At 36.2% G+C, this 288,358-nt stretch overlaps 4 protein-coding genes, 2 long non-coding RNA genes and 2 other non-coding genes across 11 annotated transcripts in view; 6 read left to right on the forward strand and 2 right to left on the reverse strand.

The window, feature by feature from the left end:
- Window positions 1-277: 277 nt before the first annotated feature.
- On the forward strand, window positions 278-112,847 carry LOC134751380 (uncharacterized). Of its 3 annotated transcripts, XM_063686735.1 has the most exons (28): window positions 278-364; window positions 767-874; window positions 75,706-75,802; window positions 76,104-76,983; window positions 77,056-77,212; window positions 77,650-77,782; window positions 78,213-78,317; window positions 79,371-79,434; window positions 97,791-97,875; window positions 98,864-98,990; window positions 99,903-100,043; window positions 100,563-100,764; window positions 101,064-101,286; window positions 101,468-101,603; window positions 101,765-101,907; window positions 102,082-102,232; window positions 102,345-102,749; window positions 103,133-103,240; window positions 103,487-104,006; window positions 104,999-105,336; window positions 105,622-105,735; window positions 106,114-106,262; window positions 106,601-106,726; window positions 107,344-107,463; window positions 108,089-108,184; window positions 108,535-108,623; window positions 109,161-109,310; window positions 109,944-112,847. In XM_063686735.1, exons 4-28 carry the CDS (start codon window positions 76,143-76,145, stop codon window positions 110,099-110,101), a joined length of 4,881 nt encoding a protein of 1,626 aa, XP_063542805.1. In that variant the 5' UTR covers window positions 278-364; window positions 767-874; window positions 75,706-75,802; window positions 76,104-76,142; the 3' UTR covers window positions 110,102-112,847. The 3 variants fall into 3 exon arrangements, with proteins under 3 accessions (XP_063542805.1, XP_063542808.1, XP_063542807.1); XM_063686738.1 differs by lacking the exon at window positions 278-364 and having other exon boundaries at window positions 461-874; window positions 109,167-109,310; XM_063686737.1 differs by lacking the exon at window positions 278-364 and having other exon boundaries at window positions 462-874; window positions 105,002-105,336.
- Trnav-gac (transfer RNA valine (anticodon GAC)) lies at window positions 79,159-79,230 on the forward strand. The gene has a single exon. It is a non-coding gene; the product is annotated as a tRNA-Val (tRNA).
- Window positions 98,840-147,647, reverse strand: LOC134751462 (uncharacterized). Its single transcript, XR_010128664.1, has 3 exons — window positions 147,451-147,647; window positions 106,091-106,270; window positions 98,840-98,956 (listed from the first exon to the last, which is right to left on the reverse strand). It is a non-coding gene; the product is annotated as an uncharacterized LOC134751462 (long non-coding RNA).
- A 7,573-nt stretch (window positions 147,648-155,220) lies between these two features.
- Window positions 155,221-156,139, forward strand: LOC134751503 (uncharacterized). The gene is made up of 2 exons (XR_010128668.1): window positions 155,221-155,300; window positions 155,944-156,139. It is a non-coding gene; the product is annotated as an uncharacterized LOC134751503 (long non-coding RNA).
- A 7,427-nt stretch (window positions 156,140-163,566) lies between these two features.
- Window positions 163,567-163,653, forward strand: Trnay-gua (transfer RNA tyrosine (anticodon GUA)). The gene is given in 2 exon segments: window positions 163,567-163,603; window positions 163,618-163,653. It is a non-coding gene; the product is annotated as a tRNA-Tyr (tRNA).
- Window positions 163,654-182,644: 18,991 nt separating this feature from the next.
- The window catches only part of LOC134751434 (uncharacterized), a 129,793-nt gene continuing 24,079 nt past the window's right edge, over window positions 182,645-288,358 (forward strand). The window contains exons 1-5 of one of the 2 annotated variants that reach the window (XM_063686843.1): window positions 182,645-183,246; window positions 210,497-210,583; window positions 253,464-253,625; window positions 257,626-257,742; window positions 285,117-285,213. In XM_063686843.1, coding sequence (XP_063542913.1) covers window positions 253,465-253,625; window positions 257,626-257,742; window positions 285,117-285,213 — 375 coding nt within the window. In that variant the 5' untranslated portion in view covers window positions 182,645-183,246; window positions 210,497-210,583; window position 253,464. The remainder of the gene's footprint in view (window positions 183,247-210,496; window positions 210,584-253,463; window positions 253,626-257,625; window positions 257,743-285,116; window positions 285,214-288,358) is intronic. The other variant, XM_063686842.1, reaches the window with a different exon arrangement.
- Window positions 264,526-266,543, reverse strand: LOC134751480 (uncharacterized). Its single transcript, XM_063686883.1, has 2 exons — window positions 266,388-266,543; window positions 264,526-264,727 (listed from the first exon to the last, which is right to left on the reverse strand). The coding sequence occupies exons 1-2, from the start codon at window positions 266,491-266,493 to the stop codon at window positions 264,567-264,569; spliced, it is 267 nt and encodes an 88-aa protein (XP_063542953.1). The 5' UTR covers window positions 266,494-266,543; the 3' UTR covers window positions 264,526-264,566.
- On the forward strand, window positions 274,782-279,068 carry LOC134751467 (uncharacterized). Its single transcript, XM_063686868.1, has 3 exons — window positions 274,782-275,040; window positions 276,399-276,598; window positions 276,638-279,068. The coding sequence occupies exons 1-3, from the start codon at window positions 274,913-274,915 to the stop codon at window positions 277,696-277,698; spliced, it is 1,389 nt and encodes a 462-aa protein (XP_063542938.1). The 5' UTR covers window positions 274,782-274,912; the 3' UTR covers window positions 277,699-279,068.

Below are 288,358 nucleotides of genomic sequence, written 5' to 3' on the forward strand. Positions count from 1 at the left end.
TGAAGCAAAAACTTAATATTCAGAATATTTTTTAAACATTACAGTATAAGAATTGTGAATATACCTCATAGTTAACGCGCACCTCCAAAAGTACTATTAAAGCCGCGACCCCGCGAATCCAATGCAATCCGTATTAAGTCAAAGGTCGCTCCAGTTTTATAGTCCACAAAAACCGACCACGGTTAACCCTCTAAAGGACCCTTTCTTAAGTTTTTTGGCAGAAAAAAACGCTGCACGCTCCGACCGCTTGTAAGTACACATTCAGAGCCTGGCGGCTGCGGCGGGCGGTCGCACGTCATACGCGATCTACTTTCACGACTTTTTACGACTTTTCCTAGTCACCAGTCGCAGGAAAACTCAAAAGGTCCGATTCCAAATTTGAATTTTTTCAAACTCGTTCGTTCGATTTACTTTTGTACACACTGGCCAGTTATGTTATGCATATCGTTTCAAATTAAACCATTGTTTTAAATTCGACATTGTTCTTGTTTTAATTGTTTAACTTTGATCTAGGGATTGTTTTCGATGTTACTTTGTTGGGTATAAACAATTGATAGTTTGCGCGGCGCGCGTTTTTACGAATGTTTTTTGCGCGGTGCGTAGTGGGGGTAGGGTGGGGCCTCCGGAGTATCGTCCCTCTTCTAGCGTATTTTGATTTAGTTTCCGACTCTTACGCGGACGCCGCGTTTTTTCAGTCGCGCGACGACCGCGCGGCATAAACCACCTTTTTGAGTTTTCCCGCGTTAAATTTTCACGTACTTTTCAGGTTGAAAAAACGTTGAACTTGTGTCAAACTGTGAAGTGTGTGACTATTCTGTGACCATTGGTGACTTTGTGTGCTGGTCTGACTCGATTTTGGATGTCTTAGTTTAAGGTAAGTTTTTTTTGTTTGATTAATAGTTAGTACCTATTAAGCTTCACTAATTAAGCCTCCTTAATATTAATTTTAAAACGCAAGTAACAATTTTATTCAATAAATAACACCTTGTTATTAAATGATTTTTGAAGTAGTTATTAACTATTACATATGTGTTACTTATATTAATTGTGTTTATTTTCAAAAGTGCTAACAACATTTGAAAATAGTATTGGAAATGGATTGGTTAGCGCCCGCTCGCTTCCATTAACATGTAGCCCGATATGTAAGAGCGCGACGCACTGATAGATAATAGATTGAATCGGCTGTCGCTAAATACCTTAAATGATAAAAAAGTAATTTAATTACTAATTTGTACTTTGTCATTAATATTTGTACTCATGACTAAGTAAAAATCGACGTTTGTTTGTTTATTATCTCAAAGATAACAAAGTAATTAACTATTTCTCCCTTTCACTAATTAATGGATCATAAAACTTACCTGTTAAACTAATAAACATATCATGTAGTTAAAATGTTGTGGAGATGCATAAATAGACTGACAGATAGACACACATATGTATATGTGTTCTTACTACTCTTATTAGATTTTGATTGATCTTTTTTGTGTTTGATTTCAATTTGATTTAACAGGATTACTTATATTGGAGAGGTAGATATACTTGAATAAATCTGTACTTAAGTAGATTATATAGTAAATGGATTTTGTATCAATTTGTCTGAAGTTTAGCTACTTACTTTAGTACAACGTTTTAGGTATTGGGGTTCAGTTGACGCTGTATTCTGCGTAGAACATCAAAGTTATATAGAAATGTTGCTTTACCTATACCAGACCAAGATACCTTATTTCAACTGTTTGTACTTTTTAGCTCTATTTTGAACATATGGACAGAAAAATATGAACTAATAGTTAAAGTATAAAATATTGTTGATAAATTATAAAGCGAAAAATGTTTTGTAGATATGTTGCAGTCAAAGTTCGAAGTTCCGTTAATTTACAACGTTAGTCATTTCTAGGATTGACTAGACAAAACCCGTTTATAGTTCTTACTTAAATATAGACTGTTAGTCAAAACTGAAAATACATTATGCTTTAGATTTCGCAGTAAATTAGCGAATTGACTACAGAAGATATATGATAATGGCGTTATTTGTGCCATTTTCAACCAAAAGGGTACTTATTGTCGCTTGTCAGTAAGGCGCTATTTCCATATAGCTTCAATTAGAAATCAACCATATCAACAAGCGACAACGTGGTACCTTTTGGTTGAAAACGTCACATTTATAAACGCGCTACAAGCTTCAATTAGGTACGTTCGTTTGCCTTAATCATTTGACTTATGTATTTGCAAGAAAGAGATAAACCATAAATTAACTAATTGAGCCTTGTAAAGTTTTATGAATAAGGGTAGTTACTTAGCAGTAAGAATTTATAGAGAGCAATGGCATGAAATTTATTTTTATTGTCATCATTTTTATTACTTTTACATACATGTTTGTGATATCACTAGGGATTAATTTGAACAATTCTGATTATACACGGTGGCTAAAAAATAAGTGCATTCCCGTTGCCAGGGAGGTTTTGGGATAATACTGAGCAATTTTTACTATGCGACCAACCACGAAATCGCGAAAAGAAATTTTCTCTTCCATAGAAAATGGAACAGCCCAAATTTTTTTTCGCGATTTCTGGGTTGATCCCATATTAAAAGTTGCTCAGTATAATCCCAAAACATTCCTAGCAACGGGAATGCACTTATTTTTTAGCCACCGTGTCAAAGAGGATATAATAAGATAGAGCGGTACTGTCATAGTAAATTTTGTAACCACTGTGAATTCACTGCCATCTATCGACATACTTTAAAACTAAAAATGAAGATTTATAAAAATACGTTAAAATGTATTTAAATATGGATAAATTATTTTTTTATTAGCATTAATTATTTTTATATGATTTTGACCCATGTTCCTTCACTGATATGCGTTAAAATTATAAATAACAAACAAAACCGTCAACGCCATCTATACGAGAGTAGGCCAAAACTAGTGGCGCCATCTGATCGAGAATCAAATTTTCGTGATTTTCGAGGCACGTTTTTTCCTTAGACTGTATCCATCTATTACGGAGTTATATCTATCTTTGCACCGTGTATAAGAGCTTTTAATTAAAAAAAATTATAGGTAATTTATAAGATACAGATTCAACCTCCACTGGTACGCTTCTCTATATTAAGACACAAATTGTAACATCCGATAACTACCTATAAGAGAAGAAAAAAAATCACCCATTGTGTAACATTTTCACACATTGTCTTTACCGTTTATTTAGGTTCTTTGTATAGAAAAAACTCAAAACTCAACATCGTACCTATAACTTTTGAAAATTTCTAACTTATTTAAAATCTAGTTAGATCACTTTTAATTTAAACAATATTCTATTATAATTACGGGTTACAATCATGACTTAATCCTTTACTAAATACTGATTCGAATCAGAAAACAAGCCGCCATTTTTTCGAGCTAACTTCTATGGGTATGAGCTTTATCAAGTTATCTACGCCGGGGTCAGCACAGGTGAGGTCAAGTCAATACTGTACGAAATTCAATTTCAAAATGGCTTTCTATTCACTACATCCGTGTAGATTGAAGTGAAAGAAATTGATTTGCGGTAACTGTAGCATTCACTTTTATTACTGTGTACGAAAGAGTACACATATGTTTGTTTCTATATGTACCTATATGTTTGTATTCTTATTTCGTACATCGTCAATTAATTGCCAATTTTAAACAAAACTAATTTTAGAGCGTTTTCACATTGTTCGATTCAATATCGAATGTCGGATGCGACCACAAAGAAGTAAAAATTTAAAAGCGCTTTTTTTATATTTAATTCTTCATTGTTTAAAGCTTGATTGTTCAAAATAAAACCTTAAACCAAAGAGAAGGACTTGATGCCTTAGGGCAGTTTCTAGCAGCTGTTTTACTCCGAGAATATCTGATCGGACAATGTGAAAATATAGTAGGTATATTATGAATCGATGTCTTTTGGCCCCGATGACAAAGGCTACATTTTTAAGAGACCCCCAAAACCAAAAGTAGAAGGTTATATACAAAAAACGTGTTATAATTTACTTGAGAATGACAGGAAGCATATATTCAAATTGGATTATATTTATAGTTTGTAAAAGGACTGTCTCATTTCAAACATAGACAGAGAGAATCATACTATCTTTGTCTTACACTAGTACTAGCACCCAAAAGAAATGGATGAGTATAGTTTTTTTTGTTCTTATTTACTGCCAAATTGGTTTGACCAACTATAGTTATCATACCAATCTTAGTGCGTCCCGCTCGGACTATCGGGCTAGGTGTTAAAATTACCTTGACACGCTTTTATTCTCTTAACAATAAAGTCGCGTCTAGATCATTTTAAACACCTCGCCCGATTAGCAACTTCTGTTGCTGACTGTACCATATTTTAAAACCCGAAACCTATGTCTTTTGTTCTTTTTTTTATGTCAAGCTTAACTTATAATTATTTGAATTCTGAGATGTTTTATTATTAGTCTTGAAAACATTTATAAACCTACATACTCCACACTCCACGTTTGAATAAGTAGTTTTTCAATTGCAGTTTATAGAAAAGCAAATGTAAAGAAATAATTGTTATTTAATTAACATAATATATATTGAAGTAACGATACACTACTGAGAAACTTAAATAATTCAACATTTTTGCCGCTCGATCAATTTATACTTAGATAGGTAAACATTTTGAAGTCGTATGTTTTTCTTTGACGGTTTAAAAATACTTGTTATTATTTTTTGCTCAATACTTTTAAGAAATAGATAATAATATTAATGGAAAATTACATAAATGGTAAACACATTTAATGATATGAACGGGTCTACCGCGCGTAAACCCGTTCATATATTATTATATGTGTGTTACAAAACGCTATAGTTAGTGTTATAATTGCAAACACATTTTTAATTTTGTTTATTTTTATATTTTTCTTGATTATGCATAGCCAGTTATGCATTACCTAGTATTAAATTTTATTAAAAATGGAGATTCTCAGTTTAAAAAAAAGTTGACCGCCAAAATACTTACGTAGATACTTATTGAGCCAGTGAAATTTGTAAAGAATCCATTAATAAAGGTTCCAAAATAATATATTTAACGGAACAAATGAATAAAGTTGTAGAAGCTATTCGGAAATGGATTTATAATTTATCATTACCGATGTATTTCAGTCTTTATTTACATACAAGATATATACAGTAGTACCACGTAAACGAAATTAATGACTAGCTTAAATCTAAAATAGGCCCTTGAGTGTATGTTTCTATTGGATTTCATTATATCTATAATTAATATCATTAACACGATTAAATTTTATTATTTTATGTGTACAAAACGCGAGAGTTTAAAGTGATTATATCGTCTCTGATTCTGAATGAATTGATTTTGATGTATTAATACCATTAATTTATTTAATATAAGATTTATTTGGTGTTTTAGATAGGTAAGTTATTAAGGAAAGTTTAAATGTTTTTTTAATTAACTTTAAAAACTTAGGAATTTTATTTTTGATGTAAGTACTTAATTAACTTAACCCACTCAATATTCTACATGAGATCTTTGTACTGATAACATGAATAATACAAACTTTACAGACGCACTTAAATAAGAATCTATTTTTAATTTGACAGATATTAATGAACTGTATGAAATCGTGCGATGTTTAAGTATCTTCAGCTTTAAAAATTCAATTCTAAAACTCAAATAAACATACGTGTACCTATAGTAAAGCGCGTCATTTTTTTTCATTTTTTTTTATATTAAATATAAATATTGGGGACATCTTACACAGATCGGCCTAGTCCCAAACTAAGCATAGCTTGTACTATGGGTACTAGGCGACGATATAGACATAGACATAGACATAATTTATTGGTAATAAGGTATTACAGGTCACAATTTTTTGTTACTTATTTCTACACATCTTACATCTTTTAATTATATCACAAATAAATATATTTTTTTATTAAACAATTCAATATTACACGTTACTATTCTTTATAATCTATTATACATATTACACTATTAACTATTCTTTATAATCTATAAATTCTTTAAAACTATAAAAGCTTTGCTTGATTAGCCAGTTTTTTAGCCTTGCTTTAAAGGAACTAAGCGTTAACGCTTCTGTGATATAGACTGGCAGCTTGTTGTATACTACCGGACCAGCAACATATATAGTCTGTCCGGTTTATTTTATTTTATGTGAAATTGTTTTTAGCAAGTGCGCGTTTCGAGTGACCCACGCAGATCCATCGCCTCGCCTACCATAAACATACTTATATAGATAAATACATACTTATATACATAGAAAACCACCATGACTCAGGAACAAATATCTGTGTTCATCACACAAATAAATGCCCTTACCGGGAATCGAAATCAGGATCATCGACTTCGCAGGCAGGGTCACTACCCACTAGGCCAGACCGGTCGTCAATTGGTATTTTTTTTACATATTTTATTTTACATAAGTATTTTGATTATATTTACCTACGCAACAAGGGATGATACTAATCATACACTATAATAAATGTTTGCATAACAGTAACTAAATGTTTTGTTATTACTTACACCAAAGATAGATATAACTCCGTAATAGATGGATACAGTCTAAAAAAAAACGTGCCTCGAAAATCAATAAAATTTGATTCTCGTTCAGAGGGCGCTACTAGCTTTGGCCTGCTGTCGTATAGATGGCGTTGACGGTTTCGTTTGTTATTTAACAATTTTAACGCATATCAGTGAAAGAACATGGGTCAAAATCATAAAAATAATTAATGCAAATAAATAAAATCATTTACCCATATTTAAATACATTTTATCGTATTTTTATAAATATTTATTTTTAGTTTTAAAGTGTGTCGACAGATGGCAGTGAATTTACTGGGGTTACAAAATTTACTATGACAGTACCGCTCTAGTATAAGTTACTCTATGCTTACACAAAAAATGGGACTTGCGAACCATGTTACACCGTCAAGCAGTCGGTTTGTAAGAACAAAATTATTTTTTAGGATATTTATTAAAAAAAAAATTCTTTATTACTTCAGTTAATTTTTGAATGACTCAATGAGTTCGGTTAGTTATTTTTTTTTCAGTATAAATAAGGTTGATATCAAATAGCAAAGCTATATTAACATATACATATAATTATGTAATTCATTTTCAGTTTTCAGTCTGAAGATCACTGATAGGTTTCATCATGAATTAACAGCGTCATATTTCACTCATCGTAGCATCCCCGAATCTAGATGTCAGTCACTGCACCGAATCCTTATCAAACGTCCTCCAGCGTAGGTCGTTCGTTCATTCGATCATTCGGTCACCCATTCATTCACTGACCGGAAGCTGCCTTATCAAGCGGGGATATGACGTCAGGGCTACGTGAGAGTTATAATAATAAATATATTTTTTTCTTGTGAAAACAATGAAACCGGGAAATGTTTTAAGTCCGAAATATAAACATTGTTTCGGTCGTTATTGCTCGTTCTTCCGGCTGTGGAGTAATTGTTACTTATTTTAGGGTTCTCTGCGAATTATTATATTAAACGGATTGATATTCAAAATAAAAATGAATACTAAGTAAGTGGTTCATAGATATTTTAGAAAAAGTCTTAAATCGTATTATTTTGTCACAATATATCTTGTTAATACGCCTAGTTAATTTATGTATTAGAACCAAATACATAAATTTATCACACATCTAAAAAAAATCGTCAGATATAACAAATGTGATCATATTATGCTCCTAGATACAAAAAAATAAAAATAAAAATGGAATTTCATAGAAAAATATGGAGTTTCGTACAGGTATTCATCTCTCATTTATTTGGACTTTGATATATTCAGAACAAAAATTCTAATTATCCGACCGTAAAAATGTGTTCATAATAAAAACGGAATAAATCTAATAGCAATCAGTTTGGTGAAATCGTACAATCAATCTCAATCACCGGTAGCCGTTGGAGGTCCGCGTGTATGTACGATCATATTCATGTATTTATGGAACCCATCTGATAACGAGACCGAGCGTGAAATGAGTGTAAAGGAGTAAGTAGGTAATATTCTTTATTGTGCATCATTATAAGAAAAAGAGAATAATCATCATCTTCCTCGTGTTAACCCGGATTTTTGCCACGGTTTATGGGAACCTTGGGTCCGCTTGACAACTATCAAGAATAGGGTATTACACTATATTTTTAAAAGAAATTATTTCACACCATGCTTTAAATAAAGTACCAGATAATTATTAGAAAAACATAGCAGTAGTGTTTAAAAATACCTAATTTTTAAACACAATTTATATTTAGTCAATCGGATTGAAGTATCCATATAAAGTAGGTGGGTTGACAGTGACGTCATTGTGTAATCTTCTTCTTCTTCTTCTTCCCAGACCTTATCCCGTTTACTTGGGGTCGGCCCTCCCTGTCCTCTTCTTCCATTCTACACGGTTTAGTGCCAGGTGTGCGTGTAATGTTTCATATAAATTCCATATTAGCAAATCGTTTTGACAGTTATAAAAAAGAAACTGATTTGACTAGTAGGAGAATACCCTATTGACGTAAACGCTAGTTTTTACAAAAGCGACTAAAATCTGAACTTCCAACCCAGAGGGGAAACTAGGCCTTATAGGGATTAGTCCGATTTCCTCACGATGTTTTCCTTCACTCAAAAAGGAGCTGGTAAATATCAAATAATATATCGTAAAATAAGTTCCGAAAAACTTATTGGTACGAGCCGGGGTTTGACCCGCGACTTTTGAATTGAAAGTCGCACGCTCTTACCGCTAGTCTGCCGTACCAGCGCTTAAGAGGCCGGTGTCGATTTTAGTCGCAAAAATGTAAAATTGATAGATTTAGTCCGTGAAATTTTACACCTTTTGTTACCTAATTGAAATAACAAGTACTGGTTTCTATTAGCACGTCTTCTTATCTTACCTTTTATCAGATCAATTTTTTGAAAACAGACTCACTAAATTAGTAATGTTTGCTTTTCTGATGGACGTTTAGGTAAAAGCGCGTAAAGCACTGATTTTGTCGCTCTTATTTGGAAATTTCGTAAAGTTTGGACTGCTAAACATGGTAATTTTGTATTACACATATCCTGTACTTGACGTTTATCAGACTAAATTTTTATTATTATGACTTTGAAGTAGTGTAAATGAAAGTTAGACGAAATCAATTCTCTCCAGAAATTACTTCAAAACAAGTGACAATTTCTCTGAAAATCGACTTAATTTCAACGTAATTTTGATACTTAAACAATCTACAACATTTGCTGAAACTATTCTTATACATCAATTTGTATAATTTACCACCATGATTTTTTGATGAATTTTTAAAAACTGCCCCTTCTCTTCATGCATTAACGGTGACGCACGCTCGCGACCTCATTATTAAAAGGCAAGATGAGAAGACGTGCTAATAGAAACTAATACTTGTTATTTAGATATTACGTAACAAAACGTGTATAATTTCAACGACTAAATCTATCAATTTTACATTTTTGCTCCAAAATCGACTACGGCCCCTTAAGATAAAAAGAATATAAAAAAAAACACAAATAACTAAGTACAACTAACTGGCGTTCTTGTCGCTGAAAATACCGAAAAAGACACAAGGAAAGGTAAAGAAGGTACCTACGGAACCACCAAGAACAAAATAGAGAAATCATACGGATGCCACGTAACCTATAGAGCCTATAGTTTCATCGACAATCGATCTAGATAATCGATAGTTTTTGATCATACGACATACAAGTAAACATTATGTTGTTACATTTTTTGTAGCAATTAGTTACATCACTTACAAATAACCGTCAAATGAATAAAAACGCTTCAATAACCTCCTTTCAGTATGTACTAAATATTTTACGCGGGGTCTCAGTGGGTTAAAATTAAAACCAAATATTTTTATAGGTTTATCGGCTTATATCTAAAATCAATTTAAAAATCGAACTTGTGTCTAGAACAGTGGCCCCGTCAATCGCTCGAACCGTAAAAGATGAATAAAAGCCGCCATTTCAAATTTAATATCATCGGAATAGTCTCACGGCCGTAGCGGGAAGCCATTCGTGTGTCATAAACATTTTCCACTTGTAATTCCACAAGCCTTTCCAATAAAAAACACATTTCCTAATTTACTTCTAATAAAGCCGAAAGGAAAACATACATCGAAATTCTAATTAGACTTAAGCCGTTATTGAAAATAAAGAAGTATTGTGTTTGAACAATGGACTTGAGTCATACGTGATTCATATATCGAACGCTTAAACGGTTTCCATAAAACTGTTTTCAATTTTCAAAACGGCCGCCGCAAATTCGCTTTTCGTAAATCGAACGGTTAAATCGATTGTAATGGAGAACGATAATTCGATATTGGAAAAATTGTTTTACAGCGGCGTTTTTCAATTGTTCTTAGTAAATTATACTGCAAGTTGCAAACGCTACATTTGTAATTTGAAAGGCCTAGTTTTAACTAAGTAGGTACAGTCGCCATCAGATATATCGGAGCGGCCAAGGCGCTCACAAATATCTGGACACGCCTTTATTGTCAGGGCGTTAGAGTGCGTGTTCAGATATTGTGAACACCTCGGCCGCTCCGATATATCTGATGGCGGCTGTACAAAATAAAACAACCAAAAGTTAACATTGACATGAATAGCTTATTCAGCATTTTGAGGGTTCCGTACCCAAAGAGTAGAAACGGGACCCTATTACTAAGACTCCGAAGTCCGTCTGTCTGTCACCAGCCTGTATCTCATGAACCGTGATAGCTAGACAGTTGAAATTTTCACAGATGATGTATTTCTGTTACCGATATAACAACAAATACTAAAAAGTACGAAACCCTCGGTGAGCGAGTCCGACTCGCACTTATCCGGTTTTTTAAAAGCCCAGATGCACTTTTTGTTATTGCAAATTAGACTTTGTGCAAATGCCAAAGTTTTTTTACATTTAAATATACGACAAAGGTTGAATGTAACTTACTGTAGTAGTACTTATTACGTTACTCACTAAATAGCTAATAATGTATCCAATATGTTTCTTTGAAATTGAATTAAAATTTGAACTGGGTCAGTGCTTTTCAAAGGCTGTTCTAATTAGATTTACTTATGCAACCGGTGCATGTTTTTATCGCGATCTTTAACTTATTGTAAAACTACAATATGTCCAGGTTAAATAATGAGTGATTTCTAACTTTTCAAATAGAGCGTTAATATCAAAAATATAATATTAAAAACTCTTTAAAAAAACTGATTACCCCCACTCAACCCCCTAAATATCCCACTAAAATAAGAAATAAGCAGTTTCCACTCTTTTTCAGTTTTGTGGTGGTAGTTGCTATAATGTTTCAAAATTTAGGTATCTAATACGTCAAACGGTCTCCGAGAAGACACACTCCTGAGGGCTTAGCCAAGATCTTGGCTAGGCCTCCAGTACAGACGTGCTCCGTGAACACAGTTTTGTATAGAGCATTAAAAATGAAATAACGTCATTATATTAAATGTAATTAAAAATACTTAGTGTAGGTAACTATAGGTAATATAGCTTTTAAGTTAATGTAACTAACCATATATGGACTTATGGGTCTGAAATAAAGATATATTTAATTTAATTTATTTTAATTTAATATTGTGAAACGGGACTTAGTCGCGTATTTACTCGCGCGGCTAGAAGATGTTGATGTCAACTTTAGCCAGTCTTCTCCGAGACCACGGGGACAACGCCGTCCTCGAAACGTCGGAGGTAAATCGTAAAACTTAAATACGCGATTAAGTCCCGTTTCACAATATAATAACGTTTTTTCATTTTTCGTTACGCGATTAAATCCCGTTTTACAATATAATAACGTTATTTAAATAGTGAAAGTTTATATCAGTGTTATGAAATGTCGTTATTTTTTAGGGTTCCGTACCCAAAGGATAAAAACGGGACCCTATTACTAAGACTCCGCTGTCCGTCTGTCCGTCCGTCTGTCCGTCTGTCCGTCTGTCTGTCTGTCACCAGGCTGTATCTCATGAACCGTGATAGCTAGACAGTTGAAATCTTCATAGATGATGTATTTCTGTTGCCGCTATAACAACAAATACTAAAAACAGAATAATATAAATATTTAAATGGGGCTCCCATACAATAAACGTGATTTTTTTGCTGTTTTTTTTCCGTAACAGTACGGAACCCTTCGTACGCGAGTCCGACTCGCACTTGGCCGGTTTTTCATTACTGTCACTTATGCCTATAAAGTAAACATCAAACTGGACTGCTCTAAATCGCAGTTTTGTACTCGTATCAACACACTTACGACATACTCATCTCATGTCCGTCCATAAGGGGCCATACATCAGCGGCCCGTCCGTCCGTCCGTCTGTCACTCGGCCCTTCTACGGTCTATATTAATTGTTATTTACAATTGTAAATCGTCCGTTTATTTTATTAGTTAATCTTTAAATGGTAATAATTATATCTGACGTTTATAGTAAATGGTACTTTATCGATGTTTTGTTATTTCTGTTGTTTAATTTAATTTAATCTCTTTTCTAGTAGGTGATTCTCATGCAAAAAGTTAGTTTAAAGTATTCACTTTCCAATAAGTTTCGCCTCATTCTAGCAATACAGTTGGATGTTGTATTCGTTTTTCGCAAATATTTCTGCATAAATTTCGCGTTTAAATCAGTCATTTTTCAGTGAAGAAAAATATAGTAAGGAAACCGGATGAATCCTAATAAGGGCTTGTTTTTCCTCTGGTTTGGAAGGCTGGATGGCAGTAAGTAGGTTTCGTACAAACTAGTACCTACTTGATTAGTTTTCGAGCGGAAGTCAGGCTTTTGTGAGTCGTGTAAAGAAGCCACTTGACAAACACTAATGTATGATGTAGGTAAATGTCAGATGAAATGAAATATCCGTAACTGTTTAGTGCATAAAATAAACCTCATCTGAAAGTTGGACCCGGGTATGTCCTTAAACTACGTCCAAAAGAGATGGGCACTGTGAATGTCATCTCGCTTTGTGTGGTAGGGCACAGCACAGCGGATGTCATTCCAAATCTAGAGTAGAGCCCAACTGGGGAAATACCTCCACCTAACAGAAAACCTAAGCCAAATAACACTAGACCCTACTCATAGTGTTGTGTTCCTCAACGAGGGTGCGGTGTTAGGGTCGGCAACGCGTATGTAACTCCTCTGGAGTTGCAGGCGTACATAGGCTACGTAGACTGCTTAATATCAGAGCGGGCTGTATGCTTGTTTACCACCGACGTAGTATAAAAAAAAATCTAGTGAAATTTGCATACCTAAGAACTTTCTAACGAAAATGTCTAGGAATTTCCAGCAATTTTGAGAATGTTCCGCAACTTGCATATTGTTTTGCGTGATTCTCTACCAGTTACCATTGCATATGTAAACATATTTATTCTCTGGTCTAGATCTAGCAACTAGGAACAAGCAGCGGTTATACTGAGGATATTATTATAGCCCACTTCCGTTGTAAATTAAGTCTAAATGAACCCGTTACGACAAATCATTTCCTATTAGGTCGTTGAACAGACTACCGAATGATTTTGATATAATTTAAAACATTTTATATTGTATTTTACAATAATAATCGATAATAACTTTAAGATTAAACTTTTCAATGCTCATAAGGTTATACTTATAGTCACCTGCAATAATATGTTACTCTTCGAAGGCCGCAAAAATATGTGACCATCTCTTATGGCTCTACAAATGAGATCGTGTCACATATTTTGCGGCCTTCGTTCTTAACATATTATTGTAGATTACTGCCTACTCAACTTAAAATTGTTCTTATAAAGGTGAAATTCGGAAGAAGAAGCGGCATCGATATCACCGCTATACCCGTTAATTTCCCTCATAAAATAAGTGAGGTTTGCCGCCGCATTACTGACGCGATATGACTTTAATTTGTAACTAATTTTATCAAGGATATACATCATCTTAAGGTATACGTCTCTGTCCCAGTACATGTATTTTTTAAAGTCATAATCAATAGAGATGATAACAGGTCATCTATTGGACATTAGTCGAACACGAAGAGTCGAGGACTTTTATCTTAAGGGGCCCACTGACTATCAGTCCGCCGGACGATATCGGCCTGTCAGTTAGAACAAAAATTTGACAGTTCCGAACAACTGACAGGCCGATATCGTCCGGCGGACTGATAGTCAGTGGGCCCCTTTAGTCGTGTATGAAAAAATTAAGATAATTTGCTTGCTAACTTATTGAATCCAGAATCAAAAAGAAAAAACAAAGAAAGTGCTAAACGAATTGTGTCACAATAATGACACAAACTTTATATTGATGCGTCCATTTTATTCATAGAAGCAGTTTTTATGTGCACTAAACCTTAGCGATCGGAAACGTACGCGCACCAAATATTGATAGATCAGAAGTGGGTTAAAGGACTTCGGTCAATCAACTTTTCTTTTCGGTTCTCCGTGCGGAAAGCATCAACTTTCGGCCCGCTGCGCTAATCGAAGTTGCCACTTTCCGGCTCCGTCGTGCAGAAAAATAGTATACACACCTCGGCAAGTAAATAAGAAAGCCGCTTCGCCTCGGCCGACACTTACGTATGATCTGAGGCATTTCTTACTTTACTGCCCTAGGTGTGTAATATACTATTGTTGCACTGTCTCGTGACCCAGGGGATATTAGTAACAAATTTTTGAAAAAAAATACCTACTTCTAACATGATTCATATTATAATTCACGTAAGTAAATATTCTTTATAAATATCATAAAAATGCTTGTTTTGTTCAATAAGTTATACCTATATTACCTATATAATCATGGTTTAAAACCAGGTGCATAAAAATATAATTAAATCTAAAATGATATGTGTAGTCACAAAAAACAGCTAATTATTTCATAACTAGTGGCATTGAGAAAGGTCATTTTAATTATACAGATATTAAATATACATTTCAAGGAATCAATTAAATTTACGCATGTAAGTAATAACGGAGCTTATTTTTAGGAGGTATAAATTCCATAACAGCACGGCTCTTTATATGTATGGTTAACAATAATTTAATCGATTGATTTTGTTAATTAATGTACTTAACTCTTTATAATTTAATTACTCATGAAATGCTATTTCTTAAAAGAGTCACAGTACAGTCAAAGAACAAATATGTTCTTTTCATTTAAATTTGTTTATGATACAAGAAGGTTCTTTACAACTTTGTAGAATGGTCTAAGAATCTAAATAAATCCCTTTGATGTGTCCAAACTTTTACAGATTAAAGAATTTGTAGATATATTAACGTTGTAGATACAAAATATCGAACCAACCCGATTTGTCCCGACAATCGTAATTATGTTAATAAAACACATTGCAAAATCGTGCATTCATTCCACCTCTCTCTCCCACGTACGTCGTCTCGCTTCTCACACATGCAATTGTCGTAAACCAATTAGTAAACAATTCTCGCCCTTCGATACTCCCAAGATAAGATACAATTTGGTCCAAGCACATAAAACGTGAAGGAATCCAGCTGTGTTAGCAACAGCATACAAGTTACAACTTTAAATTCGTACCAGTAAAGTTCAAATTCGTTTATGTAAGTGGAATCAATGAGCCAGCCGCGATGAAATGCGAAATGGATTATTTTTTCAAAAATGGAATTAAGAAGAGACAATAACGCTCATTGTTTTAAAGATGGCGGACGGGACGGGTTCAAATATGAGATTATTACTAAGCCCGCGTGTGCCTCATGAATCTTATGATAATTTTATATCATTGTACAGTTCCTACAATAGCGACATTATTTTCATGCAATGCAAAGCGTAAAAGAAGGAAACGCTTGATATACCGGCCGGTTTAAAACAAGACAAAGACAGCCATTCAAAAACAGGAAACGTGTTAAACTCCGGTTTAGCACGAAATAAAAGATTTATTTATGCAATACACGTTGTGATTTTTGCTAACGCGACGCGAGGTTTCATTTAGCATACAATTTTAGGTTCTCAACTCGTTTTGGTAAAATTTTAAATTCTTACAGCGACTCGTACTTTTTAGCAACATATCTCAAATAGATTAATACAGACAATACAATTAAAACAGGATTAAAAATGGTCGCGGGTTGTTAACGCATTCTGCGTTTTTAAATTCGAATTTCGAATTGGAATCGAACAAATTATGAACTAATGTAGCGGCCCGTTTCTCAGCTGCTTGAGCAAATTAGAGTGACGTGTCACACGCTTCCAGAAAGCTGAATAGTACGTTACGAGTAATTTAAATAGAGCGATCCCTCAATTGAGGTTAATTCCCGTGTTTAAGGAATATGGAGACTTTAATTAGAGACGGGCGTACTTCGCTTTGTGTAAAAGACATTTGATATTTCATTATTAAGCAATTTACTAATGGTTTAGTTCCCTTTTAATAAGAGTCAATAAAAATCAATTTGGCTACTAAAATGAGTTCCCGTTCAAAACTCTCCCATCAGACGGAAATCGAATAAAGAGCACGTTTGCTATCTACTTACATCACTACAAAGTTTTTACCGAGTCGTGATCCGACTTTTTGTGAAGAACACATATTCAGATGTGTAATGACCAATCTCCAAGCGTCGGACAAAAAAACGATACAGATCATTCGAGGCATTAATGCATCAGTTACTAAACCGTCGGACGCATGCTCTCGCATCCTTAACGCATTCATAATAAGAAAAAGACGTTCCATTTTAAAACCGACGAATTACAAACACAGAAGCACTCCCACCGTTACTTTCGGTTCATATTCAAATTTCTGTTTTGAAAATAGAATAGAACGTGAGCGATTCTAATTTGGAACTGCGTAGAACTTCCAGTGATTCAAGGAACTGCATTTTTTGACAGCTTACGTCATTTCATTTGACACCAACAGGAAATTATCTAAATACCGACGGTGAATAATTCTTGGTTCACTTCAAACCGCTTATTAATTAAAGTTCGATCCACAAACACGGAGGCACAAGTGCTTTTTACTTTTTTTTTATTAAGTCCAAAACTTGGAAGTCTAGTTCGTACGGGGTCAACATCCTTAAGAGAGTACAAAATGTCCATTCTAATATGAACTCTCAAAATATGACTGTGTTATTAAAATGCCGGTCGCGTTAGGCGGTCGCTCGCTGCGTGGTCACCCATCAATCAATGGGATCATATCATATCGCCGCCGAAACTGGCCTCTACGTCTAACATTATGATTTTATAAGTTTGAGTAATATTTTATTCAAATCGTTGCTTGATTGAATGTTTGGGTTTGTAACTTTAAAGAAAGATGACCGGTAATAAATAATATTATCTTATTAACTAGGTGGTTAAATCATAGAAAGCTGTACCGATCTGCAATTTTAAATCGTTTTTTGTTCCATATACATATGCGCTTTATTCGAATTTCGAAACGTAACGGTAATAGAAAAAAAACGCCTGGCATTATCAAGATGTATTCCAGCCAGCCATCTCCCGCCCGTCATAATCCATCTCGGCTTCGATATTTGAATACACTCGGATTTGGAACGCGTTCGAAACATGAACTAAGTTCGTTTCGTTTTTCAATTGCTTCACTTATATTTTGAATTTAGAACGATGGTTTCGAGATAAAGAAATCCGTTTCGTTTTTTACGGGCGGTCGAAATATGAAATTTTAAAAATAACAGTCTAGACATTTTACCTGTGTAATAAATTTGTATCTATCGCATTGTTTTAAGTTGTTTAAGGTGTGATAGAGAAATCGTAATTCAGTGATTCAGCACGCGTGTTGTGTTACGTAAGGTATTGTGTATGTGTTACTACTAAGAAAGGCTTAAGTTCGCTAGGTCGGTACCTGCATGCTAGCCATTTTTGATAGCGCTGGCAGTACGAAGAGGCAGGCACGCGCCACCTCCACGTATTCGCAATAACCCGGGGTGGCCCTCGCATTCTTTTACGCGTACGATAGCTAAATAAAAAAAGGTTGACCGCCAATGTCATGTTGCTAGGCGTTTTTTTGTTGTATTAACATAAAATAATTAGAATCACGATCTGTCAACGGGAAGGTGTTTTATCGATAATGGATTGGTTTGGTTCTTATGTTTGTCGTAGTTTTATGAATATTTTTTGGCTTGTAAATAAACTAGCATTGTTAGATAATATAATTATTTAAACCATCTGGACTTAAAGAAGGGATATTGCATCATACATTCAAGCACATTTAGAATACGAGTTAATATTCGCTATGCGGACGCTTACGTCTAGTTTGATTCTTATAAGTCAATCAATGAGTTAAAAAAAATCCTATACGTAAATATTTCAACAAGAGTTGCCCACCTAATAAATAACAACCAAAATAATCAAAAAGAAACACATTCTTGCCGGGTGGGCCTTTTACGCCACAATGATCATGTGAAACTATACACTTCTCCGTGCTTCGGTAAAGTATGAGATAACATTGTTAAGGACATTAAAACAGAAATCTTTCAAAAACTTTAACCTTATAACTCTTGCGCAGGGTCAGAAGACAATGCTCAATGAAGCCCCCCTCCTTTTACTAAGGGGGAGGGGGGCAATTATTCCCCGCTAGCCGGCAACCACGCCTTCCATTGTCGCTAAACACTACTCACGATCTAAGTGACGCGACTAAGTTCCATTTAATTATTATCTTATTCGAAAATGGAATGCATAGTGTTGGCCAAAGTTCGAAAATTGTACACGTACGTGCTACGATGAAAATTGTATGAGTACTGGCGGTTTGTAATAGATACCGAATGCGAGCTGAAAAATGAAACACGAGCGAACACGCCTTAAAATTTGGTCCGAGTTCAAATGCGATTGCTCCGATTAGATTATTCGTTAATATGTATTCAAATCAAATTATGTTATTAAATAAGTTTACAGTCACTATTTTTTATTAGTGTCAACTATTGTTCATGTATATTCTTACAGATTAACTGGAACATATCCTCCCAAACTCCCAATAGAAAATCTCGCCTTATTTCGTTATTTATTTTCACTTTTAGATATATCTATCATTTTCTACAAATAATAAAATTATATTCCGTATAATATTTGTATATTTGTTACACATATTTGTATGTTCGTTAAAAACTTAACAAACTCCTCACTTTGTTTAATGAATGTGACAGCACGAAACCGACATCTGTTACAGAGTAATTGGTCTAACAAATTGTTAAATATTATTAATGAACGTAAACGACACTAATCGTAACTGCAACGGCTTTTAGGATTAGAAGCGTTACAACCAGAATTATGTATGACATAGACTGTGAAGAATTAATGCCGCCATGTTTAAAAAAAAAAACAAGGCAAATCTCTAGATATCTTCAATAGCTAGCTTCTAACAGGGCTATTAAAGGAAAATACTGAAAACTGTCTTAGCTATCTGTAGTTATCTGTTGTAATATGTTTTTGATATATATAGGTAGTCTAGACAACCATTTGGGTCATTGTCACCTTTTTTTGGATGTGGATAAGATTAAACATTCTATGATACTCATATGTGAGTAATAACCTATTAGAATGTTATAAATCTCAATACTACTTTTACGGTCAATAGACGGAGAAAATTGTTTTCAGAAATAAAGATAAAAATACATCAAATTTTTATACATATAATAACCTCGACTTTACTATGTATATGTAAGTACATGTATACAAAAACAGTATAAACCGATCATCTGTCTGCTTAAAACACGGCATCCATCTAACTTATCTCATGCACTCAAAATATCTATTTTTAAGCCAAAACCGCTCCCCATCGAAAGGAGCAAATGTAAAAATTTCATATCTCGAGCAGTCGTTACGAACAAAATGATTGATTTTATTACTCCGTTCCCGGATTGATGGTTTAAAATACTTTTGTTCCATTTCGACCGTTCCAGTCCCACAAATAATGTTTATTCAATTAAATTATGCTTTTAAAATTGACGTTTTTATTCGCCCGCTTTTAGTCTGTTCGGATTTCGAATTAGAATACGAGAACGGATTTTATTGTTGTTCTAAATTCGAACTTTGGGCGTGTCATCTTGTTTATCGATGCTTTACGTCGTTAATTCTGTTTATAAATTTATTGACCGTTATAAAGTAGCGCGATTAGTCTGAATTCAATGGGATAGTTTTATAAATATGTTGACAATATTATAGCGTCATATAAACGCTCTACACAAGTACAGTCGCTTGCAATAATATGTTACTCTTCGAAGGCCGCAAAAATATGTGTCACGCTCTTATGGCTCTACAAATGAGATCGTGTCGAGGGCCTACCGCGAGAACCGAAGTTCACAATTTGCGGGGATCCTTCGCTTTTACTTCAATAAAAAGATGCCCGCAGTTTGCGATCTTCGCGGTTCTAGCCCAGATATTTTTGCGGCCTTCGTCGTGTAACATAATTATTGCATGCGACTGTACTGTGATGTGATACGTGTATAACTTTTACATGCATCTTTAACTGACTAAGCATTTAGATACTTTTCATTATGATTCTCGCAACATTTCTCAATTTGTTTACAAAGTAACTCATAATATACGTAAAGTGATCACATTTGATTGTAGAATCCATCATATTTTGAAACTGGATCCACGTTTACTCATAAAAGCTGAAACAAATAAATAACTCTGTTAGTCACTTCGCTGGAAATTATTACACTTAGTTTTAAAACGACTTAAGTTGTTTACAACTTCATATTCATAAACCGCTTTTCAGAAGTTACTATCTTTCAATCTTCTCTGTACCGGTTGGTTCAAAAAGGTATTAAGTATGGAATTCATACAAACGTATAAGTCGTTTTTCTTATAGCGTATTTATTTGTATCTGCTCTTTCTCAATATTGGAAACACATCTGTACTCTTAATACATTAAATAACATATTTATGGATGAGCTAAGATATTAAAATTTGTTCTGGGAAACCAAAAATATTTCTGAAAATTATTGATGATTACGATTAGGCATAACATTCATTTAAAAATAAATGTTACACAAAAGTAAAGTGTAACTTAACTGGTAATCCAACAAAACTATTTATTTAAAACTGTCAAAATTTGAATAAGGCTTATTAAAAATAAAATAAAATATATACTTATTATCTCTGTGACACAAAAACGACATACCTCAGCTAGAGTCAGCTATTTCATCTTTGACTTCCCAGGAAAGGCAATAACGGAATTCGCATAAAAATAGAAACAACCGCAAAATCCGACAGCGATTTCGTGCGAAACATTGAAATACCGAGGAAATATCTAGACTTGAATCCGCCGAAAATCAAGGGAAAAACATAAGTAATCTATCAAAAAGATAAAGATAGTTTATTATTCGAGTAGGCATATTACAATGCGCTTATGAACGTCAAATAACGCTACGCCGGCTCTAACCCTACACCTCTGCCCCGAGAAGATTTAAATCCCCCCTCAATTGCAGGAGGGTATCCCGATACAAAAAAACTTTCAATCAATCAATCAATCAATGAAGAAAGAATTAGTACCTACTTACATACCTACATACAGGTGCACTCATACCACAGTTAACTCTTGTGGAGCAACATTAACTTTCCTAAAACTGAATAAACAAACAATACGGCCTAGTTACGTATTGTTTGTTTATTCAGTTTTAGAAAATGCTGTTCAGTTAAGTTTTGGATTTTTTTCAAAATAGCGGAGCCGTGGGGGTTTGCAAGGTCTACAGCTCTCAGAGCCACCAGTTTCCCAATCTTTACGTCTCTTCTAGTATCAAAGACTATGGTTATAGTGTTCCAAATGATTCATTTAAATGATTTCCTAATTCATCGAAATGATTCATTTGAACGTTTATTGGGCGTGTCATTGTAATTGTACAAAACGATGACACGACGGTTTAAACGATTGTTAAGGAATGCTTATCAAAACAATTTTACAGGCAGTGAGCGGTAAATTTTTTTTTTTTTTTATGAAATAGGAGGCAAACGAGCAGACGGATCACCTGATGGTAAGCGATTATCGCCGCCCATGGACACCCGCAACACCAGAGGGGTTGTAAGTGCGTTGCCGGCCTTTAATTATGGTGTCCAAGTGATAATGTTGAGATGGAGCAGGTGGGAGAAGTTCCATATGACACTCAAAATATTGGGTTTATCCTTTTACTGCATAACATATAGGTACAGTTATTTGGTTAAATTTGAACTTGAAAAGCTGTAAATAGAGTAGAATTTATAACGGCCATATATGGAGCAATGTGCGGTAAAGGTAAAGTCCAAATATCGACATAATATACATAATTATAGTCGTACTAAAGGTAGGTGCTATTAAACTAGAAAGGTATTTGACTTTAATCAGTCATTTATCACGTTCCCTCAATTTCAATCAACAGGTTTTTAGTTAAAATGGATTATTAACTTTATTGACTTCGTGGTCAATTCTATATGCTATAAGTATTTTTTTATTGCAAAAAGGTAAGCATTTGACCACAATCTCACTTAATGGTAAGTGCCGATGCAGTTTAGTCTATACAGGGTAGGGGTCAATAAGCATGGAGTACATGCAGTTATAGGTACTGGATTTTTTGGACCTGTAATCAATTAGGAAGCATACGCGATTTCAGGATTATCAAGCGATCAAATTCAATTAGAAAGGGATTAAAGATGTTTCAAATATCTTACCAAGCCTCAAAGTCCTTCCTTTATGTAGGTAAACCAAAGATGCATAGTATTGCATAGATTAGTAATAATTGGTCTGGTCGCGATCGGTTTTCAATAAAAATGAATATTCCTCCTCAATCGCGCCGAACCGCTTATGAATCTGGCCCGCAGTTTTTCGCTCCGTTCCACGCAGCAAATTAAAAATGTAAGAATTCTCGCTTGCAAAGGAATTTATATTTTATTTCATTTCATTAAATCCGCCATCTTTTGTTTCCACGGCCGTTCCGATCGGAATTCATATTTTTCTGTGTTTTGTTTCGGTTTGCGAGCCGAGTATTGTTTTATTGTTGTTCGGCGTTCGGCTCCAAACGGGTATTAATTATTTTCTTATTTTTGATGAATGCGCCCGTCAAATTTTAAGACGTCTTTTAGTGGCGATTAAGAGTCCACGATATAATTTGGCTTTTAGAAACTCAATCACGATTTTCATTAAAATTCTGCGCTGCTGTGGAGTCGTTAAAAATGAGATCCGATCATCTCTAAGTGAAACCGTTGCCAGTCAAGATTAGGCGAGTGGGGTATGCTTAAACTATTAGACGCTACGTCGACTCCAAACATACAGAGATACGTATCGTTTACTGAAAATAATACGTACCTATCGGGCGTAATCTGACATTCGTATGAGCGTTACGCAAGTGACTTTCCTTCTCCTACAACGTGGATTATTCGTTACTCATCAATCTTAAATAGACGCGGCCGTTCCATTGTTCCCGTGACATTTAGACGAATTTATAAATACTCTGCGGAATAAATTCTCTTACCTATTTATAAATTAAATTATTAACCGTCCGAGTACATTATTAACGCGTTCGAAAATGGAACTCAAACGTGTCGCGTTTCGAATGCGTCGCAAATTTATTCCAAATTCAAATTTTAGTCACATTTGTAATTGGAATATAGCGCATTCCTAATTGTTTGTCGTGCGCTCGTCGCTCTGGCATTTTGGCAACGGTCTAGCTCTATCGCCTGCCTTTTCGTATTTCGAATCGCTTTGTATTCGAATTTAGAAAAGCTGATTTTGCTTTCTTTGTGTGTATTGTGTGCAAATGTAATTGTCCTTGCGTCTGTTATTGCGAGCGATAGTTCGCCTCCATAAAGATTATGGCGTATAATGCCGTTGCCGGGTGATGAGCAATGGCGCTTCTAATAGTTTATTGCCGTGCGCATTTTTCGCATTGTTTTCCGACAGCTGCCGCTTGCAGACTTTTTATATATCAACAACACTTTACAGGAAGTCTTAATGATCATAAGAATGCGCGTAAACAGAAGTTACATGTAATGTGATTTGTCAGACCAAAGTGTTACTGCCCAAATTCGTATTTAGGTAATGACGTGACAATATTGTGTGGTTGAGCTGTTTAATGACGTGTTTACAGAACTACTGCTGTTCAACATGTCTAATGAAATGGGAAGCTCGTAAATGTCAATCAAATTTACATATTGCGATCTAAAGTATCACAAAATTTTTATTTTTAATTTATTAAACGTCTCAAACGTTTAGTAAAAAAAACAGGTAAGTAATATTTTTTGTCATATATCAACTAACAATTTATTAAAAATTATTTTAAAAAAAACTTGGTTTTTTATACAGTTGGTAATATTTTATCAAGCCGAAAATGAAAATGACATGAAAAATATAATAAAGTAAAATGAACTGTAATTCACTACAATATTTTTTTTTATGATTTACTATGTATGATAAGTTCCTATCCACAAACTGAAAACAAATACCAAAATTAGTCATTAGTAATGAAAAACAAAATTTAAAAACTTTTCCCTATTTTCAAATTTCGAACGTTAACCTTTCCAGCCAACAACAGATCGCATAATACGTTCTAGAATTAAATTCTATCTAAACAGTATGCACGCTCGAAATAGGGCGCGTTTGCAATTATTTTAGCTCTGTCTTTCTGAAAATTGGCAGCGGTTTGAGATCTTTTGCGAGCGGCATTCAGTTGGGAAACCGTTGTAACATTAGACCAGCCTAACAAGACCTCTGATGCACCCCCGAACGTGAACTAAGCTATGGGCTATAACTAAATGAGTAGCTCAGCTTATATTGGACGTGCTTTATAAATAAAGTGCCCTGATATGCGAATAATAGGTAAGTTTGTTAGTGTGCGTTCGACATGCGTAATGTACTCTTGATTATTTTATTTTCGTCTAAGCATCAGTTGCAATTGTCTTTGTTTGTGTGACAATAGATTTTCTATGAAATAAATGCACCGCGTTTTTTGGGCGATATCGGTAAGTTTAAAATGTAAAAAAAAACTTTGTAACAAAAAGTATGAAGGTGTAAATATTTCATAAGTAAAGTACACTTAATAAGAAAAAAAACCTGAAACCTGAATAATGGAAACTAATCTACAAGTTCTACAACCTTTCGAAACAATAGGGCTTTAAAATAAACTGTAACATAAACATTCATTATTAATTCCACTACAATTTAATACCATAAAGAGAAATCGAACAGAAAAAACCGACCAACGCCGTCGCGCGGTGAAAATTTACATTTGTAATCAGACCCATTAATGTCCACAATAAACTGCATTGACACGCACTAAAGTGGGACAGCGCTAGCGCGGGCGATAGAGACGGAGGGAGCTCGCGAAGTCGCGCCAGACACAATAGAGGCGCGCGCGCAGCTAAAGCGAGAGCGCGCTAGCGCGCGAGAGTGAGCCAACTATATTTCCGTGCGTTGTATTGCGTTCAATAATAGTTGCGTCCGGATTTTATGCGTTTGTGAAAAATGCACAGATTTATGGTTTGATACCGCGTACTCTATTAATGGGAGAATTATAATGTATGTACAATTATATGTGGATGACAGGCTAATGTGGGCTCTGGGCTTGTGAGGTATTGCGATAAAAGATATAATTGTTATACATATTTTAATATTTTGTTCCTTTTTTCATTGATTCATGAACGTGCCCCTGTTCGTCTGATTTCTAGGTAACTAGTACCTATTAATATCATCTTAAATCTAAGTACTCAACAGTCTGTTCTCAGTCTGTTCTGTTCAACAAAAGTTCTGAAATTTATAAACGAAAACTGCAGAAAAATTGTTGATATGTAAATGTTTTTTTAATTAATTTTGTTATTTTTATTGATTCTTACTATATCCATATCGCACTATGTAGGTACTTGTTTGATGGACAATATTAGCCATATTGATAAAAGTAACTAAGTAAGTGCTAAACAATAACATGTTTGTACATCTGCACCGCAATTATTTAATAATGAATCCCTGAAAACGACAAAACAATGATTACCTGCAACAAAGCTATAATAAAGTGCATAACAGGTGCGCGAGGAATCCGAAACTCTAGACGATTAAAATGAAATACGCTGCGACTGGAATTATTTTCGGACAAGTATTATTTTCGGATATGTATTATTTTCGGACAAATGTCGCGGTGACTTTAATTAACTACGGTTATTAGACAATTGTGATGTTGCATAAATGTGTATTTAATTTTGTGCAACATTTCTGAAGTAGACTTATACGAAAGCGTTCAATCATCATCATAATTTAAAAACCAGGGGGTAGATTTTTGAATTTCGATTGTTTGATTTCCTGTTCTCCCTTTAATAATATGTCCACTACTACTAGGCATTTAAATTGTACTAATATAATTAAAAACGAGTGGTCAATACCACCAGATTCCCAATTTCTATCGCTCGTATTTCGCCGTTTTCCACAGATTTGCGAAATCGAGCGGTCAAAATTTTAAAATCGCCCCCCTGGCTCTCGTCAATGGAGAAGACACCAGTTTACGTGGTCCTCGATCAAGTTCTTTAGGTCCCTAATACATAGTACTTATTTAAGACACATTTGCTTTTTCTTTTAGTTGTTGTTTCTTTCGATAGGGATAAATAAAATATGCTGCAGAATTGTTCATTTTAAGGCCTCTGACAAAATGATTAAACATAAGAAATTACGATCATGGAAAGAATTGGTATACTTTTGACATTGATGCAAATTTTGAGGACAATAGAGCAGGCGTGTGCCCAGCAGTGAGACGTAGGTATATGTAGGCTGAATTATTTATTATAATTAGGAAGTATTGTTCTATTATTGTTAAATAATGGTGTCAGTTAAACATTAGTACGTCAGGTAGAGTGTGCAATAAATACAAACGCAAATACAGTGTTCTCTAAATGATGACACAGTATAGTAGCCAACAAATGACATAGTAAGACCAAGAGAAACATCTAAGCTTTAATGCTTTGACAATAGAGTCTTGTTTTGTGTGATTGCCCAGGTGTATATTAAATAGATTACAATTGTAAACGCTAGCTTAGCTTATCCCTAATTGCAGATGAAAATTTATACATGTTAAGTATGTTTTTAGGGTTACGTGCCCAAAGGGTAAAAACGGGACCCTATTACTAAGACTCCACTGTCCGTCTGTCTGATGATGTACCTATTTCTGTTGCCGCTATAACAACAAATACTAAAAAACAATAAATAATGGTACGGAACCCTTCGTGCGCGAGTCCGACTCGTACTTGGCCGGTTTTTTTCGCTAAATAAGGCATTGGCACGCGCGCCTTTCTTACGCAGCGTAACGCGTAAGCGAACAACTCGCGAACGCGAAGCGAAGCGGTGCGGCGGGCCCACAGCGTTCGCGTTACCACCTGGCTGGTAAAACATTTAAGCTACCGAAGCTTCTCTTCAGCACCTTCTCTTCGAAAATTAGTTTGACTCCTTATTAGTGGGGTTAAATCGCCCCCGTCGTATCGCACAGTGATAGGTCACAGAAGTCAGTAATCAGTCATTGGTTTTAAGCTTCGGTTATTTTAGTGTTTGGTTTTCATTAATTGCATGAGGATCTTACATTTTAAGTCAGTCGACGTAATCGTCAGTCAATAAACTTTCTTAAGTGCTTGCAATTCTCGATTCCTCTTTGAAATTCGATGCTTTCTTTTCTTACTTCCCACCAATCTTGAAATATGTTCTTCGGAAACAATGATTTACGAAAATACTCCTCATGAGCATGACAAGACGTGGAACCATAACCTTTTAAATTTCGTTTAAATTTAAAACCTATTCTCATTTTTGGGCAAAAATATGAGCCATATAAACTTTTACGACCCCACCGCAGAAAATTGGTCAAAGTAACAATTTGTGGGTTCATTCAATGCTATTTAGCGGCACTCACACTTCCAATAAAACATAAAAACAACGGATATCATTCGAAATTCGAACTTTCACTTTCTAAAACAATAGACAATCGTTCCAAATTTAAAGAGATTCGTAATTAAAAATTCTAAATTCAAATAACACCTGGACATTCAATCTTTTCACAAATACCGTGTAATGCGTAATATTATGACACTAACATGTGTCTTCGTCTGGACTTCCTGTAATCCTGTATCGCTCCGACTTTTAACCCATTTGTGTGACCATTACTTCTTCTCTTAGAACGTCATGGGAACGTATTTGAAGTAAGGAAGCAATGTATTCTGCTTCCGTCGATGCATCCACCGATGCGCCGGCACCACATGTGCCCCTTTTCCCTCGACAAGGACATTCACCCTGTTTTTTTCTTCCTCGAAACCGATCGCTTCCTTTGATTTTTTGTTCGAAGATTTTTATTCGATTTTAATTGTAAAGGGTTCGACTTTTTTCTGTAATGTTGACAAGTCATTTTGTTTAATTGTCTTATTGTATAAATTGTTAACTCATCTAAAAGGGTTTATAAAGCTTATTTTTATATCGAATAGTTTAACAATTTTAAGTGTTTTAAATGAAATCAAATATGTGTTCGTCTTTACCTCAAATAAAAATATTTCATTAATATTCAAACTTCGCCCTAAGGTTGTCTCCAGATATTCTTATAAGCTTATAGCAACGCGTATGTGTCACCTCTGGACGGGAGCTACAAGCGTTGATAGGCTTCTATCTCCGCTTACCATCTAGCTAGTTTGCGATTATAAAGAAAGAAAAAATCTAGTTACATCTGCGTTTTTGTTGTACTAAATCCTTTAAAATTGTTGATTGATAAATAATAGCTTCAAATCCATGATTAAAATGAACCCTTTTTCAATACAATCTTGAATCCAATTCAGCCGCCCGCATCCATCCCAAAATACAACCCATTGTACTAAAACACCAAAAAACACCCTCGCCCTAAGTTAAAAATGTTTGAAATATTAAAATAGTCAAAAGAGTTAAATTTAAAAAGGGTGAAGGAAAAAACGTAATACCAAAACTAACACAGCTGAGTCTTACAACTCGTGTTTTTGTTTAACACGCGATTATGGCGCTTCAAAGCGCTTTTCAAATTATATTAGAACTGAATACGAAACGAACTGTATGATATAAGAAAAAAATAGAATAAGGCTTAAGGCGTTTTGCAATTAGTAAGCTTTTTTCATTGGCTAACCTAACAAAAGCCATAACAAGAAGAAAAAAAAAAAAAAAAAAAAAAAAGCTTTTTTCATTTAGGATGTCTGAGGGCCTACCGCGAAAAACGAAAATCGAAATTTCGTTACCTGCCTCTCTATCGCTCGATATATTCACTATTAATTTACGAACGGGAACGTGACTGAAACATCACTTATTATTCAGTGGAAATCGTACCAATTATCTAATCTGCGTACAGACTCGGAAAAATTAAAAAGCTCGAATAAATTATCTAAGATCAAGATTACAAAATAAAAATAAAATGCTATGTCTTACAATTTGTAACCTGAAAATAAAAATTAATAATCATTTGTATTCGAACTCTGCCCGCATATATTTAAAGGCGAACAAATTTCGGACAGAAACAAAAATCGATTGAATAGTGTAATGTTCGAAATTCAAATAACATCTTTTAAATCCCATGCATTGTTCGGATTAAAAAGCGCCTTTTACTTCGAAAACATCGTATATGCTTGTAATGCGCATACCAAAATGAATTTTATTATAATCACACAGGGTTTAATTCTCAAAATGACGCAATATGGAGATAAGTGGTTAAAATGAGTATCTGAAATGATACAATAGGGCGGCCCGTGACGAATCCAATTCAAAAAATGGAAGGGTTTCGCTTTTCGTTCTAATTTTAAAAAATGAATCCACGCCGAGTGATTTGAGTGATTCGGAAGGATTGTAGGATTTGTGATGCGAGAGAGAACTATGTATTTAGGAATACCTAATACCATTTTTTAAAACGTAAATGATACTGTGACGTCTATGTATTGTGTCACTAGCAAAATAAGGTGTACTTATGAATAGAAATTCGTATTTTGTAAAATACAAAAAAAATATTTGACTAACCCGTTCTCAACCATGTGTTTTAATAGTTTTCTAGAATTTATATTTCCTGTGAATCACATAATTTTTACAGCTGCATGAAAGTGAACTAATAACGTTCAACCTCATGATTTAAAAACCAGAACCTCATTACATTTCATTCCATCCCGACAAACGCCACACACTAAAAAAACCCAATCGTATTTTTAAAACGAAAACCACTTGAAACTTTTAACTTATACATTACTTCACTTGTGTACATAAACCCGACCACTTACGCACACACACGTAGCGCAGATGTTGATTCCATAAAATAATATTTCATGTAAAGCACCGAGGGCGGAAGGATTGCATTCTATTTTTGAATTTTTATATTTCGAAGCAATTCAAACCGGCCACTCTTTTTTCTTTTTGAATGGGGTAGATTTTAAGTCGGATAAAAATGTGTAGTTTACACGTTTCTTTGGCTAGATTTTGGATAATGTTTAGAATAGATGTAATAAAAGCTTAGTTTGCTATAGGTAAACAGAACACTTAATAATTCTTTCGGTAGTTGCGTAATTGTTTACAAAATTATGAACAGTCAATGCGTAAAGCTTAACCACGTGTTCTACAAGACATAAAACAAGAACATAGGGATATCCTCAGTTAATACCGTTGTCAGGATGTTTATTTGGATCATAACGGTTTCATTGCTTGGTATCATGTCATATTACAGTGCATAGACCGTACTTTTGTTATAAAGGTCATTTTAAATTTGAAAAAAATAGTACAGTGGGTTGTGGTCAAAATAATTATAATAAGCATTACGAAAAATCGTTGCACCAAATTATTCAATAAATCAGGATAAGATTACCTGCCTTAGTTTTGAACCCGATGACACCCACTAAAAGTCAACGGACCTTTAAATATACCAAAGAAACCATTCGTCAATTAAACAGCACGCGATTCGATAAAGCGAATAAAAATACGAGTTCAAAAAGATCCGTTTCGAAGTAAAGAATGTTGCGTACAATCTCAACGGACAAAAAGTGACAACAAATAAAAAACAAAACACAACACGGGCAAGGAACAGATTATCAGCGCTAAAAGGGTTGCTCCCGCGCTCCTCCTTTTGTTTCTTCCAAATTCAAACTTCTCCCGTACAAGGAGCGTTCGAATGCGAATTCTATTTTTGAATATTCTACCGAGAATTTTTAATTAATGCAGCTCGGCCGTGCTCGTATTTTTAAAATTCGTATTCTGTTTTAAATCCAGTTCGATATTCAATTTTTGCGTTCGATTTCAGTGTATTTTTTTATTTATGTTGTGCGATAATGACGTTTCGCTTTAAGTGCTTTATTTCGATTGGCGATTTTATTCCGATGTTCTCCTTGAAGGTCGGTAGTTTTAGTGATTAATGGCACTGATATGTGGAGTGCTTTTTAAACGAAATATTGAATTTAATGATGTTTTGTGAAACTGCGCGCAATCTGTTTTTGTTCCGTTTCGCGTGTAGGCGTTTCTATAAGAGATTTCACTTACAAAGGAACTTACTCATCACAAAAAGGAGCATAGAGTACAAAAGTGCCTTGAAAGTTAAACCAATAGTTGAAATATATTTAAGTGAAGTCCCTTATCAAAGTTTGTATTTAAACTATAAACACTATCACTATTTGCCTGTCATATTTATGAACAGTTTTGTCAAAACATATTGTCAACTTGACTTGTAAAATAATTATTTGAACACCGTCAAAACGCTATGAACTAACATTAAACGAAAAGAAACAAATGTTTTTATCGAAACATCAATTGTTTGCAATTTGCAAAATGTTTATCTTCCACTACGTATTTGTACAATACAAACAAAATCAATAATGTTATAAGAGTTTTTAGAGTTAAATATATATGCATATTAAATACATTTTAGACAGCTATTTTACTACTAATAGAATGTAAAAGTGCCATCATCTTATGAAATAGCTGCAACTATTTGCCTATCACTTCAACGACTCGATCTGTCTTGCTTTGTGATTATAACAACTAATCAATAGCGTATGCGCAATTGCGCATATAGTTTTAAATTACCACACCAGTCAGACCAAGCTGCATGACATTTACAACGACAAATTGTTACAATGTCATTGTGGAAAATTTTAATGAAAAATTCACAGTTCCTCACTTTGTTCAAAGTTAGCTCAGATGGACTGTAACACACTTTTGAAACTATGTAACAAAATTTACTACCTTTTATTGTGATTAAATTTAATATCACAAAATAGGTCGGTTTTAAGTTCATGGCATAGCCAAAAATATAATTAAATATTTAGCCACGGAAAAATATGGAGCGCTTGTGTTTCCGATGAACAAATAACAAACTTCTCGTAATATCAAGTTAAAATCAAATTGAGACCAAAATGTGATTCGAATGCCACGATATCCAACGTGTACCAACTCTAGCCTTAATGAAGAGCTATTTCCATAATAATGATATTTACTCCTTAAATGATTGAAGCGTTATTCCGTGTTTATTGCTTACACAATAAGCCCTCATGCTCCTAATAAGGTGCCGATGGCCGCTGTCGAAGGAAACTATACATCGTGATGTAATCGTGATCCTAACGTAGGTAGCTGATAGATTTTACTATTTTAAAAGGCTTAATATAAGTATGTAGGAAGCGGGAATAGTTCAATTCAGTTTTTCTGGCGTACAGACACCTTAATAAATGAAAAATAAGTGAAAATAAAATAGGGTGATGAAAAATTTGGTGCAAACAGCTGCATCTCTAGTTGTATTGCTATAATTATTTTATTTTATTTTAATGTAATTTTATTTTATTTTAATGTATTTTATTAACAAATTATTTCCTGTGTACTAACATAGTTCTAAGTATTACCTATTGTTACTAACATATTTAGTTTTAATTTAGGATTAGTTATTTTATTTTATTTTAAATGTAAATGTAATTGTATATGGAATTTTTTATTCTGAAATAAATTAATTGAATTGAATTGAATTGAATTGAATATAGGCACCAATTGATTTGCTTTAGGTAAAGATAGATGAAATGAATTGAAATGAAAAATGCTTTATTGCCACAAAAAAGTACAAAATATAAACTAACCTAAATTAAAATAACTATTCTAATAATATTAAATATACCTCATAAACTATAACAGACATATCTTTCCAAATAATGTGGCAAACGGTTTTGGCGTCAGCATGATGCTGAAAATGCCCGCCCACATGGGTGACACTTCAGTGCTGTTTTTCAACCAGAACCAGACTCCCTACTCAACTCCACAATTAATTAAAAAACTAAAATAAATAAATAAAAGTAAATAATAATAGTAAATTAGATGCTACATAGAATATATACATAATATACAATAATAATCTACCATCATACAAAATATTGTGATTTTTAAACTTGAGAAAGTACAAAAAAAACCGGCCAAGTGCGAGTCGGACTCGCGCACGAAGGGTTCCGTACCATTACGGAAAAAAACAGCATAAATTACGTTTGTTGTATGGGAGCCCCATTTAAATATTTATATTATTCTGTTTTTAGTATTTGTTGTTATAGCGGCAACAGAAATACATCATCTGTGAAAATTTCAACTGTCTAGCTATCACGGTTCATGAGATACAGCCTGGTGACAGACAGACAGACGGACAGACGGACAGACGGACAGACGGACAGACGGACAGACGGACAGACGGACAGACGGACAGACGGACAGACGGACAGACGGACAGACGGACAGACGGACAGACGGACAGACGGACAGACGGACAGACGGACAGACGGACGGACAGACGGACAGCGAAGTCTTAGTAATAGGGTCCCGTTGTTACCCTTTGGGTACGAAACCCTAAAAATGAAAGAAAGTGTGTGAAAGTGCACTAAAAATCTTACATTTCCCTAACACGGTGTATAAGTTAGATTGAAGCAAGGGTCTTAAATTCCTCGTCTCGCGCTACAAATTAGTAACCAATAAGTCGTATTAAGAGGTCACTTGTGCGACGCACTGAGAATACACAAGTCATTGACCCCGATATCATACCTATAAGTACTTGGTCAGACATGTATCTGATTAGACAACACAAGTGCCGCGATCTAGAGAAGAAGTGATGGGCAAAAATATAAGGGCAGTGATAATTCTCTTTTATTCGTTTTTCTTGATATCCATTCAATTTTGAATCTAATTAGACACACTCGAAAATACTTACACCAAAAAGTGTTTTATTAAGGTCTTATACAAATTATACCCAAGGTCGTGAAAATATTAGAATTACGATACGAATTACGATAGAGCATAATTTTGTGACGACTTTTAAGTCAACAGAGTCTGTACGTATTATATCATTTATATCACACACAGCAAAAAATCAACTAAAATTACCGATGATTCAACTGCGTTTTCTATTAAGCTCAAACCAATAGTTACTCTTCCAACGTTAATAGCACTTTACAATATTCCATTTTCAAAATTCGAATCGTCATGCCTATTCCATGCTTTGTTCAAAAACGGCGGCAGTTCAACGGCTATCAGATTTTATATTCCAATTGGCTCCGAGAGCGCGGTTGAATCGATATAGCCCAGTTTAATGTGACCTCGAGACCATTAACAAATATGAGTAATGAGAGAGCGACTGCGCTCTTATACTGGTAACCTTATGCCTCTACTCGTGGTCTTTCAACGATTGGAATCTCGCCTTAAATTTTAAATTTGGAAGCGATTGATTCGTTCCCAATTAGAACACCATTCTTGTTTACAATTTTTATAGTTTTACAATTTTGATTTTTTCGGAATTCGTTTCTTGTAAAGTTTGGAATTTGATAATAAGACTAATAAGAATTGTTTTTTACAGGTATGGCTGCTGTTTAGAAGATACGAAGAATTATAGTATACTTTTAAGTGAGTAAATTATATTGCCATAAAATTTCTGAGCTAAGGTCCAAAAAATATATATATAAGGAATATAGTCTCTAAATTGTTTTGTTAACTGTAATATACATGTAGTAGCATTTAAACATGGGAGGAATTTAAATTAAAGGTTATTTGCTGTTATAGAACAGTGAGGTATTACGTTATTAAAGAGTAAAATAAAAGATTCCAAAAAAACGAGGGCCGACATTTTTAAAGATTTATCTCCTCATCCCCCTTGTAATTTTATTACTGTCCCCCTTCCCTTAAAATATGAGTTTATTTTAAAATTGGAAAGCGGAGCGCATTCACCAAAATAATTGATGACGGATCTGGACTCACCCCTTTAAGCCCGTTCGTTTAGGGGATCGCACGCAGACAGACATACATACATGTAGTTAGTTATCTGGTATGTAAATTATCGTATGAAACACGACGCTCAATTATTTTGGTGCTGACCGGACAATGGTCTATTACAAAATATGTCGTGTCGTCGGAAAACATGTGCTATAGAAACATGATGACTTATGAGGTAGTTTGTTTAAAAATAAAGAGAAATGTCATTTGACAAATAAAATATAAGTAATAGGCAAGTTATTTTCATGAAAAAGAGCTATTAATAAAAAAAACTAGACACGAAAATTCGCCTTTTTTTCTTGTACGCGATCACTGACCAAAGACAGGGATGATACAGAAAGGATCAAATATATGTTATGTATTGTATAGTTTACGAGTATCAAAGTCATTTTCGTCAGTAGAAGGAGCAATCCACGGGCTGTCCTGTACAATACAATCGCATTTTATTTCCTGTGTTGCGACATTTTTTTCGGCGTTTAAAGTAGATGATTATTTTTCTGTGCATATTTTTGACCATTTGTCACATAAAAGGAAACTCTTATACCTGCAAATCCTGAGAAAATTCGCGTTCGTACGGGACAATGCAACGGTAGACAATTTCGTGGAATGCTCCAGAAAAAGGCGGCAGTTGTATGCGCGAAGGGTTGTCCTCCCATATAAAAATTTAATTACGTGCATGCCTTTTTCTACTGACAAAGTGGGTTTGCCAGAGTAAGTATAACATATATTTTAAGCTTCTCTGCTATTGACACGGCTAGCTGGCTATAAAGGTAGGTACTATAATTTTATTATGATTAGTCAATTTAAATTCATCGCACATTTCATTCTAGCAACATCTTAATTAGACGCCATACAATCGATATGTACTCACAATTACAATAGGCAATCGATTCTCTATTTAAAATGGATATTTTTGTGCCGACTGAAACAAAAGCGGTAATGTGTATGAAGTGACTTGCATTTAGCCTCCATTGTCCGTCCATCTTTCACAAAACGTTTAATTTTTTATTCCACTCAATTTCCGAATCATTTTCTCTAATTATCTATGTTAGATTAACTTTCGATCTTGAGCTTTTGATTTTAAGGCTGATGGCAATAATGAGCGCCGTATAAGGCATTCGAAAATTAAAAAAGAAGAACCGTTGATGCCGTGACAATTTCCAAGAGGCCAGTATTTTATCTGAAGTTTAGGAACTTTAACAAACTCGTGTGATATTTTATTATTTTATCCAAATTTGAAACTTTAACTCTTTGTGAGAAGGTTGTAACTCAAATGGCAATGTTTAGGTAGATACTACTTTGTGACAGTTATATAGAATTGCATTACTGTGTAAAAAGGTGACTAAGTTCCCAAAATGTACGCGACCATGAATTATGTATGAACAACTTCATACTTTCGGTGCAAAATGGTCGATTTCGGGTATAATTTTATCGAAAAACGCCTTTTTTACCGCATTAACATTATTTATGTCGATAACGGACAAGTCACTAAGGACGGTTGAAAGTTTCCTATTGTTTGAAATTAGAGGGCGATATTTATCGACGTAAAAAATTATTTCAGTTTATTGTTTTTAAACTTAGTTTTTCACAATTTTTTATCATTAAATAACATGACTTATAGTAATGATATTGACTAGGTAGTAGGTACATATGTACCTGCAATTTTTTTTAGTTCTTTGTGCTAACTATTATTTAAAAATATTTTTAACAAGAAATAGAAAATGAACTTTAAGCTCAATTAAACATCTTGTTTGTATTTATTAAACTTGGTAATATACTTCTTTGTAAAACTTGATTTATCACATTCCAAAAATATCCGAACTCGATTTCGTGAATTCCATATTCGGATAAACAAAAACGGGCAAAGTTTGAAACAACCTAAAATCATCCGATGATTGGTTGGTGAGACAACAATGTCAATGGCAATAAAATAAAAAAGGCGTATAAGTATTTAAATTACGGTAGCGTTTACGACCTTTTTACTATTGTGGATGTATTCTTATTGGTCACCCACCGATCGTAGGCGAGTCGAGCGTTTGGCCTAACCAATGTAGTGAGACCTCGAGATCCTTTAGACGCATAATGCCAAAAACGCAAAACGCCATTTTGTCGTTTCGCGTAATTTAAAAAAAATACGCATAACGCCAAATACGCTTTATGCCATAAACGCAGAATGCCAAAAAAACGCATAATGCCAAAAACGCATAACGCCAGATCACTGTCAGAGTTCAGATCAATCCGTTTCCAAGATTTTTCAATTTTTGTATGAGTACATATCCTTCGCAACGTATTTCTGGGCGGTTTGCCCTTCGGGCATCTGAAGCTACCTAACGAGCCTAACCTACCTACCTATTGAATTAGTGTGACATCCGTGAAAACATTACACTTTGTGGAAAAAAGCGTAGGTAGGTAGGTAGGTAGGTCAGGTTCGTTAGGTAGCTTCAGATGCCCGAAGGGCAAACCGCCCCGAAACAGGAGCCCCGCGAAGCGGTGCTCCGTCTAGAACGGGTCGAGGGGTTTCGTACAAAAACGAAAACAAGGTTTGGATGATATCAAATTATTTACTGGGTGTCATTAGCTTTTGGCATTATGCGTATTTGGTTTTTATACAGCTTTGGCATTCCACGTGTTTGGCATTAACAGAATTTGGCAATACACGTCTTTGGCGTTTCGCGTATGAATGGCGTTTTGCGTTTTTGGCATTATGCGTCTAAAGGCTCGAGATCCGTAGCAATTATGCGCAATGTGAGAAGTATTTATACTGTTTTTTTACAAATGCAAGATTAGTATGCGATCGGAATATGTCTGGTCTGGTATTATGTACATGAAGGCCAACATTTGCGAGCCCCCTGGGTTGTCACTTATGTTGTAAAAAAGTTGATTTTAAGTGTTACTGACGTTTTAGGCTGTGTTAATGATGCAGTTTCGACTGATAATTAAAGCGAAATTAAAGGTGATTTTCATTTTATTGGTGTTGGGATAAAACAGGAGAATGAAATAATAATTGTGGGAATAAGAAGTTCACACCGAAAATATCTATCATAATCATAATCTTTCTAATATATACATACTCTATTATTTGACTACTAGTAAAATCAGTTTCTTTAATAAAATTGTTCAAACTGTCAAAACGATTTTGCTTCTATGGACTTATGGAGTTTATATGAAACACTAGCATGTGACGTCACGATCAAATTACCTATTTTTTATAGTTTTATACGGGTTAGAAATTGTGTCTAAAAGAAACTGCTGTCTGTAAAATGGATCTAAAACAAATTACATACTAAATTGTGCCCATGTTTAAGCATTTTACGTCAAAAATGTGACAGTTACGTAGGAAGTGCAACCTCAATAATTTTCTACAATTTCTTGTCGGACTATAGACTACCATACATTTATACATACGTCTTCAACTTTAGGTCTCTATTGTTTCCCATAAAGCTTTAAGTCATAATGTATTGTTTGTCCACATTTTTGTTAGTCATAATTTGGTTTTTCTCAGTCCCTAAAAAGTTAACGGTTTCAGAATTATGACTGATGATATCCTGACAATATTTACTATATGACTCAATAATTATGTTACACAAAGGGACCCCCCTTCAACCCTACCTTATAAGCACGAAATCGCATAATTATTCATATTTCGTTCGAAATTCGACCGTTACAAAGCCGGCCGCGGATATACGAATCGTGTCCTAATTCAGAAATAAAGAACAATCGGAAACGCTTGCACGTCGCAGCGATAACGCAACGGATTCGAAATTTTAAATAGTTCCATATTCAATTCAAACTAATTTGTTTTTATCACTTCTCACTAAACGAGTCTATTGCTCGGGCAAACTAGTATAACTGTGACCTCTCCATACCAGCATTACAGAAACTGCACTTATATTGGTTACCGTGAGCTATCGGCTCGCCATCCCTTTGCAAGGGATTGGAATCACATTCTGATTTCAAATATGGAATGGCACTGTTTCCCGTTTTCGCTCGTTTAGTTTTAATATGCGGGTTACGCGTACGATATTGGTTTCACAATGGATATCGTGGAGCCTTCTAATTTTATATGACAAATCATAGGAACACGTTCGCATTTTTGAATCAATTTCTGTAAATTTAATGTCAAAAAAATGCCTTACCGCTTGTCTAGATTTTTTATAATTCTGCTCGACAATCGTAGTCAATAATTCCATTATTGGAAAACTCTTTTTATTTATTTAATTGTAATAACAGTAAGTGACAAATTTGTGCACAACACATTGTGTAGTACCTACCTACTTATAATTATGTAGTTTGACAGATTATAGTTTATCAAACTACACTCATGAATTCCGCTTTTGCGAATATTCTATCTTGCAATAATTTTCTCGCACGCAAAATAAAATTTTATCTACAATTCAGTAAATCGTTTCCCGTAGTCTACCCGATATTTATCCGTCCGTCCGCGCGTAAAATAGCGACACTCCAATAATACGTCCCTGCGAGTTAGCAGGGAAATGAACTATTGAAAGAAAAAGGTTCTAACTACATATGAAACTCTGACAAAACTAGAACCTTCTCAGTCCAAAGAAAAGTCGCAATAACTCAGTCATCAGTATGCACAAATCGAACGCGCCGGCTCGGTGAAAATACGTGCGTACGTCAAACGTATTATTACTACTTTCTACGACATTTTTGGTGCAACTCCTTAAAATAACTGTCTATTTATTACACAATTTAATCGTCCGTTATTGCGATTTCGAATATCGAACGCGTTCGGAATCAGAATAGGTAGGTTTAATTGGTTTCACAATTATTGTACAATCAATTTAAGGGTCTTGACGTCTGTGGTATCTTATTTTGAACCTTGGGCTCTTATTGTTAAGGTTTGGAATGGGATGGGTGCGTTAGGTCTCTCCATCAAACATTGTTAAAGTGGTCACTTCCTCGGAGATTTTTATTTTTATTGATAAAAGCGCTGGGCGCACAATTGGTACGGATTTGCTGTTAAATTGGTCGAATCACGGAGCAAGCGACCTCGATTTGTATGAAGTACGGAATGTTGATATTTTACAGCTTATAAGGACCCAGTTTATGTTTCATCTTCTAACTTATTATAACTATAATAAATGTAATACCAATAATTATGTAAACGGAGGTTTTATCTCAGACATTCTCTGCCAGTTCACTAAAGGCCCAAACAGAGACGCTTGCTCAAGCAGAGACTCATTCATATTATGTTTTATACAATATTAACGGCTAAGTAAATAAGTTTTGGAAGTACTTCGAAATTAGTTATTTTCTATTTTATAAAGAAATTCTAATCAAAAACTTTGAAATAACGACACAAACACAAACCAATCTTGTAAGCATTGTAAAGTAAGAAACAATATATTAATTCAACTATTAGTGTTATGTAATTACGGCTCGTATTCAAACTTGTTCTATGTCAATTTCATTCATTAGGCATATGTAGCAAAACTTCGCTCAATAGGTATATCTACTGGAAAATGTAGCAAAAAGGGGCAGACTCCCGTTTTCACCCCGTAGGGTAAATCGCTCGTAATCCGCATCGATCGAACTATTCGGACACAAACATGCATACTCTCCCCATTTTTTAAAAGTGTTAGTGTCAAATTTTAACCTCCCCGCGTCCACTTACTGTACCCTTCCAAAAATATAAAAATAAAAGAACGCAGGGGGACTTTTGAAAATCGTTATTATAATCTCGGACTAGGGGACGCGCCCTTCAAATTTTAAATCTTTTTTTAACAAAAACCCCTTTGATGTTTATGCATTTTGGCAATATCTGGCTAGATGCGACATTTGGCCGTTTCGAGGATTTTACAGATGCATATTTTAGATTAAAATTTAATGTCAGCCGCCCACCCAAGCGATAATGCGTCGCTGCCAATTATTTTGAGTCGATAAATCATTGTATTTCGCTTTTGTTATAGACCCCGATCTATCATACATAGGTACAGTCATTTACATGTGTAGGTACGCGAGTACTCGTGTAGTTAAGGATGTCTCTAGCCTTGTAGCAGCTTTTGACGGGTACACGACCCGCTAACCATAGAGGTAGAATCTCGCTAACACTTATGAGGAACTTAGCGAGCAAAAGAGATATCATCACTTAAGAATATTTTACGAGTGCGAAAGAGACGCAACATTTGTTTTTTTGGCTTTATCGCTTAATCGGACTGGAAAACACAGGAAGCAGCATTGATGTAGTGTTAAAAAACTGACCAAGTGCGAGTCGGACTCGCGCACGAAGGATTCCGTACCATTACGGAAAAAAAACAGCAATAAAATCACGTTTGTTGTATGGGAGCCCCATTTAAATATTTATATTATTCTGTTTTTAGTATTTGTTGTTATAGCGGCAACAGAAATACATCATCTGTGAAAATTTCCACTGTCTAGGTATCACGGTTCATGAGATACAGCCTGGTGACAAACGGACAGACGGACAGCGGAGTCTTAGTAATAGGGTCCCGTTTTTACCCTTTGGGTACGGAACCATAAAAAGGAAATGAATTGGGAAAATTATGGACCACTTATCTAGAACGAATTTGTCTTTTGAGTATTTTGTCGCGTTTAAACAGTTGACAAGTTATCTCGTACTATTAGATCTGTGTCGCAAACATCAACAATAAAGAGAACGAAAAAAGTTTGTCTTTTAAACGTTGATTAATAGCAACGTTTAAAAGACAAACTTTGAAAAAAGAACGTGTGGGAAAAATGTAACGTACCAACGCATTCCGAATTCGAGCACGAGATTTGAAAAGAGAATGAGATTTGAAAATAGAACGCCATTAGGAGAGAACACAATGGTCTCATTGGTCGATTTGAAAAAGGAACAATTTGTTAAACGTCAAATATGAGGTTTTTTATTTCGGTTGTAATGAAACGGACTCAGTATGATGTCTAGTACACGTTTGAGCGCTTTTTGTGGCGCGTCAGTCGTTTTTCATTTATTTGACTTGCGTATTAATGTCGGAATTAGAATATCTTCTAAGTCAACGGTTCTCAAACTCTATTGGCGAGCAAAATATTTGACGGAGCCCCAAATTAAAAAAAATCCTTCGTCAAATTAACTGTGGACCAGAGATTAGGAGAGCTGGTTATTGATTTGTTTTCGCTTTTTCTCACAGAGTCCCCACAGATGCTTTGTGGAGCCCTAGGGGGGGGGGTCCGCGGAGCACACTGATAATATCTGTTCTAGGTCTTTAAAACAAGAGTGAATATATTTAACCAATGGGCTACATAAAAAATAATAGTGAGTAAAAACCGTACTGATAAATATTATGAATGGGCTACATGCTAGATAAATGATCTGATAATTGACAGTTGAAGAATATCTAATAATTCTAATATAACAAATGTACACACATCCTTTCCTTCCTTATGTTCCAAAGCTCCATAGCCTGCGCTGCGGTCAGGTGAACGGGGCACATGTTTTCCACCAACATCGTTTATTAATACGTCTATAACAAATGGATCGACAGAATTATTTTCAATAATGATTTTTTAACCTTTGAACCTATTCAAAATCATTATTTGCTAATTTTAAAAGTAATTTGATTGAAGCGCGATTATAAGTAATCATTATTTAAACTTAACGAGGGTACTATAACATTTTTCTTATCTGCCCACACAATACACATAACCTCTCAACTCGATTGTTTCAAACAACTTTCTATCTCCAAAACGTTTATCGAGAAATCAAAAACACGAGCAATGACATGAAACTATCAATATTTCTAATAACTTTCAAAAACAAAGCATAATTAGTTTCGAACCGGCCGTATTAATCATTCGAATTTCCGTGCACCATGTCGCTCATTCGTTTATTAAAAATGTGACGTATCAAGATCAACATCTCATAGAAAGAAAGAAACAAACTATTACACAACTCACAAGAACGAAAGAGACAGCCATGTGCTGACATATCAACAGGTCATCAACCCTACGGGCGTCCTCTAACAAGAATTCGATTTTGATTTGAATTGTTCCTAATTTGAAATATTGCGTTCGGCCAGGACTCGCTGTTAACATGATGTTAACGGTTGATTCCAAATTCAAATCGGTTTTATGTTAGTTTTGATTCGAGTTTGCTTCCGTTTGATGTCTTACTGATCGGTTTGTACATAAAATTTGAATAGATTTACGTAAAAAATCGTTAAACGATTTTATGTCTTTAGTAAGATTAATATTTGTAATTGCTGCGTTAGTCCTGTTTTGAGTTGGTCAATCTTTACTCCACTGTTTTAATAGTATATATGTTTAGAGCATTTGACTCGTTTTAGTTTTTTAAATAATAAATAGGTAAGGACTTAGGTAATCTAAATTAAAATTATTAAATATCCACATTCGTACCGGATGTCAACGCAATGAAGACCCGTGTGAAGGAACGGAAACGCACATGTGATACCTCTAGAGTTTCGAGTAAAAGTAAAGTTGTTCGCTTTCCATTCATTGAACTGTAAGATTGATTGCCATCGGCTTGATAAAAATGTAAAAACGTATGATTCCAATTCTACTCTCATTTCGAAACTAGGTACGTATAATTTTTAAATCTACAGTCTAATAGTGCGCTCATAAATCTATCGCAAAAACTTACGTTAAAACGCGTCCATATTTGGATTCCTTGGTGACAAATAAGACATAAAAATGACGCTGACATTAATAATATATGATTCATGTAGCCTAAGCCCGAATTAAAATGCAAGAGCACAGTTCTATACAAAACAAAAGCTACAAAAATGTAAAGCAGCTACTATAGAAGAATCATAAGCGGTCATAACTGGTTATTCCGATCCGTTTATGGCAATGTAATCCTATTGTGAGACGTGTGTGTAGTGATGGGCCTACTCCCATATTCCCGGGAATATTAGGAACTTATTGAAATATTTGGGAATATCCATTGTCCTTCTTAGGTACTTCTCGTTTTTGGACAATTCTGACCTGCAGCGTGTTGCTCATTTTGCAGTTATTTGGTTTTTAGCTTTTACAAAAAATTCAAGTGCTCATCATTTATCATTTATGCCTTATATCATTTCTATTTCATGGTTGGTACTTCGAACCGGAAGTATTGGTTTTGTTTGCGTCGTTTATATTTAGCCTTAAAACTACGACATTTAAATAATAGTCACACCTGGACGAAGATATTCGAGTTAATTTTTGATCATCGTTGTGAGCTTTTGCACTAAATAGGGTTTATACGATACTAATTCTATGTTCCGAAATTCACGAAAACACAAAAGTATACCCACACTCCACATCACTACGTATGCGTTTGTGTGTGTGCACATAAATGTGTTCAATCATTAATTTCGTCTGTAAGTAATTGAAAGTCTGGCAAAAAGATGTTTCTGCGAACTGGAAGTATTAAGTGTATCGGCGGTCGAATTTATGCCTTCATAAAATTCTTGTGTCAAATTTACCGAGTTCCTTATAAAGTGGTGGGGGATTCTTTGCCGAAACCATCGTCTACTGTGTATTTGTGTGTTTTTCTGCTGGTTATTATGTCCTGAACGGAGACCGGTAATTAATAAAAGCTGCCAAATGTCACGAAGGGTCGGCAACGCGCATGTAATATCTCTGGTGTTACAGGCGTCCATAGGCTACGGTGACTGCTTACTGCTACTTGTTTGCCATCGATGTGGTATAAAAAAAATACAGTATCAAATAGTAGTGGATGTAACAACGCTCCTAAGGTATCTGCCATCCTGGTTTTTTTTCTAAATAGATTCGATGTATATCTTCAGTTCACGTTTTAAGGATATATTACAGTATAATGGTTTTACTTACAAGTACTTTTTGTTAAGCTATTAGAGAAGCTACTTATTCGTTATTTTTGATGCGGACTTTACAAAAGGAACTACGTCTTTTTTGTACATTTCTCCTTAATTTTTGTGCATAGCGTAGGCAATAGTGTGGCCTATCTTACGAGAACAAGGAGTTACATTGAATGACATTTTAAAATCAGTTATTACACTACGGTATGTGGGTAGAATATCTAATTCGTAATAAAACATGACTCTGACACCTCGACTTACCTGTTGAAGAAAGCAATTGTGTATCGAGTTTGATGTTCTTTATTATTCATTTGTCTTTGCCTCCGACGAATGTTGGCTGGGTTTTAAGCTGTATTAATAAAATAATAATTACATTACGTATTAAATGTTACTGCTTTTTAAATGGGATGGATAATTTTTATGGTATCACTTGCTATTTTCATTACAAAAATTGGATAGGGTGCGTTGGGGTAAGATTGAACGGGTTTTTTATGAAGGATAATACAAAAAATTGTCCATATGCCGAAGCATTACGGGCGGCTTTTCATCATTACCCCGCATGAAAAACCCGTTCAAAGTTACCCCAACGCACCCTATTTTTTCATAGATTAAAGATGGATTGATTTTGATCATACTTATCATCATCATATAAACCTAATAACATCCAATGAATTTCCAGAACGCGCTACCTTCATCCAATGCTTCTCTGTGATCTTAACAAAACTAAGGCTGCCTTTCCACTGAGATGGAGAGGAGCGGAGATGAGAGGTATAAACCAATAGCATTAGTCGTAATCCACACATGTTTTCTCCGCTCCGCTGGATTAGGTACTTACAACCATTCCTCTCATCACTCGTCTCCGCCTCAGTGGAAAGGCAGCCTAAAATGACATCTTCACTAGTTCAAATAGAAATCATTCTAAAGGGCTTCCTTTTCCCAGAACACGCTTTATCTCTTATCTAAAAAAACAGCTACTCCACAATAAAAAAAACGCATACCATATCTAATTACTTCAAAAAAATCTCCACCGAAAACGCATTCATCATTTATCGATATCGACATCAGCTACTAGACAGGTCCAGTTTTCTATTATTCATTAGCTGGCCATGCCGACCGTACTGCGCCGACCGAAATTCGGTGACTACCTACATTAATAATTACTTCTCAAATAATACCACAGATGCACGATTCTGATAGGAGTAGCGTCGGCAAAGGAGGGCTGAATGGGTTTGGTACATTGTGATTCGTATTTTGAAAGTATGATTCACACCTGACCGTTTAAAATAGAATAGAATACATAGATTTGACAGAATACGTATGGTACATGATGACAACAGAAGTTTAACAAGATAAAAAACCGGCCAAGTGCGATTCGGACTCGCCCACCGAGGGTACCGTACTTTTTAGTATTTGTTGTTATAGCGGCGACAGAAATACATAATCTGTGAAAATTTCAACTGTGTAGCTATCACGGTTAATGAGATACAGCCTGCTGACAGACAGACGGACAGACAGACAGACAGACGGACATACAGACAGACGGACAGCGGAGTCTTAGTAATAGGGTCCCATTTTTACCCTTAGGGTACGGAACACTAAAAAGTTTATTTGAGAATGGGATTTAAATTATGAACTGTGTAAACAATTTGGAAAGTTTACAAGTTGCTGTTAATTAGTAATTTAAAACTCCTACAAAGTTAAAGTTAAAGGGGACGTATTACAAATACATATAAAAATGCAACTAAATCGGTCGATCCATTTTGGAGATTTGTGTACACACAAACAAATATACAAACAACCTCTCATATCACACCAAAGGCATTAGTATACGATCTCCATTCCATTGGAGCATAGATAAATTTAATAAGTACAAACTTATTTCTTTGATCGGGGTAAAAATCGTAAAACTATCAATAGGGCTAAAGTCATATAGATTTTTCTAATGATTGAATTTGAAACTTAAATAGTATTATTTTATTTTGCACCGTCACATGTATATCGTACAAATATGTAGAGATTTGTACCTCCGGATTTAAATTCGAGAATTGCATCATTTAATTAATTTCATGCGTCTATATCAATCACGTGTGATCCGTGCGGCAGATCAAAGATCTTTATTGTTGACTTGACACGCACGTAATGTTTGTACACACGGTTAGAAAACAAAAACGATAAACAATAAACAATTATGAATTTAGAGTAGCTGTTTTAAAGTTCATTTTTGAACGGCATTGTTTTGACTGTTACGACGTTACGCTTTTAAAGCTATTATCGAAAAGAGTAAGTACGCGACGCGGAATGTCACTAATTTGGAATTAATACTTAGCTTATTATGGTTTATTTTAGAATGTGTTTGGTGATGGAGTTAAGATGTTTTGGTTGTAGAGGGACTGTCTTAGTTCAAGATGAATGGTAACATGTTTCATGTTTGTCAAAGCTAATTAGGCAAATTCTGCATATTGTGATTGTGAAACCTTTATCAATGGTTTAAAATAATAAGCCGTTACGTAGAAACCGGAATATATTGTAATGTTGATTAAATTTTTATCGGTATATACGATCTGGAGTCAATAGAAATTTGGCCTCGGTTTGTATTTGCAGCCTTTTGATGTATGAAAGGTTATATTAATGACAAAACTGGTTGGATTACTGAAGCTTAAGAAAGATCGGCTTAGGAATATTACTTCCGCTAAATTTCGTAACTATAACTATATTATTATTATATGGAACGGGAAATAACCATGTATAAATATTTTGTAGTCTGTTTAAGTAAAAATTGCACCAAAAAAAACATTTTTTACTTTTAAAAATAAAAACATCAATTTACATTTTCATAGAAATTTGACATTCATGATGACATTGACACACTTTGTCATTGCAAATGTCTAGTTCAGAAACTTAGAAAATCATAACAATTTTGAACAACGAATTCTAATACTAATTTGAATTTCAAAAGTTGTTTTGCGAACAGTACTTACAGGAAAAGCCTACTTGGGCCACTCCATTTAGAACTGCGATTTTTGTCAAGTGAGATATCGTTTATCTTTGTGTAATGAGCTTTATCAGAATTTACTATAATTAATTACTATTTTTTAGATAAAACCTAACTTCATTCTTTAGCCAGAAAAGGCGAAATTACATACATACTAAAACAATCGATAATACGTCCCGTTCTAACAAGCAAAACTTTAGTGTTATTTTTTATACACAGCGATAAATGATAAACGCGATGTTATGAAGCTGAGAACTATAAAACTTACAAGTCAACAATAAGCATAGTGTTTAACAATAGTACTATTACTGTAGGCCTATGATGGGCGCGCTTTAATCGTCTGCCGTCGTAGAAGTCGGTTTGTAACAGGACTAACAGGTAAGTGTGAGAGCGCGTGGCACGAGGCACGCACGATAGACGATTAAAGTGCAAACGTCATATCCACGTAACCACACGGCCCTACCCGTAGTATTTACTTCAATGTAATATAGACCATTTTCAATAGGAATAGAGTTGCTTTTCTTTTGTTTCGTTCGCTTTCAAAACAAAAGAACGTCAACCATATTTCCATCACCATTGATTTCAAATTCAACTGGCATTTTTTTTGTATCAAAATCTACTTACATTTAAAGGTTATAGGTGTCAGTGTAACTTACTAAAAATCCTCACACCTTTTCTACGTCGTAAATAATTATCTGCAATAAAAATAAAATAATAAGAACTGCAACATGAGTAACATTCAGAAAGCAAAAAGTATTATGTTAACGGAATAGAAAACAATTTAGACTATAGTAAAGTTTACTAAACAAGTTAAATTTATGGCTAAGAATGTTCATGGAAATATGTGATTGTATAATAAAAATTGTTTATCGTACGTACAGTGTTTGTAAAATGCTGAAGTGGTATTACTTGCGAAGTTGGAGCTACATCTAACAGTAATCTTTAGAGCTGAGATAAAACCTGACCATATTATTTTACGCGTTTTAAATTAAATAAAGCTTAAGACTCTTAAGAGCGTGTTCACATTTTCCAATCCGATATCTGATGTAGGATCCTACATACACGTAGTCAGTGAGCCGAGCACATGATTGGCGCGACAGTATCTCGCCGCGAGATAGACTACCCGTCTTCTACTAACTGTATGAATTAAAGGGGGACGGGTAGTCTATGTCGCGGCGACATACTCTCGCGCCAATCATGTGCTAGCCCGGCAGGCCGCGGGGGCGCGCCCGGGCGCCCTCTTTAGCGGTCACGCAAACTACAATATACATTATGCCTACACTTACGCACACAAACAGATATTATCGTCCGACAGCGGTCGGGGACTCCGACATGGCTAAAATTATCGGAAGGGCCTTTCCGATATCGGATGTCGGAAGGTGGCATTGACAAAAACAGCTGCAGGAGAGTGCTGGCAATAAGTCCGTTTTTAGGGTTCCGTACCCAAAGGGTAAAAACGGGACCCTATTACTAAGACTCCGCTGTCCGTCTGTCCGTCCGTCTGTCCGTCTGTCTGTCTGTCACCAGGCTGTATCTCATGAACCGTGATAGCTAGACAGTTGAAATTTTCACAGGTGATGTATTTCTGTTGCCGCTATAACAACAAATACTAAAAACAGAATAATACAAATATTTAAATGGGGCTCCCATACAACATACGTGATTTTTTTGCTGTTTTTATCCGTAATGGTACGGAACCCTTCGTGCGCGAGTCAGACTAGCACTTGGCCGGTTTTTTTAGTAATAACGATTTATTAAATGCATAAATAAATACAGAGAAACACATATCTAACAATTTACTTCCTTCCGAAATCCGATATCGGATCGGACAATGTAAAAACGCTCTAAGGGTAAGTGAATGACCGCCTCTCTAAACAAACGTCGTCCCCATAATATTTACATATATACTATACTCTGGCAAACCCACTTTGTCAGTAGAAAAAGTCGCAAAAGAAAAAGTCGTAAATTCAAAATGGGAACGAAGAACCAACCCTTCGCGCCTAATTTTTTTAAATTTGCCGCCTTTTACTGACGGAATTGGCTTGAATGAAATTGAATGAATGCGCTGATGACCAACATCGTTCGATTTTAATAATTTGGAACGGATACTGGCTGATAATAAACACGTCAAATTCAAATTAAGAATTTGAATCGATTTACTTCTGGAATAGGTAGTCATTCAGTGTAATGTAAAAGCATACGTTATTTATTTTTCATTTCTCATGCTCTGAAAGAGGGTCATTGTTGTTCTAAAAGGTGTGCAGAAAATGATACGTGTCTGCACTAGAGCATTTTACGTTCGAAGTACGATTTTTTTAATTTTTTTACGATACGCAATTGAAATTTGAGTTTAAATGGATTTGTTATACAATTTCCATTCTAATATTTGACTCTCCATTCCATAAATAACGATACTTTTGCCTGAATTGTTAATTGAAAGTACCCTCAAGAAATACTATAAAAATGTATACTTGTCATGTTTTAAAAAAAACACATGCATTTTACTTTCCTTGTATTCGAAATGAAAAGTAGAGTGTTTAACTCGGGTGAAAGGCATCATTTCTGCCTCGGACTATTGGCGCTCTCACTGCGTTCGAGCACCAAAATACCTCGGCAGAAATGAGTGCCTTTCATCCCTTGGTTAACAATCTACTATTTCATATTCGTCATATCAAATACCATTACAATTGGCCAGTACTCATTACACGCATCAGTCATCGTTCGGAATACAAATGCAGTAAAATTGGCATCGACCTCAAAATTATGTATACATTTGGAATCGTATTCCAACGCAATAAGGTATAAATATGTTTAAATGTCTTTGGAATTGAGTGTACAGACTTACGTGCCTTCTATCAACTTTGAGTCTATTCTCAAATGCAAATTTGACGTATCGAAAATATTATCGATAACATTTTGACGATTTGAGAGCGCTCGTTCGCCTTAGAGCAGAACACATGCGTGTGAGTGCAATGCAATTATTTATTAGTACCTATCAAATTGGAATTAAAGCTGGTTTCTGAATGTTTCTTTATTGTGATACGTATAGGCCCTCAGGCGGTTACGGTACGCCGCTCTACATATGAGTTAAGAAACTATGCTTTGATGGAAACAGTTAGCTGTCATTCAAAACATGCATTGTTTTTGAATGATACGAAAATTGGGGTTAGATTATAGAGGAATGCGTGAGATTGTGAATAAATAATTGGTAAAAAATCTCTGCGCTATATTAACGTATCTGACCCGAATTTAGCCATTAATATCGCAATTATATGGTATTTTTTGCCTTGTGTGGAATAAAAACTAATTTATTTGTAATTACTTAATAGTGTAATATGGTTTTAGATGCTTATTCAGAGTAATAAGTTATATTTACTGATCATATTTGTAAAAAAGTGGTATATTTGCCACTGCTCATGGCTTCTGGCTAACCATTCCAACTTTATAGTGTCAATAATCTTTAAAACAAACTAAAAACGTATACTTGTAGCCGTATGTAAACATCATAAAATTTTAAGTTCGTAAGACAACTTAACTAAGTCATATAAGATCGTTGAAGAACGCTCAGCATTTCTAAATCTTTGAGTCAATACGATCAAACGGAGAAAATTTAAATTTTTCGTCACCTCTGCTTCTAGTGTGTACACTTACGTTTTTACGCTTCAAGCACCGAAACAAATATTCCAACATTGATTTTAAAAACAACATTAACGAGTGCTTTCGAAAAAAGTAGCTATTTGCATTTCACATACTCAAGTATCTGACATCTTTTTAAATGTCCACCACAAATTATAATTAACACAAATTCTTTTATCGCTATCTAAAACAATGGTTGCGCAGACTCACAAAAACTGGCCACTCTAGTTTCTGATTAAATCAAAACCTCGTTCGGATCGGAATTCGAAATTCAAAAACTATAATGATTGATTGTCAACCAATGACAATCGCATATTCAAATTTGAATATCGAACGAGTTCTTTTTCCTGTACGCATACGTAACGTTTCCATAGACTGTAACAACAATAAGCAATTATATTAATAAACAATTTTCTTGCGCACGGTGTTTTTATTGTTCGATTCTTTACATCCGAATAAACTTAGAGCGTCTATTTTATACTTGTAAATCCTTATACATTGATTGTATTAGGTATAACTCTGACACTAAGAAGTTTTACAACATCATTTCATTAGAACTAGCTTCTGTCCGTAACTTCAGACTGAGCAAAAGTTATTGTTTAACTCTTATAAATACTTCTACCCCGTTTTATCTTTGGATGATATATCATTATGTGTGTTAAATGTCCTTAAAATCCGTTATGCTGTCTTGCTAATGAACCAACTTGTTATTAAGTACAGTCGCCATCAGATATATCGGAGCTGCCATGGTGCTCACAAATATCTGAGCACGCCTCTATTATCAAGGAGAGTGCCTGTTCAGATATTTGTGAACACGTCGGCCGCGCCGATATATCTGATGAGTGGATGACGACTACAAGTGAAGTAAAATCTGCCATACTCGTATTTCATCGCTTCATATACAAAAGTAAAAGATGAACACAGGAAAGTAATACAATATTCCTCACATGTTTCGACCCAAGACTGCTGGCTCACTTAAAATGCCATATGTTTATCTTATTAGCCCCGTATGTGGGTGTGTGAGTGCGTAATTAAAGTATGGAAATAGTAATATTCATTTTGAAGTGTTTTCTCTATAAAACCGTCGAGTGGCTGGGAACACTCGAAGGGCGTTGACCCCTAGTTTTTTCCCTTGTGTTATAATAACAGCTCTGTTTACTGAGAGTCTGTTCGTAGCTTTCTTGAAGGATTCGAATTTTATGAAGCTTTTAGTTCAGTTTTTAGGCGTTGTTGTATTTATTACCTTTTAAATATTCAACGCGTTTAAGATCCGTAATAATCAGTCCATATTGGAAGAGCTACGCATAAAACGGCGGTTGTCAATGTTATGCCAGGACCTAATACTCATATACACCGGACACACACATTAAAAGTTTAAAAAAGTGCCAACTAAAATATATGCAAAATTAAACAGGTTGAAAAAATTGCACATTTAGACGTTAAAATACCTTTGTATATATTAGAATCAATACGTTCTAAAAATGTTTATAAAAATAAGCATAGAAGAATTTTGAGATCTGTTTTTCTGGACCTACATCTACAGTGGCGCCAACTGGTAAGCACAAAAACGATAGCCCTCATTGAAATATGCATGATATTTTTAAAGCCGTGCTACGATTATGGCGTAGGTATCTAAAGGTACATATTTAAAGCTAAAGTAAAATTGCAATTGTCAATAGTAAAAATTTCGTAATTTCCAAAGGGTTGCATATTGCATATATTCAAAACACGACAAATGTATCGTTCCGTTTAAAAAGGAACCTTACAGATATTGGAACTTACGCCATTACTGAAGATACTTCAATACAAATTCGACGCCTTGTGCCGTAAGCGCCAATCGCCGTGAAGTTCCTTTTATGTAGAATGACACAAACTGTCTATTAGTTCTATTACCAAATAATAAAATTAATAGCAAGTTGTGAAATTTTCATTTCGCAAAAAGGTTGTGAATTTTTCGTTTTACTAAAGCACGTAAGACTTTTAACATTTGTCTAATTTTTTTATCCCATAAAAGGTATTAAATGTATTCCATTATTTTGGCGCTTAAGCCGTTTTTACACATTCTAATATTAACCGTCGTTTACCAAGCTCGTTAATCTTCGCTGATCCAAAACTGTCCGTTTGGTTTGAAAAATGTACTCGAAAGTGGACCGATGACGTCATTGTGTTTAATTGTTTACACTCTAATTATAGTAGATATTTCAAGTGTCATGTTTGGGTATTTGTAGGGCTTGAGGCGTTGTAGGTTATAAACTGGGAAATACCTAACATACTTTAATGTATGCAACCGAAGCGAAGAGGTACCTATGCAACGTTAGAGAATCAGCTATAAAGCCTTACATTCAGCTCTAGAAAATATGATTTCAATCTAAAGGTACATTAACCAATATGATTTTAATTTAATCTCCATTAGTGTGATTCGAAATAGTGCCAAAGTTAAGATGACTTCATGTAATATCTGTCTTCAATATTTAGACTCATCAATTTACGCCTACAACAGTTACAATTTATGGAAACTAGAATTGACGGATGATTTACAAAATACATCAGTACTACAAAAAAATAACAGAATTAAAAATTACACAAAAAACAAGAACAATTATTAATTATTTTAAGAATAACAATACCAATTTCAATATCACTACCCACGGCAATTGAAACAGTTTCAAAACGGAATTTTAACAACGAAATCAGTATAATGTGTTCCATATTTGAAATTCGCAACCGCCTATGCAAGCGTTGTTCGTTTTTTAAATTAAAATTTGAATTCAGAATCGTGTGTGCTCTATTGTATTGTTGGTAAATGGAATTCATTGCAATACGTGCACTATGCGTTGACCTATTCAGTGTTGCCAGTGTAACGTGACCCTTAATGTCTATGCAAGGGGATGTAAAGAGCGTATTTTTAAATGGACGCTTAATACAAACGGTGACTGACTAAGTGATATCTCGTTGCAAATTCCAAATTTGAATTTGATGTCCGTCCAATTGATTATCAGCCAGTACGTTTCATGCTTTTTAAAAATAACACACGAAAATAATTTTATTGACGACTGATAATTTTCCGTTGTTTTATGTGTTGTATCTTCAATGGCATAAGATTTATTTTCAGATAATATTGTTTATTAAGATAAGAGGTTACGAAAGATACGTATGCAAAATTAGACAAAAAAGTTTCCGCGAATCGAAACTTATGACGTTTGATGTGATGTACGTATAGGAATGCGTATGTATGTGTGCAATATCTGTACGTGAGGCGAATACCAATCAGAAGTCACTTACACCGGAAATTTATGAATTTAAATGAGAAAGTGTTAGGAATTTAATGACAGCAGTTCGAGGTAAGGCTCTTCCTGATGCCCAGTTACATAAATATTGAATGGTTTTATGTTAATTCCGATTGACTTATTGTTTTCGGATGCGGTCTGCTGGAGTTTTCTTCGTGTTTTGACGGACTATTGGGAAAGGGAGGTGCTGATGATGTTATCTTGAATGGGATTTTGATTGTTGGTTTATCATTATAAGTATAAAGGTACTAAGTGTAATAAGACAATAATATTTACTAGATTTCAGAATGGATATTTGATTATGTATTAAAGATATTTTAATTAATATATTACTTTATAGTGTACAAATATTACTTTGCAAATGTCACAGTTAATAAGACTCTTTATGCATAAAGAGCAAGGGAAAAAAACGGCAAATTTAGATGATATTAAAGACAAAAACTATATACCTAACTGGGCATTACTCAAACGATATTTATTAAAACTCGTTTAACTGTGCGTTGGTACTTCGAGTTATCGCAAAAAATATTGCCATTTTGAATTTTGATGGTCTTGCCGCGGCAATTTTTTTAATAAATAGTTGGGCAAGCGTACCTAATTGGGCTACACATGACGGCTACAAGGCGTGGCCGTGTGTGCCATATATACCTATATATACGTGACACGCGGACGCACAGACGGTAATTCTCCTTTGTATGCTAATTCGAATTATCTAGCCAACGAAATTGTAATCTTATAACTTGGTTGGAATTTCTACATCTGTTGTGTTCGCCTTTGTTTTGTTTTCGAAGGAATTGTGGATGGTATCTGTGAAATATAGAAAGGCGGAAGAAAGAAATTAATTAAATTCTGTACACGGACAAAATCATAAAGACAACATTGAAGAATAATATACGGTTTATTTTAATAACAAAACTTCCGTGAGACACAGACATATTAAGAACGGGTCACTCACGTATTTTAAGTCGAAAAACGCTCGACATGTTTCACTCCGTATCAAGGAGTGTCATCAGGAGCTTCCGTTGACGGTGACGGACCGGCGCAGACTGCGGGCCGCAGCCCCCGCACCGGGCGCCGGTGGCGGCAGGGGTGGGGGGGGGGGGGGGGAGAAAATACCCTCGTTTACGGCATTATTACTCGGTACGGAGTATTTCGAGTGTTATTGGACTTTAAATACACGGTTTATTTGTAGATATAGTATGTAATTCTATAAATATACTATAAAATTGATATTACTTAGCATATATAATTCAGGTGACTGTTTTAATCGATCATTTGTTTTTTTTTTTCAGGTCAGTTAAAGAAAAAATTGATCACCAGCAGAACCACCCCAGAGCAAGGTATAGTACATATAGTAGAAGTAACCATAGAATAGCTAAATAACAATTTATACAGTTATCGACTGTAAAATGTTCACATTTTGTTGCTTGAAAATGAGTAACGAAAAAGTCACAACGAAATTTTGACAATTTTACCACTTCCGAAACAAAAACTTTTATAAACGACCGCAACATAAAATCCAACCACTTCAAAAAATTTATATATATATATATATTTTTTATTCAAAATGTAATGAAATTTCTCAAACATAAAGGGTTAAATATTTATTCAAGTAATCAACAGTGATTGATTGTGGTTTGCTATCAATTATATAAGACATAAAGTTTACCATAGCGGGCTTAACCTTTTCGGGCAAGCCAAATTGATTCAATATACTTGGTAGATCGTTAAAAACACAAATCGGATTATAGCAACCTATTAATTAGTAAATCCCGTTGTCTAACATTATAACTGGTAATTTTGACATACACAAACTGATAAATGTTTTAGTTTGATTTGTATGGGGTTTTTCTTCTCTGGTCTAGTGTGGTTTTCAGTTGTATCATGGCAGAGACAATTTAAGTGCTTTGTTTCTTTTATTTCATTAGATTAATTTTATTTCGAATAGAATATAAAAAAAATATGCATAGTTGGTCAAACAAATCTTGTCAGTAGAAAAAGGTGGCAAACTTTAAAAATGTAGGCGCGAAAGGATATCGTATCAAAGAAAATTTTAATTTTGCAGCTTTTTCTACTGACAAGATTTGCTTGACCAACTATATATATTATAAGACAACGTATTTAAGCTGCTAAATGTTTGTAATAATCACCTTTGTTTACCTTAAGTTTAATTTCCTGTATTCTCTGTATTCTTTCCTTTTTGGGGTGTAAGTTCTCAATATTCAAAACTCAACACAAATTCCGCTATGACATAAGTACTCGTAGGTATCTTATTCAGTAGTAATGAGTCACCTAATTTATTTAAATCGCGATGAAATTAAGCAATATAAATAAAAAACCGGTCGGATTGGACGTTGATAAAACAATAGGCAAGGCACGCGTCTTACGAGATCTACTAAGATACGTATAATTAATTGATTACAAAATATTTATCAGTACGGTTTTTACTCACTATTATTTTACTAATATTTTGAAATATGTCTCACGATAGTTTAAGTGCGATTAATTGATTACACTTAATAGAAATAAAAGCTGGTCACTTTGTGGCCTGTGCGTAAAGTGTCCTGTGCTATTTTCAAACTGTACTGAAGGTAAGAAAGAATATTTAGGGAACTAATGGTATTGGTTTCATTAAAAATACTATTATTGCACTAAACATAAGGAACTAACTTATTCTTTGTCTATAACATAGTGTGTAACATAAGAAAATCCCCACTTCTTAAATTAATTGAGTAGATAAGTACACACTTATGATTTAGGTTCCAAGAATTTTGTGTTCCCGCTATGGGACCAACATTTGTCTCTGAAGCTGATAACATTGCTACTCCTCCCAGATTTGGTAAAACAACTAAAGCTTCTGGGGGCCTGGCCAAAATGACAATCATTGATAGAAAACGGACGCACCTTAAATAATGTATGGGAACGGTCACGTGACGTTTCGTAGCATCTGTCATCCCGATACACCAGCATTTCCCAAACTATGGGTCGCGAACGAATATTGCGCGGGCCCTGAAACTACTAGGTTTGAGCGTAACCAATAAATTTAATGCCCCCTTTTAAGACGGCCATGATTTGGGTCCTAAAAATGGCATATGGTGTTTGGTCGGTCGATACACGATTTATCTTTCGTTTGTGGTTTGTCAAATATATCATCTTGGCTAGGCTCTTTGATGATTTAGATTTATTTATTTCAGGATAAAAATTACATGGATGAAATTACATGGATGTTTATGGGCTACGCTTTTGCTTACAATTACGCTTGTTTACTTATACACTGATTTAAACTTTCACGATTTTTACTCACAACCCTAGAATACTTTCTACAGATCGTGGGTTTTATAGTAGAAAAATCCGTGAAGCCATTGAAATCAAGAAACATAGAAATTTCAATCGAGACGAAGGTTTTAAGATCTCATCCACATGGAACCCAGTCATTAGTAAGTGTAAGCGAAACCAAATATCGAAAGTTGAAAAATCGAATATTGTGAGTGTTGTGTGTCGACCCGGTAGCATCCCTAGTGCGCAAAACGTTCAAGTTAATAAACAAGACCAAGTGCGGGTAGTTCGAAAAACTCGCGCGCCTAGAAGATGTTGATGTCAACTTTAGCCAGTCTTCTCCGAGACCACGGGGACAACGCCGTCCTCGAAACGTCGGAGGTAAATTCAAAACTATTTTACGCGATTAAGTCCCGTGGAGATAAATAATAATGTTTACTTATACTTATAAAGTAGAAAAAAACTACCGACGACTGTACTCCACAGCTGTACTCGCACCAATCAATTGTTAAATCAAGTTAAGTAGATTAAGAAATTCGGAAAAGCTTTGTGCAACATCTAAAGCCTGACAGAACCGTGACAGTTCCCCTGACAGTTACTAATGCCGCTCATTGTCAGCCTAATACCGTGATTTGGTGACATTGCCTTACATAACTCTTGCGTAAGTGCAAACCTGATTTTGATAGGGTTTAATGTGGCGGTTTTGTTGATATTGATGCGATTGCGTAAATATACTTTGTTTATGTATCTAAACTCAAGTGCAATGAAAATTGGTTACCTTTTCATTGTTATTCATATCATATCATATCATATCGTTTATTTTCATAATAGGATTTTACAATCTCTTTATGACGTCAAACAATTGTATTTACTTAAAAATTAAATATTAAATAACATTATCTATGTTACACTATGCACATACTTATTAACTCCAAGGGTTAACGTCTTCTAAATAGTCTGATATTTTATAATATCCATTTTTGCACAACTTTCGTTTAATGACCGATTTAAATTCATTTAATGGCAAACTTTGAATATCCAAAGGAATTTTGTTGTAAAAATTGCCATTCAGTCAGAGTAGGTTTCTAGATCTTTCCAGTTAGTATTAAATCGTTATTATCGATTAAAAACGCTTTTATATGTATCTATATGTCTATAAAACTACAAGCTGAAATAAAATTTACAATAGAGTACTTCATATGAAAGAAAAGTTTTGTATGGAATATATATCCTCTAATAAACTTCGTTTATTCAAGACAACATTGATATTATAAAACCTGTAGACATAATGCCTACTAGTAAATGCAAATTCCAATAAAACTCGATAATAAATGTTATGGTGTCACGTTTAATATTCTAGTCGCCATATGCAATAGTCAAATGCATTATAAATGTACGCCTTTCTGTCCTACGTTGACAGGAAAATAGCAAACGGTAAAGATTTTAATATTGCATGCATGTGTGTGTGTGTGTGTCATTCAATAACCGTAAGGATTATGTTTTAAACAAATCAGATGGGCGTTTTCTAAAATAAATATTGAAAACCTGATTCTCACAGATCCTGGACTCAGAATCACTAGCACATTCAATCCTGACGATAAAAAAAATGTCCCAAAAATTTCTATGAAAATTGTACATTCCATTCCACTACGTCACGCACATACAAGTGAATTTTCACACAAACGTGACGTAATGGAATGGACATTTGGGACATCTTGTTTTAATGGCAGAATGAAGAATGCTGTCGATTCTGAGTAGAATGAGCCCAATAATGTCCAGATTTGAAAGAATCAGGTTTTCAATATTTATTTTAGAAAAAGCCCAGATATTCTAGCCTAATGTTTCCATTTCTAAAATAATTCTAAATTTAAACACCAACTACATTTATAAATGCGCCATCTGGTGTTTAAAAATTAAAAAGGAGGAGAATTAAAAATAAAACGCGCGGAATGTTGGTCATCAATACGACATTTTTATACTCTGTTAAGTAATTTCCGTCAGTAGGAAGGAGCGGCAAATTTAAAAAATTGTCCCATAGAAAATTTAAATTTCGCGCCTTTTTCTACTGAGAAATTGGTTTTTCCGGCTATAGTTTCGCACTATTTTAGTTTATACGCAGAACATAATTTTTACTGGCTGGTTAGATAACAGGAATTAAAAAAAACGCGGTTGTTTATCTTTTCAGCAACAGAAAACTATAGTTGGTCAAGCAAATCTTGTCAGTAGAAAAAGGCGCGAATTCTATTGGACGATATCCCTTCGCGCCTAGTTTTAAGTGTGCCGCCTTTTTCTACTGACAAGATTTGCTTGACCAACTATATAACCTTATCAGATTCTAGAACTTACTACTGTTCAAAAATAGCCTTAATTGTAAGGTAAGAAGATAAGCAGTAAATAAAATAAACAGCACAATCGCATCTCATTCGTCGCACTCGTTCCAATTTCAAACTATTTCCACTTAAATTCAAATCTTTATTGCGACAATTATAATTATGCGTTCCGAAAAACCGTTACATATCTTATTGCATTATGTTAAAGTTGAGTTCGGCGTAACATACGAATGTGAGCATATTGTAGTTAGTTAATTAATGTTTTGATATGAAGAATGGTTCTCAGAAGAAACTTAAGGTCCTCTTGGATTAACAATAACATTTTTGCGCTGTGTTTATGTCTGGGTGTTGGGTTACCACATTGCTGGTACGATAGTGCGTAGGACTTTAGTAGAAATACCGGTAGGTCTGTACATGGTGGTCTTCAGCCTAAATTGTTCTTAAAGTTCCATTTTTATAACGAAAATTTAACAACGAAATTATCACTAATATTCGCGCAAATTACAAGAAAGAGGGCAAAGTGGTAACAGGCAGTGGAGCTGATCAACGATTTCGTGCGTGAACTATAGCCTCCCAAGTCCCGGTGTCCTTTTAAAAGGACACATTTCACACATTTAAATAATGAAATCGAATTTTGAACTATAATAAAATAAAAGGTTCTAAATTCAATCCTGCAAAAATGAATGGGACTTAGGAGGTATATAGCTACGGCGTAGCATGACGTAGCAGCTGCTACAGATTTCTTGCAAATTTAAATGTCTTATTACAAGAAAAAGTAATTAAGATATATCCTAATAAGCATAACTGTTGCAAATAAGCGTGGGCGGATAGACGCTGACTTTACACGTATTCACATCATTTAACGAGTAATTCTAAACCAGTATAATTTTGCGCTTCAATCTCAGAAATGTAACTGATGTCTAGTACAAAACTATAGTGGTTTGGTTTAAGCACTTAGTATAGCAATATTAGCAATAAATACCGAGACACGCGTTGCATTGTCGCTTTATAAAAACAAAGGCGAATTCCTCTAACATGAATCTGTATAAGGTGTCATACGTATCGTTTTACATAAACAAAAAATACTTTGTAAATATAAAAAAATAACACGCCGCACTTAACGCTAAACAGCCCGCCCGGCTCAATTGAAAACCAATAAAAACTACAAGTTCAACCTCCGAACACATTTACATCTCTTAATAAATCTCGAAAACAAAATCCCGAACGAAAATTAAAACGAAAAAATCACAAAGCCGGTAGTGGGGCCGAAAAAAGAAATTAAAATTCAAATAAAAGACGGATTCCTTAAGATAATGCTTATTCATTCCACATTTAAAATCAAATTTTCAAATAAAGAACTCCGAGTCGATCGGGCGCGTAAGCTCGAGCGAGCGAGAGGTCCGAACGTTCATGTAAATAAGACAAAGATGGATAGCTTATTATGATTGACAGCTGAGAACGGTTAGCCTTGAAATATTTGAAACATTATATTATTATAAAGTACACTATCTTCGTTTAGCTTAAGAGTAAAGCGGTCATTTAATTATTATATTTAAAGTGGATGAGTTAGTGACTTTTGTGAACTTTAGCTTTCTACGATTTTGTACCAGATAATCGTTCTCGTGGCAGATAGTTAATAAGTCGCAGTTGTAGGTATTCATCTTTTTAAGAGATATCATTTTTTGATTATACACTTAGGTACTTAATTAATAACTGTTCATTAGGTTACACGTAGGCTTCAAATAGATATTACGTTTTTTAGAACTTGGCCGATGACAAACGTTTTTTCCTAATAGTTATATTGATTAACTACCTATGATGTCTTTTTCATAAATTGTTTAAAGTTGTAATCTTCAAATTGTTTAACTCCCTCAAAGCAGTTATTTTTTTACTAAGGGACTTTGGTACTTACCTACTTATAGGATTTTTCACAAAACACCGTGTGACTTATAATATCATATAATATTTTATTACAATCAATGGAGCACTTACTTATTTTTGCCCCCGTAACATATAAAAACCTAAACCAGAAAATGCTACGAAAAGGTAGCAATCTATTCCATAGTTCAACCAATATCTTTGTCCGCCTTACTCGTGTGTCAGCTCTCATTACCCATATGTATAATGACGGCGGCTAGATGCTCGTTTTTAGAAACGTCGAGTTTCTCCGGAACACGTTTTAAATCATAATTCGAACGCCGTTTTTGAATTTAGAACGTTGACTTAAGTTTTTTGTGGACTTCGAATGTGTTTTTTTTCTGCCATTACCGTATAACAAATAGGTATAACTACTGGTTTTCAAATTCTCCGTTTTTCGGGTTGACAGCTTTTAAGAGATTAATACCGCTTGCTCGAGAACGGACAGTTAGCCAATTAGAGTAGATGAAAAACTTTGTAATGACTGTTATTACTTAGACGTTATACAATGATAATTGTAGGGAATGAGGTATTTTCGTATATAGCATGCGTGACCCTTGGAAACAAAATACTAGTATATGTATTAAGACCAACAACCTTTATTAATCATTTGAGGACCCTAACTAAACAGAGTTAGACCAAGAAAAGTCTGCAATGATTTTGATAGCACACGCAGTGCATGTCATAATTTCATAGAAGTTTGACGTTTAAAATAACACTTGCACTACGTGTACTATGAACATCGTTGCACACTTGACTTGGTCTAACTTTAGTGATATAAATACGAGTAATGATGGAATTGGCCGATAAGAATCTGGGCGGTTTGAATTTGGAATTACCGAAATGGCGGTTAATTCGCGTAGAGCTACGAATCTCGTAGATGCTACGAATTCAGATATATAGTTGGTCAAACCAAATTGTCAGTAAATAGGAACAAAAAAAACTATACTCGTCCTTTTCTTTTGGGTGCTATTACTAGTGTAAGACAAAGATAGTATGATTCTCTCTGTCTATGTTTGAAATGAGACACAAACTATAATACATTTATTTATCCTCTATCCGCCCAGACATCAAAACTTGTCAAGACAAATGCAATTTTGATACGTCAAAATAAGATTCAAAATAGAATAGAATAGGAGGACTTTTTATAGGTCTCTGGACGGTTAGAGGTTATTACACTTCAATAGGTATCCAACGAGTTAACATGTAAATGAAACATGGCAAATAAATGTTTTTATAAAAACTTCAAAATATATTACTCCACGCAAACATGTAATTTACTGAATATTCAATTATTGCCAAAGGTCACACAAAACAAGGTAATGCTAAATAAATTATGGTAATTGAAGACAAACTGTAATAAAAACGAACGTGTTATTGCAAACAAATTTAGATATAAGTATTTGATTATTAGTTTTAATTATTGTTATTTATTATTAATACCTTTTGTAAAGCATTTTATGTTTTTCTTTTGCTTTCATAAGTAAAATATTGCTATATTTATAAAAAAAACTTGTCAATAAAAAGACACGTGCAAATGGTAAAAAAAAAAAAAAAAAAAAAAGTATTTGATAAAGAAAAATTTGAATACAATTACAATTTTAAGTATCAAATTTAAATGACGTAATTATGGTGTCACCTTGTCAGTAAATATTTATAAATTACAAAGAAAACACCTACATTTGCCTTTGTAACAAAATATGTTTAAAAGAAATACTTGAAATACGCTCGCTGTTTTTTCCCTACGTCCTTATCCTTCCTTCCTTATCTCTTTTGATGCGAATTATGCTTAAAAGTGCCGTATCCTTAAAAAAACACTCTCATTATGTCACCAACAACTTGGCTTAAATGACTCGCATCCACCAGGCAAACTGGTTAAAAAAAACCGGCCAAGTGCGAGTCGAACTCGCGCACGAAGGGTTCCGTACCATTACGGAAAAAAAAGCAAAAAAATCACGTTGGTTGTATGGGCCCCATTTAAATATTTATATTATTCTGTTTTCAGTATTTGTTGTTATAGCGGCAACAGAAATACATCATCTGTGAAAATTTCAACTGTCTAGCTATTACGGTTCATGAGATACAGCCTGGTGACAGACAGACAGACAGACAGACGGACAGACGGACAGCGGAGTGTTAGTAATAGGGTCCCGTTGTTACCCTTTGGGTACGGAACCCTAAAAAAACAACTTATTGGTTAAGAAAATTTACTTGTAAAACTTCTGTGTTCTCTGGCAGTCAGCAGCATCGATTAATACAAAATTGGAACATTGTAAAAAAACCGGCCAAGTGCGAGTCGGACTCGCGTTCCAAGGGTTCCGTACATTACACAATTTAAACAATGTATTTTTTATGTGAAACGTGAGTGAAATGTCTTTAAAAAACCCGTAGGGGTCGGATTAAAAACTAAGTAATTAAGTCCGACTCAGGCTTGACTGCAATTCCTAATAGCTTTTCCTGTAATCTATAGGTAAAGATCTATTTTGTGTATTTAAAAAAAAAATTTAGACCTAGTAGTTCCGGAGATAAAGGGGGGGAATAGTATTTTCTTTCCTATTTCCCTCAATAACTTCTAAACTGGTTATCCTAAAATTATAAAAAATATATATTTGAGATTATCACAATGAGCTCTTTCATTTGGTATATAACACGATATAGTTTAAAAAACTTAATTTTTTAATTTTCTCATTTGCCCATCAAAAGTGGCCCCCATGTTTAAAATTTATTTGTTCACGTTACATATCCGTCTTTGGGTCGCAAACTTACATTTGTACACCAAATTTCAACTTAATTGGTCCAGTAGTTTCGGAGAAAATAGGCTGTGACAGACGGACAGACAGACGCACGAGTGATCCTATAAGGGTTCCGTTTTTTTCCTTTTGAGGTACGGAACCCTAAAAACGTTCGAGTTCCGGGGAAATAAGCCAAGGCGTTCATTATTGGCCATAAAGGCGCCGTAAAAACGATTAACGTCATTCGAATATTCAAACATTTCAAATCGAACGATTGCTTCTTTATTTGAACACTACTTAAAAAAAGCAGTATTTTTTAAGGTTTTTAACAAGGGGCGTAAAGCCAGTAAGTTAGAAAGGGACAAAAGATATGGCGCATCGCGCGAAACTTGTCACAAAAGATTTGGTAATCGCGCGGGTTTTAACGTTTTACCTCAATAACTTTCATGGCATTCGCCTTTGTGTAAACGTGTAACGATTCAATAAAAAACCACAATTGTTCAAAATTCATCATCATCATCTTCCTCGCGTTGTCCCGGCTTTTTGCCACGGCTCACAGAAGCCTAGGGTCCACTTGGAAACTAATCCCGAGAATTGGCGTAGGCACTAGTTTTTACGAAACCGACTACCATCTGACCTTCCAACCCAGAGGGGAAACTAGGCCTTGTTGGGATTAGTCAAAAAACACAATTGTTCAAAATTATAAAAACAAAAAATCAATCTTAATAAGGTGTGAAAAATACATGATCTTGGTATAATGTCCTACATACCTACTGCCTACAAGGCCCTAATTAAATATTATTCAGTTTGTTTTGAAATCGCCTTATCTTTGAAAGCTTTAATCAATTAAAAACCTCAACATGATAAATGACAACCTAAAATACACGCCGATAACTCGCTACAAATTTAAAAAGATGTAGTTATTATTTAAATTAAAACTAATCCCAATAAAATAATTAACATAATGAAATATACATAAAACGCTACGCTTTCCACCTACAGTGACAGAAACTGGCTTAATTAATAAAGTGACTATCCCAATCGATTAGACCGTAATCGAGTGACTACATCGATTCGGAATCGATACATAATTTTATTAGTTAGCGTGGGTGTTTGTATCGAGTACTTGGGTGCTATCGATGAAAAAATGTGTTTATCCGTAGAATGATCACGAATTTAACGAGTTGATGACCATATTAGAACTAAGGGGTCAAAGACCGCGAGAAAAACTTTTTGGCTTATTTTAAGTTATGTCTAATATTATGAGTTCTAAAATATTATGAAATAAGTATTATCTAATATAATAAGTATTAGGGTAAACTCGCATTATTTGGTGACACGCCTAATGAGGGCTATCGTTTTTTTGCTCACCAGTTGGCGCCTCTGTTGATGGTGGTCCAAAAGACTATAGAAAAGCTGTCAGTCATTGAAGTGACAAGTGACATTTGACATTTCGAACTATGGAAAAGACCACCATCTACACTAGCGCCCCTAGCGGCGAATTCATACGCGTTAGCCCTCATTCGGTGATACAAGTTTTGAAGCAGGACACCGAGGAAAGCTAGTGAATTAGGGCCTTTTAAATGGGCCTCACGGCAAAGCCGCCGAAGCCGTGAGGCTATGAGGTTCCATTTAAGAGGCCCTAATTCACTAGCTTTTTAATTCACTAGCTTTCCTGGGTGTTATGCTTCAAAACTTATATCACCGAATTAGGCGTGCCACCAAATAATGCTAGTTTACCCTATGTTGCTGGAATAGAAAAGATGAGTCCTTTAGAACTCCTTTCAATCTATGGAACCGTTTGGTTTTCCGCGCGCAATTTGCTGTAAATGATGCTTTGGCATCTATGTTTTTTGCCACCAAATAACGGACAAAATCTCCGTATAAAGTTTATAAAAAGAACACCTTTTTAGGGTTCCGTACCCAAAGGGTAAAAACGGGACCCTATTACTAAGACTTCGCTGTCCGTCTGTCCGTCCGTCTGTACTTCTGTCTGTCTGTCACCAGGCTATATCTCATGAACCGTGATAGCTAGACAGTTGAAATTTTCACAGATGATGTATTTCTTTTGCCGCTATAACAACAAATACTAAAAACAGAATAATATAAATATTTAAATGGGGCTCCCATACAACAAACGTGATTTTTTTTGCTGTTTTTTTTCGTAATGGTACGGAACCCTTCGTGCGCGAGTCCGACTCGCACTTGGCCGGTATTTTATATAAGCCGTGGAATCCGGGTGAATGCTCAATTGGCGAGTTTTTACCATAATTTATTGGTTGCCCTAGGCGTTTACTCTTAAGGTGTTCCGGGCAATGTGGGCAAGATGGATTAGGTAACTGTTTATACTGTACCGTCAGCATGAAATAGTGACAAACAAAGCTGTCAAATATATCGTAACACATGTTTGTTATCATATAAATAAGGATAGGTTCGATGTATTTGTCTCATCATTTTGAAATATTGAAGTTGGTTAAAAAATCGGTTATGATTTATAATACTAGTACAGTGTAAATTAATGAAACCTTAAGATAGGGATTAATATCATGATTTTAGAAAAGCTATATTTATCAATACTTTAAAATAAAATAATAAAAAAAAACTAATGAAATTGAACTAGTGCTAAAAACTTACTCATATTTACTATTTATAAAAAAAATTGTTTTTTTTTTTTTTTACTAGCCTAATTTAGTGTCCCACTGCTGGGCAAAGGCCTCCCCTCGTTTCCTCCACTCGACCCTGTCGTTTGTAGTGTCCCGCCAATCCGGATAAAATGCGTCTGTCGTTAACATTTTAAAATTTGCTGCCAATAGCTATAATCAAAAATTTGCAACTAAGTACCACAAATACTATTGAAGCCAACTCTACTTGAACGGGCCCCTGATGTCACTTCTTGACAGCTTTTGTTAGAAAGAGACTTCCACTTGTATTACAAGCTACAAGCTTTTAAAAAACGGGCCCCAGACCTGCTAGCATGAGTTGCGTTCTCAGCGCGACTCCATACATCTAGTTCTAGCGCGACGAGAACGCAACTCATGCTAGCCGGTCAGAAAGGAACAGCATGTACACACTCGTTCTCGGCCTGTCTCGGGGTCTCTCGACGCGACGGGTGTGTACACGTACAGCTCGCATTATAACTATTTGTTATAATCAGCTGCATTAGTATAAACTGTGTCGCAAATGATTTTGAGAGATATTCAAAGATCGCGATACATAACTAATTATAATTATAAAGATGAAAGATATGGGGACGGTCTCACTTAAGATCGAAGATAGTACGTATAATTATTAAAGATGTCATACTAAATTGAAGTTGAAGATGACTATCTAAGTTCTTCATACTGCTTTCTTAACACAACCATCCATTGGCTACGAAGGCTGCATACTGTGGTTTAAAAAAGACAGATTTATGAGATATTATAATTTAGCAAGGGATGTGTGTCCGTGAAACATAGGCAGAAAGAATCATCCTGTCTTTTTATTACTACCCTAAGAGCGTTTTCACATTACCCGATCCGATATCGGATGTCGGATGGAAGTAAAATAGACATATGTGTTTTTCTGTATTTATTTATTATTAATTAATACTAAAAAACGATATATAACGCAAAAAAGGCGGACTTGATGCCGTATCGCAGTCTCCTGCAGCTGTTTTTCTCATAGGCGCCTTCCGACATCCGATGTCGGTAAGGCGCTGCCGATCATTTCAGCCATGTCGGAGCCCCCCGTCTGCTGTCGGACCGATACTATTTGTTTGTGTCCGTATGTGTAGACATAATGTGCGTAACCGCTAAAGACGGCGCCCCCGCGGGCCGACTACGCGGTCGTAGGATCCTACATCCGATAGGTATCGGATCTGACAATGTAAAAACGCTCTAAAAGAGGGATGAGTAGCTTTTTATTCTACTATTACTGACAAAACTTGTTTGCCCGACACTGTAAATAGTAATCTCCGAATGCCAATCGGCCCATTATCCTTGTACACGTATGTATGTCTGTCTGTGCCTTTTACACCGAGGACAATATCGAATAATAACAATAAAACAGTCCCATTACCTGCGCGTACGCACGGATTGATCACGCATGTCAGTGCTAACTCTACCTACTTACATAGTTATTATTTATTAATTAAGAGCCCACTGTGTCCCACTGCTGGGTTAAGGCCTCCCCCTCTCTTTTTCTACTCGTCTCGGTTTGATGCTAATTTTGGCCAGTCTCTCAAAAAGGAGTCCAAGTGATACTATCAGGGGCGTAGCTAGAGGATATGGTGCCCGGGGCAGTCGCCAAATTTGCGCCCCCTGACGACTGACAAAAGTTTCCCTGCTGCTGCCTTTTGCCCATTTTGGCGCCCCCCTTGGATGGCGCCCGGGGCACTTGCCCCCTCTTGCCCCCTCTGCCCCCCCCAGTTACGCCACTGGATACTATGTATATATGTAGTTAAAAAATGTAAGAAGATAGACCCTTTGCGAATACATTTCTCAAATATGCGGCCTTTTTTATTTATTAACAAAGTTATTTGCCACATTTGTTATTTTCAATTGATAACGATATATTGCTATACTTTTACTTATTTAACTAGATTATGTCATAAAATTACATCGATTTGTGTAATTTTCCCTCCCTTCTACCAGAGATTTTATTAACGATTTTTTTATTAAGCGTGATTAATATTTTAAAGGTTTGCGAATATACAGGGTGTTTTTTTAAACTTTGTTAATTTCGGGGTATGGCTAAGTACATATAAGGAAACTGAATGGCATATACATATATATATATATATATTATTGTATTTTTCATAAATAGTCATATATAGCGTTGTTGCGACACGGACATTATATTTAAATCCACCAAACAATTGAAAACTATGACACATCAATGACATTTCGAATATTGATCGTCCGAGATAGTACTTGCGTTTAGTAGCAAATGTATAAACTCATACTAAACAGTAATCAATATGTAAAGAAGCCCTAAGGCAAGTGTAGGGGCCTGGTTAGAAAAAAAAATCATTAATTATCTCCAAAACGGAGTTAATTAGAACACCGGTTTCTTTGACAGCGACCTTGTCTGTAGAAAAAGGCCACAAATTTAAAAACTTTAGGCGCAAAGAGTTGACTTCTCATGGAAATTTGAATTTTGCGCCTTTTTCTACTGACAGAGTGGGTGTGTCTGAGTATACGAACAATACTTAAAATAATATATATAGTTGGTCAAACCAAATTGTCAGTAAATAAGAACAAAAAAAAATATACTCATCCTTTTCTTTTGGGTGCTAGCACTAGTGTAAGACAAAGATATTATTATTCTCTCTCTATGTTTGAAATAAGACAGTCCTTTGACAAACTATATATCCTGACGTCTCACATTTTCAAAAAAATTAAGGAAAATTATAGTTTCCGAGTAATACGCAGAACCCGCCCGCTTCGGCAAAAATATGCGAAGGACGACGGAAACGATTCTATAATCACGCCGATTTGAGCACGGGTGTGATAAAAATTAATAATGATCTGTAATGACTCATTATATTACGCCTTGTTATAACGGCTCATTTACATTTTAATTTTATAATCCATTAAGATTGATAAGGTTCTGATTGCAAATTGTATTCTGCGTTTAAAGATTCTATAGAACTTTTAAGGGTGTACTCGTATATAAATAAATAAATACATATTTTAGGACATTCTTAAATACACAGATTAACTAAGTCCCATGGTAAGCCCAAGGAGGCTTGTGTTATGGGTACTCAGACAACGATATATATAATATATAAATACTTAAATACATAGAAAACACCCGTGACTCAGGAATAAATATCTGTGCTCATCACACAAATAAATGCCCTTACCGGGATTCGAACCCAGGACCATCGGCTTCACAGGCAGGGTCACTACCCACTAGGCCAGAGCGGTCGTCGGTGATATATGTCTGTAAATATTATATTATACATACACCCGCGGGCCTAGCTAAGATGATAATCGTACATAAACAAACTACAAACGAAGAGAAACAAATGTATCGGGTCGATAAATGCTACAAAAAGTCACATGATTATTTCCATATTTCGATTGGCCTCTTCTACCAACGATCTTGGCTAGGCTCCCTTAAGGCGGTTCCCTGAGCCAGAAGGCGAAAAATATCCTTATATGATCATGTTTTTCTAAGAGGCGTTGATATTCGTAGACGTGGAAAAGATATATCTAGTTATTGACTATATTATCTATAATAACATAGCTTCCGATACACGAATTATGACACTTCGCTCGATACAATTAATTCCCAAAGTAACCTCTAACTCGGACTTTTAATGCAACTTTACTCGGTTATTTATTATGTGATACTATAAACAAAAAAATAAGAAAAAACAATCTTAACTTGAATAGTAATTTCATAGCTTTCAAATTTCGATATTGTAAGGTAGCATTTTAAAATAAATAAAAATCGACAAAATTCGATCAAATTTGACACTTGGCGCGCATGATCTTTCCCGTTCTTTCTTGCGAAATGTGACAGTGACAGCGGCAAATCGATGGAACGGCCTTAAACACCAAACCAATATAGTCCAGAGCCTTATAGACTAAAAGATACCAATATGTATAAAAACTGTGCCTAGGCATTTGAAGATAATGATCAGACATGACTAGATTGCGTTAGTAAAAATTAATAATATTTTTCAAAAAAATACTTAAAATTTTGTCATTGAATAGAAATGTCAATCCTTTTTTTGTGTGTTCACTAAGTTTTAACATCCGCTTCGTATTCAATGCTCCCTTTTTAGAGCTGTCAAAGTTTAAAATAATTCCAAGTCATTTGGTTCAAAGCAAATTTTTTTGCCTCTAAATTGCCGTCGAATTCCAAATCGAAACGTAATGATAATATAACAAACTAAGTAATTCAAAACTAGGTCCGGCTGGACACTCGCCATCAAATATATCGGAGCGGTCAAGGCGCTCACAAATATCTAAACACGCCTCTATTGTCAAGGCTTTAGAGTGCTTGTTCAGATATTTGTGAACACCTCGGCCGCTCCGATATATCTTATGGCGACTAAATAACTTTTAACAAAAGCTATTGGCCTTATTATTACCAGTAAATGTTTATCTTTAATCACACTTCGAGCTTTACAAAAGTTTTGTAACTAACCTATGCTTTAATTAGACGACCTTTTAGAGTCAAAAGTCAATTAGTTGACTAAGTAGTAAACAAAAGTTTTTAATAACAAATTTTATCTACGAATGTAACAATGAATGGTGTAGGACTTTCATTAAATTCAAGGTGGCCGAAGTAATTTTAAACGTTAACTTTGTGTTTCAATGTAGAATAGATCCAATTTTAAATTACAATGGCGTATTGTTAATAATGAGTTATATTAGAAATTAGTTTACTTCCTTTAGTTTCGTTAACTACTAAAATGAGAATTGATTGAATATAACTTATGACTCGCAACGTAAATAAGAACAAAAACCGAAGGATTCGCGCACGAAGGGTTTCGTACCATTACGGCAAAGAAACGGCAAAAAAATCACGGTTGTTGTACCACTCAAAAGTCCCACTAAATTTTTTATTTTATTCTATTTCTAGTATTTGTTGTTATAGCGGCAACAGAAATACATCATCTGTATAAATTTCAACTGTCTATCTATCACGGTTCATGAGATATAGCCTGGAGACAGACGGACAGACAGACAGACAGCGGAGTCTTAGTAATATTAGGGTCCCGTTTTTACCCTTTGGGTACGGATTTACGGAACCGTAAAAATTAAATATTATGAATTGCAATCAATATTTAAAAAATTCAGATTTATTTTTCATAGACTTTAAATTTAGAATAAATAATTTCCACGTATTTACGCTTAGTGACGTGACATGTTGACAACTTCTCGGAGATGTCAATAGTGATGTGACACATACATTATCGATGTGTCGATCGGCACGAGTGTATTGTTTAGACATAGTTTCAAAGAAAGCAATTACGAAATGTTAGAAACATTTTTAAGAATGACTTTGAAAGAATGACTTTAGATGGCAGATTAAATTTAAAAGGTTTTAATGTCAGTCAATACTAATTCTTTTTTTAATTGGAAATGAATCAGTGCCTAAACCTCGTTTTTCTGAACAAAAACAAGTCTAAATCTGAGACCGCATCGGTAACCACGAACGTCTCAAATGTCAATTTGGTTTAGGTTAATGTTGGATTAGGTTTTTTCCTCAAATGTGAAGTTGGGTATCGTTAGTTTCAAATTAACCTTCCTTGTCGAAATGAAGGATAAAGCGTATTTAAGAATAAAATATTTCAAATGCAATATTTTATAAATTCGCGGAGCGGAAATACGTGCATGACATTTTGTCGTTTGATTTTTATGATATTAGGTTTTCCTTTACATATTACTTACTTCCGAAAAGTGATTGGGTAGGTACAGCCGACGTCAAGATACCTATGTTTACATTTTTCGCCTTATTACAAAGGAGTAAGGTGCAAAAAAATAAACATAGGGTCTCTATTCTTTCCCATATAGTTTTAAGTCATAATGTATTGTTTGTCCACTTTATCGTTAGTTTTTCTCAGAAACGCGTAACTTTTCAGGATTGCCATAAAACAAACCTAACCTAACCTATCTATAGGATAACCTGAGGAAAATCCTGAAAAGTTAACGGTTACAGAATTATGACTAACGATAATATGACAATCATTACATTATGACTTTCAATAATTATGGCAAACAAAGGGACCCCGTAAATATATTTATACGACTGTACAAGCCAGGATTTGAACCACCGTCATGTAGCCATTGCTGCATATATCTAGAAATTTAAAGTTGTGTGTGAAATCCTTAAATGAGCTTAGCTACGATATTCAATCATAGTAGGTAAATGTATTTAAGCATCTTAATACTAAAAATATCGATATGTCTACTTACTACGAAACCAGCAATTGAAATCTCTACGGACGCCCAATAGGCATCCACATGGACTAATTGTATATTTTAATATATTATTTCCATTTGCCTACATATTATGAATCAGAGTTTTTTTGCTCTGCCCTGTATTAGATCATTCATCGAAATGTCAAAACCGGATAATAATTGATAATATCATTAATAACATATTTACGCCCTTCTTAGAGATCCGTGGAAGCCAGAAAAAGTCGGTAATGACCCTGCCTACGAAACAGAAGGTCCCGGGTTCGAATCCAGGTGAGGGCATTTATTTGTGTGTTTATCACAAATATTTGTTCCTAAGTTATGGATGTGTTTATTTCTTCTTCTTTGTCGTTGTACTCTTTGCAGTGTCGTGGTCAACTGCTGACATCAGGCACAGACGTTGCTTGCCGTACGATTTCTCGCCATTTTCCGCGGTTGGAGGTCATTCTAGCAAATGTGTTCAGGGGCCCTTCCATGGCCGATTTATGTAACTATATATCTCTTCAAGTGGCAGACAGTACCTACTTTAGATTTGTTGATGTTTTTTTTTTTTTTTTTGAATATTTAACAAAAATTATAACATTATAAGTACCTTAATCTAATGTTCGCCAAACTGTGAAACAGTTTGTTGGCGGTGAAAAGTTTGGAAAGCCTTACTGAGCTTACTGTGGGACTAGGTGGATCTGTGTAAAATTGTTCTATTATTTACTTATTTATTTCCATTTGTACATCTATTAGAGTATGGCAGATACTTTTGGCACCTCGTTCTATACGGTACTATTAATGCTAACTGTACATAAAATATTACTTTGAAGAGTTTGAAGTAGTTGTGTTACCATATAAAAACTCCAACGGAACTCTAGTTGGTATGGATGTGTCGACATTCAATTCCGGAACTAGTTTTCAATAAAGCTTTCCACGTGGATAAGTTTCGTCTACTTAATACAATCTTACACTAGAGTTCATTAACACTCCCAATATAATATTAAAATAATAACTACCGAACAAGTATCTAATTACAGAAAATTATTATATAGTTTGTGCATAAAATTAATCTCACGAATTCGCTTAAGCGAAACTTTAAATTTGTAACTGTATCTAATATCTTATTTATACAAAATCACAGCTATGTCTAATGACCAAACGTCGGGTTCTATGTCATTACACGAAATTACTTTTATAATGAAATGGTCGAACCAAAAAACCGGCCAAACGCAAGAATCGCGTAAACGGATATCTCGCAAAAAACTAGATACCTAGACGAATTGACGTAGGTAATCTACTGTAATTTAAGAATAATGATTCTAAAAAAGCGGGGTATCACGCATCGATCAAGTTGGTCGGTAAAATTAATTATATTCAAAGTATTAGATCTATTTTCGAGAAAACGAGATTGAGCGAAGCAAAAAACGCCACGAGTGTATGTCGAAATTGGTAACGTGGAGGTACAATTACTTATTAAAATTAATACGACTTGGCCTTCGTCCGCCTTCGGGTTGACTATCAATCTAAGGTTGCTCGATTTCTGTTTACCTTGTTTTGAATTAGTTAACTTTACATATGCTCTGGTTTCGTTGGAACACACGTGTAATTATTTTGTTTGTTGTCGGTTACTACGGTTGTACTTCATTAACTATTTCAAATGGATCAATTTAACAAATCAAGGAGACTATTTAATTTAAAATTTTGCTTGTTTCAGATGTTACAATTGTTGGCTGATCTTGAAGACTGATTAGTTTTACTATATATGAAGCCAACTAGTCAGGAAATGAGTGATCCATGAAGCGAAATCACAGGTAACTATTTACTAAACTCATTTGCAATTTTGCTAGAATCACTTCAATTGTATAAAAACATCGACAACCCTAATATGAAAAAATCGGCAGCCATATAAAAACATCCCCGAGAGTTAAAGTTTAAATTCAAAACATTCCACAGCATTCAGCTAATCTGACTGTCAACAAAGACCTATTGTTCACTGGACACATTGTTTCATTTACATCGAACCGAAATGAATCACTGTTATGATTGCCGCTAAAATGTATTCAATTTAATTCGATTGTTTATGACAAACTGGACAAACTGACTTGTTCGCAGGTCGTTTCCGATTGAAGGCGTTAGAGTTTACGCTCTGCGATGACTGCGATGGCGGCCCACCAGGAATCGTTGCACGAGAGGCTGCAGCCGGTAGAAGAACCCCTGTACCTTCACCATGGCGCGCCCTGGCCCGAGACCGCCGACCAGCAAGACGAGCACAGCATCGACGCCTCCCCCTACTACAACATGCCAAAAAGAAACAAGAGAAAGAACTTCAAACCGCGATGCGCCCCCAACGCCACGACCTTCTCGGACGATTCTAACGGAGCCAATGGCAACCAAAGCCCCGTCAATGGCAACGAAAGAACCACACCCGAACACACAGAAGATGATTATCCTAAAATAGGAGTAACCAATTTTAATTTTCTCAAAGGAGTCGCTGTCGACCTAAGTAGGAGACTAAGCACCGACTCCAATGAAAACATAGATTCAAATTACCAAAATAGGTTACCCGATGACAAAAAGATTGAGTCGTTCCAGCGCTCGTATATAGATAGCTTACAAATAAGCCAAGACGGTCAAAGGGATCGGACCGTCCTAAATTTTAGTAATTTACAAAATAAATCTTTCTGTGCCAAAAATCCTTTTGCAATATCTCAGTTAATTAAGACAAACTCGCCTCCTAGAAGAAGGGAGTCGGAATCTGATGATGATAATAAAGGTCAAGATATAAATGCAAATGATAGGTTAGGAGAGAACCAAGAACAAATGGAGGTTAGTGAAACCCAGCAGAATGGAGATGGGTCAAACGCTACTAATAAAATGTTACGGGACTATGCAATGAACACTATGAAGGAACTGCTAGGAATTTATGGATTGTCTTCCAATGAAGTAGCTGATGCTATAAGCGGACAGATCAGAGCTTTGGAAGCACTCCAAGGTAATCCTTTAAAACCGATTAACTTCGAAAACCATTTACCTGTGAAAAAAATATTAACCAATAATGTTTCAGGTAAACCCTTTACTCAACTGCCTCTGAGTCTGAAACGAAGGCACGATTCTGGAGACGGCGAAAAAATCCGTAGAAGGTCTTCGTCAGCGACTGAGGATGAAGGCTCGACTAATATAACCCCACCGAAGACACCTGACAATGACATGGAGGCTCAAAGGTATCATCATTCATTACTTCATTTCCTTTTTATTGGTTTGTTAATGTTAACCACCTGTGCTTAACTGAATAATTCAATCAGCAGGGGATGGTAGGTACTATAATACTTTCCCTCGTGGACTTGCATAAAATAAAGTGGCCTAGAAGTAGAAAAATCATCGTCTTCTCTAGATTTTTACCCGCAAAAGTAGTTTCGGATCACTTTATTCCTTTTCTGAATACTCATAGATTTTTATTCATGAATCTGTAACCTTTAAAAAAAGAGCGTACTCTCATCTTAAATGGCGGCAACGGACTTGCAATTCCTCTGGTGTTCACTGGCGATGTAATTGCTTACCATCAGGCGATTCGATCGTCTGCTCATTTGCCTCCTACATCATAAAAAACCTTTTCAATTTAGTTTCCTGACTATGATACTAACAAGAATTCCTTTCACAGACAAAGAGCGCTTCAAATAATCAACCAGCAGTCAATGCGGCTGTTTGGCAGGGCTCCCGAAGAAGAAGGGAGCGGTTCTGATGATGGAGAACAAACCTTGGACTTGAGCGTGTCAAGGGACACCGACGGACAGGTAAAACTTTGAAATGAAATGAAATGAAAACATTTATTGTCAGACCACAGTCGGTCCGTTGCGTGGAGTTTAATCAGATAACCATTTATATTTTCTACGTAAATGAATCAGTCTCGTTCCTGAGAAACATAATGGGATTGAAAGTTTTTAAACGGTACACGGGCAATGTCGCGAGCGGAAGCTAGTCCCTACTATAATATTATAATACGCAAGTAACTCTGTCTATCTGTCTGTCTTAAACCACTGAACAGATATCGATGTGGTATGGAGAGAGTTTGAGGCCCGAAGAAGGACAGGATAGTTTTATCAATCATCATTATCATCCACGCAGATGAAGTCGCGGTCAGAACTAGCTTATTATTATATATTCCTTTATTGATCCGACCTATCTATTACTTATTAGTTTGACAGTGTCTATTGATTTGCACAGGAACAGTCAACGACATCTAGCGCCGGCAACAGCGTATCGGAGTTCGAACAGCAGAGCTTACTCATGCGCAAGAATCTCGAGGACTTAGCGAATCTGCAGATGCAGGTGTGTATAACCCCCTTATTCATAAAACTTAGCAACCTCTTACAAACCTCTGTTAAATTTTGGTCTCCTTCCAACAAACAGAAATGTCAAAATGACGGATAGGGACAAACGATTATCAACGGTTTATAAGATTTGACAAAGTTTATGAATAACGCCAAGAGATACCTACCAACAACAATAATAATGAGAGCAAGGATTTTACTTCTGTAAATAAGGTCGTAACTTACAATTTAACTTGAATTTTGTATTTTTCACCTTTGTTTTTTTCTTTCTTGTTGTTGTTAATGTATCTGTAATGTAATAATGATGTGTTGCCTGAATAAATATTATTCTATTCTATTCTATTTTATTCTAATTTACAAAAATAAAAGTAAAACCTTTCATTTAAGTGCTTTCTGAGATTTGTACTGAAGAAGACTACTTTGTTTAATAAGAATTACAATTTAAATGTTAATATATTTTTTCCTATTTTTATTGTGGGACGTACCCTAGGAGGATATAACCAAACGGAGTAGCCATTAAAAGGCATTCCCTTCTGTAGAAAATAGTCCGCCAATACACAATGTATGGACTGACGTTTATCTGATATGGCTATTTTGACGTTATGTATACTTTCCCCTCCCCCGCAAAAATTGGCAGACTTTTTTGTACAGCAAATTACAGACGTGGCGGCTCCGTTTGGTTATATCCTCCTAGGACGTACCACATTATTACAATCTATAAATTGTATATACAGATGACAATCACAATGAAAAATGTCAAGGTTATGAATCTTAATATGCAGATGTCGCTAGTGACGTCGTCACAGTTGCAATTACTAAATTCGCGTTGATTGACGGATGGTCAGCTGGCGCAATTGGTAACGCATTGGACCGACAATCCAAGGATGTGGGTTCGATTCCCACGATGACCAGAGTTTGATCATCGTTGATTTTTTCATTGTGATTGACATCTGTATGTACAATTTATAGAAAAATTTGAATTTTATACAGATAAGTATTAGATAGATAGTATTAAATAGACAAATCAATAAAATTATATAATTCGTTCCAGGGCTTCTATCCAAAACCAATGACTGATGCCGACGATTCACAAGAAAGAAAACTGCAAGCGAGCGGTAAGTGCTAAATTCAATTGCAATAAAATTGTATTAAATACTGACATTTAATGATGATTACTTGATTAGTAAATTTACAGTGTATAAAACACTGACACAAATATCGACTATTAATGCCTTGGTATCAGTGGAAATATTAAAGTTATGCCATAAGAATTAGAAATTTATAAAATACATTAATTGGCACGATTAATCTAATTCAACAATGCCTTCATTTTCCCACCAAATTGTTGCATTACCTCAATATAAAAAAAATGATTTTAAACAGATGATGATGCTAGTAAATATTTATCAAACTAGACCACCGTTAGATAATTATATGGTCACACATTTACTTGATCTATCAAAATATTTGCTTGTAAACTGCCAAAGACGCTCATCGTTCATGTTAAGCCATTTTTTTTGCTTCATGAGATAAATCCATTCATACTTTATATGTTTGTTATAATTTGTTTGAATGGAGATCAAATATTTCTTTGAGTGCGGGACTTAATTCTTTGTATAAAGGCATATTATTAGAATACAAGAAAAGTAATTTAAGCGTTTTTAAATATTCATCCCCTAAAAGGGTTAATCCACGCGTACGAAGTCGCGGGCAACAGCTAGTAATTTTATATGCAAAAACCGCTTTTTTGTCACGGCTAAACTTGGTTGAATTACGTAAATTTCCTACGTTTTCGTAAGAGGAACATTTTTAAGACATACCGTGAAATTGCGCTGATATTGTACAGAATAGGCAACTTTACTCTACTATTTACCAAACTTTATCACAATCTGACGAAAAAATCCTCAATAAAATAAAAATCTGCCCATAAAATGTAATTTTCCATTTATGTCGTAACGCCTCGTGTCCGCCTGTAGTTCTGTACCCGCTAAGTCCAGGTGCGAGCGAATTAGCGCGTGCTCTCAGTTTCTTCTCGTTAGTGTCTTTTAACGGCGAAACTGTGTTTATGTGTCACTGGAACTGCAGCCTTGCAATTCGAACCAGCCAGAACGTGGCTAAAACGCAATTGAAAAAGTTTTACAAAATGTCGAAAAAAGTTTTCTTAAAATGAAAAAATTACCTGCAAAGCTCTTTACGGGTCACATAATTATTGATTGATTTTACTTAAAATTTAAATGTAACTAAAAAAATAGTCCTGAGGGGATAAACGAAATCTACTCTATACTAATAGTTATCGAGAATCTAAATGATTATCGAAAAAATCGGGAATATACCGCCACTTTTACGCTACACAACTGTATATCCATGCCGATACGACCTTGACAAACCTTTAAGAAAAAAGCGTACTCCCATCTTCAAAGCCGGCATCGTACTTGCAACCTCTCTGGTATTGCAGGTGTCCATATTGCTTACTTTTACCATCAGGCAAATCGTCTGCTCGATTGCCTCCTATATTTAAAAAAACCGGCCAAGTGCGAGTCGGATTCGCGCACCGAGGGTTCCGTACTTTTTAGTATTTGTTGTTATAGCGGCAACAGAAATACATCATCTGTGAAAATTTCAACTGTCTAGCTATCACGGTTCATGAGATACAGCCTGGTGACAGACAGACAGACGGACAGACGGACAGCGGAGTCTTAGTAATAGGGTCCCTTTTTTACCCTTTGGGTACGCAACCCTAAAAATCCATGCCTAGAAGCTTGTTTAATCAAACATATTTACTGGTTTTTAGGGTTCCGTAATCAATGGGTAAAAACGGGATCCTATTACTAAGACTACACTGTCCGTCTGTCCGTCTGTCCATCTGTCTGTCTGTCTGTCTACGTGTCTATCACCAGGCTGTATCTCATGAACCGTGATAGCTAGACAGTTGAAATTTTCACAGATGATGTATATCTGTTGCCACTCAACAAATACTTAAAACAGAATAAAATAAATATTTATGTGGGGCTCCCATACAACAAACGTAATTTTTTTGCCCTTTTTGCGTGGCACGGAACCCTTCGTGCGCGAGTCCGACTCGCACTTGGCCGATTTTATTATCAGTTAACGTACTAAACCGACGCATAACTGTATCAGTAATGATATGCGCTCAAATTACACACGATTTAAATATTACCAATCTTTTGAACACGATCGATTATCTTAAATGATGACGAGACATTACCGGTTTTATATTATTACCAGCGACCCGCCCCGGCTTCGCACGGGTAGTTCAAATTATTTACACAAAACCTTTACAAATTATATATATAAACCTTCCTCTTGAATCACTATCTATTTAAAAAAAACCGGCCAAGTGCGAGTCGGACTCGCGTTCCAATGGTTCCATACATTACACAATTTAAACAATGTATTTTTTATGTGAAATGTCTTTAAAAAACCCGTAGGGGTCGGATCAAAAACTAAGTAATTAAGTCCGACTCACGCTTGACTGCACATTTCTAATAGGTTTTCCGGTGATCTGTAGGTAAAGATCTATTATGTGTATTTTTTTCAAAATTTTTGACCCAGTAGTTTCGGAGATAAAGGGGGAATGGTCATTTTTTGCCTATTTTCTTGAATAATTTCTAAACTATTTACTTTAAAATTATACAAAAAATATATTTGAGATTCTCACAAAGAGCTCTTTCATTTGATATGTAACACGATATAGTTTGACAAACTTTATTTTTTAATTTTCTCATTTACCCCCCAAAAGTGGCCCCGTGTATAAAATTAATTTGTTTACGTTACATCCATCTTTGGGTCACAAACTTACATATGTGTACCAAATTTCAACTTAATTGGTCAAGTAGTTTCGGAGAAAATAGGCTGTGACAGACAGATAGACAGACGGACAGACAGACAGACAGACAGACAGACGCACGAGTGATCCTATAACGTTTTTTCCTTTTGAGGTACGGAACCCTAAAAACCGCATCAAAATCCGTTGCGTAGTTTTAAAGATCTAAGCCTACATAGGGACAGACGAACGGACAGACAGCGGAAAGCGACTTTGTTTTATACTATGTGGTGAGATTGTAAGAATAATTCCAAATATGAAATATTACATACACAACCCAATGTGTTTGAAATAAGGACTCAAACTGATATTTAAAGTCAAAATTTTACAAGGTTTTAATAAAATATAGTCTGGCAAATAAGTTGTCAGTCAGTAAGAACCAGGAAAATTATACTCATCCCTTTCTTTTGGATGCTAGTACTTGCGTAAGACAAAGACAGTATAATTATCTCTTGTCTATATTTGAAATGTGACAGTCCTGGGCCAAACCATACATTTGTTTTTCGAACTCGAGGCGTTTTACAAGAAATGGTTTTAAATAAATAAAAATTATTTATTTCAGACTATTAAAAGGTCCAAAAATGGTTAGCAAATATTACAATCTTATTACTAGTGTTAGTATCGCATAAAAACTAAAACTAAAAAACGCGTTTTATTCACGCTAAGATGGGATTCCGCACTCCGCAGTATCTCCAGTACTCCGCAGGTCCATTCGTTTATACATTATGTTTGATAGTTAACAACAATAATGTAGAAGAAACAACAAAATTTCTTCGCTGTATAAGATCTAAGTTCTCCACAAAACTGTACATTCTTTAACACATTGCCGTGAAAAGTGACGACCGTCTAATTTATTCCCTGATCAACCATTTCTGTTGTTTCCGCATAATTATCGATTCCACACAAATATTGGTTTTGTACGTTGAACCCGGTGAGAGTAATGAGTATTTTCAAATTGTCTCATTAGTCTCATTTAGCTGGTCTTGTTTACTTTTTGTATACGAGCATGTCTTACTCTCATGTGTAAGATGTAGCTAAAACACACAAAAGTCGAAAATAACAAATTCTTTTTTTAAACTTCCACAAAAACTTGTGCCGTGTTTCTATACTCATGGACAAATTTAGAGGAACGCAAAAAAGGTTTAGTTACAGGATTACAGCACCAGTAATTTCAAAATTAGTAATTAAAACTTTTTTTTACGTTCCTCTAAATTTGTCTATGAGTGTATATAGATAATTTATCTCACAAAATGTTGGTAAATGACGGAGAAAAGAACCTTCAGAGTTTCAGACACTAAAGTCGAACCTTTGGACTCTTTTGTATTCATTTTGTCGAAAGTTAACCTCGAAATCTTTGTAATTTTCAATTCATCCGCCAAGTAAGAATAGAGGGCAAATCTTTCAAGATAATTTTGGCCTTTAATTTAATTTGTCCTTCCTCAAATCAGGTAGTCCGTATTTTTAGGCGTTTCCTCCCGGCCCCTAATAGTCTTAGAAACCTCGGCGAGCAACACTAATCTGCTCAATCGAGCTAGTTCACCCAATTGGAGCTAATGGGCTACATGATCTGTTTGCGTTTCGACATACGCCGCGATGAACCGTGAACGACATGCCCGGGTTTTTATATATAGGAAAGTATCATTATCAGTAACGGTTTATTTTATTTGGTAGACAATTTTTAGCTTCATTATGAGGATATCGAGTAATAATCAGACTTATTTCACGTATTCTAAAGTAAAAATTTGTATCTTATTTAACTTAAAATGACCAGGTACGAGTATGTCAATATTACATTAATTATGAAGCATATATAAAAAAAAAAAAAACAGAGAAATACCTATATAAAGTGAACCTTGAAACTAGGTATTCGGTAACAGTCTCTAAGATACTGTTTTTTTATACCACGTCAGTGGCAAACAAGCATACAGCCCGCCTGATGGTGAGCAGTCACCGTAGCCTATGGACGCCTGCAACACCAGAGATATTACATGCGCGTTGCCGACCCTTTAAAGTTTAACGTTTCGTATGCTCCTGTCAAAAAATTGCTATTTAATTAGTCTAGATTTCAACTTCATGTTTAAGTTGAATATACTCAAGCATACCAAAGGTTAAAAACCTGTACACTCCTTTTTTGAAGAGATACTAATTCCTATAAGTATGTATATAGATAGGTACTATGTATTTCATTAAAGATACATTAAAACTAAAATTATTACATAGTGTTTTTGGAAGCATTTACATTAATCAAACGAAACTTTAAGAAATTTGCTATCGGAATGCCCATACACAAAATCAAATTAGCATAAAAATAAGGACAAAATTACTTAACTCACATTAACTTTTAATGACAACCGTGTAAGTACTGTCTAATTTTACAAAAAAAAAACAACAGCAACCAGTTTTACTGTTTGCTTCGTACAATCCAAATTGAGTCGTAATAAAGAAATCATTCCAAAATCGAATTAAAAGTACAACAACCTAATCGATTAATTATTCGATTACAAGCACAACCGAATTAGAAACTAATTCATAAACCGTTCTGTATGTAAGTGTAAAACGTTGTAATATTGATAAATACCCTAACACAATAAACATCAGAAATATAGAAGAAGCCGTGTTTTTAATTGCTATAATTAACTAATTCTTAATAAATTATATCTCCATCGCCTTAGGAGCGCACGGTATAATAATTTATAGAAAAGGATGGGAATATAAAGTTGTTTAAAGTAAAAGGGACAGGGACATTGGGAACGTTGGGACCGGTGGGAGGTTGCGAGTCGATAATCGATGATTTTATCAAACAATCGATTTGTCATACGATATCTAGGCAGTGAGTTCGCCGGCGGCAGCGTTTGATTTTCTAATTTGTGCTTTAGCATTAATAACTGGTTGAATTCTATTATTACCTCTTTTATTCCGCCAAATATATAGTTTTTATAGCATTTTGAGGTCAATATATTCATAATTTACTCGATTTCGTCAGATTTTAATCTCAATAACTATAATAAAATAAAACTACAAGAAATATTGTTTCACAGAAATTCGTGACTGTACTTTTGGGCATGGTAAAGTATCCTACCTAATTATAGTATTTATTATCAAAAACTAAATCAGTTACGAGACTTAGAGTACTAAAAACGGTTATTCGAGTGATGTTGTTGAATAACCGATAGCAAAATAATAATGAAGAGTGAGCGTAGAGAGGTTCTTACTCTATGCAGCTCCTATTTTAGAAAAAATAATGGTTAATTTAATTGCAATAAAATATCATCATAATCCATGAATAAATAATTTTATTCACATTTTTCACACCCTCTTAGGGTAATCATTCCGACATAAAAAAACATTTAACATAACCCTATGTCCTTTTCCAGACTATCTGTGTGTTAAATTATATTAAAATCCGTAATGTTGTTTTTAGGTGATCGAAACATCTAAATATCGTCACAAACAAAATTTAACATTTACATTACCAAATATAATATTAGTAAGAGCTACATAACGAATTATTATTACACATATAAACTTACACGAGAGGCAAGGCGACGCGCTCTCACGGCAATAAGCACCCACCGGACGCGAACCTAGATGCCCAGTAAATGGGAAACCGCCTGATTCGCCTATTGCGGCCCCCACAGGATATCACGGAAAATAACGGCCGGTTAAATTGGGATTTTATTGACAATTATTCCTCTGGTGGTGCGGTGCTGTGATTTGTGAATGTGTAGCTGCTAACTTGCTGTAGGTACGCTAGGCAAAAGGAACACATTATTTTATGCTTATTGGGTGTTGATGGGGCTGCCTCGTTTCTGTAGCACATCAGGGATGTTCGCGACGGCGCGCGTGGACTGTTTCTATACTACCATGTGCACGCGCAGCATCCCTGGTGCGTCGGGTGCGTGGCAGTCCCAACAGCATCCTACGAATGATAGCGGACAGGGTTGACTGTCCCTACTTATCGCACTGGAGGGATTGCTTTTAAATTTAAATTCGATGTATATACTAAGTCCTTAGTTTGTAAGTTCTACTAATAAAAATATGTGTCCTGTGTTACACGAAATAAAAATATTCATTAATTACTGTCTTTCCTGAAGATATCGCAAAGTTAACCAATTCAAAATCTGCACTGCACCCTTACATATTAGAAGGGATACATTTTTTCAGTACTCGAGACTCAAATAAGATTAATGGTACTATATTTCGTTGCTATAAATTGTAATACGAAGAAATTAGAGCGATTAAAAATTTTGCATACAAAACTCCTACTCGGTCTATATTTTCACGTGTCATTTTAAAATGAGAGCATAACTTCGGCTTGCTTCGTAGGCAGTCACTACCGACTAGACTGCAGGCAGTTTTCCAACTCAATCTAATCACCCATTGCTAATTTAAGTCGGTATCCTGATCAGCAACAAGTACTAATGAAAATAAAGTAGCATTAATATACCTTCGATCTTATTAGACGTACAATCGTGTCGCGAACTATTCTATCGGCTATAATTAAACTCGGATCGATTTAATCGTAAATTTCAAGGGTTTGTTACACATTGGCACTTAGTTAATACGGGGCCTCCAGCTAGAAAAGGTTGATTCTGATTTTAAAATTTGATAAGGTTTTAAGCTTGTTTTGATACGACTATGACAATCGCTGATGAAGATTGGTCCCTGCGTGCTCGCGTTATAGCCTTATGTACATATTTGTAACAATCTAATTCGAACGTTTCATGAACCAAATAGTCGCATTAAATTTCTTAAATTTCTTTTGTTTCATGATTTTCAAACAATTGATATTCATCCCAATTTACTTATTCAACTAGGTCCAAATTATAATTATATAAGTGCCTCTCTCCTTATATTTTGCTGCGCCCAACAGAGTACATAATGTGATCTATAATTCTATGTATATACGACCATTTTGTGCAATAAATGTATTAAGTATTAAAAATAGGAAAAGTTTGTATAGTGGGCCTTACGAGGATAGAGTCGTGTCATTAGGCATTTTGCTCGCACTTGTCGGTGCGCATGAGATGCACTGCGTGTCAAGGTCGAATCGTAACAAGATCAAAACTATAACAAATTGTTACGTTAGAATCGGCCTCCATAATGTTGTATAGATATAGTGTTGTAGAACTGTGGATGCGAGCCCTTTTGTTAATTAACTTAGAGCTGCATATCCTGTCGGCGAGACAGAGGCGGTGTGGAGTCGAAAGGTTACTTTATTACTAAAAATATTTAAACATTCGATTATAATAATAATACTTAGTCACAGAATAAAATATGAGAATAGGAGCAAAATATACATTCGAATAATAAAACGTAGCTTTACTTCTGTACCTATAGGATGTAACTAATGTTTTTTCTAGTTGTATTACTAATAAAATGTCTCCATTTTCTATTTACACAAGACTAATTTAATTACTCTTAATTTTCCTCAGTCACCCGTTGACCACGAACGCTGTAAAGGGTTTGAAACATCGGGATGTATTATAAATTCAATATACGCGATAATATATAATCCGTTTTCATAGTAATAAGAGTAACTATCGCGGTAACCGAAGACAATATTAGAAAAACATGATCATATAAGGAGGTTTTTCGCCTTCTGGCTCAGGGAACCGCCTTAATTTTTTCTAGTTATTGTTGAATTCTCATTTCCTTTTTATCACCTGGTATTTATTACGTAATTTGAAATCAATCGCTTATCATAATTTATCCCAACAATAGCTAACTTTAAACAAAATAAAAGATTTTTGCAGTTGAACGAATGTGTACCGACCATGAAACTCGTTTACCAAAACGCATTTAAAATAATGGACGATGTTAATCGACAAGATTTGTAAAACGAATGCGTGTGAACTCATGACTCATTTGTATTTGTAATCAAAGTTATGAAATGAAATGAAACATCTTTATTTTCAGGCAACTTTTGGCTTTTTAACTATCATAGTAATTACGTATTATAAATAATAACATAAAACAAAAAAAAACTATGTAATTAATAACGACTCCACACCTCAGGCAGACAGACTTAAGTTATTTTATACAAGAGCCAGCCAGTCTAGGAAAAAGCTATTAATATTCAAAGGTTCTATCAATTCGCAATAAAGCCTGGAGATCCGCCGACTTTTCTCTTCCATAAATATACTAAAGAGCGTGTAGGGAAAATATATAAAAAAAAAACACACCTCCATGGATTTAATGCGCGTATAATTTCTTTGTGGCACCGCGCAGAATGTGAACAGACGTCATAAAATATGCATTTCTTTGGATGCGTACGCGTTGCTTGCACACAACCGCGCTCACGCACACATACGTAAATTATCCTACGTATAAACGCTTGCGAAGGGGCATGGATTACCTCACCATAGACAGCATGTTATATGAACACTTGTGGTCTACTACTACCTCCATAAGCCGCATTACTCAATTGCATCCTGCATCATTTCTCACTACAAAAACTCATTGTTTCTTCTTAAACAAAATTAATATTTGCAGTTGTACGAGTAGCTCAATTATACGGACGCTTTCGTACTAAAATATATGAGCACCAATAGATATGCATGTAGGTATCTAGAGTTGGAACATTCCAGAAAAGTGTCGGGTACCTACGTGACGCTATAGATGAAGCTAATAAGCCAATATTTGGCATGATAACGTTTGATAACTTAACTTTAAATTCAACGGTATATAATACAGATTTCTGCGGGTTATTAAGGTAGCTGTTATACGTTCCCGACAAAGTACACCTTTTTGTAAAATGCCCCAGTTGTCTTATACGCTCTATCTGGCGTGTGTAAGCGATCAGCCACGCACACATACGTACGATCACAATAACTCAATCGCAATACACTCTCAACGCTTTTGCATATTCATTTGAGAGTTGCAGTTTGTATCTTTGTATAAAATTATAATGCATTATGTGACCCGGAGCGTCTTCTTCGTTTTACGTTATAAAAGGCATATACTAGCATTCTTCGATGCTTTAATTTTACCTTTTTGCGCGCGTGTTAAACCAGAATGGATTGTTTCTAAAAAAGGCATAAGCCCAGCATTTTTCTTGCTTGTAATGTTACACTTATAATTATTTTGACGACCGGTCTGGCCTAGTGGGTTCGAATCCCGGTAAGGGCATTTATTTGTGTGATGAAAACATATATTTGTTCCTGTGTCATGGGTGTTTTCTATGGATATAAGTAAGTATTTACATACCTATATAAGTATGTATATCGTCGCCTAGCACCCATAGTACAACCTTTGCTTAGTTTGGGGCTAGGTTGATCTGTGTAAGCTAGATGTCCCCTAATATTTATTTAATATTTATATTTATTATTTAGTTGCGATAATCTTTTAATCTTAGCCGCGTAAGGCGAAGACGCTGGTTCTTCCGGCCTCCGCCACTGAAGGGTTCCGTACCTACCCAAAGGGTAAAAACGGAACCCGGGGAAGGGTTTACTACACTGTCTGTTCGTCTGTCCGTTTGTCTGTCTGTCGGTCTGTCAGCCTGGCCGTCTGTCTGTCAGCAGGCTGTATCTCATGAATCGTGATAGCTAGGCAGTTGAAATTTTCACAGATGATGTACTTCTGTTGCCTCTATAACAACAATTCTAAAAACAGAATAAAATAAATATTTAATTGGGGCTCCCATACAACAAACGAGTTCTTTTTGCCGTTTTTTTGCGTAATGGTACGGAACCCTTCGTGCGCGAGTCCGACTCGCACTTGGCCGGTTTTTTCTTTAGGATATTATGACATGTATTTTAGTTTATAAATTATATAAACAGTAGTGTCTACAAAAAAACAGAAATCAAAAATAGTTTTATTTGATCTGATGAACTTTTAAAAGAAGTTCAAATCAAATTATGGACACTTATGGAATTAATGAAGGTCCCAAATTCAAAATTGCAAAAATGACCCTGAAACTTAGATTTATAACTACAATTATACTTTTATCTTAGGGAAATTAGTCAATTAGTACATAATAATGAAACCATACACCTTAAATTCCTAGGTACACATAAAAACTTGTGCGTAATATATTCTTTGATTTTATTTAACCCACAAATAACAAATAATTTTAATATAACAAATATTATAAAGACATTCGTACACAAGTTGACTAAGTCCCACGGTAAGCTCATGAGGCTTGTGTTATGGGTACTCAGACAACAATATATATAATATACAAATACTTAAATACATACATAGAAAACATCCATGACTCAGGAGCAAAATAAATATCTGTGCTAATCACACAAATAAATGCCCTTATCGGGATTCGAACCCAGGACCATCGGCTTCATAGGCAGCCTAACCTAAAATCTAAGAATTGCCTAACTGGGCGTAACTGCATACTAAAAACCATCTAACTGGAAAACAATAGAAAACCACACCTTCCAATTTTATGTAAAAATAATTATTTTTAGGGTTCCGTATCCAAAGGGTAAAAACGGGACCCTATTACTAAGACTCCGCTGTCCGTCTGTCCGTCTGTCTGTCACCAGGCTGTATGTCATGAACCGTGATAGCTAGACACAGTTGAAATTTTCTCAGATGTATTTCTGTTGCCGCTACAATAACAAATTCTAAAAAGTACGGAACCCTCGGTGGGCGAGAGCGACTCGCACTTGTCCGGTTTTTTTTAAGAAGAAACGCCTCGAAAACTCAGAAAAAACAAACAATCCGACGAGCATTCGCAACGGTAACGCCCCTAAAACTTAATTCAATTACCATTCAGTCATACAAAAGTCGTATCTTACTTTCCAATTCATAATAATAGCAAAATGTAATAGTAGAGACTTATGGAAAATGAAGACGGGTAATCGATTAACCGTCTTCATTTTCCATAAGTCCGTTATACATACAAAGTTATGTCGCTTTGGCTTTTTGAAGGTAGCGCCACATTAGTGAAGTTTCAGTTGCATAGGGTCGCATTTTCTCCAAAAATAATACAAAAAATTGTCGTGACCTCACAAAAATATATGTAAAGAGTGCATAATAATACGAGGGGTGAGCGGTCAAACCCGATAAATTGAGATAAATTTTCATTTAAATGCGTAATAAATCTACGCATGTCACCAATAGTTCTAATTTCAAAAATCCATTTATTCGAGTAATTGGATTTGACCGCGCATCGGAACAGTAAGTAGACGCGACTGCAGACATTGAGACATTGTCAGTCTATATTAATACAGATCTCTAGTAATAGACATTCGTAATAGTCATGTGACCCCTTCATTTGTCGCCTATATGCGTAGAATGTTAATAGCATATTATGCTGATTTTATATTTTATACGTGTCACGGAATTATATTTATGGTCATGCCAGCCGTATGTTATGACAACGCTTGATTAGGGTTATCAATCGCGTTTCAATAAAATTATGAGAAAGAAAAGTATGTGTTTATTGCTTTGTCACGATTTAAGAACTGCCTATACCGTAAAATGTGCTTAATAGAGTATTTGACACATGTTGCATTTTACAACTACTTAAATAGATAGGAAATGAGCAATTTATCACAATAAATTGGAAACTTAAAAAATATAAATAATAAAAAAATACAAAAAGCCCAAGCCCTCTCGCGCATGAGAGGAGACCTGTGCCCAGCAGTGGGACGTATATGGGCTGAATAATTATAATATATATTATTTTCGTTGAAGAATGCTAGAAATTGAATTTTGCGTAAATGTAAAAACGATCAAGAGGTTCTTGTTTATAATTACAAGCGTCTCGTTGATAGTGTCGAAGAACATATCGAATACAATTAATGTCAATTTGACATAGATGTCCCACGAGTATACCGTTCAATTCCATTATTCAGGCTTTTTTTCTTTAAATTACAGCAGTTATTCTTGAACAAAACAAACAATTCATAATGACGTTACCGGCCGACTTTGCAGCATCAAGATAATTCTTTAAACTTATTGAAATTAAAACAAAACCACATTCGTTCGTACATCTGCTGTGTAAAAAGAAAAGTACAACGCTTTATACCGCAACGTGCTTTTGACGTATCAAAATTACATTGAAAACGTATTGATTACGTGCGCGCGGCCGCTCGAAAATCTGCAAGTAAGTGATATTTTGCAAGCTAAACGCAAAATGCTGCATTTCTTACGTGTTGTGCTATTTACAACCGATATTTAGCAAAACATTTTGTAAAACTTTATCAAATCTTAAATTATTTTTCACGTGATTTATTTATTTTAGAATTTAGAGGAATATATATAGTTAAATGTCATTTCTAGACAAACAAGTCATCCCATACCACCATAATTTTATTATTTAATCAATTTGTATTTAGACTTGGGTTACATACTTCATTTTTGAGCTGTTTAAAAGCCATACCTGTAACTTCACTATTTTGCTAACGAGCAAAACAATTTAAAAAAAGGTTTAACAGCACACACGTTTGTACAAGCACTACGCTTCAATATTTATTAATTTTAATTTTCTATTACATTGGTATTACATTGTCATTTCCAAATATCGTCCTCGACTCGCAAAGTTCTCGATTATCGCCACATTAATCCACATAATCGATTCAGTCGTATCGATGCGATCTGCGCCGTCTATCCATCATTGTGCGCTTACCTTTATTTTATTAAGGACCTGAACAATAAGTTGGTTCAGAAATGGTAATTAAGCCCCAGGTTAATGATGTGAGCGTAAAGCGATTGTATATATGTAGTCACATTTACAATGTTGAATTGCAGAGATGCTTCGCAAACGCATTTTTTGGAAAATATCAACTTTTAGGGCATTCTAGATTTTTTTAACACTTAGGATAAAACTAACAAGCCGATATTTGGCATGATAAAGTTTAATAATTTAGGTTTAAATTCAACAGTATAATAAGTACTTAATACAGATTTCTGCAGGTTATTAAGGTACTCGTAGCTGCCATACGCGTCATGTCCCATACAACGTAGGCCTTTTTGTCTAATGCCCCTTTTTAAAGATGAATGAAATTTTGAAGATTTGTGCAAGATCACGGGAAAGCCTTGTGTAGCAAGTAGCAATGGACACCTTTCGACTAATCTAATGACTATGATCGAAATCATACTCAACAACAACTACATTTTGATAAAAAACGGCGGTCTAATAAATAAGACCAAATAGCTTTGATCGGTATTAAAACCCAAAATAACTGTAACAAACAAGTTATTGCTCAGAGAAATTTGATTATCGCAAAAACGAAAGTAAAAGTATCCGTAATAACACATTTGCGGACACCCGCGGAAACTAACGAGCATAAAAAAGCTCAGCAAAACTCTAATTGACTACTAACCAGTCTAAAACAAACTAAAAGGTTTCTCAAGTGAGACAGCGTAAACAGAACAAAAACTAAACAAGATCATGCGGAATCATTTGCGTAGTCCAATCAGCGCTGAGCGCTGCACGACGGCCGACGGAGACGGCCGAACAAAGCCGAGCGCAGGACAGATGGGGATTCGGTGTTTTGGCAATTGCGATGGCGATACGTGATCATTAAATGGAAAATTTCGAAAATTAATAAAGCAGTGTTTGTAAACATTCAATGCGATTCACTTAGTACAAAAAAAATACTGGCTGTTTGTACTTAACATGTTTTATTTTTCATTAAGGCCTGACCACGCTCCAAGACATCATTATAGAAACAATCACAAAATGTAGTTTTGAGAATGTCAAGTTTTAAATATGGATTTGGGAATAAGGGTCGGTAAAGCGCACATAACACCCCTGGATTTGCAGGGTTTTCTTTTACCATCAGGCGGGCTATACGTTTGTTTGCCACCGACGTGGTATAAGAATATTCGGTTGGTTGGTCAATGAAAATATCACCCACGAACTATAGACCGGATATAGAATAGACGTCACAATAGGTACTTGTGTATATTTAAAAAATACGTTAAAATAAGTCATATACTGAATAGACTATCACAAAAATAAAAATTATGCATTTTTTTCAATCTCTTCTTAGTTCGTTTGAACCATACCTATATAGGAATAAGTAGCACCCATAGGAATAGCAATGAAGCTCCACATCGCCATGAGCATGACACGTAATACCGCCCGATCGCCGGCGCAACACATCTAGATCCTTTATCTATCGACGGACCCGATTTGATCTACGCATGCGTACGTTCATAATTATCAGGCTCTTTCATCCGCCGACTCACTTTATGGATCTCCAACCCGTGTAAATGTCTCAAATCATATTGGCAACTGGCTAATGGATCGTTTCTTATGTATAATTAACTATGGTGTACACAATGCTGTAATTATTGTCTAATTAAAGTTTAACGTCGGCCATTCATCGACTAGAGAGTTAGTTGATGTGCTTGCTCAGAAGAAAGTATGTGCCTTAGAGCATTTTCCATTGTTTATTTAGATAAGGATTGATTTACAAATTGTTATCCACCAAAGCTTGGCGTTAAATTATGTTTTAGCATAAGCAAAAATAATATAGATACGAATTCTTGGAAAAATATAGATTAGAATCTAAAGACGTCAAAAAAACCAAACATGTAAACGTTCATAACTGGTATTCTAAAACACACAAAAAGATCCCACGCGAAGATGGAAATAACAATAGTACAAAAATTATCTGCACAGGAAAACGTTAAAGATACTTCCAATCTCGAAGACACAATACATTAATCGATATATGGAAAAATTAAACTAGACGTGTCTGTCCTTATCGGAGTATCTCCAAACCGAAATATTGTTATAAAAAGTACGTTGTTACCACAATCTTTATCATTACTTGCAGCTGTATTATCTGCTTTACCATTTACAGTCTTATTACCTTGGGATAAAGAAGTTTTGATATGATTATCAGGTTGTATGAGTGTATTTGTAGCTTGGTCATCGATCACATATATTGACGTGATATTCCGAGGATCGCATGATTCATCTCGTTTTGGAGTAACTACAAATAGGGATACGAGATTCATGTTTAATTGAATTAGATATACGAAGCTCCTTTTGTGTGCTGTATTCAAAGTAGGTACCAGTTTTTATACAGAATTGTGTTCTAAACAACCCGTCATGTTAAGACACTTTGAGTAAAATACATTGATCAGAAATATGCGAGTTGATGAGGAATTTAAAGACCTATAAAAACTTAAGAGTTAAAGACAATAGTTTATTAAGTCCACAAAACTCGTTACAAGAGTAGTTAATAAGCTTAAAGGTGCTTAAAGATACATACGTAGATGATCTTACAGCATGTCAATAGCCATATCTTTGTCCGTACATACACCCATGGCCCCGCCTCATTACCTCCTCTATACGATACACAGCCTTATAAAATGTACTATTATACTGAACATCTACCAACGTAAAATGGCCTCTTGCATTCAATAAAATTACCCGTCAACAAGTCGGCAAAAAGTCTCAAGTGAGACCGGACGTGTAAGTTTGAAGACAACAATAACTTTGCTGTCGTAAATTTGATCTGAATCTTCTTGTCGATGAATAAGATTCAGAATTGAACAGCGATGCAAACGGATACGTAGTTTGTAATGTTGTAGATGTCTCTAGACCGCATTTACATTTTAGAGATAGTTGCAGAGAATAAAATGTCAATTGAGAGACGAACGAGGAATTGAAGACGCAGTTATTGAACTCGTGATGACCTGATTGTTGACGGCTGGACCGCAGAATATGGAGTCGTTTAAAGAGGGATCTATTTATAGTAAGAAAAAGTACAAATATAGAAGAGATGTTTATTTTACAACTGATTGTATAAGTAAATAATACTCAAAATTGACTATCTATTGAATGGAGTTTGTGTATTGGTATGAGATTAATTATATAAAGGAACAAAGTAAAAAAGTTTAAATTAACAAAAGAAAGACTGAATTAACAAAGACGCTTTCAAAACCCACGCGGCTCCAGACCAAACATTTTCGAGCATTTATCTAAATCTCGGATGACATTTTACTTCAATTAGTGACAGAATTGTAAAGCCGTACAAGCGGAGTGACATTTGAACATTTTTCACTTAAGTAAATGCCAGTGAGGGATTATAACAGAACCATGGTTTAGTTTTCGGTATTAACGGTTGAAGAGTAGATGTTTTTGTAATAGTCGTGTGAACGAGATCAACTTTTTATTAAAGGATATTAACGAGGAAGTAATTAAGAAGATTAGTAATTTCGTAGGTTATTGCGAATTTAAGAATGCTATTAGTTTATAGCTGTAAGTGATATAGAAATTAGCAATTTATAAATTTGTTCACTGGATATGTGTATCAAACCGTGGATATAAAGAAGGAAGGAAGTCACGCACCCTTTTCTCTTGAATCATAAATCCCAACTTTCGTCGATCACCGCGAGGTTCCATTGAGTGAGCTCAAAAACCCATTATGTAGAACATTATGAGGACCCCATTGTTTCGGCTGAATGAGCCAATACAATATCTTACGAAATTTCCTAAAAACCACCTTCGTATTATAAATGTTTATTATGTCGAACGGGCATTATCTGCTGCCGGATCGGTCCATTGTCTTTTTATTTTTGATCATGTACTCGCAACGAATCGAAAATTCAATTCCGGCCAAAGTTTCACGATCTCACTTCAACGTTTCGTCAAATATCGTCGTTATCGCATCACTTAATCTTTAATCTCCATAAATTAAAGGCAATAAATTTGATTCTTAACACTTATTGACGTGTAACAATACTTATTTTTCTCTATCAATTTGGCAGTGTTACAAAATCGTGAGCCATTAACGTGAAGAAAGATCTCGGAAACCGGTGATCTGTTTCATTAATAATAACCTGCTCTCTAATACTGGTTACAATCACGAGTATTCATGCACGACTTATGTAACCGGCCAAATTATCAAGCCGTATGTTAACATCCATTGTGTTGAACGCTAATCTACATAAGTATAGGTATTAATTCGAGTTTCAAAACGAATTTGTAAAAAAAAGGCAGAGGTGGAGTGTCGACACCGGAGCACAAACACCAGTTTAATCTCTTGGAGAATAATCCGAATTTTCAATACAATGTGGGTACTTGTGTGGATGATGTAATGACGTGCGCAAAAGTGTTTCACGTGAGAAAACACTGAGGATACTACAGATAAAGTTAATTAACAATGCGGCCAGAATTTGTAACAATTATGTTTCTTAAACGATTCATAAGTTGAATGAAGTTGATAAAATATTGGTATTAAATCATTACAATTGTTTCTTTAAAACGGCGTCTTAGCGACTTGTAAAGAGCAACACAAAAACGCTTTCGAGTTACAATGTACAGACTAGAGCAGAGTCAACGATCACTCACAATGCCCGCTCTAGAGTGACTCGGAGAAAACATTGATTAATTACCATAATAATTTATTTGATACTCCAAAACTTGATACGGGGAGGGGCCGGTTACACAACCAACAAAGTTTTGGTTTTTTCTCGACCTAAACCTCTTAACGATAGAAACTATAACGTAAACGTATGGCGTGACGTTAATATTTCCAACACGATGAAAACAGTACATTGTTCGTTTGAATATGATGCATCGAGGTGATTTGCCTGTTCCAAACAAAAGAATAAGTTTGACGGAAAAGGAATGCTTGAATGTATCGTTAGTTATGATTGTTTCCAAGGATATTAGCATATGTTTTTTTGATATTTTTTTAGGTTTGCTGTCGGCTTTGAATCATTTGGATCAGGCGCGGAAGAATTCTTTGCAAACGACGGTGGATTACTCTAGATATGTCAAAAGGTATTTGTAAAAGTCATTTTTAAACATCCATACGACCTACGCTAATTTAGACTAGCAGTTTCAAAATAGATAATATTAATAATATACCAGCGCAATACAATGAATGTCATTGTTTTGCATTCAAATTCAGGTTCGGCAACTTAAGATTTGATTTCACAACAGTCTGAATTTATATAACAATCATCAGGTGCAACAGTTTAATGATCATTAGCATCACAAGTATCATCTTAATTCTTTTTAGTATTTTCCTATATACTTTAAATATATTGAGCAAGCGTCGTATCTAATAGGGTCTTTATACTTGGAATCATAATTTGTATTGTATTGAATCATCCATTTAAAGAACATCATTTTTTATGTCACTCTTTATAAGTGACACCAATTGCGTAAGCAACATTGAGGAAGGAATTGTTGATGGACTCGATTTAGGCGTACCCACGTCATAAATATTGTACTTTATGAAAAGAAAATTTACATTGCGTTTATTCTTTAGATAAAGATCACTTGGGGCTGAAATGGGAGAGAGAATGATGATAGATATACTTTTAAATATAAATATTAACTTAAACAGATTCTTAGTCAAAATACATTCTATGAATTTTACTATATGATTACATATTTTTGTAGGCTAGTATGAGAATTATGGTCACTCAATATCAGTATTATACTATACTACTAATGTGTAAAATCATATATATATACAGAGGAACTACAGTGCAAATAACTACAGTGTAAATTAATAACTAGCTTAAATCTAAAATAGCCTATTTAATATCGAAACCAGTCAAAATATGATCTATTACAACAACAACGAGAAAAGGGCGAACTACCACCCGAAAAAGTGCTTAGGTAACTATTTACGAGCGTAGTAAAAGTAGAAATAACACCCTATATCTTGCGTTCTGTTAATACATGAGCTTTACCTACTGGTTTCAAACAATAAGAATTTAAACTAAGATAATAACCAGTGTTGTTTTTCTATGTACAGGTATAGCTCGACCTTGGAATGTGGTTCCTCATACTGCAAGGATCTGGGCTACAGAGAGCACTTCCACTGCATGGATTGTCCCGCCAGAGTGTTCTGCAAGAAAGAAGAGATGATCAGACATTTTAAGGTAAGTATCAAGATTTTATACAAACGTTGATATTTCGACAATTGTGCCCGACATTAATCCACTACATATATATGTACAATTAAAAGGTGACCTCAAATTGATGACTATTTTGCAGACTGACTTTTGGTAATTAAAAAAACATAGCAAAGACACGCCATAGTTATAAAAAAAACGCAGTACACGAGCATCATAGTAAAATTTTACAATGCTGCATGTTGTGTGTAGCCTGTAATAGTATAGTTAAAAGCCTTTTAGGTTTGAAATTTTCTATTCTCTGACCACGTTAACTTTGCGTTAAAAAAATTGGCAGTAAGAATGCATACCTACATATCCCTATAAGCGCCATAGTTGTCGTAATAGCACTTGGCATGAAAACTCAGCGTGGGCCGATTCTATAAGCACCTTTTGATACTTACTTACTCTTCTGGCGCAGCGACCCAAAGTGTGTCTTGGCCTCCAACACGACAGTTCGCCACTGATCCCGGTCCTGTGCAGTTTCTCGCCAGTCTTGGACCTGGAGCTCGCGCAGATCAGCGTCCACCACATCCGCCCATCGGTACCTAGGTCGCCCGACCGGGCGGCGTGCTGTCGGTTTTCCCTCAAACGCTCTTTTCACGGCCCGATCGTCTCCCATTCGCTCCAGATGGCCGAGCCACCGAAGCCTTTGCGCCTTTGTTACACCAATGATGTTTGGTTCAGCAACTAATTGCTCAATTTCGGCGTTTTTGCGGATTCTCCAACTGCCATCGGGTCTCTGCGTTGGACCGAGGATTTTGCGGAGAATCTTCCTCTCAGCCACCAGCAGCTTACTTTCCTCCTTCAAAGTTAGTTAGCTATTGTTACGAGACCAACGCGAAATAATAACCTTTTGATAAAATAAAATAATTAATACAATAATCTTGTTATTAACAGTGGCACAAGAAACGCGACGAGTCGCTCGCGCACGGCTTCATGCGTTACTCTCCCCTGGACGACTGCTCGGAGCGGTTCAGCGACTGCCCTCACAACCGTAGCCAGACGCACTACCACTGTATCCAGGATGGCTGTGATAAGGTAGGAGAAAGGACAATAAAGTATTGAAGAGCTATACACAATCCCGTTAACTATCGATATTCTTCTCTATAGTGGTATAGAGAAGAATATCGATAGTTAACGGGATTGCGTGACCTAAATTGAACCTATCTTCGTTGTAGTAGGTTTTTTTATTGTCTTGATGTACCTACTTATTATGTTGTAATTATAGCTAGAAAGCTGTATAATTGCTTGTCTCATATTAATTGAGGATGATGACACAACTAACTAACACCAAGTTGCTATTATCCCAATAAATTTAAAGGTCACAATGACATAATGAGACAACAATGACATCGATACACTATCACATTTAAACGCCGTATTAATGGTTGAACATGCTCATTATAAACCGTAACAATTTTCGTCTGCTTTATCACATATCTACCAAAAGAAGGAACTCTATTAAGCATCTTAGAAAGACAAGTCAGGAGTTTCAACTGTCTGACGGAATTTGAAGTACTTCAAAATCTAATCTATATCCATTATTATCCATTCCAGGTGTACATCTCCACCTCAGATGTACAAATGCATGCCAACTATCACCGCAAGGACTCTGCCATCCTACAGGAAGGTTTCCAGCGGTTCAGAGCCACTGAGAGCTGCGCGGCTCCCCACTGCGTATTCGCTGGCCAGAGGACCACGCACTTCCACTGCCGGCGGCCTGGCTGCACGTATACTTTCAAGAATAAAGCTGATATGGGTAAGTGGTGTGAGACAAAAGTGTTTCTCGTTTTTCTATTTACAGCTTTCAAATTATGGATCTTAATATCTACATGGAGGCTGTATTAAAAAATGTATCCAGACATATTTAATTATTAAGCCGGGTCACACACATGCTTCTGTAGGCCTAATTGATTTGTATCAATAGCGTATTAAAACCTAAATAAAAAGAAACGACGAGAAACTTAGACTAAATATAAAAATCTAAATACGAAGTCATTCATCATAGTATATGTGTATCGAATAAAATATTAAGTCGAGCAAAAAAATTTTTTGCAGAAAAACACAAAACCTACCACATTAAAGACGAAGCTCTCTCAAAAGACGGCTTCAAGAAGTACATGAAGAACGAGGCCTGCCCGTACCGCGACTGTCGCTTCAGCCGCACCTGCAACCACATCCACTGCATACGGCCGCACTGCAACTACGTGCTGCACTCCAGCAGTCAGATCTTCACACATAAGAGGAAGCATGAGCGAAAAGAGCAGGAGATGAGTTTCGGGTGAGTTTTAAACTTTTAGCTAAAAGTACTTTTAGCTTTTCAAATATTTTGACTATCGATGGCATTTTACACATTAGCGACAGATACCTTAACAGAATTTCACTCGAAATCAACATAAACCGCAAATTAATGACAATAACTGAGCTGAGCAGCCAATCATAAATTATGTTGCTTTCCACAGGCTACCGACATCCGTGATTCAAAGCGCGCTAATGCAGCAAGGGGCCGACCTCAGCATGTACTCACCTGGGACTAATCTGCATATTGACGATGATATGTCCAACTCAATGGTGGACTCAGACTATTCCTATCCATTCGTAAGTATCCTCAAAACATTTAGTCACTATACGTTCCTAGCCTCACAAATCGATTGTAATCACCAAAATCATCAGATTTTTTTGCGTAGAGGTAGGGAAGACGATCTACAATTTTATGATACCGAGTTCTATATAATTAGATCTATTGTTTCTTTCTACAGAACCCAGCTTTAGTGGAAGAGGTTTCTCGTAAATATATAGAAACTTTCAACGGGGCAACGGAAGCTGAAGACAAATGCGGCAAGTGCAGTGCCTTTAACAAGCACTATCATTGCTTGGCAGAAAACTGCAAGATGGCTCACAGGTTTGTTTATTTATGTTTCAAAACTAAAACACACGAAGACACGCATTTACGAGTATGGCCATCCAAAAGAGAATAGGAGTAAAAAAAGATTTGGATTATATTGCACAAAATCGGAAATAATTAGATTATACTTGTCTTAGAATTCAATTATTAATATAGCAATCTTCTTCACAGCTGTCATAATACTATGGTGAAACACGCAATGGAACATGAACAACAGAACCAAGTGACTGAAGCCTACTTCATGACCTACTCGCGGAATAATCCTTGCTCCAACTCCGCCTGCCAACATATCAGGGACATTACACACTATCATTGCACTTGGGTAAGCTACCTATACATTTACATTAGCTATCAGTTCTAATAATAAACAGAAAATGCTGTAAAATTAGTGTCACAAGAAATTCCAAGAGTCAAGACATATGTTTATTTTTCAGGAAAATTGCGGAGCAGTTATTCTCTCATCAGAAGAACATCCATTCAGACGTCTGGAGCACCATCGTCAGCACGCAATCCTAAGCCCTATGTCTCCTAATTTAGCGGCCAGATTCGCTCCCAACTTCACACCGCAGCTTTCAGCCCAGCTGCACCCGAATATGGCTGCTCAGCTCGGCCAAGTCCCAAACATACCAAATCTTCCTCCAAACTTGGCGCAGCTGGCTCAAATGACGCCAAGTCTGACCTCGCAATTGACGCCGAACTTGCAAGCTCAGCTTAATCTTGGACCTAATCACGGACTAGTTCCTCAACAAGTTAATCCGTCAAGCTCATTGGATGAGATGTTCAGTAGGAAGCGGGGAAGGCCACCTAAGAATAGGGTGGTTGAAGTTTGGACTGACAATGTAAGTGTTGGAACAAGCTATTTTGTTACTGAAACCTGGAAAAAAAAAAACAAAACTACTGGGGGTGCAGGAAAAACTTACCACAATATATTTTCACCGGTTCTGATGGGCTTCTCCTTGTGGAGCGTCCACTGAACGGCGTGCGGCGGCACTTAGGGATCCCTTTTGGTTTTCTTTAATATTCTTATCGTTTTGCATTCACGCGATCGTATTAGAATATTTATCTTATTGACATGTGTCACACTTCTTTTTTCGCCTTGCCGTATCTAGTTGAAACCCCGACAAGGAGGTCAGCATATACTTAATAATAAAGGTTTTATATGTGGCGAAAACAACTATTGTGTTCCATAACTATATTAAATATTATATTTATGTTTTTTCAGGTGACTCCTCAAGCGATATTTACATCATTCAAACTGCCAAAGAGCAATCAACTACCTCTACCACCCGTCCCTCAACCTCCTGTTATAACTACAATTGAAGAGTTTCCTGTAAGTATTAAGTACTTAAACAACCAAAAGTGTACAACTAAAGGAAGGGCGCTAAGCACGAATTTCGTACATTCACCCGCCATTTCCTATCTCTATCGCACGATCATAGTTATATTGCTGTCTCGCTCGCACAGTGGCCTTGACCGCAGGCGTCCTTAGTGTCCTTATTTAAGGGAACAAATCAAATTATTTCATATTTTAATACATTTCTAAAGGTGATCCTAACTTGTGATTTCTTTATTTTAGCGCATCAAATTCCAACATTTCGAAGTCTTCACAACACCCGATGCCTGCTCGCATTCATATCCTAACTGTCAACTAAGAATGGCGAGACTGCATCTCCACTGCTTCAACTGCAGTTTTGCTGGTGAAACACATATCATTATGGAAACGCATATGAGAGAATCTCACTCTATCAGTCCTCTATTAGAAGGGTTTGACTACTTCGCTTCCTTCGACCATTGTGGTGGAAAGAGCTGCTTTAAGAACCAACTTCGCAATCACTTCCATTGTGCTCAAGGGAACAATTGCCCTGCAATTTTGACTCAATACTCGGCCTTGGCTACTCATAAACACGGAAGAGGAACTCCGGTCATCAAGAGTGAAACAGAACAGGACAGACCTTTTGAGGAAGTGAAAGATTATTCTTTAAAAGAACGAGCTTCCGTAGACAGCGTCGTTTCTATGAAAGAGCCTAATGAATCGTATACTCCCACAAATTTCTCGATTAAGAGTGAATTTGATAGAGAACAAGATAACATGTCGGGTGAGTGTTCGTCCTTAAACTTATCATTTTAAATTGATATTAATTCACCCTTCCTAATTAAGATTCGAATAAACTTTTTGGGTTTTTTAAATATTACATAAAATTTTGCACTTGTTAGCACGATTTGCACGACTGATGCGTTGGCACGAGGACACAGAAAGGCTACTAGAAGTAGTTACATAGAAATTAAGAAAAGTAGGAGAGATTTATATGTACAGTCAACAGCAGAAGTTATTAAGCGGGCCAGATGTTCAAAATGATCTTGACGCGACTTTATTGTTAAGAGAATAAGAGCGTGTCAAGGTAATTTGAACACCTCGCCCGCTTAGCAACTTCTGCTGCTGACTGTACAAACAAATTGTTGAGTTATGTCACCATTAAAGCGTAGAAGATAGTCATAGTCATTTAGTTTATTGTTATTATAAATAATTATTTTGTTCGGTAAGAATTTACCCACTTATACATTGGCCTACAAAAAATGCATACCTAAAATAAAATAAAATAAAATAAATAAATAAAGTTTTATTTCAGGCAACACGTGTACAGTTGTACACCAATATCAACATACAATTTAAAAGTTACAATGCCAAAAGGAATACTTAACTAAAAACAAAGGACTTAAAATAAAAGTTAAACAATTAAAATAGTATTACACTATTTTTTGTACCTAAGATACAAGTATATGTTTACTTAGTTTAGGTATTGTTATCAAATTTCCATTAGGGACAGAAATTACAAATTTGTTCGGTATTAGTTTTTAACTTGCCCTTCACTTATTTTAAGTTGAATCTATGAATGTACAGGTATTTAAGTATAAATTGAATAAAAAAAAAATCTTGTTTATAGCAAGTTTTATTTTATACATTTGGATTGTATAATTACCAGTGGATCAATCCAATTAATTTAAGTTTTAAATGAATAAATATTATCTTATCTTATTTAAGCGCTCAGAGTACTTAACAGTATTGTAATATACAATTAATTGTTTCCAGTAGTAAAAGCGACGGGAACCTTCTATCCGTCGTCTCACCTCAGAAGCAACACGTCTTCACCGCGCAGCATCTACGACGCTTCCCCGTCAAAAGATCTCAAGCTCCGTATGGACTACGATAAGAAACCTTTCGATGCCACAAAGTCTGGGCCAACGATCCCGCCATCATGTCATGACCAAGCTTGTCCTCTGAACAAGAATGCTGGAGTGATGAATCTGCATTATCACTGTCCTCACTGCAATCAGCCATATGTGGATTTGAAGGTGCTGTTCAGCCATATGGTGAAGAAGCATAGTAACGCCATGGACGGTGGACCTGCTGGATTAGCAGCTACTAAGGTACGCAAAGTAAGGATTTTCCAATAATTAAACATTTCTAGAAAAATAGCATTAATTTAAAGCCCGAGCTGAAATCTAAAAACTCGACAGTGTCTAGCTGATACCGTTACACAAATAATTTCAGGCGACCATTTACCCTTCTACAACTCGTAAATAAACTTAAAAGCTTGTACAATATTTGTCACTACTATTAGAAGTATTAGAATAAATTAATTATTTTCAGAAAATATTCAGTTTATAATATATTATGTGTCACGTCACTAATGTTATTATTTTCTTCAACAGGAAACCTTGGAAAGGGAATATCCCGAGATATCCATTTTGCCATCAACGGCATCGTCATCAGGAACTAGTCAAGTACCATCACCTGGCCACAGACCACCGAATCCAGCCGAACAGGTATATATCTCTCTCTCTACGCGACTATCTAAATTATCCTTTTCATAGTTTAGTAAGGCTACCATGTGTTGACACTTTTTTTTTATTTGCTGACCGATTGAGTAAAAATGCGTCTAGGCAAACTTTGCCCCGACTTAAACAAAACAAAGTGAGGGATCTAGTGTGATAATAATTATCATATTTTCATAGAAATTTGACAGTAATGGTGACGTTGCCAAAATTTGTCATTGAAAATGCTATGCAGAGTTAGCTTGGTCAGGTTAAAAAATGTTTACATATTACCTTTTGCAGAAATCAAAGACTACAACATTTCCTTTAGGTTGGTGCATGATTCTTAATTTTTGGAGCTTCTTACATAATTTCGGTCTTCAATTCCAGGTTCAAGCCGTCCAAAGCCTGCTCCTCCAGCAGTATCTCTCCGGCGGCCGGAAGGGCAGCCTGCAGGAGCAGCTGAAGATGCAGCAGCAGTACACCGCCTCGCTGGCCGGGCTGCCGGGGCTGGCGCAAGTGGCGCTGTTCTCGCAGGGGTGAGTACCTGGAAATGGAAGTCAAAAGTTGTTAACAACCATAGTTATCACTAGTACAAGCACAAAAAGAGTATATCCCTATAATTTTCCAGGTTCGCACTGACTGACAAGTTGTGTTTGCCAGACTATAAATGAAAAAGTTCTAATTGTTTTGCGTGGACGAAAAAGAACGGCTACGTAGTTTACCTACAGTAAATCATAATCAATGAAAATGCTATTCCTTAATAAAAAGGATTGCGAACTAGAAAGAGGAGGTCAACATTATGATTATACATTAAATTTGTGAATTAGCTACAAATGCCAAATTAGTACAAAAATCTATTTATTTTCCTTTTCAGAGGCTCGCCCTTCCCACTGTACCCAACGATGCTGTACCCGCCAGAGTTACTCTTAGAGCAGAGCTTGTTACAAGGTCACGGCATGCCACCAGGCATGGACAAAGAGGCTGAGATGATTGCTAAAACGTAAGCAGTATTCATAATTCTCTCTGAGCAACGCTTAATCTTAATGATATAGTTTTATAGTCATACAAATACAATATATTGTGTTAATCCAATATACGACTTTTATCCTATTTGTACTGCTAGCTTCTGCCCGCGTCTTTATCTGCGTGGAATGATGATGATTGATAAAAACTAAGTACTCTATGTCCTTTAACAGGTCTTAAACCATCTCCATACCTAATTTTATCCAAATTAGTTCGATCCGGCGGTTCAAGCATGAAGAGGCATCAGACAGTTACTTTCGATTTTATCTTTCGCTGATTTTAGGGTTCCGTACCCAAAGGGTAAAAACAGGACCCTATTACTAAGTTTCCGCTGTCCATCTGTCTGTCACCAGGCTGTATCTCATGAACCGTGATAGCTAAACAGTTGAAATTTTCACAGATAATGTATTTCAGTTGCCGCTATAACAACACATACTAAAAACAGAATAAAATAAATATTTAAGTGGGGGTCCTATACAACAAACGTGATTTTTTTTGCCGTTTTTTGCGTAATGGTACGTAACCCTTCGTGCGCGAGTCTGACTTGCACTTGGCCGGTTTTTTCTGTTTAATAATAATGATAAATTTTTTCAGGAGACGTACACACACCACCAGAGGGCCCCACATGCGGGTGCTGAAGGACGAGCCCATTCCTGAGGGCTACCTGCGCTTCAGATTCAACGAAGACTGTGCATATCAGCATTGTGGATACAGGTACTTAACACTCCCATATATCTATCCATCCCTCCTTCTACCCCTCTCTCATTATAATTATTTGGCGTTGGTTCTCTTCAAATGTTTGTGCCAAATTTCTTCTATGCTTGTTGTATGTGAAGGTTTCATTTTATTTCAACTGTGGTTACTCATAGAGTCAGCCTGAATGTCTGCCAAATTAAACCAGCTTGACAGTACTGGCTTCCCTCGAATGCGGCTGACCCAATATTGTGGCCTTTTCCTCTGTTTTTTCAGCAGGTTTAGCGCAATTTGTACCCTCAACAATTTGAACCGTTAGATCTGGGACCGATTGCATAACAACTTGTAACTAATTATATTACCGAAAGTCTCTTTCTAATCAAAGGAATTGGAAAGAGACTTGCGCTAATATTATTAGATACAAGTTGTTATGCAATCGGCCCCTGGTCATGACTCACGGTCACGATTGCAAACATTAACATGTTCTTGTGTTTACATTTTCCTAACACATCTTTCTTGGACATTTCTCTTTAAGCTTTAGAATTTATTGATAATCAATTTTTAAAAGGACAAACAACCTTTTTATTGGGAACTTATGTATTACTTTTGGGTTATTACCTAACTTATGTTTAATTTTAATTTTCAGGGAGCACCAAACCCACTTCCACTGCACCCGCAAGGACTGCGGCTACTCATTCTGTGATAAAACCAGATTTGTGCAACACACCGCCCGACATGAAAGGTAAGCTTCGTAGAAACTATCGATATTTTCAAAATAACAATGAGTACTAACTCTGTACTTACTCTTAATTCAACTTAATTATGAATAGGAGGTGGTGGTGAGACTAATATGACACACACCACTTACAAATAAAAGGGATTAGCTCGTTTCCTTGGTCTATTCTTCTTTGTACATTTCTTTCTATTTGGCTTCAATAATGTGCCGTTGTGATTGTCTTAAGTATTCTCTTCTGTACATATGTGCTGACTAGGGTCATATTATTGTTTAAATCAATTATCAAGTCTCGCAAAGCTTGAAACAGCAATCAACTTAAAAAAAATCTTTTTTTTAATAGTTGATGTATTTTACAGACTGGACACGTTGATGGGCGGAGACTTCCAGCAATACCGAGCCAACGTGTACTGCCAGCGGCCGGACTGTCCGCATGCGTCTACCTTCGGTAATATTTTTTTATTTTTAATTATCTATATCTATTTTTTTTTTCATATATTTGTATGGAGATCGAAATTGTCCATTCCCACATTCGTTTTTTTTTCTTGTAAATTTTTCCTGAAATTTTCGAAAACTTTTCTAACGCTTTGGAAACTTTCCGCAACTTGTACATCTGTAGTTACACTTGTTAAACTTCGAGTTTTTAGGTTTAGGTATTTTATGAGAATAAAGTTTAAAAAATCTATTATATACCATCCTATAATAAAACAACATGAGGGGTTTTGAGAAAGTAAAATCTGATTTGGATTACTGGATTACGGCACCTCAAGTAATTTCAAAATTAGTAATTACCACTTTTTTGCGTTCCTCTATATGAGGGTAGTATAGAGAAATAGGGTATTAATATAATAACAAAGATTATGCATAATGCACGTCATATTTTATGACGCTGGTTTTTCACCAGCATCGTGCTCGATTGCTTGTTATAAAATACCAGCAGTTCTTTTTTCAAGCTGTGTCTCATGCTGACTTTGTTTCCTGTCAGGAACAGGCCAGAACAAGGCCTCCCACTTCCACTGTCTCAAGTGCGAGTTCGTGTGCACGGACACCAACAAGGTGGTCGCTCATCGCCGGCAACACCAGAAGCTGGACAGCATCCAGGCTGCTGGCTTCGAGAAATTCCCACCCAGTAAAGGTAAGTTTCATCCATCCTTTTTTTATACTTAAGGCCTGTGCACCAACCACAATTAGCGGACTGTTTAAGGTCACTCAGCAGTGAACTTCCCATACAAGAAAATTTTGCAAACGCTTTAACGGTGGCAAATGGTTTGGTGCAACCGAACCTTAGAGAGATTAAATAGCTTCCTCTGACACATTTTATATAGATCATTTCACCTGACGTATTTATTGTGTAATGTTGTAGTTAATAATAGTTAATAGAATATCCTCATTGCCGTTAAGCACAGACAAAATAGCAACAATTGCCTTCTTATTTCTTAGGGTCGGTTGCACCAAACTGTTTGTCATCGTTAAAGAGTTCGCTAAATTTTATTGTACGGAAAGTTTTATAGTGAACCGCCGCGGCGCGCCGGGTGACGTTGATCAGTCTGTCAAGTGCGGATGGTGCAACTGGCACTTAATCTTCTAATATTTTTCTTTACTTTGATGTTTAAAGTATCGCCAGAAAATTATGAAAAGTGTGAATTCTCCTTGTCCGTTATTGCAATCAGATCATTGAAATACAGAATTTACGCGCTCCCTTTGAATTTGAAAAGCAAGGTATTTAAATTGCAGTAACTTCCTAACAAAACTAAATTTTTCGTTCCAGCATGCGGCTACGAGCCCCAATGCATTCACAGCAAGAAGCAAACCCACTACCACTGCCTGCAGTGCGGCTTCGCCGTGTTAGGCCTGTCCCAGATGACGTCACACAAGTACAAGCACCAGGAGGCCAACCTTGGCCCGTCCACCAGCGCCACCAACTGACTAGCGACCCTATGACAAAGAGGATAAAGTCTAATTCAGGCTGGGCGTTGTGAACTGGATATAGGTGTTCAAAAATACATATATGCATCCAGAGGTCTTTGCACCAGCACAACCAGCTGAATCGCGACCTTATGGCTCAAAAGATAAAGTCCAGATTGGACTGAACGAATATAGTGAAACTTGACTAAGGATTTGATATGACTTACAAACATGATTTGTAAACAAAATACTTAACAACTGTGTTAGTGTTTTGGATATGGACATTAACGGAAACTGCATGTGTGTTGCATATACCTAAAATTGACATTTTATACCTAAAGATTGACTTTGTCTAACGAGAGCAATAATTTTGAAAAGGTTTGATTGTAAAGTGTGTTTGTCCCTCAAAATAGTGCCTTAGACGCTTTGAACGGATTTAGTGGCAAATAAGTGCCAAATTAAATTAACACTATTCAGATTGTTAGATTTTGTAATTTAAGCAAAGCCTATTCCACTAGCAGAAGAGGCGTAAATATATAAATAATATTATTAATTTAACTGTATTTATTCTATTAAATAGAAATCGTAGTGCGAGAACAATTTAAAATAATAGAACAGGGTTTGAAGATTTGAGTTAGTATATTTAAACTGAAAAATTGCATTTTAGACACATTTTATGCATTCACGCCTTTTTGTGGAATAGGGCACGTATTTAAAATTATATTCTACAAAATGTGTATGCAAAAACGGTTTAAGAGGAGATAAAATTATAAAATAGTTACAAAATTGCATGATATATTTAAAGTGTGTATTTTCCTAAATCCCGACCAATCTTAGATGATAGTTTATATAAAATTATATATTTATTACTATCCCAAGAAAAGACATTTTTACGAATAGTATTATTAATTTAGGCTTCGTAAAATTTTAAAGTAAGGCATTAATTTTGGTTGAACGCCATTGTGCCTGAGACCTAACGTGACAATACCGTGGTAACTGACAGAGTACAAAACGTACTAAATTACAAAATTCCCTGTCAAAATTACCGCTATAGGTTAACTCGAAAATTATAACTAAACAAAAAATATTTGAAAATCGTCAATTTTATAAACAATGTAAATAAGAATTTAGAGTATATTAAAAAATCATTGTTAATAGAAAATATATTGGTATAGTATGTATAAAAAAAGGATCTGTACAGATATGAATCAAGTGCTAACGTTTATGATTCGTGAGGTAGCCATAAAATGCCATATTCATACAAATATTTTAGTAATAATCGCTGAAATTAATTTAAATCAGTATTAAATTAGTCAGAAGTGCCCTTCAGAGAACCTTTTGCATTCCTTTATTATTCCCGGTATTAAAAGGTGTATATCGCAAAAGTTACTGCACCAACACCAAAAGTATAAGCATCAGTGGTGATTATAAACTACCAAGGATCGCCTACAACATTTTAATAGATTTCTAAACCTGTTATGACTGTTATTAGGCTGATTTTAATTATAAAACTATAGACATTATATCCTGTTCAGCTGCTGCTATAATGGTGCCTTTAACATTTAGTAACTTTTGCGTAAGTCCCTTAATATTCATTCCTTTGTAGAATTAGAACGGTCGTTAAGAAAAGTAGTCAAATAAAAGTGTAAACTGCGTTTTTTAACGACAGTATTAAGACCAAACCAGTTTGAATCCTATACCTAGCTTGTATCAGTATTTTTTAGTGTAAGCTCTCACGTTGTTCCTATGTCATTTCTTCGCACATTGCCCATTTACACAACACTTTTGAAATATTGTTCATAATATATATTAAAAGCTGCTCTAAAGCATAAACATAACATATGCTACTACATTTCCTGTTTATTTATATTTTTACCAAAAATATTGTGAAATTCATCTGAACGCGCCCCTATTGTCAGGGCGTTAGAGAGCGTGTTCAGATATTGTGAACACCTTGGGCGCTCGGATATATCTGATGGAGACTGTACGCTAAATTCTACCAGCCCTTATTTTATTGTTTTATTAATAAGTTTTTTTGTATGTAATGTGTAAATGGGTATTTTCATTATTGCAAATTGTACTCATTTTTATGTGTTCTTTACCTAATTAAATATATCACTGTAAATGTCCTTCATTTAGTTTATCAACTGTTACGTCTATCAATTCCGTGCCATAACATAAGTAGTCATGTTTTAAACTTATGACTACGTAATACCTTTGACAAAAAATATTTAAGTTACCTTTCAATTGTAAAACTTTGATTACTTTAATTTGGATTTCTTTTTGTATTTTTTTATTTTTATTGGCATTGGCAGCTAAATAGTCACAATTATTTGCAATTAAAATATGATTTCTCACATTATTGGTTGTTATTCTTCTTGTTTTGTTATCTAATTTTACATTTAATGTTTTATTTCGACACTTTTAAGTTTTTCATCTCTTATAAACACTTAAAAATAATTTAATCGCGTATTTATGTATTTTAGTATACGTAGCTTTAAATTTAGTGAGTATACTTTAAAAATATTATTTCTTTTAAAATATTATTGCACAAAAACGAGACAGGAGTGTTGCTAGAGTATTTAAATTGATAAAAGTTTCGTACAAAATTGATTTTGTGTATTTGTGTGTAGTATCCGAATGTATTCCGAATATCTGTACCTTTGTTTAGAAGTTTGTTTGAGATTACAGAACTATTGGTATGAAAAATAGATTAGTGTTGTTTACCTCATGAGTTCTAGAAATTAAACGAGAATATACAAATTAATATGTTTCATTGTATTTTTATATATATCTACCTGGATGAGACCTCTTATAGCCAGTACATAAAGTTCAAGCTGATTTTATAGGGTTCCGTACTCAACCCCGATTTTACGGCACCCTATTATACTAAGACTCTGCTGTCCGTCTGTCAGCAGGCTTTCTCATGAACCGTGATAGCCAGACAGTTAAAATTTTCACAGAATAGATGATGTATTTCTGTTGCTGCTATATTATTTAAGTTGGGCTCCCATACAACAAACGTGATTTTTTGCTGTGACCGCGAGCGCGGAGTGTACCTTCGTGAGCGAGTCCGACTCGCACTTAGCCGTTTTTTTTTTAAAGTAACAGGCATTGGCAAAATACTGTAAATTTAAAATTAATTGCGCGAGTAGGCATACGGTAAACAAATTGAATGAATTGTCCAAAGGCTGCTGTGGTTGTTATGCGTGGGCAAAATTAGGCCGCCTTCTTATAAGGCGGAGTTGAGCGGAGATATAAGAGGAGTCGTGCGGGAATCAACAATCAAGTATTAGCATTCGTTGTAATAAAGCGGAGCGGAGAAGAGATATCAATTACAACCAAAGCTATTGGTTGATTCCCGCACGACTCCTCTCATCTCCGCGTCAGTAGATAGGCAGCCTTAAAGTCGTATTAGTACCCACCGACGGGATATTGGGTCAGCAAATAAAATCAAATTTCAATTTGAAGTTTAAAACTTCAAGGTCGTTTACTGCTTGCCAAATGTCGATACGTAGGAGTTAGGTATTAATAAGTTGTAAGAAATGGACAAAAGTTAAATAAAATAGCACATAGTTATTCGAACGTTTTTGTAACCATAAAATACGGGGTGAAATCTTTTTCTAAAACTTCCTTAAGTGCAAGTATTCGCTCAGAGGTACGAAGTTTCTGAAAGCGATCGGGAACTACATCAAACTTTGGACAACTCTTCACATTCTGTCTTCAGCACGCCCGCAGGCAGTCTACCTCGGGAAAGTAAATAGAGACAAGTTAAATAGGGACTGGTAATGGGTGAAATACAGGATATGACAAAATATGTGTGGCGTCTCCTCTATCACACTGTCAACGTTGTGTCACAAGATCTCACAGATGGCGTTAGTACAACTACTTCCTTACAAAGAGTGCAACCTAATACTTAAATGAAGCGCTATACATTCCCTACATCGCCCTTACGGATATCTCCATGCTTACTATGGATGGTATAGAAAGGATCGCAATCTCTTATGGCAGAATTGTTGTAAAAGTGACCGCGTTAAGCTTTAAATAATAGTTCCTAATCTCTCCGGTGGCGCTAGTTAGGCTCTGGGACATGAGTATAACATGAACCATATAAGGCAACAAATAACCCGACCAAATTACGTAAGTTGTTTTTGGTAGTATTTCGGTGTATGGTGGCGCCGCCTAATTACTGTTTTTTGATGGACACTTTTCATACATAGAGATTTGGCTCCTTTATATAGTCTCCATGGTCTCCTCTATCACACTGTCAACGTTGTGTCACAAGATCTCACAGATGGCGTTAGTACAACTACTTCCATACAAAGAGTGCAACCTACTTAATTGAAGCGCTATACATTCCCTACATCGCCCTTACGAAGGTTAGAATGTCAGCTGCAATATATACAACTTCTAACCAACTCTCATTAGCGTTCGTTCCCATACACCCGCCTGTAGGCCGAGCACATGATTGACGCGACAGTATCTCGCCGCGAGATAGACTACCTGTCTTTTACTAACTGTATGAATTAAAGAGGGACGGGTAGTCTATGTCGCGGCGAGATACTCTCGCGCCAATCATGTGCTAGCCCGGCTGGAGAGAGTACTCTCCATTGCCCTCTCCCATCCCATAATAGGGTATTTGACTATAATTAAAATAAATTATTACACACCATGCATGAAATGAAGCACCAGATACTTATTAGAAAAACATAGATAGCAGTTATTTTTAAACACAAGTTCTATTTAATAAATCGGATAGAAATATAAAAAGTAAGGTGTGTTGACCGTGACGTCATTGTGTAATGTTTCATATAAATTCTATACTAGCAAATCGTTTCTAAAAAAAATCGGCCGTCGGAGTCGGCCTCGCGAAGGGTTCCGTACCATTACGGAAAAAAACCGCAAAAAAATCACGTTTGTTGTATGGGAGCCCCATTTAAATATTTATATTATTCTGTTTTTAGTATTTGTTGTTATAGCGGCAACAGAAATACATCATCTGTAAAAATTTCAACTGTCTATCTATCACGGTTCATGAGATACAGCCCGGTGACAGATGGACAGACGGACGGAGTCGGACATACGGACAGCGGAGTCTTAGTAATAGGGTCCCGTTTTTACCCTTTGGGTACGGAACCCTAAAAAGAAACTGATTTGACTAGTAGGAGAATACCCTATTCGAATGAATATTAAGCAGTAGTAAAATTTATTTAGCAGTAGTAAAACACTATTGTACAAAAATCAAAACAAAACAAGAATAATTTTTAAGAAAAAAAAACCGACTTCAATGGGGGATGCCGTTGAAAGGTTACTTATTGTTGATGGTGCACTCCAGACAATGAAATGAAAAAGACAGCATCTTTTGCCTAACTAAAATGAGGTAAAACCACCCACGTTTCTAGTAGCATTTCGTTTCTATAAGGGTCATAGTTCTAACCTAACCTAACCCAATGTTCTGATAGCATTTCGTTTCTGTAAGGGTCACAGTTCTAACCTAACCTAACCCACTTTTCTGATAGCAGTTCGGTTCTGTGAGGATCGCAGTTCAAAAAAAAGTCCAGGTCCAAGTTTGGGGTTGGGTCCATAACGAAGAGAATAAATCGCCAAACGTGAACTATGTGTCGTTGAAGAGTTCCATTCTGATCATCATCAGCAGTTCCACTTCATTAAATGTCACTTTTTTATGTAAAAGCTGGATTTGTTGATGAAAATACAAAAATCACTATATGTATGCCTTTCTCATTTGAGGAGTTCCCTCGATTCCTCATGGATCCCATCATCAGAACTCGAGCTTGACAAAAATGTGTCTTGAAAACCTAACTTGCTTACCAATCATAACGAAGAGGACAAATCGCCAAACGTGAACTATGCGTCGTTAAAGAGTTCCATTCTGATATTTCTGATCATCATCAGCAGCTGCACTTCATCAAATGTCACTTTTTTAAATGGAAATGCTGGATTTGTTGATGAAAATACAAAAATCACTATATGTATGCCTTTCACATTTGAGGAGTTCCCTCGATTCCTCATGGATCCCATCATCAGAACTCGAGCTTGACAAAAATGTGTCTTGAAAACCTAACTTGCTTACCAATCATAACGAAGAGGACAAATCGCCAAACGTGAACTATGCGTCATTGAAGAGTTCCGTTCTGATCATCATCAGCAGTTCCACTTCATCAAATGTCACTTTTTTATATGTAAATGCTTGATTTGTTGATGAAAATACTAAAATCACTATATGTATGCCTTTAACATTTGAGGAGTTCCCTCGATTCCTCATGGATCCCATCATCAGAACTGCGTTTTGACCAAAACGGGACCAATCTGTATGTATATACTTACAATCAAAAAAAGAATTTTCAAAATCGGTCCAGAAATGACGGAGTTATGGAGTAACAAACATTTAAAAAAAAAAAACCGAATTGATAACCTCCTCCTTTTGAAATCTTGAAGTCGGTTAAAAATAATCGTCATTAGTACGAGGCGAACTTATTCCTTTAAGGTAATATTAGTGATGGTATAATATTTTCATTAGTGACACTAGATTATTACCATATTCACCCATGGAGACTATATAAAGGAGCCAAATCTCTATGTATGAAAAGTGTCCATCAAAAAACAGTAATTAGGCGGCGCCACCATACACCGAAATACTACCAAAAACAACTTACGTAATTTGGTCGGGTTATTTGTTGCCTTATATTATGGTTCATGTTATACTCATGTCCCAGAGCCTAACTAGCGCCACCGAAGAGATTAGGAACTATTATTTAAAGTTGAAAGCGGTCACTTTTGCAATAATTCTGCCATAACAGATTGGCATCCTTACTATACCATCCATAATATTCACCCATATCCGAGAGGACATGAAGAAAAAGTAACCTGCCAGTTCGGCCACCCCACTGGTATGTAAAATTCTCTTCTCTCTGTTCACGACATTCGTTCCATTAAAACTTTTTGAAAGCCGACGGTTTCCAGATTCACATAACATTTTCCTATTCTATTAATTCCAAAAACTAATGAACAGTCGTCATCAGATGTATCAGAGCGGCCAAGGTGATCCAAATAATCAGAACATGCCCTTTAACGTTTTATATTTGTCCTTAACAACTTAGTTGCTTCAGTAGGAATAGTATTTTCTTATAAAATAATTCAGCACGACGAGTAACTATAGTTGGTCAAAACAAATTGTCTGTAAATAAGAACAAAAAAACTATACTCATCCTTTTCTTTTGGGTGCTAGTACTAGTGTAAGATAAAGATAGTATGATTATCTCTGTCCATGTTTGAAATGAGACAGTCCTTTGACAAACTATAGGTACTTTGTTTTTATCTCAGGGTTTTATATAAAACGTCACACTGTCTTACTGATGCCACGTGACAATTAACTGTCACAAGTGATCAATACACAATAATAACAATGCATTAAAAATTTAATTGAACTCCTTAAGTCTATTAAAAAAAACTGAAATAGGTATGTCGATATTCGTAGGTATCTATTTACATTGCGCCCACATTGCGCCCGTGCGAAGACCGGGCGGGAAGGGAAGCAATAATATAACCCAATTTGTTTCCTACGCAGCAACGCACAGCTTTGCATAATATTAGGTAAACGATGGATTAAGCTTTAGCGTTAATCAGAATGCTAATTTATTAATTAAGATTCTTGCAGGATAAAACAGATATAGCTAGTATGAAAAAATGGGGACTTCCGAGCAAGTTGAAGCACGTAGGTACTTTACAACGCCGCAAATGGGATGTATGTAGGAATACTAAATAGGAAAATAGCGCTAACACTGACGGATTCTGAATAAAAGACAGGTCAATGTGGGTAAAGCCGTCTTCATAGATCGTCTACAAGCTTCTTCCGTCGCATCTAACTCTTGCATTTTTACTTTACACATACGGCCAGATTCGAACAATGCTTATAAGATGTCACAGCGATTGGTTGAGAAAATGTCACTTTTGACACTGACAGATCAGTACCGAATCGCTGTGACATAGAATAGAATAAAATAGAATAAAGATAATTTATTTCGGCTAAAGGTTACAGACATTCCAGGGGTCTCAGGGGTCAGGGGGGGGGAGGACATCTTATAATCATTGTTCGAATCGGGCCGACACTCCACTTACAGACAGTCAATAGAGCAGAAGGACCGGTCTCAATATCTTAAGGTGTCTGTAACACGGCGGCGAACGTCATTCATCTTATCAAGGATAATTGACAGATACAGCTGTAATGTCGCAACAGTAATGCAGCTGCATTTGCCATCCGGACGTCACCTTTATATTTGAACTAGTCCAATTAAGTCACCAGATAATTAGGCGTGTTAAAAAAGAAAAGATTTAGATACAGTTAATGGTCTTAAGTGTTATTTTACCGGACTGATATTATTTACTGAGAGAGATAATCAAGTTATGTTGAGTACATTTATTATTTATCTATATATATGTCGTGGACTATTGGGGGGGCGTGTGGTGGTGGCCTATAGCGGTGGCGGTAGTGGGCGCAGTACATCGATGTATGCCTACACAGCTAAATAGTATGCTACCACTGCTACCAGTGTATGAAATAATACTACGGACTCATCAACCTAGTGCCTACTATACTTTCGTACTAAATGATAAAAATAACTAGTCACGCTTGCAATGAAAGACAATTTAATTTGAAATAACAAAATCACTTGTGACGTTCAAATCTTTATTCAAGTAGGTAGGCATATTACAATGCGATTATATGAACGTCAAACAAAGCTATTCCGGTTCCAACCGTACACCTCTTGACCCGAGAAGATTTAACCCTATATGGGACCGGCAACAAACTCGGCGGGACATATCTTTTCAAAACAACACTTATTTTCTAATTTTACAATAGTAAACCTCTAATGACTCATAAGAAATCAAATTAACACTTGGAATAAAACACTTAGCTAAATGATTAAATAATGTTGGAATCTATAAGCTTTCAAAATAATCCTTCAGGTATAAGCCTTCAGGAACGCAGTGAGTTTAGGCACGAGGTTGGTTAACGTCCGATATCTAGCACGGTCCGATCGAGAATGAATGCGGCGGCCTCACCGCTTCCGCCAAAGTGAATGTAGGTCAACTTGCTTGACCAGTTACCAACAAAACTGCCAACTCGTACCTAACTTCACGCAAGCTAAACCACTTGACGTTCCGTAGCCTGTACCTAATCTTATTTCAAAAAGAATGCCAATAGATGGCGTTACTCTCTACATAACTCGATAAATTACATTATCAACTAAGTAATACATAGCAACACTTTGCTAATCGATATATATACAGGCGTCTAAAAATGAAATGTAACGCTGCAATGTGTCCTTCTGGAGTCACGCTCCGACACGGCCATCCTGCGGTACACACGTCCTCGTGTGTGGGTGTATGCATTTGATTCTGAAACAAAACACAGCAGAGTATTTCAATCGCTCGGTCATTCCTGACCCACAATTTCGGTCTCATTTGTCATCAAACAAAATCAAGCTATGACTCTACATATGACCCTTACATATGACTCTACATATGACTCTACATATGACTCTACATATGACTCTACATATGACTCTACATATGACTCTACATATGACTCTACATATGACTCTACATATGACTCTACATATGACTCTACATATGACTCTACATATGACTCTACATATGACTCTACATATGACTCTACATATGACTCTACATATGACTCTACATATGACTCTACATATGACTCTACATATGACTCTACATATGACTCTACATATGACTCTACATATGACTCTACATATGACTCTACATATGACTCTACATATGACTCTACATATGACTACATGTGACTCTACATGTGACTCTACATGTGACTCTACATGTGACTCTACATATGACTCTCATACGGATATGCGCCAGTCCATCGGCTTGCTAGAATCTAACAACTCATCAGAAGTTAACCATCTCAGCCGCGTAAGTGCTACTCCTCGCAAAGAGTATACTGCACATAAAAAGCAGACCACTTGCACCTCTTACATGCTCCGGAACTTCTGATGCATTACTAGACAATGCCCAGTCCATCGAGCATGCCTTCAGTCCATCGAAAGCAAAACAGTAAGTGCCCGGTCCATCGGGCTGCCTTCAGTCCATCGAAAGCAAAACAGTAAGTGAGTACCCAGTCCATCGGGCTGCCTTCAGTCCATCGAAAGCAAAACAACAGTAGTCTAGTGCCCAGTCCATCGGGCTGCCTTCAGTCTATCGAAAGCAAAACAGTAAGTGAGTACCCAGTCCATCGGGCTGCCTTCAGTCCATCGAAAGCAAAACAACAGTAGTGCCCAGTCCATCGGGCTGCTTTCAGTCCATCGAAAGCAAAATAGTAGTGAGTGCCCAGTCCATCGGGCTGCTTTCAGTCCATCGAAAGCAAAACAGTTTAGTGCCCAGTCCATCGGGCGTACTCTCAGTCCTTCGAAAGTACAAGCTTTCAGTCCGTAGAAAGCAAAATAACATGTTAACAGTTAATCCCAAAAAAAGGAAATAAAAACAAGCGTTACAATAATGTTACTCAGAATCACTAGTACTACTATCAGAGTCATTAATATCCAACTCATGGCAACCTGTACCTGTTGCTCAGGCATTTTTATAATCTGATTATGCGGGTATATTAAAGTCAAATCTGTGTCAGTATATTTTTGACCCAATTACAGACTGAAACTGAACATTACTGATCAAAATCACATAAGATCGCTTCTTACTTTAGCTTTAACAAAAGGTGAACATGAGTTCTGAACAGAATTAAAACTTCTCTAACATAATAAACCCAACGAAATGGGAACTGCTCACCAGCTTAATACAGTAGGTATGATGCACACGTCCAACTCAAAGGTCCAAGCACGAAGGCCGATGCTCTCCGCCTTGCCGTTGCCGTTGCTGCGGCAGATGGCGAGATGCACGATGTGGTTTTTCATAGCTGGCTGTTACTGAAATCATCATTAGCACAGTATCAGGTTTATCGTGTATGCAGGTTAAACTCCAAGGTTTGTGAAATGCTCTAGTAGCGGAAACAATAGACAAGTTACTAATGGATACGGGACTTTATATGTCAGATTAAAATTTAAACTTCAATGAATGTGTTTTATTAACAAACACGCATTCCAAAATGAGTAAAACTGCTTTAAAAAGAATACTAATTCGAACAGAGAGAGCTAATTAGTCAAGGTCGACTGTTATCCTTAGCCATTAAACTCAAAATAAAATCCACCAATAAAGAATAGGAACGAAACCTGTCCTTTTATTTCCAATACTCCAGCACAGAAGATACTGCACAGCAGCTTCAGTCATGTGTTACAGGCGTGATGGCGTCTGTAAGTTGTCTCTGCTCAGGCTGCACCACACTGTAACATTAATTTTCAAACGCGTAGTTCATGTTTTCATAATCTACACGATTTGTGTCTATCACGGCATTACGGGCAATAATTGGTTGCAATTTATTAACTACAAAACGTTACAGAACTAGAATGTCATAATTTTATGCATTGGCGAATCGGCAGGATTACTTTCTATCGACACAATTTTATTTTCATGAAAATCAAAATTAGAGGGTAGATTTACAATAATCACAATTGAGCGAAGAAATAATAACATGTCGTAATAGTTAATGCTTGATTGTAATTAAACGTAATGATATTACAACAAAATAACACCTGATCGCTCTAATTTTAACGGATTACAAATCAACAACAAAGAAACGTGGTGATATCAGAGATAGGGTCACGTTACGACGGCTCTGGTTGACTGCCTTAATCATAATTCACAATAATTCACACCAAATAACAAAGAACTTCACTCACCTTTCAATGTAGGTCAGACACGTGAGCTTACCATTACCACGTGTCGAGATTAGGCATGTATGTCCCCGAATACAACCAGGACATACACCACGCTTCCACGTGGCTGTGCAAGCAATACATGATGCTCTTAACAATCCCACTTCTGATGTCGTGGACTATTGGGGGGGCGTGTGGTGGTGGCCTATAGCGGTGGCGGTAGTGGGCGCAGTACATCGATGTATGCCTACACAGCTAAATAGTATGCTACCACTGCTACCAGTGTATGAAATAATACTACGGACTCATCAACCTAGTGCCTACTATACTTTCGTACTAAATGATAAAAATAACTAGTCACGCTTGCAATGAAAGACAATTTAATTTGAAATAACAAAATCACTTGTGACGTTCAAATCTTTATTCAAGTAGGTAGGCATATTACAATGCGATTATATGAACGTCAAACAAAGCTATTCCGGTTCCAACCGTACACCTCTTGACCCGAGAAGATTTAACCCTATATGGGACCGGCAACAAACTCGGCGGGACATATCTTTTCAAAACAACACTTATTTTCTAATTTTACAATAGTAAACCTCTAATGACTCATAAGAAATCAAATTAACACTTGGAATAAAACACTTAGCTAAATGATTAAATAATGTTGGAATCTATAAGCTTTCAAAATAATCCTTCAGGTATAAGCCTTCAGGAACGCAGTGAGTTTAGGCACGAGGTTGGTTAACGTCCGATATCTAGCACGGTCCGATCGAGAATGAATGCGGCGGCCTCACCGCTTCCGCCAAAGTGAATGTAGGTCAACTTGCTTGACCAGTTACCAACAAAACTGCCAACTCGTACCTAACTTCACGCAAGCTAAACCACTTGACGTTCCGTAGCCTGTACCTAATCTTATTTCAAAAAGAATGCCAATAGATGGCGTTACTCTCTACATAACTCGATAAATTACATTATCAACTAAGTAATACATAGCAACACTTTGCTAATCGATATATATACAGGCGTCTAAAAATGAAATGTAACGCTGCAATGTGTCCTTCTGGAGTCACGCTCCGACATATATATATTTTAAATTTTATTGCACATAGAAAAGACACAAAAGACAGTCAACCGTAAGGGACAAACAAAAAAAACGGCCAAGTGCGAGACGTACTCGCGTTCCACGGGTTCCGTACATTACACAATGTTTAACGTTTTAGTTTCTAATAAGAGTAATAAGTCATATAATATATATTCAAGACAAGAAGACCTTTTATGCGCTTAATTTAGTTTATCTATAACGCCTCGTAATAAATTCATACACATATACATCCATACTGCTGATTTTATATATTTATTTATATTAACGATGTGTTTATTTTATATAACGTCTGATCCCAATACAAATAGTTCCAGACAAACTATATCATAGTTCCAATTATTGTGTGTACTTGTGTAATATGTGGTCTCAAGATAAGATACGATATAAGTATAGTATTTACCCAAAACGTAACATACCGGCCGAGGGCGGTTTACCAATGGAGCGGTGTGTCGGAAAGTAAGTGCCCGAAATGGATCGACTGCATATATATTACAAGCTTTTATTAGACTTACAATGTTTGTATGTACGTATGTATCTATGTATGTTATTATTCAATTGAGCTGAAACTTCACAAACATATGCAAATTGGGTGACAATGCAATATTATGGTAGGTACTATCGAGCTAATCTGATGATGGACACAAGATAGGAGCTCTGTGATAAAATAACATAACCAAATTGTGTTTTAGTTTTGTTAAGAGCTTATTACACTATCCTAATTTAGTGACTAACAAGAGGGACGCCGCTATACGTGAGAAACGATAGGATGTATCTCTTATCGTGTCTCACGTATAGCGGCGTCCCTCTTGTTAGTCACTAAATTTAGCAAAGTGTAATAAGCCCTTAAGAATTGTCTCAATGAGATTTGGATGCCTGTTAAAAGAAGTACAGTTAGCGGTAAAAGCTTGTATCAAAAATGTTTTATTTTGACAAAAAACTTATTCTACATACAGGTTCTGCCCACGATTTTGTTCTTGTAGAAGTAGTCAAAAAATTTAAAAATATTATTCAACCTCGTTACCCTATTATTTTAAATAGAACTAAAACATTTGAAGAATATTCTTCAAATGTAACATAATTATATAATTATGTTTCCAATTTCATCGGTTTAAGTAAGAGTTCTACTAAAAAACTAGAAACAAAATAAATAGGATAACCAACTTGGACCAAGTTCAAGTCAAGTGATTTTTTTCTTTAGTGTATGATATCTATTTCAGCTTATAATTTATATATAGTATGTTGTGTTATATAATTTATATATATATATTGTGTTATATTATTTATTTATTTATCTAAAATTTACTATATGTACTGTCTGATTAATGTATGTGTAATTCCTGTTCCTCTAATTATTTCGTGCACTACCTGTTTATAAAAACTTTTGTTCTTCATATCCTGCTACCCTAAGGTTGTCTGGAAGAGATCGCTCACAGCGATAAGACCGCCTGTTGCTACCATTATTTACATTGTAAATCTGTTTTAAAAATTTTGTTTCTTTGTGGTGCAATAAAGAATATTTATTATTATTATTATATAGTAGTGTGACTACTTAAAAAAACACAAATCAAAATATTTCGTTATTTTCAAATATTTCCCTAGTTCGTTATTTGAGTCTCAAATCCTGAAAATATGTATCCCGCCTTTAAAGGTGCTGCCTGTAAATGAGCTTTTGATTCTCTTAACTTTGCGATGTCTACCAGAAAGACATGAACGAAATAAGTAATCATACAACAAAATGTGCCTGGCCCACAATATAATAATAAAACCGGCCAAATGCGAGTCGGACTCGCGCACGAAGGGTTCCGTACCATTACGGAAAAAAACAGCAAAAAATCACGTTTGTTGTATGGGAGCCCCATTTAAATATTTATATTATTCTGTTTTTAGTATCTGTTGTTATAGCGGCAACAGAAATACATCATCTGTGAAAATTTCAACTGACTAGCTATCACGGTTCATGAGATACAGCCTGGTGACAGACAGACAGACGGACAGACGGACGGACAGCGGAGTCTTAGTAATAGGGTCCCGTTTTTACCCTTTGCGTACGGAACCATTAAAAGGAATATTTACGACCCGAAAGTATCCAAACTGCCCAAATGGAAAACACCGCGCCGAGGCCCGATCGATACCACGCACGCGCGCAGCCCCCCGCATTATTGAATGAGCCCATTCATGGAGCAACTGGTGCCTTCAGAATGAACCGCTACATGTTACAGCTATGTATATCTACACAGATAAAAAAAGGTCTTGAACCAATGAATATGATTCGTTTCAAGATCTTTTTGAATTACGATATAAGGAAACTAGAAAATGTCTTCGTACAAAAAATAAAATGTTTTGTATTATAGATCTTGGTTCAAGAACTACTTTCTTGTATTAGATGGGTCAAAATTCTTTTCGTTGTCTTGTTTTTCGTCTCCAAAAAATGTGACGGAGTGGAGCTTTTAGTATAGGGGTGAAATTTAGTTTTTAATTTTTCTCAAGAGAATTAAAATCAAACGCTAGAAAGACGTGCAATAGCACATTTTTTTATATATTTGATAAACAACAAAAATAGAAGCGTGACAGAGTGGTCAGAAACAAATAAATAACAGATTATCAATTTAATAAATGTAAGTTTTGATTCAATATATACCAACGAGTATATCTTGTCCCAAGTAATATAATTCTTGGCACAAGAGTTTCGGTCTTTCAGAGTTTAACATTATAACCGAACCGTTACCGAGCAAGCGTTGAACCGTTAGTGGGATTATGTTGTCCGAGCTATAATTTGGGAGCAATCTAGGGCACTCGGACAAGGATTGTCCGTATAAAGCAGAATATGGTTGTACCTTGTTTTGCAGAAAATTGTTTCATAGAATGTAATGTTTCGCAGAATTTTCATTTCATAGAAAACATATTTTTACAGAAAGGGTCGCAGTTACAACCTAACCTAACATACTTTTCTGCTAGACCTAATGGGTTCTACACCTACCTAAAAAGCTGTACCTATAAAGTTAAGGTTTTGAAGAAAAAAAGTTTATATGAAATTAAATTCTGCGAAACATTCCATTCTATGAAACAATTTTCTGTGAAAGAAGCGGACACCGCAGAATATCCCAAATGCGCATCATGCAGTCTTCAAAAAAACAAAACCCAATGATCATAAAACTGGGGACCCTGACTGTCCCGACAGGAAAATGGCCGAACGACGTTACATAAACTCGATCGATTATGGAGAGGGCTAAGTACATGCTAAAAGATTATTTGTTAATTTTAATTGTAATAGTACTTTATTTACTAATCTTATTTAGGTACGTTATGTTTAATTTGCCCTACTAACCGTAAACCGTAAAAATTCCAGTAATACATTATGTTATTATTTTAGCTAAGTATGTAGTAATGTTATGAATAAGACACTGATGAAATTAGGATTTTACATTGCAATTTGACATTTTTTTTCTACCATTAGCCTACTTATTATTATACGACATCAATAAATTGAAATAATAACTATTAATAATATACTGACAAATCAATTCAATTAATCATTTATCAATATAATTATTTTTGACGATATATTCTTAGATTTAGTTTTAAGATTTGCGGTCATTTATTTTATTCTAATTTAAATTGATTACTAATAAGTAAATGTAATTAGCCTAGATTAATATTACTATTGTGTGCCCTTACAGGGTGTCATGATCTGACTTTATATTATGTAACACCTATTATGTACATGACAATACAATAAATAAATGATAAACCTATTAAAATGCACTTCTTGCCTTGTAACTATTTTTAAGGTAAAGTAATAACAACGTAATAATAAAATAAACACGATCAACCTAGACACAGACACAGCAATACGTGGTTACCAGGGGTATGGCGCCGCCGGCTTGCACTATCTAATACAATCGACAGTAAGATCTCCAACTAGCTCAGCTTGAGAACTAAAGACTAATAACCTACTATAAAATCAACTTGATATTTAAACAAGAAACCCATTAAATAATTTCATGGTTTAGACTCACTTGTTTTAGTCACTCGCGCGACATGTTTCGGAGAGCCTAGGTCTCCTTTCTCAAGCACTAATAGTGCGAGCAGCGTTCACGACGACCGTGTATTGCGTACACACACGCGTGTGTGTGTGTTACCTAGGAGACCTAGGCTCTCCGAAACATGTCGCGCGAGTGACTAAAACAAGTGAGTCTACCGTGAAATTATTTAATGTTAGTATGTCTCACAACAGTTTAAATTTGAAGAAACCCATTATAAATAAATAAATAATATTATAAGACATCCTTACACAAATTGACTATGCCCCAGAGTAAGCTTAAGAAAGCTTGTATCCTGGCGAATACCAGATATATTGCTAAGTAGATTCTAGAAGCTACACACCGTAGTTGTAATAAAACGTTATCAAAAACCCAGAGGCTTATGGTTTTCATGTGCCAATCAGTTGGTTAGCGTTTCACGCTGGTTGGTGCTGAGGAGTCTTCTAGTAAGGCATTCGCTCATACTTAGTTGTGCGCATGATGCCTGATGATGTTTTGATGAACTCAAGACCCTTACCTACTTCACAATAACATTTCGGCGGCCGCACTGGCTGGCTTTAGTCGTTTTCGTATTTCAGTTAAGTTCGGCGTGCCAAAGGGAGGTATTTACCTTGGGCCCAAAAGGAACCATCGCTTGGAGCTAGAAGCAACGCACTTCAAGCGAAACTGGGTGTTTGGGCGATACTTAAATATGCGCCAAATCTTAAAATATGCCCCAAAACTGGCTTAAACTTTATTCTGAGATGACAACCTAGATGGCTACTACAACCAACTCTAATTTAGCTCCCTTTGATGTAGGCTGTATTTCTTCGCAAGAGACACTTAAAATACTGAAATCTATTAAAACGAAATAACCTCAGTGTGGATATGCTTATGCTCGTGGCGGATTTCATCTCACCCATCATCTCCAACATCATTAATTTTTGCCACGTCATTCCTCTCCCAAAAACCTCCAATCCTGCATCTTTCTCCCAATACCGTCCTATCTCCATTCTGCCAATATTATCCAAAATTATTGAACATTATGTTAACCATCGACTACTATCTCATCTTAATAAAAATCCTTATTTAATCCCCCCCGGGCATAGCACAGTTACCGCTTTGGTTAAAGTCATCGACGACATTGGGTTTAATATAGAATCCAAAAAGCTTACTGTTCTTGTCCTCCTTGATTTCAGCAATGTCTTCAACACGGTAGACTTTGAGATCCTTTTAGGCACACTCAACACACTGAACATTTCCCAAACTTCACTACCTTGGTTCCGTAGTTACCTTTCTGGCAGACGCCAGCGTGTTAGAGTAGATGACGAACTGTCCGACTGGTGTGAGCTCACCGCTGGCGTCCCACAGGGAGGGGTGCTTTCTCCACTCCTGTTCTCTATTTATATATTTGACCTCCGGAAATATGATCACGTCTCCAAATTCCGCTCTCAGCTCGGGTGGTTACCGATCCGCCAACGCAGAGATGTGCATGTCGTGTCGTTGCTGTTCAATATACTCTTCAACCCCCGTTCCTCACTGCACTATAAATTTAAGTACAAACTGGACTTAAGGTATTCTTTACCAGTCAACCATAGGGCAAAACAGAAATTATCGAACGTGGGTGCAGTGAAAAAAAAAAATCAGAAAACAGCAACTATTAACAATTTTCAATCACTAGACATATTGACCGGAATATGGACCGTGATTACCTTCCGGTCGATATAAGTCTTGTGAAACTAACTGTGAAACATTCAAAGCTGTTAATTTTCAATCAATTTGCTAAACCTATTATTTCGCGTAGATCTCAATCTCAATATACTAGTGGCTCTGTGAGCTGTAGACCTCGCGAGCATAGCTTAAGATAAGATGGATGTGTCTAGGGCTGTCCTGCAGACTAACCACCAAAAAGATCAGTAGATTCGTAATGTAAAGTAACCTAAATAGCGGATGGAATGTTTATTGTTAAAAAAGATTAGCAATTAAATTAAAATTCTTGTTTGAGGCTTTGACAAGGCACTGATATTTTCAGACATTAATTGTCATGTGCTCGTAGGATCCGTAATATCTTGTTTGAAAAAAAAACACAGATAATAGCTTATTTTATTTATTTATTTAGCTGAGATACCGGGGTTTGAACCATGTGGTTCAAACCCCGACAGTGCTAATTTTTTTTAAATAATTTTAACGTTCTTTTTCAAGTTAAGCGTATGTTATTCTTATTATCAATTTAGTGTCGCGAATTCTTCTACCGATAACTACAAAAACGCTTCTATTGATAGCTTAGTGCTGTTGACGTGCGAGTCACATTTTTGAGTAGGTAACAAAATTTTACATTTACTATGGAGAAAACGTGAAATTTTATTCTCATTTTTTCTATCTCGCCGATCAGTCCTGTTACGTTTAAGAGGGTAGAATAGCTACAGACAATAGGTACTTTTTTCATACAATTTCCATTTCGGCAGAAAACGGTTTCCACTAACTAAATCTTAACAAAGAGTAATATTTCCGAGAACAAGCCCTTCTTACCCTGAGCCGACGGAGCCCCGTCCTATTTCTGGGCGGTTTGCCCTTCGGGCATCTGAAGCTACCTAACGAACCTAACCTACCTAGCTATCTATCAACTTAGTGTGACAATCGTGAAAACATTACTCTTTGGGAAAAACAGCGACTGAAAAAATTAACGCCTGGTTAAAAAGCAGAATGGAGAAAACGCGAATGGAACAAAAGCTATTGGGGAACAAAAAATTGGGTAGCTAATCTAAACAGTCATTGCGAAGACCGCATAGGGCCGCTTAGGGACCTCATAGCGTAAAGCAGGCGCCCTGTATGTAAGACTTAAATGTTGGGCTTTACCACTTGGCACTTGGCTTTGTTGGGCTTTGTTGGACAGACCTGAAATAAAGATTTTCAATTTCAATTTACCCTAACCTACAGTGAAAAGGTTAAGGTTAGGTAAGGGAAAAAGGCGCCGCAGGCGCCCCGTACGTAATCTTTACAGTGCCTTTTACGTAAGGCGCGCTTTTGATTGTCGGGCTTCGTCGGACCCTACAGTGTGAAGCCTGTGTGAAAGAGCGCGCTTCGCACGCTTGAATGTCGTGTTTCGCCCGACCTTACAGTGTAAAGGGCGCCACAGGCGCCCTGTATGTAATCTTTTCAATATAAAAGGCGCCCCAGAAGCCATGTATAAAAAGCGCGCCTCGCGCGCTTGAATATCAGGCTTTACCCGACCCTATATTGTATGAGCCTGTATTAGTAAGAGCGCATTTGAGCTTTTTATGCCTTAATTTTCGCACACGGTGGCCTCAAACAAACGCAGGCGTGATATTATTATTATTATTATTTCATTTTAGACAGGCAGCTGATGCTGGTACGTCTAAATCATAGTTAACTAAGCACAGTTAGCATAGTTTGTCAAGTCTATTTTTTAAAAAATGGCAGATTTTAACTCTTTTCCAGCTTTTTATAATACCGCGTATTTTATTTTTATAATATTTCAAAAAGATCTATTAAATGAACTCAATTGTATCGAAATCGGTTAATGGACTGATGAGTAATTATTAAATAAACACTGCAAATAGGGGTCATTTTAGCTCCGAATGCGTCGTTTCTAGCGCAGAATCAGCGCCATATATGTCAGCAGCACATGTCATGCAGTTCCGAGTAATGGCTACTTTCGTTTGATACACTGATATCAAACCATTCATAATATACCGCCACCGCGCCATAATACTTTTTCGTTAATATTGGTTTTCGATCCGAGCCCCTCTACGGGTTTTTAAAGACGTGCACCTTACGTTTCACGTTAAAAAAAAGTTTGTCAAAAATGACCCTTTTCTCGCATCCTGTAGGTACCTATGTTTTTTCCAAAATCTGTAAACCCCAAAATTCATTAATTTGAAATTGAGGGAAGGTTTTCTAAGACCATTTTCGCGTAGCAGCACGGGATCTGGTAGCTGCCTTCACTGACCCAAACCAACCTGTATACCTGGCTGATTTTTGAATTTCTAAAAGTATTGAAATGCTTAGTAGTGGAGATATGTCGAAGGGAGCCACACAAAATCAAGCGCACGAAACACTAAAAACCGCACAAGTGCGGGTCGGACTCGCCCACCGAGGGTTCCGTACGTTTTAGTATTTGTTGTTATAGCGGCATCGGCAACAGAAATACATGACAGAGGAGTCTTAGTAATAGGGTCTCGTTATTACCCTTTGGGTACGGAACCCTAAAAATCGGCCCGTTTCGACCTGACGATGTCAGTCACCACCTACCGAACAAATTAAGTACTACTTAGTTAGGTCACCTGTGTTAAAGTGACATCTTTGTTAGTTATTATTAAACAACTTGTTTGACATGTATAGTGTAAAGGTCACTCACACAAACAGGCGTTGAGTAATATTTTATCAATTTTTTATTTAATTTTTCAATAATATTATTGAATAATTGGCTCCATAAACCCGCTCAGACAAACGAATCTATACTACATAAACCTCAAAGTTTATGGTGCAAGAAATCTATACGTATTTTAAAAGAAAAACTGTAAATAAAATTGTATGAAATTCGGAAAAAGGAGAGCACCACTTAAAGCTAACTAAATGTATGCCTCCGCCGTTCAAAACACTTTAGAAAATTAAAATAACAATAATAAATCATATTTTTAGGGCTAGTTAAATAAAACTTGTAAAAATGAAGCGAATACGCTAAGCCCGCGCTTGATCAATTAATTTCAAAATAGAAAAATAAAAAACAAATAAAAAAAACAATACGAAATTTAACTTTAAGTGTAAAAAACAAAATACAAAAAGTTATGTAGCAGCATACAATTACTGGGGATCGAACCAGGGACCACCCGGTGCAAATGAAAAAAGCGAATGTTTGCAAAACACGCCATAATAGTGCTTACCTAAGCTGACGAAATTCAGATACTCATTCTCGAGTAAAAACTAAATATCTAAATACCGCCAAAGCCAGCAAAACAAAGTTTCTGCATTTTTCGGCATTTAATCTGTAAACATATCTTAAAAAGAAAATACTGTTATGATATCGATACGACTATTTGTTTAGGCGCGAGCTATCACGACTCCGCCATTTTGAAAATTTTCCAAAAACCGGATCAACAAAAAAAAATTATATTTAGTCATAGAATTTGGTCACAAAATTTCACGAGAATCGGTTGAGAATTGCGACCTGTAGAGGAGAACATCCGGACATACAAAAGCAAAATGCGCGAGTCAAACCGTAGACCTTCGCTACGCTTCGGTCAATTACATTAAAAAAAATATAAAGCCCCTAAGCTATATGCCAAAAAATAAGGCATCATTTTATCTATCACTTTGCACCTGCACAAAGCACAACTAAAATGTGTAATCGATTGCTAAACACTTATCATGTAAACACATGTTAACTAATCTTCTCACCTGCACTTGCTAGTTTGCAAAAATATAAACAAGCCTTAAAGCTTTGTTCGTGTTCACCTCGTATGTCCTTTGCGCATTCCAATAAGTTTGCCATAAATTTCACCAAAGCTTAGAAACGCCGCGTTAGTCCAACACCTACAGTCCTGCAATCATTTGGAATATGACGCTGAAACATTCTACTAATATAATAGTACAGTGGTTGGGCAATAAGGCAGGCAGGGGGAAGAATTGTTAACGAGTATACATTACATTTAATACCCTTCTTCATCATCATTCGCTTGCCCTTGTCCCATTCACTTGGGGTCAGCGCAGCATGTCTTTTTCTTTCATACCTCTCTGTCACCCGTCATCCCCTTCTTATTACACACAATCTTCATCATACTTGCGAAGCAAAAAAAATAAGTGGAATAAATGATAAATACAGTAAAATTACAGATATTGTCCGCCATTTTGTTAATTAATTGACGTAAAAGGCAAGAAAGAGCCCTATTCGGCATACAGCCACGATTTAAAATTGCGTAAAGAATATTTAATCAGCTATTAAATCATTCAAGTTTAACTTTTTTAAACAAAAATGGAATAAACGACATAATAAATATCACGTCTTTGAAATTAAAACTTATTTATAGCTTGATTTTTAATAAATGTTTGACCTTCTTGGTTCATATAACTAAACATTACTCCCTGACAAAAAATATCCATTACTCTTAAGGGGTTTTTATTTGCTTATTACTCCCCGTGCGTGAAATATCACGAAGTTTGATGAAAAGTACATAGAATCAGAACTAAAGCGGTTCAGTGGGTTTAAAATAAAATAGGTTTGTGAACTGTAACACAGTATAGTCAAGTGGTGATTTTTAAGTAAATATATAAATATTAAAGTTTATTAGAATGTTTGTTACGTATGAATTTGACATATTTACAGATAGCTATACCTTGGTTAACATATACATAAACATTATAATATATATTTAACCAATGGATTCATCATGGGGATAAACTCTAACTCTTGTAGATACGAGTGTACTTGTAGGCCTTGTAGCTCTCTTAAACGACAATTATGCGGACAATGCAGACAGAGGATAAAAAAACTCTTGAAAGTATGTATAGCGTTACACTTAATCGTATTAACAACAGTATTCTACATAATTCCACTCTTGACATATTCTCACAAACAGAAATAACAGAACAGAAATTCCTAGCCACAGCAGCCCGCTACCTAGAGGCTATATTGCGGACTGAATTAAAGCAATAATAATAATTAATTCAGAATACATATATAATTTTTATTTTTATTTCACTTATTTTTATTTTTTTATTCAGGAACAATTACCTATCTATCGCTCTCAACATAGTCTGCAACATTTTTACATCACTTTCACCCCTAGTTTAACTGTAACGTGATCTGGGTTTCGGCAGATAATCAGTGCCTTGCTCGTAAGAGTGAAGCGTATAGCTGAGTCGGCGTCAGCACCCTTTTGTTTTTGCTGCAATGCACACAGTGTACCTTCTGCAAGTTATTCTGTTACTCGTGCTGTCTCTATTATGTATAATTTGTTTTCTTCTATAGTTTGTATTAGTGTATTTTGTTAAATGTGTATTACTAATGTTTGTTAACTGATTTCGAAATTGTGTGTGTTTGCAGCAAACAAATAAATGTCATATCTATCTAATTAATAATAGCACATGGCGATTAACGCTTCATCTTATCTTATTAAATTATTTGGCAATGTTCCAAAACACTTACTGTGCAAGTTATACTTAGCTAGCTCAAATCTATGAATAGGTCTAGCCCAAACCGGCGCCAAACAGCGCATGTTTCAGCGCAGCCTCCCTATTGACCTCATTCCTTTCCAGGTCATCGGTGAATGAAATATTCTCAATGAATGGCGCAGATACTCGACGTCACGTTGTCGTAAATTGGGATTTGAAAATATGGGACATTGCTGCCGAAGGATAGAAAGAATCATGCGAATTTCAGTTTTGTCCGCTGCGTCCGCGACGGGGCGGCGGGGGGCCTCGCGTTGTCGCCAATTTCCGAGAATGTTTGAGAATATTTATTTATAGTACATATGGTGCTACTTTACCGCACTGAGATATTGATTGATTGATTGATTTAAATTTTTGACATAGGCCCGGAAAGTGCTTATTCCCGCACTGCTCTAAAAATATTGGTTCGTTCGAATCTAGTAGCTAAGCTTGATACTACGCAGAATTGTAATGTACCTATACTTTTTTTAGGTCATTTTGTAAAAGTGTGTAGCTTCGACGAAGTGTGACCATTCCTTAGCAGTCCCGTAAATGTGATTCGGTTTTAAGATTAGCTTAGCCATGTTCATTTATCCCACCATGCGCGACACAGCTGCTCAGAAATGCTTGGACTGAGACTGCCTTTGGCACGGGTATTTACGCCATTTACGACAACGAAGTGAAAAAAATGTCATAAAGGTTTTAGGTTGGAATTTTGTTTCTGTTTCAATATAACAGATTTTAACTGTAAAACTCCCGTGAGACTCAAACATATTAAGACGATTCTCGCTGATTTGGCCTTGAGCGTCTCAGCGTCTCTGTACCCGCACCCCGCTCACTGCGATCGTACGTGAATTTCGTCTCGGTGCGGCGACTGCGGCGGAACGAGGTTCAAAGAATAACCTACAGCCCAGAGGCGCGCGGCATTTGGCGCCATACCTCGTATTTGTGTATCTTTTGCAGATATTTTGTTGTTTGAGTATGAGTAGATTATGCGTGTAGTGGTCGTAAATTATAATAAAAATATATTCCCTTATGCATTATACTTTACAAGCCTCAATTAGTTAATTTGTGTTTTATCTGTTTCTTACAAATAAATACCTAAGTCAAATCGACGGATTAAGATTTATAGCTAAAGCTTGGTATGTACTAAATTGAGGCGTACAGTGCGTTTATTTTATACAGTTTTTTTTATCCGTAATAAATAAATATAAATAATGCCATTAATAGTTAACTTATAAAATTAAAGTACCTACTAGCTTCATATACTAATACAAATGTGTTATTTTTCGAAGTTCGAAGTTTTCTCAATCATTACGTGGGAATATCATCATTATTAGGGTTCCGTACCTCAAAAGAAAAAAACGGAACCCTTATAGGATCACTCGTGCGTCTGTCTGTCTGTCTGTCCGTCTGTCACAGCCTATTTTCTCGGAAACGACTGAACCAATTAAGTTGAAATTTGGTGTATATATGTAAGTTTGTGACCCAAAGACGGACATGTAAAGTAAACAAATTAATTTTAAACACGGGGGCCAGTTTTGGGGGGTAAAAGAGAAAATTAAAAAAAAAAGTTTTTCAAACTATATCGTGTTACATATCAAATGAAAGAGCTCATTGTGAGAATCTCAAATGTATATTTTTTATAATTTTAGGATAAATAGTCAATTCAATTCAATTCAATTCAATATATTCTTTACTCAAATAGGCCTAGCAACAAGCACTTTTAAATTGTTTAGAAGTTATTCACGAAAATAGGCAAAAAATGAGCATTCCCCCCTTTATCTCCGTAACTACTAAGTATAAAATTTTGAAAAAAATACACAAAATAGATCTTTACCTATAGATCACAGGAAAACTTATTAGAAATGAGCAGACAAGCGTGAGTCGGACATAATTATTTAGTTTTTGATCCAACCCCTACGGGTTTATTAAAGACATTTCACGCACGCTTCACATAAAAAATAAATTGTTTAATTTGAGTAATGTACGGAACCCTTGGAACGCGACTCCGACTCGCACTTGGCCGGTTTTTATTACAAGCGCGCCACAACCAAATCAGCGCTTTGCAGTCATTTTTTTTTAGTGGTTAACGGCTATGTATGATGAACCCCTGTGGACGTCAGCCGCCGCTCCGTTGATGGGTTGAGGAATGGCAGCCACCGCAACACGCAAAAAAAATTGTTATCGCCTCCCGCTTGATACTGTGTCAGATGATAGTTTAGATGCTATTGTGAATAAAAAAAATGGTCAGCCGGTTGTATCTCGGTGGACCGTCAGCTGGTCACATGAACATGTAAAAAAATCTTTTCAGTCATCGCATCCCATTTCATACTTTGTCAGATGGTAGTTTAGATGATATTGTTAATAAAACAAATCGTCGGCCGGTTGTATCGCTGTGGAAAGACCGTCAGCTATTAAAACATTATTGTTAGTTTAAAAATAATTTTAATTGATTTAGCCGTTTAGTAAAAATAACCAGTTAGCCGCAAAATGGCCTGTTTTATTATTTTTATTACGGTAAAACTATAAATATCCGGAAATAAGTTTAATTTTATAATTGTTGAACAATAAATGAAGATTCATATATATTTTTTTCATAATTTTTTGTTTACCCATTTAGAAGACATAATACACCAAGTTGACCCAATGAAATAATTACTGAAATCCAGAAGGAGATACAAATAATAATAAAATAATAAAACGTTTATTAACAGGCAAGGATCACCCATGAAAAATTTACAGACATAACTACAATTACACTATTTAACACTAATTACTACTTAACTAAACCTACAATAAACATAATAGTAAGTTTTTCCGTAAATAAAAATACGATAGGCCGTTTTGCTAGTTCTTAATCGATTAAAATTATTTTTAAACTACAAAAACAATGTTTTTTAAAAGGTACTATTCATACATACAACGTAATAGGTAATAGGTAGCTTAAATATGTTAAATCAATTATTTATTGTTTCGAGATGGAATGGAACATTATTCAAAACGTAAAACTTGAATGACATTATAATATGTCGGTTAGAAAACATTTATTTATTTATTTCAAATGAAGTTTTCTCAAACATACGTATATCATAGTATATTATATACGGATATTATCATTACATTCATTGTAATAGACCGCAAAATACCGTGTTGCGCTCGCTAATGCGCGTCGCAACCAAATCAGCGCTCTGCAGTTATTTATTCTTTGGCCACAATAACTCCGATATTATAGCACTTTGCTTGTGCATAAGCGAACATAGTGCAAGGAAGGCACGGAGCGACGAGCGACACAGCCTCCTCGTCTCAAAGCTGGCACACGACTGCCGGCCACGCCATTTTCAGGCTGCATACGCATGAAATGTGGAAAAACGTTCGTTTTCTTAAGAAAATATTTTTTGATTAAGAAAAGCTATGTTGCATTTGTAGAACCTGTTAAAACATATTTGTTAGTTTGAAAATAATTTTAATCGATTAAGCCGTTTAGAAGTTATAAGCAAAGTTAGCCGCAAAACGGCCTGTCGTGTTATTTTTTTTTCGGTGAAACTACAAATTTCAGGAAAAAAGTCAAATGTTGCGATTGTTGTCCATAGAGTGAAGATGCATATATATTTTTTTCATAATTTTTGGTTGACTCATTTAGAAGTTATAAGCTCTAAAAAGTAACAGTTTTTGGCCAAAAACTGCGCGAAGCGCCTTAAATTATTTTAAACCGGGTCACTCACGTACCCGTACGGGTCACGTACGTGGTCCTCGACCAGTGAAGACGTGTCGTGTTCCGTGAAGACGGTCCTCGTAAATTGGAGCGAAACATGTCGAGCTATTGGGTATAATTTAATATAACAGATTTTATTGACTGGGATTCTTTTTGAAATATAATTCTTTAAAATGCGTTGTTATAGTCAAGTGCCCTTTTACTACTACTACTGGTGACTATTTCTTTAAATATTTGAGACGTTAAGTTTAGTTGAAGGATAAAATGAAATGAAATTCATAAAAACCTGGGTTTTGGTGGTATTTTATTTAATAATGTACAGCAAAATACCGTATTCTAAATAGAATGGTAACTTTATATTACAGTGAGATTCCCCGAAAACTCGTTGTTCATCTTATTGTCTTTAAATCTACATATTAATAAGACAAAGTATTTTAACGTTAAATGTAAAATATTTTCAGCTACATAATGAGACTTTAATAACACGTATAAAGCAAGCCATATTAAATTATCTGTCAGATCCTTTCTAAATATATCACGGTGAGACATTATGAAGTAATTAAGTTAATGTTGGTTCAAGTATGTCTAATGTAGCCTTAAATATCCAGGGCCATTAGTATCTAAATCTGATTTATTAGTGAAAGTACAACATAAATTAACAGTTTTTTCTTATAAATCGATGATGGAAATCGCATCATGAACATATAACATCCCACCAAAAACATTTCATCTAAAGTGTTGCCAAGACTAGGCGCATAGAGCTTTTACACTATATAGCTATCAGATCCCGTAGTAGGTACCAAGACTTACTCTGTAAGTCCTAACTTTATAAGCTCTAACTGTATAAAGCCAACGTCTTGATCAAACAGTACGGCTTGGCCGTTTCGTTGCTGCAGCAGCTGCTGTCATATGACAATCCCGTAATGTAATAATACCTTCAGAATTTTAAAGACCTGTGTTACTACTTTGTACAACAAGTCCACCGAGGGAGTGTTTATGTAACTGCAACGAAACGGCCAAGCCGTACTGTTTGACCAAGATGTTGGCTTTATACAGTTAGAGCTTATAAAGTTAGGACTTACAGAGTAAAAGTATTGGTACCTACTACGGGATCTGATAACTTTTTATCGTAAAAATAAGGTATCTATAAAATCTAAAGTATGTATAGGTATAATAGGTAGCCTAATAAAACTTGGTGTTTTTTATAATTCTACTAACTACAGTCTAAGAAAAAAACGTGCCTCGAAAATCAAGAAAATTTGATTCTCGAACAGATGGCGACACAACGTTTTACCACCTTTGGCCTATTCTCGTTTAAATGGCGTTGACGGTTTCGTTTGTTATTTAACAATTTTAACACGTATCAGTGAAAGAACATGGGTCAAAATCATATAAAAATAATAAATACAAATAAACAAATCATTTTTTTGATATTTTTATTTTTAGTTTTAATCGTGTGTCGATAGATGGCAGTGAATTTACGGTGGCTAAAAAATTTACTATGACAGTACTGGTTGGAGAGCCGGCAGTAAAGTTTCGAACCAACGTGATACCGCGATGAGATGCACAATGGTTTCCCATAAAAGTGATGCTGAGTCCGAATTTGATAGTCTGCCACGGCGGAACTGGCCGAAAGTACGAAAAAGATAGCCACTTCCGGTGTGAAAAAGGGGGGTCATTTAACCCATCTGATACTGCAATAATAGTTATGGCATCAGTTAGAAATTTACTGGTAGATACAGAAAAGCGAAATCTGCCAGTATGATTCCTGCCGGAAGTGCTTGGCATACGCTCTCAAAGGTGACCATCGGGACCCCTAAATTAACCCATCTGATACCAGCATGAAACCAATTCCAGTCGGTAGATATGAACCTTCTATTCAGGAATATATAAGTCTGCCAGGGCGTTTTCAGCCGAAACACCTTGACATACGAGATTTTGTGGCGCAACATCCGTGGTACCCGTATTTCGGAATTGTACATATTACGGACATTTCAAATACTGCAGGCTTATTAATTTATTACTCTATGCTTATATTTGTATATTATTACGTTATTAATAACATATATTTCAAATTTATTAATATACACAATATAATTTGGGCATTAATTTAATACCTGCTTACGGCTTTGTACTTCTTTGTTTGCCTTATAAAGGTGCTAACAAATTAGCTACCGATATCTTTACAGTTGATAGTACTCGGCTCCTGAAGTATATGTAAGTATGAAACATTATAGGTTTTATGATGTTATTTTGAGAAAATTGGAAAACAAATTTGCTTTGTAAAAAAACTCTGTTAATGAGATAATTAAATGAGACCTCATTGAACAGATTCTAAAACCTCTTTTAAATATAAAACGTAACTGGCCACTTCACGTTGATAAAATAAATCAAATGACACGTTGACAATGACATTTAAGACAAACAAGCAGTTAAATACATGATGATTATTTTTTAGATATAATTATAGTTTATTTATTTTGTTCGGTAAATAAAATAAAAATTATGAGAAAATTTCTTAATTTCTGTTAAAAGTTAATTGTTCTAGTGTAAAGTACCATCTCGTAAAATTTCTGTAGCTAATTTGTTAGCACCTTATATATAAATAATAAAATAATTTTAAATTACAATATCCTTTATTTACCAAAATGAACAAAATTATTATTATTACATACTTATTGTAAACGGGTGTGAAAAGACAGGATTTTCAACGTCAAGGACGATTTTTACCAATAATCCAAATATGACATGAAATGTGATATTTTACATCATTTTTAGGGTTCCGTACCCAAAGGGTAAAGACGGGACCCTATTACTAAGACTCCGCTGTCCGTCTGTCCGTCTGTTCCGTCTGTCACCAGGCTGTATCTCATGAACCGTGATAGCTAGACAGTTGAAATTTTCACAGATGATGTATTTCTGTTGTTATTTATAAATATTGGGAGTATTATGGGTACTAGGCGAGGATATACATACATACTTATATAGATAAATATATACTTAAATACATAGATAACAACCATGACTCAGGAATAAATATATGTTTTCATCACACAAATATATGCCCTTATCGGAATTCGAACCCAAGACCATCGGCTTTGCAGGCAGTAAGTAGGCCAGACCGGTCGTCAATAGATTAGTTATCTCAATTTGTAGTGTTATAAAACAACACCCTGAATGTTAAACTACGTCATTTTTGCGTCAACGTCAAGAAATGTAGGGGAGAGGTGGGAATGACGGTATACTTAATGTTTCAAGTCCAATAAAACTAAAAATGCTATTCTTTTTAAGTTTTTGTTATTTTTATTATTATCTTTGGTAATCAGTCTTTCATAATCAACACTTACTAGGAACTCTCTAGTTAGATAATTAAATTAAAAATAAATTAAAATGGCCAAAAGTGCCTACTCTCCATCTTGCCCCCCAGGTATGGTAAGATGGGGGAACCCCTACCGGACAAGATAAGAATGATTCATAGAAGTATTATATTTAGGGCCTAAACAAAACTTCAATTTTTGGATATTGGGTCCATCGTCTAATACCTTCTCACGAACTGTTTTACTTTTATTTCTTAAGTCATCTGAGAGACAGAAAATGTGTTTACAGCTAACATGTACCCCATCTTCCCTTTATAACAGCATCCACCGCTTTTTTCTTGGCCTCTAACCACTCTCCTCTATTTGACTTTCTTTTATACTTTTTCACCGTTCTACAAGAGAAGAATAAATAAATTCAAATCCGCAATTCTTCATCAGTTTATCACTTTAAAACTACGGCCGTCAACCCTATCTTGCCCCATGTGCCTAATGAAATTCGAAAGTAAAAAAAACCGTACTTGAAACCAAACAAGTCCTCAGCTGTTGGCGTGATTGCTGGGCCATATGAATAAATTAACAGTATATATGTGCTGGTGATAATAAGGAAACAAACGCAAACCAAATAAAACACAAAAACCGGTCAAGTGCGAGTCGCGTTCCGTACCATAATACCATTACGCAAAAAACGGCAAAAAGTCATGTTTGTTGTATGGGAACCCCACTTAAATATTTATTTTATTATGTTTTTAGAATCATTTATGCATCAATTGTGCATTACAGGTAATGAATACAGGTGTTATAAACAATTAGTTATAGTTTGTTGTTATAGCGGCAACAGAAATACAACATCTGTGAAAATGTCATCTGTCTAGCTATCACGGTTGATGAGATACAGGCTGGTGACAGACGGACAGACAGACAGACAGCGGAGTCTTAGTTATAGGGTCCCGTTTTTACCCTTTGGGTACGGAACCCTAGAAATAACAAGAAATATGGCAAAAACAGTTTTGTTGCAAATAAATAATTAACGACACCATTTGTCTAGCCGGTCACTGTGCGAACTGATTGCCATGGTGGCGACGCATCGTCATGCACTAACGGGATTCTGATGGTTGGTCAGTCGTGTCGCCATATAAAGCCGCTACCCCGTCTTACTCGTCTTGCCCCTCTCTCCCCTACATAAGAGTGATTAGACACACCAAATAGGTGAAAAAACGCCTCAAGCGTAAAAGAAACCACCAAAAATCATTTTATGTCGCATTTCAAGCCTGATTTAGTTATGAATACTAATACCCCCTTATTCGTAAAACTTTACGAGCCTTAATTAGTTAAATTATGTTTTATCCTTTTCTTACAAATACATAAGTCAAAATGACAGACAAAGACAAACGATTCATATAGCTAATTCAATGACTATCACACATAATAATCACATTATTTAATTTATTTTAACTTAATTTATTATAAATATATGTTATTAATAACGTAATAATATACAAATATAAGCATAGAGTAATAAATTAATAAGCCTGCAGTATTTGAAATGTCCGTAATATGTACAATTCCGAAATACGGGTACCACGGATGTTGCGCCACAAAATCTCGTATGTCAAGGTGTTTCGGCTGAAAACGCCCTGGCAGACTTATATATTCCTGAATAGAAGGTTCATATCTACCGACTGGAATTGGTTTCATGCTGGTATCAGATGGGTTAATTTAGGGGTCCCGATGGTCACCTTTGAGAGCGTATGCCAAGCACTTCCGGCAGGAATCATACTGGCAGATTTCGCTTTTCTGTATCTACCAGTAAATTTCTAACTGATGCCATAGCTATTATTGCAGTATCAGATGGGTTAAATGACCCCCCCTTTTTCGCACCGGAAGTGGCTATCTTTTTCGTACTTTCGGCCAGTTCCGCCGTGGCAGACTATCAAATTCGGACTCAGCATCACTTTTATGGGAAACCATTGTGCATCTCATCGCGGTATCACGTTGGTTCGAAACTTTACTGCCGGCTCTTCTACCATACTCCTTTATCCTTTGGTTGTACACTGCGTAAATTGTCCACCATGTATTATTATGATGATATGATATTGATAATCTTGTTTCGTTTATATGAATGTCACTAGTTGTTGTATCTCTGGGTTGGAAGTCTGATGTTAGTCTTCTGTAAAGGGGCCCACTGATTACCAGTCCGCCGGACGATATCGGCCTGTCAGTTGTTCGGAACTGTCAAACTGACAGGCTGATATCGTCCGGCGGATTGATAATGAGTGGGCCCCTTAATTCAATCTATGCTTTAGAAACACTCTTCTCCACTTCTTAATAAATTACGCTAACGCTGAACACATTCGCGATAAATTGGAAAATAATAGAATGCCATCCAGATCAACAGGCGCCTCGGACGCTGATAAATGACCAGATGACCACTGCCCTCTATAAAAACAAAAGGTCTCAACTCGGACAATTGGTTTTCCTATTGTCGACTTAATTTTCATGTGTTATAATTGATTTTAGAATGGGTTTGCTAAATTATTTAATGTGTTTTAGTTTATAAATATAGTCTTTCTGCCTGGCAACCATGGTCGCAATGAATGCAAATTAATAGGAGTAATTAAGAGTTTTTGTAAGTAAAGCAACGGATGCTTAGATAGTAGCACTCTTTCAGATTAATTGCGGTTTAAATAGATAACTAGTAATTAATGCCGGGTCGTGGCCCTAGCTAGTCGTGTCTTCCAAGTTGAATATAAGAACTTCGCTTCGCTCGCTCGTTCGATCATACTATATGATCAGATCAGAGTAAATGAGTAAATAGTTGGTCTTCTTCCTCGTTATTTTCAATTAGGAGGCTCTCGATCTTGACTTATTCTGTAGGAATCATTTCATGGCATTTTGTCCTATAGTTTTTTTAAATAATTTACTCTTTTGTATTCAAACTTCGTCCGAATTCAAACTTCGTTCGATAGCAGCTATTTCTCAGCCGCTGAAACCTCATCGGCCCCGGATTGAATTGGATAGGGATCCCTCTTGAGCCATCTTGGGGTAAAGGTAAGGCTTTCTCGCCTTTTAGGGCGGGGTAGACATGCAAAAGATATGAACGATTCATAATAGAAGACAGAGCACTTAAAAAGATAAATAAATTTATTTAACAATTAACTTGAGACAAAATCTTAAGAAGCGCTGGTGGCCTAGCGGTAAGAGCGTGCGACTTTCAATCCGGAGGTCGCGGGTTCAAACCCCGGCTCGTACCAATGAGTTTTTCGGAACTTGTGTACGAAATATCATTTGATATTTACCAGTCGCTTTTCGGTGAAGGAAAACATCGTGAGGAAACCGGACTCATCCTAACAAGGCCTAGTTCTCCCTTTGGGTTGGAAGGTCAGATGGCAGTCGCTTTCGTAAAAACTAGTGCCTACGTCAATTCTTAGGATTAGTTGTCAAGCGGACCCCAGACTCCCAGGAGCCGTGGCAAAATGCCGGCATAACGCGAGGAAGAAGGAACTTGAGACAAAATTTATGCAACTGACAGGGCCAAATGCTGTCTGGGACTATTGGCAATAAGACCTTAGAAAAACTTTGAATCTTTTACCTATACTATTGGTTTTTATTTGTTAGAATTATCACTGACTATTCTTGTTGGTTTTTTACAATTGATTTTTCAAGCGCCACGAAGCAAAATCGCAGCATCAATTTAATCATAGTAATCATACTCCTTAATGATCCGTAAAAAAAAACCTAGGAACTACCTCACTTTTGGCATTATTTCTAAGTAATGATGCCTTGTGAAGGTCAGCTGCGGCCACGTTGGCTGTACAAACGTGCCTAAAAATGTAAAAAATAATTTGTGGTGTTATTCATTAACGTTTGTCTAATCTAACAAACTGCGTCGTTAGCATGATAGCGTTTTTATCGCCTGTTGTGTCATGCTTCACTTTCGCACTTACATACTTACTTGTTAGAATGTAATAGGCATGGTGATTGGACACAGGCAATAAAATCATGACCTTGCTACCGCCGCTGTTGATAATCGTTTGCCCCTATCCGACATTTTAATATTTATTTTTGTTAGAAAAACACAAAGCTTAATATACTCGTACTCGTAGGAGGTTGCTGTTTTATGAATTAAGGGTTAGTGATTTTTTACTGGCTCATACTTTACCAGCTCTCACCCGGGAAGAGCCTGTTTATAAAAATATGTTGCTGTTTACGGTCCATAAGATTTTTGCGAATGGCTGGTCCATATTATAGAAGTCGTTACATACAGCTGTCACGGTGTCACGTGACCGTTTATTTGTAGAGTGTGGGCGGAAGCCGCGTGATCGATGACAGACGGGAAATTGTGGCCTTCTATGCTCCAAGCTTCCTAATTCAATGTTGAAAATAGACGAAAAGCGACTCTAAGACGGTGAAGTATAGTTCAAAATTAATTGACGAAAATTAAAAGGGTCATTGTTCTTACCTACAAGATATCATTAGCCGATATAAACTTAGATCGGACTTCCATTCAAGTGACAATTGCCTTCTTTAACGGAATATAATAAACGGGTTAGGAAATCTACGATTAACATTTTTTTATTTTTAAATCGTTTTCAGTGATCTGAAATGTGGTAGGACATTTCAGAGAAAAATCTGTCAAATATAAGAGTCTATCCTTATAGTTGTTTTCGGTGAGAATATAATTTCAGGCCGTTTTAAGAGGATTAAGTCCCGTGTAAGTTTAAAATTATGAGTGAAAATCGTGTTAGTTTAAATCAATATAAAAATAGGAACCTCCAGACCTTACACCGCTGCCAGTAAATAAGAAAGCCTCTGTATATATCTATCACATGTAATTGTCGGCCGGGGCGAAGCGAATTCGTTACTTTACTGCACTAGATAAATATGTTATATACTATTAAATTCAACGTAATGTTACGCAAATAATATCGTGTGCAGATCATTTTGAACACTTCATCCATTAGCTAATTCTGCTTCTTTACGGTAAGAGAAATCAATCAAGAGGTTCAATAAGAGAAATTTATATTGAATGATTACTGTAGCGGAGAGTATGAATTACGTTTTCCCAAGAACTCAAAGGAATACAATTTTCTACTCCAGTCAAGTGGCATTCAGTCATAAGCTTCGTCGCTTTACATTAAGAAAATAATTCATGCCAAGCCGAATCTCTCCTTACGCTTATCCTCTCGCAATCAACTTAGCCACAATTCTTGAATAAAATCCCATGCAAAAATAACTATCCTCACCATAAAATAAGCTTCAAAATCAAATGAGAAGTTTTTTTAAGAAACGGCTAAGTTGAACGCGGCGGCTGTAACATTATGAGCTCGGGATATTAAATTTAAGGCCGCGAAAATAAATACCTAGATTATTTTAGAGTTAATTAATATCGAAGTTGGCAGAGACTTGGTACGAAAGCTTACATTTCAATTTAAGTTTGAATGTCTGTTTTGGTAAATACGTAGACAGGTTCCGTTCATTATTATTAACAACGACGGGACTTAATCGCGTAAAATAAGTTTTAAATTTACCTCCGACGTTTCGAGGACGGCGTTGTCCCCGTGGTCTCGGAGAAGCTGGCTAAAGTTGACATCAACATCTTCTAGGCGCGCGAGTTTTTCGACCTACCCGCACTTGGTCTTGTTTATTAACTTGAACGTTTTGCGCACTAGGGATGTCACCGGATCGACACACAACACTCACGATGTTCGATTTTTCAACTTGTGATATTTGTTTTCGATTACTTGCCTGCCTTACCTTGATGCAGTAGCGTAGCTAGGCGTGGCCGAAGTGGGCCTCGCGCCCCAAGGGGGGCCTCGTGCGAGGCCCCTTCGGGCACAGTCAAAGAAAAGGGCCTCGCAGATGCGATTATGCCCACGGCTCGATTAGTTCACGCTACGCCACTGCCTTGATGCTTACTAAATATGCTAATATTTTTATGAATTAAATTAAAGAGGGCAACTATCATAGATGAGAATCAAGAAAATGGATTAACAATAAACTTATCCATGCGTGACAAATTAATTCACAGCGACTAAGTTGTACGGGTAAGGGCTTAATAGTAACGTAATTTTAGTACCGCTTTTTTCCCAGTAAGTTAGTATCGGTATACGTGAACAATTTTACAAAACGAGGTCAATCTATTTTTTAGTTGATATAGGCTATTATTATCTTATTAAGATGTAGTAGACAAGGCCAGGTTAATTTATAGTAAGTTTAATCTTCTCTTACCGATGTTTGAACCTGTCTCCACGGATTTGATTCGCTTCAAATCTTCTTCACTGAATCCGGTAAACGCAGACGACATTGTATCGTAATGACGACCACCTACTCGTATATTTCAATTCTATCTTATGAGTGGGTGATATTAGTTAAATGAAGTTCATTGTTAGTTTAAATAAGAAAACAAATTTTAAATTATACGACACGAGCTTATGATGAGCAATGTTTTGCTGGCAAAAAGACAGACACAGAAAGATGACGTAGAATCCAAAGAGCATATAAGTAATGTCAAAGATGTGTCAAAATGAGGAAGTAGGTTTAGCGATTAATATCATAACTGGAATAGCTTAGGACCACAAAACATAGTTCAAAAAAGTTTAGCATCCTTAATTGAGAGCGAAACCATGGAGACTGTATAAAGGAGCCAAATCTCTATGTATGAAAAGTGTCCATCAAAAAACAGTAATTAGGCGGCGCCACCATACACCGAAATACTACCAAAAACAACCTACGTAATTTGGTCGGGTTATTTGTTGCCTTATATGGTTCATGTTATACTCATGTCCCAGAGCCTAGCTAGCGCCACCGGAGAGATTAGGAACTATTATTTAAAGCTTAACGCGGTCACTTTTACAACAATTCTGCCATAAGAGATTGCGATCCTTTCTATACCATCCATAAGCGAAACTTTGGTGCCGATGACAGACGTATGACGTCAAGCTAAATACAGTGTGTTGTTATCTAGATACTTAATCAAATAACAACTTATTAGCCTTTTTAGTTTACTGATATTGAACCTTGAGTTGAGAGTTTTTATACGTACTGGCCACGTATAAAACATAACTAACTGTCTTTGTCATGTTAAAAACAAGATTGTTGGAAATGACAACCAATTTCTGTTTACTTATTTTTGTGTAAATTACCAAGCATTTTTATAAATAAACATCCTATATGCGACTTAAACTTAACGTCATACGTCTGTCATCGGCACCAAAGTTTCGCTCTCTGATCCTTATAAACAATCTTTAAAAAAAAGTTTGTGGCGTGTGGTTTTTAATATAAGGTTATTCGGCGAATAACTGAATTTGTATATATTTTAACTGTTAAAAGAAAACGGTACTGTTGTGATATATTCTAAAGCTATCTATTTCTTATTTCTTGTACAAAACTTATCTGTGAATTGTGTATTTTCCAGACAAATAACCAACAATGGCAGCGGCTATGCCAATCCACCCCAAGCCTTTCCTCAACAGTTTGACAGGGAAATCCGTGCTTGTGAGGCTGAAATGGGGCTCTTGGTGTACGCCGATGGTTACATGAATCTGCAGTTAGCTAACACCGAGGAAATTGTTGACGGCATATGCACAGGTTAGTTTGGGCATAGAACAAATAGAATAGAATAGAATAGAATAGAAAACGTTTATTGTAAAAATCTACATACAGCACCATACAAGTTTAAAAAGAAGAAGATCTTATACGCTAACACGTAAAATTACAAGTAGCTTATACTAACATGCAATAATTACAATATTGATGCTGCTATAGAGGCTACAAATGGACACCACTCAGCATATGCTCTAACATATAGGTATATGCTACAGCGCTGGTCTTCCGTGGAGAGGGCAAGAAGATAGCTCAGAACAGTAAAGGCAGTAACTAATAATAAGGACAAATTAGAAACAATATACAAGGAAAAAATTGAAAGTGGATGTGGAAGTGAGTGGTTTGGGAAGATGTAAAAATATATATAAAGAGGTGTAAGTCAAGCATGTATTTAGTTTAATATATAGTGGAGCATATATGCCTTAAGGCATTAGATCTGCCATTGTACCATCATGTATTGAGCAAAAAATATTAAATAAACATATATATATAATCGAATAAATAAATAATGATTAAATTTATAAAATACAATAACTAATAAATATTTGTGAGTTAGTACTTGGTCGCTCGCATGTTCCGCTATTTTGTTATATATTTCCCACATCTGTTTTAGTAGGATTGATAGTAACAACAAAGCAGTCTCTTACTATGTACTCTTAATATTCAGTAAAACCTTGGAGAAGTTTTAATTTGAATTTGTTTTCAGTAAAGATTTTCTTCTGCCAAAAAATTTCAATGTCAGCACCTACCGTAAAATTTGCTCAAGAGCGCAAGATATAAATTATATTGATGCAACTGTGTCGTATGCATCAAGGATGACTCACGTTAGACCGGGCCGTGTCCGGGCCGGAGCTTCCGGCGCTTACTTTTCTATGACATGACAGGTGATCACGTGATGCTTTCCATAGAAAACGAAGCTCCGGAAGCTCCGGCCCGGACACGGCCCGGTCTAACGTGAGTCATCCTAAATTATTAGACCGCAGTTTGATTACTGATACTTGTAATGGTGTTCCTAGGCTTCAAGAAACCAGATGTTGCCAGGCCTTGAAGTAGTGCCGTTACCAGTGAATTTCCCCCTTACAATATTCATACATTTGCTATCCAAATATTGACACCGTTTTAACAAATCGTACTTAAGTGATTCGTTATAGCTAAAGTTAGACCAAAGATAGATATAACTCCGTAATAGATGGATACAGTCTAAGGAAAAAACGTGCCTCGAAAATCAAGAAAATTTGATTCTCGTTCAGAGGGCGCTACTAGCTTTGGCCTACTGTCGTATAGATGGCGTTGACTGTTTCGTTTGTTATTTAACAATTTTAACGCATATCAGTGAAAGAACATGGGTCAAAATCATAAAAATAATTAATGCAAATAAAAAAAATCATTTATCCATATTTAAATACATTTTATCGTATTTTTATAAATCTTCATTTTTAGTTTTAAAGTGTGTCGACAGATGGCAGTGAATTCACTGGGGTTACAAAATTTACTATGACAGTACCGCTCTAGTATAAGTTACTCTATGGTTAGACCAAGATAACACTGCAATAATTTGAAAGAGAAAGTTTTGCAAATAAGATATAGCGTTATACAGGGTGTATTGCACATGGTTGAACAAATGAAAACAGCGAAGAAGTGGGATCATATGCTACTTGCTTAGCCCTATAAAACTGGCCTGGGCCCCATGGTTTAGGTTAGGTTAGGTTTCACTAGTTAATATTAGCCGAGGTATATTATTTATGAGCTCCCGATATTTCGACGCAGTTACATGCATCACGTTCACGGGTGACGGGATTCAAAACTCTAGGTTAGGTTTGCCTACACAAACAATCGGGCTCCAGATTTCAGGAAAACAATTCAGTTGGTGTTTTCAGAACTCGCAGTTTTTGTATGATCACTAATGAGCGCAAGGCATATTATTACAATCGCCAGCCGAGTGCAAGTAGCTCTGATGAAACCTACCTTAAAGGATGACTCACGCTAAGAACGTGCCGGGTCCGGGCCGTAGCTCAGTTTTCTATAGATAGCATCACGTGATCATCGATCACCCGTCATAAAACGAATTGTCGGAAGCCTCGCCCCGGACCCGGTCAGTTCTAGCGTGAGTCGTCCTTAAATGCCTCCTCTACACGATGGACCAGCGAGATGGCCATGCGATGGTGATGGCTCCTCTACACGATGGCCCAGCATTGGACCAGCGAGATGACCATACGATGATTGAAACGCAACTACCCGATACAGTTCTGGAATGGGTCACTTGTAGATGCGTGCTGCCATCGCTGGCCCACTACCTTTGATATGCGGACGAAAATCCGACACCGTGGCCATCCCATCGCCATCCCGCCGCCGCCATTAAGCCATCCGACACCACTACCGTGTCTACACGCTGGCCCATCTTAGTGGCCCAGTATGATGGCCCATCGTGCAGAGGAATTGAAACATCCTATATAGCATACAAAAATACATACATACCTATCAAGCCAAAAATTTCCTGGCTAAGGTTAAAGGAATGTCTACCAATCAGACGTCTACTTTATATTTAATTCCTAACAATGATCGTCTTCTATCGATCGTCTATTCCAATAATAGGAATAGACAGGTGTTTAGTCGAAATTCCCAGTTTTTTTAGGCCGTGAACTGGATGCAAGGCCAAGTCAAGGCCGTTCATACATTTGATCGAGCGCAATGTATGAATAGCCTTGATTTGCTGCTCGCCGTGTGTCCAGTCCGCGGCGTTAAGCCAGGCAACGTTCCTTAGTAGCATAAGCTTATACTTTGTTAACACCAATGGTGACGTCTTTCTACTGCGCAATTCGCCACACGACTGAGCGCGCTGGTGTAACTAAATGCGATTTTGACTCCAATTTACCCATACCCATTCATAGTATTAAATCACATTTACAATCGGGTCTATCGCGAATTTATTTTGTTACCTTTATTTACCGAAGTTTCGACACAGGTTTCACTGGTCCTGGTCCCCCATTCATAGTGCTCGTAAGGCCGGTCTTTACGAAGTAATATATCTATGGTTTAAAACCAGAAATGGTCTCTTGTAGTTGCCCGTGCTCGGTAGATATACATTGCCGACATTTCAAAAAAATATTTCATCTCGTCAGCAAGCACGCTTGAGCTAATATAAGTTGGTCTTGAAATCCCTGGCGACTTTTCCTGCCCACAGCTCAAGAGACTAGTTATTATGGAACAATAAACGTGAATACCACTCGAGATGACGCTAATTACGACTCGTTAGCGAATTTAAAAAGTTTGTAATTAGGAGGAAACGAGGGCTGCGTTTTGCATACAAATGCAAAACTCTCTCCCAGGGGCGCGTTTTATGAATTAAAGAATTACAATTTAATAAGTCTAAAGCCGGGAAAACTGGCCCAGTTGCCCTGCGATTTTGGTCAAGCTCAAGGGCTTATCAAATGCTATTCTACACCAGTAACTACTCGCGGCTAGTGAAGACGCAGTCCTCGCTATGGGTCAAGACACTATCAGCTCTTTAATTCTTTATTAAGTACTAATATTATAAGCGACTCGAATCTTGTTTGTCATACGATTAACTATATAAACTAGTTTAAAATAATCTAATGCTTTTTGAAATAGGATGCTTTGGTGGTGGTGGTCGTGGTGGGTGGGTATTTAAACCTCTTTTTATTTAGACAAGAATTAGATCTTTTATTTCAGAGAAATTAGGTAATTCATTGTGTCAACTGCGTTTAATAGTTAAAAAAAAAGAAAAATTGAAACTGGTCCTTTTAAAAAGACTCCTAAATTACGACTATTGCGAGTAACATCGCTAACCTCCAGTAGGAGATGACACCGCATGAAGAGAAGTGTATGGGCTGCTAGTGTCACATACACCAATTGCTGCAATTGCAATTGTATTCTGTTGGTTGCTTGACATAATGATAACTCACAATATTGCCGAAAATAAACACTTCACTACATAGTATAAAACAAAGTCGCTTTCCGCTGTCTGTCCGTCCGTCTGTCCCTAAGATATATGCTTAGATCTTTAAAACTACGCAACGGATTCTGATGCGGTTTTTTTAAATAGAGTGATTTAAGAGGACGGTTTATATGTATAATTTGTGAAGGTTTTGTGTAAATTAGTTGAACTACCCGTGCGAAGCCGGGGCGGGTAGCTAGTTATTGAAAATTACTATAATACTTTAAATATAAAAGCGCGACATTATGAATGATAGTGCTAACGAGGACACGCGTGATAGGTTCTAATGATGAACGTGTACTGACTCGCATTTTATTGCTTTACGCAATTGTAAGTAATTTCGCTGAAATGAGTGCGGTATGTAGACCATACAAGAAAAAATAATTTATCTTTATGAAAGATACAAGGTTATTAAAGCTATAAATAGATGAACCAGATATTATATACAAAACGTATTAAATTACAAATAGGATGAAAATAAACATCTTCCTCAAAACGAGAATGAAGTCAACATAATATCAATAAAAAGGTTTATTTTTAACTCAGTAAACAGGGACTGGAGCTTTGTTAAATTTGAATTTTAACATTTAATTATAATAAAAAAAAGCTTAGCATACTATATTGAATTGGGGATTTTCGTTATTAACAGAGCACTTATATGTTACATTACATTGATTAAGATTTTTTATTACTTCTTACATATATTAAATCACATTTACAATCGGGTATATCGCGATTGTAAGTGTGATTTAATATGTGGTCAAAACGCGAAAGTTTTAAATGTTGTACTTTAATACATATGCTATAATAGTAAGTACCTAAGTAGGTACTTACAGGCAAACCTATTAATGTACCTCTTTTTCTTCTTCCGAGCGTTGTCCCGGCTTTTCGGGACGGCATGTTAATATTCAGAGAGGAAAATGAGGATTACGTTTGTAGGGAAAAGCGGTTTGGGTCGGTCGTCCTTTTTCGTCTTAATCAGGTGCATTTTAACACTAAAGTGCCAGGAACCCTCTCGGTGGGTTCTCTGTTCGTAGTCGCTTTCCTCTGCAAAGCGGGAAAACGCTGAGATCGGCTACGAGCGTCGCGCTACGAAAACGTTGACAGTAAATGTGTTACTGTTAATAAGATTACTGGGGCAGAGCAGTTTAAAGTCGTAATACGAGGTAGACGACGCGGGCCAGGCATGACTCACTCCGCGATTTCGTCGCGTCACTACAAGTACATGCGGCCCACACCAATTTTGGTGTCTAGCCATAGTGTGCCATAGTAGTTGCCGCACACCGCTACGGAACGGACGCCTATTCGCGCTTGCGCCACCTAGCGGTCATATCTGTCGTAATAGACGCGTTATGTTAGACTGAATCTTCTGTACCTAGTACTATTATTTATTCTGTGCGCGGACTAAGTGGAGCTAGTTATAAGTACAAGTAAAATTCCCTGGAAAATCAATTATTTTTTAAGGTCCATTATTTTTTGCTCACAAACTTGTAAATATTTCAAAAAAACCGGTCAAGAGCGAGTTCGTTTAACTCGCGCACTGAGGGTTCCGTACAAACTTTCAATTTTCTCACGTTACTTTAATCGCGAGACTTTTGACCAGAGGTATAATAAGCGTATTTGTGTACAGCGCCACCTATCGGCAAATTGGCTAACATTTTCCTTCATAAGTTTTCTTTTTTCACTATGAAAAAAAAAATTGTACTTGTTAAATTTCAGCTCTTTCAAATAAATGATATCCCACTTGACCTACTGTTTGGGTTAGCGTTGTTCATTCAAAACTATTCCAAATTTCAAATTCTAAGCTTAAGTAGTTCTCGAGATATTTAGCAATGTGACAGACGGACGGACAGACGGACAGAGTTGCACCATAAGGGATCCTTTTGTACCTTTTTGGTACGGAACCCTAAAAATAGGGTGTTGATAAAACACAATTTAAACAACGTTTTTAGTAAATGTCACGCAAACACATCGATCACGTACAATATATTCCCCCCTTGATCGATCGACTCCTTAATTGCTTTTGTCAAAACTGGCGTGACGCTTCATTCATGTGGGCGACAATGAGGCATTTCTTTTACATACTTTTACTTCGCTTCCTTTAATACAAAATACAAATACAAATGATCATTAAGTTACATAAAGTGCGTGACACAATCAGCCAGTGTTTGGCGTACAATATCTTGTTTCTAATGCATGTCATTGAATATCTAATAATGTTTATGCTTATGTCAACATTAATAATATAGGCTATTATAATACAGGTTATTAGCTAGTTTCTGTCAGCGACTTTGCTTGCATAGAATTAGACGTCCGTTGCGATTAAACACCCATTTTCACCTTAAGGGATGATTTTGAAGTATAATACCATCTAAACTGGTTTAACGGCTTAGATGGTATTATAATTCAAAGCATGTAGAACAGCTAATAGCCAAGCCGAATAAAATAGATGATACCAAAGCGCATCGTCTCTGCTGGCTTGGCCACCTCGAAAGGATGGGTGAAGATTGGGCAGCCAAAAGTGCCTTTTTTTTTGACGCAGGGGTAAATGCATTTACGCATCTCACCCCCCGGGCTGGGGAAGCCCATTGGGGGGTGGTATGTGGGACTCGCTCCTCCCGTACATCCTCTAACCAGAGGATGGGGAGGAGAATACCCACTAACATCCCCTGCGGCGTCACCCTCTCAGACGTTGTATGGGGGCATCATGGGCTCGCGCATTCATTCTTCCACCATGCCCCCCCCCCTTTTCCCGGTATTAAACCGGGGTACCCGCACTAAAGGAGGCGAGAATCAGGAATGCTTCTGATTCTCCCCCCAGACGTGTAGGACCGTGCAATGTGGGCCCCCAACCCACTAGCCCTACCGAGGGAGGACGCGGTTTACAGCAGCGTACTGCGCACGTCTTCTCCCTCTTCGTCTGCGCCGAAGCGGGGGCGCGTCGGCCGCGTCTTCGCGCCCCCGCTCCGCTGTCTCCTTCTGCAAGATGACCTCCTCACAAAAGGAGATTACCGTCTTCCAGTTCCTCCAGTTAGGGCCCCGTGTTTCCTCTTCAACCACGCCTCTATATATATGAGGGAGGATTGCCCCTATGGTGCGTGTTCCATAGGGGGAGTCATCCAGGCCGGTCTCCCATAGCTCTCGGAGCCTGACCTAGCCAAAAGGGCCTACTTGGATTGACAAACTGGACGCCGTCCTGTTAGTCATCGTAAATATCGTTGGGCGGATAGAGTGGAGGCAGATCTCCGTGAGCTCGGCGTCGGCGAAAGCTGGCGTGATATCGCTCTGGACCGAGTAAAGTGGCGTGCTCTTGTGTTGAAGGCCAAGACTCATTTTGGATCATCTCGCCAACCAAATAAGTAGTAAGTAAGTATACGCATCATTATAAATATAAGCAGGGAAGTAGGAATAGTAGAAATTTGATTCAATTTAATCAAAGAAACATACATTTATTTTCAGAAAAAGGATAAAGATTACGTGTGTAAAATATTGTTTCACTTTTTCTAACTGTTTCAAACAGTATGCAAATGTACAAAGTTTAATAGCATATAAATTATTATTATCAATTTAATCTTGTAATTTAATATTGAATCACTTTCCCGAGTCTGATTGAGTTGAAAATTTTCATAATGCGCTAATACGCTAAAATGGAGATAGAGAGGCCAACATAACTCTGCAACGATTTTGATAGCACATGCTGCGCAAGAGTTATTAATACATAATAATTTCATAGAAGTTTGACGTTCAAAATAACACTTGCACTGCGTGCGATATCAATATCCGTGCAGACTTACTTTGGCCTAACTCTACCTAAATGCCGTCAGAACGGACTAACGGTACTCTTCGATGGATAAAACTTAATATTTAATTTACGACGGTACCAAAATCTAAATGGAAACAACACACTGTGCATTTGGAATTAAAAGAAGTACCCTACAAAAAAACCAGAAAGTTCAGAACTCAAAGCATAAGATCCCAAACTAAACAAGTTGAAGCGAAATCGAGAGTAGGTATCAACAATCGTGTTTGCTCCATCGATCACTTGAGCCACTTGTTCATAATTGCTTTTTCATAGGAAACGGGGTTTGTAGTATTTTCCCAGAATCCTTTGAGCGAGAGACTTGCAGCCCAATTCTAACAATGCTTATAAGATTTTGCAGCGATACTCGGTATCGTATCGGTCGGTCAGTGTCAAAAGTGACATTTCTCCAACCAAAAACGTCACTTTTGACACTGACAGATCGGTATCGTATTGCGGTGACATCTAATAAGTTATAACCAGAGGACTTCCGGTTCGAACGCCATCTTGATAATAGCCTCGTGATTAATTCCTTTGTTTTTTGCTCATTAATATTGTTCAAAGTGTAATATCGATAGCTTTATTATACAGTAATCTAATTTGGTAGTGTGCAGTGAATGAAGAATTAATCTAAAAGCGTGTTTAACCACCATTTAGGAGTCAACGGCCGGTAGTCCACGTGCTTCCCGTAAAATCCAGCTATCGGTTTTACGAGACAACAACAATAACTACCGAACAACGTCGTGCTCTAAGAGCATTTGGTATTTCTACCTCTAACCGTGTCTGGCTAGAGCCCTAGAGGCCCATAATTTTATTTACCGTACACTGGCTGAAGAAAATCAAGAAATATTAATTCGATCCCACGTGGATCCCACTTTGACGTTGCCAAAATCATCGACAGTATCGATGGAGCCATACTACTTAAAGATTGAATTGAAGTTATAACCATGGCTTCCGGTTCGAGCACCATCTTGATAGTTAGCCTCGTGATTAATTACTCTGTTTTGCTCATTAATCACTACTTACATAGTAGAATTTTGAATTTTTTAATAATTTAATTTTGTTTTTATTATGATCTGTTTTAATTTAATTTATGTGACTTTGTGTGTTGTTCTAATTAATTTGTGATTAATTTATCTATTTTTAATGTTGTTTGTAATTAAGTTATGTATATAATATGGGCTACTTGTCTGAAATAAATGATACAATACAATAAAACAGTCGCTTTCCGCTGTCTGTCTGTCCCTATGTATGCCCCTATGTCTTTAAAACTACGCAACGCAACGGATTTTGATGCGGTTTTAGTGTATAATTTGTAAAGGTTTTGTGTAACCCGGGCGGGTCGCTAGTATTGTTTAAAGTGTAATATCGATAGCTAATTATACAGTAAACTAATGTGTGTTGTGAACCACCATTTTAGAGTCAACGGAAAGTCCGTGGCAGTCCACGTGCTTCTTGTAAAGTCCAGCTATCGATTGACAAGAGTTAATAAATCACCGTACACTGTCTTGTACTAACCGTACAATTTTTGTCGTATTTAAAGCTCCTAAGACCTTGATACTGGCGAATTAGTCACACTGGACTAAAGTCATAATTTTAAAAGAATGAATGAAATCTTATAACCAGTGTTCGAAATGGGCCGTTAGCACAGAAACTTATTGTATAGATGAACGTTTTCTAGGGTTTTTTTTACCTATAAATAAATTAAAAACAGCGGCCGTGAATTCAAAAGAACACTGAAAAACAAGGTCAACATACTTTGTATAGTACAGTCAGCATTAAAGCAAGTTAATTTATTTTGTAAATGATTTTAACAAGTTATTTCTGAATCTGTAAATCCCTATTCAGACGGGTCCGTTCGACTACCGAATAGAATGAATTCAGTTCCTAAACCTAGGAGGATATAACCAAACGGAGACGCCACGTCTGTAATTTGCTGTACAAAAAGTCTGCCGATTTTTGCGGGGGAGGGGAACGTCAAATATATTCGTAACGTCAAAATAGTCATGTCAGATAAACGTCAGTCTATACATTGTGTATGACCATTGGCCGACTATTTTTGACAGAGGGGAACGCCTGTTAATGGCTACTCCGTTTGGTTATATCCTCCTAGTCCTAAACCGTTTAACAACAATAACCTACGTAACTTTTTAAAGCAAGATTTTAAACCATACAAATAGGTTAGGTCTCATCAAACTCTTACTGAGCCACTTGTTAATAGAGTCCACATAGAGTCGAATCAAGCTAACTCTGCATGGCATTTGATATGACAAAGTGTGGCGATGTCACCGTTAATAGTACTAGCACTCCCTCACTTTGTTCTTTTAAAGTCGGTGCAAAGTTAAGCTAACTCATTCATTCATTCATTCATAATTTAAGAGCATGGCTCTTGTCGGTGGAGTATGCGCCAGTTTTCTCGGTCCTCGGCCAGGTTCTTTAGGTCCCTGTAAGACACGACATTTGCTTTCGCTTTCAGTTGTTGTGTGTAGCTTGCTCGTGGTTTTCCGCGGCCTCTTCTCGCTTCTATCTTGCCTTCTAATATAGTGTTAAAGAAAGTGTCGTGTCTTATCAAGTGACCTATCATTCTGCCTCGTCTATTTTCTATAGTTCTCAGCAGGTTTCTCTTCTCTCCCACAATTCGAAGCACTTCCTCGTTCGTTTTTTTCTCCGTCCAACTTATTCTTTCCATTCTTCTCCACAACCACATCTCAAAAGCTTCTAATCGCTTCCTATCTTTCTGCCGCATTGTCCACGTCTCACACCCATACAAAGCGATGCTCCAGATGTATATCTTAATTAGGCGTTTTTTTGTACTCTTAGAGATCCTAGCCTTAAGCAAATGTTTTTTGGCGTTGAAAGCTGTTTTCGCCATTGCTATCCTTGATACTATTTCCCCTGTACATCTGGAGTCTTGTGTAATTAAGCTGCCTAAATATCTAAATTTGTTTACTTGTTCTATGTGTGTCCCTCTGATGTCAATTTGTTCCTTAACCGGGTGAGATTTTGAAGCAATTAGTGTTTTAGTTTTATTAGTGTTAATTTTGAGTCCAAATTGTGTAAAGATTAAATCCATCTGTTCCATTACTCTTTTTAATTGAGTTGAACTAGGGGCCAGTGCTGCTATGTCGTCCGCAAATCTAATAAATACTATTCTTTCCCCATTAAATTTGACTCCTCCTTCAGTTTCTTCTAAAATTTTTCTAATGGCACACTCTATAAATATATTAAAAATAAGGGGTGAGAGTGGACAACCCTGCCGCACACCTTGTTTTATCCTTGCTCTGCAACTTTCCTCTCCCACACTAATAATTGTCTCCTGTTCCTTATATAAGTTAAAAATTATTCTTCGGTCTCTGAAGTCTAAGCCTGCCTCCCTTAAAATTTCCATCATGTTCTTCCAATTGACCCTATCAAAGGCCTTTTCCAAGTCGATAAAGGCTATATGTGTGTTTTGGCCCAAGTCTATTCTCCTGTCAACAACCATTCTCAGCGCCAGTATGGCCTCTCTCGTGCCTTTTAAGCTAACTATCGAACTCTAATTGCTTTCTTCATCGGAAACGAGGCTTGCAACATTTTCCCAGAGTAAGCAAATCCAGATTGCCAGTACTGAAACGTCAGAGTTCGAGAGAATGTTTCACCTAACAAGCGTTTAAACTTGAATATCAGTGTCGGAATTATTTTAACACAAGCAAGACAAATACGTAGAAACAAATCCTTTGCAATTTGAAGTAAAACTTCTTTAGGCGCGACTAGTGGGTAACTCAGATTTTTTTTCTGACTGAAGTAACTCTCAGTAGTGATACACGCACAATAAAGCGATAAATGTCATCGTCAAAGAAGTTTTACTTTAAATTTGTTCACACTGATTCACATTAGCCGAGAAATCTCACCATCACCTTAAAACTGCCTTCATATTTTTTACTATAGGTTTATACCTTCCACAATTTAACCATAAGTCAGCGCCTGACGTCACAGCGATGGTAAATTCCCGATACCGATGGCATTGTTATGGCGCGGGCACGCCAGGCATTCAGGATTTTATTCCAATCGGAAACGGCCGAGTCGACAACTAGACCAGTTAGTAGTAATCGAGATACAATGTACCTGCAAATAGTACCATCAACTTACCAAGCCAACCCAACCAAGCCAACTTACCAACTTACAAGTAGTCTAGACCTTATACCAAATGGCATTCTCTACCAGTTGACTTCTTCTGGTAGCGCATCGCAACAATAATATATATATCAAATTAAGATGAAAATTTACCCGTCCACTAAGATAATTCTGGGTTTCTTGACTTTACCTTTTAACTTTAAGGCAGTGACTCGGTAAAAGCCTGATAAACTGAAAAAGGTTGAATAGATAACCGAAATCGAGGAGGTAACGCACTTCAAGTTCTAGTTAAGGCTCCTTTAGCAAGGCAGAATATTGACCAGCGTGAGGAACCTATGGCAGTTAAGACCCTCAGACATGAGGTATCGAGGCAGGTTATACCTACGTAGTTGATAAGATAAAAATAATAGTTGTTACGCATCTTGATGTCTTGTTACACTGGCTCACAAACACTTTACCCGCTCTAGCTTATACCATTAATGAGAATGGCATTAGTCGGGTATGCCAGGCGCAACCTGAATGATATTTATCGGGGGGTCGATTAAGGCCTGAATGTTTAACCTCTGGTCACTCCGAATTTGTCGTAAATGAAAATTTGGTCTATTCTTACTAAATATGACATTATAAACATTAAACTTCATGGAGATCATATTTTGTTAAAGTCGAAGTTACAATTTTTGAAATAAAGGAAGAATGGACAAATTCATAGTTTCGGGCAAGATTTTATCTTGTGAGTCTGATACAACAGTCCCTGCTAACTGGGATTAGGGTTGCCATACATAATGATTTCCCCTGACATGTTAGGATTTTTGGTAGGTACTTTGTCAGCATTGCGGGAACTCGGCGAGTGTCAGGGTTTCTTAGAAACCTAGAGTACTCATACCATACCATAAATTAACCACTAGCTAGCTGCAGGTTTGGAGTTGGGCAGAGGAAAGGAAAGGTACAACTACAACAACAACATAATGGTAACGAGAATAATGGGGTTAATGGTCCACAAAAGTCTTTGGAGAAAATCTAAATTTAATGGTCGCTTTTACATTTTATCGTGGCATTGATAACGGTAAATTGTAGGCGATTGGGGAAATGACCATCCACGATTTTTAGAGTTATGTCCGGACTTTTGTCAGGGTATTCCATTTTTTTCATATGAAAACTAACTGATATATTATGAATTATGAATTCATTATTATGAAATATGATAACAAAGCTCGGCTTCAAAACAAACTGGACGGAAATGAACATGAACAAGACCGTTCATGGTGATCATATGTCGTAACCTGAAGCCATATATGGACCTAGAAAATTGATAGAACCCAACACCTTTGCAGGACGCGTTGAAAACCACTCTGACCTTAGTGGCAGTCCCATCATCACGCACATCCTTACTAATATTATAAATGAGAAAGTAAATCTGTCTGTCACTTTTTCACGCTCAAACCGCTACAGCGATTTAGATGAAATTAGGTATGGGGATAGTTTGAGCTCCGGGAAAAACATAGGATAGTTTTTATCAATAATCTTCATCATTCCACGCAGATGCGGGCAGAAGCTATTCGCCGTATAAATATCAGTTCTCTTGTTTTCTATACTTCAAGACGGTTTCAACTTTGAATAATAACTGACGTAGTGTATTTGCTTCCATGCACCTAAAGACATTTGATCCTCAAAACGGACCTGATCGACTGATAAAACTAATAAAAATTTGCCATCGAGTCTATTCTCACAGTCTTGGTTAATGTAACTGTTACTCTTAGGGCCAGTTGCACCATTCACTAACCCGAGGTTAACCGGTTAAACCTAGAGTTACCATGATTACCAGTACAATTTGACTTATAATATTTATAATTTATCTTATAATGGACGAGTAGCATAGCATGTGCTTTTTTTTCGCTAAACAAATATATCCAAACACAGCATATTACTTTTCACCTCAGCAGCTTGAACAAGCCTACTTTCGTCACTCCCTGGAGTGAGGAAAGTGCGACTATCCTCACTCCAGGGAGTGACGAAAGTGCGACTATCCTCACTCCAGGGAGTGAAACAAAGTAGCTTTTTAATTTTTGTTTCTCTGTATTATTCTTCGTAATTCGAAATACATTTTAACCTTTAATATGTTCTCACTACTGAGGTGAAAATTTTTATGTGCAACACGAGAGCAAAGTTATTTTACATCTCCTGTTTTTGAGCCTCTCGCTACGCTCAAGATTCTAACTTAAACTCAAAATAAACGCAAGAAAAACCAACTTTACTCTCTTGTTGCACAAATAACTATTGTATACTGTATATTTATTAAATTAAAGAACATATAAAAACCAAAACCAAGTACAATTTGACACTGAGTTAACGGTTTAGCCGGTTAACCCCGGGTTAGTAGGATGGTGCAAGTGCAAGTGGCGCTTAGATTATCTGTTCTATCGGCGAGCACATCGCACATCTACGAGTATAATTTATTTTAAATAAATTATCATTTTGTTTCACTAGACCGTGATTACCTTTTGTATTGTTTATGAGCACCTGATATTTCGACGCAGTTTCATGCATCTTGTTCACGGGTATCCCGATCAATATAAGCCTAGTTAAACTAACCGTGAATCATTCAAAACTCTTATCATTTTGTTTACCTACACTAAATTACCCACCTTACGACCTTACCTGATAACGTAATTTGGGTATTGATAGATAAAACGACTATTAAAACATTATACTGGCAATCTAAAAAATCACGTCATATTTTGATCAAGTGTTTATTTTTAAGTAATTGTTTCACATTTTAATCACAACTTTACATTTAGTTGCAATATTGCTTAACGAGGTACTTAATTAGCTACGTGCTTAATGAGTAGTAATGTGTAATTTCGTAGAAGATAACCAGCCTTCGATAGCTCAGTTGGTAGAGCGGTGGACTGTAGATGTTACAACTGTCATCCATAGGTCGCTGGTTCAAATCCGGCTCGAAGGAGTCACTTTTTTATCACCTTCTTCCTCGCATTATCCCGGCATTTTGCCACGGCTCATGGGAATCTGGGGTCCGCTTAACAACTAATCCTAAGAATTGGCGTAGGCACCAGTTTTTGCTTATTCGGATAAGTCCGGTTTCCTTACGATGTTTTCCTTCACCGAAAAGCTACTGGTAAATATCAAATGATAGTTCGTACATAAGTTCTGAAAACCTCATTGGTACGAGCCGGGGTTTGAACCCGCGACCTGCGGATTGAAAGTCGCACACTCTTACCGCTAGGCCACCATCACCGCTTCGACTTTAGTCACTTTTTTGCCAACGTTATATTTTTATGTATTCATAGTAAAATACTTGCTCAGTTTGGGATTTGGTCGGTCTCTGCACCATTACAATTGTAGCGACTATTATTACTGAATAAAGTCGTATTTTTGACGTGTCCCGTTTCCCTTCTTGCCAATCCTGCCTGCTTTTTATTCAAATAAAATGCTTTACAACGTCACCACTAACACCCTCACGGGAAGCTGTGTAAGTCTCAACCTACACAAGATTTACCACCCACCGCTATTTACCAATAATCTATTTTATTAACAAAATATCGTACTACTTATTTAGCGTGGACTGTGCTTTCGTCTTTGTTGTAGGTATGGATTTGCGATTTTTGCTTTTTTACGCCTACTTACTTACAACTCTATTGAAGTTTATATTAAATATATTAATAACGGGTCACTCACGTATTTTAAGTCTATTGAGGTTAGTTAATACTAACCTATATTGATTTATCTTCGTATGTTTCACTTAAAAATGTTGTTACGATAAAAATGTGGTAAGTATACCTACCGGGTGATTTTGAGGTCGTGATCCTGAATGTCAAAAACGTGTTAAGATGGCCATACTAAACAAATACTAAGCATAAATTCGCGAAAAAAAAAAAAATTAGAAACCGTTATTGCTCGAAACGTAAACGTAAGTACAGAGTAAATTTATTCACAAAATCGAATATCGATATCGGTCCCATGGGAATCGTTATTCAATATGACTATTTTAATACATTTTAGACCTTCGGGATCCCTAATTCACTCAGTATTGTAGTCGTATGCGCCATCTCATAAAGACCTCTGGTGCTTTGGGGAAGCAAAAGGTCACCGAGATAGGATCGAAACGAACGCCTACGAAATGAACTGGAATCAAGGGCAAACAAAATGAGTCGCTTCATGGACATTTCTGTGTAAACAGAGTGTATAGTAATTCTGTTCATTATTGGGGAGTGTATCGTTAAATTATTTTACGGTTTAGACTCACTTGTTTTAGTCATTCGCGCGACATGTTTCGGAGAGCCTAGGTCTCCTTTCTCAAGCACTAATAGTGCGAGCAGCGTTCACGACGACCGTGTATTGCGTGCGCTGCTCGCACTATTAGCGCTTGAGAAAGGAGACCTAGGCTCACCGAAACATGTCGCGCGAGTGACTAAAACAAGTGAGTCTAAACCGTAAAATGATTTAATGTTAGTATGTCTCACAACAGTTTAAATTCAACGAGTGTATCGTTATTATGTTAGAATAATATGAAATGAGATTTGGCGGGTGGGTTTGGGTGGTTACATAACCATATGAAGGGTACACGGAAAGAACACATCTAGTAACTAACTTATGTATCATTTGTAGTAATTGCGGTTTTAAAATTTGGAACCATGTCAAAATGTATGGTAATTCCGTGACCACGTCGTTTTTGACAAAAAAAAAGTTGTGTTACATATATTATACAGTGGTAGCAAAAGATATCACTAATAGTTCATTAAGAGCTCTACATTTTGAGATGAATATCTCATTTTCCGAAAAAACTGACTAGACATGTTCTTTCCGTGTACCCTTCATATTTTCTCTACCTCAAATTATTTATATTACGAGTATTTGATAATATATAAAATAATTTTATAATTTTATTTGTAATTAAAAACTGTAATATATGACATCTATTACAGTTTTTAATTTATATATAGTAGTGTGACTACTTAAAAAAAACACATCAAAATATTTAATAAAATAATTTGATTTGTTCCCAAACTTGTTAATTTGTAATTATTAAAATTAAATTATAATAATAAAAATTATAATAAGTAGAAAACTTAAAGTGTGCGCTTGTGTCGTGGTTAAGATAATGTTTATGGAATGGTTCATAAATTTATTTAAGTGAAAACAAGTTTTAACTAAACGATATACATAACACAAAAAAAGCTCTTTTTCTAAATTAGTACTATAAAACACATAAAATCGGTTCTGGCACGCTGTCTTCGCTCGCTCAGCTACGCGCGCTGTTTGGTCACTACACGTTCAACCTAACACGCCCCTCCTTGCTTCGCTCGTCGTCGCACCTATCTTTTGACTCTGGCAGAACACCGCGATAACTATTGAAATTAGTAATTAAAAATTGAAAAATATAATGGTTTAATAGCGATTAGGTGTTTCATGATTATAGGGATTTCGACTATATGTATTGGTAAACAAATTTGAGGTGTTTTGTGGATTAGGAAATTTGTGAATTTAAAGTCATCATCATCATCTTCTTCCTTGCCGCATCCGGCAATGGCTACCCCATTAACAATTCTGGTCCGGATTATGAAATGCCCTAATGTGGCTCGCAAAACCAAACTTTGTCTTGAAGATGCGGTCACAGGATGCGCAATGGAGTACTAATTTAAAGTACTAGGTATGCATATGTTTAAATTATTTAAAAATGGGGTATTTAGAGCTTATGTGGTATCTTACCATTAGGTAATTTTAGGTATTCTGTATATGTAGGTATTATAATGTTTACGTTGTTACTCATTTCCATAAAGAAAGTTTTATTATAAAAAGTGACATATATTCATTAAATTTTTCCGCTTTTGTATTAAAATACTATCTGAAACGATATGCTCAATATGATTACTTAGGTGTGAACAACTAGATGACAATAAAAATTTTAAAACACGCTTTACAATATTAGTTACCAACTTATTATTTGAAAAGACGCCAACTTTAAGTTCCCTATAATTTTTTTGGGTGCCCTGATTTTGCTGCTAGTTTTTTTTAATAATATGATGCTTAGATTAGAAGCTAAAATAAATTTATTGGCGCTAAAATATTAATACACAGCCAAATTATATTATTATATACCCTATGAAAGTTCATGTTCAATATTTTAGATGCCCGAATAATAAAAAGCCTAGGAAAAATTGCTAAGTTATTAGTTTTTCCTGTACCTATCATTCAGTTCCAGACGCTTTCAACCTCTCTAAGAACCGATTTGGACCCTGAATTTTTGAATAATTTTGCTTTAATGCAATGAGGGCTATCGTTTTTATGCTCACCAGTTGGCGCCACTGTAGATGTAGGTCCAGAAAAACAGATCTCAAATACACAAGGGTATTTTAACGTCTAAATGTGTCATTTTTTTAACCTGTTTAATTTTGCATATATTTTAGTTGGCACTTTTTCCAAACTACTAACATTTATTGAGCTATAGCTATTATTTACCATGATTAATAATAATAAACATTTAAATAAATAAGCCCATGACCTTAGTTCCCATCGCAGCACAAAAGTGCTGCACTGCAATAGTCTTTGCACTTGGCGGGGACCATCTCCGGATGTATCACATTGTGCTTTCGGGAATGGTATCCGCCACGTGTATCCCTTGCTTTTAGATTAAATTAGGGCCTCTGCGCTGTTGGCTTCGGCCCTACGCACACCTCCTAAAGGTCCGGGACCCCATGGTCCCGAGATATGGAAAAGACATACAAATAATAATAATACATTCTTTATTTCAGGCCAGATTGCCCATAGATTGTTAGTTATATACAGACTTATAATATTAGAGTTAGTACATCTTAACCTAGGTATTACAGTTTTTTAAACTTATAAATCAAAGATGGACAAAGGTTTACCACAATTATGAATAAGGAGAATTCCCGATAATAAAGCTTGAAACCCCCCAAACTTCTATGCTGTGATTTTGACATTTTGAAAGACCATCTACGCTAGCGCCCCTAGCGGTGAAATTAAACGCGGTAGCCCTTATTTGAGCGATATTAACATTTGATCCATATAAAAGGTAGAATCGATTGATACCTATTTGGAAAAAAAAACTCAACATCACATGAATTTCCTCAAAAACTAGGGCCATATCGAACAATGGTGGCTGTCACTGCCAGTTCGTCTACAATTTACCTGCTTTGTTGTTAAATTTAAAATCCCGTTTCAATGGACATATTCAATATATTGCACGCTTTGGCAGTTCGTTCCTATTCATTTCTCAAAATGTCTGAGTGGATTAGTATTTAAATTGTCCTGGAGGCCAATTCAATCTCACAATTTTACATGAAAATGATATTTAAATCATGTCTTTTTCTTTCTCGTTGAGATACATGTGCAGACATGTCCACGAACGAATTATAACTAAATTACATAATGTAATTCATAATTCTTTATTGCAACCATGGTACAGTATAGATGTAAATTATAATATACAATGTCTCACATGGACCCTGTAAGGGCACAGCATATCAATAGCTTACTCATAACATATTATCATTATAGTTATTGTATTGTATGTAGCAAATTATTAATTTATCTAAAAAATATCAGCTCATAAACAATGTAGATATAGGTAAGGTAATTCTGATTTCAAAGTAACGTTCGTAATGGCCTCCTGTACCTACGTAGCAAAGAGGTTAATGTTTAAATAATGTTGCTTTTATTGGACTAATAATGTAATAATTTAATCATTTATTATATACAACACATGCTTTTATTTGTTTAGTGTTGACCGACATTTTTTTATTTTGCTTAATAAAATTCAACTTAGGCCCAAAAGAGCAAAAACCATTCGTAAATAGTACCTAGTAAAATAAATACCCCTTCAGTGTTTATTTTTCAAGATATGTCTCAAATAAATAAATAAAATTCTTTAATACTGAAAAAATGGATACATATGCAATTACATATAATTTTAATACCAATATCTCAAATGACATTTTGCTGGGACGTCAATCTTCCGTGACCACAGCTAGTGCAACCTAGCTGAAACGAAAAAAGGTAAAATAATGAAATTTTATCGCGTTAGACCCGATAATGACTGAGTGTCATTAGCCATATTTTCATAGACATTCGATGGTGAATGGTGGTACAAATCTGATTGTGATGAATTTAATGATGACATTACCACACTTTTTCATCCCAAATGCCATACAAAATTAGCTTGCTCTGACTCTAGTATACAAAATAAAGTACCTACAAAAAATAATAATAGTGAAAAACACTACCGTCCAATCTTCGTCCAATACGACAGCTACTTAGTGCGCCATCTGGAAAAATGTTTAGGACAAAATATAAATTATTTAGTTCCAAACTGCGTAGTCGACCTTCCAAGAATATATTTTGACATGAAAAATGGCTACAAATTACTATGAACACATTAAAAGCAGCTAAGCGCAAAGTACACCGATCAAAAAAGACATAAACAGCATACACAAAAGATTATGCATATTTAAGGTCGTAAATGTACCGTATATTTTATATAAAGATGATTACATCGGATTACGTCGGTAGCAAAAGAGCTTAAAGCCCGTAATCTTTTATTAAGCGCATATCTATAGTTGGTCAAGCAAATCTTGTCAGTAAATAAGAACAAAAAAACTATACTCATCCTTTTCTTTTGGTTGCTAGTACTAGTGTAAGACAAAGAAAGTAATTATGATTCTCTCTGTATATGTTTGAAATGAGATAGTCCTTTGACCAACTATATAAACGCGTGCAACTAAAGAGGTGTCACATCGAATGCGCATTGGCGGGGTTTTAAAAACTGTACTTTCCTTTTTTATGACCCCATGAGAAAACCTCGCAACGTTCATTCCATAGCCAGAGCGTTTGATAGAGGAATAATATGAAGATTATTAGACAAAAATAATTTTAATTGTTCTTATAAATTTTCCCTATTTTTCGGGTAGCGTGTAATTCACTACACGCCGAGTTTGCGCCGCGCCGGTATCTTCTCGGTAGGTACTGTAACTTCAGGAACTACCACCGGTTCTCACCCTACACTACCCTAGAACCGGTGGTAGTTTCTGATATTCATAATTTAAGTGCATTGTAATATGCCTAAATTGATATCACCTTCCACTTTTAACTTTACTTGTACCTACAAGAAAGCTGCTTGAAGATTTGTCCCTGTCTACTACAGTAATATGTAAAGTCTGGTGGAACTATGTCGTATATTACCAATTTTCTTAATTCACTTCGGTTCGAGAAGTTTCCAGCTGGCTAGCTTGGAAACATATTAAGAAAAAGCTTTTTATTTGCTTCGAATCAGGCTCTTTGCTTAGTAAATACTAGTTAAGTAAAGAAAGTATAAGGGACTGAATAAAAAAATATACTTATCGACAGACTTCTATAGTTTTTAGGGTTTCGTAAGGGTAAGGGTAAAAACGGGACCCTATTACTAAGACTGCACTGTCCGTCTGTCTGTCCGTCACCAGGCTGTATCTCATAATGTTAAACCATGAACCGTGATAGCTAGACAGTTGAAATTTTCACAGATGATGTATTTCTGTTGCCGCTATAACAACAAATACTAAAAAGTACGAAACAAAAAAAGTGAGTAAAAGTACGAAACCCTCGGTGGGCGAGTCCGACTCCGACTCGCACCTCGCACTTGTCCGGTTTTTCTAGTTCGTTGCGTTTACCTTATTCTCGCGCAACAAATTCCAAATTCAACAATCGTTTTCAATTACTGTTACGATTGTTACGATAATGAATCGATCGATTCTATATTGTGTCACAAAGTTACAAAAACCTCTTGAATTAGATTCCAAATGTTTCTGCTCAGTACCCAAAACGTGCTTTCGTTGTGAAATAATTCCAGTGCTTAAATGTTCATTATGAAATAATTTAACTTGGGCACGGGAAACTGCATACCTTATTTCCCAAGTTGAAGGCAACTTTAAACAAGTTTCCATAATTTCCCAACAAATGCCATGCCATATTGTGGGAACGGGGCGAGTAGACTATGCCGAAAGCCAGTGTAATGAGACCAGCCCACGCAACATGGTTCACCTATCACTAAGTCCGTCACTTTCGCACTCACATACTTGTTAGAACGTGACAGGCATGGTGATAAGCGTACCGTGCTACGACGCCTGGATTCTGATTAAACAATTTGTTACGGTTTTGATACGATCTTCAAGATCGCTCACGCTGAATGGTGCATGCGAAACGAAGTGAAAGTTGCCTCGGGAGGTGATAAAGGTATAAAGGTCGCCCCCAAGCCTGAGTCGGGTGCGTGGCTGCACGCCTTGCCATCCCCTCTAGGCACACTGCTGGACAATGATTCCTAACGCGCACCGCTGCATGGTGGAGGAGAACGGCCAACATGGGCTCAGCTGCCAGATACGCCGGTCGTTTCCCCAGGCATCATTCTCTAAACGACATCGTTCGTCGAGCGATGTTCTCGGTAGATGTTCCGTGCCTCCTGGAACCAACAGGGCTGTCTCGAACAGACGGCAATTTTAAACAATTGAAATGGTATGCTATGGTTTTACTAACTTTAAAACAATGAAATATATTTATTATAATTATGTTATGGTTTATTAGTCAGTAATTGCTTATGACGAACTTGTAAGCAATAAGAATAACACCAAACCCAAAGTGAACCACATGAATATCTCAATACTTTCAATGTTTCAACTTTGCACAAAAAGAAAAACTGTGAAAAATAACGCAAACTTTTGTTTTTCTTTTGTTTTAGGTGTACACGCAGTAGTATTGAAATATGCATAACTTTGCTTTTTAACATTTCTAAGATTTCGCGAACTTACATTTCGAGAACCCTGAAACTTTATCTGGTGTAGCGAAAGCACTGGGTTGTTGTCTCAAAAAAAAAATACTTTTTCCTAATCAGAACACGATGCCGAATATTCCCTTAAAACGGATCCCCAGTATTTTTGTTACACCTTGTAGTTAGCAGGTTAATTACAAACTTTTAAATCCATTGTTTAAATCGCGCAGGAAGTAGAATCGATTGACATATTCCCAAAGATGGATAAATAAAATTTTAATAAATACTTTCAACGAAAACTATAGCGAACATAATCGGTCCAGCCGTTTTTAAATTATTGCTAAAAGTCTTCTCTTCTGAGTAAAAATACGTACAAAGCGCTGCGAAGGTACTCCCTTGTGTGAACATACCTATGATTTTTGCGAGACCTCGGTGGGAAAGGGCTCTTAGGTTCCACTAGGCACAAGCTCACATGAGTATTTCCTATAATCCCCATGTTAGGCTGCGTCTTACGTAAGCGAACAACTCGTCCCGCGTCGCGTTCGCAACGAGATCGCTTCGCAACGAGGACACTTCTGTGGGTATCAAAGGATTGATTTAGCCGCGTTGCGCCGCTTCGCTTCGCGTTCGCGCGTCGTTCGCCTACGTAAGACGCTACGTTAGTCTAATACTGTTTGGGGACTTCTCGTACGCGTATACGTATAACGCGTCTGGCTAACTCTATTGTGGCACCTGCAATAGAGTCTTTAAGACCAAGTTCGGCCTAGCCAGCCACATTCGAGCCCATAATAGGTGTAATCCATAATTGCTGAGGTCGCCGTCATCGAAACCGATGAGGAGGACTATATAATATATGAAACCGAAAATTCACGCCGCTTAATGTATGTGACCTATAACCGTCCACTTGCCGGAACCTAGCGGCCAGCCCCTCCATTCATAAACTAAGGGTCTGATATGTCATTCTAATGGCTTACCGTGGCGTGTCGAGCACTTATGCTGACCAGTATGGGCCATTTAATTTAATTTCCTGGCTTTACGCCCCCTCTTGTCATATGTATACCGTAAAACACCCTAATCTCACCTGTCAAGCCAAACTTCGCCTAAAATAAAAATATTCGATTATCTACTAAAATTAGTATCAAACTTGACATATTAAACTACCATATCTATTGGGTAATTTATTCAATCAATCAATCAATCAATCAATCAATATCATTTATTTGCAAGAATACTTAATTTTAGTTACAGGATGTTATTGTAGTATATTGAACAGTATTCTATCGTGATTAAACGATGCGCAAATTTTATAGTCCCTACATAACAATTAATTATCAGTCTAGCACATATGTTAGACTGAAAATAATTATTTGAGGCAACACTGCTGTTACTTTTTTGTGTCTACCTTCAGCTTGTTCACTTTTAGAGTGTCTTAAAGAGTGTTAGGTGTGACAAAGATTTTTTTGCTCATGAATACTTCTGTCCCCAGCGGCACATATTTAACAGTTGAGTCAACAAAATACTTCAATCTATATTCGAAATTTAATGATCTTTCGCATGAAATAATTAGTTTTCACGTATCACTCGTAATTAAAAAGTTATCTTGTAATATGTCGCCTGGGAGGTCAAAACGCCATCTTCCTTCCAAACTTCGCCTACCCTTAGGGTTGTCACTTTAATGGAAAAAAAGTAGGTAGTACTCGTTGCTTTTTTTTGTATTTCAAAACATGTTATGCACTTAAGTTATTGTTCCTCACCACTCTCCCTGCCCGTTACATTGGGTATTGGGTAGTGTTATGCACACGTTATGCAAAATAGTAATTAATATGTAATTAAATTACAAAAATATTAGTGGCGGGTAGTCGGTGTTTATGGTGTGAGGTTGTGGGGGTAGGGGGGGTTTGGGATTGATCGGTTACTAGTGCGGATTTAGGGTTGGTGGACGTTAACTCTTGAATCCCTTACGCCCAGCCCAGGACTCTATTTTTAATTAAGGATTTAGAATATTCATAGAAGAATCAGAAACTGAACCCGAATCGTGGGATCACTATAAGAGTAATCTATTGGATTCAGTAAATAACGAAGAGCATATTGATGAATTAAATACGAGCGCAGAATCAATAACCGAAGTCATATCCAGGAGATTATTCCTCCTGATTGTTGGCGACACTTGAGAACTGGCGACAACCCAGACAACTGTGGGTCGCGGGGACTCTTGCCGGATGACCTGATCCGCCATAGTAACTGGTGGAAGGGTCAATCTTGGCTCGTGATGGACAAGTCTGACTGGCCTAAGTCAACGTTGTCAGTCGACGTAGATGTCCTACACGAAGAGAGCAAGGTGACTGTCCTCACTGTCTCAGTGCAGGAGACGTGGACAGACAACTTAATGAATAAGTTCTCGGCACTGAGGACATTCCAGCGTGTCCTCGCATATTGTCTTCGTTTCGTGCACAACGTGAGTAACAAAAAAAGTCGCCCAACAACCTGTTTGACGGCCCTTTAACGCCCCTGGAAATAAAGCACTTATGTTCCTCGTGCGGTTTGTGCAACAACACCACTTTGCTTCGGAGAAAGTGAAGAACAATCTTTCAAACTCTCTTCCGAAGGAATTCAGGAAAATGTCTCCATTCCTCGATGACGCGGATCTTTTGAGGGTGGGCGGACGCCTGTCGCGAGCCTCTCTCGAATTCGATGTTAAACATCCCCTTTTGTTACCTCGCGGCAATCGTCTAACCAGCCTCTTGATCGACGAGTACTATAAGCGTTTCATGCACCCAGGCCTTCAAACGCTTCATAATCTGTTGTCGCAGCATTTCTGGATGCTGTCCCTGAAGCGAGCTATCCACGCAGTCACGTCGAAATGCATAAAATGCTTCCGTGTTCGACCACTCGGTGCTCCTGCGCCATTCATGGGTCATGGGCGACTTGGCGTCTTATCGGGTAGCCCAGCTCAAAGCGTTCCTGAGCGCTGCTGTCGACTTCGGAGCACCTTTTGACATATCTCTGGGTCATGGGCGAGGCAACAAGACCTACAAGGCTTACATTTGCGTCTTCGTGTGCACCTTGACAAAGGCTCTATCTGTACACTCGTCGCCCGTCGTGGTCGGGGTAATCGGTTGATGTCCGACCAAGGGAAGTATTTTGTCGGCGCGAGCAACATCCTGAAACGTCTCGTAGGACATGTTGCTACGCATAGCGAGACTAAGTTCGAGTTTAATCTGCCAGGCAGCCCTCACTTCTCAGGTCTCGCTGAGGCCGGTATCAAAGCTGTCAAAACACATTTGGTTCGAGTCATCGGTACCAGAGGTTGACGTATGAAGAATTTCTAACAACCTTGACCCAGGTCGAGGCTCTTCTTGTCCGTTCTAACACAAAAGGAAGCCGCAGAGCGATCGCGCGAGGACAATGCGAACTCGCTCCCTCAGCGCCGAAGGGGACCAGGTAGGCGGCGAAGAGCCTTCGCAGCAAGGATGATGCCGCCTTAACGGGACCCAGCGGGTGATGGGTCGGGAGTTTCATCACTCGCATGAACAGGTTTTGAGCTGGAAGGCCCTCAAGTGTTCCGAGGAGCCTTCAACGAAGTAAGCTGCTAGAGCAGCTGCAAAGGATGGGTTCGCAAGAGCAACGCCGACGGGGTATTGGAGGTCTACAATCGAGTTCCCGAAACCCCGTCTACAAAGCGCGCAGCGGAACACCCCAGGGGGTTTAGTCCGTGGGAGTCGGACATACCCACTAGGCTTCTCCCGGGCCAGTGGGATCCATAAAGGTTTCCCCTGGGTCATCAAAAAAAAAACCGATCCTAACGACTTATCGGCCCTCACTCCGGACCATTTTCTCAAGTTTAGTCTATCCCATTCAAAACATAAAAAATGAAACACAAGAAACACGTGACCCGGCCATTCTGAAATAACTGAGACTCAGTTATTTCAGAATGGCCGAGTCACGTGTTTAGTGCTCAGTTACTGTCATGTGGTGTTTTTGTTGACATGATTTTTAATAGACCATGTGTTTGGAAATGGATTATAAGATGTTATTTTCTTCTAAGATAACTTGGTTCATGATATAAAATATTTACTTACTTATTGGGTCACTACCTACAAATCTTTATTTTCAATCAGCTGCAAAATTGCGTGGACACTTTGATTTGCATGTAGGTGCATGCAATTATGTAGCTTGCTTTATGTTTTATGACATGAAAACCAGAAATCCTCTTTAATTGCAACAGTTGGTTAAAAACATGATTTTTGACAACCCTGAATTATCGTCGTGATATGTATGAAAACACGCTGAATGTCTTCCTATTTTCGCCTATGATGAAAAAATGTACGTAATAGGACCTTAATAACACCGGCGTACGATTCAATATAAATTACGTGAATCGTACAGAGGGTAGAACTTAATTTTAATGGCGTGTGCCTATGTTCAGTCATGTTTGATAGGGTAGGCAAAATTAGGCAAAAAGATGAAACTTCGCCTATTGTCTTTGAGCTCCTTTTTTAGGTATAAATATACATAAAATTGGGTTATTTTTAATTTAAATTTAGATGTTATCATAATATACACCATTTAGACACTAGTGTTGACACAATAAACATGTACCTTAAGAGGAAACTTCAAAAATATGTCAAAAAGTAGGCGAATATAGGGTGTTTTACGTATGAGACCAAAATATATCCACACCGCTTAATGTATGAGACCTAAAACCGTCCACTTGCCGGAACCTTTCGGGCCCTCCATTCACAAACCAAGGGTCACAACATTTCAATGGCTCGGCGTGGCGTGTCGAGCCGAGCTCTAATGCGGACCAGTATCAGTATCAGGAGGCCTAGCCAAGTGACATACGTTGATAGAAAACACTAATCGAAACTTAAATAATGTATGGACATAGTCACGTGACATTTCGTAGCATCTGTCATCCCCATGCATTTTTTCGTTTCGTTTTTCGATGTACGATTATCTCCTTGGCTAGAGGTAAGTAATGCTCGCCCTTAGAGTGAGTCCAAGACGCCTGATCTGACCTTGGCACATAGTCGAGAAATTGGGACCGGTACAAGGCGTTAGCCCGGATTGCTAAAGACACCGGTTCGAATCCGGCCTTCACCACTGGAGGACTTCGTCACTTTTTCTTTAATATATGACATCTTTTTCAGTTAATTGTATTGTTTTCTGTATTGAGGTGTGCAATAAATTTGACGACCGGTCTGGCCTAGTGGGTGACCCTGCCTGTGAAGCCGATGTTCCTGGGTTCGAATCCAGGTATGTGCAGTTATTTGTGTGATGAGCACAGATATTTATTTCTAAGTCATGAGTGTTTTTTATGTATCTAATTAAGTATTTATATATATTGTTGTCTGAGTACCCATAACACAAGCCTCCTTGGGCTAACCGTGGGACTTAGTCAATCTGTGTAAGAATGTCCTATAATATTTATTTATTTATTATTAATCATCAATTTCATGTACCTATCATCAAGTACGTACGAGGTGCGGTCCAAAAGTTTCCGGCCTGACATAGAAAATAAGAGCATATATATTATATATTAGATATTATAAAATAAAGAGTATTTGTATTGTATTCCTATTCACGTGAAAACTTCGACCGAGCTGTCTCCAGATCAAGACTAGTTCATCCTATAACTCGACTCACCTGAACTAATCAATAAGAGCACAGCACAGCCAGACGGCTCGTGAATGGCCCGACGCCCTCCAGCCACGACCCAATATTAGATATAATTTATGGAAATAGCCGCCCTCAAAATTACTCGTAAAATACGAGAATCACTGAACTTTGTTATGGCTCAAAATAATGAATTACCGCTAAAGTTAGGTGACCTGAAATTCTAAAATAGTTATTAATTTTTTTTAATGATTTTTAGGCCTAAATTCTTTGCAATAAGTAAATCTCTATACAAATTAAGAATTTTTTGATACTTCTATAAGATTATTTTTAAAATCTAAGTTTATTAGATTTGGCAAAAATTTGGCGTTTTTAGGTTATAATTTATATGGAGATCACACTTGTTAGGGTGACAGGTGTGATCTACATATAATTTCTAACCTAAAACTGAAATGACACCTGCGTACCAATCGAGTTTGAAAAATACTATAGGTTCATAATATTGGATTACATTAAACTAATTGTAAATTTTCGATTACCTATATACAAATGTCGACTATAATCATAAATTAATAATATAATGAGGACATTACAATAATGAATATAAAAATTTTATTAAAATTAAAAATAAAATTTCACATTGTCATTCTTTGGCCGGGTAATTCAAGAAATTTTATGTTAAATCGTTTTTCTAAAGATCAAGCTTGCTTGTCATTTTGTACAGGTTACCATAACAGCTTACTGATATTAAAGGTGGCAACTGCCTCACCAGAACTTTTTTCTTTAATATTTTTCTAATTTCTGAAGAAAAAATAGCCCGGCTAGCTCATTCAGTAGAGCATGAGACTCTTAATCTCAGGGTCGTGGCTTCGGGCCCCACGTTGGGCGCCAATGTAACGCGTGGGAGTGTTGTCTAAATGTTTGTAGGGAATGTGATCTTTTAATGCAAAAATTATCCCACACGAGCTTTCAATAAGCAGTGAAATCCCTCGCAGCCCACACCGCGTTAACCGTTTCAACACGCAGGGCCGCTGGAGCGAGTAAACGCATCTGTGTTCTGATTGGTCTGGCGAGTCGAGTGGTGGAACCAACCAATGTTACTTGAACTTGAAATGAGAAGCGTTGAAATCCCTTTAATTCACCGTTTCAACACGCAAAACCGCTGACATGAGAATTTTATATTTTTCGATGATACCTTTTTCTTATCCCAACAAAAAATCTTTGAAATTTAGTAAGGATCTTGAGAATCTGTCCAGGACTATCCCATCAAAATTAAACAATTCTTTGCATTTAAACACCATAAAAAGTTATCACCGAAAAACAGAAAATTCTCATGTCCAACCACGAGTATGGCGTCATTCGACAGTGCGCGCGGCCTCATCGCCGAGCAATGAGAACGCTTCTGTTGGCCAAAGCTGCCCACGCGATCCATCAGCCAGGTACAAAAAAGATAAAATACAGGTGAATATTCCTCTTCAAACGAACACGTTTAATGGCTTTAGCAGTGTTTTAAAACGTCAACGCCCGAGCCGAATATTTTGATTTATCTCGGCGATGTCATTTGCAGGGAGTTTTTTTTTCTATTTTTTTATTTATATTATCTGGTTCACCAACAACTGCGTCGTCTAGCCAGATAGGTCCTTTGTGAAAAATAATTAAGCCATTAATTGAAATGAAGTGAGCTTTGAATGGAAATTAATTAGAACATTGAATGTAGATTCCTATTATGAATCAAGGGCTTGTCTACTTTCCGGAGGACCTAGCCAAGAAGCCAATCGTTTGCGCCGTAGCGAACGAAACAGTAATGTCTCTCTATAGTCTCTATCACTCTTTCCATATAAGTGCGACAGAGAGACACGAGCGTTTCGTTCGCTACGGCGCAAACGATTGGCATCTTGGCTAGGCCCTCTGACGTCGTCTAACGTCATCAAAGCAGTAAACTTTTACATTTTGCCTTTAATTAATTATAATTTTTAAATAAGAGGAAGCTTGGTACAAAAAATCCGAGTAATTTTATTAAAGTTTTTAAAATGTTCTACCTACTTGTTTAAAATCAAATTCGCAGCGCTAAATTGATATTAAAAATGTTTAAAATTTCCTCACACCGTCTGGCTTTTACAAGGAAGTATAAAGGTCAAGGCAAATTTTAGATTGGGATATTTATTTTTATTTCATGATACCTACTCAGCAGTTTCCTTCCTTTTAAATAATTAATATAATCAAGCGTTAATTTGGGGAAATCCATATTAATCAGTATAACAACGGATTCAGGTTACTGTTGGGGCTACCACGCTTTTGTAGCGCATCATGTATGTTCGCAGAGGCACGCGTGGACAGCTTTATATCAATAATACGCAAGAGAACCGCTTCCCTGATGCGCCGCGTGCAGGAGAGTACCAACAGTCTCCTGAACCTGGTGTCACAGTGCCCGGCTAGTGCAGTCTGGAGGCACTGGAATTCCATTCACATGGAGTCAAGAGGTACTGTATATAACATATTTTAAATAGTCTTTAAGTTGCTGCCGTAGAAAATAAGTTTTGTTTGTTACTAACATTTCTATGGACTAAATGTTTGATGCAAATAACATTGAATTGAATTGAATTGAATTAATCAATCAAAACAAAATTATTACTTTGCTTATCCGGGAAATAATAACGTGCTAGTCATTACGCAAGTAACACGCAATAGTAGGTCATGTCAATTCTTAACTTCACCGTTGGTGCTTAACTTCGCCCAAGTAAAATAACTTGACCAAGAAATAAATATTGAATTTACAATAAAATGAGCTTCATAGGAATAGTTATGTAACCTGAAGGAAGAGCGGCACCACCCAACATAGGCATTTTTGCTTACCGGGTGGCTCCATCACATTACATTATAAACAAAGTACTCAATAGGTATTTTATTCAATAAACATTTATTTACATACAAGATATATACAGTGGTACTACGCAAACGAAATCAATAATTAGCTTAAATCTAAAACAGGCCCTTGAGGCATTGTACCAAGGATGCTGGCGGCATTTCCCCGCTGTATCGCAATGCTGATACGTTGTGCGAGAAAGCCGCCAGCTCTTCGGTCACCAGTTACGTCAACCAGACGCTTCGCGATTTCTGCAAACAACTTATGCGCGCTGGGACCCCATGGACCTAGAGTTTCAACTCCAAATGGAATGAAATGATACTCTCTACCGAGGCTCTTATATTTATTACGTTTTAAAATTTCGGCGCTTTCCGCCGCTCCGCCCGCTTTTACATTAGTCCGTTGGAGGTGGGACGGTGCCAGTGTGTCTACGCAGGTAGCATCCCACACCAACATCCGTCCCAAGCTCCAAGGAACCAAGGACATCCCATCGGGCCTCTTGCCATCATCTCTGATAATGCCAGTCGGCTCAAGAAGAGCGGCTACATTGGTGGTGGCAAGAGACCGACGGATTATGTCATTATCAAAGTGTGTCTTACGCAATATTTTTTTTTGCATAAAATAGTATAATGGTAAAAAAACTAAAATGTAACTACCCGTCTCCAACTTAACTTATTTTATTATAAAATTATACTAAAACTTATTTTTAATACTATTTGTTCAATACGTCCATGCATCTCATGGATGAATTTATAGCTGAATTATGATTTAATGTGTTAAGGCGAAGTTATAAAGACGAATTGAGAACACTAACAACGGGGTTTACTTGTCGATAACTGAAATTGTATAAAATTAATTCTGCGGCGAAATTTTAAAACGTAATAAATATAAGAGCCTCGGTAGAGAGTACAATTTTGTAGCATTTGGAGTTGAAACTCTAGGTCCATGGGGTCCCAGCGCGTACAAGTTGTTTGCAGAAATCGCGAAGCGTCTGGTTGACGTAACTGGTGACCGAAGAGCTGGCAGCTTTCTCGCACAACGTATCAGTATTGCGATACAGCGAGCAAATGCCGCCAGCAACCTTGGTACAATGCCTCAAGGGCCTATTTAAGATTTAAGCTAGTTATTAATTTCGTTTAGTAGTACCACTGTAGGTAAATAAATGATTTTATTCTGCAATTTGGGTTATATGTCTAAGAAAATCGTGTCTAAGTTATATAATCATTAATTATGTCAAGCACTAATTGGATTCGTACACCGTGGATACCATATTTTACTCAGTTAATAGGTATTGAATTGAATGAAATTAATTTTGTATTAAGCAAAAACGTCTGCAAACGATAATAAAGGAAAAGTGGAAAAACTCACTGTCACGGTTCCAGACTTGAACTCACGAATCTGGGATACCAGCCCATCGCTCTGCCAACTCAGCTACCGAGACTTACGCGATGACAGCAAATATTTCCACCATCAGATTCAGATTCAGATTTTTTATTTATAAACATACATTAAATACAGTTTACACGTCAATATCTTATAACTAAGTTGATATAATTTATAACTAAGTGTTGCATATTATTTATTTACATGTTCACAATTGCAGAACCAACAGTAACAGTAAGTATGGCTTTATACATAAATTACACATGGCAACAGTACGCGTAAAATATAATACAAAATTTATAAGTGGGTGCAACGATCTATTTGCAGAAACTCGTTAGTACATGTAGCATGCTAATTCGATGAGCATGTTTTTAAGCTTTTTGGAAAATATGGCATTGCTAGGCGAATTTTTAATGTCCATAGGGACAGGGTTGTATAGGTTAGGTCCAAAAACATCGAGCATCGCGCGGGCCTTTGCCAGTCTTCGGCGAGGTGGTACTAGAAGGTGTTGTCTGCCTAGCCTTTTATTTACCATATCCTTAATATGCGAGGAGGGACATCTACCGGAAGAATATTATACTTATTAAACGACTACAGGAGTTCCAAGTAATGATGTGCTACCCCTTAATTTTGTATTAAGACTCCCCGGCAAGCAATAAATTTTAATCTGTTATAGAAAGTATTTTACAATATATCTGGTGCTCCATTACGAAATCCTGTGCCATAATAAGCACATTACGTAACTACGTCGAAAATTTAAAGGGCCACCCACATGTACTGTAAATCGTTGTACGATACATGTGCGAATAAGTAATTCGCATTTGTATCGTAAATAACTATTAAAGAATACTAACTACATAATACAAACTCTTACAAACTGATGCCTGATTTTCAAATTTTTGTAAAACAGATAAAAGAAATCAACAACGCCTGAAATTTCGCTTAAAGAAATAAGTTTGAATTGAACGTGCCTAAAAATAGATCAATTTTTTAAATACTTCAAAAATATATTTTTAAAGTGCTCTAATTATCCTGTATAATATAAAAAATTCCTTTAAACTTCAGTAGATTTCAGGTTTTATTAGAAATATTATTGACACGTACTTGGATTGGACATTTGGGTGTTTGATTTAACTGAAAATATATAGATGGCTCTTAACCTAAATTATCCCAGGAATCGTCCCTTTACAGGACAAAATGGGGGTTAAAAATAGAGGCGTAACTAAAATGGTGGTACACTGTAAATTACCTTCTACTTGGACGAAATTGTAGGCAGAGACGAGTATCTACTTGTAGGTTACATCGTCTATTAAGGAGATTTCATTCATCGCTACCTACGTCATAATCCGCTTACATGTATATCGGCTAAGTCGCCGATACATGACATACTCAACTTGTCTCTAATGACCACGACAACCTATCAACCGCAGACAGCACCAAAGACAGCTTATTAAATTCGGAAACCCTAATCAAAGGTACAATTACTGACGCCTACAAATTCCTGGCATCCAGAGCTTGTACGTGAGCAAAATCCCCCTCACCGCACTTCCACGCACTCTTTCTTACACCAACATTCAGGTACGAGCGTCCTTCTCTAAAACACCCACTCACATTGAGCTAAGTATACAACCCCGTTTTCAGCCCACAATTTCAGTCTAACCCCCGACGCGGCAGTACACGCACGCTCCCTCGACAATAAATTTAAAAAATCGACAATAATTTTGAAATTCGAACGCGCTTTAAAAATCGATGTCTGAGCCGGCGATGATCGCTTGACGTTTGTTTTTTTTCGAGGATTTTGTTGTTAAGTTGGACAGTTGACAATAATAATTGACTGATTGATTGATATTGGATTGTATTGTATTGTATATATTGTAAGCCACAGTGCGAGTGAGCGAGGAAACTGTCGTCGGGTACAACAGGTGAGTGCCTTTCGGGGACACTTTTTGGGTTCGGAATATCTCACAGATAAATGAGGATTCGAATTACGTGGTTTCATTCCGTATTTTTCATGTCTTGTTTTCGTTCTAGAATTGCTTTCCTATATTAATAGGGCGAATTTATTTTGTAGGTATTAAAAAAAATCTGACCATTACAGCGGCTACTAAAATGTAAATGCTAAAACTTAAATTACTTATTTCTTATGTCTCTGCGAATTACACGCATAAAAAGTGTAGGCAAAATAATCAATCTTATTGGGTTTTTCTTGTTTACTAATTTATTACTAGAATAAAATTACCATAACTACTAAAGCTATCATTAAACAAAATATTGGCTTCAAAATTTTCTATATTGATTTGGCTATTTATTAATTAAATAAATAAATGTTATAGGAAATTATTACACAAATTGACTAAGTCCCACGTAAACTCAATAAGGTTTGTGTTGTGGATACTTCGACAAAGATATATATATAATATAAATATTTCTAAATACTTAAATACATAGAAAACACCCATGACTTAGGAACAAATATCCGTGCACATCACATGAATAAATGCATTTACTGGGATTTGAACCCGGGACCATCGGCTTCATAGGCAGGGTCACAACCCACTAGGCTAGACAGGTCGTCGTCGTTTTACATGGTTAAATTAGGATTTATTTGCTTCAATAGAGCAAATAATTTTGAATGAGAAATTTATCTCTATGTAATTAGAAAAGTTTTAGAGGGTGGCAGATTCTTTTGGCGCATTGATTCATCTGCTACCATTGATACTCACTGTACCTAGTTTAGATTAAGTTCGAACCATTAGTTTGATCTTTGACGTAAAACCCTATAATTAATATTAATGATTTAATAGTTTAAAAGAAACAATAACTAAACAGCTGTTATACCATTTTCAGAAAATACATCGATTCGACTAGGTTTCATTAGAAAAAGTCAATTTCTCGAGGGCACCTATAATAATTAAGATGCCAAATTAATGTCAATGTAATTAATGTTAAATCCATAGTTCATTTGTTCGGTAAAAAGATGTCAAATAAAATGGAGATGGTTTAATTCATTTTAAGTTTAAGCTATTTTCTAATGGGGTTGGCCGGTCGAAGTATTAAGCAGATGGCGCCAGCATAGCTTGCCCTAGAATTGTGTCAAATTTTGGTTTTTTTAATGGAATTTTATGCCCTGGATGCCAGCCCTTTAAGCCAAATCTCATAGAAAAAGGGGCAAGCTATGATGGCGCCATCTATGCAAACCTTTGACAGTTGCCAACCCCATTGTTGACAAAAAGAGATACATATCGCCACTACTTTGAAAAAAAAAACCGTATCTTCTTCTGTCACTCAAAAGAAAAAATTTGTATCTACCTAGTCGGCTCATAAGTTCTGTCACTGGCCTTTAAAATTTAAATTTGGAACTCCTAAAACAAAAACCGTTCTGCATTTGAATTTCGAATCTTTATTAAATATTTGAGTAGTATAATTTTGCAATTTTCTGTTTTCTTCAACATGGAGTGGACGCTTAAAGATAGCCGTACCGCAATAATTGCACTATATCGTTGTGGTCACTCGCCGACTAAAATTTTTAAGCTACTTGAAAATTTAAAATTCTCTCTAAGATTTGTGTATCGTACCATAGAAAGATACAGTGAGGTCTCTAGTTTAAATGACAAGAAAAGAAGCGGTCGTCCGCGTACAGCTAGGACTCCAGCGGTTGTACAAGCAATTAGGGCACGCATTGCCAGAAATCCCGCTAGGAAACAAAAAGTTATGGCCCTCCAGATGGGTTTGAGCAAAAACACGGTGAAAAGAGTGCTTAATCAAGACCTGAGACTTCGTACTTATAAACGAAAAACTGGCCATCTTCTCAATGGTCGGCTTAAAGCTTTAAGGCTTAAAAGATCTAAAGCTTTATTGAAGAAGTACGCTAAAAATAAGCACCGTTGTATACTGTTTTCGGACGGGAAAATTTTTGACATAGAAGAAAACTATAATAAACAAAATGATAGAGTGTACGCTCGCAATAGTAAAGAAGCGTCTAATAGCATTCCCCGTATTCAAAGAGGTCATCACCCTTCATCTGTGATGGTTTGGCTGGGAGTTTCTTATGCGGGCGTCACTAGTATGCATTTATGTGAGAAAGGAGTAAAAACTAGTGCCAAAGTGTACCAAGACACGGTGTTGACTAATATTGTGAAACCACTATCCCATACGATGTTTCTAAACCAGCATTGGGTTTTCCAGCAGGACTCTGCTCCAGCCCATAAGGCAAAGTCTACACAAGCCTGGCTCGCCTCCAATAAAATCGACTTTATACGGCATGAAGATTGGCCCTCCTCTAGCCCAGATCTTAATCCTTTAGACTATAAAATATGGCAGTATTTAGAGGAAAAGGTGTGCTCAAAACCTCATGCAAACCTAGACTCGCTGAAAAAATCTCTTGCTACGGCAGTGGCCAATATCGACATGAAAGTGGTGCGTGAATCCATTGACGACTGGCCACGAAGACTTCAAGCCTGTGTAGATAATTATGGCGGTCATTTTGAATAAATGTTATACATTTAGATTCTCTAGTTTATAAGCTTTCAAACGCTGTACAAATTATACGGAATAAACTTAAACTTTTGATTTTATTTGATACTATGTATATGACAGAACTTATGAGCCGACTAGGTATGTATGTGATGCATACAGTTAACTGCCTTTTAACTTTGAGTAGCAGTGTGAGATACGAGATTTGTAAGTAGTGCCGAGTCCATATTTCTATATGTAGAACAATTCGATTGTGACAGAATACGATGCGTTGTAAATAATGCTTGTGAATGAATAAATGAAAATTAAATAAATGAAATGAAATACTCTTGAACGCACACTGTAGAGATACATATATGGAAAAGTATTCCAGGATGTCAAACACTTTTGATGCATTGTTTCATCCGTTATTATTGATGCTAACGTTGTACCTAAAGTGATATTGCGTGATGGCCACTTACGTTCATTAAATAATTTATATCTCGTTTGGTGGTTTGGTATATGCACTGTTGCGGGCCGATACGACTCACCTATAATGCGGCATTTTGAATGTGTCATAACCGCTATTAGGTGAGTTGTAAGAATTTTATTGCTGTCTGTTTTTGTTTTGTCGTTTTCTGTTTTTTGTGTTCCACTAACACTTAGTTTTTAACCTTAATTGTTACTAACCGTTATGGGTTAGCCAGTGTTGTCTTAAATAAATAAATTGAATTGAATTGAATTGAAATGAAAATAATCCACCACAAATTGGAAAAGTCCTCGCGAGTGTCTAAAAAATAAATTGTATTAACAAAATGAAATGAAAATGAAAATCTTTACTGTTCAACCCTGTTTTCGGATTTAATTTTGCCAAGACTAGTAAGCTTACCACAACTGGCTGTGTCATACTGACATATTCGCTAACGTCTGCGTAACTTACTTTCTATACATCTCGCTAACACTAATATGCTAGTACGAGCGAGATGCATATAAAGTAAGTTACGCACACGCTAGTGTATATGTCAGTGTCAAACTGGTGGTAGCCGTATTGTCCAAGCTCTGATTCCCAGGGGGCCTGGCCAAGATGATTATAGGATCACTCGTGCGTCTGTCTGTCTGTCCGTCTGTCACAGCCTATTTTCTCCGAAACTACTGGACCAATTAAGTTGAAATTTGGTACACATAAAGACGGACATGTAACGTACACAAATGAATTATAAACATGGGGCCACTTTTGGGGGGTAAATGAGAAAATTTAAAATTAAAGTTTTTCTAATGGAAGAATCATTGTGAGAATCTCAAATATTTTTTTTTTGAAATTTTAAAATATATAGTTTAGAAAATATTTAAGAAAATAACATAGATGACAGGAAAACCTATTAGAAACGTGCAGTCAAGCGTGAGTCGGACTTAACTACTTAGTTTTTGATCCGACCCCTGACGGGTTTTTTATAAGACATTTAACTCACGTTTCACATATAAAATACATTGTTTAAATTGTGTAATGTCGGTTTTTTATTTTATTATCATTCACAACATATAAAACACACGTTAGGAATACCAACAAAAGATATATGTTTATAACATATATGGTAGAAATTATCTAACATACTTCGTATATATTAATACGTCATACAAAGTTTATATTGGCTAATTAACATATAACACATAACTTATACTAATTATTACAAATAAAGATACCTTCCAAACTATACATTTGATCATATATTAATAACTAAATTAGAAGCTTCTCTCGATTGTTCTACACTAAAGTAGGTCTCCGTTAGGTACGAAGACGAGCGAAGCGAGGAGGAGTGTTAGGTTGAACTGGGTACAAACAGCGCGCGAGCCGAGCGAGCGAAGCGAGCGTGCCGCGAGAGGCCGGCGAAGCGCCAGAACAAAATTGTTTAACGGTTAACTAACTTTCGGGAATTTTTGAAATGTTGAAATAAAATAAAATATTTTATGTTCTTAGACCGATCGTTGGACTATATAATTTTTATATAAATTTAAATTTTCTTTATACAAAATGAAATTATCTATATACATTTTAAAATGAAATTAGATAATCTTTACAAATGGCAAATATAAAAAAATGTAAGGTCAATTAATGCTTTTTTATATTAAATCTTTAAAAAGAAAGGGCATATCCGTTGACCTCTGGGTAATGGAGTGGCCAGTGAGCTGTAAAATAGTGCTAATTAAATTTACGTCTGAGAAATAAAATATAAAAGATACAAACGTAAATTGAAATATAAAAGTTACAGCGTGTTATTTCGTGGCAATAAAAAAACAAACGAGCCGTGATCGCGATTTCCAATTTAAGTAATTAAATTATTAAATGGTGGTCAGAATTTAAAATCTATTCATGCTATGAGATGGCTCACACATGTTAGTGCGCGCAAAATGTACTTGTACGAGTATTTCAAAGCGTAATTTTGCTCGTACGGCCAAGGAATATAATTACAGTGATGGAAATAGCATGAAGGAGCCAGCTTTTGAAAGAGTCACTTGCATAATTTCGGTAATTTCAGTGAATTTTGTATTGAGTCAAATGTTGATGAAACTACCAAAATAATGCAAGTAGCTTGCTTCTCCATGCCAATTCTCCCCTAATTATACCGTTCTGTTCCATTACGCAAAAAACGGCAAAAAAATCACGCTGGTTGTATGGGAGCCCCACTTAAATATTTATTGTATTCTGTTTTTAGTATTTGTTTTTACAGCGGCCACAGAAATACATCATCTGTGAAAATTTCAACTGTCTAGCTAGCACGGTTCATGAGATACAGCCTGGTGACAGACAGACGGTCTTAGTAATAGGATCCCGTTTTTACCCTTTGGGTACGGAACCCTAAAAAACGTATATTACCTACATAGAAAACATCCATAACTCAGAAACAAAATATTTGTGACAAAAAAATGCCCTCAGATACAAACCAGGGTTTGAACCCGGGAAATTCTGCTTAGTAGGTAGTTTCACTACCGACTTAGCATAGGCTAAATTAAAATTTTAAACTGTCTAGCTATCACGGTTCATGAGATACAGCCTGATGACAGACGGACGGCAGCGGAGTTTTAGTAATAGGACCCCGTTTTTACCCTTTGGGTACGGAACCCTAAAACGATCAATGAACTGATCAACATTTATATGGCGACGGCAGCTGTCATCCCATTGAAAACTGTCAAAGTTTTAAGACAAGTATTTACTAAAGTAAGATGAGGTTGACAGATGGTTTAGTGCAACCGGCCCTTATTGCGGAGCCTTTGCATAATGTTCCTTTTCAAATCGCTATTAAGGTCAGTGGGTTCAGCCAGCAGTTTTTGAAAAATCTTGGCACTTTTTTAGATCATAACGGTTGCCAAATATATGTGCCATTTTCAACCAAAAGGGTACTTATTGTCGCTTGTCAGTAAGGCGCTATTTCCATATATCTTTAATTAGAAATCAACCATATCGACAACCGACAATGTGGTACCTTTTAGTTGAAAACGTCACATATGAATAAGTAGCAATCTTGTGGCCTTCATGTTGGTTTACTATCATTAGGTACAAATGGAAAATTGTCCAGTCGAAATTATACGTCAAAGTAGAAAAATTACAATTTAAAATACATCAACTAGGAAAATCGTCTATTCAGCATAATGTCGAAAAAGAATTATGTCCAAATTGTCCAATAGTAAAACTGTCAAATATGATAATCGAAAAATATTTGTCCATTTTTGTTTACATACCCTCAGAAAAAATATATTTTTATAATGGACAAAATTCCATTCTGGCTTAATTAATTTACGACGATTACAAATTCGGTTAAACATATTCAATTATTTTAAAACGGATCACTCACATATTATTAAGTCGAATAACTCGACATGTTTCGATCCAATTTACGACGATCGTCTTCACGGAGCAACAACAAGTCTTCACTGGTCAAGGTTTTAAAATAATTTAATATGTTTGGGTCTCACGGGAGTTTTATAGTTAAAATTTGGTTAAAAATTGTTTTTAGCACAATTACATTTTGACAAGATTCACTTTGGATACTACGAGTATTACTTTTGATCCAACTTCAGAATGGTCATTTCAAGTGGACGATTTTCCATTTGTCCCTAATGACAGTAAACCTTCATGTTAACAGTTGTTGTGCAATAATAGTTATTTTTTTCTATCGAGCGAAACTTGTGTAATCAGGTTTCAAATGGATGAAGTTACTAGAGAAAGCCCTCAAGATTGATAATAATTTTTTTGTAACCGTTCGGGTGTTATGATGTAAACAAGCGCTGCGATTTTTCAAAAACTGCTGGTTGAACTCACTGCACCTTAAAGGATGACTCACGTTAGACCGGGCCGTGACCGGGCCGGAGCTTCCGGCGCTTCGTTTTCTATGGAAAGCATCACGTGATCACCTGTCATGTCATAGAAAAGTAAGCGCCGGAAGCTCCGGCCCGGTCACGGCCCGGTCTAACGTGAGTCATCCTTAAACTTCAGCGAATGCCGGGATACTCCCAGCATCCCAAAAATCCAGCATGAACGTTTCGTTAAAACAGTCTGCACTTTTGTAGGTACAGTAAGCAGAAGTATCTTAGGCAAGGTGTTCAAAATGCTCACACGCTGTTACTCATTTAACAAAAATTTATATTTAGTTAATTTTGAATACCTCGTAGCCTCATACCTCTCGTACCTTCGTACCTCTCGTAATCTTATTTTATCTATTACTCTTTACCGCACTGGTTTCATGTCCAACTCTTTCGCCCTCGGGGCAATTCGTTTCTATAACGATCTCCCTCCCAATGTACCTACAAGAACATAGCAAATACTAAATATACATATATACACGGTGGCCAAAAAATAAGTGCATTCCCGTTGCCAGGGAGGTTTTGAGATTATACTGAGCAACTTTTAATATGGGACCAACCCCCAAATCGCGAAAAAAAAAATTGGCTGTTTCATACATTTTGGCTGGTCCATTTTCTATGGGAGGGTCATTTTTTTTTCGCGATTTCGTGGTTGGTCTCATAGTAAAAGTTTCTCAGTATAATCCCAAAACCTCCCTGGCAACGGGAATGCACTTATTTTCTAGCCACCGTGTATATATGTATATATATATATATATTTCAAATAATTATATGTATGTATAATGATAATAGTAAGTATCTGTACTGATTTTCTTTTCGCAGTTTCTGTTTGGCCCTATGATTGACTGGTAGAGAATGCCTTATGGCATTAAGTTCGCCTTTTGTACTTTCTTGTATTGTGCAATAAAGGTTAAATAAATAAATAATAAGCTCTTCTAGTAACTCCTGGTGCTGACTGTACTGAACTCGTCTAAGCATTCTCTGCGGCACTGTACTTAATTGAGTGCACTTTAAGTGCTAAGAACTTAATAGCACTGCAGCCACTGCAGCAGTCTTTATAGAGAATGAACTGAGATAGATAAGAAAGCTGTCGTAAAACGGCAAGCTGAGACGTATTCTTGTTTTAAAAATACGATTTTAATTTGATACATCTCAGTGCAACTTTATTGCACATTTGTATCGGTGCCAATGAGTAAAGTGGAGTGGCCGAAAAATTAAAACAGTAGTTATTTACGATACAAGTGCGGAAAAGAGGAAATTCGAAACGAGTGGCGATAAATTAAAACACGACCGCAGGGAGTGTTTTAAATCGACACGAGTTGCGAATTACCTATTCGCACGTGTATCGTACAACGTTTTACAGTACATATGGCCCTTTAAACTTTCGACATATGCACAAAAAGTGCTATTTGACGCACTAGTGCGAGAAAGTAGCACCATATGTACTGTAAAATAATTTACCTACTTTTCTTCGTAATCTCGCACTTTTGTTGACAACCATAATTTTATCAACAGTTTATATACGAGTACATCTTTTATTTATATCAATTACTAGTTAAAATATATGTTAATTATAATTTCAATGAAAACAACTATCGTAAAACTTTTAGGTTTTATACGTCAAATGCTAACAAAGTCTTTCATATTTGGTTACCTACACTATTTTGCCACTTTACTAACACTAATGTCAAATCATAATCATATTTTAACAACCTGAATGCACCTGATCTAAACATTATACTGTACTTTAACTTTTATCACTACAAATAGGATTAAACAATGTAGGTAAACCTATTTATAATTGGATTGTTACGAGGTAATATTAATTGATATTTAGAATGATTGATAATTATGACTACTTAATCGAGAAGGAAAAGATTTTTGGCTTGAATCAACTTTTAGAGTACTTTTTTTATTAAAATCTATAATGCATGTCTATATAGGTATAATTGGAATAAGTAAAATTTGACATAATAAACTAGTATTTGACATCTGTAACAGGTAATGTAAGGAATGGAATAAAAATGAAAATTAATAAAAAAAAAAAGCTTTTATTTCGGACAAGATATCAATATTACAACATAAACAAATTACAAAACACAAACAATAAAGTTACTTACGAAGGTTAACACAATAAATTAACATACCATAATACTCCTGTCTATAGGCATGTATCTAGTAATAGTTATTTTCAATACAAGTACGGAAAAGAGGAAATTCGAAACGAGTGGCGATAAATTAAAACACGACCGCAGGGGCTACAACGTTCTACAGTACATATGGACGAAAGTGCTCTTTTACACACTAGTGCGAGAAAGTAGCACCATATGTACTGTAAATGTTTTTAACACTTGTTTTAAAAGCGTGTGAGCTTATCTCTTTTGCAAACATTTTTTCTAGAAGTGCATTATACAATATTTTAGGTACCAAATATTAAAAGTATTTTAATACAAGCTAATTAATTATTACAAAATAAAATTGAGTAGTGATGATATTCAACATGTAAAGCGTAAAATTCGTAAAGAAAACTAAATTTACAATGCATGTGCTCCAAAATTGCGTTTCCTACGGAGCCATACCATGCGGAAAGTACTACTTTTCCGCACTAGTGCTTTTTGTTTTCATTTTTTTTTACAGTACATATGGTGCTACTTTCTCGTACGGTACGAAAAAGTGCCCTTTTCCGCACTAGTGCTTTTTGTTTTCAATTTTTTAATAATTAAACTTATTTGCCATTATATGTTTTTTTTATTTACTCGCACAATGCATAGTAAAACATTGTATGATACACGTGCGTAAAGATGATTTCCGACGAGTGGAATATTATTCACGAGCGAGCAAAGCGCTATATTATAAGCTCCTTTAGTATTCAACCGGAAAAGCATTTAATATGAAGAACTGAAAGATAACATCAAAGAAATCTGCAAACAACATTAAACGGCAGCAAAAGTCGTTTTAAAACAATCCGGTCTTTGTTCCAATCCGTTCAATTCAGTGAATGAGTGAATGAGTGAATCATTCACTGAATGAGTCGACAAATGGAATCCCGTTCCATTGTCTTAGTCCACGTGCCAGATTAAAGGAAAGTGGAAACGGATACTGAACGGGTTTTCATGCGGTTTTCATTTTTCAAAAGAGTGATTCTTGAGGAAGGTTCAGGTTTATAACTTGATAAGGTTTTATGTCAACTGTTTCTGCATAAAATAGTTGTGCTTACGCATATTTCATCCAAGTACTTGACTTGTTACAATTCGCTCCTTAAAAAACGCATATTTAATTTACCGGTACCTAAAGTATCATCTGCTTTTGCTAAACGTTTTGGGGACTACATAAAGGCAGCATCCTATAACGCCATTCTCAAGCTTCGTGACTTAAGGAACAGGCACTGTAAACGAGGCCCAAAATACTACTTTTAAATTACTTCAATCACTGAATTACACAGACGATAGGCGCAAGCCCTGACATGACGCAAAACAGAGAAGAATGGCGCAAAATGATACGGAGAGCCGACCCCAAACACTAGGATATGGGACAAAGGCTAAGATGATGATGATGATGACTGAATTACACAGAGACAGAAGCTATTATACAGAGTGTCAACTAACCCTAGTTTATTTAAGTTTTTAGTTTTAAGTATTACATTTAAATTTTAAATTTATGTTATATGATAAAGTATGACTTGCATACGAAACAAAATTCTGTTGTACAAATGTAACTGGTTTCCCGCGATACAGGTGCAACCTAGTGCGGGGGCCCCTGGTAATATGTTTTGTAAATCTGTTTGTGAAATAAGCTATTCTATTCTCATCATCTTCCTCGCGTTATCCCGGCATTTTGCCACGGCTCATGGGAGCCTCGGGTCCGCTTGACAACTAATCCTAAGAATTGGCGTAGGCACTAGTTTTTACGAAAGCGATTGCCATCTGACCTTCCAACCCAGAGGGGGAAACTAGGCCTTGTTAGGATTAGTCCGGTTTCCTCACGATGTTTTCCTTCACCGAAAAGCGACTGGTATAAATATCAAATGATATTCCGTACATAAGTTCCGAAAAACTCATTGGCACGAGCCGGGGGTTTGAACCCGCGACCTCCGGATTGAAAGTCGCACGCTCTTACCGCTAGGCCACCAGCGCTTAAACTATTTTAAATAAACTATTCTATTCTATTCTATTCTATTCTATGTAACCCGTGCGAAGCTGGGACCGGTTACTAGTATTTAATACCTATGGCTGCGTTTCACGGAAGTTTTTTAATTAACATATCTGTACAGGATGAATGTAAGGGCTGATACAAAAACCGGCCAAGTGCGAGTCGGACTCGCGCACAAAGGGTTCCGTCATCACGTTTGTTGTAAACTAGCCCCCCTTAAATATTTATTTTTTTCTGTTTTTAGTATTTGTTGTTATAGCGGCACAAGAAATACATCATCTGTGAAAATTTAAACTGTCTAGCTATCACGGTTCATGAGATACAGCCTGGTGACAGACAGACAGACACACAGCGAAGTCTTAGTAATAGGGTCCCGTTTTTACCCTTTGGGTACGGAACCCTAAAAAGCAATGACGCGGCAATTTCCTAGGTTTCTCATTGATGGTTGTGTAAGGATACATGCGTAAATCATGATTAATTATATGAAGAAACTGTTCTTATGTTTTCACTGGCCCGAGGTTTCTGTAATTAGTAGAGGACCCTAGCTAGTGATAATAGAAGGTCGTTTATTATGAAACCGTTGTTTTAGGGTCTTTAGACTATACTAAGCACGGAATTTTGCAAGATCGGAATTATGAAAAAAAAAAAATTAACTTAAAGGAATTTTACTTTTAACATTATTTATTTATTGAGTAAGTGGCAGCCTTACTATGTAGCTAAGCTCTCAGACATGGTGATACCTGACATTTTTTTTGATGGGACTAAAATCCCCTTTTCCTCTACTGTCCGAAATTTGGGTGTCATCATGAACCAGACGCTTTCCTGGGAACCCCACTTGGCTGAGGTGAGTAAAAAAATGTTTGGTTCCCTACACTCTCTTCGACGACTTCAGAATTTCCTCCCTCTTCGTACCAAACTGACTCTTGCCCGCTCTCTCTTGCTCCCTCTACTAGACTATGGTGACATTGCGTTCTTGGATCTTAATGAGGAATTGCTGAATAAACTTGAGCGCTTACAAAATGTCTGTATCAGGTATGTGTATGGCCTCCGTAAATACGACCACATTTCTAATTTTCGTAAGCAGCTCGGGTGGTTACCGATCCGCCAGCGCAGGGATGTGCATGTTCTGTCGTTGCTTTTCAACATACTCTTCAACCCCTGTTCCCCATCTTACCTAACCGAGAGATTTAACTATCTGGCTGAAGGAAGTGATCACCGCTTTCGTTCTAGTGCTAATCTTACGCTTGCTATCCCTTCGAATAAGTCTCGAACGTACGCAAATTCATTCACAGTGCGCGCGGTGAAGTTGTGGAACGAGTTGCCCCTGTCGCTCAAACGGTCCCGGTCTGTAGCATCACTCAAAGTTAATCTGAAAAAGCTTTGGCTTTCCCACGAACTGTGATTTGGTTGAGTGCTAATATATATATATATTATTTATAAATAAATATGTGTTTATGTGTAAATAAAGCCTTTTTGTTGTCTATTATTGATTGATTATCGATGACTAGTTATGAGTACTATGACTGACACATATGTTGACACATCAAATGTCAAAGGCTTTATTCAATAGAATAAATAATATTAAAGATAGATTAAAATACAAATATATGGAATACTAGCTTTAAATGTTGTTTCTCTTTCAGGTAAGAGTTTTAGTTATTATTATTTCAGTTTGTATTAAGTATTATTTAAATATCATTGTTTGTACTTAATAAAACGTTCTCTTTCAGAGCAACACAATTTAGTTTTTATTTCGTCGTGTCTCGATGGACACAATAACATATTATAAAGGCATAGGCGCGATTTTGAAACAGCCACAAAATAATACAGAGGACAAACCTTGCGCATATTTTTCAAGAAAATTAAATGACACTCAGAAAAAAAAGAAAGCTATATACCTAGAATGCTTAGCGATCAAAGAGGCAGTAAAATACTGGCAATATTGGCTCATAGGGAAGAAGTTCACAGTTTTCTCGGACCATAAACCTCTTGAAAAGATGAATATTAAGGCTAGGACGGATGAAGACTTAGGAGACCTAACATATTACCTGTCACAATTTAATTTTGAAGTAGTTTACTCTCCGGGGAAATACAATATAGAAGCAGATAGTTTAAGCAGGAATCCGGTATTAGAGCCAAATGAAAGTCAAGATGAAACATTAAAAATTGTAAACTTTATCAAATTAGAAGATATAATAGATGATCAAGATAATAATGAAGATATAAAACTAAATAGAAACAAACTGAAGTTAAAAGATAATTTATACTATAAAAATATTCGAAAAAAAGATAAAATTATTCTAACAGAGGATTTTTGTAAAAAAATAATTGAAAATACACATAATTATTACTGTCACATAGGCATAAAACAAATGGAAAACAAGATTAAACCTTTCTTTGTAGCAAAAAATTTATCAAAACATATCAGGAAATTTTGTGACAACTGTGAAATTTGTATAAAAAATAAATCCAGAGGTAAATATAAATTTGGATTAATGTCACACTTAGGTCCTGCTACATTTCCATTTGAAATAGTGTCTATAGACAATATCGGTGGATTTGGTGGCTCACGCTCCACAAAAACATATTTGCATTTACTTGTAGATCACTTTACAAGACATGCATTTATTTTGACGTCTAAAACACAGAATGCTAGTGATTTTATGAAGCTTGTTCAAAAAGTTCCTCAGGGCAATAAAATTGGTATGATTCTATCGGATCAGTACCCAGGTATAAATTCAAGAGAATTCAAACTCTATTTAGAAAATGAAAACATACCCATTATATTTACTGCAGTAAATGCCCCATTTTCTAATGGATTAAATGAGAGATTAAACCAAACTCTAGTGAATAAAATCCGATGTAAAATTAATGAAAGAAAAGATAAGTTAGCATGGACAACTATTGCTTACGAGTGCACCCAAAGGTATAATGAGACGGAACACACAGTGACAGGGTTTTCTCCAAAATATTTGTTGGAAGGACAAAGTGTAGATATTTTACCGATAGAATTAAAGCAAGGACGAATATGGAAGGACTTATTAGAAGATAGGAAAATGGCGTTAGAAAATAGTATAAAGTCACATAATTATAATAAAAAACTATTTAATAAGAATAGAAAACTGTGTGAGCTCAAAGTAGGAGACTTAGTATATGTTGAAAACGGAAATCGCTTAAATAGAAAGAAACTTGATGAAATAAAAGTTGGTCCATATAAAATCTTAGAAAAATTATCAGACTCAATTTATAAGATAAACACGGGACACAAGAAGTTAGAGTCAAATTTTTTTCACATAACGAAACTTGTTCCAATGTCAGAAGAGTTTTAAATAGGTAACTGATTATCTATGACTAGTTATGAGTACTATGACTGACACATATGTTGACACATCAAATGTCAAAGGCTTTATTCAATAGAATAAATAATATTAAAGATAGATTAAAATACAAATATATGGAATACTAGCTTTAAATGTTGTTTCTCTTTCAGGTAAGAGTTTTAGTTATTATTATTTCAGTTTGTATTAAGTATTATTTAAATATCATTGTTTGTACTTAATAAAACGTTCTCTTTCAGAGCAACACAATTTAGTTTTTATTTCGTCGTGTCTCGATGGACACAATAACATATTATATATTATATATATATATATATTTATTTATTTAATATTTATTTAGTACTATATATTTATGTATGCTAGTACATATTTATTTTATTGCATAATGCAATTGATGTATTTTAGTTATTCGTAGACGTTAATATTGTAGTTTTCCTTTTTAAATATTATTGTACGTTCTGTAAGTTTGTCTATCTATCTAATTCGAATTTTCCACTCATTTACTCTAAGGTTAGCTGGAAGAAATCCCTTATAGGGATAAGCTCGCCTTTGTACCTAAATTTATATGAATTTCATGTTATCAATTTTTGTTTTGTACAATAAAGTGATTTACTACTACTACTACTACAGCCTCATGGGCCCTTGCCAAAATACAGTAATTACAAGTAAAAAAATTTACTATACAAATTATTAATGCATGATGTACGGTAATAGGCCTTCACGATGCACTGGATGATGGCTGGAGCAGCAGTACAAAGCATAATGGCGGCCGAGACCACGAACCACCAAATGATATCCAAGAATTCCGCATTTCCAGAAGAATTCGTCATTAACAGCACCTGTCACGTTTGCCATTCACTGCAAAATATGCTATCAAAATTATACACATATAATAATATTATGCAATTAAAATTAAAATAAATGTATGGAGCACGATCCGCCATGTTCCGTGGATCATTCGAAAGTCCGACGTTAATCATTGCATAGTTTGTGCGGAGTTAAGATGACATTCGTATGTCGACTGCAGCTGCATTACTGTTTCGTCGTTACTGCTGCGGCGGCGCTGATGCCGTCGCTGTATCTGTCAATTTCCTTCAATTTCACGGATTGAACGTCATAATGGCGGCAGTAATGCAACGACGAACGTTATTTTATTAAGCAAATTGTCAATTACAGCGACCGCGTCAAGGCCGTAGCAGTAATATCGCAACAGTAATGCAGCTGCAAGTGCCACTCCGAGGGGTCCCTTTGTTTGACATAATTATTAAAAGTCATAATGTAATGATTGTCATATTTTCATTAATTTTGAAACCGTTAACTTTCAGGATTTTCCTTAGGTTATCCTGTAGATAGGTTAGGTTAGGTTAAGTTTGTTTTATGGCAATCCTGAAAAGTTACGCGTTTCTGAGAAAAACCAAATTAAGACTAACGAAAATGTGGACAAACAATATATTATGACTTAAAACTATATGGGAAACAATAGAGACCCGCCCTTCCGAACGTCACCTTTAGCTTGATCTAGGTTTAGTATATTATAAATGGTAAAGAAACCCTTTCCCTCTGTTACCTTTTTACATCTATGTAAGCTACAAAACCAATTTTGGTGAAATTCGGCTTGTGAAAAAGCGATTTAAACCTTAAACCCTAAAAATCCTAGAAACCCAAGATGTTTACTATAGTTTTGAAAATCTATAAAATTGGGAAAAATGACATGGGACAAGGACAAGGGATCCACTTGTACATACTCGTACATACAATACATACAGTCACGCCTATTCGGAGGGGTAGGCAGAGACCATGAATTTCCACTTGCTACGATCCTGACATACCTCTTTCGCTTCCTTCACTTTTTACGAATGGGGACCACTTATAGCTATAAAAATGCTTAATTGAATACAGGATAATATCCTAACCTAACTTTAAATGTTATAATTTGTGTGAAATCGTTGATGTTTCAATTATAAGAATAAATGCGGCAATATTTTGCTCTCACTTGGAGGGAACTCAATTATAAGAATAAATGCGGATATTTTGCTCTCACTTGGAGGGTACTCAATTACCCTCACATCGACAATTTTAGCTTTTAATTAAGTCTATTTTAGAACCACTTATGGCAGGGCCTCACTCGACTAGCACAATAATGTAATGAACATGATATTATAGGTATACTCGTAAGGTTCTTGAGGTGAAAACTTAATTTAAGTATCATGATTAGATATTGGTTTGAAATGCATTTCAATCCCAACAATATAGTACGTGCGCAATCAAGTTGAGATCTCCAAAGATTTATTTAATGCCGTTTCTATAAATGTATTACTTACTGCAGTGCTTTCGATTTTAAGAACCCGTCAATCACTTTTATTTGTGACTCATGAGTACGACTATGGACGGTATAAAAAGGACGACAATCTCTTATGGCAGAACTATTGCAAAAGTGACCATCTTTCAGCAGTAAATAATAGTTCCTAATCCCTCCGGTGGCGCTAGTAAGGTCAGGGACATGAGTATAACATGAACCATATAAGGCAACAAATAACCAGACCAAATTACGTAGGTTGTTTTTGGTAGTATTTCGGTGTATTGTGGCGCCGCCTAATTACTGTTTTTTGATGGACACTTTTCATACATAGAGATTTGGCTCCTTTATATAGTCTCCATGAGTACGACGTAATATTGACGTTTTTAATTTTTATAAAACGTCATGTGTGCATACTTTAACGCTATATTAGTCTAAATTTCATATCTCATGCCGTTTCAAAATGATATTTTGGTTCTAAAAGGGGAAGAGGAGGGATTCTTGTTGCACCGATGCATCTAATATGTACGTATATTTGTAGGTAAGTATAGCACATTTAAACACAAATATATACCTATAGACTAGTAAATTTGTAACGTTTGTTCGAAAGAAAGAACAATTAATAACTAGAAATACTTTTCCAAGAAGTGTTAAATGAGCCGTGCTACAACTTCAAGTAAATGTAACCTCTTTAATCAACCAAGACTAACACCTTCTCGGACCAAGCAAAAATGAACTCAATCACAACGTCATAAAGCACTAACTACTGCAGTAACTTGAAAAGTTTTTCTTTTTCTCGGCGTCGACAATTCTGAAAGAAGTTTGAAAGTCTGTATGCAGATTGTTTTTTTTTTTTTTTTTTTTTTTAAACGAATGGAGCAAGTTTAATGCATAGCTCAAAGAATTCTTTTATGCGTAGTTCGTTGGAAATTCTTTTCAAATGGCAGCAACATTTATTTGACGAAGTGCGACATATTAAATTGCATAAAAGTCTTGAGCTGCGAGGGAAATATTTTATTAGAAATGTCAAGTTAGGAGTGAAGTTGCATTTTTGTTATTAATTTTGCTGTTTGATTCACTCTATAGAGTGTCTGCAATTTCAGTGAGTTAAGATGAAAGTTTTCAAACAAAGATAATCGTCTTTCGCCATTGCAACATTGTTTTCGAAAATTATAATTAAGGTAGAGGGTTAGACGAACATAGTTTATTTTACTTGGGACAAGACAAACAGTATTAGGATTCCATACAAGTGTTTGTCTTGCCCCGATGATAGTCTTATCCCACTTTACCTTAATAAACACTCGATTTAAATTAAATATAATTTTAGAACCATTAATAGACGCAATAAAAGTGATACGTTTCAAGGAATTCGACGTCCTCGAGCAAGATGCAATGCCTTTCACAAAACTTTGAGAAATTGACTTCTTTAAACAAAAAGCATCATCATTTTTAATCACAAATATGTTTGCTCACCTCCAGGCCAGTAAACCCATCAGGTATATAAACAACGGAGATCCCATCTCGGGCCGAGTGTGACATAGTAAGTAGCGGGGCGTGTAGCGGCAGGCGTGGCTCACTCCGCGATTTCCTCGCGTCGCTACAAGTACATGCGGCCCACACCAATTTTGGTGTCTAGCCCTAGTAGTTGCCGCGCACCGCTACGAAACGGACGCCTGCACGCGCTTGCGCCACCTAGCGGTCATATCTGTCGTAATAGACGCGTTTTGTTAGAGAGTGAATATTCTGTACCTAGTAGGTACTATTATTTATTCTGTGGTAGCGGTGCGTGTAGAGAGGCGTGTAGCTGGGCAGGCCAGTAAATGCTTGCTTATGCTAAGTATAAGAAAATTAGCCCAAAACTCGTCGATCACACCGAGTAACAAGTGTAGTTTTGAAAATTGGTACAGTTATTCTTTGAGGTGTACCGATGAACATAATACTGAAAGTCCTCGAGGGTGGGAGATGAGTCGCTCGATGGATGGCGGCGGTATCTTGTTTCAGTTGCTTGCTTGTATTTCTAAAACTATAATATATACCTTTACTCACTGCCTAAAAATGAAAGACATACATACATAAGCAAGAATGCTGTAAATATTGGAAATATATAACGGCTACTCGCTTATTGAAATGCTCTTCACTGAGTCCTCTGGCTTATTCGCAACTAAGAATTCATTTTTGCAGCCGCTAACACGAACTTTAGTGCAGACAGGACTTACATTTTGTCTGTAATTGTGTACTCGTATCTGTATGCTTGTAAAATTGAAAATATATCTCAATTTGCTGAAGTTTCAGAGGTTATTCTCTGTTTATCTTGACAACACGCTATTTTCAGTTATAAATTCGACAACTTTTGCAACTTTTTATATTTACTTTCGCAATGTCTGCTAACGAGTTTATTGTTGGAAAGATTGAAAGGCGAGGTTAAACTTTACGGAAATTTATTTAGGCTTCGATATTCATATTTAGATACCTATCTACCTACCTACCTAGGTAATAATTTTGTGCACTGTTATATTTTCATTAAAATTGACCTATGACGTGTAAAGAAACTTGAACTCGAGTTTTCACTCAATGGAAAAGAGTGACGATAAGTCAAACATCTTGCGCGGCATTACAATATTTGCCGTTGTCAATCTGAGCGCTGTTTAGTTGAGTCGCTCGCACACGTGGGGCCATTTCTGAACTCTAGTTAGACTTCTATAGGATGCTGATACGCAATAATGTGTCAACCCACATCCATTTTGCAATAAGATGTCAACTCAAAAAACTGACACTTAAAGTTGACATTTTATTGAAAAATTAATGTGGGTTGACACATTTTTGCTAAACAGCATCCTGTTATTCTAGTTCGTTGATGGAAACGGGTACATTTTCTATATAAAGTTCTACACAAAATATTATGACATTTTTATTAAAATATAATACATTTCTTGATTAAAGTCTTGATTTATTTTTGTTAGGTTCCCTTGCCAAGTGTTGGTTATAAAGAACCTGCAATAAAAGTTTGCTGTATGTAAATAACTCTTTTACGGGAAGCCATATTTTACGGACCGTAGTTTTTCCGATACTGGTACCCATAAGCGTGAAATTGAGGATTTTAGGTAAGGCTGGATTTTTCCATTCGCACGAGATAATAGTTGTAGAGATACACGTTGAAGGGTGTTTTAGTAAAACCTAACCCTTTAACCTTTTGGACGCTAATGACGGATATATCGGCACCGCAGGTCCAACGCAAAAGATTTATTAATCCGTCACAGATCACAGAGCAACATAGACCTACGTGCATGTGCATAAAGTTCAATTTCAGTTTTGACACTTCGGTGACGTGGCGTCTGAGTGACAGCTTTTGTGTTTGACACGGCGTCGAAAAGGTTAATGATTCTGTAGGTGCTTCTAGAGGAAAAAAGGTTTTTCTTATATCAATATATAAGGGTTAATTCCATTTATAAATAAATTAATAAATACATCATTCAATCATTTATTTCACGCATTTACAATCCATACATATGCTAGTTACATACAAAATTAAGATACAGATTAAAAATTAATGTTAAGACTTACAATTATATAACAACATAACATGCAAAGTAACAGGGTACAGTGAGCTGCGAATTGCATGGAGAAATTGCCATCGCCATGCACTCTTACGGCTGATGGTACTTAGGTTAGGACTGGGCAAAAACCGGATAAGCTTTATAATTTAAATACAAACAATCCATATCAACATTAAGATTATTATTTTCGACTAGAATCAATGGTAAAATTATTTAATTCAAAACAATTCAATTCAAAATAACATACTTAAAAATAATCAATGACAGCAAAAATGAATAAAATCTAAATCAGGTAATTAAAATATAAAAACATGTCATTTAAAACTAAATCAAAGGATATGAAAAGAGAGGAAGTAAGTACAGAAAATATACTGTGCTAACCTAAATAAAATGGGATAAAGGAAAGCCAATAATACTGGTTGTTGACTTGTAGGAAATGCTCCACCATTAAGTTCACCTAGTATGAAGATAATTTTTTTTCTTTATGTAATTGTTAATTTTTAAGTTGTTATTGTTCCTAACATTTGAATGTCAAATGGCTGAATATTGTTGCTAACTATTTATATGGACACCTTTCTACATTTTATTGCAAATAAATGCTATTCTATACTATTATATTATAATAAAACGATGAAGCTTTCAAGTCAGACTTAAAAGGCAAAATACTTACCTCATTTTTCCCTATAATATTTATGAGTCACTTTTGCGACGATCCATTCAAGATGGAACTTTTTCATTTTAAAAAGGTGAAAGAAACCAGATGATTCCAATAAAAATCTATATCTTCTATGTTTACTTAAAATTACTACAATATATTCTACTCGTAGAATATTTGAGTCGTATTCAATATAAAACCTGCATCATTTTGCAGGTCACATAATAGAGTGTCTGTCTGTGTGTAGGTATATGTTACTATTTCATCAAGGTACCCCGCTCCTGAATCCAATTTATTCACACCCCACAATTAAACTGTTTTGTTTTATTACACCAATTTGTAATCGGTTTACTTTTTATCAAGCCAGCTCCGTTTATTTTCCGTTAATGGCTTTATATATTTATTCCGGCTCTGAGGCGGTTTTATTTAGTAGTTAAGACTTTAACAGATTAGCGCTTGATGCTGAAGGTGTAAGTTAGAAGATGAGTTGGCTTTTTTGTTAACATTTAAAACGTATTTTAGCAAATTTTAATCGTTAGTGTGCTGAGAAGTTTCAGAAGGCGGTTTATAGAACTTCGTCTGTATACAGTTCGTTAAAAACCTACCTACTTTCAACTCCAGCCAATGGGCTAAAACGATATTTCTTAGTGCACCTCTACAAACAATAAACTATTTTTTATCAAGCAAATACGTCTGCGAGCTATTCTACAAATTTTTATTTTTATCTTTAAAGGATAAATTGGAATGCTAGGCGTTGTTTGTGAATATCCAAGTAACGAAACCATTATATACAAAGTGACTGTTGATATTATTTTTTGGTTGCGTTCCTGAAATTTATGATTTATCGTTCATTGTAAATTTCTACGAAATCATTGGAACCATTTTATACCAACCAACCACCACATAACCATTACATACTTATAGTTCATTTAAAAAACGACCTAGCAGAAGTCGTTCCGCGTCTTAGTTGTTTAGATTAATAAGGTTATGCTCTAAAACTAAATTAATCCATCTACGGCCTCTATTTATGCTTATCGACAGCCCGTATCATCAATGAATCTTCTCCTCACCCACGCCTCAAGCACCAAGGACAACCTCACGCAACAAGGATTAAATTCAATCAGCACATTTTTAACTCGATAACAGTTGCGTGGGGGTAGTCCAGGATTGAAGGATTACTGTGTGTTAATGGATTTTAAACTCTTTGTCAGTGGGATAAGGTAGATATTGAGGTGGTGTGGCGAGCTGTTGACGTTGCTAATTCGTTAGGGCGTGCGGCTGACGTGGACGCACGTGGACGTTTTTACTACGAATGGTGACGCACACGTCACGTGCGTCAGTTACAACACACCACACATGTATCTTAAGGTTACATCTAGATTGTGACAGCAGCAGCGTTGCTAGTGTAGCGTTGCAGCAACGGGAAAACAGCGATGTCACTGTCAATCTCTTAGATGAATTGCATTGTTGTCGCGGAATAGAAGATCCTTCACTTATTTTATCCGAATAATTTTTCGCCTTTGTACTAATGACTGTTATTTTTCCTGGTTTGTTTTGATTTTTGTACAATAGTGTTTTACTACTACTACTAAAATCCAGGGTTATAATAAATACATAAATAATAAACATAAAGGTCTATATAAGGTCTTTTCACAAATTGACTAATCCCCACAGTAAGATGAAGAAGATTTGTGTTGTGGATACCTTACCTACTCAGACAACCACATGCAAGTATAATATACAAATACTAAAATACATAGTTTAGTTAATTTATCTCATGTATACAATTTTCACATAGTTAAAATATACATATATTTCAGCTTGTATAACGATCGTTTTTTTGTAATAATAATAAGAATTAGAATTGAACATCAGAATATGAAATAAAATTACCATTAAAATTAGTAGTTTAAAAACTAAAACAATGCAAATAGAAATAAATTAAAAATGCCAACATGTCATAATAGTAAAAAATATGAACATAAAACAATGTCAATACAAAAAATTCAATCATTTTCAGTACAAAAAGTACAAATCATAGTAAATCATAGTGAATGATGTCAATAAAAAATAAATACTATCTAAAATATTATAAAATACACATAGAAAACACCCATGACTCAGGACCAAATATCATCACACAAATAAATGCCCTTATCTACCGAGATCCAAACCCCGTACCATTGGCTTTATAGGCAGGGTCACTATACCTAATACAACTACGGTATTCTTTATTAATAATTATTGAATATCACTTAATGTTGCTAAATTATAGATAAGCTCAGGTTAAATCTTATTCAAGTTTTATTTTTTCGTGATCTCTTAAAACAATCCCACTTTAGATCTCAAGGATTCATTTGAAGAACCAATGGCTTACTCAACCTTTATACTTACAGAGAAAACAAAATTACGGTTAAAAGCTTTACGAAACTGGAAGCCAAATAGGAAAGACTTTTCACATCGTTTAGCCATAACTAGGGATGTGCGAGGACGGACAAAAGTAGGTATCGATAATACGAATCTGACGACATCCGTGAAAAAAATATCATAATAGGCATTTCGAAATAGGTGGTGGGAATCCAGATTTACGAAATAGGTAGGTATAAGTGGGCCGTATAGGTAAAGAATGCCTTAATTCAAAATTCAAATTTAAGCTCTCTTTTTGTTCTATTAGTTTTATTATATGGAATGTAAATAAAGTGGATCATAATATATAGGTAATATGACAAAAATACACATACCACCACACTACCTTTATAATCCTTTCGGTTAGTGGTCGGTTAAATAAAATCTTAACATTCGGTTTTGAATTCGATATTGCATCACGATTACATCACTAGCGGCCAAGCAAAACGGCACAAATAAAAAGTTATTGTTAAACTTATCTGTTGGGGAGAGAAGGTGAGGGGGAAGGATTAAAGCCGTTTGAGAGGCTGAAGAGGCAACAGTTTGGGCGCAAAACAGAATGAATAAACAGTAAACGGTAGATTTCAGATCACTTTTTAATCGAAAAAAATAATTCAAAAAGCTACTGTGTCCATCAACTCGATTAACATAATGTGGCACTATTTTATCGATTAACATAATGTAACCCATAATATGGCATTGTCACCCTACTTACATATGTATGTGAAATTTCAGCACAATCAAATAATCAATCAAGTAGGTATAATTTAGCTTGCAAAATTTATTACGAACGAGCGATTTCAAAAATAAATATTGAAAACCCGATTCTCTTAAATCTGGACATTCTTGGGCTCATTCTACTCAGATTCGACAGCATTCTCCATCCTGCCATTAAAAAAAGATGTCCCTAAATGTCCATTCCATTACGTCACGTTTTCACTCACTCGCGCACATAGCGTGACGTAGTCGAATGTACAATTTTCATACAAATTTTTAGGACATTTTTTTATCATCAGTATTGAATATGCTAGTGATTCTGAGTTGAAAAAACCCAAAAACATCTGGATCTGCAAGAATCAGGTTTTCAATATTTATTTTAGAAATCGCCTATACATACATAGGTAGGTAAGACCGCCTGTTGTTTAACCTCTTTAACCTCTTCTTTTCTGTATTCTTTGTATTGTTTTCTGTAATAATATAAGCTTGTAATAATGTTCCAAATAACACCTACCTCCTTTGATACGGACCTTTATTTAAACGTCTTAAGAGCGTCTATTTAAGTTAACAAAAAGATTTTTGATCCTTTGAATAGAAAACAATTAGAGGTTGCAATTGTTCTCGAAGTGTGAATGCTTGAATACGTAATACCTACCTGTTATACGAAATGACGTAATTTTGTTCAACGCTGTTTTTTAGGGTTCCATACCCAAAGGGTAAAAACGGGACCCTATTACTAAGACTCCGCTGTCCGTCTGTCCGTCGAACCGTCTGTCTGTCTGTCACCAGGCTGTATCTCATGAACCGTGATAGCTAAGCAGTTGAAATTTTCACAGATATAACAACAACAAATACTAAAAAGTACGGAACCTTCGGTGCGCGAGTCCGAATCGCACTTGACCGGTTTTTTTGTGTTATTAATACAACACCATTTTTCCAGTGTTTTTTTTAAGGCACACTGGCGTTCTCCTGCTAAAAAAATAGAGTTACACTTATATAAAGCCGCCAGAACTAACTAGCAGGCACTCTAATATTACCAATTTAATTTGGAAATATTTGGATCATAGTAAAGAAAGCCTTATGGGCACACTATCGACTGGCAGCGGTACAGGGGATACTTTTAAAAATATCCTGTTTTTTATTCTCCTATTCTTCTCGTTCACTGTTTATCCCATTCTCCCTGTCAAGCAAGATAAGCGAAATATAATTATAAGTAAATAAGTTTTATTAGATTTGTAATTTCGCACGCCATGTACTTTACGTAGTTTATACCTGCGGAAACTTGTAACTGGCTCACTGTTTCCATGTCATTACTTAACTTGTTACTCTAGGTGCAAGTTTTCCTAACAAATAGACGGAACGTGACCACGAAGGTAACGTCACACTAAACGTCAGGCCATACGCGAATAAGTCCCATGTTAGTTTTAAAATTATGAGTGAAAATCCTATAGGTATAGGTATGTGTGGCGAAGAGAAAGAGACAGTAGAACACCTGATGGGTGAATGTCACGCCCTCGCCAGACAAAGAATGAAGGACTTTGGAACAGTCTATCTGGACCCAAAGGAATTTAAAACGCTACCCATGAGCTCCATCATCCGGCACATGGAGATGGTGGGTAAAGCTCTTGAGTAGTTGACGGATTACCCCCTAGGAAAAAATCATATTCAAAAATTTTAGAACTATACGGTGTTTTTTCTAATGTGAAGTGATTGGCACTTGCAAACAATGTCATGCAGCATATCGCATCAATAATTATATCCGTAAACCAAACTGACAACCGCGGTCGTAAAACTTCTCATTCACACTTGCATAGTCGTAACACACGTAGCAGGAGTGAAAGAGATGGGCATTTAATCTCGATCGTCACTGGTTTGCAGATAGTATAGTAGCAAGCGCAAGGTGTTAATAAGTGAAGCTAAAAGCATAAATAATAAATTTTAGTTTATGAATATTTATCTTCTTTATCTATCTAAGCCAGCTCGTCCAAATAAAAGAGAAACATCAATCCTTAAATGCTATCTCTTTTCAAAATACGCCTGCAAAAACTTTTTTTAAGAGGAAAGAGAAAATACTTCGTCGCGCAAACGCCTAAAAATCGATTTTTATTTAAAAAAAATGTCCGTTGATATTAATTACTAAATAATAGAAAAATCCCTAAATGACTTCAAATCCTCCAGCACTTAAATGCCGGCACGTAATTCTTGCTCAAAGAAAATTTAATCGAAAAAATCCTACGCAGTAAGGAAAAAATATAAAGAGTCAACGATTAGTCAAACTGATGAACGAAATAACTCAGATGTACGAAAGAGCATAAATGCCTTAATTTAAGTATGAACATAGTACTATGAGAGGATAATAAAAGATAGCCTCAGCGTCCAGTAGCCATCTCAGTAATTGCTTTCGTGCTCTGTGAACCAAGTTGTTTTAATATTAACTTTGTTAGGCATCGGACAATGTTTAAAAGGGGGTCCCTTTGTTTGACATAATTATTGAAAGTCATAATGTAATGATTGTCATATTATCACTAGTCATAATTCCGAAACTATTAACTTTTCAGGATTTTCCGCGGGTTATCCTATAGATAGGTTAGGTTAGGTTAGGTTAGGTTTGTTTTATGGCAATCCTGAAAAGTTACGCGTTTCTGAGAATTAAATTATGACTAATGATAATATGACAATCATTACATTATGACTCAATAATTATATCAAACAATAAAGACCCGTTTAAAAGACATTGACGCTCAATGACTCGGCAAAATGTGCGTGGGTTCAAAGAATTTTAAAAACACGGTTGAACATTTAATTCTTAGCTTAAATTATTTTAAAAGTAATTACACAATTGTCAAAAAAAAACTGATTTCAAAAAATTGTTGCACACCTGAGTAGAGGTGAATGAAACGATTGAACTAACAACTAACTTTTTATTTTATGATGAAATACAGTAAAGGATGGCTAAAAAATGTGCATTGCTGTTGCCAGGGAGGTTTTGGGATTATACAGCAACTTTTACTCGGGATCGCTAAAGACGGCGCCCGGGGGCGGCCGCGGCCTGACTACGTGGATGTCGAATCCTACATCCGATATCGAATCGGACAATGTGAAAGCGCTCTTAAGCGAACTTGATGCTATACATCTAAAAGCGTCTTGGCTTTCAGAAGGGCAAGAAAATGGAACATTAGTTACACCAACATAAATTTATCTCTTATTTCTTATTTCATATTTATCACCGTTTCGTTTTGTCACTTTCAGGTACGCCTACACGACATTGTCGAGTTCGCCCATTTTCCGGGGTACGCTTGGTGGGAGTAGGTCTACTTATATTTTTCATACAAAGAGGTAAGGGAAACGTTCCGATATTTGAAATCCAGATTAAAATCAATAGCGTCATTAGCGTCCTGTTTTTCGCATCGATGGCTGTGAATTAAGAATAAATGTGGCAACGAATGGGTATCATTTAGTATAGCATATGGCTTATAATATTACTACATAAATACTTATAACTTAGTAACATCAAATATAGGTATAACTTATAAGACTATTTGACATCACAGATTCCTATCAGACTCCTGCAGGCTGAAAAAGTTACTTAATGTCTTTACGTCTTCAGTCTTAAATAAACCGGTCAAGTGCGAGTTGGCTTAACTCGTGCACCGAGGGTTCCGTACAAACTTTCAAGTATCTCATGTAACTATAAATACACAGACTTTTAATTTGACCAGAAGTATGATAAGCATAATCATGTACAGCGCCATCTATGAGTAAATTGGCGCGACCGGTAGTATTTTTTTTATTTTTAGGGTTCCGTACCTCAAAAGGAAAAAACGGAACCCTTATAGGATCACTTGTGCGTCTGTCTGTCCGTCTGTCACAGCCTATTTTCTCCGAAACTACTGAACCAATTAAGTTGAAATTTGGTATACATATGTGTTTGTGACCCAAAGATGGACATGTAACGTAAACAAATAAAATTTAAATATGGGGTCCACTTTTGGGGGGTAAATGAGAAAATTAAAAAATAAAGTTTTTTAAACTATATCGTATTACATATCAAATAAAAGAGCTCATTGTGAGAAACTCGAATATATTTTTTTTATAATTTTAGAATAAACAGTTTAGGAGTTATTCAAGAAAAATCAGTTATAAATTCTATGAGGTAAAATGAAAGCCTTAATAAATCCAAATTAATTATACCATAAATCGTTTACTGGAAGGGATTAAAAGTGTTTTCAATAACGAGATCCTAAAACAACAGGACCCTCCGTAGTGAACTCGGAAACAGTGGCCTCATTTTCAAATAATATAATTATTGGGAGCCTGGTGCCTTACTGCGGAGCAATAAATATGTACATTGGATGCAAATAAAGATCTCTATCTCTCTATCCTCTATCCCTCAATGAGTTCTTTCACTTTTTCCAGTCCTCCATTTTCGCATTTATTTTATTTTAAGCAGTTTCTTGCTATTCTTTTAAAAAGAAGTTCAAATCGTCTGTCCATTTAAATGTAGTAAAAAGAAAACAACATTACATAATTTTCCATAAGTGATTCCTGTTTTTTTTTTTCAATAATAATCATTTTATTGTTTACAAAATACTACCCGCAACCACCACTACGTTAGCAAATATCGTATGCTTTTAAGTTATTTTTTTGACTAAATTAGAAGAAATTAAGGATGAATCCGTCATCACTGTTTTACAAAGAAACTTATTTCGTGTAATTCGTAGGGCAATTAAATCACACTGCGTTTAATTATCATCTAAATCAAAAAATTTCCAAGTGAGAGCCAAACTTCATTAGTTATGTACTACTTACATTTTTATAGGTAAATCTGTCCCCTCCGCTCGCCTCACTCACCTCACCTATATACAGATATAGGTTAGGTGGTAACCCGTGATAGGATAGCCTTACCACGAGTTTGACACTGACATATTCGCTAGCGACTGCTTAAACTAACTTACTCGTACAATGCATCTCCCTCGTACTGACAATGGTGCAAGCGAGATGCAATGCGTTTGAGTTGGCGCAGTCGCTAGCGTTTAAGGCCGCGTAATTCTCATGGTGAGGGTTATACTGTATTTGTGTCAACTATACCAAGGATATTGTCAGTAACTCCAGGGCTTAAATTAAAAATCAAACAGATCGTGTCAGTGATGGAGGCCAACATTCTTTGTTGGAGAAATGGTCTCATCTCAGCATGGTACTGGCGACAGCGCTGATCTTCCGATGAGACTATCCGGTGAAACAATCGTTAGGTACTAATTAAACCAAAGAAAGTCTTATAAATAATGTTTATAGTTAAATAAAAGTTATGATTGAGAAACCTTTATTAAACCAAGGGGCGTGTGGTTGACGGGGTTATCTACGTGATACTTACTCATGAAATATATCTATGTGAACGAATTATATCGAATATAACGAATTTTAAATACATCCACACGTTTCGAACGGTTGCTGTACCGTTAAGTAAGTACCTAAGTAGAAAGTATCCGGACCTTCGTGCGTAAACACTACGTGGGTTCTACCGTTCTACGCTCGGTCTAGGCTTTATCAAGTTTATCACCGTCCTATTTTTACATCCAAAAAGGTCCGCGGTTGTTTTATAGCCCACGATTTATGGCAAAAATAGCAGTTATTATGTCGTTAAACTATCGTGGGTGGTTACGAGAATATTCTATCTTGTTGTTATGACTCTATTTTATAAGTAATACTTGCAGTTTTGTACAGTAGTGTTACTAGAGTCCAATTAAAATACTAATTAAAATGTACGTACCTAAATTGTCGACCTTCATTCATATTTGATACCTTCCAGGCTGGAAATAAATATTTACTACCAATAATAAACAATTTCATTTATATTTATTTGTATAATAATTGATATAATCATATTAAACTGGGGACCATAGGACTCATAGGAGCCTCCTCGCACAGCACAGTAGTATTGTAATTCAGCGGGGTAATGCAGCATCTACGGCACCTTGCCGAGGGGTGAATTTTTAGGGTTCCGTACCCAAAGGGTAAAAACGGGACCCTATTACTAAGACTTCGCTGTCTGTCTGTCTGTCTGCCCGTCTGTCTGTCTGTCTGTCTGTCCGTCTGTCACCAGGCTGTATCTCATGAACCGTGATAGCTAGACAGTTGAAATTTTCACAGTTGATGTATTTCTGTTGCCGCTATAACAACAAATACTAAAAACAGAATAAAATAAATATTTAAGGGGGGCTCCCATACAACAAACGTGATTTTGATTGCCGTTTGCGTAATGGTACGGAACCCTTCGTGCGTGAGTCCGACTCGCACTTGGCCGGTTTTTATTTAATTTTGGTTCGAATTGTTCAGTGGGTTGCTTCAGATGCCCGAAGGGCAAACTGTCCAGAAGGCGTAGCGCGCGCTCAAAAAATGCAAAAACATGACTGAAAATTCGGTAAGGATCTCTATCATACACAGACAAGAGGTTAACTTTGGGGTACTAAAAGGACATTTTTATTTTTTCTGTCTTTGTAGGTACGACCCATTTACAAAATTGGAAAAGGAATGTGACAACCCTACTCAGCCATTCATGTCGTATCCACAATATTTCAGTGTTGAGTTACGAGGGCGGACGATCCAGAGAAATTTCGGATCTAATTTCCAAACTACTTATATACTACCTACTGTGGCTATATTTCTCAACTATATTATATTTTTTCTTATTTTTACAAGCGTATGTTTGTAACTAAATAACTATAGAAGTTGCCTTCAGAATTTGTAATTTATATTTGCCATTTGTTGAACACAAAAGGGAAAATTTAGATGACATTTGGCATACTTATGAAAGATGCTGACATCATCATCATCATCATCATGTCAGCCGATAGACGTCCACTGCTGGACATAGGCCTCCCCCAAGGCTCGCCACTCCGACCGATCCTGTGCCGCTCGCATCCACCGAATTCCCGCGACCTTCACCAGGTCGTCGCTCCATCTCGTTGGAGGCCTACCGGCAGTTCGTCTTCCGGTACGCGGACGCCACTCCAGAACCTTCCGAAAGATGCAATATTATTCTCACCTAGAGCTAATCTCAGCTCATCTTAGCTCAGAGAAGAAAAAAGAAGTTGCAATAAAGATTATTTTTTAATTTATTTATTTAGAATTGCCAGACTTAAGTGGCAGTAGCCAGACTTAAGTGGCAGTGGGCGAGCCACATTGCTCGCAGAACCGATGGCGGATGAGGCAGAAAGGTTCTCGAGTGGCGACCACGTACCGACCGAAGACGCAGCGTGGGAAGGCCACAGACTAGATGGACCGACGATCTGGTTAAAGTCGCGGAAAGCGTTGGTTGAGGGCAGCGAATGACCGTTGTGGAGATCCTTGGGGGAGGCCCTTGTCCAGCAATGGACGTCTTTCGGCTGAGATGATGACGATGATAAGAGCTGATCTGACACCGAATATAGCCATAGAAACCAGATGAATAACCCAACCGTGTTGACTTTAGATGGCAACCCTTATTTTCAATGAATCCCACCATTGATAACGCGAGATTGTAAACACATAACAAAATAACAAAATTACAAACCAAACATTCGTAGCCCTCAGTTACGCATGATTGACATCGCGTCGATTATTTTTGGATCCGCACACGAACACGTTATATCTAACGCTCAGCTTTTGTCTGCTATAAATAGCCTAACCTTCCAATTCCATTTCATTGGATAAACTCCCCGAGCGGAATTACTGGCATTTACCCGCAAAACCAATAACAAACATTCGTACATATACTAGCCCGAGAGCTAGCTAAAATTTACATATTATCGTGAACTTATAGTTGTTGTTGTTGTTGTTGGTTGGTTGGTAAATCTTGTCAATAGAAAAAGGCGCGAAATTCAAATTTTCTGTGGGACGATATCCCTTCACGCCTACATTTTTTAAATTTGCCGCCTTCGTCTGCTGACAAGATTTGCTTGACCAACTATATTTTGTTTACCTTTTTACGTGAAACAACTAGAGTTGAACCAAACTAACTTTGCATGTCATTTGCAATAACAAAGTGTGGAAATGTCATCATTAATGTCAAATTTCTATAAAAGTATTAAGTTCATAATGACATCTCTACTTTGTTCTCTTCATGTCGGTGCAAAGTTAGCCTTAGCGTGGTATTCCATCTGTCAAATTTCTTTGTCCAATGTGCATTGCGTCTCACTCTCTCATTAAGCAAAATGTGAGACGCAAATACACATTGGACCAAGATATTGGACAAATGGAATACCATCCTTAGACGCACTAAATAACCGAATTTAAACTGTTGTGAGACATACTAACATTAAATAATTTCACGGTTTAGACTCACTTGTTTTAGTCACTCGCGCGACATGTTTCGAAACATGTCGCGCGAGTGACTAAAACAAGTGTCTAAACCGTGAAATTATTTAATGCGCTAAATAGCGTTCACGAGGCTTCACGATGTAGCTCTGAATCGTTTTACAAATTTTCGCACGAAAGAAACGTGAAATAAACTTAGTGTAAGGCCTGAGTGGACGCTCGAGTTGGGCGTGCAGCGGGGCGGGGCGTGAGGCGTGCATTTTAAACAAATGCAAACGTACAGGAGCGGCCTTAGTGCACGCTGCTCACATCACTTGTAAGCCCGACGCCACGCTGCACGCCCCGCCGAACGCTCCGCTTCGAGCGTCCACTCAGGCCTTACACTTAGCTTTGATAATCTGCTACTGGCTCGCAGTGTATACTACCAGTAGCGTAGCGTGAACTAATCTAGCCGTGGGCGAAATCGCATCTGCGAGGCCCTTTTCTTTCACTGTGCCCGAAGGGGCCTTGTGCGAAGCCCCCCTGGGGGCGCGAGGCCGTGGGCGACGGCCCACTTCGCCCACGCCTAGCTACGTATACTACGGTGCATTCGACCATGTGGGCCACACATGCTTAACTTCGCACTGAAACCATTTGCACATAATCCCTTCTCCAATTAGCGGGGGCGTAAGCCGGCAGTACAGGAGCGTGAAGATAATGCTGAACAGAGTTGGATCAGAGTGTATAAGTAATAATAATCATACGTAGATAGATATAGGTGCAATCAAATTTTTTAACATGCAGATACGTCTGCGAGCGATAGGTACTCCAAATTTTATATTCAAGGAAAAAATGGAAAAAGTTACACTTCCGGAGAAGGAGGCGGCTTCCTGCCGGAAGTGTAACTTTTTCCATTTTTTCCTTTAATATAAAATGTATAGGTACAATGCATATCTCGACTTTAATATGGAGTAATGTTTTAGGTGATACAAGATATACATACGCGACTGTACTCATTAGTGTGAGCATCTGTATATAGCCGCCGCGCAGGTCAGGATCACGAACTTCACTAAAACTTCAATTCTTAGTGAACTGATTATATTTTTCCAGATAGGTACTGGTTACAAGGGTTCTTGCCAAAACGGTTAAAAGGTGCAGAAGTGGTTGTTGATTGTATGGAGGCTGATGAAAGAGTGATTTGCAATATAACATTCGAAACTTTCGCGTTTTGAACATATATTAAATCACATTTAACACAAATTTCTGTTTTGACATTTTGCTGGGACATCATTTAGCCGCGACCACGACCAGTGAAACCTGTGTCGAAACGTCGGTAAATAAAGGTAACAAAATAAATTCGCGTTAGACCCGATTTTAAATATGATTTGCAATATCTGATAAATACAAAAGGTGGTTTAAATTTTAGTGCCTCTAATTGGCCGCGATACAAATTATGTGAAGCGCTCCTATTGGTGCTTTAGAAAAAACTTCCGTATACTAACCGAGCCCGGCGGCTGCGTTTAGCTACTGCATTGGGAATAGTTTTAATACTATAATAAGTTGCATTTGCAACACTTTTGTTATGAAAGCAACTCTACAATCGCATTAAAAAAAGATCAGACCCCGTAGACAACATGCCAATCGCTAACGCTCCGTAGCGAACGAAACGCAACTGTCACTGTCACACTAATATGCAAGAGTGATAGCACAAAGAGATTCGATAGCGACTGTCACCTTGGCTAGCCCAGCTGGGGGCCTAGCCAAGATGTCAATCGTTTGCAGAAAATGAAACGAAACGCTTAAATCGTAAATAATATATTGATTGGGTTACGAAAATGATTTAATATTTCGTCTAATGTTCCGTAATAGGAATCCACCGTCTTCATAAACCCCCTAAAATTAAAGTACAGTAACCCCACATAATAGCTTTATGTGGGGTTACTGTACAATAGATTAGATTAGATTAGATATATTTATTTCACAACATATGATTACAGTACAAATTACATTAATGTCAATTTATAAGAATCTACATTGTGATCGTCAGAAATAAATTTAAATAATAGCAAAACAATCCAATATTAATTTCATTAATTATACATTATATGAAAAATTTCCCCTGAGAAGGATCGTCAAATAGTAACAATAATAAACAAGGAAAATGTCAAAAATGGTATGCGATTATAAATTATACAGTTATGTCAAAAAATTCATTTATTGAATATACAAATACAAATACAAATTTTTATTGTTTGAATGTGAGTGGTTATAAATGGTGGTAGGGTTAGTATTTGGTTACATCACAATCAGCCTGAATTTGGCGTACAATACTCTTTGACTCTCAATGTGCATGTCATTAAAACCTATAAAATTAAAATAAAAGTATAAAAATGTCAGAAAAAAAAATAAGTATTAGTAATAATAATAGAGAATAATAATAACAGGTCAATGTCATGCATACAGAAAAGTGGCAACACATAATTAATAATGGGTTGTCTAGTAAAAAGTTTCTCAATCGACGCTTGAATGTTGTATCGGATGGTTCCGTCCTTATTTCTGCAGGTAATCGCTCATAATAAGTCGGACCGATGACACGCGGGTTCTTTGCTGCAAGTGCCATGCGACGTGGAACTGTTCGTAATCAACCTGTAGTTCTAATGTTTATGCGAGATACCTCGACGCGTTTAAACAAAGATGTTATTTCTAACATACATAATAACTTCAAATAAATATAATGAGTAATGTGTCATTATTTTGTGCGTCACAAAAAGGTCTCTGCATGAATGTCTAGGCTTCACACCCGCTAGCGTTCGCATTGCCTGTTTTTGCATTATAATTACTCAATTGGCATCCGTAGAGTTCCCCCAAATGAGTACACAATATAATTTCCATACCATCTACCTATCCATTTTCTGCCTGTCTCTGTGAAATACACCATCTACAATAAATTAGCTTAAATACACCGGCCTTTCACAAGCGAAATACAAGAGTTAGCTCCATCTAGTTTGACACAGTCATGATCTGTGTGCTCACCCCTTTATAATCCTTCCCTGCAAATTAATTATGACCTAATTAATTAGCGAAATCCAGTTAGCCGGATCTCATTATTACATTACCGGTGCATAATTGCTTCAGATGCCAAATTGGGCCAATTACCTACAGTAATTAGCTCTCGTGAATTTGCGAGCTAAAGTTAGATTGCTGTTTACTCCCCCTTTTTAGGGTTCCGTAGTATAAACCGGTTTAGTAGTAGTAGGAAACTCTTTAAGAGGATAGTGGACGACCGCTACTCCATACAAATCTAGTCCCCATTTTCCTCCCTGCATATTGATATTATGGAAAATATTTTTTAGGTACAGAATTGAATGTATATTAATCATAGATATAAGTAAATGAATATTAAAGGACATTATAACACAAATTGATTAAGCCTCACGGTAAGCTTAAAATAAATAAGGCTTGTGTTGTGGGTACATAGAAATATGTCCTCATCACCATCACACAAATAAATGCCCTTACCGGGATTCGAACCCAGGACCCTCGGCTTCATAGGCAGGGTCACTACAGGGTCGCTAGACAGGTCATCATGCTGCTATGCCCCTAGGTTTGACTTTTTTTTTACTATTATAAAAATTAGGAGCGAAAAACGAATTATTCAAAGCTCCTATGTCACTTGCATACTTATATTTTAATTATAAGTTTTGTAGGATAGGGCCCATCCATATTGCTACAATTCTACAAAGTCAATTTTTCACACACGGATTGTAATGTTTACCAAACAATACCCAGGCTAGTTTAGTTAATATTTAGCACCTTACAAAAAAAAACGATAAAACACGTTTTTGGTTTAACTATTATTTTATTTTTAATATCTTGTTGTTGAAGCGGCAATAGAAACGCACATTCACACTATGCATACATTTTAACTTTATCTATTTATTTCAGTTCTTGAAATACATCCCTTCACTGTGACCAAAATACAGACGAACGTTTGTCATCCGTCGGGTACGGAGACCTAAAAATAATCACTAACAGCTAAAATAATGAATAGGGTTGTTTTAAGATATATATTACGAAGGCATTTTGCCAATTAAATAAAGTCCCCGTTTCGGAACTTATTCCAAACTTAATTATCATAACTCTACCCTTAATTTCAGCAAAAACTTTAAATATCCAGCTTTCCGCAAAGCCAGCAAAAGCAGACCAAGTATTCTAGCAAACTAAAGGAGGATGCTTATGTAATGAAATTTAAAGTCACTTCCAAGTAATATTTTTCACTACAAACCAGCATACCTACTCCTAACTCAAAACATCATTTTTAATACAGTTGCTCAAAAAGTGCTACTTTACGTAGCTGTTTAGCGTGCGGAAAGTTGGTTTTCGCGAACTAGTGCTTTTTACTTTCCAATTTTTTTTAATTTATTTTTGTTCCAATTCATGACTATTTATTGATGAGTGTTAATATTAGTTTCCTTTAAACGTCGTAATCAACATAAAAACCTACTATTAATGTAAGAATACGAAAAATATACATATTTTATTACTTACCTCTTCATCATTATAACACGTCTATTTTTTTTACATTGCATATTGAAAAACCGTTCTTAATAAGTTGTCTGAATGGAACGGAACGCCTGTCAAAGAAGAGGCGTTTTTTCTTTCTGCTTTAGGTTTCCAAAGACAACATTCGATATTGTTTTTATAAATGTACGATACACAAATAATCGTAATTAACGATATTTGGGTAATAATAGTACAATGTTTTATATTTACAATTGTTTCTGTCTTATAGAACATGCATTTAAAAAAAACTTTCATTGAAGTGGGTTCAATAATAATAACACCCAGCTAAAAAAATACCTCTTCATAATGTCAATGTCAATGATGTCACAGAATTAAAAATATAAAAGTTTCAAATTCCTTACTTGTTGTTTTTCTTATTTTTTCGCAACTGTATTAAAAAACGTCGTTCGATACACGTGCGGAAATGTCATTCTTCACTCGTCCCGAGTCTTGCCACTCGCCTGATTACCTACAAAATGAAGCAAACTCTAACCTACAGTCGAATTTCTATCACCATTATATTGTCTTCGGTTACCGCGATAGTTACTCATGAAATAAAACTAACATCGGGATAAACGTCGGGATGTATTATAAATTCAATATACGCGATATAATCCGTTTTGATAGTTTTATTTCGATCACCATTATTCACATTTCCATAGTAATTTTTCCAGGTTTTGGTCCTAAATTACTAAAAAACGGTAAATGACAAGTATATCATTTGTAAGGCGAATTGTATCAAATTTGAAGGAATACTGTTCTGTATTATCATGTACATATATCTTTATTGACATCAACTTTTTAACAGTCTTGCATCCATAGTCCATACATACATTTTGTAAACGCTTCATTTAGCAAAGTCTGTACACAGACATATTAAACATATTAATAACGGGTCACTCACGTACTTTAAGTCGAAAAACGCTCGTCATGTTTCTCGGCTTAAAATACGCGAGTGACCTGTTATTAATATGTTTAATACGTAGGTAATTATCTTAACCCAAACCCTAAAAGGGTCAATTCATGTTACAATTACAACGTAAGTGTACTTACGTCACTAAAGGTCGGCGCAAACCCCGCATTTGCATAAACTTACCGCCCGCGCAAGACTGCTTCATTGAGCGCGTTTAGGCGGCCGCGAAATTCCAAAATAACACCGTACGTGTTTTGTTTTGTTACATACTTAACGCCCTTCATTATGCCAAGACGTAATTCTAAATAATTTGACTTTGAAATTTATGTTAACGAGCGTAATGCCGCCTGTTGTTTAACCTCTTCTTTTCTGTATTCTTTGTATTGTTATGTTAGTGCACTGCCTTATGGGAATATAGTTCAGATCCGGAAACCGCTACCAAATTTTAGTATGTTGTTGGACATGGTACTGGGTCTCCAAAACTGCCGGGAGACAGCGGCGCCGGCCATCTACTTCAGCGGAATGACGCCATCAAAATGACTCCCGCCTCGTTGCGAATATTGCATATTCATATTTTTTGGTAGATGGTGTATTAGTAAAATATATAATATTTTATTGGCTTTCGTTTAATACCCCACACGTGTATATGTGCAATGCATAGTTTGGGTGCAATATGCAATATTCGCAACGAGGGGGGAGCCATTTTGATGACGTCATTCCGCTGAAGTAGATGGTCGGCGCCGCTGTCTCCCAGCAGTTTTGGAGACCCAGTACCATGCCCAACAACGTACTAAAATTTGGTAGCGGTTTCCTAGTACTAGTAATGAGGTGTGCAATAAAGAGTATTTGTATTATTATTATTAGGGAGATTTGCATTGTTACGAATTATACAACAAACAATTACCGCAACTGTTATCTACAATGACGCTTACGCCTATACAGTGTAAATTCAATACGGGCGAATATTTAAACGGTGGTTAGCATAGTGGCTCTTGTTTTTCATAGATACGAGTACATACTACATATGCCTTTTTGTTACGCTACACTATTACAAAATGGTAGATGTTTTTGATTAGGCGTATATATTATTGATGCTGTCTATACGTGAGTCACAGACATATTTAATATATTAAATTCGTTGAATCATTTGCTAGCAACTTCGTAGACGGACCTTATCACATAATTAAAACCGGCTTTAATTATAGTCCGACCGCCCTAAACTGTAATTCCAAAAGCTTTAAGTTAATCGCTCGTATCAACCAGAAGCCCTACCTTTAACATCTGACTATATCGTGTGACATATCGTTCGAGGTAATTGAAACTTTTTAAAATGCGGTATTCATATGAGGCAATCAAATTTATTCCTTAAATGTGTCTTTAAATCAGAGAAGGGTCGTTATGCTTCAAGTGTAAGGACGTTTCCATCTGAAATTTCAATATAATTGCAGATGAAGCATGAGGACCTTCTGTAATGGAAAGCCACAAATAGTTTTTAACAATGCGTAATGCAATCATAACACGAACGTCTTCTCGGATTAAAATTGTAAGAACGTCCATAATATTGTTTTCGATGTGCCAGCAATTTCATAAAAAGAATTGCAAAAGTAATGCATTGTTTCTGCAGCGAAAAAAAAATTAAAAAATATTTTAATTACTTTGCTAAATGCGATTTTCTCTCGCTCGACTATATACGAACACGGCTTAATCCATAATCCCGCGTGCCTCAGCGAGGAGTTTCGCTGAATTTCGGATGACGCCCGCACAAATGAGTGCCAACATCTATCTCAGTAGCAACCTAGCAACGGGTCTGCTCCCGCGGTATACTGGGGTTTCTTTGAATCTCGGGGAATTAAACTACAAAGAATTTGTCTCTAAACGCTTGCATAATGTATTTATGTTATGATTTCCATCATAAAATTCTTAAGTTTGCGTTCAAAAATCAATTTCTTATTTTTTTAAAGTCGATGATCAATATTTCCGCGCCATTCAAAGTTATCGCAGTTTACCATACCATACCAGCATACCTACTCAATTTATTTCTAGAAATATAATCAAAAAAAGTTTAAAATTTAAAAAGTTCAGCTATTATAAATTCCATTTCAAAATATACGAGTGGTTCGTAGAATGATTCACTCTCGCAATCATGCAATCACTAGCGCGACCGTTTAAGTATAGTGACAAGTAATAAGACATTTATGTCTAGTGCTACTCAGTCATAAACTTTAAAAGGGTTAACCTGGGACTTATGTCTTAATCAAAGATAGATATAACTCCGTAATAGATGGATACAGTCTAGGGAAAAAACGTGCCTCGAAAATCACGAAAATTTGATTCTCGATCAGATGGCGCCACTACCTTTGGCCTACTCTCATATAGATGGCGTTGTCGGTTTCGTTTGTTATTTAACAATTTTAACGCATATCAGTAAAAAAACATGGGTCAAAATCATACAAAATAATTAATGCAAATAAAACATCATTTATTCATATTTAAATACATTTTATCGTATTTTTAAAAATCTTCATTTTTAGTTTTAAAGTGTGTCGATAGATGGCAGTGAATTTACTGTGGTTACAAAATTTACTATGACAGTACCGCTCTATCCTATTATATCCTCTTTAGTCTTAATAAACGTTTAAAGGGTTAACTTAGGTTTATCTTCATGTTTTAACACCGTACCGACAACACCGTTACGACACTTTCAGTGGCAGTAAAGGGTTATGAGCAGTTACGTTCAAGGGTTATTAAATAATATATTGTGTTATATTATAGTGATAGAGTATTTTAACACATTCACCGCTAAAGAACGGTCGTACCGCTACAATGTAGTATGTAGTCTATAACATTCCCGGAATGTAGCGAAAATGATTCGTAGAGGCAAAGTGACAACTTATCGTGATTAGCGCTGAATGGGTTAACAGAAAGGGCTCAGACCAAAACTACTACGGTATAAAATCTGAAGTTGCACTTCGATTTCATTACAAATCTGGAGTGAATCAAAAGCCATTTGACAGCTGACTGATATTTGTTTATTACTTTTCTATAAGAATATCATTTATAGTTGGCCAGTATTAATTGGATTTAATTTTTTTGTCAGATTTTGATACAAATTGGTAGGTCGGAATAAACACCAAATCCAAATTTGGGACAAAAAAATGTGTGAAAATTTCCATTTTGTTGCGGAAAATTTCATATGTTTTCCGTAACTTAGTGAAAGATTTTGTAGGAAATACAGTGAAATTGCGCTTATGTTGTATAGAATAAGGAACCATCTATCCACCAAATTTTATCAAAATCTGAGAAAAATGATAAAACGACAACAAAATAAAAAAATGGCTATTTACATACTCCATAAAATCAATATCATATTTTAAAGAAGCAAACTTCGCTGAATACTCTTCCTCGTAACAAACACTGCAGCCAACGTTAAAAAACAAAACAGCTTGAAGCCATCAAAAACAGACATCATTCCTTACTGGCAAAGACGAAATAAAGAACCCACACCGTACTACAGATATTATGCGAAAAACCCGCCTTTGTCATCAGAAAAAAACGAAAACAAACAAATTAACCATCACGTTCTCCACCCCTGATTATCTTCTACCACTTGTTGCACAAATTCCAAAAACAGTCCAAATACATAAATACGTACGTAAACATACGTCCTTCTAAATGTGTTCTGAAAGCAACACAATAGTTGACCAACTGTGAACTTTATGTCTTTGCAATAAGGCGTAGAATATGTCAGTACAACATACAGTCATGGTACATCTCTAATCACGGTAACCCGACCAGATTAAGAAGACTGTTGCGACGATTAGCTGCATATAGCAAAAGGGGGATTTGTTTTGGCCGGATGGCTCTCGCTTAAATTGGCGGGCTGTAATGGGCAGAGCTGACAAACCATGTTGCTCGAGTCTTTTGTGACGTAACTTGGATTATGTCAGTTTTAAGTGACGTTTAAATTGCGGCGAAATTTATATCACTTGATTCTGTATTTTGTAGTATTTTATGATAAAACTTAGGCCACTGTATTTTTGGATGATTATTATTTATAAGGTTTTTCACATTTTTTTCTAAAAATGCATATTTTATAATTCTATGTAAATATTTGGATGCATCCAATCTTTAGGGTTCCGTAGTCAACTACAGCATCTCTACAGCAACAACATTTCTGGTAGCAGTTTCTTTCTGTGGGGGGTCACAGTTCTAACCTAACCTAACCTAACCTACTTTTCTAGTAGAAGAATTTTTTTCTGGGGGTAGGGCGTACAGTTGTAACATAACCTACTTTTCTGACAGTAATTAGTTTCTATAAGTACTCTTGTTGATTTAAAACACTCCCTTCGGGCGTGTTTTAATTTATCGCCACTAGTTCCAAATTTCATTTTTTCGCACTTGTATCGTAAATGTACTATTAAAGCATATTTCGCTAAATTTGTAGGCCTCAAAACGGAATAGTGTCAAAATGCCTGAATCTCAGAATGCCTAATAACTTTAATTTTCAAAATACCACATTCCTAAACTTCAAATAGACGTGGTGTCAAAATACCTAAATCTCAAATTACCTATATTAATGAGTGCTATTTTATCCAATACCGTCTTTAGTTCCAGCAGATGGTTAAAAAAATATTGCTAATACGGCAAAAGTTAAAAAAATGCACTTAAAACATAGTGAAACTTTATATATTTCTATTTCTTATCCTCGTAAATGACTTACCATCAGTACTCAATCATTCGACGTGCCTTTTATTTGCCGATGACCTGAAACTGGCACTACCAATCAACAGTATTGACGATTCTTCTCTACTGCAACTGGATATTGATAATATTTCGGCCTGGGCTCGTAATAATAGTTTGACTCTGAACAATGAAAAATGCTCAGTCATTACATATACGCGTGATCGGCACCCTGTAAATCATCTTTACACAATAGAAGGTAAAACCCTGAGACGAGTCACTGAAGTCAAGGATCTTGGTACATGGTTTCCCAGGTAGCAAAATTACGTAAAATGACGTCAGCGACGTCATAATGACGGCATTATTACGTCATTACGACGTCGCTGACGTCATTAGACGTCATTTTGCTACCTGGGTTGATACGCAGCTCACGTTCAACCAGCATATCACGAAGACCTGTAACGAAGCCCGAAGATGCTTAGGGTTTGTCATACGCCAAGCTAAGTTGTTCATGAACAGTCACGCTATAGCTGTCCTCTACAACGCATTCGTCCGGTCCAAGCTAGAAACAAATGCGATCATTTGGAATCCCCACGAAAAACATAACACGCTTGTAGTTGAAAGAGTCCAAAAATCGTTCGTAAGATTTCTTTATAAGAAATTATACGGATATTATCCTCTTCTGTATCCAACACTATTCGTGTTGGGTATGGTAAACTACACATCCCTCGAAACCCGCAGAAGTATATACCTAGTGAAATATTTCGTCCAATTAATACGGGGGACAGTGACTAATCCCCAATTACTGTCACAAATAGCACTCCGTGTTCCTCGACTCACCGCTAAAGTGCTACGTCCTCGACGCCGTGGTCTCTTCGCTGTCCCTACAGCTCGAACTCGCATGCATGCTAACTCTCCTCTTTATCAAGCACAGATGCTACTGAATGACATTTTAGACAGCGACGACCAACTTGACATCTTCATAACAACCGAGACCAAATTCCTAGCTGCATCATGTCGTTATATCGAGAAAATCGTTACCCCTAGCTCCATTATTTACTAATGAGTGCATATAAAAAAAATATCATTAATTATTATTTTTGTACAATTTGACTAATTTTCTTAATTTTGTTATGTAGATATGAATTCATTATTAATTTTATTAGAGTAGAGTGTGACATTTACTGAGGCCTGTAAAGATGAGTTTAATTTTATTTTACTTTATAATTGAGAAAATTGTGACATTATTATTAACTCATTATTCCTAATTCTGTATTCGGTTATGTATAATTTATTGATTCAATCTAATTTAATTTAAACTTATTTTATTTACGGTAATTAACGGCCCTATTTGCCTTGCCAAAAATTGTATTTTTTTTCCTTCTATTTTAAAGTAATTAATGCATGTTAGATAATAAGTAATATAATGCCAAATAGCATGTAAGGTTTATCTGTTAGTGCTGTCTGATTGATATAAATAAATAAACAATATTTAAAAAATAAATCCATCTGAAATTCGGCATTTGATGTAACATACTTTTTGGCATTTAAGTATTTTGAGACTGACGATATGAATAAAAGTCATTATGACATTCGGTCATTTCAAGAAGGAAACAACTTGATATTTAGACAGACTTTGGTTTGACTGTTGATTTTTGATTTGTGGACAGTGCACTAATTAGGCACTGGACCTCCTAACATCTTAGTTTAGGTACTAACATAAGTATAGAATTTAAGTATATTTGTAACTAACAAAATATGGATTGCAATATCGTCCAAAATAAATGTTTTTTTTTTAATTTTTTTAGGCATTTTGGGACAAAGTTGTTTTGGAATTTGGGACATATAAATACGATGGCATTATGAAATGTAGGTGCAATGAAGCCAAGATCATACTCCAATAAAAAGACACGTCAAGATCGTATAGTATTTTCTAATGCTATAAAAATCGAGGTAATGGGTATCTTTCTACCAGTCATAAAGTTATACTCAGTGAGATCGGGTAGGTCGCGAACCGTAAAAGCGAAGATTTTTCCAGGCACCGAGCCGTGACACGGCCGGGGCGGGATAGGCACTCTCCAGACGAACGCTGGATAATGTACTTATTGTGCTCAAAGGGGGCGCTACAAGAGAAATTACTTCCAAAAACACTTTTTGAACAGGCATTTGCTTCATAGGTATATTTATCTTGCCAATTTGTTACCTTGAACAATAATGGAATTGTCTTAGCCGCATATCGAAATAACATAAAATAACAAACAAAATATTGTAATATGATTTTCCTGTAAAAAAAAGCCTTTCGTTTCACGGTTTATAAACTTCGATAGCTCTGAACTCGCGCCTCATTTGATTTAAAACTTATTTGGAAGAAAAACAAACAGGCCAATTCGAACGTACACTGACTTCAGAATAATATTTAGTTTGTGCATCTCGCCCGCGCCAATACATGTACCGACAAGTACGAGCGAAATGCACGATAACTGAATGACATCAGTTAGATGTCATTCTGATATCAGCGTACGTTCGAATTGGCCTGAAAGTACATAAGTAGGCATCTTCTAAAAATAAGACGTGAGCCGCCCTCGCGTACAAGGGCGCGAAGCGGAGGGCATAGACGGAAGCGGGTAGACGATGAAAATAATGTCATAAGTAAGTGAAAGTGAAGTGAAAGTGAAAATATTTCCATGCCATACTATGCCATACGATTAAATATAATAATTGGTATTGATATATTATCGGTATTGAGAGATACGACTGATGATTGTGCACGGCATCCCTTGTGCTGCTCCTGATTCCGCCCTCTCTTATAACTTGTTTACCCGGCTTGAGGCGTGGGTGTTACATGGTCGATGGAGTTTTTATTTACCCGGGATGTCTCACATAGGCAGATCGCGTCACCTGCGATTGATGTCGCAGCGCGCATTGACAGATGGAGAATTTCCCACAAGGTGGCCCTAAAATACGTTGACAAAGATGTTTTACTGTGCATGTTATTGAAAATGTAACAAACGTTTGCGCTTGTGTATCAAAGGAAAAATAAAATATATTGAAGATAATTCGAGTGTCCCGGAAGTGAAGAGACAAATTTATTTTCAAAATATGTAATTTAAGGTAAACATTATAAGAAATGATTTTGGTTGAAAGTAGTCACAAAGTTAATTACTATTAGATTTGCTCCCACGACAACTTAACTTATTTTTATCTTGGATTGTTCGCGGCCAGTGACATTACGGCTTTTCAGGATTTTGCAGCCGTCTCGTTTGGCCATACAAAGAATTTCGTAAAAAAATTGGCTTTTGGTATAATTTTTTGGTCCTAAGTCACATCTATTACGACTGAATGGAAATTAATGAATGGTTGTACGGAAACGTTTCCTTCGTGAACATCATTGGGATTTAGCCGGAACATAGGTTAATCGTCTTCTGGGACAGTATTTATTTGTTGATACCATTTTTAAATTAAATTAAATTAAATAATCCAAATTTTATATTAAAGGTGGTTTAATATAAAATTTGGAGTATCGCTCGCAGACGTATCTGCATGTTAAAAAAAAATTATTTAAATAATCTTTTATTTTCAGGCATGACCCATAAAAGTGTTGGTAACAAAAAACTTAAATACGAATGTTAAACAGTAAAATTAATTAAAACCTACCATGCAAATCAATATACTTAGAGCTAGGACTAGGACAATACAATACCGGGTGAGCCGTACACTTTGGTAACATCATATCAGTAGGTACATTTACTATTAACATTTTAATTACATTTTGTGAAAAACGTAAATGTAAGAAAAATAATCCTAAAAATGTATTGATAAGATATTTTTGGGCCATACTGTATTAAGACATCAATATTGCGAATATCTAGTTAGACTGAGAAAAGTCTGCAACAATTTTGATAGCACATGCAGTGCAGGTGTTATTTTAAACGTCAAACTTCTATGAAATTATGACGTGTTAATAACACTTGCACTGCGTGTGCTATCAAAATCGTTGCAGACTTTTGTTGGTTTAACTACCTATGTTTAAACCTGGTAGCACCAATTTTCTTGTCATACTTACACAATATTCTGATAATTGTGTGCAGCATCACATGTGCTCCTGATTCCGCCCTCGCTTATAACTTGTCAACCCGCCTCGAGGCGTGGGTGTTACACAGTTGGTAGAGTTTTTATTTACCCGGGATGTCTCACATAGGCAGATCGCGTCACCTGCCATCGATGTCACAGAGCACATTGACAGATAGAGCAACTTATACTACTGATGATTGTGCGCAGCATCACTTGACTGTGCTCCTGATTACGCCTTCGCTTATAACTTGTGAACCTGAATCGTGGCGTGGGTGCTACACAGTTGGTGGAGTTTTTATTTACCCGGGATGTCTCACATAGGCAGATCGCGTCACCTGCCATCGATGTCACAGAGCACATTGACAGATAGAGCAACTTATACTACTGATGATTGTGCGCAGCATCACTTGACTGTGCTCCTGATTACGCCTTCGCTTACAACTTGTGAACCTGAATCGTGGCGTGGGTGTTACACAGTTGGTGGAGTTTTTATTTACCCGGGATGTCTCACATAGGCAGATCGCGTCACCTGCCATCGATGTCACAGATCACATTGACAGATAGAGCACTAATACTACTGATGATTGTGCGCAGCATCACTTGTGCTCCTGATTACGCCTTCGCTTATAACTTATCAACCCGTCTCGTGGCGTGGGTGTTACACAGTTGGTGGAGTTTTTATTTACCCGGGATGTCTCACATAGGAAGATCGCGCGTCAGCTGATCCACGCGATCGATGTCACAGCGCACCTTGATAGATGGAACACTAATATACTAAGACATCAGTATTACGAATGTCTATTTTTCTAGTCCCTCAAAAGGAAAAAACGGAACCCTTATAGGAACTCGTGCGTCTGTCTGTTTGGCCGTCTGTTACAGCCTATAAAGAAATTCAAAAGCGTTCGTGAAGTCTCCAATGCGTACCTCTTAGCTGGGGACGATATCCCAAACGTTCTGTAACTAATTATACCTCACTTGTGTAAGCTTGCCGAGATATCGCCACGATTTACGCATTTCGTTAAAATAACAAACTATATACTAAGCTTTCGCTTAACTCGTTAAAATTCAACATCTCGTCGTTACCAACTTGCGCTGCGATAAATTGGCTGCAACTCGCCGGGCAACTTGTTAACTTAGTTGTGGCTACCAAAGGCTCTGTACATAATTATTCCGATCGTTTATACTAACGCGGGTAAGTTTAAACCTTGGGCTAAAACGATGGTCACTAACCGGACGAAGCTGCAACAAATTACTAGAGAAGATTTGATCTTTTAACCCGACTGCTAAAAACGTCAACTGACGCGAGCACCTATACCTACAGCCCAATATCCACAATTACAGGTTTATACGAAAACTGTGAACTTTTTAGGTACATCTCTCTGTAACCTTTAGCTAAAAATAAATGATCTTTATTCTTGATTCTTATTCTTCTTATCTAAAAGGTCATTGTGTAGAACCCGTTAGGTCTAGCAGAAAAGTGGGTTAGGTTAGGTTGGTTCTGCGACCCTTTGTGAAAAAATATGTTTTCTATGAAATGATATTTTGAATGTAAAGTTATGTATTAGGCAACAGATACTTACCCGTAATTTTAGCAGATCATTCATATCTTAAAATCAGATCACAATCTGTCAATTTGAAATTTGACCAACCGCCTTTACAACACGTTTAATGTTATCTTCCAAGCTTACACAGAAATGGTTTTAAAATAAAAACCATGTTTAAGAAAATAAATGTTTGCCTAAAATTAAATTTTATTTAATTTCTATGATTTCTTTTAGCACGGGGCTTCTAGCCTGCATTTGCTGCCCCCCCCCCCCCCTTTGGTAGAGAGCTCCAGCTATTGCTAACTAACATACAAAACTCTTTCATTGTTCTTGAGTGTATCTTAAGTTAGTTTTAACTCGCTCATACTCTGTTAGCGATTAGAATGAGCAGAGTAAGTTGTATGCTCTTTAGCAAATGAGAAACTAAGTTCGCGAGCAAAATGTAATTTGCTGTTAGTTTTCATGAAAGTTGTTAACCAGACAACTTTGTAACGCTTTGAACTCTCGCTTTTTGAACACATATTTGAAATTAAATCGCGGTAGACCCGTTCGTATAATTAAATATGCAGATAACTATATTACTACAAATACGCAGGGTGTATTTTAACCTTAGCTGTCTGATCAGGCGAATATCGGGAGCTCGAAAACAATACAAAAGGTAATCACGGTCCATATCCCGGTCAATAAAGCACAAAAAGTAGCATCGTTTTTTTTTTTTTTTATTTAAATATGAAACAAACGGTCATACATAAAATATTGTTACAGTTTCTTCTCTTAGTCTAGACCTATAGTTTCCATTTTTATTAAACATATCTTTATATATAGCACGAAAAAGTACCTATCTTGGCTTAAGTTCAGCAGATTAGTAAAAGGTTACACAGAATTTGCGAATAGGTATCGACAAACATGACATAATAGGTATATTAACACTTTTAGATATTGACAGATCGCGGCTAGATTTACATACTAGTCCTGAATAAAAATTTTATTGAGCCTATGGTACAATTAAATATGTCTACATTTTTTACAATGTTATTATCATTATAAAGTGCACATGCTCGCTTAATAAACATATTTTTAGAATAGTTAGTTCTACTACATGGGATGGAGAATAAGTGCTTGTATCCGAGACGACATCGGCGTTCTTTATTACCTGGGACTCTTATACATATGTCTTTTAACAAGCTAGGGGCATCAATGTGACTATTTATTATTTTATATAATAGAACAGAATCAACGCAGTCTCTCCGACACTCAAGCGACTGCATTTTATGACGGTTTAAGGATTCGACATAGTCTTTGTATTCAATACCACATTTAAAATCAAGGGCTTTTAGGAACTTTTTTTGCAATCTCTCTATCCTGTCAATATGAATACTGTAATGGGGTTTCCAGACCGCACATGCAAACTCAAGTCGACTTCGTACATAACTGTTATAAAGAATTTTGAGTGTTAAGGTATTCCTGAAAGGTTTACCAACTCGCAGGATCATTCCTAATTGTTTAAAAGACTTAGCTAAAATGGAATCGATATGAGGTATAAACGATAATTTGTCGTCCATGAGTACTCCAAGATCACGAATCTCCTTTACTCTTACCAGGTCCTGGTTACATAATTTGTAATTAAAGTTTTCAATGATATAAATAGAACTATGTTACATACCTAATAAAGCTATCTGCGAAGAAATCATTAATATTGTAATACACTTTTCTCGCAACGATCCATTTCAATCTCTTTGCGTTATAGTATGTTGTATCCCTTTTCTCTGCCTTCATATAGTCTGGAATATGATTGTAGCATTTAACTGCTGCATAAAGAGGGCTTTTCCTATATAGGTATTTGAAATTTAGGCGCGGGTAGCTTGAGTTTGTGTTTAAACCTTCGGTTTGGTAGCTATTACAAGTGTATGTTTTTTCTCCCGATATTACCCTTACCCTTACCCTTACCTTACCCTTACCCTTATGTTACCCTTTCTATTTTCTCTAAAACAGAAAAAGGGACATATTCGAGGATAAGGAATTAAATAAACAAGATAAGAGACAAGGCAAATCCGTTCGGAAAGGGTTACTTAAGTATTTAAGTAAGTATCTCTATAATGGGGTCGGGAAATCGAAGTCCTCTGTCGCATCAGGACGATGTTAGCGTGTGAAAAATGCCTGTAATGGCAAAGTATTTTACCTACTGAAGGCCTAGCCAAGATGACACACGCCAAAGAAAAAAAAACATGTATTGACATGATGACAGATGCAACGAAATGACACGTGACTATTTTCATACATTAATAAATTATCGATTGGCTGTTTCGCCCCCTGATTTTGCAATTCCCTGCAGAAGTCCCGCGCGGCGCGATTAAGTCCCGTTTTCGGAAATAATAATCTACAAAATGATCATTTGATACTGAATAGCTCTTTAATTATGGAGGGTAATTCCAAGTAGGTATCCCGAAGGTTACGAATGACGTAATGGAACCCCGTAGCTTATGCTAAAAATAATTTAACGGATTTTATAAATAGAAGAGGCTCGCGATTTATTAGGCAGATTCCACAGACGTGATAAATTTAAGTGTAAGTAGGTACATTATAAAAGTAAAAAATATTCAGAGTAAATACAATGGTTACCTAGTCTGTACCAAATTCAATATAATATACTGACTTAGATGTCATGCCACGTACTACGGTCATTCTCAAAAAATATGTCTGCGGTCTAATTGCCGCTACGCATTTATTTTCATACAAAATGTATGAAAATAGTCGTGGCAATTAGACGCAACCGCAGACATATCTCAGATTATGACCTGCTAAAAAAAAGAGACCTCTTTAAGCCCTTACCCACTGTGTGTATGTATGTTCGCGATAATCTCAAAAACTACTGAATGGATTTTCATGCGGTTTTCACCTATCAATAGAGTGATTCTTGCGGAAGGTTTAGGTGTATAATTTGTTAAGGTTTTGTGTAACCTGTGCAAAGCCGGGGCGGGTCACTAGTATCATAAAAAAACTGACTTAAGTCTAGTCTAGCCTTGGGATTCTGGAATGTGATTATTTATAATTACAAAATAGATAATTAAAACTTTATCTCAATTTTCTGCAAACCTGTTTAGAAATGCCCAGTTAGAAAGTTATAGTGAAACAGGGTAAAGTAAAGGTGCCTTTATTAACCTCTACCCCACCAATCTCCATTACGAAATTTCACTTTCGCGATATAATTGATGGTCTGACATTATCGGTGAGTCAGAATTATAAATTATGCGACTATTTTTAGAACTCCGGGTTGTACGGAAATAAAATTTCAGATGTTCAGACGATGTTCCGCGTTGAAGAATTAAATTGCCTTTTTGTCAGACAGTTTCTTTGGACAACAATTTTTTACAAGCTTTCTTGCCTTGTTAGTTAATTATAATTGAAATAAATTGAAATAGAAATATGTAGGTAAAGTTAGACCAAGCTAAGTTGGCAGCGATTTTGATAGCGCAAACGGTGCAATTATGACGTTTAAATAACACGTGCACCGTCTGGGCTATCAAAATCGCTGCCAACTTAGCTTGGTCTAACCCTACCAGTATAATAGTAATCGAGAATTTTCACATTACTTGTGTACGGTGACAGCGGGTGGTCTCCACACAATTTAAAACCTTAAAATGCAAAATTGTATTGAGATGACAGAAGTCATGTAACCTAACGGTACCTAAACTGAAAGTTACCTTTCGACATTTACAACAAGACATTTTATATTAAAGGAAAAATGTAAAAATTCCCGACTTCCGGCAAAACTCGAAGTTACGCCCTCTTAGAACACCGGTCCAATTGACCGATTTATTGATTGATTTTTTGAACCGGTGTTCCAAGAGGTCGCCAGTTCGAGTCTTGTCGCAGGTCGGGAGTTTTTCCATTTTTCCGGAACATGGGAATTTGTCAAATTTTCCTTTAATATAAAAAAATGTTGTATTGCTCGCAGACGTTTCTGCTTGATAAAAAAATATTTACAACAAGAGTAAATGTTAATAAACACATCCGCATTAGATTGATTAATTTATAAATATCCAAACAACTTCATTGCCACCGCATACCGCGTTCTGTTTAACAGGCGTAACTTTATGCGTTCCACGATTTTACAGCAATACGATTCACAACGCTGGCAGAGTTCCGGCGTATCTAACGTTGGACACTTGTACAGTCGAGTTCATAAATATGTATACATTTTTTCACCTTATTGCAATGGATAAAGGTGAATAAATGTATACATATTTATGAACTCGACTGTACAGTCAGTAGAATAAGCAAACCCCGTTATAAAAGTTACAATTCCCTTAAAATTTGATTAGGGATAGCTAAGCAATCTACCGTGGGAAACCCTAACTTCATCGTTCGCTTGTTACCCGATGCGAATTGCCGAATTCGCCCAAGTAAACTATTTAGGGGTCGGATCAAAAACTAAGTAATTAAGTCCGAGTCACGCTTGCCTGCACATTTAATATAGGTTTTCCGGACATCTATAGGTAAAGAACTATTATGTGTATTTTTTTTTCTAAATTTTAGACCTAATGGTTTCGGTTGTTCTTATTATATATTTTTATACACATTAAATAACAGTTTCGATTACATAATCTGAAGCCTGGCAAAAGGTTATTCAAAACTTTGTAAAAATTCAAAAAAATGTGATTCATGAAGTTTCAAGGGTACCTACACTAACTTTCAGGTTACAATTGTATCTTTAAATCCAAGTGTATTATATATTTTTATATACATTCAATAAGTTTCGATTACATAATCTGAAGCCTGGCAAAATATGATTGAAAACTTAGTAAAGATGAAAAAAAAAATGTGAAACATCAATTTTAATAACAAAACTTCCGTGAGACATAGATATATTAAATATATTAAATATATATATTTTCGACTTGAAACACGTGAGTGACCCGTTATTAATATATTTAATGTGATTCATCAAGTTTCAAGTGTACACTAACTTTCAGGTTTCAATTGTATCTTTAAATCCAATAATAAAGTGTCCAGTAGCCAAAGTTGTTTTTAAAATATTTCGATTATTTATATATAGGTACACTATAATAAAAGAAAGAAGGCTAACAAAGAGGGTGTATAAGGGAGAGGTGGAAACGGGAGTTTAAAGGGGCAGAGTTCGGCGGACTTTCTCTGATCAGATCGGGGAGATCCTGAAGAAAGGCCAAGTCAAGAGCACCCTAAACCGGCGAGCGTGTATGAGGAATGTTATGAAAGTGAAGGAAGCGAAAGAGGTATGTCAGGATCGTAGCAAGTGGAAATCCGTGGTCTCTGCCTACCCCTCCGGTAAATAGGCATGATTATATGTATGTATGTATGTACAATAATAAAATAACAACTGCCTGTTGCTGTTAACAATCAACTATATTTTAAAAAGATAGCTCGAATCTATCGAGCTGAACAACCCAATCGCGCCGGCAGCCTTTTCAAAATGAGATCTTTCATTTGATATGTAACACGATATAGTTTCAAAAACTTTATTTTTTAATTTTCTCATTTACCCCCTTAAAGTGACCCCATGTTTAAAATTCATTTGTTTACGTTACATGTCCGTCCTTGGGTCACAAACGGTACGGTACGGAACACCTAAAAATTAAATATTTTAAAATACCCTAACTTAGCCACCCGTTTCTAATTTCGCTTAATAATTTTCTAAAGCACATTTACACTGGTTTCGAACTGGGCATTAGACTCGCGAGTGGTATAAGTGATTAAAACAACATAGCTTTTACGCCTTGGTGGTAAGTTCGTAAATGTTCTTCATTTCGCTTACGCCGCCGCAGTTTATGTATTGCAGCCAGTTCTCTGGCTTCAGAGGGCCTACCGCGAACCACGTTATATTTATTTTTTATTTTTCTTATGTTCTACATAAACTTGCAGTTTTTTCTATGATTCTATTTTATTTTATTTATTGGAGAAACAACAGAAGTATGCGACAGGATAATAGGTTACATTGTTAGGTACATATAATTTTGGGATGAACACTTACTTCCTTAAACGCTCACACTAAAACACACTTAAAATATACGGACTTAACTATAAGGCACTGTATCGGGAGTCGTGGAAGACAAGGGGAGAGGCCTTTGCCCAGCAGTGGGACACCATAAAGGGCTAGTAAAAAAAAAAAAACTATAAGGTATGTTTACATACAAGTTTACCAAGTGCTATAGACCATGCATATGTGTATTATAATTTAGGTACTTAATTGAAATGAAAAAAAAGATACTAGCGAACATGGACCCAAAATTTGAACCCATTTACACTTATAATAAGAGTATGAAATTTTCTTTGGCGCAAGTACCTTAATTAAAATACTGTTTTCGTTACTTGCGTCATGACCCAAATAAAATTTGCGGAGAATTTATTGTTTACGCCCCAAATGAGCGTAGAAAGACAGTTATTTCCTGTTGACGTTTACCGCCCACGCGATTTACGTTTAGTAAACTTTCTCATTTCCCAAAGCAATTTGAAATAATATTCAATAAATATTACATAGTAGAATACTTTTTTCTGACTTCAAACAATATATCAATCAATCCAAATATCAATTCAAATCAAATATCTTTTATTTTCAGGCAACTAAGGTTACAATACAATACTAAATATTATTTATTGCTCACCATTATCCAAAGAAACATTATGACATACAAATCAAGCATATAGATAACGTCATATCGCTAAAGAGCGATCGCTTCCAGACAACGTTTGCTATAGATACATCTGACAGACTAGCGTACATTCAATAAATCATTTTGGCCACACGACAGTTTTCTACTGCGTCACTTGTTCCGGTATAAGAATAGCTAGGTGGTGCTGTATGTTGCACTTTTTTGCGTATTAGGTGTATTGACCAATAAAATAACGACCTAAAATAAAGGCGCCTATTACCGTGGGTGTCAAATTCGGTGCCTCTCGCCATGGTATTTTAAAATACCTACGCATTTTATATCCAAACCGATCGATTTAAAAAAAATTACACAAACGAAGCCTATTTAGTTTACTAACGGACCTATTAGTGCTAGTGTGTTTGAATTAAACAAAAAACTCACAATTCGCCAATTTCCGCAACGGCAGCCCAAGAAGAGGTTAATGCCATACAAACTAGTGACGCCACATGTAAGGGAGCTTGAATCTTATTTAGTATTTTACGAATAATTATGGCAATTGAACTAATGTTATGGTTTTTAAATAGTTCTTTATAGCTTTCTGCATGACTTCTAAGTACCCTGTATATATTTTTTGGCTTAGAAATACGTTTAAAATGTAAAATTTAATACAGCGGTGATAGACGCCATTTTTTGATGTGGGTCCTAATTCCGTAGTGTACCACGGTAATAGTTAAAGCTACATTCATACCAAGTTCTATGGTTTCTGCCGATTTTCACGCTTTGCTTAAGAGGGGGCGTAATACCAGAAAATTTGAAGGAACCAAAAGATATGGCACGCCGCGCGAAACTTGCGACATAAGATTTGGCGTACGCGCGGTTTTTACTTTTTACCTCAATATATAACTCTTAAAGTAGGTATACTTTTGTTTGCAATTTTGCTTGTCAAATCCCTTGGATATTACCACTAACTATTCTATTGTATTTTATACTAAAAAAGCATGCCCATTGCTGTAGATTGCTTGGTAACATGAAAATTTAGTTTCCTGCCCTTGCAAATATAATCTTGTTTCCATGTGTTTTTATGGCATTGCCTTGGTTAAAATGTGTAACAATTCAATATAAAAACTTCAATTTTGCGTTACCCTCCTGTTAAGCGTAGTAACTAACTATATAGTAGACGGATTGGGCCCGATATCATTGCTCATAACTCATGTATATCAATAACTATCGCTTACAAAACAAACACAGTGAATCGCGTTAAGCACATCCTAGTTATAGAGGCTATTAACCAGTAATCGACATCATCATCATCATCATCCTGTCCAGGCCGGTTTCGGCCTCGGCGACTGGGTTTTTCTGGTTAGTGAGAGCGACGATCGTGAGCTCTCAGGTGGCTGACGTAGCCTATTTTCGCAGTAAATGAACGACCACACTCACCGCAGGTCAGCACCCCTCCGACAAAATTATAGTTTATGACCGCAGGTGGTCGGGCCTTTAACTGGTCACGCTTCGCGTCGAGTTCGAACCCCCTCTGTTCTTCAAAGGCTTGCACTTTTGTACTCACTGTATGCCTCCACTTCGGCCGATCTTGTGCCGAAGTCTCCCAGTGCGATGGTGCAATCTCCTGTATGCCTCTGAAACGTGGTGTCTCTACCGAAAACACATTCGTGCATTGGATAGGTTTCACCTTAAATGCCTGCGTGACATTATGAACATCTCTTGGTCAGATCGTGTCAGGAACAACGAGGTTCTACGTCGTGCTAATGTCAGCGGCATTGAAGCCTATCTAATGCGGCGACAATTGCGATGGTGTGGTCATGTCTGCCGTATGTCTAATGGCAGAGTTGCTAAACGCATCTTCTACTCAGGTGCAAAGTGGGAAGCGGAAACAGGGCGGCCAACTTCTGCGCTACAAAGATGTGCTGAAGCGACACATGCGGAGATGTGACATTGAACCATTGAACCAGTAATCGATATAGTTCGTCCCTATTTAAAGGGCATAAAGACCCATTTACATGATATGAACAATTTTGTCCAAAAACCATCGTACATTAACTTTTTTTTTAACAGATTCTCATGAAATTTTGTTAGCAGATTTGATAGTTAAATATATTATTTCTGTCGTTTCGGTTTTTTGTAAAATGTTCAAAATGGCGGAAATTGACATAAAGGACTTAAAAAGGGTCTATATCGCTCAAACCATTGTGAGTTCTCAGTAATAATGACTCAATGAAGTAAGTATTTTTTCTTAATACATTTTTAAACTTATCGCGAGGTCTACAGCTCACAGAACAACAAGTTATCGTAATATAAATCGTGTAATTTATTTGATAATGTATTTTTTAAGTGTGTAGTTGAAACTCATACCGTGTAAATTACCCTTTATAAAACAACATTCAGTACGTCCTAATGCCAAACCCTGAACTTCTTTACCCTCGTTGGGCTAAATCACAAATTGTTAGCTTAATTTGAACCCTGCGTCAGTCAATTAAAGTTCTAAATTACTTTGATCTTTGATCCTAATTTCTTCGGCTCTGTGTATTCGGGCAGCGCGGGAATTAGAGTTTGCGTATTTTAACCGATATTTTAGGAACTTTCATTTAAAATTAAACCATTAACAATGTCATGAATCCTTGCGTTTATTCATAAAACTTACTGATGAAAACTTGAAGATGTGGACAATATTTAGGTTTACGTTTACAGTGAACGATATTGATTAGTACGGGGTGCCCGAAAAATAAGTTAACAATTCTTTGTTTAACAAGTTTGGGAACAAATCAAATTATTTTATTAAATATTTTGATTTGTGTTTTTCTAAGTAGTCACACGACTATGTATAAATGAAAAAACTGTAAAAGATGTCCTATATTAAAGAAAAAGTGACGAAGCCGCGATAGCTAAAGACGCCGGTTCGAATCCGGCCTTCACCACTGGAGGGCTTCGTCACTTTTTCTTTAATATATGACATCTATTACAGTTTTTTAATTTTTTGTTTACCTTATAAGGCTCACCATACACAATTTCCCTATTTTTTGATTTGAAACTTAATGTATAGTAAATTAGGGTGAATTTTGTTTGTTTGGGAAAGAAATGAAACAAATGAGATGCTACTTTTTTCGGTTTATAAAAGGTTCTAATTAAATTGAAACGGAGTAATTTGTAATGCAAATTGGGCCTTACAAGGTTCAGTGCATATTATTAACTAGCTGTGCCCGCGGCTTCGCCTGCGTGGAATTCGGTCTGTGTCAGTAAGCGGCTAATTCACCCCTAATTTATCTCCCTGTCCCCTGGAGACAGAACTTAAAGTAAAGTTGACAGATGGATACGCTAGAGGACTGTAGTCCAGATAAAATATTTTACAATTAGGTACCTACCACCAAAGATACATATAACTCCGTAATAGATGGATACAGTCTAAGGAGAAAACATGCCTCGAAAATCACGAAAATTTGATTCTCGATCAGATGTCGCTACTACCTTTTGCCTACTCTCGTATAGAGGGCGTTGACGGTTTCGTTTGTTATTATTTAACAATTTTAACGCATATCAGTGAAAGAACATGGGTCAAAAGAATAAAAATAATTAATGCAAATAAAAAACTGTGGTTACAAAATTTACTATGACAGTGCTCTATAATATTATATCCTCATTGCTACCACTAAATAAAATTACACTCCAAAATGAATATTTTTTTGCCCTTATTCAAATTTTTGACGTGATTTAAACGGCATAGGGTAGTAGGTGTATATCGAACGATACAGTACCATTTTTGTATTTTAACGTCCTTGACTGTACCTATGCAAATCGGGTACCCTACATAATTCCGAAATTTTTTATTCCGAATTTTAGAATGTCGAATTTTATCATTCCGATTTTTAAATGCTCGACCCATCAAAATTCCGACTGTCATAATTACGAATGATGAAAATCACGAAGATTTATATTTCCGAAAACCCAAAAACCCGAATATTGTAAATTCCGAACTACATAATTCCGATGGTGGCAAACACCGAATTTAACATTTACGATTTTCAAAATCACGAATTCGGAATTGCCCTTATTCCGAATTAACGTGATTCCTATTTTAAATATCCCAATTTTTAAATTTCCTTTTTTCTGGCAACAGTTCGTTTTCTTGGGGGTCGCAGTTCTAACCTAACCTAACCCACTTTTCTGGCAACAGTTCGATTTCTTGGGGGTCGCAATTCTAACCTAACCTAACCCACTTCTGGCAACAGTTCGTTTTCTTGGGGGTCGCAGTTCTAACCTAACCTAACCCACTTCTAGCAACAGTTCGGGTTCACAGGTTCGCAGTTCTGTCTAATTTATTTATGCCAAATTTTTATGCCAAAAATATTTTATGCCGAATTTAACATGATGCGGCACGACAGGTACCCGTAATAATTACTAAAACGTGAGTCTTCATTTGAATATCACGGATTTCATTTTTACGATCTTGTAAACAACCGAATTTCTGAATACCGAATTATTATTTCCGATCGGACAATGATTTTTCGGAATTTAGGAATTCGGAAAAAAAAATATTTTCGGAAATGTGTAAAATCGGAACTTTAAGCTTTCTGTCAAGTGACAATCGGATTAAGTTTTCGGAAATAGCACATTCGTGATTTTATTCCATCGTGTTCGTCCTCGTACACGTAAATCGGTCCTCCAGTCAAATCAGTCTTAAGCATGACGCCGGCGGCGGGCAGCGTCTGCCCCTTTTTTTTTTGTTTTCGGAGTGGGAAATGCATCTGCCCCTACGACTTGTTGATGGTCATAGCGAAGCAGACGCTCACGGGGACCTGTAGGCGTTTGAAGCGGAATGGGAAGTTGCTCGGAATGAGGGGGATACGCGGGATGAACACGGCTTCTCCGGCGCCACACTCCGTCAGGATCTGCGCCTACATATGTATTACGTACGATGTATTTGGGATCACAATCGAACTCGCGCTGGCTTGCCGTTTCAGCCGAAAGCGAAGCGACCTGCCTGGCTAGAGCGCCACTGAGTCTATCACCGCGGTTTTTCTCACTCCTGAGGCCGTGCCCCTTGTGGCCGCAATGCATTGCGAGACTTTCGCGAAAGATTCGATTTTTTTCGGGAAGGCATGGTAACGCGTTTAAGTCCCAAATCGTTTGACATTTACTGAAAAATGTTTTTTTTTAAAGTACCCACCTTCGTGACCATTATTAAGAGGAAAGGGCACGGCCGCTTCTCCATGCAAACGCAGTCTCCATTTTTTTGGTTAAAGACTACCCTATGTCCTTCCACGGGACTCAAACTATCTCTATACCAAATTTTATCTAAATCGGTTTAGCGGTTTAAGCGTAAAGAGAAATTAAAAAAAGTTTTTTTCATATTTTTGTGTTTTCACTCGGGAATAGTGTCATTTTGATATCATAAATAAATTCGGCATACCCGATTTATACAAAAACGATACCTAACTTGGCCTAGTAGCTAAAATGATATAGTTATCAAGATAAAGTTTTTAACCCCTTTTTCACCATGGGGGATGAATTTTTAAAAACGGTGAAAGCAATTTTCTTGCTTTTTAATATAATAACGTTTTGCAAAGTTTTAAGTTCCTAGCTTAAAATAAAATTTGCACCCCAAGACAAACTTTCATCCCCTTTTCAACCCCCTGAGGGGTTAAATTTCCAAAAACGTCAAAATTAGGTTTTTTTTAATCGTCTATCATACCTTTCTAAGAAGTTTCAAAGCATTTGTAATGGATTCAAACTTTCAACCCCCTTTACAGGGTTAGTTAGGGGACGAATTCTTGAAAACGCTAAAATCACTTTTCCTGTATTATAATAATATGCCCATTATACAAAGTTTCAAGTACCGCACTAAAAAAAATTGATTTCCATACAAACTTTCAACCTCTATTTCACCTCCTTAGGGGATGAATTTTCAAAAAAGCTGAAATTAGTTTTCTTGTATTTCAATAATATATCTTCTTACGAAGTTTCAAATTGCTAGCTTAAAATAAATCTTGAACCCCATACAAACTTTCATCCCCTTTTTAACCCCCTTAGGGGTAAAATTTCTCAAATTTTTATAGCCTAAAACCTGGCCGTTGATTTTTTCGACAGATTAGTAAAGTTTGCATCAAAATCCGTTCAGCCGTTTTCATTAGTTGCGCGGTCAAATAAACAGACAAACAGATAAACAGACAAACAGATAAACAGATAAACAGATAAACAGACAAAAATTCTAAAAACTGTTGGAATGTGTTCTGTTATCGATTCTAAGTATCCCCAGCCAATTTTTTTTCGAATATCTTCCATGTACAGACTTTCGACCCTCTTCCGCTTTATTATATGTATAGATAATTAAAATAAAGGTTTGTGTATCAAAGCCAAAGGAGGACTACGTAAAATACGTTTTGATTCAATTAAAATACTTTAGTTTTAATTTATAATGACATTTTGTAAAAGATGTATAAGTAAGAAAGTTATTCCTAAAAATGTTGACTACAGCCCAAACCCTCTCGCGCTGGAGGGGAGGCCTGTGCTCAGCAGCAGTATATTTTATTATTTATGTATGTTAAAGCCACCTCGGCGTACGTTTCGCGTTGAGATAAGCAATACCTTGTTTCCTATCTTCAATAAGAAAAGACGCTAAATATCTCCGCCGAAGTCCATATAAAGAAGCCCGAAATCTTTACACGTCTACATAAATATAGCCTTGTAACACCCACGCCTGGTTTTATCGAGGATGGCTGACGCCTAAAAATAGACAATTTACCTATTGGACAATGTCAGGCGAGCCTACGATTAGTCCGTTGTTGTAAGTGTTCATAAAAGGCCTTTTTTTAGAGTTAACTGACACAATAATCGATCCGATCCGGGAGACTCATACAGATACTATACCAATCTGATTGAAATGATTGCCTTTTGATCGGAATTTGTCGTGTTTACTTATCAAAAATATTACACACTTACCAATTATCGCTACAAGTTAGTGAATATAAAACTTACGAGTAACGCGACCTATCCGGCGCCACACAATTAAAGCTACGCTCTCGCATGAAAAAAAAAAACAAAAAAAAATAGAGAAAAAACAATAGTGTTGAAGTTTTATACTACTCTCTAAATTTTACTTTACTTACTTATATTGCAATTTACTTTTACTTATATTGCAATTTTTAGCAACAAAAACTAATACCAGACATAGATATATGTTACTTACTTAAATGTTCATTTCAAATTTCATGTTACCTATTTCAGCTTTTCGTTTTCAATTGAGAGTGTAACTTCAATTGTATGGAAGCGATTTTTTGACGAAGTACATAACAAATTAAAATTGACATCATGCAAGTTATTTATTTAATTTTAAAATTTAATTCAGGCAACAAGGCCTATATTACATATACCTTATAGACTAACATACATATAAATTTCATGAACTTAAAAACTAAACACTATTTTGGCGATATAACGACAATAAACAAATTCAAAACATGAAACATTATTTAAATGAATACTACAAATTGATATATCAATTGTTAAAATATTTTTGGATTGAATAGAAAGAATTCTTTACTAGCCATTGCTATAGTTTCCTTAAAAACATCGTTAATGGTAATTCCTTAATATCACTAGACATCTTGTACACATTACATAACCGTTTCGATTACATAATCTGAAGCCTGGCAAAAGATTATTCAAAACTTTGTAAAAATGAAAAAAAAAATGTTATTCATCAAGTTTCAAGGGTACCTACACTAACTTTCAGGTTTCAATTGTATCTTTAAATCCAATAATAAAGTGTATTATATATTTTTATACACATTAAATAACAGTTTCGATTACATAATCTGAAGCCTGGCAAAAGATTATTCAAAACTTTGTAAATATGAAAAAAAAAATGTGATTCATCAGTTTCAAGGGTACACTAACTTTCAGGTTTCAATTGTATCTTTAAATCCAATAATAAAGTGTCCAGTAGCCAAAGTTGTTTTTAAAATATTTCGATTATTTATATATAGGTACACAATAGTAAAAGAAGGAATGAGTGAAAGAAGGCTAACAAAGAGAGAGAGAGAGGGATATAAGGGAGGGGTATAAGGGAGAGATGGAAACTGGATTTTGAAGGGGCAGACCTCGGCGGACTTTATCTGATCAGATCGGGGAAATCCTGAAGAAAGGCCAAGCAAGAGCACCCTAAACCGGCGAGCGTATATGAGGGATGTTATGAAAGTGAAGGAAGCGAAAGAGGTATGTCAGGATCGTAGCAAGTGGAAATCCGTGGTCTCTGCCTACCCCTCCGGGAAATAGGCATGGTTATATGTATGTACAATAATAAAATAACAACTGCCTGTTGCTGTTAACAATCAACTAAAATTTAAAAAGATAGCTCGAATCTATCGAGCCATACAACCCAATCGCGCCGGCAGCCTTTGTCCGGTAAAACAATAGAGCTTATCGTCCGGACCGGACGCCGGATATTGCGACCGTTCCGGCCGGTCCAGAACATGCGGATCTTATTCTTGCTTCAAAACATTCTGTCTAGGTTGAGTTCGTGGATCAGCCTGAGATTTGGACGTAAGAACGTATGCTGTAAGTGCAATTCCATAGATCAAGGCTCGGAACCGGTTTTTTCTTCATACAAAAAATAGTATTGTTACGATCTTTTTCGTTCTTTGGTTTATAATTTCATTTTAATGGGACAATCTAATTATACAAAGTTGTTACCTAAATTTCAATTTCAAAATTCAGTCCTACGTAAAGAGCATAAAATAATTAAAAATATTGTGCTATTTCGGGTTTTTTAAAAAAAACCGGTTGCGAGCCCTGCCATAGATAGCGGCCATTGTCACAACTGCTAAAACAAATGATATGACTCATCATTTTATCACCTGATATTACCAAAGACTGACTGCTATTCAACTTTGAGAATAAATCAAATTACATTAATACCTAAATAAGATTTGTGTTTTTTTAAGTACTAAACTAACTAAATCAAACTATATATGCATTAATAATTAAGTGACTAAAATTATAAACTGCTGCTATTGTTTACAAGCTCAATCATCATCAATTTTCGTAAAGTCCACTTCCACTGGCATACCATGAGTCGAACATTCTCCTGCCCTCCAGCAACGAGAATACAAGACAATTCTTCACCGCTCGAGTAATACCTACAAAGGAAATTGAGAATGCAACCCGAGATGCGATTTTGCGATTGCGCTTCGATAACAACTGGTTGGATACTGGATATAAAATGCTTTATTTCTTTTCATTTCTCATAGTTTATTGCTTAGTATTTTAGCACGTTTCTGGTTTTGGTCTTCCGAGAATCTGTTCAGCCAAGGGGAAAAGTGATGGTTATATTTTTTGTCGATTTTGTTAAACGCATACGCTGTCGGCACGAGCTACGCGATACGTTTGTAGCCGATTTTCTTATTGATTTTTGTTCTACTTTGTAGCGAAATCTGCCTACGGGCCCCGCCCGTGTAGCTTCTTGCTCTCCCACATATCGCCTTGCGATCCGCAGTGCTCTGTACCACAGGTTTGCGCCAGTTCTCGTTTGCCAAGGAGAGCGGCGTGAGATTCTTGTCCACTGCCACCACATCACGATGCATCCCACACTCGTTGTTAAGGAAATAATTCCTGGGACTGCACACCTCGCGGTTATGGAGATATTTGGCGTTTAGGAAGCCTCGACCTCCACACTTCCGTGGGATGTACAATCTCATAACTGACGAGCGTGGGTGTAGCATACGATTTTACACTTATTTGTATTATTTAATACGTTTTTCCGATCGTACTCGAGACCTTTCCTGTTTCTCGCTCGATGCATGTAAAGCGAGGTTTAGACTAGCAAGAACTTGCATGCAATTTACGTTACATTGCGGTATCTGATCAAACTTTTGAATGCAGTTTACCTTAGTAGTCGGCAATGTAACGTAAATTGCATGCAAGTTCTTGCTAGTCTAAACCTCGCTTAACGAACGCAAACAATCTAACAAGAAAATGCTGCCAGCATCTTAGATATGTAGCAAGCCACAGTGGCCGTTTTTAGTTTAAGTTTAGTATTATTTCTAGAATTATATCTATTATACTTCACTGGCTCAGTGACCCAAAAAGGATGTTGGCGTCCGACACAAGAGAGCGCCACTCTGCCCTATTCTGCGCCACTTCACGCCAGTTGGGTATAGGATGGCTAAAAAATAAGTGCATTCCCGTTGCAAGGGAGGTTTTGGGATTATACTGAGCAACTTTTACTAAGGGCCCAACCACACCAAAATGTATGAAACAGCCAAATATTTTTTCGCGATTTCGGGGTTGTTCCCATCGTAAAAGTTGCTCAGTATAATCCCAAAACCTCCCTGGCAACGAGAATGCACTTATTTTTAGCCACTGTGTATATTTATTTTACCATAAATTTACTTGTGTTTTGAAGATCTAACGAACCTAGTTTTCTATTACTCTCCCATCTATAATGGTTTCGAAGTAATCGTTGTGAAAGAATGCAGATTTTTTCAACATGGAATTCTTAAGGAAAGTTTTAGGATTCATTAGCTGACCCCTACTAAATAGGATGAGGCCAAATGAATGACATGATATACCATCAGTAGCTCGCAACGCTCGAACTCACCCGAGTTCGTTTCAAACTATTCCCAATAGTTTCCTAGCGTATTGTGCAAATAATCCCAACAATGCTAAGCTTAAACAATGTGCGAGGGTCAAAACTGGCCATTGACGTCACGGGCCACCCAGACTCGGTCAATTTAGTAAGTCTTGCCTTTGCCGTAAATTCAAACAAACTTGTTGAAGACCTTTACGTTACGTCAGTAGTTCAAAAGTAAACCTAGCTTAAAGTCGAATTTACAAGTACTTTTACAGAACACGTTAATCCTTGTGTAAAGTAACCATCAAAAAACTTTGACCGGCTTCTTTATAAGTCACATTTAATGGTGTGGTTAACTCGTTCGCGTCTTTTGCGAATCTAAAGCAAATTTTTACGCTGCACCCTTACAGGTAGGATATATTTTTTCAACACTTTAGAATCAAATAAGAAAAACGTTATACATATATGTACCCGGGACGTTAGCTTTCATTGTTTTGTCCATAGAAAGGACCTTGCTCCGAAATGTGTTTGATCCGAGTACCTAATATTTATTAGCTATCCAAAATAGACTAACAAGTTTTTGACAAAACATAGAACTTGTGTTATGATAATAAATTTTATATTCTTATCAAAGATAGATATAACTCCGTAATATATGGATACAGTCTAAGGAAAAAACGTGCCTCGAAAATCAAGAAAATTTGATTCCGTTTCAGAGGGCGCTACTAGCTTTGGCCTACTGTCGTATAGATGGCGTTGACGGTTTCGTTTGTTATTTAACAATTTTAACGCATATCAGTGAAAGAACATGGGTCAAAATCATAAAAATAATTAATGCAAATAAAAAAATCATTTATCCATATTTAAATACATTTTATCATATTTTTATAAATCTTCATTTTTAGTTTTAAAGTGTGTCGACAGATGGCAGTGAATTTACTGGGGTTACAAAATTTACTATGACAGTACCGCTCTAGTATAAATTACTCTATGATTCTTATTAAACATACTTTCCACCCGCTAGGTTCCATTTCCTTTAGTGTGGAAACAAAATTCAGACAACAACAAATCGCTCCTGCACTCAATTCTTGCCTGGCCTATTTTCGTATGACATGACCGATCAAGTTTTATGACTTTGACCTTTTAAATATAAGAAACATAAAATTATCATAGTAAAAGAGTAGGCTAACGCTAAATTGTAGTTTTTATATTGAATTATTAATTTATTACACGTTTTAATCAAGGGACAATGCCATCCCACATGCATGTTTAAATGCTGTCCCGCAGTTTGGCAGAAGAAGAAAAAAAGTTAAATGGGTTTTTTTTTCTGAACAAATAACTGTTTTATCGAAAAAATGTACACGGAAACTATATTTGCAAAGAGCAGATTCTAAATAAAACTTTACTATAAACTTAAATAAATGTCCACCATGTGAACCAGCGTCCTCTGCTATCGCGGCAGGTGCCTGTGCCATTCGGCCACCGGGCCACAGCGGCATAGGTCGAATTTTTCCAAGTATATGCACTTCTAAACAAAACCAAATGAAAATATATTTTGAAAATAATTTAATTTGGTCTAATACTTCTAGTAGTATAAAACTTTACCTACTTTACTAGGTTAAAGTTGGCTCCATAGATTCGTTCATACGCTTTCTATTCCACGCGATAGACTCGTATATTCCTATTCTGCCGTCGCAAGTTTCACGCGGCGAGCCCCATCTTTTATTCTTTTTTAATTACCTACGGTTTTCCCGGCTTTAGCGACACCTCTTAAATAAACACGAAGATTGTTGAATAAACTGCTGCTTCATAAATACAGCCCGTTTAGCTTTCACCGTTTCTCATTAACACGTCGATCGGCGGGCAATAAAGCTCGTCCACATTTTGTTTGCCCAAGGCCGGAAAGAGGTGTTTTCGTGTTTAGCAAACACGTCAGTGCAGCCACCCGTTGCCAGTTGGAGCCTTTTCGTTTCTGGTGAGTTGCGAGAGAAAAATTGTAAAATGTGGGGCGAATACGTTTATGTTGATTTTAGTGGTTGATTGATATTTTTAGAATTTATTCACATCGTTTTAACTGAAAAGAAGCTAGTGTAAAGGAGTCCACAAAAAGTGCCAAATTATAGAGGTCAAATATAGTCCGGCAAGTCATTTCCGTCACTTGGTCACCCATAGGAAATTTAGATTTCGTGCCTTATTCTACTGACAAATTTGGTTTGCCAGACTATAGATTCTATTATATTTAAAGGCACCAATTCATTACTTCTTTTATAGTATTACCGCAAGACTTCCATTCAAACGTATTTTCACAACATATTAAATAATTTTACTCGTGTAACATAGAACATCAATCGTACACAATGGCGCTCATATTGCACGATAGAATAAATAACAAGTTATGGAGCTGTCAGCCTTCAAATAGAACTTTGTGTCAGTAGGAGTAGGATAAACCACATTGTGAGAAGGTTCTCTGAAATGTCATTCCACTCGCTTAGCTAGCGCAGCCGAGTAGAATTTTCCATTGCAACAATTGCCAGGCAAATTAGGTATAAAAGTTATGTAAATATTGCAACCGGCTAACTAGAGCGGTAGAAAATGAAAACTAGGTTCTTATAGTAACACAATATAATAATAAAAATATGTACAATAAATTAAACTAATTTCCTTCAGTCCGTACGTGAGTCTAAACCAATAAAATATCGTCACTGGCCTTAACGTTCTCGAATTCCAATCTTCGTCGAGCCGAACGATGAATTCCGGCTGCGGATGCTACTGCGGGCTACGCGGGTTCACCAGGCGCAAGCAGATGAAAACTTCAGGAGCGAATATCCAGAAAATAAGTAGCTTCAATCATGCGTCTTCAGTTTTAAACCAAAATAAAGGGCTGCAACAATCGTGCGTTCTTAGATTTCGGGTCGAAACCTAACCCAAGCGTCATTTACTTACAAGAACCAGTGACGTACAAATAAGACTTGACTAGGTTTAATTTAAACATAAACAGAAACTTAATACTAAGTATATAACAATTATACAAATTCTACCAGCATTAGACGCAGCCCTTGTATTAATTTTTAACAAAAATCATAATCATTGAGTCACATTAAATAAATAAAACCAGAGTTGTGCTATTTTCAACAAAATTCCAAGAGAAAAAACAAAAGACAGGCGAATGGCTTAGTTTATTTTTTATAACCGGCCAGTGCTCGCGGTTGCTGCACTATGCAGGTTTGTCATGTTATAATATATATTTTTTCGAAGAATCAGTAGGTAAAAACTGTTTTTATGTTTCTGTGCACGTTTGTGGAATTTCCCGTGGACGGATTTTCTATCCTTTTTCAGGCTTGACACTCTGCACAACTCATGTACAGTACAGCTGCTCACGGTCCGAATTCAGTTAAAATGATTGAAAAGGGGTTATTTGCTAAATAAGCTTAGTAAGTGCTAAGTAGTAAGTGCTTAGTAAGTTAGGTTTTCTATTACGGTGGATCTAGCCAACAGTAGTAGATGTAGTTTGCGTTACAACAACGAAACGCTTTTTGTCTCTCTATCACACGTACAAATTAGTGCTATAGAGAGACAGATAGCGGTTCGTTGTCATAGCGCAAACGGTTGGCATCTTGGCTAGGCACCATGTTACCAATAAAACAGGATCGATTGAGAAAAAAAAATTCCGTGTTATGATACTGCATTTCATTTTGAATATGATACACTGGTCTACTTGAGCAGTTAACTTGGAAAGCAAATATCGCCGTGAATCCGCTGCATGTAACAGACTCGTTCAACCTTCACAAGCATCGACAATATATTGGTCGATATACGTACTTATGAGAAAATATTAATGACGGCAATTTGTTACTACTAACTATAATTTGTAATATTTGTATGTTTTATCTGAAATTCAATATTTTAATATTACACTTATTATTTATTATTTATTTATTTAATAAAATACAGAGTATTCTTACAATAATCATAGCCCCGCAAAACTCAATAAAGAGTTTGACTGTGGGGTCATCAGTCTCTAGTTACATATGTACTTAACTTACTCGTAATTTTATAGTAGTGCAATTACTACAAAATATTGAGGTAGTGTATTTTTAACATAGATTAAAATTTAGACTTCTAATTTTCACATCTAATGGCTTCGGGCAAACTATTAAGCAAATATGGAATTCTTTTCCTAAGGGTTCTATCCCCGTAGTAGTTATTAATTCTAGGAACGCATAGTTTGCCTGAAGTCACAGCCTTTGTGATGTAAGTGTGATTAACTGATGTTAATGCATCCTCTGAGTTAAGCGTTGGCGTAAGCTGTAAAAGGTAAACTTAAAAAAGAGCCTTGTAAAATAAACCAAGTAATATTGCTTTTGAATGTGAACGTGTCTAAAGTACTCAGATTTTATTTCATTAGGTATATTAGAGTTTATACCAGACACAACTGGTCCAATTGAATGTCAATGTTCATTGAAAAACTAAACGGAGTAGCTAAAGTTTTGTTAAGTTCTCAATAGATAAATATTAAAAATAAATGCAAATACAAGGCAAGCAATAAGGAGGAATTATATGTATTATACAAATTTATTAAGTAAATTATCATAAACACATAACTAACCATGATGATACAGTGAAAAAGGAGTATCTACAGGTCACATGTACTCACAGGTTATGACAATGACAATATAGGTCAAGCTTATTCGTGGCCAATCCAATCAAAATGTCATGTACCTTAAAATGGGCAACATAGGTAAACCGAGACGGTTTTTAAAATATTTATTATACCTTAAATAGCCGGCAGAACCTTAAATAATGTATGAAAATAACCACGTGACTTTTCGTAGCATCTGTCATCCTGATACAATTTTTCTTTGCGTTTGGCGTTAGTCGATGGACGATTATCATTTTATTTATTATTAGCCAACTAGGCCCCCAGGACAATATAACAGCCAGTAACTAAGCTCCATCCCCTTGTCCCCAGGATGCCGTGGTACTGGCGCTTGTGGGGCGCTCTGTTGTGCGCGTACGCCGTGCTTGCGCAGCGCGACAACGACGGGCTGCTCCCGCGCGGCTCGCGCGTGCGCGTGAGCGAGCCACCCAAGAGCGACGAGCCCAGCTGCGACCAGCTCAAGGCTATGTGGAGGTCAGTAGTGATAACAGTAAAAGCACTTGAGTAAATGATTTAATCCTGAATTGAATACTCGATAATGCTCATAACGACGCTATCGTTTGCGGGGGAAGCAATCTTGACGGCCCGCTCCGATGACAGCCGCGCTCGGCTCGTTCAGAAACCCGGCTGACAGTGCTTTATACCGACTGCGCAAGAGTGACGGGTGCCCAGCTGCGACCAGCTTAAGGCCATGGGGAGGCCATTACATTACTGACGAGGAGCTGCTGCCCAAGAGTAACCGTGCAGCTGCGACCAGCTCAAGGCATTTTTAAATCGGTGCAAAGTTAGCGCGGTCGAAGTCTATTCAAATCAAGTTATGTATCGATATTCGCCACGTAACAGGTTTTTAACTAACTATCTAACTAATATGGCTCAACGACCCAAAGAGGGTCTTGACCTCCGAAACGAGAGCACTCCACTTTTCCCGATCCTGCGCACCATTTCCTGCCAATTCTCGGGTTGAAGCTGTCGCAGATCCGCTTCTACACTGTCTCCCCAGCGGTATCTGGGCCGACCTACCGGGCGGCCACCAGTCGGTCTTCCCAACTACGCCCTTTTGGCAGCCCGATCCTCTCGGATTCTTAATAGGTGACCGAACCAGCGAAGTCTGTGGGATTTCGTTTCGCCGATAATATCGGGTCCACCCACCAATTCCTCGATTTCGGCATTCTTCAATATCCTCCACGTACCGTTGTCTCTCTTGATAGGTCCCAGGATCTTACGAAAGATCTTTCTTTCCGCTACCAGGAGTTGACTTTCCTCTTTTTGTGTTAGTGTCCAGGCTTCACAACTATACATAAGGATTGGTCGAATGACGGTCTTATATATCCTTAACTTAGTGTTTCTGCTGAGAAGCCTAGACTCCAACACTTTATGGAGGGCTGCACTGCATCGCAGGGCGTTTTGTATGCGAGTATTGATCTCCTCCTCCCTGGTGTTGGTATCTGTAACGGGTTTTTAATCAATAATAATCCAATAACCAATATACTGTTGTGGATGTTGATTTCCCAATAAAGTGCCTTTACTTACAGTGTATATTTAAGCCACGAGGCTGAGTGTTTACTCAATAACTGACTTCCCACGTCTAATACGAGTAATATAAAACAATTGTAAAAACTGAAAGAACTTGCACTGTAACATAAATCACCGTGGTTTTCTGGTATAGTAGGGAACTGTAAGATATTTTTAAATCATTTGTTTTTTTGTAAAAGTTACAAGTATAAATTACAAGCATTTACCTTTGGTTACCATAATTTGAACAGAGACTTCAATATATAACGTCTATTACAGTTTTTAAACAGAGACTTTATTATTTGCATTAAGGAGAAAACTCAATTTAATTGTTCAGCTCTGTGTATCCCGCGCTAGAAATAATTTACCAACTTACGATTCCCACGATTTCCACTGTACAAAGTTTCTGAACTTTAAACTCAGTAGCTTAATGTATTTTCAGTCATCTGATTGCTTTGATATGATCAAAGCTACATCCTATAGCTCGGAGGCGGAAGCGGATCGAATACGTATAGCGAAATTACATTGTGGTCGCAAAGTTGCATAATAATATTGTCGGCCTGTTTGATATCTTAGCGGCCGGAAAAGACTAGTTAACTGTCTTAAGCAAAGTTCGTGAATGATAGATGTGGAAATATCTCCAAAACATATTTTGATATTTGCTTTATGTAAACTCTTAATTTGACGTGACAATTATATCAGTGTCAAATTCGTATTTGTAATACCACCATAATTCACTATAATCAACTGAAATGGTGGTGTATTCTCATCTGTCCCCACCGGACACAGATAGGAATAGGTGTTTTTTATGTAAATCATTCTCATCTGTCCCCGCCTCATGTAGGTATGGCGGCGGTCACGTGGGGAAATACACCAAAATGGTATTTAATTAAATTTTATTTTTAATCAAACAGTCCAAACAGAATGACAAATTTAAAAATAACCTGCTAAACACCGATATTTGATAATTATCATTTTCAAACCAAACAAAAGCTACATAAAAACCAAAAAATCACTCAATTTGCGTGAACCACAAACATTGTATAAATTTTTAGAACCCCGCTTAACGCCGTATAATCACCAAATTGGTCGGAACGGACCGTAAACAACCCTTTTATGTTTCCACTTCAACCCAATATCAATTTTACTAATCTTCTTTTATGTGGGCTGCAAAGAAATCGGACAAAGAAGCCTCATACAAAGGCGCAAAGGCTAAATAAATTTTTATTTTATTTTCTTTGTTGGATACATTAATACTTGTATAAAATCTTGTCGCAGAAGATAAGGCAATCTCACCATCATATATAAATTATAATCAAATGAGAAATAAGAGAAGAGAAACAGACAAAATACAACCGAGCAGCTGAAGACTTAAGAGCCTCAATTACCTACCCCAGTAATTATATCATGCGATGGACCTAGCGTTGTTAAAAGACTAGTCTTTAAGACTTTTGAACCTTAACGACTCGCGAACCTTTAAGGCTCAAGCTTTGAAAGCTAGAGCGTTAAAGGTTTGCTCACAAAGCGGTTTAGAACCTTAACGACTCAAACTTTTTATGACTTGTCAAAATGAAGTCTTTAAGACTCGGGCCTCTAAGGGAACTCTAGCTTTTTAACTTAAGCTCAAGCCCCCGAACCTTAAAAGCTTGTGTCAAGCTTAGAGCTCATACGTTGAGCTCTCTTTGCAGAAATAATTTTTGTGTAGAGAATTTACGAATATTATAATATACCTATATCTATATCGGAAGAGTAACTTAACATCAGTTAACGCATTTACTGCCTGCAACGTATACAGGGTGGACCATTTAGAACCGTGATTCCGTTGCGTATGTACATCCAGATACATTTTCTATGAAACTATATTTTAAAATTATCCCGTTCCGTTCCGTCCTATATGAGTGAATCATAAGAAATAAAATAAAATTATTTAAAAAAATATTTATTACTTAATTAAGACTGGGTGATTACTTGAACCGCTTGAACGTTTTTACTTTTAACCGCCTCCGCTATTGACTAATTCATGAACGCAAACTAAACAACTGAGAGACAAAAAAACAAAACGGTTTCTGCAGAACTGTAAAAATGCCGCGGCATACATTTATAACCAAAAATACCACCACACTCTTTGTGGAGTTCGTCAATATTGCGGACAGAGGAATAAGAAGGTAAAACGCTCAAATAATGACCTTACTGACCGTCGTCGTAACGACATGGCGAAACTATAAGGGTTCCTAGTTGACTATACGGAACTCTAAAAACGCGATAAGTCATAATTATCTTTTTCTGTTTTTCCCTATTTCACAAAAACGTATTAAATTTCACCTTACCCTATAGCATAGGTTGATCTTATTTGTTAAAAGCTTTTACTTTTTGCTCCAAACCTTTACTACTAAAAACCTTACAGACTTAAACCTTTGAAGCTTAGGAGGCTTCAAAGCTTGAGGCCAAAAGACTCGAGGTTTCTTTGCTCGTAAGCAGTAACACGAACTTAGTTCGAGTCGTTAAGGTTCCGAGGCTTTATGGTTCGAGGCTTCAAGGCTCAGCAGTCGCGACTCAAGTCTTGTAGTTTACGCCTCAAAGCTTAAATCCACAACACTAGATGGACCCAGTCTAATAGCGGTAAGAGCGTGCGACTTCCGATCTGGTTGCAGTTCAAACCCCGGCTCGTAGCAATGAGTTTTTCGTAACTTAAATGAAATATCATTTGATATTTACCAGTCGCTTTTCGGTGAAAGAAAACATCCTGAGGAAACCGGGCTAATCCCAATAAGGTCTAGTTTACCTTCTGGGTCTGGGTCAGATAGCAATTGCTTTTGTAATAACTACGCCAATTCTTGGGATTAGTTGCCAAGCGGACTCCAAGCTCCCATGAGTCGTGACGAGCGGGGATGAACGGATATTAATAGTTAGTAATACTGTCACTGTAATCTACCTATAAATAAATGAATATTTTTGCCCGCAGATTTTCGAAGCGGCAAGCGCGGGCGCCGGAAATCATGAACGAAGTGAATTCGTACCGCGACCCGCTCATGTACAACGAGTGGCCCGCGTACACTGCTCTCCCGAGGGCGGCGCCGAGGTAAGTCTCTTTTTTGAAGTGAGTTCGTACCGCGACCCGCTCATGTACAACGAGTGGCCCGCGTACACTGCTCTCCCGAGGGCGGCGCCGAGGTAAGTCTCGTTTTTGAAGTGAATTCGTACCGCGACCCGCTCATGTACAACAAGTGGCCCGCGTACACTGCTCTCCCGAGGGCGGCGCCGAGGTAAGTCTCGTTTTTGAAGTGAATTCGTACCGCGACCCGCTCATGTACAACGAGTGGCCCGCGTACACTGCTCTCCCGAGGGCGGCGCCGAGGTAAGTCTCGTTTTTGAAGTGAATTCCTACCGTGACCCGCTCATGTACAACGAGTGGCCCGCGTACACTGCTCTCCCGAGGGCGGCGCCGAGGTAAGTCTCGTTTTTGAAGTGAATTCGTACCGCGACCGGCTCATGTACAACGAGTGGCCCGCGTACACTGCTCTCCCGAGGGCGGCGCCGAGGTAAGTCTCGTTTTTGAAGTGAATTCCTACCGCGACCCGCCTTCCACTTTTCCCTGTTAGATGTAGCGATGTCAGAAATATTTCAGCACTCAAGGTCCTTCTTAATTAAGTCCATCCACGTCCCATTCGACCTTCCCCTCTGGGTCCGGGAAATTTGAATAGACATATAGGTATATTTCAAATTATTTAAATGTTCATACCACCAAAGCGTGTATGATAAATTAATACCAAATATATCTTAGAAATAAAGTACTTAAACTACTTAAAATTATTTTAGCAACTATACCAGCACACGAAGTTTTCTAAAAGCACTAAAATGAATAGCATTTTGTATAAAAACCACAAAAGCAATTTAAACTTTAAAGCGCACGAAATGAACATGGCTGCAGTATATTTCGCATGACTACGTTTGTATTTAATATTCAGAAATGCCACCCACCTATTGAATAAGTTTGTTGGTAACTTTATTACTTTATGATTTACTGAAGATATAAACGATATTACTGCAAAGAACTGACAACGAAATCAGAATTGGAGTTCAATTACAAATAAACTCCCAGTTTCGAGGCAAAAGCTTTACATCGCTGTTATCTTTTATCGGCCAAAAAAAGGAATATACAGCTTCAAACGATATTACTTCTGTATTGCAGTAAATTCAATTGTTTTGTTTGTCAACTAGAGACTAGAGTCGAGGTTCACCGGAGTTTCAATGGTATTGTTGTCACAATATAGCGTTTTAATGTTCACAATACGGTATTTTGTAAGGGGAAACCGCCGTGAGTTGCATAAAAGAGGACAAAACGGGTCATGAAGAACGAATGAAAAAAGTTCGGTTACAGTTGTTTTATAGTGGTGTATAAATTAAACATTTGTAAGTAAATACTTACAGGTCGTTAATTTTAGGTACCTGTAAAAACAGAGATAAGTTGATTAAAAGGTTATAATTTCATACCTGGGGCATTTCACGTCAAGCGGGCAGCAAAAAAATTGTCAGGTTCTGGATTTTGTTCATTGTTGGATTAATTGGACCTATATGTGAACTAAAAAATTTGGCATCATTACTTTTTTAATATATTGCTTCGTTAAAAATTTATACGCATTTGAAAAAACTACAAAATTTGAGGAACGGATTTTTAAAAAATTATTATTGCAATTCTTTCAATGGATTTAATTATAACTAAATAGTGATTATTTGAGAATATTAGTTGATTTCTTTGAAAATCTATAAAAAAAGTTTTTTTTATCTTTTTATCATATAACAAACCGGAAGTTAGTATTAAATATCTTTTTTTTTCCAACTTCGCATTTTTTTATTTTTTTTATTTTTACACAATAATGTAGCTTATGGTGTACTAATGTCCTATATTTTTTTTTATAATGGCATCTCGATTGGTTTTGAAGATTCATGAAGTAATTCGAAAGTACTGCGCGACGCTCCGTACTGAGCGGTAGTTCTATGTGGCAGTCTTTAATGGCCAATTACGGGTTTTTTTACTTTTGCGTAACGGAATTAAAGCAATAAACAATATTTCATCGGATAAGATGTATAAAAGCAAATCATGTATTATTCAATCGTGCCTTGTAGCGCTATCACTGATCGGTTTAGGCGAGGTATGTCACATGCTTAAGAGGTCACTTTCGAGTTAGGTCACGTTCTGAGGACGTCACTTTCTGTACGTCACATTCTGAGTTCGTCACATTCTGAGTACGTCACTTTGATCTCTATATTCTTATGATGTCTATATTCTATTTTATTACGAGCTAGCGAGGCATATACAAAAGAGACGGAAAAAAAACTTCTTAGTTCTCAACTCAAACTGAACTTCAACTTGACTCACATGCAGAATAAAGCTGTCTTTACAAAGTCGGATATGTAGCTACACGACACATAATAACGTCATTGTGCAGGTCGCAGATTGCACCGCGAATGCAGCGGGTTTAATGCGATTGTGCAGAGCTGCCTTTTGAACTGCATTTTGGTATTAAGTGTATCTCTACGTAAAGATTCGAATACATTGGATATATTTAAAGCAGTGCTTTTGAGAATTAAAGCTTTAGTAAACTTAATTTAGTGTATTAACTCTGTCTATTATATTAATGGCCACACACTGGTTTTAATTACATTTTAATATAGGTATCTATACATATAAATTTTAATTCCTGATCTTGCACCAGCCACCTTACTTTTAGATATTTCTCCACTAACTTATAAGAGTGTACCAATGCTGGACAAAGGCCTCCCCTCTTTCCACTGTATAATGTCAGAAATTTGCAGATATATACCTACTCATATAAATAACTCTAATAAGTTGCGCGAAGCTCGCTTAATAATATTTAATAAATAGGTTTTTATCAAAATCTATGTATCACCCCCGGCCTAGTTTCCCCTCCGGGTTGGAAGGTCAGATTGGCAGTCGCTTTCGTAAAAACTAGTGCTTACGTCAATTCTTGGTATTAGTTGTCAAGCGGACCCCAGGCTCCCATGAGCTGTGCCAAAATGCCGGGATAACGCGAGGAAGAAGAGAGAGGTTTTTATCTAAGTATGGAATGAGCACTCTAAGCTTCATTAGTTCTCAATGACATTACTTGTAAACAGATGTCAACCTACAGCGAAGCCGTCATTGTCTGCGTGGAACGGAACGTATTGAACTGAATGTGTGGGTGTAATGACGTCATTGTGCACCCTGGAGATTGCATCGATGCATTTCCGACGCCGGGCGGAACACGGCTGTCCATAGGGCTACCAACACAATTACAAATGTCAGAAATGCTTGTAAGAAAATATGTGAATACAGATGTAGTGCATAATTATTTTCCGTCGTATTTTCACGGAAACATACGAATACGTGTCTTACTATTTCAGTCAGTTACGTTACGGTACAAAAAGTGCTGAGGTTGACTGAAGTAGCATGAAAAATGCGAACGTTTCCGAGAAAAAACGATTGAAAACAGCATCTAACTACATCTGTACTGTGTTATGATTATGTATGACATAAATATTGTTTTAAGGTGAAGTGGATTAAGCCAGCAGTTTTTGCGTAGCACTTTTTTAGATCAAAATAACAATCTAAAGGCCTCTCTCTAGTAAATTAATCGATTCGAAACCTGACTAAACAACTTTCATTCACACACTCACTTCGTTGGCTCAGCGAACCAAAATGAGACTTGGCCTCCGACACAGGACAACGCCACTTTTCTCGATCCTGTGCGGACTCTCGCCAATTGGTGACTCGAAGTTCGCGCAAATCCGCCTCCACCATGTCGCACCAGCGATACCTGGGGCGTCCGAAAGGACGTCTTCCTGCTGAGCGGCACAGGTATGCTCTTTTCTTGTTCGGATCCTCATCCATTCTCTCAAAATGGCCCAACCAACGGAGTCTATGAGCTTTCGTTCGATAGAAAAAAATCACGAACACACAGGCCCCTGAACATTCGAGCTGCTTATAGCACTCACGACTCAAATTCGTATCAGAATAAAATGAAAATCATATCAAATTATTAAAACACTATCAGCCTTTCGCATGTATTAACGACCAATCAGAAACCTGACGCTGAAGGCTACGTTATTTAATTGGATTTCGATAATGGATGCACTTTATTCATGACTAGGGGTTTATATTGATTTAATGGAGCAATCTACTTCACGTTTATCAGCCATTGGGTATCTTATTTAATAGTTTACCGTATTTTCTCGCAACTTGTTCTAAATTGAAACTGGTTTTTCAACGGCTTATGGCTTCTAACGATAATCTCATGCGATTTGCTATACATTGCGCCATTTGTTCTATCAATAGAATTCGTTGCTCTTACTTATGGCTCCTATCTACTCCTATCTTATCCTACTCGCAATTATCTAATCGCATACCATTTGTTGCGAAGTATTAAGAAGGCTTAACTCGATAACTAACTAGCTGTCCATGGGTATTTATTCATTGTTGGAAGTAATGTTTTCATTCGCTACCAATTTAACTTAACTAAAATTTTACTAATATATCAGTATGACTATAAAAATAGAATCAAGTGTTCCAATTTATCTATTCCACGCTACATCTGTACACGCTGTTGTTTTAGTTTTAGAAATTAATCTTTAGATTTTAAATTTTTATTTGTACAAATAGTTTGCTTTAACCTAGGGAAGAGCGGTGCCTCCCGACACAGGCAATTTTTTGCTTACCGGGCGGCTCCATCACCTAAATCATGGCAATTTGTGTTTAAAACAAATAAAGATTTTTGTATTTTGTATTTTGTATCTATATAAAAATAATAAACTGATTAAGATTGAATTGGAGCGGAGTAGTGATTCATTTCAATCAGATAGGTATATAATCTGTATTGATCATGTACTTACTTGTGCTAAGTGTTTATAAGTAACTTATTATACGAACTTGACTAAAACAACGTTGATTCAAAATCGCTGTCAACTTGGCTTGGTCTGAATCTCGAAGTTTACAAACTCCGATTTTCGGGGTTAAAGCCGATCGTCGTTTACAAGCTCTGTGAGCTGTAAACGACGTGCGAATCGCATCCAGTGTGATAACTGATAACCGCCTAACTCGAGTAAAGGATGACTCACGTTAGACCGGGCCGTGTCCGGGCCGGAGCTTCCGGCGCTTCGTTTTCTATGGAAAGCATCACGTGATCACCTGTCATGTCATAGAAAAGTAAGCGCCGGAAGCTCCGGCCCGGACACGGCCCGGTCTAACGCGAGTCATCCTTAACTCGTCCGATAACTATTTAGGGCAGTCGAATTGTTTTTTTTTTCAGGAATCAATTCCCAGCAAGCTGGAAATCGTCTTAATACCTTCATTTGGTTCAAAACTAGTGTAATCCGATTTTGCTCCATTCCAGTTGTGGTAATTTTTTTGCTCTTTTTCAGTTTTTTGCTTGTAGTTCCAAATCGGCACGTCCGTTGGAAAATTAGCTCTAATTATGATAAAAATTGACATCTGAGGACCTGAAAGGTACCTTAATACGAAATCGTCGTCAGATTGTAAAAAAATGGCCGCCACTTTGTATTTTTTTTGATAGTTTTTTTTAACTGACATGCACAATCTGACAATAAATGATTACTTACTAACTTAACCCACAACAACCTTTGCTGGTAACATTGTAATTGATGGTGGGTTCCTTCTACATCGAGTGGTTTTGTCAATCCAAGGTAAAAAGGGGGTATCTCCCAAAATTTATCCACACCTGGGATGGAGCAAACTCGCATTATACGCATTTAGGACCAAATGAAGGTATTTAAATGATTTACAGGTTGCTGGGAATTAATTCCTCAACATGCTTTTTTTGGATCTAATTTGACTGCCCTAATTAGCAATAAACAATAAACAGAGCTGCTGGACCACCCCAGGAGTCAAGACACATCTGTGATCGGTGCGGCAAGAAATGCCGATCAGCCATTGGTCTTTACAGTCACCGCAGTCGATGTAGACTGTAGACATCTCCTCAAATACCTCTAGTCGCTGCAACTATCATCTGTAAAGATGCTGTGGCCAATGATGAATTCCAGCAAACGAAGTTATAAGAATGACACATGAGAATCATGTTATCAATGGAATAAATGTGTCTGTTTAACTGGGAACTGCAAAAATGGCTCCGTCTTTTTATTCCCAACTTGTATATAAAAAATAAAAAAGTATTTGGTTCTCTTGGTTTGGTTCTATAAATTTCAAATAATAACTTGGGAACAAATCACATTATTTACTTAATGAAATATTTTTTGAGTGGGTTTTTTTTTTTAAACATCAAAAAATATTTCATAAAATAATTTGATTTGTCCCGTAGTTGGATAGATGGCAGCACCATCCTTCTCGCTATACCGTAATCCAGTAAATGATTCGTATAGGAGGTGCAAGCACACACTGGTCGCCCTTAGAGTTAGTCAAAGGCCTAGCCTTTCAAAGATAGCATACACCAGATAATTTGGGACGGGTGGTCTAGTGGTCAGGACGTTAGCCGCGTAAGCTGAAACGCTGACGCGTGTGAAGACTTAGTCCCTTTTTTAGGGTTCCGTACCCAAAGGGTAAAAACGGGACCCTATTACTAAGACTTCGCTGTCCGTCTGTCTGTATGATGTATTTCTGTTGCCGCTATAACAACAAATACTAAAAAGTTCGGAACCCTCAGTGCGCGAGTCCGACTCGCACTTGGCCGGTTTTCTTTAGTGTATGTTATCTATTTCAGTTTATAAAAATAATAAGACATTAATTTTTTATCATTTTATTCTTTATAAGAAAAATTACATTGTATTGGATAAAAAGTCATAACTAAGTAAGTAGATATTTAGATAAGGCTTAGGGCAGTTATATGCGGGGCTTGGCCTACACCGCATCATCTGCTGCCAACGTTGTCGTGCTAGTTAATTGTAGCACTCGCACGTCGTGTCACTGACGCACCGGCCGTGCTTGTAGCCGAGGGCCTGACAGACGGCCGTGCAGCCGCCGTTGCTGCAACCCATCAGTCGCGCCATCGGGATGTATAGCTTCTCTGACAGCATGGCTGCCTGGGCCAAGGGTGCATCTGTAAAAAAATATCACGATTTTGATACGACTCCCGCAAATCTCTTTATAATGCAGGTTCAGGGTACCTAATTAGGGAGGAATGGTAACAGTTAAAAATTGAATTTGTCAACGATCTGAAAGAATGATGAATCGGGTCAGCGTGGATATATTATTCTCTTCATTTAAATGTATTAAATTATATTTTATTTACATCTACATAGGTACATTACACGTCGGCTGAGCAATGAGGAACTTTAATGTCAATTCTTTTGATGAATATCCTCAAGAAAAACATCGCTGTGATAAAATTAAACTTTGCCGTATTATTTCCAACAAAATTGAATGACGTAGGTATGTATGTCACTTTATTGCACATAAACAAGTAAAATGTGTAAGTCTATGTACAAAGGTACTTATCTAAAGGTACCTATACAGGGTGGAATATTTCTAGAGACTGAGCTGAAAAGATAGTGTTATCTAAGTGATCTACAATCGAGTTATTTTAATCGTAAAGCTGGATTAAAAAGTAAAAGAATCATTAAAATGAAATATTTTTTACCACTCCAGCTGGTAAAGCCTCTCCTGATTGTTCAATAACTGACAAGAAAGTTGCATTTTATTCACACGTGAGGCAAAGTAATCAAATGTTAAATTAGAGTTATTTTCTTATGTTTGCTGGTAGAACTAAGTATATCAGTTACAACACTGACAACCCTACAATAGTTATTTGTTTTATAAGGGAGCGAAGTTGTTGTTTAACCGCTCGTGCTAATATTGCTACCCGAGCAAGCGAAAGATTTCAAAATTGAATCTTGAGCGTTGCGAGGGTTTCAAGGCACGAGGATTAAACAAACTTTACCTCCGAGTGAAATACAAAATTTTTCACCACTAACGCGAGGAAAATACTATGAAATACCAAAAAAATCTAATCTAATCAAATCCAAAAGAACGTAATAAATAAAATATCAATCAAAATCATCATTTAAAAGTTAATTCTACCAGCTAAGATAAGGAAACAACTCAAAATTTTCATTTGATTACTTTGCCCCACATGTGGATAAAATGCAACTTTCTTATTAGTTTTTGGACAATCAAGAGGGCCTTTAGCAGTTGGTGTGGGACACAAAACATGTCATGTCATTCATAGAATCTACTTGCTAGGGTTGAAATATACAGATATTTGCACTAATGTTTATAACTGCATCTCAAAAACGGTTAGAAATATTAACGTGATTAATAAGTGAAAAATAAAGTAAACAATTCCCCGTTTGCATAAAAGTCCGTCATTATGTTTCACCTGATATATATTATGTAATTATTTAAATGTTACAGACCTGTAAATAATTTTTACTTTTTTATCGTCTCTTAGGTACAGTCAAGGTCAAAGATATGTTTACATTTTTCGCCTTATTACAAAGGAGTAAGGTGCAAAAGTGTAAACATATTTTTGACTTCGACTGTACTATTCAGTTGATGTAAGTTAGAATTCTCATTGTTATATCCCAACAAAATAATTAAAATTTCTTTAAAAAGTGTTGTATTTAAATGTGTTATTTAATGTAAAATTAAATAATAATATTTAACTTTACGCATCTTATTCTAAACTAATTCGCAGCTAATGACAATATTGCGTTATCAAAATTTAGGTTGTTTAGGTCTCACAGTAAGAAGATACTTACCGTCAACTTCGTTTCTCTCCATGGCAGCAGACAGGCTGTTGGGTGACATGAGGATCTTCGCCTGGGTTGCCATCACCGCCAAAGTCAAGAAAATTACAAATTTCATTTTGATAAAAATTAAAAGGAACTGGACTGATGGCTCGGGACTGATTAGTTCAGGAACGACTCGGGAACTGATGTTGGGCGCGATGCGCGTGCGCTTTTATAAATGTATATAAGGTGGTTTCACACTGTCCTACTAGTTAGCTATCCTGATACCTTTTTGAAAATAAGCACAAGCGAAATGTACCGGGTGTACATAATGGGTTTTGGGTAAAATATCTACTAGACACTGTATGTACTACCTATATTTGCAAATAAAACATTTTGAATTTGAATTTGAATTTTAGAGTAGAATAGAATAAAATAGAATAGAATAGAATAGAATAGAAAACAATAGAATAGAAAGAAGAGCCCGGTATCGATTTTAGTCGCAAAAATGTAAAACTGATAGATTTAGTCGGTGAAATTGTTCACCTTTTGTTACGTAATAGCAAAGATAGATATAACTCCGTAATAGATGGATACAGTCTAAGGAAAAAACGTGCCTCGAAAATCACGAAAATTTGATTCTCGATCAGATGGCGCCACTAGTTTTGGCCTACTCTCGTATAGAGGGCGTTGACTGTTTCGTTTGTTATTTATAATTTTAACGCATACCAGTGAAAGAACATGGGTCAAAATCATATAAAAATAATTAATGCAAATAAAAAAATCATTTATCCATATTTAAATACATTTTATCGTATTTTTATAAATATTTATTTTTAGTTTTAAAGTGTGTCGACAGATGGCAGTGAATTTACTGTGGTTACAAAATTTACTATGACAGTACCGCTCTAGTATAAGTTACTCTATGGTAATAGAAAAGAAAAATCTGATGGACGTTTAGGTAAACGCGCGTAAAGCACTGATTTTCTCGGTCTTATTTGTAAATTTCGTAAAGTTTCGACTGCTAAAAATGTTAATTTTGTATTACCTACACATATCCTGTACTCCACCTTTAATAGACTACGTTTTTGTTATTATAACTTTACAGTAGTGTAAATGAAAGACGAAATCAATTTTCTCCACAAATTTCTCCGAAAATCGACTTAATTTCAACGCAATTTTGATACTTAAACAAACTACGACATTTCCTGAAACTGTTCTTATACATCATTTTGTATACCTAATTTACCACCATAATTTTTTGATATTTTTTTTAAACTGCTCCTTATGATATATATAATATATAATATATGACGAGTCATATATTATATATATTACCGGTAACGTACGCTCGCGACCTCATTATTAAAAGGCGAGATGAGAAGAAGTGCTAATAGAAACCAATAGTTGTTATTTAAATATTACGTAACAAAAGGTGTACAAATCCAACGACTAAATCTTTCAATTTTACATCTTTGCTCTAAAATCGTTACCGGGCTCTTAGACAATAAATACAATACAATAAAATTTACACGGTTAATTATCGTAACACAATTTAATCAATTAACTTAAGAGACTGCTTCTTAACTACGCCTATAAATATATGTATATATATATATATACATAAAATAAATAAAAACAGATCACTCGTGTTTTTGAATAGAAAATTTCTCGACATCATCATCATCTTCCTCGCGATATCCCGGCATTATGCCACGGCTCGTGGGAGCCTGGGGTACGCTTAACAAATAATCCTAAGAATTGGCGTAGGCACTAGTTTTTACGAAAGCGACTGCCATCTGACCTTCCAACCCAGTGGGTAAACTGGGCCTTATTGAGATTAGTCCGGTTTCCTCACGATGTTTTCCTTCACCGACTGGTAAATATCAAATGATATTTCATACATAAGTTCGTACTCAGCGTTCCATTGCCCCAGGCGGGAAACCGTTAGTTGAGGGCAGCGAATGACCGTTCGTTGTGGACATCCTTGGGGGAGGCCTTTGTCCAGCAGTGGAAGTCTTTCGGATGAGATGATGATGTCTTATGGATGTTTTGCATTTGAAAAAATGGTACTTTTTCATCGTAGAAAAGGCGTAAGGCAGGTTAATGTGTTCGCAGCTTTATAAATAAGACTAATTAGAGGGTTAGTCATCAACGGTTTTGGAAGCGTATTTAGATTTTTATAATACGATACCAATATGATATCAATTTCAGAGCATTCATCCTATTCCTATGTCACCAGTCAGGATGGCGAGTGAATATTACGTGCACATGTTAGTGTAATGTTTTGAGAATGTGAATACGCCTTGTAAGTAACATTGTAAGCAACTTCTTATCACTTCTCGGACTTCTAAACAAGCCATTTTTTTGTTAGAGACATATTTAGGCATAGTGTGCTTTATGCATTCGATGTTATTATAATAATGTTGAGTCGACTTCAACAGAACGGCGGTATACTTAAATTATCTTTTTCTACTCGTCGAGTATAATCTGTGTATTACAACTTCACATGCAACACTACAACCTTACTCTTTTCATCGTATGATAGTCTATGGCACTTCCGACTTAAGCATAAGAATTTTATCGATACGGTTTAGTCAATTAGCTCCATGGATGATTTTATTGTTATTTTTGGATTCATAATTTATATCGTTGGAACACCGGAAATGATAAAAATACTTTTGTAAACCTTAACATTATTTTATTAAAAAAGATTTAAAATGTTAAAAATTTTTGAGCGGTTGAAACGCTCATAATTTTTGGCGCGAATTCGACAGAGCGTGATGACGTCACACGTTGGGCGGCCCAACTGACGTTTGCTACTAATGACACTAATCTGTCGAACGCGTGACGTCACGTGGCGTTTCGAGCGTTTCGCTCACTAGCTTTTCGCGGGCAAATTTTTGTACTTTTTATTTATAATTTTAAGTGATTAAATGGTAATTTAAAAACGGAAATGCATTTGTAACATGATATAACGGTAACAAACATCCGAATAAAACATATTTCGTTCAAATATAAACTTCATGCATGAGTCTAATTATAAAAATTTTGAAAATAGAACTAACATACATTTCGATGAAATATATCTTGTTTAAGGAGACTCGATTCAATGCAAATTAGCCTACTTAAACACGCTGCTGCATCGCATCTGCTTTGTGATTGGTTGGCCAACAAAAACATTTATATTTTATGTTGTAGTAGAAACAATTGCTTCATAAGTCAGAAACGCGCATGTGACACCCTTCATATAGCAACATCCATACCCTACGAAAACCGCTTAGCGTTGCTTGTTAGTCTCCATAGGCTACGGTGGCCAAAATCGAGAAAAAAACTGTCTTAAAACTGAATTTATCAAGGAGCAGGTACCAGGGCCTCATGAGTTACGAGGAGGTGTCGTTGACCAACCCGCCGGGGGCGCCGGGCCCGGCGGCCGGAGCGCGTACGAGTATGAAGGTATCGCGGGCTGCGGCAGCTCGCGTATCTTAGCTGTATACTTTTGTTTTGTTTACCTATATGATTCTACTAGTTGAAAGTATTATTTTTATGTCTCGTAGAAAAAGTATTGTATACAATAGTGATATAATCAAGCTTTTCAATCTCGTACCTTAACTTAAGCAACTCAGCAAGCTTCGTTGCTTAAACACGGTACTCGACTGAAAAGCTCTCTATTATATCACGATTGTATAAAATACTATTGTGAACCTTTTTGCAATGGAATAAGGTCTACTTGGAATCCGTAAAATGTTTTCGTGTTTATATTTAGAACAGTGAATCTTTGTACTACAGATAGGTACTGGAGGAAACTGGAATTCAAGGAGTTTTATAGCGATTCCCATGCAGGCTTTGCCAACGTGAGGTTAGTGATAGGACTTGCTCTACTGACGGTCAGAAACTGAGTGAGTCTATTACTTTTACTTAATTTTAACTTTTTTAATCTTTTAAAGAGCACTTGATGCGTCATTAAATAAAAACATGCCCAAAAAAATAACTTTCAAAAAAACAGTAATCCATACTATTTATAATATTATAAATGCGAAAGTGTGTCTGTCTTTTTACGCTTAAGCCGCTGAACCGATTTAGATGAAATTTAGTATAGAGATAGTTTGAGTTCCGGGGAAGGACATAGGGTGGTTTTTATCCCAGAAGTCATCCTTTAGGGGGATTGAAAAGGGGGATGGAAGTTTGTATGGGGAATCGATAAAAAGCAGATTGGATAAAAAATAAGCTACCCAAATTACTAACTACGCAGACGAAGTCGCGGGCAACAGCTAGTTACCTCTTTACGCTTAAACCGCTGAACCGATTTAATTGAAATTTGGTATATAGATAATTTGAGTCCCGGGAAAGGACATAGGAGACCTTTATAACTCACCCCTCAAGGGGGTGAAAAGGGGAATCGAAATTTGTGCGGGAAATCAATAACCGCGGAACCGATTTAGATGAACCTTGGTATGAGGATAGTTTGAGCTGTGGGGAAGGATATAGAATATTTTTTATCCCCGAAATCATCCCTTAAGGCTGTCAAAAATGGGGTGGAAATTTATAGTGCACCAATTTGGGGGTAAAAAAAAGAATGGATTTAAAAGCAAATTTGTTTAAAAATTAAGGTACCCAAATTACTAATTCCACGCAGGTGAAGTCGCGGGCAAAAGCTAGTAGATAATAATTTGCAAAAATAATAATTTCCAACACTGATGAAGCACTCAGGTCATGCGGGTTTGTATATAGGTACAGTGTGTAAAGTCAATACGGGCAACATATAGGTACGTTCTGGAAAGGAGAATCTGAGCGCCCGAATCGTTATCCAAATGACCTCTGTTTAAGCCCCCACAAACTCGCAATGTCAAAGAAAATGCCCGGAAAACATCTCAAAAAGGAATCAAGATTGACAGTGTTTCGTGCTCAAGTAAAAGACCTATTATTAAAAAAGATTCTGTATAAGATAAATCTAAGGAAAAAGCTCGTCGACGCAACCGGTGACCAGAGGGCTGGCGGCTTTCTCTTACAGCGCATAAGTATTGCCATTCAGCGAGGGAATGCTGCCAGCATCTTTGGCACAATGCCGCGGGGGCCTTATTTAGATGTTTTTTTTTTCTTATTACTTATAGGTTGTTATTCTTAGTTAGTTTTAGTTTCACTTTTATTTGAATAATTATTTGCGTTAAAATTAATGTGATAAATAAATAACCATTAATGATTTAATGGAATGTAAATGTTACAAATTATGTCATGCATGCACCTTAGTTTAATAATTTCCTGACTAGTCGCACTTGTTAGTAGTATAGATATTGTGTACATGATGTATATTTTAAATGTATCTATTACCATGTGTTGATGAATAAACTATTATCTGTCTATCTATCTATAACTCTAAACGCAAAAATAATAAAATCTATTAAAAATATAAGCTGAACCGTTATATGGTCGTGATGATGATACAATCATTTTCGACAGATAATATTTATTATTTATCTGGCACTTGTGACAGATAGGTCTGTCAATGTTCACAAGCAAAACAAAGGTCACCTGAGGTCCCCGATAAAATTATCAGAGTAAGGTATTGACCTTCTATCAGTGTCCGTCTACTCACTATAAGTTTTATGTTTATAACCTACGTACGCCACTTATTACAACTATTAGTATAGCAGTTTTTCATCCTAAATCCATTGCTTTCCAAATATACAAATAAACAAACAACAAAACAAGCAAAATACACAAAATACAAACAACAAAATTACGAATATATGACCATCAAAAAATACTTTGGTACCCTAAATAAAGAACTCTTACTAAACAAAAAATAAGGACTAAAATTACAAAAGTACCAGCTGTTTTAATCACGACTGCACTTCAAATTGTATTCAAACACCACATATAATGAATGATCACCAAATATAATGAATGATCATCAAATCTTGAAGAGCAAATTAATGCGATATTTCCACCTAAATAAACCACTATTATTACCAAAAAAATCTATATATATAAAGGTAAAAGTCCTGACTGACTGACTCACCTCAATCAACGCCCAGCCCAAACCGTTGGACCTAGAGAGCTGAATTTTCACAATAGGTAGCTTTTATGACGTTAGTATCGACTAAGAAGGGGTTTTTCAAAATTCATCCCCTAAGGTGGTGAAAAAGCGGTTGAAAGTTTGTATGGAGATCATTTTTTTTTTTGAGTGCGGGACTTGAAACTTCGTAAAAAGGCATATTATTAAAATACAAGAAAAGTCATTTCAGCATTTTTAAAAATTCATCCCCTAAATGGATTAAAAAAAGGTTGAAAGTTTGATTTTTTCTTTCCATTTTCCATTCCATTCCATTACAAATACTTTGAAACCTTCTAGAAAGGCATAATAGCCGATTACAAAAAAAAGTAATATTGAAGTTTTTGGAAATTCAACCCCTAAGGGGGTTAAAAAGGGGATGAAAGTTTCTCTTGGGGTTCAAATTTTATAATATAATTTTTTATTAATTATAATGTTTATTACAAGAAACTTATTTCAGCGTTTTTAAAAATTCATCCCCCAAGGTGGTGAAAAAGGGGTTGAAAGTTTGTATGGAGATCAAATATTTTTGTGAGTGTGGGACTTGAATCTTTGTATAAAGGCATATTATTAGAATACAAGAAAAGTAATTTCAGCGTTTTTGAAAATTCATCCCTTAAGGAGGTGAAAAATGGGTAGAAAGTTTGTATGGAGGTTAAACATTTTTTTTAAGTGCGCGACTTGAATCTTTGCATAAAGGCATGTTATTAGAATACAAGAAAAGTGATTTCAGTGTTTTTAAAAATTCATCTCCTAAAGTGGTTCAAAAGGGATTGAAAGTTTGTCGTGGTCCTAATTTTATTTTAAGCTAGGTACTTGAAACTTCATAGAAAGATATATAATTAAAAGAGAAAAAACTTATTTCAGCATTATTTATTCATTTATGTTAAGGAGAACCAACAGCTATACACAGCTATTATTGAAAATGCATCCCCCAAAGTGGTAAAAATGGGGTTGAAAGTTTTTATGGAGATCAAATATTTTTTGAGTGCGGGACTTGAATCTTTGTATAAAGGCATATTATAGAATACAAGAAAAGTAATTTAAGCGGTTTTAAATATTCATCCCCCAAGGACTTACTTCTTTAAAACTATCCGGGAGGGGCGGATAGAAAGGAAGCGGGGTAGAGGAAAACCCAGACGCAGCTTTTTAGATCAAGTGAAAGAAAAAGTAGGGGTCGTGACGTATCAAAAAGTCAAAGAGCTGGCGCGGGATAGGGAAAGCCGGAAGATACTCCACCGACAAGAGAATAACTCTTAAGTTAATGATGATGAAATGTTCATCCCCTAAAAGGGTTAAAAAGGGGTTGAAAGTGAATCTATTACAAATGCTTTGAAACTTCTTAGAAGGGCATTGTATAAGATTCCAAAAAAGTTATTTCAACGTTCTTAAAAATTCAACCCCTCAAAGGGGTTAAAAAGGGGATGTAAGTTTATATGTGGTAGAAATTTTCTTTTAAGCTAGGAACTTGAAACTTGGTAAAAAGAGCATTATATTAAAAAAGACGAAAACTGATTACTTACACCGTTTTTGAAAAGTTTGTATTAATAGTTTTGGGAGCGAATTTTTTTTTAAATAGTAGGCTGTAAATCTTCTAAGAGGGTCGAGGTATTATATCGGGAACAATTTTGTTCAGTTAGGTTCTTGAAACTTTGTAGTTTGTGAAAGACAAATTCCATACGTTGTATAATTATTAACAAATGATTAACCGTCCCTACTGATATCTTTTGCTGCATAATGTTCTATACCTACCTATTATATGATAAATTTGTATTTGTATTTATATTGTTTATTTATGTAGTTTATAAAGGTATTATAGTATATAAATATTACTAGTTTGTATATTGGCGTTAGTATTAGAATTTATATTTAGAAAATTTTTTTTTCGCATCGCACTGCACCCACCTTAACAATTTCTGTTTGGCCCAGTGGTTGACTGGTAGCGAATGCCTCAAGGCATTAAGTCCGCCTTTTGTACTTATTCTTGTGCAATAAAGTTTAAAATAAATAAATATACCTATTATGCTCATGTAGAATATAAATATAACCACCAACATACAAATCCACGCGTACAAAGTCGCGGGCAACAGCTAGTTATACATATTACCATAGCTGGGCATTAACTCGTTAATCCGTTAATTAACGAAGTCAACATTTCGATTAACGAATTAACTTTTAAGTTAACTTGAAAAAATGTTAACGGACTCGTTAACTTCCGTAAAATTTCGCTAAGGGAAATTTAATGTTAATCGTTAATCGCACCCCGCTGCGCCACAAAAAAACTAGTTCTGACAACTACGTTCGGGCCGGTCGACATGTGCGACGCGTGGCAATGGCAATGTATAGTAAGTGAAACGAAATTATAGCAGGGGGGTGTCACTGCGCAGTTTAGGTATATTTGGCCGGCGCACCGCCCGAGACGGTGTATGGCAGTGGGCTGCCGCTCGGCCCGCACGATAGCCGTGTCACGTGGCGCTCGCGCAAAATTGAAAATACTTACGCAATGGCTTCGAAACCTAAATCGCGACCTAATCTCTATAAAAGATATTGTTCCGTTTACGGGTGTCTGAATAAACGGAAGAACAAGGAAGCAGAAAACACATTTTTTAAAATTCCGGACGATATTGAAAGGTAAGTCATTAAAAGGTAAATACTAGGTAAGTAATCAAATTCGATAACTTTTTGATTCGTTTTGTTTGCATTAAAACTAAAGCGCTTTAGACCAAATTAAAATGAATTATGCATTCCTAAGCTTAGTTAGACTATGTAAGTACCTACTTCTAAGAATTTGTCAATAGCCTGGGTAAGGTGTATTAAGCACCTACTAAATTATTCCTTATAAATAACTTATAGGTACACACATATGACACATATATCAACAACAATGTATCACAAAATGTTAAACAAAAAGGTACCTATAATTACGTCGTCAAGTAGGTTGACGATTGATATAGTCTAAGAGCTAGTGACCTTTTCGTGAATCGTACCTACTTTCTTTTCAACAATTTCGACATTCACACAACAAATAATATAAAAATACACCACACCCGCTCGTAAAGGCTGATTTTATCCTTTAAAAACAGTGAGTAAAGTTGCATTTTAATACTCTAGAGAGGCAAAGTTATTAGATGTAAAATTTGACTTGTTTTTCACGCGTTAGCTTGTTGGATAGACTAATAATACTTAAACGGTTATTTGGAATAATAAAAATTAAATATAACTAATATTTATTACATATAATAAGAATTGTTGCAATGAAAACAGATTGTAGTTTCCTCGCAGAGGTGTGGTGAAAAGTTTTGTATTGCATTAGGCGGCAAAGTTGTTGTTTATATAACTATTTATAAGCAGCGAAAGATTCCAAAATTGAGCCACGAGCGTAGCGAGTGGTTCAAAAAGTGAAATTTTAAGCGAGCGATTTTTTGCGTGCGAGGGGGGTCACGAGAGGTTGAACAAACTTTGCCGCTGAATGCAATACAAAATTTTTCACCACACCAGTGTAGGTAAAATACAAGTTGATACATAATGCAAAATGTAATCAAAATTATTGGTATTCAGTATTTAGCACTCAAAATAATCGCATTAAATGTATATGTGTATGTTAATACTTGTGAAATATAAAACGGTGGTTAAAATTTATACCAAATTTATTTCCCTCCATGAGTATAAAACGCAACTTTCCACAGACCTTATAAAGGATAAAGAGCGCCTTTCAGAGGTGGAGTGGTGAAAAATTTTGTATTACACTACAGCAAATCTTGTTCAACCTCTCGTGCTTTGAGATCCTCACAATTCTCAAGGTTGTGCTAGCTCGGGTCTCAATATAAGCACGAGAAGTTAAACAACAACTTTGCTCCCTTGTATCTATAATAAAATACTATTCCGCATTTATAGACCAAGATATACTTAATGTAGAATAAAATTATATTACGTTAATAATATTTTATTACCTTCATCTGATTGTAAACTGGCATTATGTTATATTGCAGACGACAAGAATGGCTAACAGCAATCGACAGAGAAGATTTACTGGACGAAAAAAAAAAGAAGGCCAAAAATAACTTTGTTTGTTCTGCACATTTCGATGACTCTGCAATCATAACTTCTACTTCGAAGCGGCTGAAAACTGATGCGGTACCCACGAAATTATTACCTGATAAATCTCAGAAAAATATTCCACCAGACGCTCGTGATGTAATCATAACAACCAAAAATACATCTATTCAAGCTCTTCCACAGACCACAGATATTTTGTCTCACTTACACAAACCCACAAAGAAAGATAAAATATTTGTTTCCACTTATAGTCACAAACAATCACAAACCGATACCCAAGAACAAAAAGAAATAGAATCTGAGATCGCCCCACCGAATAATAATAAATCATTTAATGAGTCGAAGCCCAAATCAACAGTTCTATCTAAACCTAAAACAAATGCCTTACAATCTCACAAAAAAGTACGAATATTATCAAATAAAATAATTAAAATTGAAAAACCTGAGCTTGCTTGTACTTCAGTGCAAACCGATTTAATTGAAACATCAAATAAAATGACCCAGACAGCATTAGCCTTATCTGACAAATCCCCACGTAAAAGAAAACTGAAAAAGGAACTTGTGATTGTTAAATGCCAACGTAAGCGATTGGAGCAAGAAGTTTTAAAAATTGAAAAAGAGTTAGAAGCAAAAAATGCATCTTTACTCTCCAGTCCCGAAGAGGAAGTCGCTCAACGATTTATGAAATTGGTTGAGTGGCAAAACAAAATAAAAAACAAATTCAAAGGCAATCGCTATGAGGCGGAATTCAAAATATTTGCTTTGAATTTACATTACGCTAGTCCACATGCATATCGTTGCCTCCAAACTGTTCTGAAGCTTCCCAGCAAGAGTACATTAAACAGATTAAAATTGAAAATTCCTCCTAAACTTGATGACCGTGTTCTAAATAGTCTATCTTTAAAAATTAAATCATTACATGCAAAATATTGCACTATTTGTGTAGATGAAATGGTACTCAAACGACACTTGTATTATGATACAAAAAAAGACGAAGTGGTCGGATTCCATAATATAAACGGTACTATATCTACAGAAATAGCAAGCAATGCTTATGTTATAATGCTACAAGGTATATACTGCAACTGGAAGCAACCTATAGCCTACGCTCTTCTAGGAAGTACTAAACATTATGCTGACTTAGATTCGTGGATGAATGAAGTAATATCAAAACTTTTTGGTGTGGGTATAGAAGTGAAAGCCATTATATTATATAAAAAAAGTGACCGTTGAAAAGCCATACTTTTTTGTTGAAGAGCACAAAATTTTCTATATTTTTGATGTGCCCCATTTATTAAAATGTGTGCGTAATAATTTATTATCGAGCAATTTTCACTACAAAGAGGACGTTATATCTTGGGATCATATTAAAACACTCTATGAACACCAACAAGATAAGAATCTAAGATTGATACCTAAAATAACGAATGTTCACGTAGAACCGAACAACTTTCAAAGGATGAGGGTGAAATATGCAGCTCAAATATTTAGTCACACGGTATCTGCTGCGCTTGAGACGTATATTGAATTTGGTAAAATCTCCGAGGAGGCTAAAGGAACAGCAAAATTTATCAAAACAATGGATGACTTATTTGACGTCCTAAATTCCTCAAAAATAAAATCTGCCAAAAAATATCAAACAGAATGACTCCTGAACAAAAATTAATTTTACAAGATGCTCAACACATGTTTGCCACTATTAAGTCTAAAAAGCGTAATACACAAAAAGATAATACTAATCAGATAAAGACGTTCCATAATTTTCAAATAACCATTCAGGCAGTATTACAACTGTTTGAAGATTTAAAATCAGAGGGATTTAAGTACCTATTTACAAGACGGCTAAACCAAGACAGTTTAGAATTTTTTTTTGGGTCTATTAGACAACAAGGTGGTTCATGCTCTGAGCCGACACCTATTCAATTTACTCGAGCATTTTCAAAATTGTTTTATGTCAACATGATGAAAAGTGATAACACTAACTGCGAGACTGACATTTATGATATGCTACTTAAAGCTGAGGATATAATTAACAAAAACAGTTCTAATCCACCCGAACAAGCCAGAACGTCGCTGCTAGCCTTAAATGGTGATATTGATTATCATATAGATTTGCCTGAAGCTAATGCTCTGACCTACGTTGCAGGTTTTTTACTTTTCAAATGTTCTAAAAAACACCCGAGTTGCCAAGAAATGTTTAAAATGCTTGACTCATCACTGGATTTGGACTATACAAGGTTTACTCACTACAAAGCTTATAATAAAAGTAAATCATTTTATGGAAATCTTAAGATGCCTTCTCAGGAAATGATTGAGTACGTTCAAAAATTAGAGAATGCATTTACACACAATTTTAAGCACTATTTACACGGAAATCCTGGAAGTGAAATATATAAATTACTGCAAGAGATTCAATTACCTACATTGCCATGTTCGTGTTTCCCTGTGGACTATTTATTAAAATTGTTCGTGAGACTTCGTATATTTTCGACTCTGAGATTTAATAATCGAAATTTTAAATTGGGGAAGAAATCAATTAAACAATACTTAAAAGTAAAACAATTATAAGATAATTTTGTAATAAACACATTAGATTTTTGTACTTATTAGTATTTTATTTCGTTACAAATACCTAGTCCATCCCATCCCATCCCATCCCATCGGTCCAATAAACTAACTTAACATAAATAAGTTGCCAGCTCTTAGACTATGATTATGGCGCGTCGTCGTGAAAGCAAGCGAAAAGGCGGCGCCGCCCGATCGGTTCGGATTTCTTCTTTAGTTCCCGAAGTCTTTACTTGTAATAGTTCGCTAAAATAAACATCCTTAATTTATTGAATATTGGTCGCCCAGAAACAATACTAGGAACTGACCGACATATTTTCAAAGGAATACAGCTGTGGCATACCTACTTCCCTGAGAATCAGACATACTATCTCCGGCTAAAAATTTTATGTTTACAGAATTAACGTTTGTAATTCCTACATCTTTATCTTAAAAATAATAAATCAGTAGGTATAGGTACACAAACTTGTCAAGTGACAACCCCGAGCCGACACTCACAGCTCGGCGGCGCGCAAAGAAGATTCACGGTTCGTGCGCGGTTATAAGTTTCATTTTGCTTGCAAGCGGCGAGTGTAGGTATAATTTTATACCTAAATCTGGCTTTTGTGAAGGAGTGAATTTTCTGTACGGTAGTACTATTACTTATTCTGTGATTATAGGTAGGTAAGAAAAAAAACCTATTCCATTTACGATGACGGGATTCCATTTGAAACTGTACAAACTTACAGAGAACCTAAATGTTGATCTAACAATTGCTTTACGAGCTTTTCAAAGTCAGCGTGTGGTTGTGTAGGTAATAACCTACACTACATACAGTGAAGTAATGTCGAGCTAACCGATATTGATACGTGATACTACTTGGGTATATAAATATTTTTGTTAAAGGTTACTTGGTTTAGGTTAAAGGTTTTTTTAGGTTAAGGTTACTTTTAATTGAATAAAAAAGGAAATTCATTTTGAAATTCATTTGAGGGAAAACCGACAGCACGCCGCCCGGTCGGGCGACCTAGGTACCGATGGGCGGATGTGGTGGACGCTGATCTGCGCGAGCTTCAGGTCCAAGACTGGCGAGAAACGGCACAGGACCGGGATCAGTGGCGAAATGTCGTGTTGGAGGCCAAGACACACTTTGGGTCGCTGCGCCAGACGAGTAAGTAAGTAAGTAGTATTTTGAAATCAGAATACCCCTGCCAGTCTCAATGAACAGTGTTTGCTCGCGAAAGCTCCGGGAATCCGCTTTATTATTAATAGAATAACCCTTCCGGCCAAATTTAGCCTTCTCGCAACTTGCTCAATCAGCTCACTTGCTGCGGAAAGCAAAATGTAATTATCACCACACCAGCTGATAAATACTCTCTTGATTGTTCAAAAATTGATGAGAAAGTTGCATTTTATCCACATGTGTGGCAAAGTAATCAAATGCAAATATTTAGTAGTTTCCTTATGTGGGCTGGTAGAATTGACTTTCAAATGATGATTTTGTTGAATGATAAATACTTAATAACATACATTTCGAATGGATTTGGTTTTATTTTGTTTGATATTTTACAGTTAGTGTTTTCCTTGCGTTGGTGTGGTGAAAAATATTGTGTTTCACTCGGTGGCAAAATTTGTTTTACCGGAGGCCTTGAAACTCTCGCAACGCTCAAGATACCACTTTTCGAACCACTCGCTACGCTCGTGGTTCAATTTAGGAATCTTTCGCTTGCTCGGGTATCGATAATAGCACGAGAGGTTAAACAACAACTTTGCCCCCTTGTAAAACAAATAACTAGGTACGAGTATTAAATGGTGGTGTGTACTGCCGAGCGTTCGATTCAATCGAACCAGTACTTTAAAATGCAAGTATAGTAATGAGTAGTTTACATTGGGCATTGGGTTGAATTTAAATCTAAGATATCAAACGTTGTTTTTTAGGGTTCCGTACCTCAAAAAGAAAAAAAACTGAACCCTTATAGGATCACTTTGTTGTCCGTCTGTCCTTCCGTTCGTCCGTCCGTCCGTCTATCTGTCTGTCAAAACCCTTAATCTCGGGAACGCGTGGAGGTATCGAGTTGAAATTTAAACCATATACTCAGGTCTATGGTCCCTAGAAGCTGTGAAAAAATAAAATTTCTAAGTTAACGTTAAAAAAGGATACGGCCGTTTATGCCGCAAAAAACGTAAATTTCGAGACTCAACGGAATCAAAATTGATAGAGTACTTCCCGTTGACCTAGAACTATGTAACGTGGCAGGTAATATCGTCTTACACTACGGATAAAGGTAAAACTCTGAAAACTGTAAATTAGTTAAAAATAAAAAGTTAGTTAAATTTGTACGGAATCCTCGTTGGGCGAGTCCGTTTTTTTTTGGAATGCCCTACTTACATGAAAAAAATTCTAACCGGTTTGAGTAATTAAATTCTTGTAAAATAGTCCTCCAAAAATGCAAAAACATCGTCTAGCCGCCCACAAACCAAAACCAAACCATTTTAAAATTAATCAAAAAAATACACTGGGACGGACTTTAGGCGTGTGGGTGGCTTAAGAGGCCGTAGTCGATTTTGGAGCAAAAATGTAAAATTGATAGATTTAGTCGTTGAAATTATACACGTTTTGTTACGTAATATCTAAATAACAAGTATTGATTTCTATTAGCACGTCTTCTCATCTTGCCTTTTAATAATGAGCTCGCGAGCGTGCATCACCGGTAATGCATGAAGAGAAGGGGTAGTTTTTAAAAATTCATCAAAAAATCATGGTGGTAAATTATACAAATTGATGTATAAGTATAGTTTCAGCAAATGTTGTAGATTGTTTAAGTATTAAAATTACGTTGAAATTAAGTCGATTTTCAGAGAAATTGTCACTTGTTTGGAAGTAATTTCTGGAGAAAATTGATTTCGTCTAACTTTCATTTAAACTACTTCAAAGTCATAATAATAAAAATGTAGTCTGATAAACGTCAAGTACAGGATATGTGAAATACAAAATTACCATGTTTAGCAGTCCAAACTTTACAAATTTTACAAATAAGAACGACAAAATCAGTGCTCTACGCGCATTTACCTAAACGTCCATCAGAAAAGCAAACATTACTAATTTAGTGAGTGTTTTCAAAAAACTGATCTGATAAAAGGTAAGATAAGAAGACGTTCTAATAGAAACCAGTACTTGTTATTTCAATTAGGTAACAAAAGGTGTAAAATTTCACGGACTAAATCTATCAATTTTACATTTTTGCGACTAAAATCGACACCGGCCTCTTAAGGATAAATTTCGTTAAATCTTAATCCATCATGAGCAAGAAAAAAGGCTCATATTGGAAAATTCCAAACTTTGATTCCCTTTTTATGACAATTGGCCTATGGTCTACACTATAAAGTAAATTTTTTTTAACATAATTTACTTGTTTTTTAGTAAATTTTACTAACTTTATTAACGGTTAAATGTAATAACAACATCTCTGACATCTCTGTACTAGTGCGCCAGAGAGCCAAAATGTCTTATTTCCAATAACGATGCAAAGCGATATAAGCTCTTTTTTGTTTCTGTCTTGAATTGAATGAGAGATTCGCCCTTTGAGACTAATTAAAATGTTTCATTTGAAAGCTGCAGTGGGTGGTATGAAACGAAATGGTTTTATGCAGTACTATTTCTGTGTTCATTCACTGCATTTATAGAAGTCCGTATATTAGTTTCACGTTCCACATATTATTAATCTATTTTAAATACAGTGCGATCATAGGTAGTGGTACAAATATTAAATATGATAAATATCTAACTCATTAAATAATTAATTTGACATACAATAAGGGCCTAGAAGTAAACGTGGGTTGGTTAACTAAAAACGTGTACAATAAACGTGTACACGGCCTTATAGTCTAGGTGTTAAGGTAGTGTTTAGATTTTTTTGGTCCTTTATTCGTGTCGATATTTTCGACTTTGAATGTACCTATTGTAGCTACCTACCCTAGTAGCATTTTGGTAGGCATTTTGTTGGGCCTTTATAACTTTTATAAGTAAACAGATGCCCAACAAAATACCTACCAAAATGTCCAAAATGCTACTAGGGTACCTGCTCGAAAAACATCTTTCGTTTTTAACAAACCGCTACAACAACACAACTGCCACAATAATTTGGAACAAAGTTAATAATAGTATGGTAATATATATTTTACCATTGTTAAAATTTATGTGCCCTGGAGAGAAAGTGCCTTAAAACCTTAAGTTAGCTCATTTTATTTAAAGGAAACATTCTTTAATTTTTAAAAAGAAACAAAACTGCATTCTCAGATTTTTTTAATTCGCTTATTGTATCGCGTGGGAATCGAACCGACTAAAAATAAAAAATAAACTTGCTATTTTATTTCACTAGTCGATACAGTTCATGTTAAGTTAAAATTTCTCCAAAAAACATTAGGTCTTACACTCGTCTGTCGTACAAAATATCCTTTCGTAAAAAGTTCGCTTTCCGGATGACGAGAGAATTAAAAAATCTTGAATGCAGTGTTGTTTCTTTTTAAAAATAAATAGTTATTTGTGCAACAAGAGAGGAAAGTTGGTTTTTCTTGCGAGTGTTTATTTTGAGTCCCGAGAAAGTGAAAGATTCTATAATTGAATCACGAGCGAGCGAGTGATTCTAAGGTAGAATCTTGAGCGTAGCGAGGGACTCAAAAACACGAGATGTAAAATAACTTTGCTCTCGTGTTGCACAAATAATTTTTCACCTCAGTAGTGAGAACATATTAAAGGTTAAAAGGTATTTCGAATTACGCAGAATAAACAGAAAAAAAAAGTATTATAATATGTACGATACGATACGATACGATACGAGACGAGACCGGACCGGACCGGACCGTACCGTACCGTACCATACCATAAAAAAAAATGTAATAAAAGTATGAAGTTCATGGCCTTCACTTAATTAAAAAGCTACATTGTTTCACTCCCTGGAGTGAGGAAAGTCGCACTTTCCTCACTCCAGGAAGTGACGAAAGTAGGCTTGTTCGAGCTGCTGAGGTGAAAAGAATATTTCCTTTAAGTAAAACGAGCTAACACTTTCCCTCCAGGGCCCATACATTTTTTCCACACTGTGTATTACTTACCCAAAGATGTTTCGGTCAATATTTGCCAAACATTTTATCCACTCATGGAAGTTTGTTTAGGTCTAAACTTTGTTCGCAATTTTAACGGAGTTATGTATTAATTTTGTTACATTTAACACTACATAATATATTATATTAGGTAGGAATTCTACTCACGTGCAAAGTGGAGTCAAAATTAATTTCGTAAATTAACGTCAGAGATTGATAATCGATATTCTAATACTCTGTTTGTCGTGCCTCTCATGCCTGTCGTGTATGTGTGTGTGTTGTTTCCATACTTTAGCCTAAACTATGCCTAGGGATAAGTTCGCCTTTGTACAAATGATGCGTTTTTCTCGTGTTTTATGTTTATTTTTGTACAATAAAGTGTTTTACTACTACTACTACTAAATACAATAATAAGAAAGCTAAACATTTTGGTAACTGCCGAGGGTCATTCTACAGCAATTTGAATTTCCCCTATCTATTAATTTTCGCAAATTCCCAGGAGATTCCGATCAGCAGTTTTGATTGTAGATAGAACTTGGCATGGGTTTACACAGTCACTAAAAATTAGATGCTAATACAGCGGCATCTGGGAATTTGCGAATAGGTATGGCCAGGAGAATGAAAATTTTGTAGAATCATCCTCTATCATGAACGGCTAGGTTAGGTTAGGCTGGGTTCGAAACCAATGAATTCTATAGTAAGTTAAAGTGTATTGTTTCTTATTTACTCGTATTGCATGTTAATTTTAAGATGTAATGTTTTGAAAAGATGTGTCCCGCCGACTTTGTTGCCGGTCCCATATTGGGATACCCTCCTCCAATTAAGGGGGGATTTAAATCTTCTCGAGGCAGAGTTGTAGGGTTAGAGCCGGCGTAGCTTTAAATATTTGACGTTCATAAGCGCATTGTAATATGCCTGCTTGAATAATAAACTATCTTTATCTTATTGGTCGGTCGCAAATAATAAGTACTTCACCAATTGATTTAACTAATGGCGTATCCTTGTTGCAGGTTCAGATACCAGTACCCGTCAGTGCCCCGTGAGGCGTTCGGGCGAGTAGTCACCAAAGCGCCGCCGAACGTCGTCCGCACGCCCGACTATGATGAGGTCTGAGCTAGCTACTCGTACCATCTTCTGTACTAACTTGTCTCTGCGGTGGCAGCATGGTTCCATTTTTATCGCCGTCACTATGCCTGTCACTTTCGCACTTACATAGTGTTAGAACGTGACAGGTGAAAAAAATGCGACCGTGCTACGGCCGCTGGAGGTTGATTTTAATTTAAAAATCTGTTATGGTTTTGAAGTGGTTTTGATACGTCCTTGACGATTTTTTTGGTGAGACGCGCATCTCACGTACGACTTTCACTTCATTCCACGTGAGCTTCGCTAATCAGCGAAATCGACTCCACACTCGGGTTCGCGGCTTCGCGCCGCGTAATCTGGAGCGGGCTTATTATATATGTCGGCGGCAGATCGTAAAATCGGGCATATCGAGATATTCCTAGGCATATCATGAAACGCCGCCCTTTCACGATCTGACTAAGAATAACCCAGGCATATCACGATCTGCCTAATAAAAGAGCCGGCAGATCGATCATACCAATTGGATTCGTTGATATTCCTAGCTTCATACCGGGCGCATCGTAAAATAACATGAAACGCCGGCATTTCGCGATCTGGCTAGCGACAACTAGCCATATCGTGCAATCTTTAAGGGTTTCAAGTGGAAAGATAAATATCAATTATAAATTAGAATTATATTGTATTAAGCGACTATATTTTACGGTTTTACAACAAAACAAAATGGAAAAACAGCAAAATCACATATGATGCCGTAGATAAACTAACAGTCAAACTCGATCAGCTGATGCTTTTCCGCCATTTTGCCGCAAACCATATTGCGAAATCGCCGTGAAGGGGTGATATTCCTAGGCAGATCATGAAACACCGGCATTTCATGATCTGCCTAGCGACCACTAGCCATATCGTGCAAACTTCAAGTTGAGATATTCCTAGGCATATCATGAAACGCCGCCATTTCATGATCTGACTATGCCTTTCAAAAGATGCGGCAGATCGATAGGAGCAATGTATTCGTCGAAATTCCTAGCTTCATACCGGGCGCATCGTAAAATAATTGCATTTTTTACCACTGGTGGCGCTGCATTCTATGTGGCGCTGCGTCCGCCTGTTGCCAGATCGTACCCATTAGTGCAGAGAAAATTTAAAAAACGTAGGCGCGAAGCAATATTGTAGGTACGTATCTTTTGTGAAAATTGTGTATTGGTAAAGCCCTCTCCAGACTATGTGCGTAAATCGCAGCGCGGCTTCGCGGAGATAACGTATGACTCCACACTCGCACAACTTCACGGCGATTTCGATGCGACGATCTTCCTAGGAATATCACACCTTGAAGTTTGCACGATATGGCTGGTGGTCGCTAGGCAGATCATGAAATGCCGGCGTTTCATGATCTGCCTAGGAATATCACAACTTGATGTTTGGCACGATATGGCTAGTGGTCGCTAGGCAGATCATGAAATGCCGGCGTTTCATGATCTGCCTAGGAATATCACCCCGTGAGGTTTGCACGATATGGCAGGTGATTGCTAGGCAGATCACGAAATACCGGCGTTTCATGATCTGCCTAGGAATATCACCCCGTGAAGTTTGCACGATATGGCTTGGTGATCGCTAGGCAGATCACGAAATGCCGGCGTTTCATGATCTGCCTAGGAATATCACAACTTGAAGTTTGCTCGATATGGCTAGTGGTCGCTAGGAAGATCATGAAATGCCGGCGTTTCATGATCTGTCTAGGCATATCACCCCTTCACGGCGATTTTGCAATTTGCTTTGCGGCAAAATGGCGGAAAAGCATCAGCTGATCGAGTTTAACTGTTTAGTTTATCTACGGCATCATATGTGATTTAGCTGTTTTTCCATATTATTTTGTTGTAAAACCGTAAAGTATAGTCGCTTAATACAATATAATTCTAATTTATAATTGATATTTATCTTTCCACTTGAAACCCTTGAAGATTGCACGATATGGCTAGTTGTCGCTAGTCAGATCACGAAATGCCGGCGTTTCATGATCTGCCTAGGAATATCACACCTTGAAGTTTGCACGATATGGCTAGTGGTCGCTAGGCAGATCATGAAATGCCGGCGTTTCATGATCTGCCTAGGAATATCACACCCTACTTATTTGATATGCCTAAACGTCGCCGGGCAAATCGTCATACGTTGAGGTTTGAACGATATGGCCGGTAGTCGCTAGTCAGATCGTGAAATGGCGGCGTTTCATGATATGCCTAGGAATATCTCGATATGCCCGGTTTTACGATCTGCCGCTGACATATACAACGCGTCATTGTAAACCATATTGGAATGCAAGAAGGTTGATATTATCCTGTAACCGAGCGCATCAACTGACGTTTTTGAGGGACAAAGGCTTAAACCAAAGATAGATATAACTCCGTAATAGATGGATATGGAAAAAACGTGCCTCGAAAATCACGAAAATTTGAATCTCGATCAGATGGCGCCACTAGTTTTGGCCTACTCTCGTATAGAGGGCGTTGTCGGTTTCGTTTGTTATTTATAATTTTAACGCATATCAGTGAAAGAACATGGGTCAAAATCATATAAAAATAATTAATGCAAATAAAAAAATCATTTATCCGTATTTAAATATATTTTAACGTATTTTTATAAATCTTCATTTTGAACCGTGATAGATAGACAGTTGAAATTTTCACAGATGGTTGATGGTGTATTTCTGTTGTCGCTATAACAACAAATACTAAAAACAGAATAAAATGAATATTTAAGGGGGGCTCCCATACAACAAACGTGATTTTTTTGCCGTTTTTTGCGTAATGGTACGGAACCCTTCGTGCGCGAATCCGACTCGCACTTGGCCGGTTTTTTAGTTTTAAAGTATGTCGATAGATGGCAGTGAATTTACAGTGGTTACAAAATTTACTATGACAGTACCGCTCTATCTTATTATATCCTCTTTGGCTTAAACAGAGCTTGCGTTTCAATCGAAAACAGAATTAGTTTCCTAATTATAATTTCTGTGGAACAAAGAGTTGATAGTGAAGTATTTGCGCTTGTAGACTATTAGTTTCCTTTAGCTGCGTGGGCGCCCCTTGTGCGATTAATTTATCGGCGAAGTTTATCGACTCTTTCGCTATTGGCTAGGGATGTAGGGAAACACAAGCTACGTCAACCTCACAGCGTT

The sequence above is a fragment of the Cydia strobilella genome, chromosome 22 (assembly GCF_947568885.1).
Source record: "Cydia strobilella chromosome 22, ilCydStro3.1, whole genome shotgun sequence".
In the NCBI taxonomy this organism is placed as follows: domain Eukaryota; kingdom Metazoa; phylum Arthropoda; class Insecta; order Lepidoptera; family Tortricidae; genus Cydia; species Cydia strobilella.

Bases quoted from the DNA above. Each gene is read 5' to 3' on its own strand.
- LOC134751380 (XM_063686735.1), top strand. From the start codon at position 76,143: ATGACTGCGATGGCGGCCCACCAGGAATCGTTGCACGAGAGGCTGCAG. The intron at 77,783-78,212 runs GTAAAACTTTGA...TGATTTGCACAG, and splicing joins CAAGGGACACCGACGGACAG to GAACAGTCAACGACATCTAG. The intron at 104,007-104,998 runs GTGAGTGTTCGT...AATTGTTTCCAG, and splicing joins AGAACAAGATAACATGTCGG to TAGTAAAAGCGACGGGAACC.
- LOC134751480 (XM_063686883.1), bottom strand. From the start codon at position 266,493: ATGAAATTTGTAATTTTCTTGACTTTGGCGGTGATGGCAACCCAGGCG. The intron at 264,728-266,387 runs GTAAGTATCTTC...ATTTTTTTACAG, and splicing joins GGAGAGAAACGAAGTTGACG to ATGCACCCTTGGCCCAGGCA.
- LOC134751467 (XM_063686868.1), top strand. From the start codon at position 274,913: ATGGCTTCGAAACCTAAATCGCGACCTAATCTCTATAAAAGATATTGT. The intron at 275,041-276,398 runs GTAAGTCATTAA...GTTATATTGCAG, and splicing joins ATTCCGGACGATATTGAAAG to ACGACAAGAATGGCTAACAG. The intron at 276,599-276,637 runs GTGATGTAATCA...CATCTATTCAAG, and splicing joins AAATATTCCACCAGACGCTC to CTCTTCCACAGACCACAGAT.